This window comes from Chiloscyllium plagiosum, unplaced genomic scaffold (assembly GCF_037043375.1).
Source record: "Chiloscyllium plagiosum isolate Xiang-an unplaced genomic scaffold, Cpla_swu_hap1 HiC_scaffold_33, whole genome shotgun sequence".
Classification (NCBI taxonomy): domain Eukaryota; kingdom Metazoa; phylum Chordata; class Chondrichthyes; order Orectolobiformes; family Hemiscylliidae; genus Chiloscyllium; species Chiloscyllium plagiosum.
In genome coordinates, this window is record NW_028270171.1 from 23456439 (window position 1) to 23744796 (window position 288358).

Genomic DNA, 288358 nt, shown 5'->3' on the forward strand with positions numbered 1-288358 from the left:
TTCACCTGACCTGCACGTCTTTGGACTGTGGGAGGAAACCGGAGCACCCAGAGGAAACCCACACAGACACGGGGAGAACATGCAAACTCCATACAGACAGTCACCCAAGGCTGGATTTGAACCTGGGACCCTGGTGCTGTGAGGCAACAGTGATAACCACTGAGCTACCAGGACTTCTTTATTTTTTGTAAAACAAAATTTGAATCCTGGCTACAGAGTGAATAGGTTTTGTGCACTATTGAACTTTTGTTTAATTTAGATAGTTTGCAAACCAGTGTGGTAAATAATATGGCATCAAGATTTAATTCAAAAGTTTGAAATGTATTTTTTTAAGCTTGGGGGACGTTTCCTTGGGTATTCTTGCAAACAAAAAAAAAGTCATCTTGAATTTTTTCTAAATTACCCAAGAGCTTGGTGAACCTATCAACCCTTGATGCTTTGTGTATGGCAATGTCTTGCCCAATCAGTTGACTTGCCAATCAGTCAGCACTTTTTTCTCCTGTAGGATAAATAGTTGTGATTATTTGAAATTTATCATTTTGCATTCATTCTGACAAATGCAAGATGAAAAGCTTTGACAACGTGTCTCTTTTCAGCAGTATCCAAATTCTGTACTAACAAATGGCTTTATTTCTTTACTTATCCATGGAGCTTCATAACTGGCCTTTTAGCAGAATATGTTTCTTCTAGATTCTATTAATCATTCTCTTATATGTGTTCAACATTATTCTACTTTATTGTTAGTAAATTTCTCTAGTTTATTTTTCCTAGTTCCCTATTCACCTCAAAACCAGCTTTTTCAACTTTTAATTTATTCTATCATAACCTTATTATTTTGTAATTGCTGTTGCCTCGACGTTTCATCATGGTTACATCTCTTATCTGTTCTGCTAAATTTCCTCATAAAAGATGCATTGGTTCTCTCTGTCTTGGATTAGATTACTTACAGTGTGGAAACAGGCCCTTCGGCCCAACAAGTCCACACCAACTCTCTGAGGAGGGACCCACCCCCCTACACCTAACACTACGTGCAATTTAGCATAGCCAATTCACCTGACCTGCACACGTTTGGACTGTGGGAGGAAACCGGAGCACCCAGAGTAAACCCAAGCAGACATGGGGAGAACGTGCAAACTCCACACAGACAGTTGCCTGAGGCGGATATTGAACCCGGGTCTCTAGCACTGTGAGGCAGCAGTGCTAACCACTGTGCCACCGTGCCGCCCTATTTCAGAGACACATATTCCTCTTTCAGGGAGAAGCTAATTGGTGTTGGGAAGTTCAACCTGCCTTTAAGGTTCAGTGACCTTGTGAAAGCTCATTTGCCATTGGGATTCTGAATTCTGCCCTCTCCCTAATGAACCATAGAATCGCTCCAGTACGGAAGGAGGCTGTTTGGTCCATCGGGTTCACACCAACCCTCCGAAGAACATCCCATCCAGACGCACCTCCCTCCCCTATCCCTTTAATCCTGCACTTCCCATGGCTAATCCACCTAGCCTGCGTATCCCTGGACACTAGGGGCAGTGTAGCATGACCAATCCATCTAGCCTAATCCACTCAACCTTCTTCAGGCTGATTCCACCCATAGAATCATGTTGTGTAGAATGAGTCCATTTGGCCTACTGTGATTGTGCTGGCTCTTGGAAAGAGTTATCCAATTCATCCCTCTTTCCCATTTTCCCCAAAAGCCTACAAATATTCTTTGCTTTTCAATTATATGGCAGATATTCTGTTGAAAGCCCAGTGAGAGGAAACAGAAATAAGTTTCATGGTGAAATTTCATGATCTATTTCTAAATCCTAAATCTAAATTTATTAAAAATAATATTTGCCAGCTATATTCTTATCATTCAGTTTATAGTCTACCCTACTTCTGTCTCAAAGATTTTCTAAAATACAAATTAACTATACAGTTGCACAAAAAGTCTGAGATAACTCTTTCTGAACAGAACTTATAGAATTTAAAAATAGAACTTTTGGAAATGGCACACTGAAAATATATATATGGAATTTTAAAAATAATTGAGCATGAATATTGTTTTCTAGGGAGCAGTTTGATGTCTCTTTCTGACAATTTGGAAAGTCACTGTTGACCACGTTCTTCTCTTAAATGTTTGTGGATTTGTCAAAGATATTAAAAGCCATACAAGCCATTGCCCAAAAAAACATAAATTGCTAGGGAAAGTCAGCAGGTCTGGTAGAATCTGTGGAGAGAAAAAAAGAGTTAACATTTCAGTACTAATGATTTTTCTTTGGAACTGAAGAGAAGTGGAAAGCTTATGGGTTTTACACTGTAGACGCAACTGAATGCCTGAGATCTGGAGTTGAAAAGCTGCTTAGGGTAGGAAGTTTTGAAAATATTCATGATTGAAATTGCGGGGAAAAAATTGTCTCATCAATTGGAACTGGGAGTCAGTGTGGGATAAGTGGCTCCTTTGGTAAGTAAGGGCGGGTGAGTATTTCGACTGTCCTGTCTTTAAAGTAAAAAATGGTCTTTAGGTTAGGCTAAGAGAATTAAAATCATAAGGAATAGGGTAAAGCCTCTAGTATATATTTAATAGTATTTAGATGCAAGGAACTAAATGGAAAGTGTTATGAGACAGAGACAGGCAGCTGAACCAAATCAGCCTTTCCATCTCTGTATCACAAGACAGCAAAATTAGAAGCTTCAAAGTCTCTGAAATTTACCCCAATGGCTCCTAACCAGACTTTATGAATAATGAATCCCATATGTTGTTAATAATCAATTCTCAACACCGTTTTTTTAGCTTAAACAAATGTCTTAGCAATTAATGGGTTAGTTTAAAAACAGGAAGTCTTACTTAAAATTATGATTGCGCTCCTGAAAATTGTAAGTATGAGTGAAATATAGTTTCCCATAGGAATCAGTTTTAAAACTGTGGTTAGGTTTGGTAGAAACTTTCTTATCAGAAAAAAAACATTCAGTGAAAACATACACTGTAAGTTGAAATAGTTTACTTTGCTAAAGTCCTAAATTGGAATGAGAATAACTTTTAAAACAAAATATCTTTTATATTTTGAAATTTAAATTTCTACTTCAATACTTCCTGCCTACTGCTAGATTTTGCTTTCTGATCTTCCTGGTTGATGAGAATCCTTCCATTTGTGACCCTCTGACTTGTGATCTTTTACCCTCTCTGAGCTCAGTAATGCCCGACTGTCAAGGAAGACTGGGAGGAAAGCCAAAGTACTGCAGTCAGCTAATTGGAACATCTCCACCATGACTGCGTGGATCGTGAAGGCAGTGGTGACCAACAAAAAAGGAGGCTTTCTGGCCTCATCAAAAAGATGCTATCAGGCAGCAGCTACATCATGGTCAGGAGCAAGCAATAGCTCAAGTAGGCAATCTGGAGCCAGCTGAATGAAGGCTACCTGGTGCAGAACTTAGGTAGTAGTGCCTTGATTCCACTTTTGGAAAGTTGAACACAGAGAAATGCCATGTGTTGGAAAGTCTAGCACGTGGAGATGCTGTAAGTTGGAAGGTTGATTGGATAAGGATTCACGCTTGGGAAGTCTGGGCATGGTGAGCAAGAGTGGCAGTGCCAAATTGTTGCAAATCAGGTTAGATAAATTACGTTAAAGTGAATCTGGCTACGCTTAATGAGATGTTGCTGACAGAACAATATTAAAGTAAACCGACTCTAAATGGGATAACTCTAAATGAGGACTTGCAGTACTTAAATTGAAGAAGAAAAGGAGTCCCCCATGCATTTATGATAACTTTCTTCCTTGTCACTTTTTGTCAAACCATCATGACAATTTAGCTTGGGATAGTTAAAGTTTACTATGGTTATTTTATGTTCTATATCATATGCATGTCTATATTTCCCTGAAAATTATTTTCGCTTTAAGGTGGTTTGCAGTGTACCCCTAATAGCATGATTGCTCCTTTATCTTTTGATTCAGTTCAGTTGGTTTTTGTTTTAACCTTCTGTAGTTTGCTTTTTTTTCCTATTGACATTGTATTTTGGGCAGATAAACCACACACTCCCCCTGCATTATATGTCCTTTCTGATGACAACCTACAGTAATTATCATAAATCTTAGCTAGTCCTGCACTTTTAGCTTTTTACAGTTATTCCTGCCATGTCTAGATCCTTACTCCTTGCCTCAAGCTTCTCAATTTTATTTTCCTGAGGTGTATAGGTGGTATAATTTGTATTCAGTACTCCCTTTTATTTTTACCTGTTTTATATTCGTTTATTGACTGGTCATGATAGCTTTGTTTTGTTGCTTTCTTTGGGTAATCCTTTGCTCTCTTCAGTTATTGTTGTTTTATGGTTGCTACTGCTTTTGTCATATTTCTTTCCCATTCTAACTTGTTTAAAGTTCTATCTCAAGAGGGTACTGGTCTCATGTAGTTCAGGTGCAGTCTTGTACAGCAGAACAGATTCTTCCTGCCCCAATACTAGTGCTCTTGACCTATGAAATGGAACCTTTTGTTCTCACATGAGTCTTTCAGCCCAGCATTCACCTTCTTGATTTGCCTACTCCTTTGTCAATTAACACATGGTTTGGATAGTAATCACAAAGCCTTATTATTGAATTTAGTTCCTGATTTCTGATATTCCCTGAGCAGTAGCTCCTTCCTTTCTTTCCCAGCTTTGGCCCTAATGTGGATCACAGTAACTGGCTCTTCCTGCTCTTCTTCCCTCCAACGCCAACCCCTATTTCCATGTTCCTCTTCAGTTTCTTTTAGCTATAATTTAATAAGAAGCAGTGGATAAAACAACACTGGACTCTTGGGGAATTAAGGAGAAGTATTTTCCTCCCAGAAGGTGCTGGAGGTCTGGAACTCTCAACCTGAAAGGATAGTAGGGGACAAAACCCTTCTCACTTTTAAATAAAGTACCTGGATATGAACTTGAGGGGCCAAAACCTACAGGACAACAGACCAAGAGCTGCAAAATGATGAACTTCGACAGCAAAGAATGATCACAAAATCAGAAAAGAGGGGAAAAAAATTAAAGTATGAGAGAAAGCTAACCAAACATAAAAATAGATCTGGATATAGGTTTGCTCGATGAGCTGGAAGGTTCATTTTCAGATGTTTTGTCACCATACAAGGTAACATCTTCAGTGAGCCTCCAGATGAAGCACCGGTGGTGAGCCTGCTTTCTATTAATAGGTTTGGGTTTCTTTGGGTCAGTGATGTCATTTCCTGTGGTGACATCATTTTCTATGGTGATGTCATTTCCTGTTCTTTTTCTCAGAGGGTGGTAAATGGAATCCAAGTCAATGTGTTTGTTGATAGCGTTCCGGTTGGAATGCCATGCTTTTAGGAATTCTCATGTGTGTCTCGGTTTGGTTTGTCCTAGGATGGATGTGTTATCCCAGTTGAAGTGGTGTCCTTCCTCATCCGTATGTAAGCATGCTAGTGAGAGTGGGTCATGTCTTTTTGTGGCTAATTGATGTTCATGTCCCCTGGACAAACAGGCAAAAACTAGCCACTATGATACACGAACATCAATTATCCACAAAAATACATGAATTACTGTTTTATATGCTGTTGCCTTGTTTTGGAACTTTGGGGGAAAAAAGTCAAAACAACAGCAGTTTTAAAAGGGAGAAGAACAAACAAAGGAAGCACATCGTGAGGTCAGTGCTGGAGAGTGAGAAAGAAACTGACACCAGAGTGAACCTGCACAGTTACTACTTTTGCTGTTTGAATTCATGTATCGCTGGAGATCAGAGTGCGTCTGGGAAAATTAGCAAACAGTGAAATTCACAACTGATCTTGGAGGAACTGTTTGGGCGAAGTTCACAGTACAGAATCAGATAAGTTAATTGTTTTAAGGGGCCTATATAAAGTCTGCAATAGGAAGTAGAGTGGGTTCTTTCTTGATTATATGTTTTTTGAGATATGTCTCTTGATTAAACTTAAAATATAAGCCATAACTATTAATCTAACCTGGGGCAGTGTTTTGCAGAGGAAGAAGACTGTGTTATTTTCTGAGTCTGCAGATTGTGAAGGAGCAAAAATGACCTTTAGTAGAGTGATATATGCTTCTTGTCAGATGTGGGAGTTTAAAGAGAGTTCAAGGGTTACTGCGGATTATATCTGCAATAAAGGCTATCAGTTGCGAATCTTATCAGATCGAATAGATTGGTTGGAAAGACAGTTAGAAGCAATGAGGAATTTGCAACAGCAACAGTATGTGTTGGATGGCAGTTATAGGAAGGGGGGAAAGTCTCAGATACAGTCACATAGATGGTTTAACTCCAGGAAAGATAAGAGAGGTATGCACCTAGTGCAGGTGTGTTCTGTGGCTATACCCATTTCAAACAAGTATGCTGTTTAGGAAAATATAGGGGGTGATGGATTCTCAGGGGAACGTAGCACGAACAGTCAAGTTTCTGGTATTGAGACTGGCTCTAATGCAACGAGGGGTACATCGGGTTCCAAGAGATCAATTGTGTTAGGGGATTCTCTAGTCTGAGATACAGACAGATGTTTCTGTGGCCAGCAGCGACAAATCAGAATAGTGTGTTGCTTCCCTGGTGCCAGGATCAAGGATGTCTTAGAGAGGGTGCAGAATGTTCTCACGGGGGAGAGGGGCCAGCAAGAGGTCATTGTCCACATTGGAACCAATGACATAGGAAGGGAAAAGGTTGAGATTCTGAAGGTGATTACAGAGTGTTAGTCAGGAATTTAAAAAGGAGGTCCTCGGGACTAGTAATGCCTGGATTACTCATGGTGCTATGAGCCAGTGAGGGCAGGAATAGGAGGATAGCACAGATGAATGCATGGCCGAGGAGCTGGTGTGTGGGAGATGGATTCACATTTTTGGATCATTGGAATCTCTTTTGGGGTAGAAGTGACCTGTACAAGAACGACGGATTACACCTAAATTGGAAGGCAACTAATATACTGGTGGGAGATTTGCTAGAGCTGTTCAGGAGGATTTAAACTAGTAAGGTGGAGGGTGGGACCCAGGGAGATAGTGAGGAAAGCCAGGGAATTCCTAGAGGCATGGCACTCATCCACAGATTCAATCAATAAGCACAACGACCTGGATCCAATATACCGGCCACTGGGACTGGTACAGTTGAGATTAGAAGAGAGTCAGTCAGGGCTGGCAGGGACAAGGTAGGACTAATAAATTAAACTGCATTTATTTTAATGCAAGGGGCCTAACGGGGAAGGCAGATGAACTCAGGGTATGGGATATCATAGCAATTACAGAAACATGACTCAGGGATGGGCAGGTCTGGCAGCTTAATGTTCCAGGATACGAATGCTACAGGAAGGATAGAAAGGGAGGCAAGAGAGGAGGGGGAGTGGTGTTTTTGATAACGGATAGCATTACAGCTGTACTGAGGGAGGATATTCCCGGAAATACATCCAGGGAAGTTATTTGGGTGGAACTGAGAAATAAGAAAGGGATGATCACCTTATTGGGATTGTATTATAGACCCCCTAATAGTCAGAGGGAAATTGAGAAATAAACTTGTAAGGAGGATCTGAGCTACAGGGAGAGGCTGGACAGGCTGGGGCTGTTTTCCCTGGAGCGTCGGAGGGTGAGGAGTGACCTTATAGAGGTTTACAAAATTATGAGGGGCATGGATAGGATAAATAGACAAAGTCTTTTCCCTGGGTTCAAAGTTTGGGAGAAGATTTGTAGCTCAGGTTCTCGTTGTTGTGGTTCTGTTTGCCGAGCTGGGAATTTGTGTTGCAGACTTTTCGCCCCTGTCTAGGTGACATCCTCAGTGCTTGGGAGCCTCCTGTGAAGCGCTTCTGTGATGTTTCCTCTGGCATTTATAGTGATTTGTATCTGCTGCTTCCTGTTGTCAGTTCCAGTTGTCCTCTGCAGTGGCCGTAATATTGGGTCCAGGTCGATGTGCTTATTGATTGAATCTGTGGATGCCAAACAAGCCAAACAGAGATACACATGAGAATTCCTAGAAGCATGGCATTCCAACGGGAACTCTATCAACAAAAACATTGACGTGGATCTCATTTACCACCCCCTGAGAAAAAGAACAGGAAATGGCATCACTGACCCAAGGAAACCCAAACGTATAAATACAAAATGGCCTACACCACCAGTGCTTCATCTGGAGGCTCACTGAAGATGTTACCTAGTATGGCGACGAAACGTCTGAAAATGAACATTCCAGCTCAGCGAGCAAACCTACATCCAGAACCTCAACTTGTGCTGCAAACCTTCTCAAAACTCGCTAATACAAAATTGATATTAAGAGTTTCTCAAAATATTAAAGAGGAAAAGAATTAACAAAGTGAGGCCGGCAGCACCAAAGACCTTGGTTTGATTCCACCTCAGGTGTGAGTTTACACACTCTCCCCGTGTCCATGTGAGTTTCTTCCAGTTTGGTCCAGTTTCCTCCTACAGTCCAAAGATGTGCTGGTTAGGTGGATTGGCCATGCTGAATTGCCCATAGTGTCCAAGAACATGCAAGCTAGGTGGATTAGCCATGGGAAATGCAGAGTTACAAGGATAAAGTAAGGGGGGTGGTCTGGGTGGGATGCTGTTTGGAGGGCCAGTGTGGACTCGATGGGCCAAATGGCCTGATTTCGCAAAGTCAGCATTCTATGATTCTAGGATTAGTCCAACAGAATTAGAGATGAGAAAATCAATAATTGAATAAAATTAAGAAAATGGAAGATAAGTTGAACAGGTATTTTGCATCGGTCTTCATTACAGACTGCACAAATAACATTCCAGACGGAATGATAAATTAAGAAATGGAAGGGAGGGAGGAACTTGAAAAAACTGCTATCACCAGAGAAGTGGTATGAAGTAAATTTTTGAAGCTGTTGGCTGACACATGCCTGGCTCTTAATGGACTTCAAGTTAAAAGAAGTGACTTGTGATGCAGTTGATGTATTAGTTTCAATTTTCCAAAACACTTGATTCAGGAATGGCTTCATTAAGTTGGAAGATGGTGAATGTAATTACTTTATTTGGAAGGTAACAGACCGAAAGCAGAAAACAGTTGGAATATTGTGTACAGTTCTGGTTGCCCTGCTATAGGAAGGAGGGTTTGAATTATAAGGAGAGTCATAGAATCATTCATCATAGAAATGATGAGTCCAACTAGTCCACACTGACCATTTTCCCAAGCTAAACTAGTCTCAATTTCCTGTGTTTGACTAATATCCCTCCAAAGCTTTCTTGGTTATGTACGTATCCAAATATCTTTTAAATGTAACTGTATCTGCATCTAACACTTCATTCCACACACAAACCATCTCTGTGGAACAAAGTTGCCCTCATGCCCTTTTTAAATCTTTCTCCTTTCATCTTAAGATTATGCCCCCTAGTTTTGAACTCCCTCATCCTGGGAAAAAGACGCTTGCTGTTCACCTTATCTATGCCCCTTGTGATTTTATAAACCTCTATCAGGTCACCCCTCAACCTCCAATGCTCCAGTGAAAATGGCCCTCGCCTCTCCAGCCTATTTTTGTAACTCAAGCACTCCATTCCTGGCAGCATCCTAGTGCACACAGTACTACAGAACAGCCTTTACCAATGTCCTGTACAACCTCAACATGAAGTCCTACCTTCTATACTCAAAGGTCTTAGCAATGAAGGCAAGCATGCTAAATGCCTTCTTAACCACCCTGCCTACCTGTGGACTGAAGAGTCTGTTTCCGTGCTGTCTGACTCTAACTCTATAATTATTGGTCACTTCATAGGTAAAACACTAGAAGGTACTATTGAAAAGGTTATAACAAGGCAGTTAGATAAATTCATGGTAATCAGGAAGAGTAAACATAGTTTTGTGGAAGAGAAATCATGTTTGCTCAATCTATGGGAGTTTTTGAGGAGGTGATATGCTGTGGATAAAGGTGAAGGGACATGCACACTGAATGCACATTTCTCTGTGTTCTCAATAGAATACAAAACCAGAAATGGAGGATAACCCAAGGACTAAAAATAGAAATTTAGATATTTGGAAGGCACTTGATATGATGTCAGATTGAATGTTATTGTGGAAAGTAAAAGTGCATGATATGGGGGTAGCATATTGACATGGATAGAAGATTGACAGAAAGCACTGAGAAGGCATAAATGGGTCTTTTTCAGGATGGCAAGATGTAACCCTTCTACTCTACTGTGTGACATTATTAGTGATCTTCCAGATTCTTCCATCCAAATTATTGATTATTCCTTTAGAACCATTGAGTTTAGAACTTTCCTTCTTATCAGAAATATCTTTTTTTCCCTTGTTACATTTGGCATAGAACATAGAACAATACAGCACAGAACAGGCCCTTCAGCCCACGTTGTTGTGCCGAACATTTGTCCTAGCTTAAGCACCCATCCATGTTCCTATCCAATTGCCACTTAAAGTTCGCCAATGATTCTGACTCTGCCACTCCCACAGGCAGAGCATTCCATGCCCCCACCACTCTCTGGGTAAAGAACCTACCCCTGACATCTCCCCTATACCTTCCACCCTTCACCTTAACTTTATGTCCCCCTGTAACACTCTGTTGTACCCGGGGAAAAAGTTTCTGATTGTCTACTCTATCTATTCCCATGATCATCTTATACACCTCTATCAAGTCACCCCTCATCCTTCTCCGTTCCAATGAGAAAAGGCCGAGCACGCTCAACCTATCCTCGTACGACCTATTCTCCATTCCAGGCAACATCCTGGTAAATCTTCTCTGCACCCTCTCCAAAGCTTCCACATCTTTCCTAAAGTGAGGCGACCAGAACTGCACACAGTACTCCAAATGTGGCCTAACCAAAGTCCTGCACAGCTGTAACATCACTTCACGACTCTTGAATTCAATCCCTCTGCTAATGAACGCTAATACACCATAGACCTTCTTACAAGCTCTATCCACCTGAGTGGCAACTTTCAAAGATCTATGAACATAGATCCCAAGATCCCTCTGCTCCTCCACCTTACTAAGAACCCTACCGTTAACCCTGTATTCCGCATTCTTATTTGTCCTTCCAAAATGGACAACCTCACACTTGGCAGGGTTGAACTCCATCTGCCACTCCTCAGCCCAGCTCTGCATCATATCTAAGTCCCTTTGCAGCCGACAACAGCCCTCCTCACTATCCACAACTCCACCAATCTTCGTATCATCTGCAAATTTACTGACCCACCCTTCGACTCCCTCTTCCAAGTCATTAATAAAAATTACAAACAGCAGAGGACCCAGAACTGATCCCTGCGGAACTCCACTTGTAACTGGGCTCCAGGCTGAATATTTACCATCGACCACCATTCTCTGACTTCGACCGGTTAGCCAGTTTTCTATGCAACTGGCCAAATTTTCCTCTATCCCATGCTTCCTGACTTTCCGCATAAGCCTACCATGGGGAACCTTATCAAATGCCTTACTAAAATCCATGTATACTACATCCACTGCTCTACCCTCATCCACATGCTTGGTCACCTCATCAAAGAATTCAATAAGACTTGTAAGGCAAGACCTACCCTTCACAAATCCGTGCTGGCTGTCCCTAATCAAGCAGTGTCTTTCCAGATACTCATAAATCCTATTCCTCAGTACCCTTTCCATTACTTTGCCTACCACCGAAGTAAGACTAACTGGCCTGTAATTCCCGGGGTTATCCCTATTCCCTTTTTTGAACAGGGGCACAACATTCGCCACTCTCCAGTCCCCTGGTACCACCCCTGTTGACAGTGAAGACGAAAAAATCATTGCCAACGGCTCTGCAATTTCCTCTCTTGCTTCCCACATAATCCTAGGATATATCCCGTCAGGCCCGGGGGACTTGTCTATCCTCAAGTTATTCAAAATGTCCAACACATCTTCCTTCTTGACAAGTATCTCCTCTAGCTTACCAGTCCATTTCACACTCTCCTCTTCAACAATACGGTCCCTCTCATTTGTAAATACTGAAGAAAAGTACTCATTCAAGACCTCACTTATCTCTTCCGACACAATACACAGTCTCTCACTACTGTCCTTGATCGGACCTACCCTCATTCTCGTCATTCTCATGTTTCCCACATACGCGTAAAATGCGTTGGGGTTATCCTTGATCCTATTTTTCATGCCCTCTCTTAGCTCTCCTAATCCCTTTTTTCAGCTCCCTTCTGGCAATCCTGTATCCCTCCAATGCTCTGTCTGAACCTTGTTTCCTCAACCTTATGTAAGCCCCCTTCTTCCTCTTTACAAGACATTCAACCTCCCTCGTCAACCAAGGTTCCCTCACACGACCATCTCTTTCCTGCCTGACAGGTACATACATATCAAGGACACGTCGTATCTGTTCCTTGAAAAAATTCCACATTTCCACGACATCCTTCCCTGACAGCCTGTGCTCCCAACTTATGCTCCTCAGATCCTGTCTTACAGCATCGTATTTACCCTTCCCCCAATTGTAAAACCTACCCTGTTGCACGCACCTATCTCTCTCCATAACCAAGGTGGAAGTCACAGAATTGTGGTCACCATCACCAAAATGTTCACCCACTAACAAGCCCATCACTTGTCCCGGTTCGTTACCAAATCCAATATGGCCTCCCCTCTGGTCGGGCAATCTACATACTGAGTTAGAAAAGCTTCCTGGACACACTGCACAAACACCGCCCCATCCAATCTACTTGATCTAAAGAGCTTCCAATCAATGTTTGGGAAGTTGAAATCACCCATGACTACTACCCTGTGGCTTCTGCACCTTTCCAAAATCTGTTTCCCAATCTGTTTCTCCACATCTCTGCTGCTATTGGGGGGCCTATAGTAAATACCCAACAAGGTGACTGCACCTTTCCTATTTCTGACTTCAGCCCATACTACCTCCAAAGGCAGATCCCCTCAAACTGCCTTTCTGCAGCCATTATACCATTTCTAATTAGCAATGCCACCACACCCCCCCCCCCCCCTCCTTTTTTACCACCCTCCCTAATCTTACTGAAACATTTGTAACCAGGAACCTCCAACAACCATTCCTGTCCCTCTTCTATCCACGTTTCCGTGATGGCCACAACATCATAGTCCCAGGTACCGATCCACGCCTTAAGTTCACCCACTTTATTTCTGATACTCCTTGCATTGAAGTATACACACTTCAATGTCCAATCTGTTTGAATATATAGTTTTCCTGTGATTAACTCCATAATTTTTTTTACAGGGCAATCATTTGTCTTTGTGGCATAAACCAGCCAGCTATCAAGCAGGTGTCAACACAGTTTTGTTTGTGTAGTCTCAAGAACTTCTTTTCCCAGACATGGCTAATTGCTTTCAATCCCTGTATACGGTTGTCTTTGTTCTTTTAATATTTTATTTCAGACAGAGTTATTGCTGCTTCTTTAAATGTATGAACAGGTATTAAAGTTCTGAAGTTTACACTATCATAGCTGTCCTTGTCTGACCTAATTGTGGCTCCAGATCGATTGCAGTGTGGTTAACTCCTATGGTCAATAAATGCTGGCTAACCACCACTGTCCACATCTCATGAAAAAATAAGTAAAATAATACGAAGTAATAGACAAACTGCAGTTGAATGCCTCTCAGAGCACATTAGATAGCAGGTGTTGTCAAGATAGATCCCACAGAGCTCTCAACCATCAACCAAGATCTAAGTGACTCTGTCAGTGAATCTCATTAAAGGGTTGTCTGTTGAACAAGAGGTTGCAATTTGTTTACTTTCGAAAATCATGCCTTAAAGCACTCTCAGAAGCCACTCGTTCATTGACTACCTAAGTAATTGCTCACGTCCCGGTGGTTCCATCTCTGAAGTTGTTTCCACTGGACTTCTAAGACTGCATCTACTCACAGGCGCAATTCCAGCTCTTGCAGACAGCTGGCTTCAGTAAGCCGCAACTGGCCCTGTATTTTTTCCAAACTCCAATATTTCTCAGCTACACCAAATAAATACTGCTTATGGGTTTTCTTCACCTTTACTTTCAGTTGCAGTGAACTTTCAGTGGTTTCCAGGGCTTCTTCCAAGTCCTATTTTTTCCCAGCATGCAGCTAGTCACATTCCACCACTTTGTCATCTCTTGGAAGACCTAACTTCCTGGATGCTAATAACACCAGCACTTCTTCTGCCTAGAGTCGCTTTTCTTGCTTCTGAATCTATGACTGAACAGCAGATTGAAGGTAGCAACCTTCAACTGCCTCTGATCAACTTATTGGATTTCTTGCACTCTCATTGTTCTCTTGATCTCCTTTTCACACAGGCTATGTTCTTCATTTGTGAAAGAAAACTTCCAAAGAGCATGTGCAGCCTGTCATGCTGTTATAGGCATGTTGGGGCTCCCATGATCTGATAGGAATTGGAGTTCACTGCCTCCATTGCAATGCCATGCAGATGCACTTACTTAAGCCTGTCCCCAAAAGGTTAAGTATGAATCTCTTCACAAAGTGTATATAAGCTTTGTAGAGTGTAGCAGCATGGAAAGAGGTCTGTCATTACTGTACATGTGATCAAGTACCTAACTACTCTAATCTCATTTCCAGCGCTTGGTCCATTGCCTTGCATACTATGACATTTCAATTATTCATCTAAGTACCTCTTAAATGTTGTGATGGCACCCACCCTTTCCAACAGTGAATTCCAAATACTTACCAACCCCTGGGTGCAAAAATGCTTCCTTAAATCCTCTCTAAATGTCCTAACCCTTACTTGAAATCTGTACCCCTGGAATTGACTCCAGGGAAAGTCAGAGGAAAAGTTCATTGCTATTGCTCCTATCTATGTCCCTCATAATTTTGGAGACCTCAATCAGGTCCCCTTCCTCAGCCACCTTGCACCAGAGAAAACAAACCCCAGTCTGTCTAGTTTCTCTTCGTAGTGGAATCATTCCAGCCTGATCAGCGTCCAGGTGAATTTCCTCTATGACCTTGCCTGTGCATTCGCATCCTCCTTTTACTGTGGTGACTAGAACTGCACACAGTACTCCAGCTGTATTCTAACCAATGTCCTATAGAGCTCCATCATAACCTCCATGCTGTTATGTTCTCTGGCCTGACTAATAAAGGCAATTATCCTATATGCCTTCTGAATTACCTTATCCACCTATTCTGCTGCCTTCAGGGGTCTATGTTCATGTGCAACAAGGTGCCATTCCAGTGCCTGATGTGAAAGAGGACAAGGTTAGTTTGTGAGACTCCAGGCTGAGGGTGAGAAACTTGTCATTCCTAGTGTGGGATGAGGTAGCAATCATGCAAACATGATTAAGAATTAAGAAATCCTATATGATGTCTCCTTTAGTGTTGTAGCCTTTCTGCCTTTGATCTGTGATCTGTCAAAAAAAACCCAAATAATATTAAGTATGGGTATGTGGAGGAGGAAGTTTGCAGTAATTGTAAGAGAGTGAGGGGAAATGGCTGAGGGCAGTCTCATGAATGCTGTTATTAGTAAGCCTGTGATGCAACTATGAGCAGAACTGTGAGGGTCATGATCTTACCTTAATGAGATCTTTGAGTATTCAATGCTGGTCTCTTTGCATTTGTGCATTCTGCAATTTCTTGCCACTGATAGTGGAGAACATTTTGCATCCTCCCAAGATGCTCAGCCAACACACAGAAAAAAACCCTCATGAACTTGAAACAAAGAACTGCATTAGTTTGTGTTTTGGGAGTCTGGGAGAGATTGGTGGGGTGCGGGGGTGGGGAGAGGTTTGGTGAATTGAAAATATTGCTGAAATAAAACCAAAAAGCTAAAGGTTTGGCTAAGAGTTCAAAACCCAGCACAGCAACTATTGAAATCTAAATTCAGACAATTATCACGCTAAGCATGAAGGTGATCTCAGTAATGATGATCACAACAAATATCATTGATTGTTGTAAAAATCAATCTGATTCACTAATATTTTTATGGAAGGAAATCTGTCATCCTTATCTGATCTGACCTCTATGTAACTCCATACCTTTAGCAACGTGGTTGACTCTCTGAAATTGCCAAGTAGACCATTCAGTTCAAGGGTGGTTAAGCCAACAAGTACCACCCTTGCCAACAATACCATGTCCAATGAAAGAGTAAAAATCAAAGCAGTGAATGAAAAATAACATTGATGCATTTAAGGGAAAACTAGATAAATGTAGGTGAATAGAGTGAATGGAGAGTTAAGAAAAGTTTAGAGGAAGGTTGTACGTTGCATAAATGCCAATTGTTGCTATGCTGTACATTCTATGTAAAATGTGAATGGGAGGAGGGTTTAACTGAAATTACTTCAAATGAAAAATTGTTTCATTTTACAGCATTTATTTTAATTCTTTTTCTTTATTTTTAGCAACACTCCTGGACCATATGAGAGTTGCACTGGTGTACCCTGATGAAGCGGTGAAAGCATCAGTGTGTTATATTTTCTGCACTTTGTACAGTTACCCTTCTACTGCTGAGAAGTTAAGCATATACTTCAATGGAAGACTTTGTAAACTCTTTGTGTCAGTTATGGAGGCAGCACAGACCAAAGAACTGCAAGTAAACTCCCTTGGTATGTATGGGGTACTTTGTAGTGTGTGATATTTTATGTCTAACTGTATATTTCTGTAAAATAATTTTGGCTATTAGTTTTAATATCTTTTTACTTGACTTATGAAATGATTTTGGTTTTCATTCGCAATATTTCTTTTTCTGTGCCTATTTTAGATACTTAATCAATAATGCAAAATTTGTTGAGCTGAATCTTGTTTTCTATTGAGTCTGAGTGGTATCACTTTTTTTTTGGACGGTTTTCTACGACAAGGCCTCGTGAATTCTGTCACTGTATCTTACCAGACTCGTGTGTTATGACACAGGGTAAACCCTCCTGCTAAATTTAAAACTAACACCACAGAAAAGATTTATCCCATGCAGTAATCTGTAAAACTTCAGTGGCCAAGAAAACTATTTAAAGTAAAAATTAACAACTTTATTTCTTAAAGAATAACAGAGAATAATGAACTAACAACTATATACATGTCCTTCCTCTAACCTATCTTTTACCTTCCCTTCTATAATACTAGTCCAATGAAACTCCCAATTAAGATTTACAAAACAACACTTCATATCGCAAAACCAGGCAGCTTTTGGTTCTTCTATTTGGATCTTCCTGTGTCTTTTCTTCTTAGGAATTTCTGCGTCACCGGTTACTGATCGAAAAGGTACCTTTTAAGAGAGCTATTTTTCAGGCAGTCTGTTTACATGCTGGGCTGGCAGTTCTTCTCCAACTGGTCAAGATTTGCCCAGCCTTATACCCCAGATCATCAGATTGTCATTGGCTTTTAAGAATGCCAGTATACTCAATTCAAACTTGATTGGAATTTGGTATTTTTCAGGGTATAATTAAAACTGATTGGCCTAATTCGAATCTGTTTTTTTTTGTCGTTTCCAGGCAACCAGCTACTCCAGTAGCTGGAGCACATGTTACATTGTGTCTTGTCAAGAACACTTGGTGATGTCACTACTAGATTTTAACTCTCTTAAAAGGTATAGTTCACCCCCATCTTCAAAACACATGGCATTAACAGCTTATGCAGCTCCTTGTTGTCCTTCATATCTGATTCTAGTCCCATCTTCCAATGCACCATTCCTAGATCAACTTGCTCTCACCAGGTGTTTATTGAAAGACTGGCATCCTTTGCACCTGCAACATCTTTAAAAGGCAAGTATGCATCTGGACGAGCACTGGCATTCCACTGCTCCCATACATTGACGGACAGAACGTGCCAGATAAATGGAAGTTGGCCCCATCATTTTCCAACAGGGTCCTGTTTGAGGGATGGTGCAAAGAAGGGCATCCTCTTCATGGAGGACAGGCAGTGGATGCCATATCATCAGACCCTGGCAGCCTGGTCCCACATTGCCACCTGGGTGAATGCTGTCTCTAGAGTGTGAAGGAATGGCTAGCAGTACTATAAGAAAGTCCATGATCTTCTCCAATGCACCAAGGTAAGTGCTGCGCTCTTCTCTCTGCCACCTCATACTCACTCCATCTCTTCTACCACACCTATCTACACCAAGATTTATGCTCTGCCACTCTACCTATTTCCTGCAAAACCTTCCCTCATTTGCTTTCTCACACACCTGTATGGCCTTTGTACTGCCTCCTCATTGCTTAAGAACACCTCACCACGTTTCACCCTCCTGCACCAACATAATAGTTGTGCCAGCTCCACTTCATTCCTCGATTTCTCTCAATAGGAGAAGATAGCCCATAATAGGAAGAGCAAGCTTGTACAGGTGGAGGGATGCCTCATGTTAGCCTCCTCACCCCTACAAGGAGAGAATCTTGACCCTCGCAAGAGAAGACTGGAACTGGGTTACAGAGAGGTCAATATTCTGTCAACTTTGTAAGTACCACTCCTTATTGCACTGCAGTTCTCCCATTAACCCCGCTGCCAGTCTTATTCATTGAACACAATTTGTAACCATTGGCCACAATGCTTGTGTCTTGCAGATGCAGCCAGGATCTCCATGACCTCTGTGGAAATAAACCTGTTTCCTCAGAAATCACCTTCTGGACCACTGAGGATAAGAATATCATAGCCTCAGAGGAAGCATCAGCAAGACTTCCTTCTGCACCCCCTAGTCCAGTTGCTGCCACCTTGGTGGGAACATTAGGTCCAGAAAGTAGGCGAGCACATCGCTGGGGCAGCTGCACAACTGGCTAAGGAAGAAACACCCCAGGCCAATGGCCCTAGAGGATTGCTGGAGACCAGGCACCTGCTTAGTCCCAACAGAAGATGACTCTGTAGAGTCAAAGAAATCAGGGACTCCATTCATGGATGCACAGAGAGGAAGAGGAGTGCAAGATAGCTTTGTGTGATGCAATGGCCCTCATTGCCCTGAAGCTGCAGGAGTGCAGCAATTCAATGACATATATCTGCATCTGTGGACAGGTTGGTGGCTGCCATGGAGAGGCAAGTCTAGTACCCTTGGTCTGCTGGAGAGATGCACAGAGTTGCACCCCATCATCCCAGCCATTGGTCTGCAGGACTGAGCGCATGGCGTGATGGTGGGGGTGGGGGGGGGGGGGGGGGTGCAAAGGATATGGCATGCATCCTCAAAAAAAGACAGGGCAGTTCCAGAAAGTGGAATGTGGAAGGAGGCTCCTCAGAATTCTTCTCAGGATTCCCCAGAAGTGGCCAGGCCTCTGTCTCCAACCTGCCTGCCACCCTTTGACCCTTGGAAGTCCAAACCATGGAGGATCTAGTTGTGGCAAGAAGAACCCTGTGTATCTGGCATATCCAGACACAAACACCCATGAGGCCACCTGATCAAACCTCCAGGGCCAACAGACTCTACTGATAAGCAGACTCCCTCCATCTCATCAACAGAAGCAGAAGTGTACACTAAAACATAGCTGGGTGGAGAGAGAATGAAAGGGGACACTTTGATGACACAGGTGAATAATGGATTATACATTACTTTTGTACAAATTTCAGTGCTTTTCATCTGGTTATTGTAGAGTAGCTTTTTATTTGTCATTTTTACCATACACAACTGATACAGTAAAAACGAGACAACATTCTTCCAGGACCAAGGGTGCTACATGGACAGCGCAAACTACACACTTCTACAAGGCATAAAGTTCATAAGAAGTGCAAAACACGCAAGTTACAATGTAACAGAACAATGATAAATAGTAGACATTTTTCTAGCAGCAATTTGAAGTCGTGCAAAAAATTTCAGATGGGAAAGAGTCCGATCATACTGTGTTAAGGAGCCTGTGTTAATGAAACTGGTGCAGTCTGGCCATGAGAGACCGAATGCTCTGGTATCTTCTGCCAGATGACAGGAGGGAGAAGAGTTTGAGTGACAGGTGTGTGGGGTCTTCCACAATGCTTTTAGCCTTTTGGATGCAGCGTGTGGTGCAAATGTCTGTAATGGAGTAAAGAGAGACCCCGACAATCTTCTCAGCTGTCCGCATTATCCGTTGTAGAGTCTTACGATCAAAGATGGGGCAATTCCCGAACCAGGCAGTGATGCAACAGCTCAGGCTACTCTCAATGAACCTTCTGTAGAATGTGGTGAGGATTGGGCCTGGGAGGTGGGCTTTCCTCAGCCTGTGCAGAAAGGAGAGATGCTGCTGGGCTTTCCTGGCTATGGAGCTGGTGTTGAGGGTTCAGGTGAGATCGTCTGCCAGGTGTACGCCAAGGAATTTGGTGCTCTTCATGATCTCCACAGGGGAGTCATTCTCTGTAGGCCTAAATGGCCTGGTGGCATTGTGAGACATCACTTCACAGTCACAGACAGGTTTCCATGGATGGAGGTTTGTACTGAGAGTCTGTGGCATCATCTGGAAGCAAGTGCCTATATATACGTGGCATTGGGTCATCTTGAGATCTTTGGCCCTTCTCTTCCCTGCTAATTTTCTCCTGCTTTTTTGTGTTTATTTCATATTTCCAGCATCTGCAGTGTTTTGCTTTTATCCCAATTTTTGGTGCCCATTGTGTCCAAAGATTTGGCTGTCAATGAGTTGTTCAACAATGTCTGTGGCAAGGAGGTGCAACACACAGAGGGGCAGTGGTTTAGGGTGGCCAGGGCATAGGGACCCACAGGTGTTTGTTATGTATAGAACATGTCATGTGTAATGTCATTTAGCTTTAAAAGCCGGAACATTGGTAGATGCTACCTTCTCCCTAACAGGTCAAGTCACTTACCCACCCACTTCAAGTGTGGTCACAGCCGTATTTTTTTCTCATTGTGCGCTTTTGATTGCTAGCATGATAGAAGGTGACAATGAACATGCTTTGGCTAGTAGCTTGTAGTGTTCACCTGTATTTGTCGGTGAGTCCCTGAACTCTAAATCCCTTTCCTGCTACCCCTTCCTGTAAACCCCATAGGTTTCACACCTCCCTAGGTACTCACCCAATGTGGCTAAACTCACCTGCATTGCTCACTTTTCCCCAGCAGCCCCTGGCATTTGAGGTGACCACAGGTATGGTCTTTCACTGCTGCCACCAACTCCCCCAGTCTCCCAAAGGCCCAGTGCACTTGACCATGAACAAGGCCCCTTCTTGGATGATCACTTTCCCAATCATGCTTTACCAACTACCCCATTGCAGATTCTGTTGTTCCCCTTCACAGTTATCTTTTATCACCTCCAGCCTACAACCTTATGGGCGGCATGGTGGCACAGTGGTTAGCACTGCTGCTTCACAGCACCAGAGACCTGGGTTCAATTCCCGCCTCAGGCGACTGACTGTGTGGAGTTTGCATGTTCTCCCCGTGTCTGCGTGGGTTTCCTCCGGGTGCTCCGGTTTCCTCCCACAGTCCAAAGATGTGCAGGTCAGGTGAATTGACCATGCTAAATTGCCCGTAGTGTTAGGTAAGGGGTAAATGTAGGGGTATGGGTGGGTTGCGCTTCGGCGGGGCGGTGTGGACTTGTTGGGCCGAAGGGCCTGTTTCCACACTGTAAGTAATCTAATCTAACCTCACTCCCAACAACTATCTTGCTGAGCCCCATAATGTGACAAAGGCCACCTTTTACTCTGTATTGACCAAACCCCCACTCCACTTAGTATCCAAAGACAGACCTGAAGGACTAACCAGATTCCTGAGCGAAGCCAGTACATGTACCTGACTACATTAGTCCATGGATGGCAATGAATACACAGAATTTATTTTCCCACTCACTGGGCTGCAGAGGCATGAACCTGTTGACCAAGGACATCCCGAGTGGAAACCTGGCCTGATAAGAGAGGCTGTCCTTGACTTACTGTGACGTGACTTTCTGATTGACAGGGTCTCCACGGACTTTGGTCAGCACTGTTCTCCTAAGAATTTGAGACATGGCTGCTTGCTTGCTGTACGTGCAGGTGCTGGCCGCGTAAGAGTGAAATTGATGTAGTATTGGCCTAAATCAAGAAGTTCTTCCCCTTGACTGAGGACTGCTGAGCTACCAGTCAAGCTACCTGTTTATGCAATTGTGCTAATTGGCGAGCAAAGACCAGACAGGGAAAGGCAGGAATGGTGTAAAAAGCAGGTGAGCAAGCGCTAGGAGACCAAGTGAGCGTGCTGCAATACACATTAGTCAATCTGTAGCTAGGTCCCCATTTGTGCAAGCAAAGTGTTCTTTCTTCAACTTTCCAAAAATAGATGTCAGTGTGCCCTGCAATGCCAGTCGGTGCTCCCACAGTGCCTTGCAAGTGTATTGGAGAGGTAACAGTATGAGTTGTGATGGATTAACAGATGTTGGATAGAAATACCAATTGATGAGCACTGCATGCAGCTGGTGCTTGTGGATTGTACCCAGGCCTGTAGTTTGCTTGAATTCAACAGGGGGGTCATCTGGAGCAGCCAGTAAGTTGAATCCACCCCTCTTCAGTTTCCATGCCTACTTTTCTTGACATCTAGCTTGTTTTGGTGAGATTGGTAAGGTAGAAAGCTGAATATTAATAGTTGAGTTTGTGCTGTTAATGCATTCAACAAGCAATGATACCCTTCAAATAGTAACATGTCACTGCTTATGAAACTTGCCTTATAATTTGTGAAAAGCATAAAAAGCATGAGTTGCTCCTGAAATCAAGATTGTCCTCACTAGACATCTCACCCAATTCTGACACAAATCTTACTATAGCCTACATGCTTTAAACCCTATAAGATTCCACCCAGTGATATTATCTTCTGTTTTGTTGACCTTTCTCTCTGCATCTTCCATCTTTATGTTCAATAATAGCCCTCAATTAAAAATCTCTTAGGCCTGTGAGCAAGCCAGTTAACTATGGTAGTAGTCTTTCCATGCTAAAATATGGCTGCTGTGGGAAAACTGGCTGTGAAGGAAGGGGGAAAAGGTCATTATTGCACCTTCATTGAGAAAAGGAAGTGGGGTGGATATCTCATTCGGGAGTGGTCTAGGTGCTGCATGCCTACTGAGCACTAGGCAAAGAAGAGGACTGCAGATGCTGGAGATCAGATTCAAGATTAGCATGGTGCTGGAAAAGCAGAGCAGGTCAGGCAGCGTCCGAGGAGCAGGAAAATCGATGTTTAGGGCAGGATTCCTTACTAGACGTCTCACTTAATCCTGACACAAATCTTACAATAACCTACGTGCTTTGAACCCTGATGAATTGCTTTTGCCCGAAACATTGATTTTTCTACTTGTCGGATGCTGCCTGACCTGCTCTGCCTTTCTAGCACCACTCTAATCTTGACTGTACTGAGCACTACCCAGCTGGAGGTGAACTTCCTTTCCAGGACTGAGAAGTCAACCCCTATTTTAAGCCCAACAAATCAAGCTTCATCTGCACACTCGGGTGGATGTTGAAGATCACATGACTGTAGAACAGAGAATTCTGAGATAAAAATTTAACACAAGAAAGTGTGTTTTTAGTCAGTGAGGCATGAAATATCAAAACCAACTCTAACTCTTCCGCTTCTGATTTTAGTGGAAGCAGGGCAAGCAAACAATCCGGAAATGCATAATCGTTGAACTCATTTTTAATATTTTTTAAACTGGTAACTAATACCATCAGATTTTCCAGAGCCCCAGAAACTGGCCAGTTACAGGACTTGAGAGGAATGAATTCATAGGGTGATTGCTTTTACAGCCTTGCCTGTGGGCCAGAAAGAGCAAGAGTATTTCCTTCAGACCAAAGCAAAAAAAAACTCTTTATTGACCATGTGATTGGCTGATGTCATATCCCTCCCCTACAATCTTCTCCACAATCTCTTTCTAGTCTTCCTCTATGATCTCATTAAATCATACAGCTCAAAAGAGGCCATTCAGCCTGTAGTTTCCATGCTTGCTCACTGCAAGATCCGCAAGTGTGATTGACCCCGTCTCTACCATACACCCAGGCAGTAAATTCCCGATTTTAGCCGTTTGGTATGTAAAATGTTTGTCCTCATGTTGCCATTGCTTGTTTTGCCAATCATTAGATTGCTGTGGTTTAAATCTTTCCACCATTTGGAATTATTTTTTCCTAACTATTCTGTCCAGAACCCTCATGCTTTTGAATACTTCTGTCAAATTTGCATTTAAATTTCTCTTAGTATAGAACAGTTTTAGCTTCTCTCTACCCTCGTACATTAAGTTCCTCATTCCTGGGACCAACTTCATGAATCTTCTCATCGCTAATGGTATCACATCTTTGAAAATGTGATGCCCAGAAAGGATCAAAGTACTCCAGTTGAGGCCATGCAATGTTTTATTATCAGTTCCTTGTTTTCGTACTTTGTGCCCCTATTTAAAAAACCCACGATCCTGCACACTTTATTAGTCATTTTCTCAATCTGCCGTGCCACTTTCAAAGACGCGTGTGTAACCTGCAGATTTCTCTGTTCTTATAACCCTTCCAGAAGTGTACCCCTTAGTTTACACCGATCCTCCTTCTTCATCCTATTAAAATAAATCACTTTATGCTTTTCTGTTTCTGAGTTCTGTGACCTTTGCTCTAAACCCCTGACCTCACTGTGTTGGACCACCCAGCTGCAAAATCTACACTCTATGGGTGCAGCCTTGTGATACTTGCTTTCCTGTCAGATAGACAACTGGCCTATCAGTCAGGCTGGCTGTCCAGGTGGAAAATCTGGTGAAAAAATACAAAAATCCCCTGTTGTTAACTGTCAGTACATAGAGGAAACCCTTGCTTCTGAATATTACTAATCCTAAGTAGGCAACCTTTTTTTCCCTGGGATGGGGGAGTCCAGAACTAGAAGGCATAGGTTTAGGATGAGAGGGGAACGATATAAAAGAGACCTATGGAGTAACCTTTTCACTCAGAGGGTGGTACGTGTATGGAATGAGCTGCCAGAGGAAGTGGTGGAGGTGGGTACAATTACAACATTTAAAAGGCATCTGGATGGGTATATGATTTGGAGAGATATGGGCCGGGTGCTGGCAAGTGGGACTAGATTGGGTTGGCATATCTGGTCGGCATGGACGAATTGGACTGAAGGGTAGGTTTCCATGCTGTACATCTCTATGACGATGACTCTTGACATTGTCCCTTACCCAGGTTTTAGTAAACATTCGGCTCTTGGTACTATGACCAAGGTTTACTCTAGAATCAACACTCAAAAGAAATGACATAGTCGGTTCTTTTGTTCTTGTTTGTGGGATTCTGCTGTTTGTTTCCTATGCATCAAATTTGCAACAACACAGAAGGAAAATCCTTGGCTGTAAATTGCATTGGAATATACTCTGATTTTAAGAAAAAATTCATTCATGGGATGAGAGCATCACTGGCTAGGCCAGCATTTATTGCCCACCCCTAATTACACAGAGGGCATTTAAGAATCAATCACATTGCTGTGGGTCTAGAGTCACACACATATGCCAAACCAGGTAAGGATGACAGCTTCCTTTCATAAAGGACATTAGTGAACCAGATGGGTTTTTCCTTGACAACCAGCAATGGAGTTTTGAATGCTCTTAATTCAAAATATTTATTGAATTCAAATGCCACCATCTGCCATGGCAGGATTAGAAGCCGGGTCTCCAGAACATTACCTGGGTCTCTAGATTAACAGCCCAATGATAATACCACTAGATCACTGTCTGCACCTTGATTACAAACAGTTTTTTTTTAAAATGCAGATTCCTTTTTTTATACTTCTTTTCCTGAGATGGATTTGGAGACACCGGTGTTGGACTGGGGTGTACAAAGTTAAAAATCACAACACCAGGTTATAGTCCAACAGGTTTAATTGGAAGCACTAGCTTTTGGAGCACTGCTTCTTCATCAGGTGGTTGTGGAGTACACAATCGTAAGATACAGAATTTTACAGTGTGATGAAACTGAAATTATACATTTCAAAATACCTTGATTGTTTGTTAAGTCTCTCATCTGTTAAAATGACCATAATAGTTTCACTTCCTTCATATGTAAATCACAAAACTTGTTTTAAAAGTTACATTCTCAGGTTAACTGTAATGATTGGTTTCAGCCCAGATAAGATGTTGAAGGTGTTAGCCCCCTGTGTTCTGTTGTCTGTGCCATAATGTTTAGACTGATTCTAATCTAAAAAGTGAGTTAACAGAGTATGACATGGATTCATGCAGATTTTGAGCAAAGTACAGTGCAACTCTGCAAGAACAAATTCACCGCACAAATGTATATGTGCATGTGGGTTTTTGTGTGGGTGTGTGTGTTTGTCTGTCTGTCTGGGGAGGAGGGTTGTGCATGTCTGTGAGAGAGAGTGTATGTGTGTGTGAGTGTAAAGGGGTCTAAGTCTGTGAGTGTGTGTGTGTCTGGGGTGGGAGGTTGTGAGTGTCTGTGAGAGAGAGTCTATATGGTGTGTGTGTGTAAAATGGTCTAAGTCTGTGAGAGGGTGAATGTGGGAGTGTGTGCGTCTGTAGACTGATAGCTAAGTTCGGTACCCATAGGGAGGGCCTCAACCGGTACCTTGGGTTCATGTCACACTATAGGTGACCAGTATTGCACTATACACACACACTGACATTCCTACACACACACACTCCTATGCAGACACACAGACACAGACATTCCTATACATACTCACACACACTCCTACAGACACACACACACTTCCACACTCTCACTTGCACCTTCTCACAGACCTATACCCCTTTACACTCACACACACACATATATACCCTCTCTCTCACAGACACTCACAACCCCTCCCCCCCCCCCCCCCCCCCCCCCCCACACACACACACACAAACCCACATGCACACATACACATATACATTTGTGCGGTGAATTTGTACTTGCAGAGTTACATTGTACTTTGCTCAAAAACTGCATGAATCCATGAAAGATTCTGTTAATTCATTTTTTAGATTAGAATCAGTCTAAACATTATGGCACAGACAACAGAACACAGAGGGCTAACACCTTCAACATATTATCTGAGTTGACACCAATTGTTAAAGTTAACCTGAGAATGTAACTTTTTTTTTAAAAAATTGTGATTTAAATATGAAAGAAGTGAAACGAACATGGTCATCCTAACAGATGAGAGACTTAACAAATAATCAGGGTATTTTTCAATGTGTGATTTCAGTTACATCACACTGTAAACTTTTGCTATAAATTCTATGTCTTACAATTGTGTACTCCACAACCACCTGATGAAGGAACAGCACTCTGAAAGCTAGTGCTTCCAATTAAACCTGTTGGACTGTAACCTGGTGTTGTGTGGTTTTTAACTTTTCTGAGATTGCATCTGGAATTTCAGTTGCCTCCAAAACCTAGCCTATTTTTAACCATTGTTTCACACCACTGAACACCTCCTGGCAACAGCATTGGATAAGCTCTGGACTGTATTTATTGTTCAGCTTCTCCCCTAGTTTACCTAGGAACAGCACATAAAACATGCAGCAGAGTAGGTTGTGGGGTGTTGGTGTGGAACAATGAGGGCAAAGAAAGGAAACACTTTAAAAATCTATGAGAAGATAAATAACAGCATAGAATGTTTAGGTAAGGATATCAATGATTGGAATAATATTCATATGACAGCTTTCACAAGTATTTAAAATGGAAAAATGAAGCTAAAATAAACTTTAGTACTTTTGGGTCAGGGACAACAGAAATCATAATGAGGAATGAAGAAAGGACAGAGCCACTGAACAAATATTTGTCTTCAGTGGAAAACATAACCAATATGTAGTAGAGGGGCAATTAAGAGAGATTTAAATTTCCAGATGGTATTTAATAATGGAGAAAATAAAAGCTCATAGTAGAGGGGTGGCATATTGGTATAGATAAAAGATTTGCTACCTGTCAGGAACAAAGAGGAAGTATAAATGGGTTATTTTTCAGGTTGACAAGATGTGACAAATAGTGTGTATATCAGTACTAAGATCTCAACTGTTTACAATTTATATGAAGTACCTAGTTGATGGGGTGGAGGGTATTGTTTCCACATTTGCTGATGACACAAAAATAGGTAGCTTAGTCAGTTGTGAAAAGAGCACAAGAAGATTATAGAAAGTTATAGATAGGTTGAGGATGTTCTATGGAGATAGTGAAGTGAAAGTCACTGGATTGAACCTGGGATATTAGGAGAAAATGAGGACTGCAGATGCTGCAGGTCAGAGTCAAAAGGTGTGGCGCTAGAAGAGCTCAGAAGGTCAGGCAGAATCCAAGAAGCAGGAGAATCGATGTTTCGGGCATAAGCCCTTCATCAGGACTGTTGGGGAAGGGGGCTGAGAGATAAATAGGAGGGTGGGGGACCCCCACCCTCCTATTTATCTCTCAGTCCCCCCAAACAGACATTCCTGATGAAGGGCTAATACCCAAAGTGTTGATTTTCCTGCTCCTCGGATGTTGTCTGACCTGCTGTGCTTTTCTGGCGCCACACATTTTGACCCTGGGATTTAGGGTTTTCTTATGATGAGAGTCTGAGTAAATTAGGTCCATATTCAGGACTTTAGAAGAGAGATGATCATATTGAAATTTAAAAGTTTCTGAAGGGGCTTGACAGGGGTGTTGCTTCTTTGGGCTGGAAAATTTAGATCACGTGAGCACAATAAGGAGCCAATCATTTAGATCTGAGATTAGGAGAAATTTATTCTTAGTGTTGTGAATCTTTGCAATTCTCCAATCAGTCTCCAATTAAACCAGAGGTTTGTGGATCTCCTCTAGTTGAATATACTTGAGATTGAGGAAGATGGATCAATGGTCTCTGAATTGTGGGGTTCGGGGAGGCAATGGAAAAGTGAAGCAGATTAGGCATCATTGTATTTAATGACAGAGCAGCCTCAGGGTACTGTATGATCTAAATCTGCTCCTTTTTGTTACCTTATCTTCTTGCTAAAAAAAATCACTGACATCCTTTATCATTTTTGTGTTTTTTTAATGCAAATATAGGGCTTCTGAAGCATCTCCTACAGTTTAAACAGTTAGTGACTGTGCTGATGAGTTCATCTGGGAATGAAGACTTTACTTCTGAGGATGAAATAACATCTCAGGGTATGGTATCACACAGCCCATAGATTATTATATTAACTTTAAAGTGGAATTAGGGAAACATGATGAATAATGTTGGACAGAAAAAGACCTTTCGGTTCATCCAACCTCTCCCACGGAACTGTAATGTCTTTTGCATCACTATATTCATATATACACAACCAATTGCACCTGAAATATATGTACTCTTGGAGAGGCAAAATAACACATAAAAGCTCGGGCCAATTTATGAAGTAAGTCTCTACATCTTAGATGATTGAAACTAGTCAAGTGAATCACACTTGGCATGATTTAATGTCATGTATCACTTATCGATTTTATAAGTTGACATGTAGAAGTTCAGAAACAGGTCCAACCCTTGCTTGAAAAATTCATTGCATAAGCTGGCAGCCTATTCTGTGGCTGTACTGTTCACTGAAAGAAGAAGCACCTTCTGAAATACAATCTAGTTCTGGCTTTTTATAACTTGATACTGTAACCTAATGGTTCCTTTAGCATGGCACTCAGCCACTGACTCCACCAACAAGCACATTCACCTAGACCCAATATACTGGCCGCTACCACGAACAACTGGAACCAGCAACCAGAAGCAGCAGAAACGGAACCCAATAAATTTCAGAAGACACAGTACAGCCACACTTCACAGGAGGCTCCAAAGCACTGAAGATATCACCTAGACAGAGGACGAAACGTCTGCAAATCAAATTCCCAGCTCGGTGACCATATCCACAACCATGACAACCGGCACCTGAGCTACCAATCTTTACACAAACCTTGGTTTCCCCCAAACTTTAAGTGACACAACATGCCTGCACAAGCATATTCTGTCCGGATATCATCCGAAAACCTTGATCAAATAATCTCAAAGTCTACATTTCTCTAAAATATAAGATTCCATTTCTTTTAGCCTGTTTTGAAAAGAAGACATTTAAACTGGAAATTTATGCAGTGATCATTCTTGGCAGCTTTTCTTAAGTAAAGCCTTGAACATAGAGATAGCTTTGACAAGAGTTTCAAATGTGGATTGTGGTGGAAGGTCAGAGAGGTTTAAAGAAAAAGAGTGAGCAGTGCCAATCCAATCTAAAGGCATCTTGACAGATGGGGGAGAAGTATAGAGTAGACTAACATCATGAGTAGAGAGTGCATGCTGGCACAGAAGTCTATATTACAAAGACATGGAGTTGAATTTTACTCCCTTCCCCGTCCCTGTATAGAACAGCAGATGAGGGATTATTGAACATCTCAGCTCCAAAACATGAATGCAGGTGTTTGTCAAGGTATTGTCCTAAGCCAACCATCTACAGCTGCTTCATCAATGACCTTCCCTTCATCAGGGGATATAATTTCAACTAGTGGAATGGATTCATTTAAGATCCTTTTAACAATAAGAAAAGATTTGAACTAACCACTTAAATTCTAATCTCAAAATTTGCAGATGACACAAATCTGGGTGGAAGGGTGATCTATGAGAATAATAGATGCTACAATGTTATTTGGTCAGGCTAAGTGAGTTGCAGATGCAGTGTAGTGTGGATAAATGTGAGTTTATCTACTTTGTCGCAAAAATAAGAAGACAGATTATTATTTGAATGACATCAATTGAGAGAGGGGAATGTACAACAGGATGTGAGTGTTCTCGTACACCAACTGCTGAAAGTAAGTACACAGCTGCAGCAGAGGGTGAAGGAGGCCTTCATAGCAAGAGGATTCAAATGAAGGAGCAAGAATGTAATTATACAGGGCATTGGTGAGGCCACACCTGAAATGTTCCGTGCAGTTTTGTTCTCCTTATCTGAGGAAGGATGCTCTTACTATAGAAGGAGTGCAGCAAATGTTTACCAAATTGATTCCTGGGATGCCAGGATTGACATTTGAGGAAAGATTGAGTTGGTTGGGTTGTATTCACTGGAGTTTAGAATATTGAGGGGGTATCTCTCAGAAACCTATAAAATTCTAACAGGACTTGACAGATGAGATACAAGAAGGATATTCCTGATGATGGGACAGAGAAAGGGGTAAACCTTTTTGGACTGAGATGAGAATTGGTGAACCTGGAATTCATTATCACAAAATGTGATTGAGGCCATATCTGTTTTTTTTTCAAGAAGAAGGTAAATATAGTTCTTGTGGCAAAAAGATTCAAAGAAATATGGGGGATGGGAAGATTCAGATTTGGAGTTCATGATTAGCCATGATCGTACTGAATGTTGCTACAGGTGCCCAACAATACAATTAGAGCACCAACAATATGGTCACAATAAATGTATAATACTTAAAGCTAACATTCCTATTAAACTTTAAGTTGATTTTCTTTATTGTATTCATTAAAGAAGTTATTATATGGTTCTTTCTGTCTTTTAGGTGGAAATCCACTACTGTTACTGTTGAAAAAGGTACGATTCCTGACTGTTTTAGTTCTCGACATATGGGTATTGCTCGTCAATTGGGTGTAATTGATTTGTTTTCAGACATGCCGAAATAAAGATTAAACTGTTAATCCTTTTGTGTGAATGTGACTGCAGGGGTGAAAAATGAACTAAAATCTGCAAGGCAGCCTTTGGGAGTGCAAGAACCGCGTAACTCATGCTTCTCATCCTGAAGCACAAAAGTCTCATTGGATTCAAATTTATAGTTGCTTTTAATCATCCAGCATGTGATACAAATTGTTTGAAGTTCTTGTTTAATTTCAAGTTTTCCATATAATTCTAAGCTTAAGTTTATATATTCTATGAAATTTGGTGGGCAACATTGGCTGAAAATTTGAGATACTAACCAATTTTCAAGATGGCCAAGATGGAATCCTGCAGTGCGATGTTGATTTAGTCTATTGTGAGAGAATCTGTAGTTTTAAAATTTATATTTCGTTGAAACAGACCCTAATTGAAATGGAAGCAGAGAAAGAAACTGACCATCTGTTTCAAAAGAAGCAAAAAGGTTTGGAAGCCAACACTGCTGAATAGAGACTAGTTGAAAGTTATAAAATAATACCAATTTAAGTTGAGTATTGAAAACTAATGAGTCTCCTGGTGCAATACAGTCAAGCAAAGGCGAGATCAAGCTGCTGATGTTATGCAAGGATATAGTGCTTCAAATGTTTCCATTACTTGAAGATAATATTGATGGCTCTATGCTGTCCAGACTGAGATAAGCAGATTCTGCAAATAGAGGATATTTATGTTGAAGATATTATCTGTTGTGTGCTGCTTTTGGCTGGGAATTGGACTATCGCCTAAAAGGAGAGGAGCTGAAATTCTTGGAGGAAGACTGAGCTTTAAAGAATTCTGTGACTGAGTATTATCACCAAAATTTGAGTGGACTGCTGAATCAGTTTGGTGGTCTGTCTTTGTTGTATCTGCCTTTTAGTATATAATTTATAGTTTTATTCAAGCTCAGTGTGCCTTACTAATTCATGTTTAATTTCTGTTGGATGTTAGGTTAGTATGCAAGGTTACCTAAAGTAGTTTTTAGTGTTTGCTTTGTTTGACTCCAAGATAAAACAGAAGAATTTTTCTAAACCACAGATTTTTGCATCTACATTCTTTTACTAAAGAAATGGGATTCTGTATTTCTTCTACTTTTTAAAAAAAAATGTTGCTAGTCACTATAAAGATCATAAAGCTGCCTTTACTGTCAGACACATCACCTTAGTAAATGAATTGAAGCAATGTGCTAGCCAACCAGAGACTTATTAAGGGCTGACATACAATTAAATTTCATGTCGATTTATTTAAAAGCATGCACAGCAATTTAGTGCATACTGCTTCAATTGATAACCTAACCTAATATAAACCAGCTGATTATGAATAACCAAATAATTAATAAGGATTTTGAGCATTATTTAAAGTCACATCTAGCTTTCAGTGTTTACTTGCTGATTGAGGTTGACTGGCCACATTGTATTGTGCAGAACTTTCGGAACACCTAAGTGTGGAGCAGTTTGTAAAGAGTTCACCAACACTCTTAGCATGAAGTCATTATGTACTATCTGTTTTGCAAGCAAGACAGTTCTGCAGCTAATTATGGTTCTACTATTTTGTAACCAATGCCATATTTTGCAACAGATGGGTTTTTATGATAATCAACAGTGGTTCCTAGGTTGCCAAAAGGCTAGCTTTTATTCCAGATTATTTTGAATTCAAGTTTCATTATCTACCAGGATAAGATTTGTACTCAAGTCCCTTGAATATTAGTCTTGGGTTCTGGATCACCAGCAGTTTCTGAAAACAATTCATGAGCTTTAAGTTTTTCAGGAGAATGATTAAACTTGCTGGAGTTTTTTAGAGAGGGTATGGTATTCTTTTGGATTCATCCGGAGGGGCCAAGTGCCTGTTAGTAGTGGTCAGATGCCCTTTGGTGTTTGTTGTTAAGAGTAAACATTCATGCATTTATGTACAAAAATAGGCAAACTGATTGGAATTGTCAAGATATTTAAATTATCATTGAAACTGTCAGCTTTCCGAGGCAATTAATTCCATTTTAAATGAAAAAGCAAAACCTGAATCTTAAAACAAATTCTGTGCTTGTTCCATCTGTTGACATCAGCCTGAAAGTTGTTAATATATGATAAGAGATGCCTGATGGATTCTGCATATTTTCATTATTATAATGGGATATTTGACAATTCCATTCGATTTACAGCTCTAAGTGGAAATAAAGCTTTTGAAGTGGGCTATGTCTTCAAGTGCTTGTCCTTAAAATGATTAAACACCTAACTGAAGTGATTATTTTTACAAAAGATTAGTTGCAAGAATATTAATGTAGTGAATGAGTTTTTGCAACATCAATATACTATTAGAATTTCATTTTATTTTTTTCTTAGCATGATTCCTGGTATATTGGCATGTTGGATGTAAGACCAAAAGTAATGTGTTGGATGACGTGGTGATGCTTTTCACTGAGTTTGTATAGGGGTAAAAGAGATGGAGTGGGCAGGGAGGGGGAGTTGGAGAGTGGTACAGGAATACCAATTATCATGGAGGATATTAGGAGCCGTTGTGGTATGTAGAAGGGGATAGATTGGCGTGGACAGTATGAGGGGCCAGCAGTGCAGATAGAGGGGCAGAGGTTGGTATGGATGGTTGGGGCAACTGTGAGTATAGAAGAATGGTTTGCCCTGGAATGTATTCAAGGCCATGTAGGGGTTGGTAGAAGGTTACAAATTGACTGGAGAGTATGAGGGGCCATGAGAAATGGGTGAAGGGCATAGAAACACAGAAAATAGGAGTAGGGAATGGGTAGTCCTGTCTTCTGAGCCTGCTGTGCCATTTAGTATGATTATGGTTGATATCCAACTCCGTATCCTGTTCCTGCTTTCTCCCTTTGATTTCTTTAGCCCTAAGAACCATACCTAATTCCTTCCTGCAAACATTCCATGTGTCAACTACATTCTGTGGCAGAGAATTGCGCAGGCTCACCAATCTTTAGGTGAAGAAATTTCTTCTCATTTGTCCTAAATGGCCTACCCAGTATCCTTAGACTGTGACCCCTGGTTCTGGACTCCTTGGACATCACGCGCATACTTCCTATGCTTACTCTGTCCAATCCTGTTAAAGTTTTATAGGTTTCAATGAGTACCTCCCAGCCATACTCTTTTTAACTCCAGTGAACATAATCCTATGCCGTCCAGTCTGTCTTCATACGACCATCCTGCCAACCCAGAAATCAGTCTGGTAAATCTTCGTTGCTCTTTCTCTCAATCGCCAAAACATCCTTTCTCAAATAAGGAAACCAAACTACACATAATACAAAGGGATGGACTCAACAAGGTCCTGTATAGTTGCAGCAGAACCTTCCTGCTCTTATTCTTTTGCTATGAAGGCCACCATAGCACTTGCCTTCTTGGTTGCCTGCTGCACCTGAATGCCTATTTTCAACAATTAGTGTACAAGAATACCTAGGTCTCATTGTGTCTCCTCCTTTCTCAATCAATCACCATTCAGATAATCTGCCTTCCTGCTTTTGATACCAATGTGGATAATCTCACATTTATTCACATTGTACTGCATCTACCATGCGTTTACCCACACACTGAATTTGTCCCAATCACACTGAAGCATCTCTGCATCCTCTTCACAGTTCGCCCTCACACCCAGCTTTATATTTGGAACTTGGAGAGTTGGTTGACTATAGGTTAGCATTGAGAGTATGAAAGACCATGGGGAGTGGATGGAGGGAATAAGGTAGCATAAGCTGACATCAGTTTGTTACAGAAAGTGTATGTGGTGAGGTCTGCCTTATTTTGTTGTGTAGGTTTCTTTCTTATATCTGAGAGAAGGTTGGCCTCTCCCATAGGCTGTTTTTGCAACTGGCAATTCCTGTGACTACCTTTGAACTATTTCTGGTGGTAGTAGTCTGACTTACATCATCTCTTGTGCTCTTTGTAGTGCACTTTCTCTGTCCGTCCCAAACCCAACACTACCACCATCAGAATCAAAATCAGACTGACCAGGGCACTTTCTCCTAAATTAAGACGACGAAGTCGGGATGCTCACACACTCTTGGGAGGCAGTAAGGAACAAATATCCAGGCCTGTATATTTTTGATCAACTTGTGATACTGGCAAATTAAGCAGCAGTTAACATTTTGTTCTTTGTTTTCTTTCAGTTTCTGCTCAGTAGAGATGAAACACTACAGATTGCAAGTGTACAATGTATGACCTCCATAGTCATCCACTCCCCAGTGGAGTATGCTCCTGCTCTAGTATATGCAGATATTCCAGGTTACCTTTTATTGCTAAGGTGTATTTCAAGTCTGTTTGATTGTGCAAAATTGCTGCACCTTTGTGCACCATGGTGATATACTTCTGTACCATATCTTTGCCCTATGTCTGCCCATTTTCTGTCAATTTCCCCGTTTGTTTTATTCTCCACAAATATCACTGCACCAATGCTCCTTTTGATTGCTTTCCATCTTATCCCTGAAATATAACCTGTTCAAACCTTTGTCATTTGTATCCACTTTCACACCAAATCCTGCTTGTCCATTTCACCCACCAGTGGTGACTTGTGTTGAATCTCCATGCCAAAATTTAAGATCCCAATTTGTGCTCACTCAAAATCCATTCACTTACACAAAGTTAAAATTGACCTTGTCTTGGCCTTTGATTTCTTGTGTGATCGTTCTTTACCTTACCACTAGAATAAGTTTGTTTTTGACATTAGAGAAGTTATTAATTCTTAAAGTTTCAAAAAGCACATTAAAACATTTCATTAAAATATTCTGTTAAAATTTGGTCAGTGGGTAGTTAAAACCTACCAGCTCCCCTTGTAGTTGTTATGGACCAGGCCTGACCCCTCAAAACATTTTTAAGCAGGTAGCCCAGCCCATAACTTTGCTGTTTGTTTCAGGTAAGCGTATTGTTGATATTCCCGGAGTAAATTTGCTGGTCAGACTGCCGAGTTTTAAACAAACAAAATTTATTTGCAAAATTACAGAATGCAACACAATGATCCTATCTGAACCCAACAGGCTATCCCGACTTAATGATGCTGTTCCAAAATACTTGCAACAATAAACTCCTTAGCACAAAGAGTAAAAATGACACAAAAAGCATACAGGTTACGAAATCAGAAGGAGGTGGAGAGCGTCCAGTTTCAATTGTGACCCTGATTCAACTAACCCTTGAACTGAACTGACCTGCGCAGCTGGAGAGCTGGCCACGTCCCATTGATTATACCAGTTTATTTTTAAAACCTGAAAGCTTTCTGCCTGAAGCATTATTTGTTAGACATAAACAAAAGGGCCCCAATGAACCATTTAAACTTCAGACATGTTAGAACCTTGAATTGTTTAGAACATCTCTGCAAAACATCAAGGATAACATAACCTTGTAAAAGGACCAGCTTTGTAACACTGCCCTGCGGTTGCTAAGAGTTGAACTACCATGGTTTTCAACTGCTTAGGGACAATTGACAAAAGTTGAAAAGAATCTTTTTGAATAAATGCATTGGGCTTTGCTTTCACTTTCTCTGTGTGGACCTAAATTGGAGTACTTCTGTAGGAAAGGTTTAAATTTTCTCCATGTTAACATTAGTCTTCCCAGGGTTCACCTCTCTTTCCAGTTGCAACTTTGTACTGACACTTTCAGAGTCATAGATTATTAAAGCACAATAAAAGGCCCCTTCAGCCTGTCATGTTTGTGCCTGTCATCAAGCACCTATCTACTCTAGTTCACTTTTCCAGCACTTGATGTAGCTATCCTTGTATGCTGTGGTTTTTCAAGTATTCATCTAAATTCTTCTTAAATGTTGTGATGTTTCCTGCCTCTATTACTCTTTCAAATGGTGAGTTCCAGATATCCACCAACCTTTAGGTGAAAATCTTTCCCAAATTCCCTCTAAACTTCCTGCCCCTTACTTTAAATCTATGCTGCCAGTTATTGACCCTTCCAATGAAAAGAAAGGTTCCTTCCTATCTACCCTATCTACTCCTCAGAATTTTGTAAACCCCCCATTAGCCTTCTCTGCTTTAAGCAACCCCACCCCTGCCCATCTAGTCTGTCTTCATAGTTGAAGCATTCCAGTCTGGGAAACACCGTAATGAATTTCCCGTCTACCTTCCCACTGCAATCACATTTCTCCTTTGGTATAGCAAGCAGAACCACACACAGTACTTCAACTGTAAATTAACCAACATCTTGAACATGCCATCACACTCCCACACCTCACCCCACCCCAGCCTCTGCAATCCTTACCTTGACTAAGAAAGACAAATATCCCATATGCCTTCTTGCTTAACACAGTCTAAAAAAATCTGTGACATCTTCTAATTTCTTCATGTCATTACAAAACCTTTATATCTGGTTTCAAGTTCATTAATCGACTCCACATTTTCACTGCAGCAATAACTTACTGATTAAAAACTGGATTTCCATTAAAATAGGAATTATTAGTGCAAAACACTGTTTGAAAAGTCACATTTCAAAACATAAGGTTTCTGTTAATATTGACTATTGGATAATAGTGAAACATGTAAAGTGTACTGTATTGGTGGTGACAGTATAACTGAAAAATACACAAGTCAAAACCAGTTTTGACAAGTAGCTCCAAATGACAGTCCATTAATTGAAATCTTTGAAATTTTCTATGTGGCAGGGAATCGAGTTTTGTGTAACTTTCCTTGAAATTTAAAAATCACACAACACCAGGTTATAGTCCAACAGGTTTAATTGGAAGCACTAGCTTTCGGAGCGCCGCTCCTTCATCAGGAGGTTGTAGAGGACACAATTGTAAGACACAGAATTTATGGCAAAAGTTTACAGTATGATGTAACTGAAATTATACATTGAAAAATACTTTGATTGTTTGTTGAGTCTCTCATCTATTGGAATGACCATGATAGTTTCACTTCTTTCATATGTAAATCACAAAACTTTTTTTAACAGTTACATTCTCAGGTTAACTGTAACAATTGGTGTAAACCAGATAAGATGTTGAAGGTGTTAGCCCTCTGTGTCTGTGCCATAATGTTTAGACTGATTCTAATCTAAAAAGTGAGTTAACAGAGTATGACATGGAATCATGCAGTTTTTGAGCAAAGTACAATGTAACTCTGCAAGTACAAATTCATCACCACCAGAATGGACTCCTTGGTTCTTGCAGCAGACTCGGAGGAATTCATCAGACGAGTGAAACTCCGGGAATTCTTTCAAGGTGCTAACAGTGATCCCAACGAGCCCACTGACGAATCGGAACAGTCATCACAGGGATCTGTAGAGGAGCTACCAAAGAAGGAGTCAACTTGGACTCCACCGGAGGGCCACTGCCTTGGGCTTGGCACGTATTCTCAAACTGTCAGGAAATGTATAAATGCCAGATTCATCAGCTGTACCCACAAGGTAGAGCAAAATATCACCCAATCACAACGCAACACCATCTATGCTCTCAAAACCAATCACAACATTGTCATCAAAACAGCAGATAAAGGAGGAGCCATCGTTATTCAGAATAGAACAGATTACTGCAAGGAAATGTATTGACACCTGAACAACCAGGAACACTACAGGCAACTATCGGCTGATTCGACCAAAGAACACACCCAAGAACTAAACACATTGATCAGGACTTTGGATCCAGTCCTTCAGAGTTTCCTACGCGCCCTCATCCCACGTATTTCTCGCGTGGGCGACTTCTACTGCCTTCCAAATGTACACAAAGCCAATACACCAGGACGTTGCATTGTATCAGGCAATGGCACCCTGTGTGAGAATCTCTCCGGCTATGTTGAAGGCATCTTGAAACCCATTGTACAGGGAATCCCCAGTTTCTAGATTAGATTAGATTACTTACAGTGTGAAAACAGGCCCTTCGGCCCAACAAGTCCACACCGACCCGCTGAAGCGCACCCAGACCCATTCCCCTACATCTAACACTACGGGCAATTTAGCATGGCCAATTCACCTAAGCTGCACATTTTTGGACTGTGGGAGGAAACCGGAGCACCCGGAGGAAACCCACGCAAACACAGGGAGAATATGCAAACTCCAACACAGACAGTCGCCTGAGGCGGGAATTGAACCCGGGTCTCTGACGCTGTGAGGCAGCAGTGCTTGCCACTGTGCCGCCCACTTCTGTTGTGACACTACGGATTTCTTACAGAAACTCAGCACCCACGGACCAATCAAACCAGGAACATTCCTCGTCACGATGGACGTTTCAGTACTCTGCAGCAGCATCCCCCACAATGACGGCATCGCAGCAACAGTACTCAACATCAACAACTGCCAATCTCCAAACACCATCCTACCACTCATCCGCTTTGTCCTCGATCACAACGTCTTTACTTTTGACAGCCAGTTCTTCATCAGACACATAGAACAGCCATGGGGACCAAATTTGCACCCCAATATGCCAACATGCGAACAAGACTTCTCTACGCAGGACCTCCAACCAACATTATATACCAGGTACATTGACGACATTTTCTTCCTCTGGACCCATGGCGAGGAGTCACTTATAAAACTACACAGTGATATTAACAAGTTTCACCCCACCATCAAACTCACCATGGACTACTCTCTACTATCTGTCTTGTTCTTGGACGCATGCATCTCCATCAAGAATGGACACAACGCACCACATTCTACCGCAAACTGACAGACAACCTTACTTCTCCAGCTTCCACCCAAAACATATTAAAACAGCTATCCCCTATGTACAAACCCTACAAGTACAAGGGATCTGTTCAGATGAGGAAGAATGTGACGGGCACCTGGAAGTACTCAGGGATGCCCTCACAAGAGTGGGACACTATGCTCAACTCATCGATCGCCAGTTTCGACCTGCCACAACAAGGAACTCTAATGACCTCCTCAGGAGACAGACACGAGCTTCAACTGACAGGGTACCCTTCGTTGTCCAGTACTTCCCAGGACCCGAAACACTACGCCATGTTCTTTGTGACCTGCAACACATTATCAATGAGGATGAGCACCTCGCCAAGAGCTTCCCTACACCTTCGCTGCTTGCCTTTAAACAACCGCCAAACCTCAAACAGATCATTGTTCGTAGCAAGCTGCCCTGCCTTCAGGACAACTCCATACAACCCTGTCATGGTAGGCACTGCAAGACATGTCAGAGTGTGGACATGGACACCACCATTACACATAGGGACACCTCCCACCATGTACGTGGCAGGTACTCATGCAACTCAGCCAACGTTGTCTATCTCATACGCTGCAGGCGAGGATGCCCTGAGGCATGGTACGTCGGTGAAACTGAGCAAAGTCTACAGCAACAGATGAATGGGCACCGCACAACAATCAACAGTCAGGAGTGTTCCCTCTCAGTTGGGGAACACTTCAGTGGTCCAGGACATTTGACCTGGGACCTTCGGGTGACCATCCTCCAAGGCGGACTTCAGGACAGGCAGCAGCGAAAAGTTGCCCGAGCAGAGGCTGATAGCCAGGTTCCTAACCCATAGGGTGGGCCTCAACTGGGACCTTGAGTTCATGTCACACTACAGGTGACCACCATTGCACTGCACACACACATACACAAAGGCATTCTTATACTCACAGACACGCGAATATACAGACAAGCATACGGACACTCACACACACTCCTACAGACACACACAGTCCCACATTCACACATGTATCCTCTCACAGACTCACTGACTTAAATCACTCTACACACACACACATACATATACTCTCTCACTGACTCACAACCCCCCACCCCAGAAACACGCACACTCCTGCAGACACACACACATTTTCACACACAAACATGCATCCTCTCACAGACTTAGACACTTTACACTCACACACACACATATATACACACTCTCTCACTTTCACAAGCCCCACCCCAGGCACATACATACACAAACCCACATGCACACATACACATATACATTTGTGGGGTGAATTTGTACTTGCAGAGTTACATTGTACTTCGCTCAAAAACTGCATGATTCCATGTAAGACTCTGTTAACTCACTTTTTAGATTAGAATCAGTCTAAACATTATGGCATAGAGAGGGAACACAGGGGGCTAACACCAATTGTTACAGTTAACCTGAGAATGTAACTTTTAAAAAAGGTTTTGTGATTTACATATGAAAGAAGTGAAACTATCATGGTCATTCCAATAGATGAGAGACTCAACAAACAATCAAAGTATTTTTCAATGTATAATTTCAGTTACATCATACTGTAAACTTTTGCTATAAATTCTGTGTCTTACAATTGTGTCCTCTACAACCTCCTGATGAAGGAGCGGCGCTCCGAAAGCTAGTGCTTCCAATTAAACCTGTTGGACTATAACCTGGTGTTGTGTGATTTTTATCTTTGTACACCCCAGTCCAACACCGGCATCTCCAAATCATTTCCTTGAAATGAAATTAAAGTGAGGGCACTCTACTTGATGGCTAAGTGACTGTTAAAACTCACATTTCTCTGGATTGGCAAGATCAGACCTTGCATTGAGATTAAATAAACAGCCAATTTGGAAATACTCAGCAACTCAGGCAGAAAGAAAGAGAGTTAAAGTTTTATTAATGTCTCTGACCCTCTTCAGAAGTGGTGCCTGATTTGCTTAGTATTTCCAGTATTTCTGCATTAATTTCCAATTTCCAGCATCTGCATATGTGTTCATGTGCTAAATTTGCTCTGTTGAGAGATTTTCTTCTCAATCTGTTCTCTTTAGAATTCCTGTTCGAGAGACTCTCCAGTACAGATGAGATCTTGGTGTGGTCAGTGTACAGTTGTCTTCTTCTGTTGACTGAGGAGAGACTTTTCTTTTCTAAGTGTCACACGATTTATGGTAAGTAAGATTGAAGACTGCTCAGTAGTATTTAACGGATGAATGCCAACTAATATAATTTAAACATTCAAATTATACTTCATCAAACAAGGCTTTGTTCCTTCTTAAATAAAAACCAAAAGGACTGCGGATGCTATAAATCAGAAACAAAAATAGAAGTTGCTGGAAAAGCTCCACAGGTCTGGCAGCATCTGTGAAGAGAAATCAGAGTTAACGTTTTGGGTCTGGTGACCCTTCCTCAGAACCCAGATCTGCTAAGCTTTTCCAGCAACTTCTGTTTTTGTTTTATCTGGGTAACTATCCAGTGAGAGGTCCACCAAGAGAAAAATACTTGATTTATAGAAAAGAAGCAGGATTTAAGAATAGTTAAGACTATGATCAAACATGGATAAGATTGGTAATGTCAGTAGAAGGCCCAGGTTCAAAAGCCACCTGCTCTAGAGTTGTACCATAACGCAAGTTGATTAAAAGTATCGAAATGTGGATAGGTCTGGAGATAATATAAGGAACAGTATTCCCAATTCTCAATTCTGCTTATTTATGAGAATTTAATTGAGTAACATAAACTGGGTTGATATCAGGACGCTGAGATTTTTGTTGAATTCATTATGTGGTAGGGGTGCTCAGGTTATTCTTCATGCATGTGTTAGGAAGTTTAAAGCATGTACTGTACCTTTGAGATAGTGAAAGATGTTTTGCACTGAGAGCTTGCAGGCAACTATCATGTGACTGAATAGCAGTCTGAGCGTACTGAAAAACTGGAAATATGTAACGTTTGACTGTGAAATAAAAACCCAAGTTTTGGTTGCTATGTTGACAACCATTTGAATTTAACCAATCAGTTTAAATTATGCCCAAGATTCTAAAACCCAATTGAATTTGAATTTTACTGTTTTGCCAATATTGAACCGATAAGATGATCTGTTGTTTGGGATATAAAGAAGAGTTAGCCAGAGAGAACGATTAACTGCCATTGTCAGAGACCGCCAATCAAAACACTGTCTATCAAAGGAACCTTTTTCATATGAAACATCTTTGCACCAAAAGACTGATGATGACCCAGGGAGATCTACAGCCAAAGGAAGACAGATACCAGAGACGATAGCTGCTGCAGGGTTTTGAAAATTAAGTTGATGTAATTTTAATAGGGGCGTTTATTGGAACAGTATATTGTTATAGAGTCAGAGATAGATAAAAAAAACGTTGAGAAAGGAGGCTTAAAGTTGTAAATAGTTGTTATTTAATGTTCACTTCTAGATTTAAAGAATAAATTAATATTATTCCTTTAAATCATGGAAGTTGGGAGTTCTTTGTCACTCATACTTCAACAGAATACAAGGCGGGTTGAGCTTTTCTGGGTGTTTGGTTCAATTTGCAGAGGGGCTCACTGCCGTGTTGTAACACATATTTATCTGTGATATTTTACTTTGTGTGTTATGTATAGTTAGAATCCCTCTATCTTCCTCCTGCACCTCCACAGTTCAAATTTAATTAGCCTCCAATAGGAAATTTGTAAATTTAGTTGTAATGTGTTTGCTGCATTTTAGATCTGTTACTCCCAATACCATGTTCAATGGAGAAAGGAAAGGCCAAGGAATTTGTGATATTATCCACAGATATACAACCTCCATTATTGGATTAGGTGTCTGACTTGAATGAAGAGTATTCTTCTGACGAATTGATTACAGTCTTTCAGAATTTTTGCTATCTTAAATTATAGCAGAGGGGTGCATTTCACAAATTAGTATAGTGCTTGGTTCTTAACTACCAGTATGAATGATTCATTTCAAATCCATCTACATCACGGAATACAGGGAGAACTCGCCATTTGGATACAGAACTGGCTCAAAGGTAGGAGACAGAGGGTGATGGTGGAGGGTTGTTTTTCAGACTGGAGGCCTGTGACCAGTGGAGTGCCACAAGAATCAGTGCTGGGTCCTCTGCTTTTTGGCATTTATGTAAATGATTTGGATGCGACCATAAGAGGTATAGTTAGTAAGTTTGCGGATGACACCAAAATTGGAGGTGTAGTGGACAGCAAAGAAGGTTACCTTAGATTACAACAGGATCTTGATCAGATGGGCCAATAAGCTGAGAAGTGGCAGATGGAGTTTAATTCAGATAAATGTGAGGTGCTGCATTTTGGGAAAGCAAATCTTAGCAGGACTTATACACTTAATGGTAAGGTCCTAGAGAGTTTTGCTGAAGAAAGAGACCTTGGAGTGCAGGTTCTTAGCTCCTTGAAAGTGGAGTCACAGGTAGATAGGATAGTGAAGAAGGCGTTTGGTATGCTTTCCTTTATTGGTCAGAGTATTGAGTACAGGAGTTGGGAGGTCATGTTGCGGCTATACAGGACATTGGTTAGGCCACTGTTGGAATATTGCGTGCAATTCTGGTCTCCTTCCTATCAGAAGGATGTTGTGAAACTTGAAAGGGTTCAGAAAAGATTTATAAGGATGTTGCCAGGGTTGGAGGATTTGAGCTATAGGGAGAGGTTGAACAGGCTGGGGCTGTTTTCCCTGGAGCGCGGAGGCTGAGAGGTGACCTTATAGAGGTTTACACAATTATGAGGGGCATAGATAGGATAAATAGACAAAGTCTTTTCCCTGGGGTGGGGGAGTCCAGAACTAGAGGGCATAGGTTTAGGGTGAGAGGGGAAAGATATAAAAGAGACCTAAGGAGCAACCTTTTCACACAGAGGGTGGTACAGTGTATGGAATGAGCTGCCAGAGGATTTGGTGGAGGCTGGTACAATTACAACATTTAAAGGGCATTTAGGTATATGAATAGGAAGGGTTTGGAGGGATATGGGCCGGGTGCTGGCAGGTGGGACTAGATTGGGTTGGGATATCTGGTTGGAATGGACGGGTTGGACCGAAGGGTCTGTTTCCATGCTCTACATCTCTATGACTCTATAAAGAAAAATTTTCTGTCTATATCTTAAACTTGCCATTTGTTTAGAGTCTTGGCTCTTCCCATCATTTTACATTGGGTTTTCTTCCTCTGTTCCATTAAGTGTTTCAAGTGTGTAAACTCAAATTATGTTGTGAGCCTGATCCAGTACTTGTATTAGTACTGGATCCAGTCCTACTATTTGGTGCAGACCACAATTCAGCAGGAGTAATTTGGACACACGAAGTTAGAAGTGCCCATTAATTTGCCTGTTTCTAAGCATAATAGATGTAAAGAGCATTTCCAGCATGAGGTTGTGTACATAATCTCTGATGATGGCATGGCTGCCACTATATTAGTTCTTCCTGTTTCCTCTGTGTGTGACACCCCCTAAAATTAGCACTGGATCAATTTAACTATATTTAAAAGTGTTCTGTGCCAGTTTCAGAGCATCTCTGCAAAATGTGTGAATATCTAGGTGCAAAGCCAGACTAGTTTTTGCAGTTCTACAGCAACTTAAAACAGTCGTACTTAACAGATCTACTGAGTAGTTGATAGATGATATTTCTAAAAGTTTCTTCTCTTTTGGAAGCAGATGCAGCTCACTAGGCTACTTTGGGTCGCTACTGGCCCATTTGGTTTACTTTTTCTCATTCTTCCATGTATTGGACCTTCTAATGTGAAATCAGTCTGCAGTCCTCACATGCAGTGACAGCTCTGAGTCTTTCTGTACCATTTCTTCCAGTAACTCAACAATGGGGACAGTTTTTGTTATTATCTGCAGCAGATTTGACATAGCACATTGTACATCAGATGAACTGTTCCACAGACTCAACTGCTTTATAACTTTCTAACTCAAAGTTAAAAATCACACTACACCAGGTTATAGTCCAACAGATTTATTTAGAAGTACAAGCTTTCAGAACACTGCTCCTGTTGTCTCACCTGCTGTGCTTTTCCTGCACCACACTCTTGACTCTCCAACATTTGAAGTCCTCACTTTTGCCTAGTTGATTTTAACTTTGTCTACCCCAGTTCAACACCGGTATCTCCACATCATTTCTTAGTCAAGATTATGACTTACTGTTTATCAGTCATCCCAGGACCTGTACCAGCAACTTCTAAGTCAATTCTCTGGGGCTTGCTCGGAGACATCTTAATTTTTCAAGATTAGACATCTGTTTAGGTAGATTGCATCCCACCTGGCACCAACCAACTCTGTATTTAATATACATCTATAAATTACAGGTATCGAATCCTTAGTTCGTAGCATGAAAGAGACTTTGAGGTTGAACAGCACTGAGGTCCAGAAGCAAGGGCTACTCTTGCTTGGAGAGATTTTAAAAAGGTAAGAACCTATATTGTTTCAGATTTCTGAACAAGCATCAGGAACACCTGACACAGCAGGAGTGAATGAAGTAAGGTAAACTGCAAGGAAGCTCATGGAGATATACATCACGGAAACAGACCCTTCAGTTTAATCGTCCATGCTGACCAGATATCCTAAATTTCCAGGCACCTGGTCCACATTGCACTAAACCCTTCCTATTCATATACCCATTCAGGTGTCTTCTGAGTGTTATAATTGCACCAGCCTCTGCCACCTTCTGCATGAAAAACCTGCCCCTCAGGTCACTTTTAAATCTTTCTTCTCTCACCTTAAACCTCTGCCCTCTCGTATTGGACTCCCCCACGCAGGAAAAAAGACCTTGGCTGTTCACCCTATCCTTTCCCCTCATGAGTTTATAAACCTCTATAATGTCACCCCTCTCCATGGAAAACAGCCCCAGCCTACTCAGCCTCCGCTGTAGCTCAACCCTCCAATCCTGGCAACATCCTTGTAAATCTTTTCTGAACCCTTTCAAGTTTAACAACATCTTTCTTAAGCAAGGAGACCAGAATTGAACACAATATTCTAAAAATGGCCTGATCAATGTCCTGAACTGCTGGAACATGCCATCCCAACTTCTATACTCAATGCACTAACCAATGCAGACAAGTGCGCCAAATACCTTCTTCACCGTCCTGTCTACCGGTGACTCAATTTCAAGTAACTATCCACCTGCATACTCAGATCCCTTTGTTCAGCAACACTCCCAAGGGCCCTACCACTAACTGTATAAGCCCTGCCCTAGTTTGCCTTACCAAAATGCTTTACCTTACATTTATCTAAATTAAACTCTATCTGCCATTCCTCAGCTCATTGGCCCATCTGATCAAGGTCCTGATGTACTCTGAGCACTGTGCAGTACACCACCAATTTTGATGTCATCTGCAAATTTACTAACCATATCTCCCATATTTAGTCCAATATCAACTGGTTTACTTCTGGAATTTGTACATAATGAGCAAATGAGTATGACTTGAACTAGTTTCCTCAACTCAAATATGTAAAGAGACAATCAAAAATGCAAGTTTAAGAAGTTTGTTGTTGGACGAAGAGGGAGCTAAATGTTCCAGTGGAATCCAGATGATCAAAAACAGAGTCCCACTTTGTAGAGACACTGCTAGGAGTCTGAGAAGCTCAGAGTGAGAGATCCTTCCCTTGTAACAGGAGGAAGAAGCCTACAATTGAGACCAAGAAGAAATGGTTGGAAGTTGTGATAGAAGTTAACACCTGATATCTGCTGATGTAATTCTGGTACAGTGTAGGAATCATTTCAATGGCCATGTCAGGAAAAGTGAGATTCACTTAGATCCTGCTATGCTCCTCACCCTAGCCTTTGACTTTGCCTTTTCCAACCTACTCCACCACAACACTTCTCACATTCACTTCCAGTGGATTCTCCCACCTTTCTGTTTCTATACACTTCCTCACAATCCCAACCATCATTCCCCCCATCCTTGTGTGATGTCACGTTTTTCCCTTACAATCACCCTAAAAAAATGCATTCCTTCCTGTGAACAAACACATGTTTTTTTGCTGCAGAAGTGGGAAATAACTGGAATTTTGGGATCTTTAGCTACTTGAATTGATCTCCTAGCTAACTTGTCAGGCCTAATTCATGTTTTACCATTATGTCAGGATCTTCAAATGTAGCAGGGGTTAATAGATGAGGTGGATAATGAGTGTTTAGAGAAATTTTGGGGTATAACATGGGATTCATTAAATCCAATACTCACATATTGTTGTTGAAATACATTAAACAGCTGGATTTTCACTTGGTGACTCAAATATTTCAAGTGAGCAACAGCATGTGGTGTTGATAGGGACAACAATGAAAATTAGATTAGATTCCCTACAGTGTGGAAACAGGACCTTTGGCCCAATCAGTCCACACCGAACCTCCGAAGAGAAACCCACCCAGACCCATTTCCCTCTGACTAATGCACCTAGCACTATGGGCAATTTAGCATAGCCAAATCACCTGACCTGCACATCTTTGGACTGAGGGAGGAAACTGGAGCACCCAGAGGAATCCCACACAGACACAGGGAATATGTGCAAACTCCACATAAACAGTCCTTGAGGCTGGAATCGAACCTGGGACCCTGGTGCTGTGAGGCAGCAGGGCTAACCACTGAGCCACCATGCCACCCGTAAAAAGGAGCCTATCAGTGGGGATTGCTGTCTTTAAACTCTGCTGATGTTGTGCCATTTACATCAATGACGAGTAGAATTCATCAGCAGCAGGTAAGCCTTAAAAGCAATGTGAGGTTAGGTACATTGGAGCAGACCATCTCAAGCATGAAAGGTGTACTGCTGTAGGCCAAAGAGATGGCATACATTCTTCTTGGATCTTGATCAACTGGGCCAGTAGCTGAGCTATGTCAGCTGGAGTTTAATTTAGGAACATGTGAGGTGTTGCATTTCGGTAAGACAAATCAGGGAAAGACTTACATATTTAATGGTAGGGCTTCAGGGAGTGTTGTCATAGAGTCATACAACTCACCCATGCTGACCAGAATTGCACAATTGCAGAATTGCTCCAGCTATGTCCTAATCAATGTCTTATTCAACTCCATCATTACCTCCATGCTCTTGGATTCAATGCCTTAAACTAGTGAAAGTGAGTATTGTCATGGATCTGTAGACATACACATCAAGGTTCCTCCAACCTTCTGTACTTCCTAGGGTTCGACCAGTCATTGTGTACTCCCTTACATTATTTGTCCTACCAAGATCCATCACTCTCACTTTTCAGGATTAAATTCCATTTTCCATTGTTCTGTTCACTAACAATTGGATCAGTGCATTTTTAGACTTGACATGGTTACTTGATATGCCTGGGACTTGAGTTAAGTGGATAGCTGAAGATTCAAAGGCAGATTTACTAGAGACTGAGGGAAATGCAAAGCCCACAAAGTTGATAGGGAAGACTAACAGAGAGAGGATGTTTCTGTTCGTGGCTTCACCAAATGGAGAGGCAGAGCCTAAGATTCACTGTTCGAGGAGTGACCACTCCATATAGAGAGGGAGTGTGAATGACCACTAATTGTCGTACACATCAGTGCCAACGATATAGGTGAAAAAAGAGGTGAGGTGCTTAAAGCAGAACACAGGAAGTTAGGAAGCAAGTTTAAAAAGTAGGATCTCAAGGGTAGTGATCTCAAGATTGCTCTTGTGCCTTGTTCTAGTCTGAGTAGAAATAGGTTATATATGAAGAATTAATGAATGGCTGGAGAGATGGAGGAGGGAGAGAGTTTCAGATTTATGGGGTTTTAGGGGCAGTGGGACCAGTAGAAGCAGGACGGGCTGGACCAGGGTAGGACGGGAAATGATGCCCTCGACAGAGTATTTGCTGCTGTGGTTGGGGAGGGTTTAAACTAAAGTGGCTGGGTGCCTGGAACATATACAGGGAGACAGAAGACAGGGAAACAGGGCAAAAACAAAAGTCAAAATGGGAAATAAGAGAAGTGATATGCAGAGAATTCAAGTGCAAGAATCAAATGGTCACAGTGCAAAGTAATGTGAACAGGACTAAGAATGTTAAAAAGACAAGTATTAAGACCTTATGCAGGGTGACCAGGGCTGGAACTTAATATCCAGAGAGCTTCACTTTTAGGAAGGACAGATGAAAAGAAAGATAAGCTGTGGTAACATGACTGGTTAAAAAAGATACCACCACAATAGTGAGGGAGGATATTAGGATATTGTCACAATAATGTTGAAGAATATTAGCTTTAGTGAAATGGAATCTGTGTGAGTAGGACTTATACTAAGATCCCCCAAATGATGGCAGTGTTGGGGGAATATAAACAGGAAATTACAAGCACAAGCAATAAAGGTACAGCTGTTTTTAAGGGGACTAATTAAGGTAAGATTGGACAAATCAAATCAGTAACAATACTATAGACAAAAAATTCCTGGAGTTCATTTGGGATGGTTTTCTGGATCAATATGATGAGTAACCAAATAGAGAATAGGCCGTCCTAAACTGGGTATTGTGTAATGAGAAAGGAATAATTGGCATTCTAGATGTGTGAGGCTTCTTGGAGAAGAGTGACCATGATATGATAGAATTCTTCATTAAAGTGGAAAGTGACACAGTTCATTTGATTTATTGTCACGTGTACCAAGATACAGTGAGAAGTGTTGTTTTGCGTACCCTACAGGCAGATCATAGCATACAGTGTCAGATAGCAGAACAGTTTGCAGAATACGGTGTTACAGTTGCAGAGAAGGTGCACAGTGGGAGATGAACATTAACATTTCAGAGGTCCGATAACAGTAAGGAAGAAGCTGTTCTTGAATCTATACGTGTATTCAAACTTTTATATCTTTTGCCTGACAGAAGAGGACAGAAAGAGAGTAAACTGGGGTAGGAGGAGTCTTTGATTATTTTGGTTGCTTTACCATGGCAGCAGGAAGAATAGATGGAGTCAATGGATGGAAGGCTAGTTTGCATGATGGACTGCGCTGTGTTCACAACTCTCTGTAGTTCCTTGTAGTCTTGAGACGAGTAGTTGCTACACCATGCTGTGACGCATCCAGACAGGATGCTTTGAATAGTGCACCTATAAAAATTGGTAAGAGTCTTCATGGACGCGCCAAATCTCCACAACCTCCTGAGAAGTAGAGACCTTGTGCTTTCTTGACCATCGCTGCTACGTAGGTGGACTAGGACAGATTTTTGGTGATCATCACTCTCAGAAACTTGATGCTATCTACCATATCCACCTCAACACCATTGACCCAAACAGGAACAAGCCTTCTACTCCACTTCCTGAAGTCAATAACCAGCAACTTCATTTTACTGATTTTGATGGAGAGATTGTTGTCTTTACACCATGCTGCTAAGCACTCAATCTCTTTCTGTCTTGTCGTTGTTTGAGATGTGCCCTATTGAAACTTGTAAATGGAGTTGGGGTGGAATTTGGCCACATAGTTGTCAGTGTATAGGAATACAGTAGGGAGCTGATTGTGCGCGTTGCAGGGCACTAGTGTTGAGGATTATGGTAGAAGGGGTGTTGTCACCTGTTCTTACTGATTGCAGTCTATGGGTCAGGAAATAGAGGATCCAGTTACAAATGGAAGAGCTGAGACCTAGGTCTTGGACTTTGGAGATGAATTTGTTTGGAATTATAGTGTTGAAGGCAGAGCTATAGTCAGTAAGTAGCAGCCTTACGTAGGTGTTCTTGTTATCCAGATGCTCCAGGGATAAATGTAGGGCCAGGTAGATGGCATCTGCCATGGATCTGTTGTGCCAGAAGGTGAATTGCAAAGGATCAAGGCGATCTGGTAGGCTGGAGTTGATGTGAGCCATCACTAGTCTCTCAAAGCTCTTCATAATTACGGAGGTCAGAGTTACCGGGCGGTACTCAATGAGGCACTGTACATGACTTTTCTTTGGCACCCGGATGATGGTGGTCTTCTTGAAGCAGGGGGGTACTTAAGGAGAGGTTAAAGATGTCAGCAAATATTTCCTCCAGCTGGTCCACACAGGATCTGAGTGCGCGCCTAATGATTCCATTTGGGCCAGTCATTTCCACACGTTTGCTCTCAGCTAGGCTGATTTAACGTCCGCGGTGGTGACTGTGGGTACAGAAATATCCGAGGCCTGTTGAAATAGGTGACGTTTTCACTAACATTTTGTTCAAAGTGAGCATTGAGCTCATCGGGTGGGGATGTATTGTTGGCAACACCTTTTCCTACAGGAAGTTGGTACAATGGGCTTGTTATTAGCATTCAAATATCTTCATCCTGACTAACTGTACCATTAGTTGCTTCGTCAGAAGTACACTAAATCTGTTCTGGTAAAAACAATGACTGCAGATGCTGGAAACCAGATTCTGGATCAGTGGTGCTGGAAGAGCACAGCAATTCAGGCAGCATCCGAAGACAGGCAAAATCGACGTTTCGGGCAAAAGCCCTTCATCAGGAATAAAAGCAGAGAGCCTGAAGCGTGGAGAGATAAGCTAGAGGAGGGTGGGGGTGGGGAGAGAGTGGCATAGAGTACAATAGGTCAGTGGGGAAGGAGATGAAGGTGATAGGTCAGGGAGGAGAGGGTGGAGTGGATAGGTGGAAAAGGAGCTGGGCAGGTCGGACAAGTCCGGACAGGTCAGGGGATCGAGTTGCTGGAGGTTAGAAGCTAGGATGAGGTGGGGGAAGGGGAAATAAGGAAACTGTTGAAATCCACATTGATGCCCTGGGGTTGAAGTGTTCCGAGGCGGAAGATGAGGCGTTCTTCCTCCAGGCGTCTGGTGGTAAGGGAGCGGCGGTGGAGGAGGGCCAGCACCTCCATATCCTCGGCAGAGTGGGAGGGGGAGTTGAAATGTTGAGCCACTGGGCGATTTGGTTGATTGGTGCGGGTGTCTCGGAGATGTTCCCTAATGCGCTCTGCTAGGAGGCGCCCAGTCTCCCCAATGTAGAGGAGACCGCATCGGGAGCAACGGATACAATAGATGATATTAGTGGATGTGCAGGTAAAACTTTGATGGATGTGGAAAGCTCCTTTGGGGCCTTGGATAGAGGTGAGGGAGGAGGTGTGGGCGCAGGTTTTACAGTTCCTGCGGTGGCAGGGGAAAGTGCCAGGATGGGAGGGTGGGTCGTAGGGGGGCGTGGACCTGATCAGGTAGTCACGGAGGGAACGGTCTTTGCGGAAGGCGGAGAGGGGTGGGGAGGGAAATATATCCCTGGTGGTGGGGTCTGTTTGGAGGTGGCGGAAATGTCGGCGGATGATTTGGTTTATGCGAAGGTTGGTAGGGTGGAAGGTGAGCACCAGGGGCGTTCTGTCCTTGTTGCGGTTGGAGGGGTTGGGTCTGAGGGCGGAGGTGCGGGATGTGGATGAGATGCGTTGGAGGGCATCTTTAACCACGTGGGAAGGGAAATTGCGGTCTCTAAAGAAGGAGGCCATCTGGTGTGTTCTATGGTGGAACCGCTCCTCCTGGGAGCAGATACGGCGGAGGCGGAGGAATTGGGAATACAGGATGGCATTTTTGCAAGAGGTAGGGTGGGAAGAGGTGTAATCCAGGTAGCTGTGGGAGTCGGTGGGTTTGTAGAAGATGTCAGTGTCAAGTCGGTCGTCACTGATGGAGATGGAGAGGTCCAGGAAGGGGAGGGAGGTGTCAGAGATTGTCCAGGTAAATTTAAGGTCAGGGCGGAATGTGTTGGTAAAGTTGATGAATTGCTCAACCTCCTCGCGGGAGCACGAGGTGGCGCCAATGCAGTCATCAATGTAGCGGAGGAAGAGGTGGGGAGTGGTGCCGGTGTAATTACGGAAGATCAACTGCTCTACGTAGCCAACAAAGAGACAGGCATAGCTGGGGCCCATACGTGTGCTCATGGCTACCCCTTTGGTCTGGAGGAAGTGGGAGGATTCAAAGGAGAAATTGTTAAGGGTGAGGACCAGTTCGGCCAAACGAATGAGAGTGTCGGTGGAGGGGTACTGTTGGGAACGTCTGGAGAGGAAAAAACGGAGGGCTTGGAGGCCCTCCAAATCTGTTCTGTCAAGTTTTCAGTGGCAATATGTGTATTGCCTAGAAGCAACCAACCGTTTATGCCTGCTTTGGTAATAACAGAGATCTGCATTCGAGCTGGTACATGCAGTGGTAATGATAGTAACCTAAGCGTAATTGTTCATTCTTGCAGGCGTATTGAAAAGCTGAGGAATGGAGTGGAAGATAACTCTTTTGCAAGCATTGCTGTAAATACAACTGTGAAACAGTACTGGGATGATGGACTGCTCTTTGGGCTTACCTACAAACCCATTCTTAAATTTTGCTTTTCCTATTCCTTCATTTATGTCTCTTATGGTTTTGGCAAAATTTGCCAGACTGATCAATAAGATAACAGGACTGCCCATGAGGTGAAGTTGAATCGGTTATGATTGTATTCATTGGATTTCCAAAGGATGAGGGAGATTGCATAGAAATGTATAAAATTCTAATAGGGCTAGCCAGGAAAGATGAAGGAAGGATGTTCCTGGTGACAGGGGAGCCCAGAACCAGAGGTCATAGTCTAAAGGATACGGGGATAGTCATTTAGGTCTGACATGAGGAGAAATTGCTTTACTGAGAGAGTGGTGAGCCTGTGGAATTTGCTACCAGAGAAAACAGTTGAGCCAAAACATTCTGTAATTTCAAGAAGGAGGTGGATACAACATTTGGGGCAGAAAGGATTAAGGGATATGGCGGAAAATCCTGAACAGTTTATTGAGCTGAATGATCATAATGAATTGCGGACCATTTTCAACTTTCCTATACTAATGGCTTTAGATATGTCTTATGACTTCCCAAATCTTTCAGAGTCTTTGTTCCCCAATTGTAATCCTTTCTTTTAGTTATATCTATTTAAATTCAATTAAAATAGAATTCTGTGATCACGTAATGAGTGTGCTCCCTTCAGCTATTCAAATCGGTACCTGGCATAATGCTGATATCAGCACAAGAGACAGTGCAAGATAGCAGACAATGACACATTCCTCCCAGATCATCTCAACATCTTCTGTGCTTGCTTTGAGCAGAATTTTGGCGGAGACGTAACACCTGTTCCAACAAGTCCTCACAAACCTATCCCAACAGTCACTGCATCAGAGGTCATATCAGTTTTCCTTCGTGTGAATACAGGGAAAACAATGGGACCAGACAAAGTACCAGCCCATGCACTCAGCATGTGCAGATAAGCTGGCAGAGGTCTTCTCAGACATCTTCAACCTCTCCCTGCAGCAGGCCACCGTCCCTGCCTGTTTCAAGAGGGCCAACGTCATCCCTGTGCCTAAGAAAGCTCGTACAGCATGTCTCAATAACTAGCACCCAGTGGCCCTAACTTCAGTGGTCATGAAGTGCTTTGAAAGGCTTGTCATGGCATTTATCAACTCCAGCTTCCTCACTACTCTTGACCCACTCCATTTTGCCTATCGGACCAACAGATCCACGTTAGATGCCATATCCCTTGTCTTCCACTCCGCCCGAGAACTTCTTGACACCAAGAACAGCTACATAAGAATCCTACTCATTGACTACAGTTCAGCCTTCAACACTATTATCCCCTCGAGACTGATTACTAAACTTAGTGATCTCATACTAAGCTCCACTCTCTGCAACTGGTTTATTTGGAAGCATTAACTTTCGGAGCGCTGCTCCTTCATCAGGTGGTTGTGGAGTACACAATTGTAAGACACAGAATTTATAGCAAATTTTTACAGTGTGATGAAACTGAAATTATACATTGAAAAATACCTTGATTGTTTGTTAAGTTTCTCATCTGTTAGAATGACTATGTTAGTCTCACTTCTTTCATATGTAAATCACAAAACTTTTTTTAAAAGTTACATTCTCAGGTTAACTGTAACAATTGGTGTCAGCCCAGAGAGCATGTTGAAGGTGTTAGTCCCCTGTGTGCTGCTGTCTGTGCCATAATGTTTAGACTGATTCTAATCTAAAAAATGAATTAACAGCATCTTTTATGGATTCATGCAGTTTTTAAGGAAAGTACACGATAATTCTGGAAGTACAAGTACAAATTCGTATGTGTGTGTGTGTCTGTATGTGTGTGTCTGTGTGTAGGAGTGTCTGAGTGTGTGTATATCATGCAAGGGTGGTCACCTGTAGTGTGATGTGAATCCAAGGTGCCATCCCCATGGGTACCGAACTTAGCTGTCACCCTCTGCTCGGCCACGCTTCGCTGCTGTCTGTCCTGAAGTCTGCCTTGGAGGATGGTCACCTGAAAGTCCAAGGTTGAATGTCCTGGACCGCTGAAGTGTTCTCCAGCTGGGAGGGAACACTCCTGTCTGTTGATTGTTGTGCGGTGCCCATTCATCCGTTGCTGTAGCCTCTGCTCGGTCTCACCAATGTACCATGCCTCAGAGCATCCTTGCCTGCAGTGTATGAGGTAGAAACGTTGGCTGAGTCGCATGAGTACTTGCCACGTACATGGTGGGAGATGTCCCCACGTGTAATGGTGGTATCTATGTCCACACTCTGACAGGTCTTGCAGCGCCTACCGTGACAGGGTTGTATGGAGTTGTCCTGAATGTCGGGCAGTTTACTACGAACAATGATCTGAAGTTTGGTGGTTGTTTAAAGGCGAGCAGTGGAGGTGTGGGGAAGGTCTTGGCAAGGTGCTCATCCTTATTGATAATATGTTGCAGGCCTGAAGAACATGGTGTAGTTTCTCGGCTCCTGGGAAGTACTGGACAACGAAGGGTACCCTGTCGGTTGAAGCTCCTGTCTGTCTCCTGAGGAGGTCATTATGGTTCCTTGCTGTGGTATGTTGGAACTTGCAGTCGATGAGTTGAGCATCGTACCCCGTTCTTATGAGGGCATCCCTGAGTACTTCCAGGTGCCCGTAACGTTCCTCCTCATCTGAACAGATCCCGTGTATGCGTAGGGCTTGTCCATAGGGGATGGCTGTTTTAATATGTTTTGGGTAGAAGCTGGAGAAGTGTAGCATTGTGAGGTTATCTGTGGGTTTGAGTAGAGTGTGGTGCTGAAGTGTCCATCCTTGATGGAGATGCATGTGTCCAAGAATGCGACAGATACTAGAGAGTAGTCCATGGTGTGTCTGATGGTGGGATGAAACTTGTTAATATCACTGTGTAGTTTTATCAGTGACTCCATGCCATGGGTTCAGAGGAAGAAAATGTCGTTAATGTACCTGGTGTATAATGTTGGTTGGAGATCCTGTACAGAGAAGTCTTTTTCGAACCTGTGTACTAAGGTGTTGGCATATTGGGCGCAACTTTAGTCCTCATGGCTATTCCATGTGTCTGGATGAAGAACTGGTTGTCAAAGGTGAAGATGTTGTGATCGAGGATAAAGCAGATGAGTTGTAGGACGGTGCTCGGACATTGGCAGTTCTTGGTGTTGAGTACTGAGGCTGTTGCCGCGATGCTGTCATTGTGGGGGATGCTGGTGTAGAGTGCTGAAATGTCCATTGTGACGAGGAATGTTCCTGGTTTGATTGGTCCTCACTAACACTCAACAGTGGAGTCCCCCAGTTGTGCGTACTCAACCTCCGACTGTACTCACTGTATACCCATGACTGCAATGCCAAATACCAGGCTAATGGCATTTACAAGTTCGCTGATGACACCACCATATTCAGTTGAATCTCAGATGGTGACGAGACGGACTACAGACACGATGTGGAACACCTGGAAAAATAGTGCACTGAGAACAACCTAGCTTCAATTCCGGCAAAACCAAGGAGCTCATTATTGACTTTTGGCGGGATGTTACACATTTCTGCACAGAGGTGGAACGTGTGGACAGTGTCAAGCTCCTGGGAGCGGTCATCAACAACAAGATTTCTTGGACTCTTCATGTGGATGCACTGGTTACAAAGGCCCAACAACATCTCTTCTTCCTCAGGCAGCTGAGGAAATTTGGCATGACAGTGAATACCCTTGCCAACTTTTATAGGTGCACCATTGAGAACTTTCTTCTGAATGTATCTCTACCTGGTATGGGAACTGTACCTTTCAAGATCGGAGACTGTTACAGAGAGTGATGAACTCAGCCCAGACCGTCACAAAGGCCAACCTCCCATCTATAGAATCCATCTACCATGCCCGCTGTCAAGGAAAGGCTACCAGCATTCTCAAAGATCCATCCCACCCTGGCAATGCTTTTCTACAACCTCTACCATCGGGGAGAAGGTACAGAAGCCTGAACACACGCTCCAGCCGGTTTTGAAACAGTTTCTACCCTACTGTTGTTAGAATATTGAATGGACTCTCAAATTCTTAGTACTCGCCTGTACCTGTGTTTTTGTTTTTGCTGCCGTTTACCTATTATTTACTTATCTATGCTATTTAACTATGTGATCTACCTGTGTTGCATGCAAGACAAAGCTTTTCACTATGTCTTGGTACATGTGACAATAAATTTGATTCAGTTCAATTCTTATCAGAAACTAAGATGTAATTTACATACTTTCATTTCAATCCATCTGAAACCTAGCTATTTGGCATAAATTGCAAAAGCATTGGAAAAATAGTGCTTAATTATGTACCAAGTGGCTAATCTAATTTTCTCAGCAGTCAATTCTGCAGACTAAACAGAAAGTAACAAATCTCATAACAGTACACTGGCTGTATGTACTTAATTACCTTTCTGTTAGCATTTTAGTTCAATTTGGTGCTTTTGGATTGGCATCCAGGTTAGTGTAAGCATATGCAATCCTATCAGTGAGTGTTCTTCAGAATAGATTGGGCCAGTGATCTTAACTTTAACAATTAATCGTAACAGTCCTTTCTGCATGTAAAGAACTGAAATTAAAGGAGTGAATCTTGTGCTTAGCAATTTCTTAGTGCAAACATGATTTAAAAAGGTGTGTTGGAAGTCTGTTCTATGCCCATTTTTCTTGCTTCTTGGATGGCCAAGAAGTTTACAAAACTGGCAGAAACCGAGTGGAACCTTTTGCTAATCTTCCGTGTGAGCATTCATTTGAGCCTGTTTGGTGTCTGCTTTTAGCCAGCGCACAGAAAACTCAGCAACTGTTGTCACTACAGGCTCTTAAGTTAAAGATTGAGGTTTCAGAATCCAGGTGAGATAATTCCATGTCAAGTAGAGTTTTCTTTAATGTTCTGTATCTAAAATGTAAGAAGGTAGAATGGAAGAGGAAAACTGGAACTCTTAGGTCTCCATGAAGAAACGTTGATGTGAAGTTGAAGCCTTTTTCTCTATGGTTTATTTAAATTATATTGATGGGATTTGAACGTTAATCTTAGGGGATTGAAGGTTAAAAATAGAGAGGTCTTGTTAGAACAAGATATTGGTGAGACTGCACCTCAAAGTCTGTGTACATTTTTGGTTCTGTATATAGTAAAGGATATGCTGGCATTAGAAGCAGTTCAATAGACAGTCACTTGACTAATTCCTGGAATGAACAGCTGATTTATCAAGAACAGCTGCCATATATTCGTTGGAGTTTAGAAGAACGAGATGTTATCTTTTGGAAAGGCCCAAGATTTTGAGGGGGCTTGGTGAGGTAAATATTAGGAGGATGTTTCTGCCAGTGGGGGAATCTTAAGTTAAGGGACATAGTTACAGAATAAGGGTACATTCATTTAAAACATGAGAATGTAAAGGAATTTCTTCTCTGAGGGTAGTACGTGTCTGGAATTTTCTATCCCAGAGAGTGGTGGAGGTTAGATCACAAAGTCATTCAAAGCGAAGGTGGGTAGATTATTCAAATATTGGGGAATTGAGAGATACAGGGGATAGATTGGCACAAAGGTGTTAACACCTGGGAGAAATCAGCTATTATAGAATGGCATGATAGGTTTGAGGGGCTGAATGGCCTACTTTTTCTTATGAGGGCTTGAGTTGTAATTTGCTGTGTCATCATTTAAGTACGTTTTACACTTTTAAAATATTTTGTAACAATTTGTTTAAAATATGTAAGTGAAAATATGCAATTAAACATTATAAATGTATCTTTTACAGGCAGCCTTCAGGAATCAAACTGTTCATGAATTTCAGTATTTGGCATGAAGTCATTGTTGTATTACAGGAAGCAATGGCCAGCTCCAGCCTTGAGGTTGTGATTGAGGCAGCCACTGCTTTGACATTCTTTCTGCGGTAAAAAGAACCAACTTTCTTGTTACTGTTTGTACAACAAAAAAAAAGGGTTTTTTTTGAGTTGGCAGAAATAAAAGAGGATTAACTGAGCTGAGGTAATTACACAAATGTCATTTTTGGCTTTCTTGAGCCTCATTCGTTCTGTTTGTACATGGATGATCTGCATCTTAATTTAATTTATTCACCTTTGCTCCATGTTCTCTTGTATTCTTCTGTAACAAAAATACATTAAATGTCATGAAATATATTAAATTAATCTGAATAATATGAGGTAGGTGGGCCTGAATAACTGATATGTACACTGAAGTACATTGTTTAAAAAAACTTACTCAGGAAGAGTCACCTGCCTGTACCTGTACAATACCAAGAACTGCAACCACTCATTGAAGCTATATTAATGCGCTGTGCAGATCTTCCTGTGCCTCCCATGATCAGAAGCAGTGGCAGCACTGTCAGGAGTAAAGAGGTAATGTGAATCTTGTTAACTTTTTGTTGAAATCATTCTACACTTTAATATGTTATGACCACTTAAGAGTTAATGTTAATTCACTAATTCAAAATTGCAAAATGTAACCACTACTCATTGCCTAGACGACTAACACTAGTTCACCACTTGTATGATGATGGCCTGTGAGGCTTGCTTATTTTTTCACCCTCCTGCCTTAAACATTTATACAGCACTTGGAGTGATGGTGTGGGGGTTGAGGGCATGGCGGGCTGCCTATTTCTATCTTGGACAGCAGTCTTAACTATATTAGAATTAGCCTTTATTGTCACACATAGTTAATGAGTATAGTGAAAAATTTATACATCACCAATTACAGCGCTGTCTTAGGTACAAAGGTACCTAGGCACACCTTCTTTAGTTACGAGATTTTAGACAATAGATAAATAGGTATCAGTATATCAGTTCCTCATTCGCCCCCTCCACATAATCATGTGTGCATGCATACCAACCTTACAGGCCTGCAGCAGCCATCTTGTTTTGTTCAAGCTGCCCATTTAGTGGATCTCAGGATCAGAGCATATTCTCCCAATGACTTGTGGCATTGTTATTGTAACTCCCTCCTGGCTACAGTCTGATGTATCAGATAACAATAAACATAACTTGAACATAACTTGACAGGAGCTCTAAAAGTGTAATATTCTCAATTATTGAAGTTGTCCAGCAACAAATCCATTTAGTTGTGCAAAATGTTAGAATCATGCAGGCTGTTCTATTTACTTATTTGTGTTTCCTCTTGGTCAACAATTTTCAGCTGCTTCTTTTCCTAAGAGAAGATAGTAAATGAGATTTTTTTTTCAAATTCCGATTATTATTATTATAACTCTAGGTTTCACTTTTAACTATTACCTGCTGTGTTCTTATTCCAGAGTCAGTCTATAAGGAGGGAACAAAGCAAAAAGTCTTCAAGACAAGGACAGTTGCTACTTAGTGCTTTAGAGGCATTTCTTAATGCTTGCAGGTACTTGATATATACAGACCTGATCAAGTTAGGGGTGCTGTGATGAACACAAAAAAATCTGTATTGATTTTAAGCTGTTAAATTTTATGTAACCTTCTTGAAGATCAGTTGCTTTATATTATTTTTCGTAAATACATGTTGACAAAACAGGAGGAGGAAGGCTTTAGAAAATTTCTCTATGGAATTGCTTGAAACTAGAATCTTGAGCAAAGAGAACATAGACCTAACTAGCAGCTTTAGTGATAAATCATCCTGGCAGAAGCAAGTTATTCATGCTGTTACATTAAAATTCCAAATCACCCTGAGAAATCCAAACTTTATGTTTTGCCATCCAAACGTTGATCGCTCCAAAATCCTCCTCCTCCATTTTCTCAACCACAACCTGACCTTTTGAAACTTGGGATTATTGTGATCAATTCTGCTCCCATGCTTTAAAAAGGATGACATAGCCTTGGAGAGTGGATGCTGGTGGGATTAATAGAATGGTTTTAAGGATACACAATTTATATTATCCACCCAGACTGGAAAAACTGGGACTGTTTTCCTTAACAGCAGAGAATATTAAGCAATGTCTCAATAGAGATTAAGGATTTTTAGATAAGTACATGAATAAGAAATGTTTGGAAGGATATGGGCAGGAAGGACTAATTTAGTTTGGGATTATCGTAATGATTGTGACTGAAGGGTCTGTTTCCATGTTGTATGGCTCTGAGGCATTCTGAACAAGAGAATAAGAAACAACTGTTCCCACTTCATGAGAGTCAGTAACTGGAAGCTGTTAATTTAAAATAGTTTGTAAAAGGCCAGGAATATGAGAAATGTTTTCACTTGAACATAAGAAATAGGAGCATTAGGAGGCACTTGGTTAAGACCATAAGGCATAGGAGCAGAAATTAGGCCATTCAGCCCATCAGGTCTGCTCCACCATTCAATCAGGCTGATATGTTTCTGAATCCATTCTACCAGTTTCTCCCCATAACTCTTGATCTCCTTGATAATCAAGAACCTATCTATGTCAGTCTTAAATATACTCAATGACCTGGCCTCCACAGCCTTCTGTGGCAGCAAATTACATAGATTCACCACTCTCTAAAGACGTATCTCCTTATCTCTGTTCTGCAAGGTCTTCCCTTTATTCTAAGGCTATGCCCTTGGGTCCTAGTCTTTCCTACCAATGGAAACATCATCCCAACATTCACTCTGTCCAGGCCATTCAGTATTCTGTAAGTTTCAATTAGATCCCCCACATCCCTTCTAAACTCCATCAAGTTTAGACCCAGAGTGCCAACATGGGCCCCAGCTCTGCCTGCATCTTCGTAGGATACATGGAACAGTCCATCTTTCGCAGTTACACTGGCATCATCCCACACCTCTTCCTCTGCTACATCGATGACTGTATCGGCACCACCTTGTGGTCTCACGAGGAGGTTGAACAATTCATCAACTTCACCAGCACATTTCACTCTGACCTTAAATTTAGCTGGATCACCTCGGACCACTTCCCTCCCCTTCATGGACCTCTCCATCTCTGGCAACCGACTCAACATGGACATCTATTTCAAACCCAATGACTCCCACAGCTACCTGGACTAGAACTCCTCCCACCACCATACCTCCTCCCTCCGCCTCGCCGTATCTGTTCCTGGAGGAACAATTCTACTTTAGGACATCTCAGATGGCCTCCTATTTCAAACACCTCAATATCTTCCTCCCCTTCCCCCACCTCCCTCCACATGATCACCAGTGCTCTTCAGTGCATCTCCTTCACTTGCCACACCTCCGCCCTTGAGCCCTAACCGCAACAAGGATAGAATCCACCCAGTCCTCACCTTCCATCCCAGTAATCTCTGGATACAGCACATTATCCTGTGCTATTTCCGCCACTTACAATCAGACCCCACCACCAGAGACATATTTTCCTCCCCAACCCTATCTGCATACCGCAGAGACCATTCCCTCCATGACTCCCTCATTAGATCAATGACCCCCACCAATCCACCCTTCACACCTGGCACCTTCCCTTTCTGCTGCAAGAGGTGTAAAACCTGTGCCCACATCTCCTGCTTCACCTCCATCCAAGGCACTGAAGGATCCTTCCACATCTGGCAGAAAGTTTCCTGCACATCCAGACACCTCATTGACTGTATCCATTGCTCTCGATGTGGTCTCCTCTACATCGGGGACACTGGATGCCAACTCGCGAAGCATTTCAGGGAAACTTTCTTGGGGACATGCACCAAACAACCCCACCACCATGTGGCTGACCACTTCAACCCTTCCTCCCATTCCACCAAGGACATACAAGTCCTGGGCCACCTCCATTGCCAAATGCAAGCCACCTGACGACTAGAGAACGAACTCCTCATCTTCCACCTTGGGATCCTTCAACCACATGGCATCAACATCGACTTCACTAATTTCCAAATCTCCACTACCTCCCACCTTATTCCAGATCCAACCCTTCAACTTGGCACCGCCCTCTTGACCTATCCTACCTGTCCATCTTCCTTCCCACGTAACTGTTCCACCCTGCCCACCAACCTATCACAAGCACCCCCCACCTGCATCTACCTATTGCCTTCCCTGCTACCTTCCCTTCCACCCCTACCCTCTTATTTATCTCTCACTCCCCGACCCCAACGTCTTGATGAAGGAATGCCCGATACATCGACTCTCTTCCTCGAATGCTGCCTGACCTGCTATTCTTTTCCAGCATGACATTTTTCAACTCTGACTGTCTAGTATCTGCAGTCCTCAGTTTCTCCTGGACCCAGAGTCCTCAAAAGTTCATCATATGTTAAGCTTTTCATTTCTCCACGGGAATGATCCCAGAAATGAAAAGCTAAACATATGATGAATGTTTGAGGACTCTGGGTCTTGGAGAAACTGAGGACTGCACGCACTGGAGAGTCAGAGTTGATAAGTGTGGCACTGGAAAAGCACAGCAGGTCCTGAGATATGGGACCCAAAACTGTGCGTAGTACTCCAAAGGTGATCAGGGACTTATAGAGCCTCATAAGTACATCCCTGATTTTATATTCAAAACCTCTCAAAATAAATGCCAAGATTGCATTTGCCTTCCTAACTACTGACTCAGCCTACAAGTTTACCTTGAGAGAATCCTGAACTAGAACTCCCAAGTCTCTTTGCACTTCAGACTTCTGAATTTTCTCCCCATTAGAAAATAGCCCATGCCTCTATTCTTCCTACCCAAGTGCATGACTTCACACTTTCCTATATTGTACTCCATCTGCCACTTCTTTGCCTAGTCTCCTAACCTGTACAAATCCTTCTGCAGCCTCCCTGTCTTCTCATTACTACCTGTCCCTCTACCTATCTTTGTATTGTCTGCCAACATAGCGAGAATGCCCTCAGTTCCTTCATTTAGATTGTGAATGTATAAAGTGAAAAGTTGTGGTTCCAAAACTGAGTCTTGTGGAACACCACTTGTAGTGGGCTGCCATCCTGAGAAAGACCCTTTTATTCCCACTCTCTGCTTTCTGCCAGATAGCCAATCTTCTATCCGTGTTAGCATTTGCTTCTAACACCATAGGTCCTTATCTTACTCAGCAGTCTCCTTTGCAGCACCTGATCAAAGGCCTTCTTGAAGTCCAGGTAGATAACCTGCTCTCCTTGGTCTAACCTGTTTGTTACTTCCTCAAAGAATTCTAGCAGATTTGTCAGGACTGACCTTCACTTGATGAAACCAGGCTAATTTTGCCCTATTTTACCATACACTTCCAAGTATTCAGAAATCTCAAGCTTCACAATGGACTCCAGACTCTTATCCACAACCAAGGTTAGGCTAATCGGTCTGTAATTTTCCATCTTTTTCCATACTCCTTTTTTTAAAGAGGAGTGTCATGTTACTGATTTTTCAGTCCTCTGGGACCCTCCCTGATTCTAGCGATTCCTGAAAAATCACCACTAATGCCTCCACTATATCTTCAGCTATCTCCTTTAGAACTCTGGGGTGTAGTCCATCTGGTCCAGATGATTTATCTACCTTCAGGCCATTCAGTTTTTCTAGCACCTTCTCCTTGGTGATGGCTACCATATTCAGCTCTGCCCCCTGAGTCTCTTGAATTTTTGGGATATTACTAGTGTCTTCCACCGTGAAGACTGGACACAACGTAGCTATTCAGTTCCTTGGCCATTTCCTTGTTCCCCACTACTATCTCTTCAGCATCATTTTCCAGTGGTCCAACATCCACTTTTCCCTCTCTTTTGCCATTATATATCTAAAGAAACTCTTACAGTCTTCCTTTATATTACTGGCTAGCTTACTCTCATATTTAATAACATCCCTCCCTTTTTTTTTGATGCCCCTGTTGGCCATTGTAAGCTTCCCAATCCTCTGGTTCCCTACTGCCCTTCGCCACATTATATTCTTTTTTTTTTGCCATTGCTGTTCCCTGAAGGTTGCATTGTCGTTCAACAAGATCATGGCTGACCTGCCCCAGGCCTGAACTCCTTGATATTTCAGCAACCTACCTTCATCCCTTTAAATGCTTTTGATTTCAACTCTCTGGGATGGAAAGTTCCGGACATTCACTATCCTCAGGGAAAAACATGCCTTTGCATCTCAGATTTAAATGAGTGACCCCATTGTCTGTAGCAGGAGTAGGTTCTGCATGCTTTTCTGGAATTTTGACCTTCATTCTTTTAGATATTAGTGATGATCTCTGGGTTCACATTTCATTCACTGTTTTTAGGTGCTGGCGACCTCCTGCTCCAGATCCTCCTTACTCTGGGATGACAATTTATTGTGATCAGAACTCACTGTTTGAAAGGACAGTGGAAGCAGATTCAGTTCACTCAGTAGAGCATTCACACGTGGAAAAGACCCATTAATCGCTACACAGTGCTTCCTGTTAGCTAACCAATCCTTTAGCCATGATATAAAAACAAAGAACTATGGATGCTAAAAATCTGAAACAAAAACAGAAAGTGCTGTGAAACTAAGCAGGTCTGGCAACATCTGAAAACAGGAATACAGTTAATATCCGTGGTAAAATGTGATCCTCCTACACCCTATTTTTGTTTGGGTAAATCTTGACTTTCCACTTGCCATTAACTTGCTTCCTGTATTGAAAATAGGAGCATTTGCCAGATTTCAGTTGCTGATTTCCAACACAACCTCCAACCATACCTCCTTGGACTCAGTTGCAGACTTCTTCCACTTGTTGCAAAGGGAGGATATCTCTCTCCTGATCTTCAGACTCCTGACAGGACATTTAGGGAGGCATCTGCAATATGGGACTGAGGCTCAATCTCAGACTTAAACTTGCATTTTTGGACTATCGCTTTATGTACTGGAGATGAAGTTTTGTCATGCAGATTCATGTGATACTTACTGTTCCTGATCAGGCAGGAATGCCAGAAGTATAAATAATCTTGAGGTAACTGAGTTAAAATGTCATTGATGGATGAATTGTTCTTTCTTCCAGTTTTGCCCACAGTTTCTGAACTTCCCCCAACATTTTACCCCATCTCCCATTTTAAGTGCATATATTTGTTGTTCTGAAATCTGAAACAGTATAGGTCTTAACGTTTTAAAATCTCACCAGAGTCTAAATCTTGCTTTAGAATCTTAACATTTTTCACCCTGAAACGAAGGTTCAATACTTGTAATTTTCACATGTAATATCTATTTAAATATATAGTTGGTAAGTATCACTTGGGCTTGAAACTGTAACGCTGAAGATCTGTTTAGCATTGAAAGCTTCAAGAAAGTCCATGAGAATGGATCAAGACATAACCATAAACTGAAATTAGATAATCGGAAGCTTATAGTCCTGAGCAAGTTTGAGAGCAGACATGTTAAATATATAGTCTGTGGAACAGTTTACATCACTTGATTAAAAACAAAAAAAACTGCTTGCAATGTCACATGACTGGATGTAATGATAATAGCCTGAGAAGCAAACTGTGGATTTAGAATTTAGTTCAGCTTTTGCTGGTGGTGGGGCATGGGGAGATATCAGAAGAGTCACATTAGCTATTGCACTCAACATCCTAAGCAGTGATAGTAGTATATGCAATCCCATTTTAGACATTTGCAGTGATTTTGCTGTTATATACAAGCTGGCACCTTGTTTCAGAAGTCAGTGATCTTAAAGCTGGTCGAGAATACTTAATTGGTTGTTTTTGACTGACACAGATTTAATGGGCTGATTTGCCTTTTTCTGTGCTGTAAATCTAGATTTTCCTTTTTCAAATCTGTGCTTACTTTGTTATAAATTTTGTTTCTGGATGTTCTTCCAATACCTTTAGTAGGGATTCCATTATTTCTCTTGTCACTAATGTTAAGCTGATTGCTCTGTATTCCCCGAGACATCATCTAACCCCCCCCCCCAAATCTTGCAATAAAGCTTTATATTAGTTATCCATCATTCTGGCACAATTTCTTTTTACATATTAATATTTTGTGTATAATGCCCCTGCCAACTCTTTTCTAGATTCTTTTAAAATGTGTGAATTCAATGCATCTGGACTAGAGATTTTATCATCTTTGAATTTGGTTAGTTCATTTAATCCATTGACTTTTTAAATTTCAAATGGACTTATCTCATTGCTTATCTCCTTCTCCAAAATCACATCTACCTGTTCTATCTCTCTGATAGGTCTGATACACAGTAACTCTTTTTACATACCTTAATTTTTTTAATGGCAGTATACTATGCAAGTGTGTTAGAAAACATCTTTATGCTCAATTTTGTTTTTGTAGATTAGCTGTTGATTGTCAGAAGGATCCTTCTGTACAAGGAAATGCTTTCACAGCTCCAAGCATTGCAAGTGAGAACATGTTGGAGAAGTATTCAGAATTCCTGCTGAATGTTTGCGACACTTTGTGTATCCCAATTGTAATGGTAAGAAGCGTCAAAATTTTAATTAGAAAAAATCCATTTAGTTTTAATTTACCAAACATGAAGATTTGAGTGATAATCAGGAAATTTGATGAACTTGGTCAAAATCACCAATTGTCTTCATAGAGTAAAGAGAGAAAATCTGATTCCAGTGATAGAAAGGCCAGTTCTCAGAGGACACAGATTTAGGCTGTTTGGCAATAAAACCAGATGAGAGATGAGGGAAAAGAATTTATATAGTGTATTATGATGAACTGGATTACACTGCCTGAAAGGGTGGAGATTCAGTAACAGCTTTTGAAATGGAATTGGAGCAAAGATGAGTGGAAGGCATTTCGCAGGGTTTTAAGAAAAGAGGAGAGGAAATAATTGAATAGCTTTACCACTGGCACGTTTATCCTAATAACTTCCTATGTTGTATCAACCTATAATTCTATGGTTTGGATAGAGAATACACAACAAAAGAGCATTGTGGAATTTTTAACCTTAATTCTATAGCCACTGAAGCTAGTTGTAAGATGTATTTTATTTTAAAGGAATTGTTGCATTTTGTATACTGTGCATAATGGGCAATCGTTTTGACTCATTCAAAACCCATTCACTTACATTGAATTAATACCAGTCACCTGAGTTCAAGAATTTACTTCTTGCGACTGTGAGGTCAATATGCAAATAACTCTAATGTGATATGTCACTCCTCACTGTGCTGGAAATCAAGTCCCATTATTATTGGAGTCATAACAAATGTTAGAAGATTTAGTCAAACTACTCAATTGACCTGACTGTAGAACTCAAGTTTCTGTAAGAAAATAACTTTATCAGAAACAATTTGTCTTTGGCCAATTGCAATTAAGAAATACGAATTCTCAACTTGTAAATCTCTAGCCTTGTTTCAAACATGAACAAATTAGCTAATTTCCAGAGGTGAGGTGAGCATGCCCTTGACATCAAGGCTACATTTAACCAAGTCAGGTATCCTGGAGCACTAGCAAAACTAGAATCAATGGGAATCTGGGGTAAGTACTCTGCTGATTAGAGCCATAACTGATGCACAAAATAGTTGTGGTTATTGGAGGTTCATTTTCTCAGATCTAGAATGTTTCTGCAGGAGGAGCTCAGGGTAGACATTTTATAATTAACCTGTTCTGATTTATTATTACATGACTCGAGAGCTGGTGGGACTTGAACCTGGGTTCCATGGCTTAGAGATAGGAGCACTGCCACTGTGTCACATGAGCCTTTAGTGGCTCAGTGTAGTATCCCAGGCCCAGTCATCTTCAGCTGTTTCATCAATGATCTTCCCATCATCTTAAGGTCAGAAGTGAGGATGTTCGCTGATGATTGCACAATGTTCAGCACTATTTGCAACTCCTGAGTTACTGAAGCGGCTAGTTTCCAACTGCAGCAAGATGTGGACAATATCCATATTTGGATTGAAACATGACAAATAACATTTATACCACAAGAAGCAGCTCACCATCAACTTCTCAAAGGCAGTTATGGATTCACAATAAATGCTGGCCCCGCCAGTAATATTCATGTACTACAAGTAAATGAAAAAAAAACTTTTTGATTGTATTATGACAATTAACTAGGTAATTAATACAGTTGCTACAATTTTTAATTTATGACATCAATCATAATATGGAGTTAAACATAATTGCATCATGGGCTATTTTTTTAAAAAAACTACACCAGTTGGAGATAATGCAACAGGACAGAGCGACAAGTTGTTTATAGATAGTATGATGATGCTGTGGCTTTCAGGAGATTATTTTGTCCTAGATTTTTTTTGAAGAGAGGTTGTAAGACGGTGGCCATGAGCTGTCTACTTAAGACTACTTGAGTAAACAGCTAGTGAGGCCTTGTTTTTTTTTAAATTGGAACAATGGAAGCAGCCTGGGTGTGGCCAGATCTCACAGACCAGGCTTTCTAGTTTTTTTTTGTTTTAGTTTTGCAGTTTAGCTTTAAGCAGAAGCTCTTGGGGTTTCAAAAGAGTTGGAAGCTTTAATGAATGTCTTTTGGCTGCTATGTCCTCTAAATTTTCTTGATGTTTTTTCCTCCCAGATTGGAGAACTGCAAGTGAGAAACTAGGTCTGATTTTTTTTGCCAAGGGGTATGTTTATGCGATGTTACTATATTGAAACAGTTAATTGGTAATAGGTACTGTATCTATTATTCTGTTAAGTTTTCAAGTGGAGTAGTTGTTCTAAATTTTCTCTTTCTTTGGTTGTATTTTAATGTTATATATATATAAATAAATAGTATTTTGTTTAACATTGTGTATTTTGGCCAGTCACATTGCATCTGGTGGGTTCACTTCACATTTGCCTTTAAAAATAAGAAAAGGTTAGGGTCTAGGCTACCTTCTTAAAATATTTTGATGGGGTCTGATCTGGTCCATAACAACTGCCTGATTTTGGGTTCATTTTCAAATTGAATTACTTTGATTGCATGATCATCATGAATAAAATGGGGCGTACAAAGAAAGTATAGAACTGTGGATGCTAGAGATCCAAAACTATAGCAGAATTTGCTGGAGAGACTCAGGTCTGGCAGCATCTGCGAGAAGAAATGTTCAGAGTCTGATTACTTCATCAGAAGGGTCTTCATCAGTTCTAATAATAAAATGGGATTATGAACAATAGACTGCATCATGAGATGGGCTTTCATCTAAATCACTCTGGCAGTAACCTTTACAGCAGATTGAATCAGACAGATTCTCATGACATAGTAATGGAATAAATCAAATAAGTTCAATAATTGGCAAACATTCCACTCAACCAAATTACTGTCAAGATTTTAGAAAATCTATACCATTGTTTTGGATTTTATGAAATGTCTTGTCTCAGGGAAGTATCAAAATTATAGAACGTCCCCCTGCCTAGGTGTTCACTATTTAGGTGTACGGCAGCTCCATCTTTTGGTGAGTATAACTATTGGAACAACCTTAAGTAATTGATGCACAAAAACCTGTGTCATACTGCAGGTCTCAATTAGTTGCTCTCAGGGAAAGTACCAATGATGGGAGATGTTTACTAATAGTCAACATATATTTTTCATTAATATCTATTGTAACTAGGCCTCTTTTGTACTGCTGTGTCTTCATTCTTCACAGCAGTCAAGTAGAGGAGCAGATAGATGAAATAGTAAATAATCTTAGGGTGAATTTTACAGCACCTTTGCCCTGTACTCTTTTCCCTCTTTATATTTCTTGGAATATGGTCTTATCCAGCTACCTGGCATAACATTGACCTTAAGATGAACCTGGTTCTAAAATCCACCTGATGCCCATTTCAATTGACTTCTGTTTTAATCAAAATTTGTGGGCGGCACGGTGGCACAGTGGTTAGCACTGCTGCCTCACAGCGCCAGAGACCCGGGTTCAATTCCCGCCTCAGGCGACTGACTGTGTGGAGTTTGCACGTTCTCCCCGTGTCTGCGTGGGTTTCCTCCGGGTGCTCCAGTTTCCTCCCACCATCCAAAAAGATGTGCAGGGTCAGGTGAATTGGCCATATTAAATTGCCTGTAGTGTTAGGTAAGGGGTAAATGTAGGGGTATGGGTGGGTTTAGCTTCGGCGGGTCGGTGTGGACTTGTTGGGCCGTAGGGCCTGTTTCCACACCGTAATCTAATCTAATCTAAAAAATGGAGGATTTGACTGCAGTCTATATGTAACAGAAATTAGTTACTTTGATTCTACTTACAGAACAACCTCAATTATCCGAATGAGACGGGCAGGGAGTATTTTGTTTGGATAATTCATTGTTCGGATAATGGATAATGTTTTTACAGGACCTTGAGATCTTTTTCGGATCATCTAAAATTTGGATAATTGATGTTCGGGTAACCGAGGTTGTGCTGTACTTGAAAATGTCTTAGAGTTATAGAGTCATTCAGCATAGAAACAGATCCTTCAGTTCAACTCGTGCATGCCGACCAAGTTTCCCAAACTAAACTAGTCCTACTGGCCTCCATTTGGCCCATATCCCTCCAAACCTTTCCTATTCAGATTTATCCAATTGAAACTCCATGTGCCACTCTTCAGCCTGTTGGCCCAATTGATCAAAATCCCTTTGTTACCTTAGATAAACTTCTTCACTGTCTTCTGTTTATTTAGACTATAGTCAACTCTGTTTTACTGTCCAGTTCAGGTATTCTTTTTAGCTTTATCTCTAAACACATCCGTGTTCTAGGGTAGTGCAATGCAAAGTGATCATGTGATGACATCCTGGCTCTTGGTATAATTGCACATTGATCTCTTACTGCAACACTACTGTTAATAATATTACACCTACTTTCCAAAAGATAGATCTCATATACTAAAGGTGAAAGTGCATAAACATTAGCCAGTAGCAAAATTAGTTAGACTGAGATAAGGAAAGTAAACTTTATGGCAAAAGAGATAAACATTATACAATATAAAAGTACAAAGTCTGAGGATGCATATATCATTTCAGTAGTGAAACAGTGAAAGGTCATGCTGGTAAGATTAGGGAAAATGGATGACTAAAGATATTGAGATTCCAGTCAAGAATAAAAAAGAATCATATACTGAACATAGATGACTGGGATCAAATTATTCTCTTGAAGAGTATAAAAAGTGTAGGAGCATTCTTAAGAAGGAAATCAGGAAGGCAAAGAGAGGATATGAGATAGCCTTAGCAGCTAAGGTTAAGGATATTCCAAAGAGATTCTACGAGAACATTAAGAGCCGTTAGGCGAGGAGACTAGGACCCGTGGACACAGCCTTAGAATTAGAGGAGGTAAATTCAGAACAGAAATGCGGAGACATTTCTTCAGCCAGAGAGTGGTGGGCCTGTGGAATTCATTGCCACAGAGTGCAGTGGAGGCTGGGACGCTAAATGTCTTCAAGGCAGAAATTGATAAATTCTTGATGTCACAAGGAATTAAGGGCTACAGGGAGAATGCGGGTAAGTGGAGTTGAAATGCCCATCAGCCATGATTGAATGGCGGAGTGGACTCGGGCCGAATGGCCTTACTTCCGCTCCTATGTCTTATGGTCTTAAAAGAGCAACTAGAGGGAGAGGATAGGTTCCCTTAAAAATTGACGTAGTCTTGGTGTTGAACCTCAGGGAGATGGGGGAGATGTTAAATGAATATTTTGTCAGCTTTTACTGGAGAAAGAAATGGAGACTAGAAAACTTAGGGAAATAAATATTGATGTTTTGAAAACAGTTCACATAGAAGTGGAAGTGCTGGAGGCCTTAGAAAAGCATAAAAGTGGATAAATCTACGAGACCTGATCAAGTGTATCCCAAGACATTGTGAGTAGTAGGGAGGACATTGCGGGCGCCCGAACAGAAATAATTGTATTATCTATATCCATGGGGGAGATGCCGAAGGACTGGAGGGTGGCTAACATTGTGCCTTTATTTAAGAAAATGAACTAACTTTATTAATTAATTTACCTTACAATTATTTTCAAAGGTTTTACTAAAATCCAACTTCTTGTCCTTTGTGTAAGGGAAATCATGTCCCTTAAACTTGATTGAGATTTTTGAGGAAGTAACCAAAAAGATTGATGAGGGTAGAGCAGTAGGTTCTGCTTGGATCTTAGTAAAGCCTTTGATAAGGTTCTGCATAGTAAACCAGTTAGTAAAGTTAGATCACAGGGATTCAGGGTGAGTTTGCCAACTGGGTACAAAATTGGCTTTATGGTAGGAGACAAAAGGTGGTGGTGGAAGCTTGTTTTTCAGTTGTTTTTGTGACCAGCGTTGTTCTAGGAGAATCAGTACTGGGTCCATTTTTGTTTGTCATTCATACAAATAATTTGGATGAGTATATAGAAGGTATGGTTAGTAAGTTTGTGATGACAAAATTGATGGTATAGTAAACAATTAAGAAGGTTATCTAAGATTACAAAGAAATCTTCATCAAATGGGTCAGCGGACTGAGGAGTTGCAGATGGAGTTTCATTTGGATAAATGCAAGATATTAGATTTTGGTAAAACAAACAAAGGCAGAACTTAGATAATTAATAGTAGGTCCCTGGGTGATGTTGTAGAACAGAGAGACCTAAAGGTTCAGGTACATAATTCTTTGAAATTTGAGTCCCAAGTAGACATTGTGGTTAAGAAGTCATTTAGCATACTTGCCTTCTTTGCTCAGACCCTTTTGAGTATAGGCGTTGGGACATCATGTTGAGGTCGTACAGGACATTGGTGAGGCCTCTTTTGGAGTACTGCATGCAGTTCTGGTTGCCCTGTTGTAGGAAGAATATTATTAAACTGGGGAGGGTTCTAAAAAGATTTACCAGGATGTTGCCAGGAATGGAGTTATAAAAATAGGCAGGATTAGCTGGGACTTTCTTCACTGGAGCATAGAAGGTTGAGGGGTCACATTATAGAGGTTTATAAAATCACGAGGGGCATAGATAAGGTGAATAGCAAAGGTTTTTTCCCTAAGATGGGTAAGTTCAACACTAAGGGGACATATTTTAAAGGTGAGAGGAGAAAGCCTCAGAAGAGACATGGGGGCAACTTGTTTTACACAGAGTGGTTGGTATATGAAATGAACTGCCAGAGGAAGTGGTGGATACAAGTTACAACGTTTAAACGTTTGGGGGGGGGGGGTGCTGAGGAATCCAAGATGGCGGCAACCCAGCAAGTCTGAGTCTGTAGTACTCCACCCAAAACTCAGGCAAAGTGGGCCACCCGCCTCTACTACACCTTCCAAACCATTCAAAGTAACTTTTACCTAATTTACTTGGTCATTCTGCATCTAGCTTGAGTAATTTGGTGCAGTGCTAAAATGACTAAAGGAAAGAATGCTCGCAGCAGGAACACCTCCCCCACCCCCTCCCCCTCCAGCAGTCGCAGAGACGTCCGCAGCCACCTCGGGGGACTTACCTATGGTGGTGAGCCTGTTTTCTTTAATTAACAAGCTGCAGGAGAAGATCAACGTCTTCATAGAGGAATCCAGGTCCAGATGGGAATCGTGCTTTTGCAGTGTGACCGAGATATTGAAAAAATCGACATCACGTTGGAGGGGCGGAGCTAAAGGCCGCAACCCCGGAACCCGCTGCAGAGTCAGCCGGGTCCGGACTCTCAAATAACGAGTCCGGACTTTAGAAGAACATCATCAACGACCTCGAGAATTAGGGTTGCCGAAAAAATATTTGTTTGCTGAGCCTTCCTGAACGGGAAGAGGAAGACCACCTTACAGTCTTCTTGGAGCAGTGGCTCCCTCAGATATTGAACCTGGAGGTTGGATCAGGCCAGGTGCGGGTAGAGTGGGCCCACCGGGTTGCTATACACAGGCCCGGGTCGGACCAGTGCCCTGTTCCGGCTTCAGTGTTACAGAGAGAAGCAAATGCTCATGGAAGCCTCCAGGATCCCCCAGCCATGACATATAAGGAATCTAGGATTATGCTGTTCCAGGATTTCTCCCCAGCTTTGGTCTGCAAGAGCAGGGCGTTTGATGAAACAAAGAAGTGTCTAAATGACTTAAACATCCAGTATTCCTTGCGTTGCCCAGCGACGCTGCATTTTAGCCACAAAGGACTCGTCTATATCTTTGGATCGCTGGAGATGGCCAAAGAATTTTTGGACTCTCTTAAAGAGACTGTAAGAATTAATCCGTGTGGTTAATGAGGCTGTTTTGCCCCCGGTTTCCCCCTTTTTTGTCTTCTTATTTGCTTTATTGTTTAATATCATCCCCGGGGGGGTAGGGAGGGGGTCTTATTTGTTCTCCAGTATGCAATTTCGTCTTTATTTATATAAGCCGGGCGGTTTAGTTGATTCGTGTGGGAGAGGGTGTTTGCTCTGTTCTACCTCATTTTTTTTCTTAGAGTGGGGCTTTCTTTTTCTGTTATCATACTTGGTTATTACCTGCTGAGATTGTAACTTTATAGTTTTACATGCTTATACTTGGTATTACCTTTACTAAATGTATCTAGACATTGGTGTGGGTGGAGGGGTGGGGTGCTCACTTTCAACTTTAGTTTTATAGCGCACTGCAATTTCTTTATTTTACTATGTGGTGCCTGGGTTGAGGGTGGGGCGCTGGTTGGGAGAGGATACGATGGATTTACTGATAGGAAGATACCTGGGAGCAAGGGGGAAATCGCCTTTTAAATGTGCTTTATATTTTTCTTATTTAGAAATAGTTTTTCACTATATTAGCGTGAGTGCATTAAAGAATTTCTATTTTTGTGAATTTTCTGTGCTCGGGGTACTTTGGGTGGGATTCTTCCTCCCGGGGGTCTCCGACTTGCCTGGACAATTATGGTTAGTCATTCGATTAAGTGGTGCACCTGGAATGTCAAGGGGAGTAATTCACCAATCAAAAGGAAGAAAATACTATCAAACCTCAAAAAAGAAAGGGTTGATATAGCTCTCTTACAGGAGACACATTTACTGGATAAAGAGCACTTGAAATTACAACAGCAAGGATTTGATCAGGCCTTCTTTTCATCTTTTAGTTCAAAAAGTAGGGAGTAGTCATTCTCATTTGGAAGAACCTTCCTTTCAAAATCTTAAGTCAGATAAAGGATGAATCTGGACGGTATCTACTGATCAAAGCCCGTATAAATGGAGAGGAGTATGGGATTTTGAATCTTTATTGTCCTCCGGCACACTCTTTCAAATTTATAATGAAGCATTCTCCAAACTGATAGCTTTCGGGGCTCATTATACAATTATAGGAGGAGATTTTAATTGTATGATGGACCCAGAGGTAGTCAGGATACCCAAGAGTACTGCGGGTACATCTCCTAGATCCAGACAATTGGCGGATTTGAATAAGGAGCTAGGATTAGTAGATATGTAGAGGTGCCTTCACCCGCAAGGCAGAGATTTTTTTAAATTCTAATCTACATAAGTGTCACACTAGAATTGATATGTTTTTTGCCCCCTCTACCTTTCTGAATTATACACTATCCTGTAAAATAGGTAATATAATAATCTCTGACCATGCTGCAGTGTACATGGAAACCAAGACTAGGGACAATGAAACGACCCCCCGACATTGGCATATGGATTCTTTTTTAATGAAGGATAGTAAATTCGTAAAATATTTTTCTCAAGAATTCAAAACCTTTTTGGAAATTAACTCAGGTGCGGCCAGTAACCCGTCGGTGATGTGGGAGACCATTAAGGCCTATGCACAGGGTCTGATTATTTCATACTCGGCAACCCAAAAAAAACAAAAGGGAAAACAACAGCGTCTACTCGAGGCTTGCTTGAAGGCAGCTGAGATAGCTTATGTTGATAGATCCTCTGTTGCCAAATTACAAAGGATTACAGCCCTTAGGACAGCTCTGAGTACTGCGTTTACCCAAACGGCAAAGAGGGAAATATTATTTGAAAAGCAAAGATTATATGGCGATAAGCCTGGTAGATACCTAGCGTATCTTGCAAAAAGAAAGGCCCCTCAAGCTATCATGTCCATTAGGGAAAGTGCTGATACTTTGACTCATGATCATAAAAGAATCAACACAATCTTCAGAGAGTTTTACTCTGATTTGTATAAATTGCAGGATTGTGAAGACAGAGCTAGGAAAATGGAGTCCTTTTTTAAAAGCCTGGCCTTTCTGGACTTAACCCCGGAACAGGTGTTGATTTTGAATACTCCCCCGACAACCCAGGAGGTACTTGACGCAATCAAGCAGCTTCAGAGCGGTAAAGCACCTGGCCCAGATGGATTCCAAGTCGAATTCTACAATGAGTTTACAGGAGTACTAGCTGGTCCACTTATAGACATGTATAATTACTCATATGGTCAGGGCTGCCTCCCCCCTTCGTTGAGAGAGGTGAATATCTCTCTCATTCTCAAAAAAGGAAAGACCCCAGAAGATTGCGCATCATACAGACCAATATCTCTATTAAATGTAGATTTTAAAATTCTTTCTAAAACACTAGCATTGAAGTTGGAGAGGGTGTTACCACACATCGTAAAACAGGACCAGACAGGGTTTATCAAGGGCTGTAGATCATCTAATAATATTAGAAGGGTTTTGAATGTGATTCAAATCTGTCATCAAGAAAGAATACCGGGAATAGTAGTCTCGTTGGATGCAGAGAAGGCATTTTACTGGGTTGAATGGTCATACCTGTTTTACACACTGGAAAAATTCAGTGTCAGAAAGATATTCACTAAATGGGTCTCAATATTGTATAATGACCCCAAAGCAGCTGTGATTACCAATGGCTTAGACTCGGATACCTTCAGTGTGGGTAGAGTCTGCTGTCAGGGTTGTCTTCTCTCACTGTTATTATTTATGCTAATAATTGAGCCACTAGCGGAAGCTATACGGGCTGATTCTAATATAATAGCCCCAAGGGTTGGTACGGGTAAACATAAAATTCCCTTTTATGCAGATGATGTTCTCCTTTTTTTCAGTAATCCTTTATTTATTTATTTAGTGTGTTTTCAGGTTACAAAATTAATTTCACAAAATCGGAGGTAAGCCGATGGGCGGTCTCGCTAGTATGTCCTACTTATCAGACGGATCTCGCTTTCCCTTTTGGTGGTGCCTGGAAGGTTTTTTATATTTAGGTATTTTTATCACCCCAATGTTTGGCCAGTTGTATAAAGCCAATTTTGTATATCTACTGGAGAGGATAAGGCAGAACCTTCAATGTTGGGTGGATCTTGGTTAGGCAGAATAGCTCTAATTAAAATGAATACCTTGCCCCGTCTCCTATACCCTATGAGAATGCTCCCTGTGATGCTACCGAGGATGGCATTGTGCAAACTATATGGTTGGCTTGGTTCTTTCGTTTGGAACCATAGACAGCCCCTTATTAAGTTAAGGAAGCTGCAGCTTCCACAAGCAAGGGGAGGGCTGGATTTTCCAGACTTTAGGAAGTATCAGCTGAGTTCTCTATTAAGCTACATAGCTGATTGGTTCTCGTGTGACACGCAATCAATCTGGATGGAGATCGAGACCTCTCAAGCAAAGTGCCCCCTTATTAATCTCCTATTTTTAGATAAAATGAAAGCCATTATGGACGATTGTAAAAACCCTATTGTATTAAACGCAATTAAAGCCTGGAGGATAATGCGGCAAAACGAGGGCAACTCACAAAAAACCTCCCCTTATACTCCTTTAGTGGGAGCATGGGGTTCCCAACTGGGGCTCACAGACGCCACATTTAAATTCTGGAGCTCCAGGGGTATATCTTGCTTAGGGGGTCTGTTCGATAGGGAGGCTATGATGTCTTTTGAACAGCTACACCAGAATTTTGGACTACCTAATGGAGACCTCTTTCGGTACTTCCAAATTCGAGATTACATACAGAAGAAGACTACGTTATTAGATTGCTCTTATAAATCAAATAGGGAACGAAGAGTGTTTTGGCCAATGGGTTTACCCTCAGTCAACACTCTCTGTCATTCACTACATAACGTAGTATCAGAAGACATGAAAAGATTGTTTAAAACATGGAATCAGGAATTGGGGTTGGAAATCTCTTCAGAAATGTGGGACGACATTTGGGAAAATGCCAGAAAGATCTCTATATGTAACAGAACCCAAGCTACTCAAATAAAGATACTCCATAGGACTCATATAGCACCGGAACGATTGGCAAAATTTAGGGCAGGAGCATCTCCAATGTGTCCTAAATGTAAAATAGAGGTCAGCACTCTCATACACTGCTTATGGACATGTCACAAGATTCCCAAATACTGGGTCAGAGTAGCAAGTGCTCTGACAGACACATTGGGAGCAGAAATTAGGATGGATTCTGTACCTCTTCTCCTGGGCTTTTCTAGCCTGCCCTCCCTAGGTGTGCACGGGAAAAAAATATTCTCCATTCTTTCCTTTTGTGCAAAGAAACATTTCTTAGTAAACTGGGTAGCTGAGGGCCCTCCAGGACTTTTGAATTGGTATAGGTGGGTCATGGAATGTATTCCCCTTGACTTCCTTATAAATATGTTGCACTAAAAACCTGAATTATTTTATAAAATATGGCAGCCCTTTCTGAACTATATCGATACAGATATCTCGGCCATTTTGTCAAGGGCTTTTATCTAGTTGTGGTAACGGTTCTGGCTGGTCCGGGGACCCCGGGGGGGGGGGGGGGGGAGGAATCCCATACGAATATGGGCTTTATTATAACTTGATGTTAATTCGTCCTGAACGTGTACCTCATTATTTAATTATTATGTTATCCCTTTTTTATTTCCTTTTAAGTAATGTAAGATATTTTATTATACGTTCTGATTAGTTATAGGTTAGATTCGTAGTTAATTGAGTGTTTTTTTTTCTCTTTATATTTTCTCTTTGCTATGTTTTGGCCATTATTTATTTAATATCTAATTGTATATTAATGCTTGTATTTGTGTGTATTATTTTGTAAGTTTGTAATAATATGTTATAAAAGAAATGTCTTTTTCTTCAATAAAAATATCTGTCAAAAAAAAGTTTGGAGGGATTTGGGCCAAAAGTAGGCAGGTGGGGCTAGTTTAGTTTGGGAACATGGTCGGCGTGGGCTGGTTGGACTTAATGGGTCTGTTTCCATGCTGTATTAATCTATGACTCTAGTTTCGTTACCCTTTCAAATCTTATGATGTAATTTTTCAGAGATGTGGATTTCGCCCTTGGCTGTTCTTGATGTGTTGTCGGTGTATTGATTGTTCTTTTTGTGTTCCAGCCCCATTCTCCTTCCTTCTCCCTGTAACCCTTGATCCTCTTGCTAATCAAGAATCTATCTGTCTCCGTCTTAAACCCACACTCAACGATTTGGCCTCTGCAGTAATGAGTTCCATAGACTCACGGTTCTAAAGGGTGGTCTTTTCTCTGAGGCTGTGCCCTTGGGCCCTAGTCTCTTCTATTAATGGAAGCATCTTCTTTATGTCCAATCTACTCAGGCCTCACAGTATTCTATCATTTCAATGAGATCCTCCCCTTTATTTTTCTAAACTCCAGCAAATGCAGAGATCCTCAACCCACGTCATATGATAAGCCAGGGATCATTCTTGTCAACCTTCTCTGGACCTTCTCCAACACCAGCACATCATTCCTTACATATGGGGCCCAAAACTCACTATATTCCAAATGAGTTCTGACCAGCGCCTTATACACCCTCAGCAGTATATTCCTGCTCTTGTAATCTAACCTTCTCAAAATGAATGCTAACTTTGCATTTGCCTTCCTAACTACCAACTAAACCTGCATGTTATTTTTAAAAGGACCTGGAACTAGAACTTCCAAGTCCCTTTTGTGCCTCAGATTTCCGAAGCTTTTCCCATTTAGTCTTCACGTCTATTCTTCCTACCAAAGCATATAACCTCACATTTTCCCACATTGTATTCCATTTGCCATTCTTTGCCCACTCTTCTAGCCTGTCCAAATCCTTCTGCAGACTCCCAGTCTCCTCAACACTCATTGTCCCTCCATCCATCTTTGTGTCATCTGCAAACTTAATAACAATGTCCCCCGTTCCTTTGTCTAGATCATTAATTTGTAACATGAATAGCTGTAGTCCCAACATTGACCCCTGTGGAAATCCTCTAGCCACTGGCTGCTCTTTTGAATAAGACCCCTTTATCCTCACACTCTGCCTTCTGCCAGTCAGCTAATCCTCTATCCATGTCAGTATCTTGCCCCTAACACCATAGTTCTTATTTAGCAGCCTCCTATGTGGCACCTTGTCAAAAGCCTTCTGGAAATCCAAATAGATCATATCCACTGACTCCTTTGTCTAACTTGCTCATTAATTCCTTAAAGAATTCTAATAGATTTATCAGGCATGATCTCACCTTGATGACGCTGTGCTCACTCAGCCCTATTTTACCATGCACTTCCAAGTACAGTATTCTGCAATCTCATCCTTAATTTTGGACTCTAAATGCCCAAGGTTAGGCTAACTGGCCTATAATATCCTGTCTTCTGCCTTCCTCCCTTCTTAAACAAGGGTGTGAAATAAACTGTTTTCCAGTCTCTGGAATGCTCCCTGATTCTAGTTATTCCCAAGAGATCACCACCAATGTCTCCTTCAGAACCCTGGGGAGTAGTCCAACCAGTTTAGATGAGTTATCCAACTTCAGACCTTTCAGCTTCCCCAGTTGGTTCTCCTTAGTGGTGGCCACCATATTAAAAAAGTAACAAGGGGGGGGGGATGATGAAATACGAGAGTTAGCTAGCTAATAATATAAAAGAAGCCCCCTGACACTCTTGAAGCTCTGGTATGTTGCTGGTGTTTTCCACCATGAAGACTAATGAAAAGTACTGATTTAATTCTTCTGCCATTTCTTTATTCCCCATTACTACTTTACCAGCCTCATTTTCTGAGTCTCTCTCTGTCTCTCTCTCAATTTTTATATAGCTAAAAATACTCTTGCAATCTTTTTTTATATTGCTAGCTAGCTTACTTTCATATTGTATTCTTTTGCCCCTTTTTAGTTGTCCTAGGCTGGTTTATAAATCCTCTGGCTTCCCACTAATCTTCACCATATCATTTTCTTCAGCTGTTATCCTGTCTATGACTTCCCTTCTGGGCCCTACCACAAGCTGCTCCCAAAAAACCCATCTTTTAGAAATTCCACAAATTCTTTTCCTTCGGGTCCAACCTGATTTTCCTAGTTCTCCTGCATATTGAAGTCCCCCATCATTATTGTAATAGAACCTTTCTTACGTACCTTTTCTCTCTCCTGATTTATTTTTTGCGCACATCCTGACCATTGCTAGGAGACCTGTACATAACTCCCATTAGGTTATGTTCTTTCCTTTGAGCTTCCTCATGTTATAAAGGGGAAAGGGTGAACCCTTGTGATAACTAAAACTGAAACAGCCAGAGAAGCTTGCCTCACCTTTATAATCTGTTAAAAAGAGTGGTTAAATGAAAGAAAATTAATTCGCTATTCATTGCAAGCAGCAGGTAACAATTTATTAATTTAACTCTTACAGTGAACAAATTAACAGAATCACGAACAAACCGAACAGTTGCCCACCTAACTACTATTTGCTAACTGAACAAAATTTTACTCACGTGCTCTGCCTTCTCCACCATCCCTCCAGTCATAAATGCCTTTCTTCCACCTTTCCTATTGTCAGTGATGTTATCTCTGTGCCAGAGACCCGGGTTCAATTCCCGCCTCAGGCGACTGACTGTGTGGAGTTTGCACGTTCTCCCCGTGTCTGCGTGGGTTTCCTCCGGGTGCTCCGGTTTCCTTCCACAGTCCAAAGATGTGCAGGTCAGGTGAATTGGCCATGCTAAATTGCCCGTAGTGTTAGGTAAGGGGTAAATGTAGGGGTATGGGTGGGTTGCGCTTCGGCGGGTCGGTGTGGACTTGTTGGGCCGAAGGGCCTGTTTCCACACTGTAAGTAATCTAATCTAAAATCTAATTCAATGTAGGACTCTTAACTTGAAGTGTTGTGCTACCTTTTATGGGTAGATGGTGCAAAGAGTTTAGAGGTTTCTTGTGGGAGCTAGATGTTTATTTCTCAGATGACAGTTTGCTCTCACCCCAATTTTCAAAAGCCCTCTCCTTATATACCTTGGATGACGTATCAATTTTCATACATTAACATTGGTCTGAGGTTATCAAAACTATCAGATTTAAATTCAGTTATAGACTCATAGAGATGGACAGCATGGAAACAGACCCTTTGGTCCAACCCGTCCATGCCAACCAGATATCCCAACCCAATCTAGTCCTACCTGCCAGCACCCGGCCCATATCCCTCCAAACCCTTCCTATTCATATACCTATCCAAATGCCTCTTAAATGTTGCAATTGTACCAGCCTCCACCACTTCCTCTGGCAGCTCATTCCATGCACGTACCACCCTCTGCATGAAAAAGTTGTCCCTTAGGTCTCTTTTGTATCTTTCCCCTCTTACCCTAAATCTATGCCCTTCAGTTCTGAACTCCCTAACCCCAGGGAAAAGACTTTGCCTATTTACCCTATCCATGCCCCTCATAATTTTGTAAACCTCTATAAGGTCTCCACTTAGCCTCCGACGCTCCAGGGAAAACAGCCCCTGCCTGTTCAGCCTCTCCCGATAGCTCAAATCCTCCAACCCTAACAACATCCATGTAAATCTTTTCTGAACCCTTTCAAGTTTCACAGCATCTTTCCGATAGGCAGGAGACCAGAATTGAACACAATATTCCAACAGTGGCCTAACCAATGTCCTGTACAGCTGCAACATGACCTCCCAACTCCTGTACTCAGTACTCTGACCAATAAAGGAAAGCATACCAAACGCCTTCTTCACTATCCTATCTACCTGCGACTCCACTTTCAAGAGGCTATGAACCTGCACTCCAAGGTCTCTTTGTTCAGCAACACTCCCTAGGACCTTACCATTAAGTGTATAAGTCCTGCTATGATTTGCTTTTCCAAAATGCAGCACCTCGCATTTATCTGAATTAAACTCCATCTGCCACTTCTCAGCCTATTGGCCAATCTGGTCAAGATCCTGTTGTAATCTGAGGTAACCCTCTTCACTGTCCACTACATTTCCAATTTTGGTGTCATCTGCAAACTTACTAACTGTACCTCTTATGCTCGGTTTTCAATTTAAAGTGCTTGGCTTAAGTTAATTGGCTGATGCGTGCTAGTTGCCAAAATATCAAAATAAGCCTAAGGTTTCCAATCACACAATCAGTTAATATCTGTTTCAATTTCAATTACGTGTCTGTAATCTACAGTGATTTACAGACACAATTTTCTGTATAAGTCTCTTAGCTTAGAAAAGCACTTTACATCTTAAAAGAACCATGCACTTTTCCCCCCTTTTATTTAACAAACAGATTCCTGCCATTCAGTTCACGATTACTCTACACAACTTCGTAACATTTAAATCTACCCACACAGATTCTGTATCTTCTGACTCTATATCGTTTCTCGTTATTAACTTAATTTCATTTCTTACTAACAAGGAAATCCTACCCCCTCTGCTCATCTGCCTGTCCTTTTGATAGGATGTATACCTGATGTCCATAACATCATACCCCCAATTCAATCTGCACAACAATTTCATTTACCTCGTTTCATATACCACACACATTGAAGGGCAACACCCTCAGTGCTGCATGGACAGCCCACCCCCTCCCCCGTAATATTTGTCTGCTAACCTGTTGTGCCTGAAGTTCGATTCTTGACACTTTCCGTACTGTCTATCTTATTACTTGTTCTGTATACTTTAATAACCCCATCTGAGCCCTCTACCCTTTTATCTAGTTTGAAACTCTTGTCACCTCCATTTATGCCATTGGTTCATCTAGCTTATTTCAAATACTTTGTGCATTCAGATACAAAGCCTTTAAGTATACTCAATTATCAAGTTTCCCTGGAATTTTATGGTATATCGGTACAATATAACATTTACACATTCTGTCCCTTCCTTTTATTTTCTGGTAATAATTAACCCCATAGTTAACCAGAAAAACGTTCTTTTCCTTTACCTTTAATTTTATAATTGTCCATGCAACTGACAACACACCCCACCCCCATCCCACCCCCAACTCACCCTCACCCTGCGTGTCACTATTTACTGTCTGCTGCCTTAGTTATGCACTTTGCCAGGACTCTGGCATGATTCAGGAGGAGCCCGTTCCATTTGAATCCTTATTGACCACATCTAGTGCTTGTAGTTGTTGTGGTCTGGCTATGATCGCTTAGTATTTTCTATCATCTTCTAGCAATGTATCAATACTGTGACTTTTTTTCTCAAAATGTTCTTTTACAAATATTCTGGTAGGTATTAAAGCAATTACCAATTCTATTAATTAATCCAACAGTTCAGTTTCTGGAAAATTGCATCTGTCTTCTTTGTTATCGCATCTATAAACAAAATGATCAATTGCTTTACTGTGGCTGTTGCCTGTAGGACATTATTCTCAATTAGGAATTTGAAAATTTCACACATGAAGTTGATCTTCTGGCATTTTTCCATACATTTGCAGAATCTTTCTCTCCTCTTCAGATAAACCAGAAATATTGATTTTAGTATTTCAAGTGCTTGCTTATTCAGTTCTCCCACTGCTGTCATGAAGTGCAGCTGCCTTGTTTGCTTCAGAAGTTTAAACTTGGGTATTATATCTTTACCTTCTAGTTCAAGCTGGGAGATTTAGTAATCATCATTTTTGTAAGCACTTCAGATTTGCAGTCGTCTTACTGTTATTGAGATATTCCATAACTCCAGAGTGTGTAAGTTCAGTATTGAATTTTCTGTGATTTTCTCTTTTTTGTTTTGTTATAGTTATGATTCAGTAGAACCATAAATAGAACACGAGGTAAACAGAGGGTAAACTATAACAGGGAATGCTTTATTGTCCTCTCAATTCCATGGTTAGTTCTTGGACTGCCCCTCTAATTCCTGCCTCTGGGTTACCTGACCTGCTATCTTAGAGGGGCAACATACATCCCTGTCCCTTTACTTCCATTCTCTCCTATCAATATATATACATCCAACAATTATAACTATTTTACAAGCATTGTAGCTAACATATATACATCCTCAGGAGTGTTTGCAAAAGAAAACAACCCTTCCTTTGTTGACATTGACATGATCATTCTCTCAGGGGATGGTGATTCCTAGATGACCATCTACTTGTCTCAGGACCCTTTTCTAGGGTAGTTTCCCCTGTTATTCATCCTCTCTGGCTATCAGTGCCCTGTGAAGCTGCTGTTGTCTTCTACAGGTTGCTCTACTGTAACACGTGTTTCGTTAATGTGAATTTTCTATAACATGATTTGTGAATTGGGGACATTGTTTCTAAAGTGCGAACTTTTAAAACACGTTGGGTGTAATGCGATTACATTGCCAACACTTTAAGCTCTGATCTTGCAGTGTGATTTTTCTATAACGCGAGGTTGCACAAGAATACAGCCATCACGTTTTCGAAGAATAACTTGTGCGTGGGCCACCCTGGCTCTGAGTTACATGACTTGGTCAACACCACTGGTCCCATTTGGACCTGCTTAGTATTCTGAAGGACTTCACCCCCGTTGGTGAAATGTGGCAACCAGCTGGTACTTGTGTCTCCTCCAGACGAGTTCATCCCTAGTCTCCATAAATCTCAATGGTCCTGTTTGAGCCACCAGTGTCGCCGGGATCCATTTTTCTCCAAGTGTATAATTCCAGGCTAACACAGTCTCTCCTCTTTGAAATAACCTCGACCATGAGAGGTTCCCAACCATCTGTCTTTCTTGATTTTGCTCCACCATCTCTCTGGTCTCTGTGGGCTGCCATAACTCATGTGATTCTCAGCTAGTGGTTGAACATTAAGAACGTTGGCAAGCACTGGTTTGTCGCATATAGTGTGTGCCTGTACCTGCTGATGAACTTGTTGAGTCGCCATCCAAGCGAATCCTTCCCTTGTGCAGCCTTTAAGACCTGCTTCAAGATTTGTACAGATCTGTCCATTTGGCAATTTGTCGCAGGATGATATGGAGCCAATCTCTCATGTATGACTCTGTGATTTTCCAGGTACTCCTTGAACTTTTGTGTCACAACCTGCAAGCCATTGTCACTTACAACTTTTTCGGAGTTCCCAACCATGGTAAATATATCATCCAGTCTGTCTGTCAATGTTGCTGCCTATACTGACTTCATGACCATCATCTCGGACCACTTGGAATAAGCATCCACAACCATTGGTAACATCCATCCCTCTCCTGCTCCTGCAAAATTGACGTGAATCCAATGCCACTGTGATTAATGTCACTCCCATGGGTGAAGGGGCAGCAATGGTGATGCCTTTCTCACTAATGCATAAAATTTGCGTGATCCCGCTTTCTTCTCAATCTGGGTGTTTGCATTTAGCCACCCAAAGTAGCTGCTGGCTATTTCTTTAATTTGTACCATGCCGGGTGCCCTTGGTGCACTTGTTTCAGCACCTTTTCTCTTAATGGGAAAGGATAACAACTGTCATTCTCCACATTAAACACACATCTGATGTAGACAACTTCCACTACAGGAGAGTTAAAGTCCTGGGCAGTTTTTACGAGAAGTTCTTCCTCTCAGGATTAAGTCCACCATTAGATTCAAAACTGGGTCTTTCTGGGTAGTGTTCCACACCTGACTCACTGACACGTACTTTGTCTTCCTGGGAAAAGCACATAATTTTCAGATTCTACTGGGGAACATTCTTATTTCCTAATAGTGGTAGCTGTGTTTCTCAGATTGTCAGTATCTGATTTCATGTGGGTAGGCTAACAAAGTTAACGCCTATCTCTGCAGTCATGCTGCCACCATTGGCAGTATTCCTGTATGCAGATCAAAAATGGAAACTGACAGCCTGTAGTCTGTCTGCAGCATGAAGTGTCTGACATAAAGGAAATGGGTGAATGTCTTAACACTGAACACAATGACCAATCCTCCTTTTTACACTTGAGCATACTTCTTCAACTTCCTGAGTCACCTCAGTACCAACACAAAGCACATTTCCTTTCCATTCAGCAAGCTGTATGAGAGTGCAGCACCAAACCTTTAAGGCAAGGCATTGCACACCAACTGCAGTGGTAACTTTGGATTGAAATGAGTCAACACTGATGACTTTTTTAGGGCTTGCTTCACCTCCTGGTAAGCCTCCTCACAGTCGTGGACCATTGCCCTGGTCGCCATTTTCCTAGCAAATAGTTGCAGGAGTTGTAACGCAGTTGCCAGATCAGACATGAATTTGTCATAATAATTCAAAAGTCTCAGGAATGATCTCAGTTGAGATGCGTTCTGTGGTCTAGGGGCCTTCGTGAGAGCTTCGATCTTCTTGGGCACCTTGTGTAGTCCCTCACTATCGATTACATGGCCCAGGTAGTCTATGGAGTCTTTTAAAAAAAACTCACGTTTCTTCCTTTTTACTTTTAGGCATATTCTTCCAACATTTTTAGGGTTTCTTCTCGGTTTTTCAAATGCTGCTTTTCGGAGGAGCCAATAATTAAAATATCATACAGACAAAGCTGATCACCTGGCAATTCACTCAAAGTTTGGACCATGACCCTCTGGAGTAGAGCTGGAGCTGATGTGATGCCATAGGGCAGTCACTTGTAATGCAACAGTTCCCAGCATGTTATTAGTCAGTGGAAGCTATGACTCCTTTGTGACCCCTATCTGCAAGTATGCCAGATCCATTTTTGAGAATTGTTTCTCTCCAACCAATCCATTGAATAGGTCATTCAATACATGCAAGTTGGTATTGATCCATACAAAGGGCTGGAAATTACTGTGACCTTAAAGTCGCCACAAATCCTGACCATACCATCAGTTTTTAAAACTGGGAAATGGGAGTGACCCATTCACTGGTGATTACAGGATCCAATGCTCCCCAGGTTCACCAAGCTTTCCACTTCCGCCTCCACTTAAGGCCAGTTGGCGTACAGTACTGGATGCACCGTCAAAATCCTTGCACAAACTTCCTGCTTCAACCGAAGTTTAATTTCTTCTTTCATTTCCCCCAGGTTCTCTAGAAGTTACCCTTAGACCTGTCCAAAATCTCTCTCCAACTCATTTTTGAGTCCTCCAGCCTATTAACCATGCCCCAATTTAAGTTTAATTTCAGTAATATGGAGCAATTGATTAATGGAGGTTTGTCACCTTTCACTATGTACAAAGGCAATACAGCAGACTGGCCCCTTAGCCGTACTTTTTCCCAGCCCTTCAGTGGCACAGTTGTTCTATGTGTGTCCGTGGAGTAATCTTGGCAGGCTTCATGGCAATGTTTTTAACTTGTTCCGTTATATTGATTCAGGAATCATAGACACCCCTACACCCATGTCCAATTGCTTTTTTAAAGTCTTACCCTCTAAGTTGGGAAGAACTCACAAATAATCAGCTTCACCTTGTCTTGACAGGATGTTTAAACAAAACTCTGCTGTCTCTGGGCCATCTACTTCTCCCACAGACCTAGCTGACTCCAGATTTACTCCCTGGCTGGAAACATGACCATTCTATGCCTTGTCATCTGAATTATTTCCTTTAAGCACCCCTTTCTCTTGCTTGAGTTGTACTTGGCAATTTCAGGCAATATGGTCCATTAGCTTACACCTGAGGCACTGGACTTCTTGAGTCCAACATACTCATTCCCTGTGGCCACATCAGTGGTATTCTACAGTTGGTATCACATTCTGCTGAGTTTCCGCTATTTTCGGCACCTGGACATCATCGCTTAATTGTGTTGCTTAACTGGCGTCTAACCCATCAAAGTAGCAATTTCGAAAGCTTCCTGGAAATCCAGGTCTCTCCTTGTTGGTAGCTTCCGTTGAATGGCTTTGTGTTGGAGGCCACAAAGCAAATGGTCCCGCAAGACAGCTTGGAGGAACCCTCCAAATTCACAATGTTCGGCTCACCTTATGGTGGCCCTGAATTGGGCAATGGACTCTTCTTATGCTGTACCCATTTATAAGAAAGCTTCAGTGACCATTAGTGGCTTTGATGCAAAATAACTCCCCATCATTTTGCATAGTTCTTGGTGTGCCTTCTCTGCAGGTTTCTCTGGTTACTTCAGACTCCGTAGAAACGTGCTCCCAATGATACTCAAGAAAATCAGCACCATTATGTATTCAGCCATCTATTCGTTTTTAAACATGCATCAAAATGTCCAGTGTACAGTGTCCAACTTTCAATCTCTTCATCAAATCCCATCTCTCCAAATTGGCCTGTCATTTTGTTTTCCTGTCGGTGGGAATTTTTCCCGCCATTCAACTCTAGTAGCTATTTGCAGCCCGAGTCTCCTTAGTGAATGCTCTGTGTGCCAGCTGCTCCCTCACCGACTGTATCAGAGTGCCATTCTTCCCCAGCATTGCCCGCAGCCTGAGTCCCCTTTCGACTGCTCTCCATGACAACTTTGGTAAGCTCCCAGATGTGTACTCCCGTCTTCAGCTGTCAGCTGCAGCCCAAGTCTCCTCACAAGCACTGTTCTCAGATGGCTTTTCGTTTTTCCCAGGTGTTGACAGCAGCCTGAATCCCTTCACAACTGTTTCCCTTGACATTATCTCCACAGTCCCATGCTGTTTGTAACATTTTTCACCCGAGCATTCATAAGCAGGTTTGTGGCCAGTTCCCACTCTCATCACCAGTTGTTGTAGTCATAGTTCACTAGAACCATGAATAGAACAGAGGGTAAGCGGAGAATAAACTAGAACAGGGAATACTTTAATGTGCATCCCCTCAGCTCCACATCCATTTATTCCCACTCTGGATGCACTCTCTTAAAGCAGCAACATCCACCCAATTACATACATAACAACATCCAGCAACCTGAACGCCTTCAGCATGTTGTTTAGAGTCGCTTTTCTATTTTGTATGTAAAATTTGTTCTGTTCCCAACTGCAGCCTGAGCTGTTTTTCTATTGGTATGCAACTCTTCCTTTCTCCAAATGGTGTCATTTCTTCAATGAAGAAACCTTATTTTCTGCTATTTAATGTGGAAGCTTTTAGATTGCTGTTGTTTCTTGTTCATTCCATTCCGTCCTACATCCCCATCTCCATCCAGTCCTGACCTTCAAGTTTGTTAATGTCACCTTTTTAAAAAAGTGACATTAAAGAGATTATCTCTTTTAAAGAGATGATCACCACTGCACAACTAAGAGGGTGTCTATCTGTATGAAATACAAATGAGATTGAAGATAGAAAGTAAGAGTAGAAATAAGTCCTTTGCCCAATGAACCCTGCTCCAACCTGCAAATCTTCTACCTCAACTCCAAACGCCTGCTGTCTCCACACGCCTCTTGAAACTTCTAACTTTTAGAAATCTGTCTATTTCTTAATTATATTCAGTGACTTCAATTCCACAGCCTTCGGTAATAGAGAATTCCATAAATTTATCCTTCTCTGGAGTGAAGAAATTTAATTCATTCATTCATGGGAGGTAGTCATAGCTAGCTGAGCTGCATTTATTGCTCATGAGAAGATGTTGGTGAGCTGTCTTCTTAAACTTGCTGTAGGCAGACCAATGGTACCTTTAGAGAGGAACTTACACAATGTTGACGGAGCAATACTGAAAGAACCTTGGGCTGTAATGAGGTCAGGAGTGGTCTTGACAAAATCCAAACTGAGTGCCAGTGAGCAGATTATTGCTAAGCAAGTTAAGCTGGTGAGTGATTTGAAGGAGAAGTTGAAGGTGCTGGTGTTCCCACATATCTGCTACCCTCGTCCTTCTCATTGATAGTGGTTGTAGTTTTGGAAGATCCTGTCTCAATGTTTGATGAATTTCTGCAGTACATTTTGTAGATGGTACACACTGCTGCTACTCAGCATCGGTGGTGGAAGGATTGAATGTTTGTGACTTAGTGCCAAACAAGTGGGCTGTTTTGTCCTGGATGGGATCAAGTTTGTTGAGAGTTATTGAAGCTGCAGTCATCCAGGCAATCAGGGAGTAATCCATCACAGTCCTGATTTATGCTGTGTAGTAAATGGACAGGCTTCGTGAAGTGAGGAGGAGGTGAGTTACTTGATGCAATATTCTTAGCTTTTGACCTACTCTATTAGGCAATATATTTATGTGACTGTCCATTTTAGTTTCTAGTAACCCCCTGGATGTTGAAGTCGTGGACTCAGCGATGATATTGTCAAAATGTCAAGGTGAAGGGTGAGATTGTTTCTTGTTGTAAGTGGTCATTGTCTGGCATTTGTGAGGTGCAGATGTTACTTCCCATTTGTCACATCAAAGTAGGATATTACCCAAGTCTTGCAGCATTTGAACATGGATCGCTTCAGTAGCTCAAGCGTTGCAATGGTACTGAATGTTGTGCAATCATTAACATTTCTGACTCTATGGGGGAGGGAAGGTCATTGGTGAAACAACTGAAGATATTTCAGCTACGGACATTTCCCTGAAGGACCTGTGCAGAGATACTCTTGAGCTAAGATAACCAACCTCCAACAATGAAAACTATTTTCCTTTGAAGCATGATTCCAACCAGCAGAGTTTTCCCTGATTCCCATTGACTTCATTTTTGCTAGAGATCCTTGATGCCACACTTGATCAAATACAACTTTGATGTCAAGGGCAAAATTAAAAATCTCACACCAGATTATAGTCCAATACGTTTATTTGGAAGCATGAGCTTTTAGAGCACTGCTCCTTCATCAGGTGGTTGTGGAGTATAAGATCATAATACACAAGTCATTTTCACCCAGCCTCTGGTAATCAACTCTTTTTTCCATGTTTAACCTAGGGCTGTAATGAGTTCAGGAGTGGCCCTGACAAAATCCGAACTGAGTGCCAGTGACACCCTTTATTAATAGACTGATGATCGAGAGTAGGTGATGGAGCATTAATTGGCTGTGTTGACTTTACCCTCCTTTTTGTCAACTGGACTTTTCCAATGATAGTGTCAATTAACTTTGTGTGTTTTTAAACCTCCATTCAACTTTTGTTCTGTTTAGGACATAGACGTAAATGGATTTCATTATTGTTAATGTTGTGAAGCAGAGGCAGTCCAGTCTGTCCTGATTTAGGTCATCTCTTATTACACCACCATTGACTGATAAATATAGATGAAGATAAGCTTGCATGAAAGAATCATACAGCAATGCATCAAATTGAAATACTTTTGTTCCTACTCATCCTTATTCTCTATAATTTTTACTTACATATTTCTTCCAACAGGAATACTATGAAAAAGCTCCGAGTGCCAGACTTATGGAGGTGTTCTTTTCTATACTCAATGTCCAGTATAGTATCTTGCCAAACACAGCCAAACGATTTTCTATTAAACTAGGTATGAATCTTTTAAATATGTCCCATTAAAAATACCAACACCATTGGTTGTTTGAACATAAACACATCATATTTTTGGCATCCATTAAAATGAATTCTCTTGAACACATATACATTCTCCACATTTAATGTTAAACTTTACTTAAAAACAATCACTCTTTAAATTCTTGAATTATTTGCCTACAGCTTCCTCATCTTTTATAAAGTTTACAGTGGAACTGAAGGCCAAATTCTGTTCAGGAAGCAGGTAATGCAGTTTTGTTTTCAAATCTATTGATGTTCAATTGCAGAACTTAGTTGTCATTTTTAACCAAATGTTGATTCAGTTAATTACTTAAAATTGTTATCCACTGGTGAGAATTCTGAAATGGAAGACATTATAATATTTGCATTCTGTCCCATTAGAAATCCAAGATTGAATCAGATCTGCTCAGACTTCCTATGTTGTATGTGTCGATTCCTGTTTTCAGCAATGAAGAATGTACTGAATTACCAGCATGGTATGTTTCCTTTTTATTATTCACTCTTTTTGTCCCTTTCATAAAGTTATACAGCTTGGAAACAGACCCTTTGGTCCTACTTGTCTATGCCAACCAGATGTCCTATAGAATTCTAGTCCTATTTGCCAGCATTTGGCCCGTATCACTGTAAAACTTTCCTATTCATATACCCATCCAGATGCATTTTAAATGTTGTCATCAGACCAGCCTCCACCACTTCCTTGGGCAACTTATTCCATACACGCACTACCCTCTGCATAGAGAAAGCTGCCCATTAGGTCCCTTTTCAATCTCTCCCCTCTCACCTCAAACCTATGCCCTCTAGGTTTAGATACCCCCCAGTCCGGGGAAAAGACCTTGTCTATTTACCTTATTCATACCTCTCATAATTTTATAAACTTCCATAAGGTCACCCCTTAGCCTCTGATGCTTTAGGGAAAATAGCACCAGCCTACTCAGCCTCTCCCTATAGCTTACACCCAACACCTTTTTTACTATCCTATCTACCTGTGATTCCACTTTCATGGAACTATGAATCTGCACTCCAAGATCTCTTTGTTCAGCAACAAAACCATTCTCCCATCGAATTGCATTTACTTGGGAGAACACAATATATACTCTTCTTTCTTCTCCAAAGACAATGCTAGTGCATAGCAAACAAACAGTTGAAAATTTCAACTGATTTTAAACTGTCCTTTGATCAAGACTGGTAAATTAGTCTGGATCAAATTTTCGAAGAGCTATATTTGTGTGACATTTTTATCTAGTAATCCAGGTGAGCAATGGCTCATCTCATCGTTTTAAACAAAATACCAAGATCCTTCTGATAAAAACACCTTTTTCAGGGTCTTAATTTGATGCACACGGTTGTCAATTGTTAAGAGATTGTGCTGACATAATAAAAGCCTTCCTCAGTTCAAACTGGCTTAAAGTTTTACCATTGTAAAATGGTGAGCTGCAAGCACAATAAGTGGACCTCATACAGAGGTATTAAGAAGTATAGCATGGGATCTTTTTCTTCGTGCATATAGCATAATGTCAATCCACTTTTCAGGTACAGGGTTTGTGATCGGTTCAGACCAAGATTGCTGCCTGCTGTGAATGAACACGATTCTTCTGTTTATATCTGTCATCCAAGGATCCTTGATTGACATCTGGTCCAATCAGGGAACTCATTCTGTGATGTCCATCTGGCTGACCTCATTACAATCACTACTTCTCCCTTTGAGTCTGAGGACATAGGCTGTTTTTTCTTTGTCCTCCTGGCCTATTTTATCACTGGCCCGGGTTTCTCCAACTCTCCCTCTAATACAGGCAGCGTACAATGCACACTAGCTTGCCTGTTGCACCCGGACTGTTTCAGAAGAAATTAATTCTCTTCGGGCAGCAAAGGTGTCACGGTTGTGTCATCTGCCATGTCCATCTCAGATTCTAAGGTATCTTCCACGTTTGACAGAGAAGGAGAACCCACAGGTTCCGGACCAGTTGGAAGGGCAATTGAGAAGCCAGTCATGTTTTTCTCCTGCACCATTTGCAAGTTTGCAACTTTCATGTGGTCCACATGCTTGTTTAGGACTGTCGCACCAACACTACCTTTATACATCTCTGGACCTTACCTTGCATCAACCATACCTATTACTCTTCCAAGGCAATTCCTGTGGTTTCTACAACAAACATTGTTCCCTGAAGTAAAATGTCTCTCTCGCTTAGCAGTTGTCTCGTGTCCAGCATCGGCACTGCTGATGCCACTTCACCCTCCTCCCCCATGTCTGAGAAGATCAGATTTAACCTGGTATGGAGTCTTCTCCCCATTAGCAAATCTCCCCATTGGTTATGCCTGTAGTTGCATGAGGGGGTGGTCCTATAATCAGTTAGGAATCGGGACAGTTTGATATCTAGTGAAGCTATAGATTGTTTCTTTAAGCCTTCATTCAAAGTTTAGTCTGCTGTTCCTGCCAGACCATTGGATAATAGATGGTATGGAGCTATGTTGTGGTTCTGTTCGCCGAGCTGGAAGTTTTTGTTGCAAACGTTTCGTCCCCTGGCTAGGCGACATCATCAGTGCTTGGGAGCTTCCTGCGAAGCGCTTCTTTGATGTTTCCTCCGGTGTTTATAGTGGTCTGTCCCTGCCGCTTCTGGTTGTCAGTTTCAGCTGTCCGCTGTAGTGGTTGGTATATTGGGTCCAGGTCGATGTGTTTGTTGATGGAGTTTGTGGATGAATGCCATGTCTCTAGGAATTCCCTGGCTGTTCTCTGTCTGGCTTGCCCTATGATAGTAGTGTTGTCCCAGTCAAATTCATGTTGCTTGTTGTCTGCGTGTGTGGCTACTAAGGATAGCTGGTCGTGTCGTTTCGTGGCTAGTTGATGTTCATGTATGCGGATTGTTAGCTGTCTTCCTGTTTGTCCTATATAGTGTTTAGTGCAGTCCTTGCATGGTATTTTGTACACTACATTCGTCTTGCTCATGTTGGGTATCGGATCCTTCGTTCTGGTGAGTTGTAGTCTGAGCGTGGCTGGTGGTTTGTGTGCCATTATGAGTCCTAGGGGTCGCAGTAGTCTGGCAGTCAGTTCCGAGATGCTCCTGATGTATGGTAGTGTGGCTAGTCCTTTTGGTTGTGGTATGTCCTCGTTCCGTGGTCTTTCTCTTAGGCATCTGCTGATGAAGTTGCGCGGGTATGGAGCTATCCTTTTATGATGAATACCATTCAACTTTAGGAAATACTTAAATTGTCTGCTGGTAAACGATGGCCCGTTATCTGTGACCAACATTTCCAGGAGTCCATGTATAGCAAAAGATGCACGCAGCTTTTCTGTTGCCGTCCTCGTGTTGGACGAATGAACTTTATGCACATCCAGCCACTTTGAGTGGGGGTTCACAATGACTAATACCATGGAGCCCATGAAACGACCTGCATAGTTGATGTTTAATCGAGTCCAGGGTTTGCTCAGTCATTCCCATGAATTTGGGGGAGATGCTGGCAGTATTTTTTGTTCTTGATGGCACTTTGGACACAACTCTACCAACACAACTATGTTTGCATCCAATCCTGGCCACCAGATATACCTTTTCATTAATATCTTCATTTTGAAAACCATTGGATGATCCTGGTGGAGTTCATCCAGTATTTGGCAGCAACCTTGGCTTGGAACAATCACTCTTGCTTCCCCCCATAATATAATGCAGTCCTCTACTGTGATCTCCTATCTCCAAGTCTAAAAAAAGTTTCAATTATGGTATGATAACCCTTTGGGTTTCCCTATCCCCACCAGCTGTTTCAGTTTTGCTAGGACTGGGTCTTTGTGTGTCCAGAATCTGATATTGTCAACTGTGACTGGAAACGTGTCCAGAAAATTTAAACCCATTACTGACTCTTACAGTGGCAGTACTATCGATGGTGTATCTGTGAATGAGAGGTGATTCAATACATCCGCACTTGCTACTTGACCTCCCCGACAATGTTCCAATTTGTAATTACACTCACTTAGTTTAAGAGCGGGCTTCTGAATTTGTTCTGAAACTATGGGCAGGACTGCCTTGTAATCTTCAAGTAGGCCTAGCAGGGATTTATGGTCTGTTATTATTGCAAATTTATGTTCAAAGAAGCTTTGATAGAATTTCCTGACTCCCAATATGACTACCAAAGCTTCCTTCTCTATCTGGGCCTATTTATGCTCTGCATTAGCCAAAGTCTTGAATACATACTGTTGTGACATGGAGGTCGAACCCCTCTGCTAATTAAAACCAAACACCCAGAAAAGTTTGTCTCACCTCGTAATCTGTTGAGATGTGAGTAACTGAGAATTCCTAACTTTCACTGTTTAAAGAGAAAGTAACAGTTTACTTTTCTAACTCTAATAGTGATCGCTAAACAAAAACTAATCACAAAATCCAAGCCCCCCTCCTTTTTTAATTGCTTATTATCTGACCCCCATAACTATATAAAAAAATGTTGTTCCAATACTGCAATTATTAAACATTACATTAACTTAAGACCAAGCTATGGCTTGGTTACTTGACCATTTCCAAGGCTAACCCTTTTTAAAGAGGTCATGCAAAGGTGATGGGATGGAAGTAAAGTTATGTATGAGCTTTCTGTGATACTTCACCAGCCCAAGGAAGGATCTAAGCTATGGTACAGACATGGGAGCTGGGCACTTTTAATTGCCCCCACTTGTCTTCCACCAGGTCTAACCCAGTCTGTCAACTCCATAGTCCAAATAGATCACTTAGGTGGCTGGAACACATTTTTCCCTTCTATACATGCCTGGGACAAATCTCTAAGGACTATGTCAAAGTTCTTTAAGTGTATCCTTTTTATTTCCCCGTTATTAGCACATCATCTAGATAAATGGCGATCTAGGGTAGACCTTGTGACATGCTCTCAGTCGTCCACTGAAAAATTGCACAGGCTGATGATAGCCCAAATGTCAGTATTATATTGATACAAACTGTTATGGGTATTAATTGTAGCATACTTCTGGGAATCCTCATCTAACCACAGTTGCAAGTATGCATAACTCATGTCCAGCTTCCTAAAGGATAGCCCCTGCCAGCTTTACGTAGAAATCCTCTGTGCGAGGGATTGGGTATTTACCCAGCTGCGAAAAGCAGTTTATCGTTTGTTTAACATCCCCACAAATGTGAATCAACCCATCGGACTCCACAGTTGGTACGACTGGTGCTGCCCATTCCACAAACCAGACCGGTTTGATAATTCCTTCACTTTCTAACCTTCTGATTTCTGCTTCTTCTTTTGCTGGAAGGCAAACTGTACTTGTTGGACGTTGAGGAATCATAGAATTGCTTCCTAGTCTACATGCAATGTCTGCTTGGCTTCTTTGAAAGTTCCTCGATCTTCCTGAAAGTCTTCCAGGTATTTAATTAGAACTTCACTCAGGCAGCTATTTTCCAATCGAAAAATATTGAGCCAGTCAAAGTGAATCTTTCTCAAAGAATTTTGCCCCATCAAGCTTGGGCCCAAACCTTTTTATTGCAGTCAGTGGGAACTGAACCAGCTGTTTCTCATAAGAAACCAGAACCAAAGTTGAACCTTTAATCTGTAAAGGTTCCCAGGTATAGGCTCTCAGTTGAGTGATGTCTTGTGCAAACACAGGTTGGAGTCTGGAGCGAATTTTATTAAAGACTGATTCTGCTGTCACTGAAATGGCTGCACTGGTACTGACCTCCATTAGAACCAGGTGACCATTTAACCAGACGTTTCGTTTGGTTCTGATTTGGATGTTCAAACCAGATATAGGTGGGCCTTCCAGGGTGCGCAGTCTCCTGAATACGGACCTATGAGATCTCTTACTCAGTTCAGATCTAGTGGAGCTCTATTGCTGTCTTGAATCCACATACTGGCAGCAACTACAATGGCTTGCCAGCCTAGATCCAAATTTTAACCGTTTGGCGGAGACTTGGCTTTGTTCTGGGGTTTTGCTGTGGGCTGACGTACAGTCCCTCTGTTTAGGATATGTTCTGAGTGAGACTATGCCATTACCTTCACTCAAGTGGTGAACCCCAAGCTCAGTTGACTGGCGAGGGTGTCCACTTCCATGAAAATACTCTGCAACTCGTGCTCCACTGCCACATTTTCCAATGATAAAACCAGTTGTAGTGCCTGTTTGAAGTCCAGCTGGGCTTCAGCTACTAGGCGCTTTTGCATGGGATCATCACGACTGATACAACTTCACAGAGGCTGGTAACCCATCACCAAGTCACCCTTTATTTACACATGAAGAATCCTTCACACTGATCCTTCACACTGATTCAGCTCCCTCAGAACCAACTCCGAGTGATAGGATATCTGTTCTTTTCTTTAATTTTTCCCCTACACTACTGCCTAACAGCGGTAGTGCATATTTTTTCCCAGCACCCATGTCGTGTGTGTGCAGGTGTAGGACACAGTGAAGAACAAACAAGTGCATACTCTTTATTTATATTCCACCACCAGGAAGAAAGGAAACACCAGAGTGGCCAGTGAGAAGCAGTGCCCTTCTCAACAAAGGGCAATGCTGTGTGATCAAAAAATAGTTAACAGGAGGGCAGGGATTAAATCAAAATCAAAATAAATCAAAACAGCTCAAGGGTGTTGGCGGAGACTGCGTGCTCCTTTTCCAGGGACACCCAGGATCGAACATAACCGTGGAAGAGGGGCAGGCAATCATCTCTAACAACCCCCTCCACGGCCTGTTGCCTGGACCTGTTCATGGCCAGTTTGGTCAGGCCTAGGAACAGACCCACAAGGAGGTCCTCTGACCTATCCTTCCCCCCTCCGCACTGGGTGCCCAAAGATCAAGAGCATTGGGCTGAAGTGCAACCAAAAACAGAGAAGAAGGTTTTTAAGAAAATCTGAAAGGGAGTGTGAATGCACACACCTAATATCTACATGGTCCCCAGACTCCTCCGCACCACAGAAAAAGTAGTTGGACTGAGAGTCTGTTGAACCACTGCAATCTGCGGTTGCAGGGGACTGCTGCATACAGCACCCTCCACCCCAGATTCCCGAGCAAAACGGGGATGGCAAATGGGACTCCTGTTTATTTATCTGTCAGGCAGAGGTCCCTAATTAGACCAGATTAACAGCCCCTCAGGGAACTTACCAGGGGTCAGCAATGGGGCACAGGTCTCTGGCACAGAGTCTGTCCCTGTTGCTCAGAAGGGAAGAGGAGCAGAGCATTGGTCACTGGGGATTCTATAGTTAAGGGGACAGATAGGAGGTTCTGTGGGAATGAGAGAGACTCACGTTTGGTGTGTTGCCTCCCAGGTGCCAGGTTTCATAATGGCTCTGATCGTGTTATCGGGATCCTTGCAGCGGAGGGAGAGCAGCCCCAACTCGTGGTCCACTAGGCACCAACAACATACTTATGAAGATAGATGGGGATTTAAAGCAGAAATTCAGGGAACAAGGGTGGAAGCTTAGGGCTAGATTAAACAGAGTTGTTAACTCTGGTTTGTTGCCTGGGTCACATGTTAGCGAGGTGAGGAACAGGGAGAGAGAGGAGTTGAACATGTGGCTACAGGAATGGTGCAGGAGGGAGGGATTTGGATTCCTGGATAATTGGGGCTGTTTCTAGGGAATGTGGGACCTCTACAAACAGGATGGTCTTCACCTGAACCAGAGGGGTATCAATATCCTGGGGGGGAATTTGTTCATTCTGTTCAGGTGTATTTAAACTAATTCAGCAGGGGAAGGGAACCTAAATTGTAGGTCGAGTATACGGGAGAATGAGAGTAGTGAAGTCAGAACTAAGATTTCAAGATCGCAAGAAGACACAGGCAGGCAAGAAGTTGGTTTGAAGTGTGTCTACTTCAACACCAGGAGCATCCAGAATAAGGTGGGTAAACTTGCAGCATGGATTGGTACCTGGGATTTCGATGTTGTGGCCATCTCTGAGACGTGGATAGAGCAGGGACAGGAATGGTTATTGCACCTTCCAGGCTTTAGATGCTTCAGTAAGAACAGAGAAAATGGCAGAAGAGGGGATGGTGTGGCACTGTTAATCAAAGACAGTATTACAAATGCATAAAGGATGTTTGAGGACCCATCTACTGAGGTAGTATGGGCTAAGATTAGAAACAGGAAAGGAGAGGTTACCCGTTTGGGAGTTTTCTATAGCCCTCCAAATAGTTCCAGAGACATAGAGGTTAAGTTAGCAAAGATGATCCTTGATGGAAGTAAAAGTGACAAGGTGGTTGTTATGGGGGACTTTAACATTCCAAATATTGACTGGGAATACTATAGTTCAAGTACTTTAGATAGGTCAGTTTTTGTCCAAAGTGTGCAGGAGGGTTTCCTGACACAGTATGTAAACAGGCCAACAAGGGGCGAGGCCACATTAGGTTTGGAACTGAGTAATGAACCTAGCCAGGTTTTAGATTTGGAGGTAGGTGAGCACTTTGGTGATAGCGACCACAATTCAGTTAGGTTTACTTTAGAGATGGAAAGGGATGGGTATCTACTGCAGGGCAAGAATTATAGCCAGGAAAAAGGCAATTACAATGTGTTAGGCAAGATTTAGGATGCATAGAATGGGGAAGGAAATTCCAGGGGATGGGCACAATAGAAATGTGGAGCTTATTCAAGGACCAGCTACTGCGGGCCTTAATTAGTATGTACTGGTCAGGTGGGGAAGAGGTTGTCGAGCGCGGGAGCCGTGGTTTACTAAGGAAGTTGAATCACTTGTCAAGAGTAAGAAGAAGGCTTATATTAAGATGAGGTGTGATGGCTCAGTTAGGGCACTTGAGAGTTACAAGTTAGCTAGGAAAAAAACAGGACCTAAAGAGAGAGCTAAGAAGAACCAGGAGGGGACATGAGAAGTCGTTGGCGGGTAGGATCAAGGAAAATCCTGAGGCTTTCTATATATCAGGAATAAAAGAATGACTAGAATAAGATTAGGGTTGAGAGTGTGGTGCTGGAAAAGCACAGCAGGTCAGGCAGCATCCAAGGGGCAGGAGAGTCACGTTTCGGGCAAAAGCCCTTCATCAGGAACAAGGACTTTTGCCCTGATGAAAGGCTTTTGCCCGAAACGTTGACTTCTCCTGCTCCTCGGATGCTGCCTTACCTGCTGTGCTTTTCCCGCACCACACTCTCAACGCTAATCTCCAGCATCTGTAGTCCTCACTTTCGCCTAGAGTAAGATTAGGGCCAATCAAGCATAGTGCGTGGAGTCAGAGGAGATAGGGGAAGCACGAAATGAATACTTTTCATCAGTATTCCACACTAAAAAAAGACAGTGTGGTCATAGAGAATACTGAGATACAGGCTACTAGACTAGATGGGATTGAGGTGGATAAGGAGGAGGTGTTAGCAATTCTGGAAAGTGTAAAAAATGATACATCGCTGGGCCGGATGGGATTTATCCTAGGATTCTCTTGGAAGCCAGGGAGGAGATTGCCAAGCCTTTGGCTTTGATCTTAATGTCATCTTTGTCTACAGGAATAGTGCCAGAAGACATAAGGATGGCAAATCTTGTTACCTTGTTCAAGAAGGGGAGTAGAGACAACTCTGGAAATTATAGACCAGTCAGCCTTACATCGGTTGTGGGTAAAGTGTTGGAAAGGGTTGTAAGAGATAGGATTTATAATCATCTAGAGATGAATAAGTTGATTAGGGATAGTCAACACGGTTTTGTGAAGGGTAGATCGTGCCTCACAAACCTTACTGAATTCTTTGAGAAGGTGACCAAACAGGTGGATGAGGGAAAAGCAGTTGATGTAGTATATATGGATTTCAGTAAGGCGTTGATAAGGTTCCCCACAGTAGACTATTGCACAAAATATGGAGGCATGGAACTGAGGGTGATTTAGTGGTTTGGATCAGAAATTGGCTAGTTTAAAGAAGATAGAGGGTGGTCATTGATGGGAAATATTCATCCTGGAGTTCAGTTACTAGTGGGGTACCACAAGGATCTGTTTTGGGTCCACTGTTGTTTGTTATTTATATAAATTTATAGATGAGGGCATAGAAGGATGGGTTAGCAAATTTGCGGATGACACTAAGGTCGGTAGATAGTGATGAAGGATGTTGTAGGTTACAGAGAGACACAGATAAGCTGCAGAGCTGGGCTGAGAGGTAGCAAATGGAATTTAATGTAGAAAAGTGTGAGGTGATTCACTTTAGAAGGAGTAACAGGAATGCAGACTATTGGGCTAATGGTAAGATTCTTGGTAGTGTAGATGAGCAGAGATATCTTGGTGTCCAGGTACATAGATCCTTGAAAGTTGTCACCCAGGTTGATAGGGTTATTAAGAAGGCAAAGGGTGTGTTAGCTTTTATTGCTGGAGGTACTGAGTTTCGGAACCATGAGATCATGCTGCAGCTGTATGAAACTCTGGTGCGGCCACATTTTGAGTATTGCGTACAGCTCTGGTCACTGCCTTTAGGAAGGATGTGGAAGATTTGGGGAGGGTTCAGAGGAGATTTACTTGGAAATTGCCTGGTATGGAGGGAAGGTCTTATGAGGAAAGGCTGAGGGAATTGATGTTTTTCGTTAGCGGGAAGAAGATTGAGAGGCGACTTAATTGAGATATATAAGATAATCAGAGGGTTAGATAGGTTGGACAGTGAGAGCCTTTTTCCTCGGATGGTGATGGCTAGCTTTAAATTGAAGGCTGGTAGATATAGGACAGATGTCAGAGGTAGTTTCTTTACACAGAGTAGTAGGGGCGTGGAACACACTGTATGCAACAGTAGTAGACATGCCAAGTTTAAGGGCATTTAAATGGTCATTGATAGGCATAAGGATGAGAATGGAATAGTGTAGGTTAGATGGGCTTCAGATTGATTCCACAGGTCAGGGCAACATCAAGGGCGGAAGGGCCTGTACTGCGCTATAATGTTCTATGTTCTAAAAGTGATTACAGGTTGGTAAATTTTAATATGTCGCTTATAGTGGTGAAATGCAGCTTCCTACAGATTGAGATTGTAATAGGCCCTCCAACAGCAGGTGGCAGTGGTGAGGAAGGATACCAAGCATTGGAACTCAAGCAGTCAAGTGAACCCTGTCTGCACAAAAGCGTGTCTGACAGAAAGGAGTCATAGAGAGAACCAGAGGCAATGATTTCTTCTTCCAAATGTGAACTACAGGCTTAATTACATATAAATATTGTTCCCTTGTTTAACCCTAATTTTTCTTCACGTTTGTAAAAAAATTATATTTTGCAAACAGAATAAAGAATGCCTGCTAATGATCTTTGGGTCACCCATATGCTCAAATCTTTCATGTTTCTGGCAATGATTGGCAAATTCACATTACAATCATCAAGTTTTGGTGGATGAAGTAAAAAGTGCCAGGCAAAGATAGAGTGGATGGTGGAATGTTGAAGCTGACATTGTCCACTTTGGAAGCTGAAACTACTTCAGTATCTTTGGGGGCTCAGGCACTGGGGAGGAAATTGGATCTTTTGACCAAAACCAGGCAGAGGCTCCCCATGTGTATTCCCTTGTTTTGGAGGAAGGAAGTAGACTTTTGGGAGGGTATTCTACTTACTTTGAGTCGGAAGCTGAACAAATTTGTTGGAAAATTGCAAACACCCAATGATGTATTATTTGAAGGTACACAAACACAAGCGAGCAGGCAGTTTTCATGGTGAACATCTGTGTGGAAAAATCCACCATAAAGTATTGGGAAAAGTTACAGATGTTCAAAGAAATTTGTAATAGATAATTGAAGCATTCACACAGTTTTTGGGAACCCCAGTAGCTTGTCACAGTTCCAGCAGGAATTTTCTAAGTACAGCCAAAATTGGCCTCAACAACTACAGCCACCACTGCCATCAGGCTTGGAAACTCTGTCCAGTGTAATGTCCTTCTCTTCTCAACGGTTGTTAAACTAGTTGTGCCTCCCACCAAGAGCCAGTCAAGGGATATGGGACAAGAAGTTTCTTTCAGGAAGTGGTTTTGGCCTTGTGAAGAGTGGGAGGGGCTTGCCCTGCACTAAGAGTAAAACTTGACGAAGTGGAAGCATCTTGCCTAATTGACATATGATCAGAGTCCAACATCACCAGTTTTTAAAGAGCATCTTGCTGAGAGGTATAAATTGATCGATGTTTCCTCTGGATGGAAAGGATGCTCTTTCATCTGGGTCTCTGGTTCACAGGGTTCAGACATCCCTAACTTTCTTTTCCATTCATTCAGGGGCTGTCGGCTTCAGTGCCCAACCCTAGCTATCCTTGAGAAGGTGATGGTGAGCTGCCATCTTGAACCGCTGCAGTTCATTTGATGAAGCTATGACTACAATGCTGTTAGGAAGGCAGTTTGGGATTTTGAACCCAATGACACTAAAGGAATGGTAATATATTTCCAAGTCAGGATGGTGTGTGGTTTAGAGGGAAACTTGCAGGTGATAGTTTCCCATGCATCTGCTGCCCTTGACTTTCTAGATGGTACACACTGCTTCTTCTGTTAACCAGTGGTCGATAAAGTGCAAAATTTGACAATGCGGCACCAATCAGACAGGCTTTTTGCCCTGCTCAGTGTCAAGCTTCTTGAGTCTTTTTGGACCTGCACTCATCCAGCCAGTTGGGGAGTATTCCATCATATTCCTGACTTGTCTCTTGTAAATGGTGAACGGTTTTGGGAAATTAGGAAGTGCATTACTTGCTGAAGGGTTCCTAGCCCTAGCCTGTTTTATAACCACAGTATTTGTATAGCTAGCCTCGTTTAAGTTTTGGTCAATGATAATTCCAAAGATGTTGGTTTTGGAGGGTTCAGTGATAGTACTATCATTAAATGTCAAAGGGTGTCAATTCTCTTGCATTGCAATTCTTACAGCTATCTATAAGAATAATAGGGTAGTTATGGTAGGGGATTTTAACTTTCCAAACATCGTCTGGGACTGCCATAGTGTTAAAGGTTTAGATGGAGAGGAATTTCTTAAGTGTGTACAAGACAATTTTCTGATTCAGTATGTGGATGTACCTACTAGAGAAGTTGCAAAACTTGACCTACTCTTGGGAAATAAGGCAGGGCAGGTGACTGAGGTGTCAATGGGGGAGCACTTTGGGGCCAGCGACCATAATTCTATTTGTTTTAAAACAGTGATGGAAAAGGATAGATCAGATCTAAAAATTGAAGTCCTAAATTGGAGAAAGGCCAATTTTGACGGTATTAGGCAAGAACTTTCGAAAGCTGATTGGAGGCAGATGTTCACAGGTAAAGGGACGGCTGGAAAATGGGAAGCCTTCAGAAATGAGATAATGAGATCCAGAGAAAGTATATTCCTGTCAGGGTGAAAGGGAAGGCTGGTAGGTATAGGGAATGCTGGATGACTAAAGAAATTGAGGGTTTGGTTAAGAAAAAGAAGGAAGCATATGTCAGGTATAGACAGGATAAATCGAGTGAATCCTTAGAAGAGTATAAAAGAAGTAGGAGTATACTTAGGAGTGAAATCAGGAGGGCAAAACGGGGACATGAGATAGCTTTGGCAAATAGAATTAAGGAGAATCCAAAGGGATTTTACAAATATATTAAGGACAAAAGGGTAACTAGGGAGAGAATAGGGCCCCTCAAAGATCAGCAAGGTGGCCTTTGTGTGGAGCCACAGAAAATGGGGGAGATACTAAATGAATATTTTGCATCAGTATTTACTGTGGAAAAGGATATGGAAGATATAGACAGTAGGAAAATAGATGGTGACATCTTGCAAAATGTCCAGATTACAGAGGAGGGAGTGCTGGATGTCTTGAAATGGTTAAAAGTGGATGAATCCCCAGGTCTTGATCAGGTGTACCCAAGAACACTGGGAAGCTAGAGAAGTGATTGCTGGGCCTCTTGCTGAGATATTTGTATCATCGATAGTCACAGGTGAGATGCTGGAAGACTGGAGGTTGGCAAACATGATGCCACTGTTTAAGAAGGGCGGAAAAGACAAGGCAGAGAACTATAGACCGGTGAGCCTGACCTCGGTGGTGGGCAAGTTGTTGGAGGGGATCCTGAGGTACAGGATGTACATGTATTTGGAAAGGCAAGGACTGATTAGGGATAGTCAACATGGCTTTGTGCATGGGAAATCATGTCTCACAAACTTGATTGAGTTTTTTGAAGAAGTAACAAAGAAGATCAATGAGGGCAGAGCAGTAGATATGATCTATATGGACTTCAGTAAGGCGTTCGACAAGGTTCCCCATGGGAGTCTGATTAGCAAGGTTAGATCTCATGGAATACAGGGAGAACTAGCCATTTGGATACAGAACTGGCTCAAAGGTAGAAGACAGAGGGTGGTGGTGGAGGGTTATTTTTCAGACTGGAGACCCGTGACCAGTGGAGTGCCACAAGGATCGGTGCTGGGCCCTCTACTTGTCATTTACATAAATGATTTGGATGCAAGCATAAGAGGTACACTTTAGTAAGTTTGCAGATGACACCAAAATTGGAGGTGTAATGGACAGTGAAGAGGGTTACCTCAGATTACAACAGGATCTGGACCACATGGGCTAATGGGCTGAGAAGTGGCAGATAGAGTTTAATTCAGATAAATGCGAGATGCTGCATTTTGGGAAAGCAAATCTTAGCCGGACTTATACACTTAATGGTAAGATCTTAGGGAGTGTTGCTGAACAAAGAGACCTTGGAGTGCAGGTTCATAGCTCCTTGAAAGTGGAATCGCAGGTAGATATGATAGTGAAGAAGGCGTTTGGTATACTTTCCTTTATTGGTCAGAGTATTGAGTACAGGAGTTGGGAGGTCATGTTGCGGCTGTACAGGACATTGGTTAGGCCACTGTTGGAATATTGCGTGCAATTCTTGTCTTCCTATCGGAAAGATGCTGTGAAACTTGAAAGGGTTCAGAAAAGATTTACAAGGATGTTGCCAGGGTTGGAGGATCTGAGCTACAGGGAGAGGCTGAACAGGCTGGGGCTGTTTTCCCTGGAGCGTCGGAGGCTGAGGGGTGACCTTATAGAGATTTACAAAATTATGAGGGGCATTGTGGTGTAAAATTCCAAGCAGTGGAATGTGGTGAAACGGTTAAAAATTATGTCCCAATACATGTGTGAATCTAACCGGAATGGAGGTGTTGCTTAGTCCCGTGTGAATCTTCTTATCTGTATGTAACCAGAATGGAATGTGTTTTTTAGCCTTGCTCTGCTGTTATATCTGGAAAAGAGTATATCAGCCGGAAAAGTCTCCAGTTCGGTGAGTCTGCTCCGGGGTTACGTTTAACCGCCGAGCGTGGGTTGTTGGCAACCGCTCTACGAGAACTGACGGCTCCCAGTTTTTGTAACATGTAGAGTGAGTATAAGCCAGACCCGTTGTGCGACGCTGCGGGGAATAAAATGCCCATATTCTAGCAGTCTCGCCTCTTGGTCGTTTGTTCTGTGTCAGACTACTCTCCTACGAACCTGACCTTGAGAATTTTTTAAAACATTTGGCGTAGTCGGCAGGATCAATCGCAATTGAGGAGAGATTTTGATACAGAACAATGTTTTGGAAAACGACTAAGAAACCAGAAGAACAAACTGTGGAGGTCCCGACCGTCCCGGGATGGCATGGATGTGGGCATGTACGTGGCAGTTTGTTTGAGAAAGGATCCCAGTCCTGCCGAAGAACCCCTTGCCTGGGGTACAGCGGAGGATGTGGGCATGTCCAAAAGGCTGAAGCGGAGTTAACAGAATTGAATGGGATTGAACTGAACTGAACTGAGTGGAACTGAAGTGAATCAAATTGAACGGAACAAAATGGAACTGAGCTAAATTGAATTGAAATGGACGGAACTGAATTGAACACAATTGAATTGAACTGAACAGACCTGAACTGAGCTGAATTGAATTACACTGAATTGACTGAACTGAAATTAACTGAAACGAATTGAACTGAATTAAGCATAATGTAACACATGTATTGGGCTAAGAAAATTATGTCCCAATACATGTGTGAATCATAATGTAACACATGTATTGGGCCAAGCAGTGGAATGTGGTGTAAAATTCCAAGCAGTGGAATGTGGTGAAACGGTTAAAAATTATGTCCCAATACATGTGTGAATCTAACCGGAATGGAGGTGTTGCTTAGTCCCGTGTGAATCTTCTTATCTGTATGTAACCAGAATGGAATGTGTTTTTTAGCCTTGCTCTGCTGTTATATCTGGAAAAGAGTATATCAGCCGGAAAAGTCTCCAGTTCGGTGAGTCTGCTCCGGGGTTACGTTTAACCGCCGAGCGTGGGTTGTTGGCAACCGCTCTACGAGAACTGACGGCTCCCAGTTTTTGTAACATGTAGAGTGAGTATAAGCCAGACCCGTTGTGCGACGCTGCGGGGAATAAAATGCCCATATTCTAGCAGTCTCGCCTCTTGGTCGTTTGTTCTGTGTCAGACTACTCTCCTACGAACCTGACCTTGAGAATTTTTTAAAACATTTGGCGTAGTCGGCAGGATCAATCGCAATTGAGGAGAGATTTTGATACAGAACAATGTTTTGGAAAACGACTAAGAAACCAGAAGAACAAACTGTGGAGGTCCCGACCGTCCCGGGATGGCATGGATGTGGGCATGTACGTGGCAGTTTGTTTGAGAAAGGATCCCAGTCCTGCCGAAGAACCCCTTGCCTGGGGTACAGCGGAGGATGTGGGCATGTCCAAAAGGCTGAAGCGGAGTTAACAGAATTGAATGGGATTGAACTGAACTGAACTGAGTGGAACTGAAGTGAATCAAATTGAACGGAACAAAATGGAACTGAGCTAAATTGAATTGAAATGGACGGAACTGAATTGAACACAATTGAATTGAACTGAACAGACCTGAACTGAGCTGAATTGAATTACACTGAATTGACTGAACTGAAATTAACTGAAACGAATTGAACTGAATTAAGCATAATGTAACACATGTATTGGGCTAAGAAAATTATGTCCCAATACATGTGTGAATCATAATGTAACACATGTATTGGGCCAAGCAGTGGAATGTGGTGTAAAATTCCAAGCAGTGGAATGTGGTGAAACGGTTAAAAATTATGTCCCAATACATGTGTGAATCTAACCGGAATGGAGATGTTGCTTAGTCCCGTGTGAATCTTCTTATCTGTATGTAACCAGAATGGAATGTGTTTTTTAGCCTTGCTCTGCTGTTATATCTGGAAAAGAGTATATCAGCCGGAAAAGTCTCCAGTTCGGTGAGTCTGCTCCGGGGTTACGTTTAACCGCCGAGCGTGGGTTGTTGGCAACCGCTCTACGAGAACTGACGGCTCCCAGTTTTTGTAACATGTAGAGTGAGTATAAGCCAGACCCGTTGTGCGACGCTGCGGGGAATAAAATGCCCATATTCTAGCAGTCTCGCCTCTTGGTCGTTTGTTCTGTGTCAGACTACTCTCCTACGAACCTGACCTTGAGAATTTTTTAAAACAGGCATGGATAGGATAAATAGGCAAAGTCTTTTCCCTGGGGTCGGGGAGTCCAGAACTGGAGGGCATAGGTTTAGGATAAGAGGGGAAAGATATAAAAGAGACCTAAGGGGCAACATTTTCATGCAGGGTGGTACGTGTATGGACTGAGCTGCCAGAGGATGTGGTGGAGGCTGGTACAATTACAACATTTAAGAGGCATTTGGATGGGTATATGAATAGGAAGGGTTTGGAGGGATATGGGCCAGGTGCTGACTGGTGGGACTATATTGGGTTGGGATGTCTGGTCGGCGTGGACGGGTTGGACCGAAGGGTCTGTTTCCATGCTGTACATCTCTATGACTCCATCTATTACACTTTCATACTGGAGACCAATGCATCGGAGCAGTACTATCACAGGTTCAAGAGCAAAAAAGGGGTGGTTATCATATAACACCAGTAAGTCTCAAGCTGAATGAGAAGAATTTGCAAAATTATTTCAGTGTGTAATTGAACTGCTAGCTTCCTTGGCATTCAGAGACAATTTCAACTGTGCAAAGTTTGACATGTTCGAATGTTAGACAACAACCCATTCAATTACTTTTCATGCATCTGTCCAGCTTGGAGCGACAAAGACCCAAGGGACCATCAACCTTGCTGTGCTTCAATGCAAGAGCTGGTATGGGTCAAGAAAAATTAATGCAAATGCTGGTGTGCTTAGATGACTGACTATGGGAAGAAACTTCCCCCAGCCCAATTGGAGGGATTTGTGGCTGACACTATGCCTATGTCCAAGTCAAAGTCAACATTTTAACCTGATTCCAGATGATATTCAGATTAGAATTCAGCAGAGTGCTACCAATACGCTTATGAGTGAGATCCAAACTGTTGTCGAAACAGGTCCAGCCAGGTATAGTTTTACCTTTGCCATATTTTGAAAGAGGATCACAGACAGCTTCAAATGATTGCACATTTGCTGGAAAGCCCAATATCAATCACCCAATGCCAACTGATGAGTGGTACAAACAGGCACAGAAACATTTGAGGTGCTGGAAGAGAATCGTGGAGAGAGAGGATTGATTGGCTGGTTCATGACAAGGAGGAGAAAGTGAGGACTGCACATGCTGGAGATCAAAGTCAAGAGTGTGGTGCTGGACAAGCACAGCAATCAGGTAGCATTCGAGGAGCAGGAGAATCAACATTTCAGGCATAAGAATTTCAATCCTTCACAGGCCATTCCTGAGGAAGGGCTTTGCCCGAAACATTGATTCTCCTCCTTGGATGCTGCCTGACCTGCTGTGCTTTTGTAGCACCACACTCTCAACTCATGACAAGGAGGTAAAGGTAAAGCAACTCCTCCTTCCTAACAGCTTTAAGTGTTAAGTATTGGTCACAGATCATGACCAAGCAGTATACCAAGCGACAGCAAAGATGATTGCACTGACCAGAGCAGAGTGTTACGGGTCTGGGATGGCTATAGATATTGATGGCTGCTTCTCAAAATTGCAATTTGTGTACTTCGGCCAAAGTAGGGAAGCCGTTTCACCCCAACATAGGATCCCTGCTGGCCAAGAAACCTTGAGACGTCTTTGCAATGAATTTTACAGTCTTTACCCAAGCAGTAATGGCGCTGACGACATTCTTGTACTTTTGAATGTCTTCAAGTTCATACAGGCCATTCCCATCCACGATCTAGTGCCTGGACTGTAGCCAGTGTTAGTACATGATTGTCTGTCTCAGTGTTCCATATTGGATTCAGAATGTTCAGGGGCACAACTTTGAAACCAAGATCCTACAACAGCTTGGCAAGGTCTATGGCCTTCGCAAGAGCTATACCATCCCTATCATCCAGAGGGCAATGTACAGTAAAAACAAATTGTACTCTGCATGACTTTCTACACACCCTGCCTCATGAGATTAAATGAAAATGGCCAGAGTATCTTTCAGAGCTGGTTTGAGCATTCAATAGCAACCTATACTCATCCATATTATCTCTTCTTTGGACGAGATCCAGTTATTCCTGTGGACCACCTTCTTGGCCTCACCATATCTTCTGATGGAAATGGCCAGGTCATTGAGTGGATAGCCAAGTATCACAAGTTAAGTCAGGTCAAAGAGGGCCAAGAGAGAAACACTGAGAAGAAAAACATGGAATGATTGCAAAGCTGACGGGATTGACCTTTCCAATGGAAACAAAAATAAACAAATCGTACCACATATTTTCAATCTTTTTCTGAACAGCTTCCCTTACCTTTCCAATTGACATGCTGCCCTTCTTTCTAATCAATCTCTAACACTTGTATAGAACTGTGTCATAGTGCTGACTCCACCAGAAAGAGCACCTCTGGAAAGAAACAGAGAATGCTCTGTCAGAAGTGCAAGATAGTCATAGAGTCCTAGAGTGCAAAAAAGGCCCTTCGGCCCATTGAGTCCACACTGGCAATAACTACCACAAAAGATGCACTAATCTCAGTTTCCTGCATTTGCCTCATATCGTCGAATGTTATGGTATTTCAAGTGCTCATCCAAATATTTTTAAAGGTTTCTGGTCTCCACTACCTTCCCAGGCAGTGATTTCCAGATTCCCACCACCCTCTGAGTGAAAACTATCTTTTCTAAAATGTTCTTTGAATCTCCTTCCCCTTACTCTAAAACTATGCGCCCTCATGATTGACTCTTCGAGGGGATCAACTGCTCTTTACTCACCCTATCCATACCCCTCATAATCTTATTCACCTCAATCATGTCCCCCTCAGCCTTTTCTGCTGCAAAGAAAACAAGCCAAGGCTAGTCTTTTCTTGTCCTCAACTGCTCCATAGAGTCTTAGAAATGTACTGTATGGAAACAGACCCTTCAGTCCAACCCGTCCACGCCGATCAGATATTCCAACCCAATCCTGCACCTGGCCCATATCCCTCCTATTCATATACCCATCCAGATGTCTTTTAAATGGTGCAATTGTACCAACCTTCACCACTTCCACTGGCAGCTCATTTCATACACGTATCACCCTCTGCGTGAAAAACTTGCCCCTTAGGTCTCTTTTATATCTTTCCCCTCTCACCCTAGACTTATTCTCTCTAGTTCTGGACTCGCCAATCCCAGGGAAAAGACTTTGTCTATTTATCCTATCCAAGCCCCTCATAATTTTGTAAGTCTCTATAAGGTCACCCCTCAGCCTCCGATGCTCCAGGGAAAACAGCCCCAGCCTGTTCAGCCTCTCCCGATAGCTCAAATCCTCTAACCCTGGCAACATCCTTGTAAATCTTTTCTGAACCCTTTCAAGTTTCACAACATCTTTGACAACATCCCCGTGAACCTTCTCTGTACCCCCTCTAGTGCTATCATGTCCTTCTTGTAGTGAGATGACTAGAACTGCACACAGTACTCTAGCTATGGCCTAACCAACATTCTGTACAATTCCAACATTACCTCCTTGCTCTTATTCTCTGTGCCACGACTAATGAAAGCAAGTAGATCAAATGCTGCCTTAATTATTCTATTCACAAGTGATCTGTGAATGATTACCCTAAGTTCCCTCTGTTCCTCTGAGCTACCCAGTGTCCTGCCATTTATTAAATATTCCTCATCTTGCTGCGTCTTCCAAAGTCCATCACCTTACACTTATCTGGGTTAAAATCAACTAGGTAAAATCAATGACTGCAGATGCTGGAAACTAGACTCTGGATTAGTGGTGCTGGAAGAGCACAGCAGTTCAGGCAGCATCTGAGGAGCAGTAAAATCGACGTTTTGGGCAAAAGCCCTTCATCAGGAATACCTGATGAAGAGCTTTTGCCCGAAAGGTTGATTTTACTGCTCCTCGGATCCTGCCTGAACTGCTGTGCTCTTCCAGAAACTTATCTGGGTTAAGTACCATCTACCACTACTCTGCCCATCTGACCAACCCATGTACAGAGGAACCTCGATTATCCAAAGGACATGGGCGGGGAGTATTTCATTCGGTTAATGGAATACCAGATAACATAGATTAGCCAAGCAGCAGGAGCTTGCGAACTTGCCAGATAATCTGAAATTCGGATAATTAAATGCCGGATAATCGAGGTTCCTCTGTATATCTTCCTGTAACCTACAACCATCTTCTTCACTGTTAACCAGTCGAACAATCTTGGTGTTATCTGCAAATTTGCTTAATATTCCAACCATTTCCATCCATGTCATTTATGTATATAACAAACAGTAAGAGTCCCAGCACTGATCCTTGCGGTACACCACTGGACGCTGACGTCCAGTCACTCAAATAGCTTTCTACCACTGTCCTTTGTGTTCTATTACTATGACGATTTCTGATCCATCTGGCCAAGTTTCCCGGATTTTTGTGTGCCGTAACCTTCTCAATCTGTGTGGTACCTTGTCAAAAGCTTTGCTAAAATCCACATAAACTACATTAACTGAACTTTCCTCATCCAAACGATCACATTTTTGAAAAATTATAACAAATTTATTAGGCACGACCTCTCTTTAACAAAGCCATGCTGACTACCCATAATTAACCCATGCTTTTCCAGGTGGATATTAATTCTTTCCTTCAGAATTTACTCTGATAACTTCCTTACCACTGACATGGGACTCACCCATCTGTAATTTCCTGGTTCATCTCTACCAAATCTTTTGCAAAATGGAACCACTTGGGGAAGGTAATAAACAAACAGCCAAATAACTAACAATGTACTTGTGTCAACATTGGAAGAAATAAGAGTAAAGTTGAATTAAATTATAAAGTATGCCATGAAAAATGAAAGCTAGCAACTTATCAACTCGTCAAGGCTCCTTCAACAGCACTCTATCGTCTAGAAGACCCTTAGATATAAGAGCAGAAATTAGGCCATTCAGGCCATCGAGTCTGCTCCACCATTCAATCATGGCTGATAAGTTTTGCAATCCCATTCTGCTGGTTTCTCTCCGTAATCCTTATCCCTTGATACTCAAGAACCTATCTATCTCAGTCATAAATATACTCAATGACCTGGCATCTACAACCTTCTGTGGCAATGAATTCCATAAATTCACCACTCAGCTCTTCTCTTTACTCTAAGGCTGTGCCCTCAGGTCCTAGTCTCTCCTACCAATGGCAACATCGTCCCAATATCTACTCTGTCCAGGCCATTCAGTATTCACATTCCTGATGAAGGGCTTATGCCTGAAACATCGACTTTCCTGCTCCTCGAATGCTGCCTGATCTGCTGTGCTTTTCTAGCGCAATACCTTTTGACTCTAACTCTCCAGCATCTGTAATCCTCACTTTCTCCATTTAGTATTGTGTATGTTTCAATTAGAACCCTACCCCCACCCCCCTTCTAAAGTCCATTGAATACAAACCCAGAATCCTCAAATGTTCCTTGTATGTAAGCATTTCATTCCTGGGACCATTCTTGCGAACCTCCTCTGGACATACTGCAGGGCCAGTACAGATTTGGGGCCCAATACAGCACACAATACTCCAAATATGGTCTGAGGACAGCCTTATAGAGCCCTGCTTTTATATTCAAGTCCTCTCAAAACAAATGCCATCATTGCATTTGCCTTCCTAACTACTGACTCAACCTGCAAGTTTACCTTGAGAGAATCCTGGACTAGAACTCCCAAGTCTCTTTGCACTTCAGATTTCTGAATTTTCTCCCCATTTAGAAAATAGTCCATGCCTCTAATCTTCCTACTAAAGTGAATGACCTCACACTTTCCCACATTGTACTCCATCTGCCACTTCTTTGCCCATTCTCCTAACCTGTACAAATCTTTCTGCAGCTTCTCCACCTCCCCAATGCAACATGTCCCTCTACCTACTTTTGCAAACATAGTGAGAATGCCCTCAGTTCCTTCATCTAGATCGTTAATGTATCAAGTGAAATTTGTCCCAACACTGAGTCTTGCAGAACACCCCTTGTCACCAGCTGCAATCCTGAGAATGACCCACTCTCTGCTTTCTGCCAGACATCCAAGCTTCTACCCATGCTAACACCTTGCCTCTGACCCATGGGCCCTTACCTTCCTCAGTAGCCTCCTGTGCAGCACCTTGTCAATAGTCTTTACTTAGATTACTTACAGTTTGGAAACAGGCCCTTCGGCCCAGCAAGTCCACACCGACCCTCCGAAGAGCAACCCACCCCGACCCATTCTCCTACATTTACCCCTTCACCTAACACTACGGGCAATTTAACATGGCTAATTCGCCTAGCCTGCACATTTTTGGACTGTGGGAGGAAACCGGAACACCCAGAAGAAACCCACACAGACACGGGGAGAATGTGCAAACTCCACACAGACAGTTGCCTGAGACGGGAATTGAACCCAGGTCTCTGGTACTGTGAGGCAGCAGTGCTATCCACTGTGCGACCGGACCTTCTTGAACTCCAGATAGATAACATCCTTTGGCTCTCCTTGGTCTAAACTGCTTTTACTTCCTCAAAGAATTCTAGCAGATCTGTCAGGCATGACCTCCCCTTGATGAAACCATGCTGACTTTGCCCTGTTTTACCATACACTTCTGAGTATTCAGAAATCTCATCTTTCACAATGGATTCCAGGATCTTACCCATGACAGAGTTTAGGCTAATCAGTCTGCAATCTTCCATCTTTTGCCTTACTTCCTTTCAAAACAAGGGTGTCACACTAGCAATTTTCCAAACCTCTGGGAACCCTCCCAGATTCTAGCAATTCCTGAAAGATCACTGCTAACACCTCCACTATCTCTTCAGCTATCTCCTTTAGAACACTAGGGTGTAATCCATCTGGTCCAGATGATTTATCTACCTTCAGGCCATTCAGTTTTTCTAGCACCTTCTCCTTGGTATTGGTCACCATACTCAGCTCAGCCCCCTGACTCTCTTGAATCTTTGGGATATTACTAGTGTCTTCCACTGTGAAGATTGATGCGAAGTAATTATTCAGTTCCTCAGCCATTTCTTTGTTCCCCAGTACTATCTCTAGCATCATTTTCCAGCAACCCACTGCCCACTTTTGTCTCTTTTGCCATTTATATCTCTAAAGAAACTCTTAGAGTCTTCCTTTATATTACTAGCATATAGGGCAACAAAAGATTGAGAAATGTGTGAGAAGAGTCTGACATTTGTAAAAATGTCATTTCAAATAGGTCTTGTATAGCATAAAATAAATAGTGTTCTTTTTTTGTCTGTAAAAGGCTTTGATGTGCTTTTGTTAAAAGTGCTCTGACATTCTTGTCAATCTGTTCAGTGGCTGACCATCATACTAAATTAATTGCCAAAACAACTTCTGATCTGTCAAACCAAGTTTCACTCCTGGATCGGCCTTGTCCGTATTATCATCAGCTGAGATCATAACAGTAGAAATTGATTTATGTTAAATAATTATGTCACTGCACCTGGGTCTTAGAAAATTTCTGATACTTGTTTGAGTTTTCTTATAAAGCAATAGCAGTTTGCAGTTGAGACTTAGCAAACTTCTGATTTGAATTTCTTTTGGTCACTCTTAAACTGATCATGCTTTTATCTCAGTTCACTTTTGAAGTGCTGTGAGATTTCATTTCAAGATCATTGATTTCAATAGATTGCTAATAGATTTTAAACAGGGAATGAATTAATGCTTTAGAATACAAATTGAATACTTTTGAATGCAGATCATTGCAAATAAATACGATCAAACAGTATTAAGTGCAGATTGATGTCTGATTTTTTCTGTTAGGGTTCCTAACACATTTAGGTGTTTAATTTTCAATTTCCCTTCCACACATTTGGGTTGATTATTTCCAGTGTGAGTAAATGCATGATAAGTGATCCTATCACTCCCCACACAACAGATTTTATGACCTGGCATCTGCTCATATCCTGCTCGTGTTCTGTCCGGCTTCTGCAAAGCTGCTGTTTTGCATGCAGAGCTGACAAACTGAATGAAAATGGTTCCTGAATCACAAAATAACTGCAGCTTATGTGTTAGCAACAAGCAGGCGTACTCCATCCAGCAGCTACCAACTGTGCATCTAACTTCAAATCCATTGATTATGGTGGAGCATTTTGTGATCTAAAAAACACCCTGTGCAATAAAAAGTCTTGCCCCTTCATTTATACGGCTGCCCTCAATTTACCAGTGCATAGCTTTTCAGTAATTACATTGCATGATATTATGCCCACTGTATAAATATATGTATCTATATTTTGGGAAAGCTGTTGATTCAAATGCTGACCCCAATAGCCAACATTGCTTATGTACATGGCAGCTGAAAAATCTTTTTAGCACTGCCTTTTGGGTTATTTTCCATCCATGCTTTTGTAATCTCTTTAACATGTGCCTCAATATTATCAAATCGACATGCAAATCAGCACCTTTTGAAAAATTATTTAAAATCGTATATGTTAGAACTGTGTTTCATTTAATTTCTATCGTTGGCACAGCTAAACTTAGTTACTTGTATGATATTTATTGTTCATGTGATCGCTGCATTTAAGTATTTGTAACTTCATTGATTTCTGCAGTCCTTCTTTGATAAATTTCCTCTTCTATACTCTTTTGAACTCCAAGGCAAGATATTTTCTCTAGGTGTCTGAACCCAGGGGCTGAAGTTTATAGCCCCTGCTGGTGTGTTTGTGGTGTTGGAAGACGTAAAATAAAATGGGTTGGTAGCTCATTGCCTCTGTCTACCCCAGACTTTGTTCCAAAAATAAGGGTGGTAGGGGGTGGATGCGATAAAGTGTCCACTACACTGCCTGCTCTGAGATTTATTGAGCTGTTAAATAACCAATTAATGGTCACAAAAGGACCTCAGTTTGCCTCCACTGCCATAAATGTTAGACAATGGGTGTGAAGACTGTTTTTAGACCAAAGTTGGTGAAAGGACAGAAAGATAGATGGAGGAGATGTGGGGCAGGCTGGCTGGTTTATACATTGTTTGGCAAATGTCCTGTGCATATCAAGGCCAACCTCCCTTAAGATTGACCCAGTCATTTTTACCCCACCTCTTGCAAAATGACTCATCCTCAGCCCTAGGCTGCTGCATCTCTCTACACTCCAGAAGATGAGAATTTTCTAATCCAGTCACTATCAAACTTCTTCATGTGGCTTCTTGCAGTCCCTGCAGCACTCACAACTGACTTCAAGCCCAGCTGACTGTTAAGGGCACATTCACTTATTTCCATGAAGGGATGGAAGTTCCACTCTCAGCTTGCAAAAGATTTCCATAGCATAATACCACTGGGTAGACTTTTTAAAGTGTGACCAACTCTTGTAAAGGAAGGTGCAAGCAATACTCACCATGTGAGAAAATTGTGATTTTTTTTTCCAAGACAACCAACAGTAATGCCATCCAATTAAGGTCAGTAGGTGGGTCTCAAAGCTGGAGGGCTAGTCAGAGGCCTTTCAGCTTGAAAGAAGTATTAGACTACAGTAGAGCACTGGAGAGAATACTATAATACGGAGGTGCCCTAACTCATTTAAAACTTAAATTTGAATTAAGAATTAGTTTTGCAGCCAGCATGTTACTGTTGGGACTTAAAGAGAGTTGGTGGAGCCAGGGGCAGTGTGACCTGGAGCTGGTACAGCACCCAGTTATGCATGGACGGCCTCTAGGTCTGCTACCGTAAGTTCAAGCAGTCAATCTAGCTCCGTCCCTTTCATTTGGAAAATCACCATTGGCCTCCTTTAATTGGTCTTGCCTGCTTTTAGATCAGCAATCTACTTTGCTCCGCCGTCCCACATTCTCAAAAGTGCTCCAGGAATGAGATGGAGCTAGGGAACCAGCTCACCAGAAAGCAGTAATTATCCCATCCCCAGACTGAAAATCAATTAGAGTCATAGAGATGTACAGCATGGAAACAGACCCTTCGGTCCACCTGTTCATGCCGACCAGATATCCCAACCCAATCTAGGCCCACCTGCCAGCACCCGGCCCATATCCCTCCAAACCCTTCCTATTCATATACCCATCCAAATGTCTCTTGAATGTTGCAATTGTACCAGCCTCCACCACATCCTCTGGCAGCTCATTCCATACACGCACCACCTTGCGTGAAAATGTTGCCCCTTAGGTCTCTTTTATATCTTTCCCCTCTCACCCTAAATCTATGCCCTCTAGTTCTGAACTCCCCAATCCCAGGGAAAAGACTTTGTCTATTTATCCTATCCATGCCCCTCATAATTTTGTAAACCTCTATATGGTCACCCCTCAGCCTCCGACGCTCCAGGGAAAACAGCCCCAGCCTGTTCAGCCTCTCTCGATAGCTCAAATCCTCCAACCCTGGCAACATCCTTGTAAATGTTTACTGAACCCTTTCAAGTTTCACAACATCTTTCCGATAGGAAGGAGACAAGAATTGCATGCAATATTCCAACAGTGGCCTAACCAATGTCCTGTACAGCCGCAACATGACCTCCCAACTCCTGTACTCAATACTCTGACCAATAAAGGAAAGCATACCAAACGCCTTCTTCACTATCCTATCCATCTGCGATTCCACTTTCAAGGAGATATGAACCTCCACTCCAAGGTCTCTTTATTCAGCAACACTCCCTAGGATCTTACCATTAAGTGTATAAGTCCTGCTAAGATTTGCTTTCCCCAAATGCAGCACCTCGCATTTATCTGAATTAAACTCCATCTGCCACTTCTCAGCCCATTGGCCCATCTGGTCCACATCTTGTTGTGATCTGAGGTAACCCTCTTCACTGTCCACTACACCTCCAATTTTGGTGTCATCTGCAAACTTACTAACTGTACCTTTTATGCTCACATTCAAATCATTTATGTAAATGACAAAAAGTAGATGGCCCAGCACCAATCCTTGTGGCACTCCACTGGTCACAGCCCTCCATTCTGAAAAACAACCCTCCACCACCACCTTCTGTCTTCTACCTTTGAGCCAGTTCTGTATCCAAATGGCTAGTTCTCCCTGTATTCCGTGAGATCTAACCTTGCTAATCAGTCTCCCATGGGGAACCTTGTCGAACGCCTTACTGAAGTCCATATTGATCACATCTACTGCTCTGCCCTCATCAATCGTCTTTGTTACTTCTTCAAAAAACTCAATCAAGTTTGTGAGACATGATTTCCCACGCTCAAAGCCATGTTTACTATCCCTAATCAGTTCAACGTTTGTGAGAAGATTTGTAGCTTGGGTGCTCGTTGTGGTTCTGTTCGCCGAGCTAGGAATTTGTGTTGCAGGCATTTCATCCCCTGTCTAGGTGAGATCCTCCGTGTTTGGGAGCCTCCTGTGAAGCACTTCTGTGATGTTTCTTCCGGCATTTATAGTGGTTTGTCTCTGCCGCTTCCGGTTGTCAGTTCCAGCTGTTCGCTGCAGTGGCTGATATATTGGGTCCAGGTCAATGTGTTTGTTGATAGAATCTGTGGATGAGTGCCATGCCTCTAGGAATTCCCTGGCAGTTCTCTGTTTGGCTTGTCCTATAATAGTAGTGTTGTCCCAGTCGAACTCATGTTGCTTGTCATCTGCGTGTGTGGCTACTAAGGATAGCTGGTCATGTCATTTCGTGGCTAGTTGGTGTTCATGGATACGGATCGTTAGCTGTCTTCCTGTTTGTCCTATGTAGTGTTTTGTGCAGTCCTTGCATGGGATTTTGTACACTACGTTGGTTTGCTCATGCTGGGGATCAGGTCCTTTGTCCTGGTGAGACGTTGTCTGAGAGTGGCTGTTTGTATATACCGGCCACTGCAGCGGACAGCTGGAACTGACAACCGGAAGCGGCAGAGACAAACCACTATAAATGCCGGAAGAAACATCACAGAAGCGCTTCACAGGAGGCTCCCAAGCACTGAGGATGTCACCTAGACGTCTGCAACACAAATTCCCAGCTCGGCGAACATAACCACAACATCCCTAATCAGTCCTTGCCTTTCCAAATACATGTACATCCTGTACCTCAAGATTCCCTCCAACAACTTACCCACCACTGAGGTCAGGCTTACTGGCATTTGGTTCTGTGGCTTGTCTTTACCGCCCTTCTTAAACAGTGGCACCATGTTTGCCAACCTCCAGTCTTCCTGCACCTCACCTGTGACTATCGATGATACAAATATCTCAGCAAGAGGCCCAGCAATCACTTCTCTAGCCTCCCGCAGAGTTCTCAGGTACACCTGATCAGGTCCTGAGGATTTATCCACCTTTAATCGTTTCAAGACATCCAGCACTCCCTCCTCTGTAAACTGGTCATTTTGCAAGATGTCACCATCTATTTCCCTACTGTCTATATCTTCCATATCCTTTTCCACAGTAAATACTGATGCAAAATATTCATTTAGTATCTCCCCCATTTTCTGTGGCTCCACACAAAGGCCACCTTGCTGATCTTTGAGGGGCCCTATTCTCTCCCTAGTTACCCTTTTGTCCTTAATATATTTGTAAAAACCCTTTGGATTCTCCTTAATTTATTTGCCAAAGCTATCTCATGTCCCCTTTTTGCCCTCCTGATTTTCCTCTTAAGTATACTCCTACTTCCTTTATACTCTTCTAAAGATTCACTCGATCTATCCTGTCTATACCTTACATATGCTTCCTTTTTCTTAACCAAACCCTCAATTTCTTTAGTCATCCAGCATTCCCTATACCTACCAGCCTTCCCTTTCACCCTGACAGGAATATACTTTCTCTGGATCTCGTTATCTCATTTCTGAAGGCTTCCCATTTTCCAGCCGTCTCTTTACCTGCGAACATCTGCCTCCAATCAACTTTCGAAAGTTCTTGCCTAATACCGTCAAAATTAGTTTTTCTCCAATTTAGAACTTCAACTTTTAGATCTGGTCTATCCTTTTCCATCACTATTTTAAAACGAATAGAATTATGGTCGCTGGCCCCAAAGTGCTCCCCCACTGACACCTCAGTCACCTGCCCTGCCTTATTTCCCAAGAGTAGGTCAAGTTTTGCTCCTTCTCTAGTAGGTACATCCACATACTGAATCAGAAAATTGTCTCGTACGCAATTAACAAATTCCTCTCCATCTGAACCTTTAACACTATGGCAGTCCCAGTCGATGTTTGGAAAGTTAAAATCCCCGACTATAACTACCCTATTATTCTTACAGATAGCTGTGATCTCCTTACAAGTTTGTTTCTCAATTTCCCTCTGACTATTAGGGGGTCTATAATACAATCCCAATAAGGTGATCATCCCTTTCTTATTTCTCAGTTCCACCCAAATAACTTCCCAAATGTATTTCCAGGAATATCCTCCCTCAGCACAGCTGTAATGCTATCCGTTATCAAAAATGCCACTCCCCCTCCTCTCTTGCCTCCCTTTCTATCCTTCCTGTAGCATTTGTATCCTGGAACATTAAGCTGCCAGTCCTGCCCATCCCTGAGCCATGTTTCTGTAATTGCTATGACATCCCAGTTTCATGTTCCTAACCATGCCCTGAGTTCATCTGCCTTCCCTGTTAGGCCCCTTGCATTGAAATAAATGCAGTTTAATTTATTAGTCCTACCTTGTCCCTGCCTGCTCTGACTGTTTGATTCACTTCTGTTCTCAACTGTTTTATTGTATCACTGTCTCAAAATACATCGTGTGCTCATTTTGTTCTCAGGAGTCCCTGTTTTCCTGTCAGTGAGGTCTTCGAAAGTCATGTCAGAACTGTTTCAATTGATGCTGTACTTACTATGTCTTGTACTTCTTGTTTGGTGTCTATTAATCCTCCAAATGTTTTTGAAATATAATAATGTGAAAGTTACTAGAAATGTTCATGATTTTTGTTTGATTATTTTGAACAATGGCAGCAGCCTGCATTTATACAGTACCTTTAATGAAGTGAAAGGAACTAAGGTGATTCAAAAATGTCTGATAATTTGTAATAGCAGGGGATAAAAACATGGAAAAGAGAAGTCTATGTACTTTTTTTCCTTTTTGTTTAAATAGTTTACTTGCTATTTTTGCTTCCAATTTTCCTCCTTTGTCTCCTGGTGATACTCCCTCATGCTGCAGTGTAACTCCATAGTTAGTAGCAGTCTCTGAATAGTTTGCCTCTTTATGCCATTATTTATATCTGATCCTCTTGTCGGTTGGCATGTTTTTCAACTGTGGCAAATATCACAGCTGAGTGCAATGCTTGCTTCATTTAATGTTCACAAATCAATCATGTGAAGTAATCCTGGCTGCACCATTATCAAGCTAAGTAGGATTATGATTTTTAAAATTGTTTTAGGCCGTGATCTCTTTTTTTCCTTCATTTTAGATCTTGATAGTGTATCCATGCTTTTTGCAAAGTGTATTCCACATCTGAACTGCACGTTTTTAGATGCTGTATCCATGCTTTCAGAAAGTGCAGATACAATTGCAATAGATGAAGACATTCAGAATCATCATCATTGTCTTTTAGTAATATTGCATCTGGCTCATATGTATGACAACAGGTAAGAGGTTTTATAAATTGCCTTTTCTAAAGAAGTGGGAGAATGACAGATTAGATGCTACAGCAAACAGTTTATTAACCAGCGCCTATGGGACCAGGACTGTGCTGTTGATCAAATATTCCAGATAATCAATAACCACAATAGAGTCATACAGGAAACAGATCTTCCAGTCCCAGCCAGTCCATGCCAAACATAATTCCAAACTAAACTAGTCCCACCTACCTACACTTGGTCCATACACCTCCAAACCTTTTTTATTCATGTATTTGTCCAAATATCTTTAAAGCACTGTAACTGTACCCGCATCCAACACTTCCTGTGAAAGTTCATTCACACATGAATTACTCTGTGTAAAAACAGTTGCCCCCATGTCCTTTTTCAATCTTTCTCTTCTCACCCTAAAACACATGCTCCTAGTCTTAAAATCCCCCACCTTGCATTCACCTTTTCTATACCCTTCATGATTTTAAAAACCTCCATAAGGTCTCCCCTCACCTCCTACGCTCCATTGAAAAAGTCCCAGCCTATGCAGCCTCTCCTTATAACTCAAACCTTCCATTCCCGGCAATGTCCTGGTAAATCTTTTCTGAACCCTCTCCAGCTTGGTAATATCTTTCATATCAAAAGGTGACCAGTACTCCAGAAGAGGCCTAACCAACGACCTGTACAACCTGAACTTGACATGCTAACTGTATACTCAAAGGTCTGAGCATTGAAGGCAAGCGTGCGAAACACTTTCTTAATCACTCTGTCTACTGTGATGCAAACTTGAAATATTATGTCTGAATCCCTAGATCTCTCTGTTTTACTACACTATACAAGGCCCTACGTTTAATTGTATAAGTTTATTCTTTATAAAGCAATTTAAACCCTGACCAAGTGAAGCTTTGAGATATAACATCCCTCAAACAATTTATGCAAAAACATCAACACATCTCCAAAAACACACAGGAAGTAATTGAAGTGTAACACACGGGGTATTATATATCACTGTTATTTACAGCATAAATACTTGGACATCATGATAGATCATGGTATTTGAGGTATATAATTTTTGCCGTTTTATCAAGAGTGCCAGTTGATGAAGTACCAGTTAAAACAAAGTTTGCTCTATTAAACCAATAACAATCTGCTTTTTTAAAAAAACGTAGATGTCAGTTAGCAATCCTGAAATTTCTTCTTAGTAACCAGTTCCATTATTCTTCATATAGTGAATGCATTTTTCTATTAATGTTGCCTTTTTATGAAAGTTATATTATATGAGACTACTTCTAATATGCTGAGATCTCCCATATTTTATTTATTCTTCCTTATTAATTGTTAGAGCATCACAAATCTTTTCCCTAGTCACTTTCTTTGATTTATAGAGGTAATTTCTTTTTTACTTTGTCAAAGTGTTTGCTGATCCACTTAGGGATTACTTTTTATGTGATATAAGAATCTATCTATCCTCCAGTTTCAATATTATGCCTCCATTAGAGTAGAATAGAGTAATTTTTATTTGTCATTTCTACCATATACAACTGATAAAGTAAAAGCAATACAGCGTTCCTCCAGGACCAGGGGTGCTACATTGACAACACAATCTACACAATTGTACACAGTGAAAATGTGTAAGAAGTGCAAAACACGCAAGTTACAGTGTAACAGAAGAATGATGAATAATAGAATTTTTCTAGCAGCATTGCAAAAGACTTTCAAATGGGAAAGAGTCCGATTATACTGTGTTAAGGAGCCTGATGGCCATGAGAGACTATCTTCTGCCAGATGACAGGAGGGAAAAGAGTTTTGAGTGAGGGGTGTGTGGGGTCTTCCACAATGCTCTTAGCTTTTTGGATGCAGTGTGTGGAGTAAATGACTGTAATGAAGGGAAGAGAGACCCCGATGATCTCCTCAGCTGTCCTCACTATCCATTGTAGGGTCTTATGATCTGAGACGGTGCAATTCCTGAACCAGCCAGTGATGCCACAGTTCAGGGTACTCTCAATGAACCCTCTGTAGAATGTGGAGAAGTTGAGTGGTGGGGGTGAGCTTTCCTCAGCCTGTGCAAAAAGTAATAATGCTGTTGAGTTTTCTTGGCCTTGGAACTGGTGTTGAGGGTCCAGGTGAGATTCTCCGCCAGGTGTACACCAAGAAATTTGGTGCTCTTCGCAAACTCCACGGGGGAGCTGTTGATGTCCAACAGAGTGGTCGCTCCTGAAGTCAACAACCATCTCTTTTGTCTTGTCCATGTTCAGAAACAGGTTATTGGATCTACACCAGTCCATTAGCGTTGCATCTCCTCTTTATATGCTGACTCGTTGTTCCAGCTGATGAGACCAATTACGGTTGTAGGATCAGCAAACTTGATGATGTGATTTGACCTGTGCATCGCTACGCAGTTGTGTGTCAGCAGGGTGAACAGCAGTGGACTGAGCACACAGCCCTGGGGGGCCCCCATGCTCACTGTGATGGTGATTATGATGGTTTGGAGATGTTGTTCCAGATCCGGACTGACTGAGGTCTCCCAGTCAGGAAGTCCAGGATCCAGTTACACAGGAAGGTACTTAGGCCGAGCAGACTCAGCTTTCCAATCAGGTGCTGAGGAATGATAGTATTAAATGCAGAATTGGAGTCTATGAACAGTAATCTGATATGGGTGTCTTTCTTCTCTAGGTGGGTGAGGGCCAGATGGAGGGTAGTGGAAATGACATAATCTGTTGAGCGGTTGGGTTGATACACGAACTGCAGGGTATCCAATGAGGGAGGCAGCAGGGTCTTAATATGCCTCATCACAAGCCTCTCAAACCACTTCATGATGATGGGTGGAAGTGCAACAGGGCAGTAGTCATTGAGACAGGCTGCTGAAGACTTCTTTGGCACGGGGGAGATGGTAACCTTGAAGCACGTTGGAACTATGGTGCAGCTCAGGGAGATGTTGATGGTGTTCCTGAGAACATCCGCTAGTACGTCAGAGCATCCTCTGAGTACTCTGCCAGGGATGTTATCTGGTCCAGCAGCCTTACGTGGATTGACTCTGCATAGGGTTTTCCTCACGTGGGCAATGGTAAGACACAGCACCTAGTCATTGGGAGGGGATGTGGACTTCCTCACTGCTAAGTCGTTTCATGCTTCAAACCATACATAAAAGTTGTTCAACTCATCCGGGAGGGAGGCATCACCAGCACAAGCTCCTGGATGCCTTTTCACATGCTCTGCGTATCACCACTGAAAGTGGCTGTGTATTCTCTGTGCATGTGCATGCTTTGCCTCTTTGATGGTCCGGGTCAGGTTAGCCCTTGCTGTTGTTAGGGCTGCCTTGTCATCTGTTCTGAAAGCAAAATCACGGTCCTCAGCAGCACACGCCTTTGTGATCATCCACGGCTTCTGGTTGGGGCGAGAAGTGATGGTCTTGGACATCACTTGCTAACGTGGCAAATCACCGACACCTTATACTCCTGTAAGTTGATGGATTGCCTCTGTGAACACGCGCCAGATAGTGCACTCAAAACAGTCTTGAAGAACAGAAATGACTGTTCATTTGCTCTTCATTATGCATTTATCCAAGATAAATCTTTAGTATCATTTAACCAATGATCAAGCCTCATTCAATTGGGTGTGCAGAAAAGTACACCAGGAGTAGCACTAGCCATACTTAAAAGTGAGATGCCACCCTGATGAAGTTGTAATACAGATCATGCATGCTAAACAACTGAAACAACATGCAAAAGACAGCTAAGTGATCCTACAACCAATGAATCTGAGCAAAACCCTCCAGTCTTTCCACATAATTGATAGTGGACAACTAAACAATGAAATGGTAGAGTAATCTCTATAAATATCCCCATCCTTGAGGATTGGGGAGCTCAGCATAAAAGGCAAGGCTGAACATTTGGAGTAACTTTTAACAAATAAACTGTTTAAAAAGAGAGAAAAATACACAGACTTCTCCATGTTTTTATTTCTTGTTATGATGAATTATCTTTATGTATCTTAATCTGGAAATGCCGAATGGAGGAGCCAACATGCCTCCTACTGTATTCCCGAACATCATAATGCCAGTCTTCAGCCATTTCAATTCACCCCATGTGATATCAAGAAATGGCTGAAGGCATTGGATACTGAAAGCTATAGGTCCAGACAATATCTCAACCGTAACATTGAAAACCCCAGAACAAGCTGTTCCGTTTCCATGTTGTTCCAGTATAGTTACAATACCAGCATGTACCCAACAAATGCCCAAGTATGTCCTGACAACAAAAGGTAGGACAAATCCAATCCAGCCTATCCTATTCTCCCCATTGATGTGCAGCAAAACCCAGGACAATATTCAGGCTGGTGCTGATAAGTAGCAAGTAACATTCACATTACTGAAATGCCAGGCAATAACTGACTCCAGCAAGAGACAATCTAACCATCTCTAGTTGAAATTCAGTGGCATTTCCATTTCTGAATTTCTTAGTATCAGCATCCTGGGTTTTATAATTAATCAGCAACTGGACTGGAATAAACCATTCAACTGTTGGCAACAAGAACAGATAGTATTATTGAATCCCATAGTATCATCATCCTGGGGATTACCATTGACCAGAAACTGAACTGGAATAGTTATGAACATACTCTAGCTACAAGAGCAGGTCAGAGGCTGGAACTTCTGCGGCAAGTAACTCATCTCATCTGACTCCTCAAAACATACCCAACATCTTCAAGACATAAATCAAAAGTGCAATAGAATACTCTCCCATTGCCTGGATGAGTATAACTCCCCTTCAAGAAGCTTGGCCCTGTGTACCACCTTAAACATTCACTTCCTCTACTATTGACACAGTGGCTACAAAGATGCACTGCAGCAGTTCACCAAGTCTCTTACAGTAAGACCATCAAGGCAATGTGGCTGTTTGGGCTGGGAAGAATTCAAAAAAAGGTTGGGCAGACAGTGCCCTGAAATTGAGCAGCTGGTGGCAGGTTGAGCAAGAGGGTCATAGCTGTCCTGTTTATTGGATGCAAAACAGAAAATTGCTTATTAAATGAGAATTAGGAAAAGCAATATGGCTAACATCCTGGATGTAGTTGAGCTCAGTAATGGCTGAAAACTACAACTATATCACAACAGATAATTGTTTATGTGCAGTGTTTCTATCTAAAACATTTGCATAAGATTTGCATTAGGAATACTTTCATTGTATCAGCGATAAATTCTAAAGGATGAAATCATTAGCAAAGGAATTTTTAGCATGTGCTACTTAGTTTTTAATATGTATTTACACACAATGTTGAGTATTGGCTTAAGCGAGCTGCGCAATTGAGGCATGGACCATAGTTTACTACTGTGTGGTCTAATTATTAATATGTCAATGCCAAGAAACTATTTATCTTATAACATTTCGCCCTTGAAATATCTGTAAATATTAGTATATAAAAGATCAATGCATTGGGTTGTAATTTTCTTGTCTGCTATTTTGATGGGAATAGCTTGCTTAGAAAAGAAAGGGTTGAACATCTGTTGAAACAACTTAAGGGTGTTAGGCATTGATTGGGGGTGTTTGATTAAATCATGGTATATTCCTGGTAATTCAAGATCAGCTATATATATTTATTTGTTCAGAGTCAAGTATTCAAGTATATTTTAGAACGTTTAACTTTTTTTGCTTCTTTAGATTTTTTTCAGAAGGTCCTGTGTTCACAGCTATCAGTAACTTCTTACACACATCCTTAGTTCAAGGACATTCACTTCCACCCTTTGTACTTAGAGCTGCTCTCTATCTGTTGTCTGTGTGTCAAGAAAAGTGCAGCAGACTGGACTGGGTAAATGAATATTTTTATTGTTTGCTATGTGTAGAATAACATCTTTTGGTGGTTTGGTTGTACACAATATTTCTTTTAAATACTACTAAAAATCAACAACTTTATAAAACAAGAATACTTAAAATGTATGTTAAGATAACAATGGGGAATGTATCACCAAGGACTGAGGCTAATCTGTATTCAACAAAGATCCTAAACTTGGGAAATATAATGATTTTGTGCATGGCTGTGACTTTCATTTTTTCTCTCTAACAAATTATATTTATATAATTTAGAAATACAGAGAATAGCAAAAGGCACTTCACACAGGTATAGGGAGAAATATGGACATTGAGCCAAACAGTAAGACATTAGGAGATGTGTCTAAAGGTATGGTGAAATAGATGGGTTGATGAAATGAACAGGTGTATGGGCTGAGGCTTTTATGGGACTAAATGGAGAGACAGAAGGGGCTCAGTTGATTAATTATTGAAAAGAAGTGCAGTAATCATGTTTTCAGTTATTTTCCACCCTTTCGGCGATAAGCTAACAGCATATCAAATCTGTGCTACCTGCTCAGCATTATAATTGCTTTGTTCAGCTATTACTCCCAACATTATGTTCTTTCTGATATGTAGCCCATGAAAAAAGTAGAGAAGCTGGGCAATAATTAAACCTAGCTGCTAACTATATGTGGGTTTTATGCCTTAAATAAGTGCTTAAAAATGTGTTGCTGGAAAAGCACAGCAGGTCAGACAGCATCAAAGGAACAGGAGAATCGATATTTCGGGCATAAGCCTTTCTTCCTGAATCTACAACATTTTATACCACAGGAATAAAGAATGAAAAGGGATTTTGTAAGGAATAGGATGAGAGTGAGAGTGGTGGCGATTAACATTGCAAAAGCAACCTTACACAGGATCACCAAAAATAGGGACAGGAATAGCCTGCTACTAAGATCAGAGAAGGATATAAGAAAGAAGGATAAATCCTACTATTAGATTTAAAAAGTTCAGAGACATTAGCGAATTCAGTCACCGTACTTTCATATCTGGAGAAAGACCAACAGACTTTACAAAGATACTCTTAGATGTACCACATTAGCCAAACATGGCTTGGATGGATATTATTCAGATCCAGTAAAACAAAACCCATATCAGTCAAACCCAGAGAAACAAGCCAAAGTAACAAAAGAAATGTAATACATGTTGGGAAATCAACTGATTGAACCAAGTCAGAGAAATGTGAGTTCTCCTGTCCTATTGGTTTCTAAACCAGATAATTCAATTAGATTGTGAGTAGTCTATGGGAAAGTAAATACAGATTCATACCCTGTTCCCAGACTACTGCATAGATAGGATTAGCAGTGAGTCATTCTTCTCTAAAACTGGCTTGTTAAAAGGATACTGGCAAGTATTATTGATGAGAGCTAACAAAATGTCACATTTATCACATGTGGAGGATTGTACCAATGGCAGGTGATGGTATTAGGATTTAAGAGCGCCTCAGGCACATCTCAATTATTAATGAACAGTCATAGCTGAAGTGTATAATTGTGTAGTTTACTTGGATGATAGTGTAGTACATCGTGCTACATGGAATTAACATGGAGAACAATTAGAAAACCTGTTTACACAATTGGCAGCCAGGATAGTATTGAATCTAGAAAAAGTGAATTTGCAAAAGTGAAGGTGACATACTTGAGACATGCTCCAATGCTTGGAAGTTTACGTTTGGCTTGGAAACTTAAACTGTGGTTTTTGTTCAAAATTTTAAAAAAAGCCTGAGAGGTTGGTCAAAAGAGTTTAAATCTACAGCCATTTAACATAAAAATGTGCATATATTCAGGACAGAAAATGAATTGCTGATGCCTTATCCTGAATGTAAAATATTATAAATGGACCCAGAATCAATCTCTGTAGAACCCAGCTGGTCACCGGCTTCCAGACCAAAAAACAACCCTCTACCACCACCCTCTGTCTCCTACCGTAAAGCTCACATTTGCAGCTTATTTTATTGATTTATGCCAGCAATGTCCCCTTTAATTTAAAAAAATCTTAATTTTTCCTTCTAAAACTTTCTTTCTAAACCTGGCTTTCAAGTTTAGAAACTACTGCTGGATCAAGATCTAAAGAAAAAATGGTTAAATCCAATCTAATGATATTCTTCCTCATTTATGAATTATATTGGAAATAAAGTTTAAAATAGAGATCTCTGGAGCAAAGGAAGAAAAACTATTTTGAGGGAAGCCCAGTTTAGGTTCTTCTTTAAACATATAGAAATACCTATCTATATACAAACTTTATGGGTTGTCAAAGTGTGTTTTAATTAAAGCAAGTTTTGATGTATCAAAAGAATAGTTGTTTCAGAAGAGCCTGGCCAACAAGACTTTGAATTTTCTTTAATATTAGCCACTAAAGGAGAACAATAGGGTAATTGCGTGTGGTGAAGATCAGTGGCGAATGAAGGAAACTGTAATTGATGTGGGGCTTTTGGCAGCTTCCCAACATCAAGCCTATTGTTTCTTTAATATCCTTTTGTGGAGGCTTATAGCAGGCCTTTGATTTCCTGTGTCAAGAACAGTTTGGTTTCTATATTGTATCTTCAGATTGAAGGAGTTCCCGGAAATTAAGAAATAATCCATGAGGAAATCTCAGAGCAAACCTTCAAGAAGAAAAATATATTTTGATCACTGCCTCTCATTCTTTTAAGTTTCATAAATATAGGTTTTGTCTGCGTACATTTATGGATATATCCTGCCAGGAGATAGTGAGAACTGCAGATGTTGGAGAGTCAGAGTGGATAGACAGTTGAACTGGAAAAAGTACAGCAGGTCAAGCAGCATCAGAGGACGGAGGGGCGTTGACGTTTCAGGTCGGAACCTCTCACCAGGACTGGGGGAGTGGAAGGGGACTGCGAAATGCACAGAGGGAGGGGGTGGGGCTGGGGGAAAGGTAGTAGGATGGTGATAGGTGGATGTAGGAGGGAGGTGACTGTGAGTGGTCAGTGGGAGGGTGGAGTGGATAGTTGGGAAGGAATATGGGCAGGGAGGGTCAGGTTAAGGGGGCAAGGTGGAAAGGGAAGGCTGGGCTTGGGATGAGGTAGCGAGTGGGAAGATTTGGAAGCTACATATCCTGCCAGGATAAAATAATAATGCAGCAATTGTCTTGAAGGCAGAGTACTGTTGAGTGTTAATCCAACTCAAACAGAAGTGGCTTCAGTGGATTGGGAATGTCCACAGGATGGAAGATTGTTGCACACCTGAGGACCTTATGTAATGAGATCGCTAGAACTAAATGACAAGTGCACTTGTGTCTTTTGCTGAAAACAGTATTTTTTAAAAAGTAAGTAACTGCTTTTCCACAAGTGAAGAACAGCCAGCTGATACAAATACGGAATAGAAATGGTAAGTTGAGGGTTGGATTTGAAAGTGTAGAAAAGGAAAGCTGAATGCACTGGAACTATAATTTGTAACACAATGACAAACACCAAGCCCACTGAATTTAAAGAGATGGTGGAAACTGTAGGTTAGGCAGAGAATGCATTGAAACCAATCCCTTTACTTCCAAGGCACTAACTCATATTTAAGCTGCTTTCTTCCGTCTTATATACATGTAAAATGTGTTGCTGCTTTTATTTTTATTGGTGGCTGAACTCTGATTTCAAATTCTAATTCCTCCCTATTTATTATTCTTTAGTCATCATTTTGCTGTTTCTAAAATTTTTCTAGTCTTCTGACCTCCCACAAGTCATTGCAATATAATATGCCTTTTCTTTCAATTTCATAACTTGCTGAACATCCTTAGCCACAGATGTTGCATCCTTCTAGAGACTCTTTCATTCTATTGATTGTGTATTTTATTTTTGAAAAGTGGTATGGATTATTCATTCAAATATCATCATCATCGGCAGTCATTCGCAAATGAGGATGACTCTCTTCCACTCTCGCGACAGTCCGTAGATGGCTGTACATCTTGATCCGGCTACCACAGGCTCTGTTACATTGGGGTAGAAGGTGGTCACACAAGGGGGTGGATGGGGTGTTGGTATGGCAACAGGCTCCTTTTGCTGTTTTCATCTGGCTTCCGCTCTTTCCCAATGGCAGGTCTTGAGGTGCTTGATGCCTACTCGGATTTGCTTTCTCGGATTCACCTTCATTTTGGATAGTCTTGGGCTAATGATTCCCAATGTCTGTTGGAATGCTGCACTTCGCCAACGAGGCTTTGAGGGTATAATTGAAGCATTTCCTCCATCCATCTGGGGCTTGCCTGCCATTTTGAAGCTGGGATTAGATGCGGATGATATGCCCAACTCATTGTAGTTGATCAAGGGTGGTCAGTACCTTGGTGCTGGGAATGTTGGCCTGGATAAGGAGGCTGATGTTGGTATGTCTTTCTTCCCAGTGGATTCATAGGATCTTGCACTGCTCCAGTGTCTTGAGGTGTCTGCTGTAGACAGTACACATCTCAGAGCCATACAGGAGGATGGGGACCACCACAGCACTGTAAACCATGATCTTGGTCTCGGACCTGATGTCATTATCTTCAAATACCTTTTCCTCAGGTGGCTGAAGGCTGCACTAGCATACTACAAGCAGTGCTGGATCTCTTTGGCAATCTCTTCACCCTTGGCCAACAGGACACTCCCTAAGTATTGGAAGTGCCATTACTTACTTATTGTCTTAACCTTTTAAACCCATTTCCCCAGTCCACTACAGCCAACTCTGTCTCCATACTTTTGTGATTACCTTTTTAAAGTTTAAAATTTTAGTTTTGGGCTCAAGTTGTGAAATATTATTGTGTTATGATTACTCTAGCCTAGAAAATCCTCTGCTATGGGGTCATTAATTATTCCAGTTTCACTATATATTGTCAGGTCTAAAAATGCCTGTTCCCTTGTTGTTCCCGAACATATCGATCTACCTGTCCAGAATGCATTCTTCGAACTCATTTTGAAGGCTACCTTAGCAAATGTGATTTATCCAATCTGCACGTGGTGCAATTTTTATCATGCAATGATCCCGAGGAATGCTGTGTATATAGTGAACCTGGATCTCTTTTGTCATCTGTATTATTGGTTAGTTTTCCCAATGCTGCATCTTATCTTATTTGCTGCTTCTGTTTTTGGTTTCCTTGTACATCTTGCCATCTATAATTCTCATTGCCACTATCTCTTGCATTTGCTTTTCCCTTTGATCTTTTGCTATCCTTTTCCTGTGCCCTTTCCACATCTCCAATGTCTGTATTTAATTCCTCTCCCCTTACTGTTTATTTTTACTTTCACTTACCTTTACCCTTGCTTAACCACTGTGAACCTTTCCCTCAATTCATCTCTATTCACTATTCTGTTGCTTTACCTAGGTTCTTTTCTCTTCAGCTCTCCCTTCTGCTACTGTTACCCTTTCTCTCCCTTAACTCTTACCACCATCCCTCACCTTTTTTTTTCTCTCGCCCAGCATTATGTTATCATCTTAACCTGTCACTGTCTTGCTGTCATAATTCCTGCTCTTCACCTTCCCTTTCATTGTTGCCTCTTGCTCCTCCACAATAATTTGCATAAGAGTAACAAAAACAGAAACTGCTGAGGGAAACATTCAGCAGGTTAGGCAGAATCTGTGGAGAGAAACAGATAAAACATTCCAATGTGCTTCTGAAGACCATATGGAAGAAATATTAACAATAAGCAGAAGATATTATGTAGAGTGACTAAAGCTTATTCATATAAGTGGAATTTAAGGAGCCATTTGAAGGATGGAATGTGATATAGTTAAAGTGTTTCATAGAAAATTAACTATGCAGTGTGGGCCTAGGCAGGTGAAGATACAGCCATCAAAGATGGGGCTAAAGAAGAGGACATTGCATGAAACAGTCAAAGTTAGAAAACAGTATAGGGATTCAAACACAAACATGAGAATTTTAAATTGAAGGAATGATGCCGATGTCTTTACTGCTGAACCATTTGTACCCACTCCTTTGTATCCCATTGGCTTATGTTTCCATTATGGTACAAACTGTAATTCACATGCATTTAATTGTCTGTTTGTCTTCCACATGCAGCTCCAAATCTCAATTTACACTTTCTTTTTCAATAGAATGTCTGGACAGTTGGTTGTTAGTCACCTTTGAAAAGCAGCTGTTTGCTTTTTAAAACATCATAGTAAAATGTTGTTGTACAGTATGCCAGTATAGTGATTTTTAACTTGGTTCTTCCTCTTTTAATCAACTATCGCTGTTTAATGTCAATTAAGTGAGGAAATGCCAATGGTGTTTGGAGCAACACTGATAATGAGAAGATACAAAATAGGAACAAGATTGGTTATTTGGTGCTAAAAACACCCCTGCCATTGGATATGACCATGGCAGTTTTACCTCATCTTTCCTTATTTTCTCCATGTCTCTTAATACCTTTAGTATACAAAAATTGGTTCTTCTCTAAGTTTAATATTTTCAATTGCAGAGCATCTATTGGCCTGAATTTCAGCTTAAATCAACACACCTGGTGGAGAGGGGAGTGTCAGTCAGGCACATGAGCTTAGAGATTAGGATACCTCTGTATCCTGTAGAGTTTTAACTCTGTCTTGACTATGACTCTATCAGAAAGTTTACTGTGTCACCAACTGGTTCCCTACCTGGAATCTAACCTGATGGGGTCACTGCTGATACTGAGGTTACTGGGAAATGGGTGGAGGGTGGAGGTGAGCAGTCTTGGTTTAAGGAAGTAACAGAAGATTGGAGGCCTTTAGCTAGGCAGGGTGCAAATATGAAATTGGAGGCTTGGGAGGAAAGTTGAGAATTGAGGTTTTGTGCGAGTGGAATCAGGGGACTGAGAACAAACGCTAAGGCTCCAGTCTTTCTTTTTGGGGAGAGGATTGGTAGGTTGAGTAGGAGGCCTTAGGAGGTGATGTTGAGAAATAATTCTGAGGCATTTTAAAGATTGTTAGGATTGTGGGAGGAGTTTAGAGTATGGGAATTCCCGATCCCAGACAGGCATGCCAAACTGCACATGCTGGAATCCAAAGTAGACAAGTAGCAGGCTGGAAGAACATAGCAAGCCAGGCAGCATCAGGCAGTGGAGAAGTCAACGTTTCGGGTATAATTTCAGGACCTGAAGAAGGGTTATGCCCGAAATGTTGACTTTGCCACCTCCTTATGCTGCCTCACTCACCGCATTCTTCCATCCCCCTGCTTGCCTAATCATGGAGACAGTCAGCTGAACCAAATCAGCCTTTCCACTTCTGTGTTCACAATACAATAAAATTAAAACCTTCAAGACCCTCAAAACTAACCTTAATGGTTCCTAACCAGATTTCTGAATAATCAGTTCCAGATTTTGTGAATAATCAATTTTTGATTGTAGCTTATATCTTTAATATAGCAAAATTAAACAATAACAATCTAATTAGTCTATGCTTTAAACTTAAAAGCCTTTGTTTTCAGCCCCATTCCCAAAAAAACCCACAAACAAACACAATTACAGGATAAATAAAATAACAAAACTGGCCAGATTACTTGAGTGGTTTCCATGATGTGTTGTTCCACAGCCATACATTGTGATTTCTTGGTTGGTTTTCTGAAGATGTTGATTACAGGTTGCTCAGATGAAGGCAGTAATATAGTACTTGTCTTAATTTTCTATGATCAAAGTTTTTAATAGCTGCTAATGGGAGGTTAGGCAGAGCACTTTCAGATCTTCATGCTGTGGCATCAACAACCAGAATACCTTTCCACAGAAAACACAGTGCAAAACCCAGTTCAAACCCTTTACACTTCCAACAGACTGACTATATCCTCCACAAGGCTCCATTTACCATTCAGCATCAACCATCTGCTTAAGCATAACATCTTTTCAAATCTTGTTGGAACCAGTTCCAAGATACTGACCTTGTTAATAGTCAACTTCTGCTATCTGTTTAAACATAATGCTCTTCCCTGGTGATGAAGCATCAGCAGAATCTTTTGATCAGGAATCAGTTTGCTATTAATTTTCTGGCCTGACCTTTCAAATAAACAAAAGCTTGTTCAGTCTGTTTTCCTTTTTGCATAAATTGTTACCACAGTCCAAAGGTTGACTATAGTTCACAGTTCCCAGTTCATTGCTGCAAACCAAAATTGATTAAGCAATAAAATGAAAAATTAGCAAGGGCTCTGAAATGCCTTCACCCTCAAAACAAGAAATACTGTTTTCTAAAAAAAAATGGATTTTATAACAAAGTTATGATTTGGAGGTGCCAGCGTTGGACTGGGGTGGACAAAATTAAAAACCACAAAACACCAGGTTATTTGGAAGCAGCAGCTTTTGAGGCGCTGCTTCAGCTTTTCTAACAATAGATACCATCTCAGCTCAGAGAATACATTAAAGGTGTGAGGTTAAAGTCTGTCTGTGTCCCGATGTTGAGTCAGACTGGTTCTATTTCGAAAGTGGGACTTACAGAATCTTACATGAATTTATGAGAATGTAACTTAAAAGGAGTTCTGGGATTTACATATTAAAGAGCCAAAACTAGTACATCCCATTCTAAAAGATGAAAGACTTAATCTAAATTTGTTTAATATATCATTACAGCTCCATGACACTTTTTTGCTATAAATTCTGTGTCTTATGGTCCTGTTCCACAACCACCTGATGAAGAGGCAGTGCCACGAAAGCTAGTGCTTCTAAATAAACTTGTTGGACTATAACCTGGTGTTGTGTGAATTTTAACTGTGACAAGACTAGTAACACTTAAATGACAAACAAAACACAAAACTGACAGCTGTTCATTCTTCCTCCACTAGATTCTTAATCGCATTCAACTTCTTGATCATGCTTTCAAATTTATAATATTTTACATTCAGGATAAGGCATCAGCAATTTCATTTTCTTTCCTGAATATATGCACATTTTTTGTGTTAAATGGCTGCAGATTTAAACTCAATCTGACCAACCTGTCAGGCCTATTTTAAAATTTTCATCAAAAACCACAGTTTCAAAGTTCCCATGTCAAACATAAACTTGCAAGTATTGGAGCATGTCTCAAGTGTATCACCTTGGCTTTTGCAAATTCACTTTTTGCTAGATTGTACTACACTATTATCCAAGTAAACTACACAGTTATACACTTCAGCTATGACTGTTCATTAATAATTGAGATGTGCCTGAGGCGCTCTTAAATCCTAATACCATCACCTGCCATTGGTACAATCCTCCACATGTGACAAATGTGACATTTTGTTAGCTCTCTTCAATTGTACTTGCCAGTATCCTTTTAACAAGCCAATTTTAGAGAAGAATGTCTTACTGCTCCCTATCTATGCAGTAGTCTGGGAACAGGGTATGAATCTGTATTTACTTTCCCATAGACTACTCACAATCTAATTGAATTATCTGGTTTAGAAACCAATAGGACAGGAGAACTCAAATTTCTCTGACTTGGTTCAATCAGTTGATTCCCCAACATGTATTACATTTCTTTTGTTACTTTGGCTTGTTTCTCTGGGTTTAATTGATATGGGTTTTGTTTTATTGGATCTGCATAATCTACATCCAAGTCATGTTTGGCTAATGTGATACATCTAAGAGTATCTTTGTAAAGTCTGTTGGTTTTTCTCCAGATATGAAAGTACGGTGACTGAATTCGCTAATGTCTCTGAACTTTTTAAATCTAATAGTAGGATTTATCCTTCTTTCTTATTTCCTTCTCTGAAAAATCAGCAAAGATTCTAACGATAGCCACATTTGAAAAGTCTAATAACGAAAAAGCTCTTGGCCAATTAGCAGACAGGATGGAGAAGAATTTGGGTCAAGATTCTGAACAAACTTTTGTCTCTTCTTGAAACTAAAATGTTCTTGTTTTGTTGCTAAAATCCCTCCATTATTGTAAAAAACATTATCTGGGTATTGAATTGAATTAACATGCTGTTTCAGCTTTAGAAGCCGGGTTCAACCTAGTCCAGGATGACAGACAAAATACAACATAATCTGCCAAATATAGGAGTCCACTGCAAAATGAATTTGGCAGATTGAACAGTGTTCTTACTGAACGATCCTACCAAATAAAACTGTCCTTAGTGGGATGCTAAATTAATAATCTAACATAGTTGTGCAGTATGATAAATGGAAATTCATTATTTGAGATACATAAATTATCAAATAATTCTAATCTATTTTCTATATCTTTTAGGTGTCATTGAACTCCATTTGTAATCTCCTGGATGGCATATCCAATTTCTCCTCTGTATATAGTTGCCACCCTCTAGTGCTGATGTTCTTTTTCCACTACCCAGAGTTGACAGATAGATTTGGTCACTTTGTCTTGAAGTGCTGGTTTGCTCATGTTGATATCAGCTGTTTTGAGGATGAAAATCTGGTTCCTAATCTGCAGAGTGACGCCAATTGCATGATGACTATTATCCAAGGAAATCCCAATGTACTCCTTATTCTGCTGGTAAATAATATTCCATGTAATTACTGCTAATTAGGTGAAAATTAAAAATACTTTTACATGGCCACAAGCTTAAAACTAATGTTTGGTATAATAAATTACACTGCCACAGAATCCCTTGTTTGTTTTTGCGTGCCTGAATATTCAGATGTAAGTGTAACTGAGTTACAATCAGGATTATGATTTCTGGACAAATCCAATATCAGATAGGAACTAAAATCACATTAACTCACAGTGAGATCAGAAAGGCAATTCTACTTGTGAACCTTTACCATCACAGAGCTCCTTCCTTACTCCAGTCTGCTCAATCAGGATTTCCAGTTCACGTCCAAGAACCCATAAGCTCTTAATGACAGTCCTTGAGTCTTCTCTGTCGGTCCTTGAGCTATCCTGCTGCATACTGTTGTCCGTCATTGCACTGGTGGCTTCAGTAGAAGTGAGTGTGAGGAGCTTACCAATACTACTCCATAAAATTGTTCCTTATTGTTTGTCATCTATTGTCCCTTGATTCAAGGATAACAACTACCTAGCATCCTCATGTAACTAAATAGGCTGATTCTTGGTCTATAGATCCTTAGGTATATTGGCATGACCTCCATGAAGCAGTGGAATCTGGGTGCAGGATGGTGAGACTCAAGATTTGGAGAAAGTCACTTGACCACAGGTTTAAAAACAGCTTCTTGCCCGCTGTTATTAGACTTCTGAATGAACCTCTCAGATTTCAAATCTAATGTTGATCTGGCTATCTTTGAATTCCCTGCTCTGTTTAATCCTATGATGCTCGTAAAATATGATCTGCTTATACTGCACACAAAACAAAACTTTTCCCCTATATGTGGGTACATGTAACAATAATAAATCAAATCAAATCCTGCTAGGTTTATCTGCAGCCTATAAGGGGAACCACCATATGTCTTTTTAAAGATCCATGGGTGATCCTCAAGGTAACCCCAAGTGTGTTCAATAGCCACAATGGCTGCTGAAGTAACTCCACAGAGGCCAGTATCCTGTCGCCAAGTCACCCTTTATTTACACATGAACAGTCCTTACCTTTCATATTGCCTCTTCAGAGTCCGCTGTCAGAGTGCTAGAATTTCTGTCCCTCCTCTTTTTATCTTTAAGGCAGGGCTCCCTGATGAGACCCAATCAGCGAACTCAAATACTATGAGGTCCAACTGGCTGACCCCATTACAATCACATTACATCCCTCCCTCTCTGAGTCTGAGGACAAAGGCCGGTGCTTTTTCTTGCACAGCCTTATAAGACATTTTAGCACTGGATCTGGTTCCTTTGACTTGGCTTCCGATGCAGGTGATGTGTAATGTATAGAAACTTACCTCTTGCGCTAGTAGTCAGAATTGCATTCCTCTTCAGGCAGCAAAGGTGTTGAGGTAGCTACATCTCTAATTCAGATGACTCATCCATGCTTGATGGAGAGGATAAACCCACAGGTTCCAGTAGCCTTTCTGACTGTTCCTAGGGGCAGGGCACACTTCTCTCTCTCTCTCTCTCTCTCTCTCTCTCTCACTATCTCACTCTACTGGTAAATGATGGCCCATTATCTGTGACCAATACTTTCCGGACTCCATGTGTTGAAAAAGATGTATGCAGTTTTTCTGTTATTGTTCCCATGTTTGACAAATGGACCTTATGCACCTTCAACCACTTTACATGGGTGTGTACAATGACTAAAAACATTGAGCCCATGAGAGGACCTGCATAATAGACATGCAGTTAAGCCTAAGGTTTACCCGGCCATTTCCAGCGATGTGGGGGAGTTGCTGCTGTAAGTTTTGTCCTTATTGGCACTCTGAGCACTGTCCACCAACATGGCCATGTCTTTGTCCAGTCCTGGTCACCATCAATAACTTCTGGCCGAACTCTGATATTGTCAGCTGATATTGAGAGCACGTCCAGGAAATTTAATATTGTTACAGACTGTTCCGTTGGGGTACCACCACTGGTGTATCTGCTAATGAGAGGTGGTTCAATGCATCTGCAGGTGGTTTAATGCATCCTCCTGGACTGTATTCTAACTTATAATTAGAAGCACGTCGTATTAGAGCCCACTGCTGAATGCGGGACTAAAGCTATGGATGGCACTGCCTTGCCCTCTTCAAGCAGGCCAAACCGGAGTTTGTGGTCCATGTCAATCACGAGTTTTCAAGGTATTAGTGGAACGTCCTGACTTCGACTATGACCACCAATCCTTTTTTCTCCATCTGTGCGAATTTATACTCGGCATTAGCTAAAGTCCTGGATGCATATGCTATTGGGCGTTCCTCTCCATTGGGCCAATTATGAGGTGATACCACCAATGCCATATAGGGAGGCATCACATGTCAATACCAAATCTCGCTTGGGATCATAGTGTGCTAACACCGGAGAGGATTTTTCTTCACTTCCCCGAAGGCTATGGCTTAGCTACACAACTATTTTTTAGGAATTGATACAGAAGTACCAGGATGGAGGCCAAGTTATGTATGAACTTTCCAAAATAATTTACCAGCCAAAGGATAAACCTAAACTCCAGTACAAATATGGGAACTGTGGCACCTATGATCGCTCTCACTTTATCTTCCAACGGGTGTAACCTGATCTTGTTGACGATAGCCCAAGTAGGCCACTTGTGGGCCCGGAACACCTTTTTCCTTTCTAAGACTTACAACCGCCTTGGAAAAATGATTTAGGACTATAAGTAAGTTCTCTATACATTCTTTATGAGTTTACCATGTTATTAGAATGTCACCTAGATAAATGGCAACCTGAGGTAGACCTTGCAAAATGTTCTCCATCGTCTGCTGCAAAATTGAACAGGCTGACAATACACTGAACACCAGGCTCATATATTGGTACAAGCCCTTATGGGTATTATTTGTAGCATACTTATGGGAATCCTAGTCTAGATACAATTGCAAGTAAGTGTGGCTCATGTCCAGCTTCATGAAGGAAAGCCCCATGGTCAGCTTTTCATGTAAATCCTCTATCCAATTGATTAAATATTTATCCAGTTGCAAAAGATAGTTTTATCATTTGTTTAAGATCTGCAAAAAAGCGAACCGACCTGTCGGGCTTCAAAATTGGTTTGACCTATGCTGCCCATTCCACAATTTGGACTGGTTTGATAATACCTTTACTTCTCAGCCTTCTGCTCACTGCCTCTACTTTTGCTAGTGAGGCAAATGACACTGAGTGGGCCTTGCAGAATCATAGAATTACTTCCTGGTCAACATGCAGGATGGCCATGGCTCCTTTGATTGTCCCCACACCTTCCTGAAAGACTTCCAGGTATTTAATTAGGACTGCACTTAAGCAGCCATTTCCTAATTGAAAAATGTTGAGCCAATCATGGTGAACCTCTCTCAACCAATTTTGCCCCATCAAGCTCAGGCTCAAGTCTTTTACTACAATCAATGGTAATTGCACCAGCTACTGTTCATACTAGACCAGAACTGAAGTTGTAGCTTTAATCTATAAAGGTTCCCTGGTATATGTTCTTGGCCTAGCCAAGGTCTTGTGCAAACACACTTGATATTGACCGCCATTAGAACCAAATGACCATTTAGCCAGATGTTTATTTTGGTTGGTTCTGACTTGGATGTAGCTAAGCAATTTAACTGTTCCAAACCAGATGTAAGTGGACTTTCTAGGGTACGCACTCTCCTGGATACTAGGCTATGATTTCTCTTACTCAGACTTTCCAGGATATGAATTCTCTGGAAACTCTCCTTGGATACCAGAATTATCTTACTCATTTAAGTCTAGTAGGATTCTTTGGCTGTCTCGAGTCCACATACCAGATGCAACTATGATTGTTTATCAGCCAGGATCCTGAAGAAAATTTTAACTTTCATTAAATCTTGGCTTTGTTTTGGGGCTTTGCTGTGTGCTGACCTAGAGTCCCTCTGAACAGGATATGTCCTGAGTGAGACCATGCAATTGCCTTTACTCAAGTGGTGTTTCCCAAGCTCAGTCAGACTGGCAAAGGTATCCATTGGAATACCCTGGAACTCTTGCCACATTTTCCAATGATCAAGCCAGTTGCAGTGTCTGTTTGAAGTCCAATTGGGCTTTAGCTACTGGGCACTTTTGCATGGTTATACATTAATCCCACATACCAAACTGTCTCTAAACATCCATTAAAGGTTAAACCAGTCGTCATTGTCTTCTGTCAGCAGTCAAAAATCCCAATATGGAGTCCTCAGTTCTCAGATTGCAGAGTAAATATGAGAGTAAATTAGAGGATGCTTGGGTCGTAATATTCCTTAACTATGTCCATCAATTCTTGAAAGGTTTTAGTATTTGGTACCTTAGGGAAAGTTAGCCTCCTAATAATTGAAAAGGCTGTGGCTGCATTGCTTTCAGGGGAATCGCTTATTGCTTTTCATCTGTCACAATGCCATTTGCCTGGAAAGAATAACAAAATCTTTTCACATAATAGGCCGAGTCTTAGATAGTAGGGTTGAATGAGTCAAGCTTCTCAAACAAAGGCATGATGTTAGAATTGCTTATCCCAATACTTAGACAACTGTTAGATGCGGTTTTCTTCAGGATGGTGTTTTACTCTCGCCGCCAGTGAAATAACTCCACAGAAGCCTGTATCCCATCACTAAGTCACCCTTTATTTACACATGAACAGCCCTTGCCTATAGTGTTGGCTCTTCAGAGTCAGCTACCAGAGTACCAGAATCTCTGACCCTCCTCTTTTTATCTGTCAGCCAGGGCTCCCTGATTGAAACTGTTAATCTGGTCCAATCAAGGAACTGATATTCTATGAGGTCCAGCTGGCTGATTTTGTTACAATCATTTTAGCTGCTCTGACTAGCAGTTCTTAGGTGAGATTACTGACTTACTGGAGCGTGGGAAGCCCAACAGTGTCGAGCTAAGTCCATAGGAACTGCTAGGGAGAAAGAGCACAGGATTATCACCAGTTTTATAACAACTGGGTGGGATCTCTGTCAAACACATTAAAATCTGCATATTGCTTTCTTTAGTACCAATGGTACAAATTATGTCCTGAATATATAATCATAAGTGACTCAATTCAATGATGTCTGAGAGCAACTAATCTAATTGGTAAGAGTTTTTACATTGCAACACAAGCTGGATATTTTGTACATTGCTGTAATTATGACATAGCATACAAGATTTAATCCACTGTGCCTATCCATGAATGATTCACTAAGATTCAACATTAATGCTTTTCATTGAAATTATATAGAAGATTGGATTGAGAAAAACATGTCACAATTTTTCAAGTTACAACAAGTATTCAGTTCAAATCATTACATTATATCTTTTATGATAGGATATGGTCCACATTGAAGAAATGGAATTGGCTTACAAAGCATTGGTGACACTGAAATTTTTCCTGAGGAGTAGTGGCAATATTGTTCTGACTTCTGACCTACTTCGACCGCTACTGTTGCAAATATTACAAAAGTTCACAATAGAAAACAATGCACAGCCTTCCAAAGGTAAGCCACAACAGATGTACGGGTTCTGGAAGGTAAGTCAGATATTAAATTGAATTGAATTGAATTTATTGTCACGTGTACCAAGGCACAATGAAAAGCTTTTTATTGCGAGCAATACAGGCAGATCACACAGTTAAATAGCATAGATAAGTAAATAATAGGTAAACACAGGTATAGGCCAGTGCTAAGTGTTTGTGAGTCTATATGTATGAATAGTAACCTTTAACTCTTGCCTATTCATTAAGAATGTTTTAGTCAATTACCTTTCAGTTATTGTTGAATTAAAACTTACATTAAACCAGTCGTCAGATTAAACATTCAAATGCATCTATTTCACAAGATTTTAATTAATTGGTAGCAAGTTAATGGAAAGGATTGTCTGAGGCTACATATGAGCAGAGAAGGTTTCCTTGCTCATTTACTGGAAGGAAGGCCTTGAAAGAACTCCTTGAGAAAGACCTTTGATCTGGAAAGTTAGGGAGCTTGGTCAGTTTGGGAACTTATGAATCAAAAGCAGAAGGGAATAAAAGTAATTAATTCAGTGTTGAATAATGCATGATCTGAATATAATTTGAAAAATGTAGTGTAAAATATATTTTTAGCTATTCATGTTATACTTGTTATATCAATGGTAACTGTCAATGTTACTCATTTTTGGACATATAATAACGCCAAAAGATTTATGTCAAATAATATGGACCATATTAAATTATTACATTATTGTCAGAATTCAAATTAAAGTTTATATTTTGGGGGAATCCAATGGCAGCGATCTGAATAGTCTGCTTTGCTGAGCTCTGCATCACAGCACAGGCAAAGTAGTGCTCTGCCCACTCCACCTAAGTTATCTACTTAAAATCCAACTCTAAAAGAGCTATAGAATCGTTACTTACCGTGTTTTGTTGAGTGGAGATGACAAAGGGCCTGAAGAAGGGCTTATGCCCGAAACGTCGATTCTCCTGTTCCCTGGATGCTGCCTGACCTGCTGCGCTTTTCCAGCAACACATTTCCAGCTCTGATCTCCAGCATCTGCAGACCTCACTTTCTCCTGGAGATGACAAAGCATGGCAAAGGATCGAAAATATCCTAACACTGAGAACTCCTGCCAGAAGCATTGAACACACCTGCAGGCTCGGCTGTGACTCCCTCCACTACCTCTAAGGACCTGATTACTTACCAGGCCCTGGTCTAGGAGTTTGCAAAGTTGTCGAAGATCAAAGCCACAATCAAAACTACGATCAAAGAAACGTTCAAAAGTAGACTGGACCCGCATTCAGCTGTGCTTCAAAAACATAAGCAGCAACTTAAAGGCCTTGGTAAAAGAATGGATGAGGTCGTGTACCGAACCACGGAGGCATAGACTGTGTGTGATTCTTTGAAGGAGGGATCCAAGGCCTTGAAAAACAGATTCGTACTTTAGCCGAACAAGTCAACAACTTCAAGAACAGGAGGAGGCGGAAGAATATTCACATTGTTGGTCTGCCAGAGGGGACGGAAGGCGATCAGCCAGTGAGTTTTTTTTCTGAGAGCTGGTTGCTGCTATTCCTTCAAATGGAAGCTGCAGCAGGGCAGGTGAAGATTGAGAGAGCTCATTGGGTTACAGTGTGCAAGGGTCAGGTTCAGGCCAGTGGCCTCGCCCTGTCCTTATGCAGTTCCATAGTTACGGGGACAAACAAAGAGTTGTGGATGCATCCAGAACCCAGGGGACGGATGCTTTAATTTAGGAGAGCTTCAGGATTATGTTCTTCCAGGATTATTCAGCGGCAGTGATTCGGAAAAGGAAGTCTTTTGATGATATCGAGAGAAGGCTAAAAGAACTCAGTATTCAGTATTCCCTAAGGTATCCAGTAGTGCTCCGTATTGTTTCTAATGGATCCATGCACTCATTTGACTCTCCAGGGAGAGCAAGAAATGTTGTGGACACACTGAAGTCAGCTGGATGGTTTAATGTGTATAGACAAGCATGTTTTTTTCTCTTAAACAAAGTTTTTTGGATTTTTTTAATACTTACCAATGTTAAATTATAGTTGGGGGTGGGTGGAGTACTTACTTTTAATTTTTTCTTTGTTAGCATTATTATTTGCTCTCTTTTTTTGCTTGTGTCTGGGATGCGGCTCAAGCTGGAGGGAATGATGAAGGAGGTTGTGATGGCTGAATGCGTATTTAAGAGCAGTTCAAGCCCGGTTTTAGTGTTTAATTACCATCAGTGTATGTATTGGTTAAGGTTAGGGGCAATATAACAGGGTCGAGACACTGGCAAATGGATCCCTTTATTTTTAAAGACAGTAAGTTCATTGAGTATTTCTCTAATGGATTCAGATCTTTCTTATTCATTAATTCAGATTCAGCCAATAATCCATCCATCTTTGGGAAACTGCTAAGGCTTATGCCGGGGATAATTATTTCTTACTCTGCCAGTAGGAAGTGGCAGAAGGAAGAGCAGCAGCATTTGCTCAAGGCAGAGTTGAGGGCAGCCAAGAGGGCATACTTTGAAAGGATCTCGGTGGCTAAGCTACAGAGGATCACAGCACTTCGGTCTACATGGAGTTCCATACTCGCACAGACAGCCAGAAAGGAACTTGCTTTTGCAAAACAAAGGTTATTTGAGCATGGTGATAGACCAGGCAAGTATTTAGTGTATCTTGCCAGGAAAAAGAATGCCCCCCACACTATCACCTCAATCAGTGAAGGGACTGGGACCCTTACTTGTGATTCTAAAAAGATCAATGGGGCATTTCGGAGATTTTACTCCGAATTATATCAGATTGAGCATTGCGAGGAAAGATGGGTTAAGACAGTCTTTTTTTTTAAGAACTTAGAGCCTCCAGGGATAGCCCTGAACAAGCGTCTTGCCTTAACTCCTCTTTGTCAGTACAGGAGATGCAGGAGGCTGTGAAACAGCTTCAGAGCCGGTCCTGACGATCTTCTGAGTGAATTTTATGAAGAATTATAAACATATTGTCAGGGCCAATGTTTAACATGTTCAACCACTTGTACAGCCATGACCACCTCCCAGCATCCTTAAGAGAGGTTAATATCTCTCTTATTCTTAAGAAAAGGAAGACCCCAAGGATTACGCTTCTTATAGGCCCATTTCACTTTTAAATGTTGACTTCAAAATTCTGTCTAAGAACTTGCATTAAGGTTGGAGGCTGTGCTGCCTTCCATTGTCAAAAAGAACCAGACAGGCTTTATAAAAGGCCACAGATCTTCAAATCTTCAGACCTTCCTAATGAAGGGCTTATGCCCAAAACGTTGATTCTCCTGCTCCTCGGATGCTGCCTGACCAGATGTGCTTTTCCAGCACCACACTCTCGACTCCAATCTCCTGCATCCGCAGTCTTCACTCTCTCCACAGATCTTCAAACAATGTTAGGAGATTATGTCACATGATTCAAGCCTGTTAACAACAATTTGTACACGGAGTAATGATCTCCCTAGATGCAGAGAAGGTACTTGATCAGGTTGAGTGGCTGTATCTCTTCTATACTTTAGAATGGTTTGGCCTAGGCGAAGCTTTTATTAAGTGGGTAAGGGTCCTTAATAGTGATCCTCAGGCCACAGTTCTCACCAACGGTGTGCAATCCAATAATTTTAATATTTTTAGGGCAGTCGACAAGGTTGTCCTCCTTCACCATTGTTGTTCACATTGATGATTGAACCACAGGCAGAGGCCATCTGTTTAGGTATATTCGTAACCCCCTCGTTTGCTGTACCCCATGCAAATGCTTCCTTTTATCTTTCCCAGACAGCTATTCAGGAGACTTAATGGCTGGTTCAGCTCCTTTATCAAGAACCATAAGCAGCTCCTTACCAAGTTGACCAAATTGCAACTAGTTGAAACTTTATTGCTGGAACAGCACAGCAGGTCAGGCAGCATCCAGGGAACAGGAGATTCGACGTTTCGGGCACAGGCCCTTCTTCAGGAATCTGAAGAAGGGCCTGTGCCCGAAACGTCGAATCTCCTGTTCCCTGGATGCTGACTGACCTGCTGTGCTGTTCCAGCAATAAAGTTTCAACTTTGATCTCCAGCATCTGCAGACCTCACTTTCTCCTCAAATTGCAACTATCCCACAGACTGGGGGGAGTAGATCTCCCAGATATTAAACACTCTCTTTTGTCTTATGCAAGTGACTGGGCATGCAGGGACCAAGCATCAAAATGGTTATTGAAGCTTCTCAGGCAAAGTGCCCCCTTATTACTTTGTTGGTCTTCGACAAAATAAGGGCAGTTACGGAGTATTGTCATAACCCAATAATTATCAATACTGTTAAAGCACGGAGAACAATGTGACAGAGTGAGGGCAATATAGCTAAAACCTAATTTCTCACCCCTATAATTGGTATATCAAATTTTCAGCCAGGAATAATGGATTCTGGATTTAAAGTATGGGCAGCTAGGGGTTTGTCTTCCTTGGGTGACTTATTTGGGGGAGAAGCAATGACGTCCTTTGAGCAAATAACTCTTAAGTACGACTATCTAGAAGAGACCTCTTCCGCTTTTTTCAGATCAGAAATTTTATTCAAAAAAGAATCACACTTTTACCCGACTCTTAATAGGTCTGACATAGAGAAGAGGGTGCTCAGTGCTAAGAACACGCTTGCTGTTAGCACCCTTTATCATTTGCTAGAGAGTGACCCCTCGGATGATACTGAGCGGTTCTGTGAAGTCTGGGAGAGAGAGTTGGGGTTTGAGATCTCCTCTGAGACATGAGAGTATATTTGGGAAAATGCAAGAAGGATCTCTATCTGTATTAGGACCCATGCCATGCAGTTGAAGATTCTTCTTAGGGTCCATTTCGCTCCAGATCGCCCCTTGAAATTCAAAGTGAGAGTGTTCTCAATATGTTTTTTTAGATTAGATTCCCTACAGTGTGGAAACAGGCCCTTCGGCCCAACAAGTCCACACCAACCCTCCGAAGACCCACCCAGACCCATTTCCTTCTGACTAACGCACGTAACACAATGGGCAATTTAGCATGGCCAATTCACCTGACCTGCACATCTTTGAACTGTGGGCATAAACCAGAACACCTGGAGGAAACCCACACAGACACGGGGAGAATGTGCAAACTCCACACAGGCAGTCGCCTGAGGCTGGAATCGAACGCAGGTCCCTGGCGCTATGAGGCAGCATTGCTAACCATTGAGCCACCGTGTCACCCATTTCAAATGTAGAATGGCTACAGTCATTCTTGCTCATTGTTTGTGGTCCTGACTCAGGCTTCGCACATATTGGAGCGCTGTTGTAGGCAAGATTGAGAGAATCTTAGGGACTGAATTTGGAGATAGACCCGGTCTTTCTTCTCCTGGGCCTGCCCAGGGTACCCCACAGATGCACATAGGAATAAACCTTTTAAAATCTGTATTTTTTGTGCGAGAAAAAAATTCTGTTCTGTTGGGTGTCTGAAAATCCTCCAGGTCTGTTGGGTTGGTGTAGGTTAGTCATGCAGCATATTCCTTTGGACTTTCTCACAAGTATGGTGCACCAAAAAACAGAGGTTTTTTTATAAGAGATGAGAGCCCTTTTTGGATTCCCTAGAAACAGACTTATCTGCCACTCTAATAAGGGCTTTTATATCGCCATGATGATCTTGACTACAAAGCTGGTATCCAGAGAGGAAGAATTGAGAATTCATGAATGTGTATTGGTTAATGCTCTCGAAGATAGAGAACTAATATTTTGCTACACTGAGTTGTATTATTTATTTGTTTATTGTTAATTTTATTTTTCTTTATGAGATATTTGTATCATCGATAGTCACAGGTGAGGTGCCGGAAGACTGGAGGTTGGCAAACGTGGTGCCACTGTTTAAGAAGGGCGGTAAAGACAAGCCAGGGAACTATAGACTGGTGAGCCTGACCTTGGTGGTGGGCAAGTTGTTGGAGGGAATCCTGAGAGACAGAATGTAAATGTATTTGGAAAGGCAAGGACTGATTCGGGATAGTCAACATGGCTTTGTGGGTAGGGAAATCATGTCTCACAAACTTGATTGAGTTTTTTGAAGAAGTAACAAAGAGGATTGATGAGGGCAGAGCAGTAGATGTGATCTATATGGACTTCAGTAAGGCGTTCAACAAAATTCCCCTTGGGAGACTGATTAGCAAGGTTAGATTTCATGGAATGCAGGGAGAACTAGCCATTTGGATACAGAACTGGCTCAAAGGTAGAAGACAGAGGGTGGTAGTGGAGGGTTGTTTTTCAGACTGGAGGCCTGTGACCAGTGGAGTGCCACAAGGATCGGTGCTGGGCCATCTACTTTTTGTCATTTACATAAATGATTTGGATGCGAGCATAAGAGGTACAGTTAGTAAGTTTGCAGATGACACCAAAATTGGAGGTGTAGTGGACAGCGAAGAGGGTTACCTCAGATTACAACAGGATCTGGACAAGATGGGCCAATCGGCTGAGAAGTGGCAGATAGAGTTTGATTCAGATAAATGTGAGGTGCTGCATTTTGGGAAAGCAAATCTTAGCAGGACTTATACACTTAATGGTAAGGTCCTAGGGAATGTTGCTGAACAAAGAGACCTTGGAGTGCAGGTTCATAGCTCCTTGAAAGTGGTGTCGCAGGTAGATAGGATAGTGAAGAAGGCATTTGGTATGCTTTCCTTTATTGGTCAGAATATTGAGTACAGGAGTTGGGAGATCATACTGCAGCTGTACAGGATATTGGTTAGGCCACTGTTGGAATATTGTGTGCAATTCTGGTCTCCTTCCTATCAGAAGGATGTTGTGAAACTTGAAAGGGTTCAGAAAAGATTTACAAGGATGTTGCCAGGGTTGGAAGATCTGAGCTACAGGGAGAGGCTGAACAGGCTGGGACTGTTTTCCCTGGAGTGTCGGAGGCTGAGGGGTGACCTTATAGAAGTTTACAAAATTATGAGGGGCATGGATAGGATAAATAGGCAAAGTCTTTTCCCTGGGGTCGGGGAGTCCAGAACTAGAGGGCATAGGTTTAGGGTGAGAGGGAAAAGATATAAAAGAGACCTCAGGGGCAACTCTTTCATACAGAGGGTGATACGAGTATGGAATGAGCTGCCAGAGGATGTGGTGGAAGCTGGTACAATTGCAACATTTAAGAGGCATTTGGATGGGTATATGAATAGGAAGGGTTTGTAGGGATATGGGCCGGGTGCTGGCGGGTGGGCCTAGATTGGGTTGGGATATCTGGTCGGCATGGACGGGTTGGACCGAATGGTCTGTTTCCATGCTGTACATCTCTATGACTCTATGATTATTTACCTCGTTGCTTGAATGTACAAGTGTAATTTTGTTTAGTTTGTATTGTTATTGTGGTGTTGTTGATTTATTGTAATATTAAAAAATGTATTTTTCAATAAAAATATTTTTAAACAAATTTATATTTTAGCAAAGCTGTAGAGCTCATATAAGAGTAATTTATTATTCAGAATGAGCAACACCACAGCACACAATATGTTGTCCATTTCAATGAGAATTATTGCAGAACAAAAATTGGAAATGAATAAAACACAATATTGTAAACATTGAATAATCTGCAGTGATTTAAAAGAAGGAGTGTTATTTCTGTAAAAGGATAAACATGCTAAATTTAAAGAACAGGTGTGAAATGGATATCATGTTGATAAGGCATGCCTGTTTCACAGTTGAGTTTTAACACAAAATGTGTCTGAATTGCCAATTACAATAATTTAAAGTTATCCGGAAGTATTAAAAAAGGTGCTTGCAAAACTTTTAGACACATTTTGCTTTATACAATATATACAAAGTGTGGACTGTGCTGGTGGAGCAGGTTTCATGGTGACCCAGACTGAATGAGGTGGAGCGCAGGTTTTAAGACATGGCACTGGCAATCCTGATGGAGGTGTTCAGGAAGAGAAGGGATGTCCTATAATATTCAGCCTTCTAACCCAGTCTTCAGTATGAACCTATACTGTCCCCTTCACGTTCTTCCTGTAGACAAAGGGAGACCCTAATTTCTAATTTTCTCCTGGTGACAGCAAAAAGGCCTCCAATGAAGCAGAATAGTACAGCGATCTTATTTTTTTCAGTGAAGTCCGAAGAGAATTTCAAGAATAAAATTAGGATTGTGGTGGAATACTCTCCACTTGCCTGGATGGTGTGGCTCCAATAACACTCAAGAGGCTTGAATCTGATTGGATGCAGCCTTCTTGATTGTCATCACATCCACAAACATCAATTCCCTTCACCACCTATGTTCAGTAGCAGTACTGTGGAAATTCACCAAAGAGCCTTGGACACCATCATCCAAACCCACGACCATTTCCATTTGGAAGAATAAAGGCAGCCACTTTTGACAAGGTTCCCCATGGGATACTGGTTAGCAAGGTTAGATCTCATGTAAAGAGGGGGGACAAGCCACTTGGATATAGACCTGGCTCAAAGGTAGAAGACAGAGGGTGGTGGTGGAGGGTTGTTTTTCAGACTGGAAGCCTGTGACCTGTGGAGTGCCACAAGGATTGGTGCTGGTCCATTACTTTTCATTGTTAATATAAATGATGGATGTGTGCATAAGAGGTATAATTAGTAAGTTTGCAGATGACACCAAAATTGGAGGGGTAGTGGACAGCGAAGAAGGTTACCTCAGATTACAATGGGATCTTAATCAGATGGACCAATGGGTTGAGGTGTGGGCAGATGGAGTTTAATTCAGATAAATGCAAGGTGCTGCATATTGGAAAAACAAATCTTAGCAGGACTTACACACTTAATGGTAAGGTCCTAGGGAGCGTTGCTGAACAAAGAGACCTTGGAGTGCAGGTCCATAGCTCTTTGAAAGTGGAGTTGCAGGTAGATAGGGTAGTGAAGAAGGCATTTGGTATACTTTCCTTTATTGGTCAGAGTATTGAGTACAGGAGTTGGGAGGTCATGTTGCGGCTGTACAGAACATTGGTTAGGCCACTGTTGGAATATTGTGTGCAATTCTGGTCTCCTTCCTATCGGAAAGATGTTGTGAAACTTGAAAGAGTTCAGAAAAGATTTACAAGGATATTACTGTGGTTGGAAGAGGGCATAGGTTTAGAGTGAGATGGGAAAGATATAAAAGAGACCTAAGGGGCAACTTTTTCATGCAGAGGGTGGTGCGTGTGTGGAATGAGCTGCCAGAGAAAGTGGTCGAGGCTGGTAGAATTACAACATTTAAAAGGCATCTGGATGGGTAAATGAATAGGAAGCGTTTGAAGGGATATGGGCCAGGTGCTGACAGGTGGGACTAGATTGGGTTGCAATATCTGGTCGGCATGGATGAGTTGGACCGACAGGTCTGTTTTCATGCTGTACATCTCTATGACTCTAGACACATTGGAATACCGCTACTGCAAGTTCCCCTCCAAACCACTAAGCATACTGATTTAGGAATATATTGTTATTTATTGTTGCTGGGTTAAAATCCTGGAATTCTCTCCCTAAGGGCATTGTGTGTCAGCTATAGTACATGACCTGCAGCAGTTCAAGAATGCAGCTCACCACCTCCTGAAGGGCAACTAGGTAGAGCCAATAAATGCTGGCCTGCCAGGGAAATCCACACCTTATAAACGAATTTGTTTTAAACAGTGAATTGTGATGAAATCTTGTTATTCTAAACCAGGAAATCTTTTGATGTGATTCAAAGGTCTCCTTCAAATGTCAGTGAATAGCAAAAGGTGATGTATGTTCAAGTGGCACAGAAAATTATCTGCAATGTCTTCCTAACTCTCAATGTGTTGGTTCTTTTTGGGAGAGGATGTTAGGTTAAACTATGCATCAAAATGCAGCTTCCTTCAAAGAGTATTAGCAGGGCTATTTAGGTAGTGGACAGCCCTTTAACGGTCCTCCAGATGGCCGTTCCTATTACAGATCTGAACTCCTTTACAAAAATGTCATCTTATAGTAGACCTGACTAAACTAACATTTCAGTTTAAGAACCATATTTAGGTTACATTCAGAGGTCCCTTAGTGCCTGAAAGCAAAGTCATCCCAGATTTTCTGTGATTCTTTTGTGTTTGAAGCAGTTACCCTGCATCTCCACTTGTCAGATGCCAGGACACAATTTCTTCCATTTTCATAGCCTTCACTTCTGCTCCCAGCAGTCCGCTTGTCCCATGCCAAAGCATCCCTTAATTTTCTTCTAGGATAGTTGGCTACCCTGCCCAAAAGTGCCATCAAAAATCACTGTTTTCATCTTTTCTTGGGCTCTGATTTGTATTGTACATTGTAACCATTATTGTAAACATTATCTGCAGCCCTACTAGTCAGATTAATCATTTGTGTTTACTAACATGAACTCTATATTTTTAATTATTGCATTATAATCTGAGAATTACCAGTCTTTACATATAATCCAGCATCCGCAGTTCTTTTGTTTTATTTACATATAATCAATATTTTCTCTGTTAATTAGGAAACAAGAATCTATCTTTAGTACTGGACCTTCTTTCATTAATACAGATAAAGATCGGACATCTTGAGGAAATGGGCAGTATTGATTTCAAACTTCTCTACCATGGTATAATTAATATTATTGTTCTGATTGTGTCAAGAATATTTTTATTCATTTCTCCAATTTGAGAGTAATTTAGTCAGACCATCTGCTTTCTAAGACTGTTGAACCTTGCTGTCAACTTGATTTCTCAAAAGCCTACATTATAGGCAAACATGAATGACTTTCTGGTCCATCCAGTGCTCTACATACAACAGCATAGTGGTTGCATCACTCGACTAAAAATTAAGAAGACTGGACAATGGTCCAAGGACCTGAGTTCATTTAATGCCATGGCAGGTGTGGAATTTAAATTCAGTTATAGAGTCATAGAGATGTACAGCATGGAAACAGACCCTTCGGTCCAACCCATCCATGCCGACCAGATATCCCAACCCAATTTAGTCCCACCTACCAGCACCTGGCCCATATCCCTCCAAACCCTTCCTATTCATATACCCATCCAAATGCCTCTTACATGTTGCAATTGTACCAGCCTTCACCACATCCTCTGGTAGCTCATTCCGTACACGTACCACCCTCTGCGTGAAAAAGTTGCCCCTTAGGTCTCTTTTATATCTTTCCCCTCTCACCCTAAACCTATGCCCTCTAGTTCTGGACTCCCCAACCCCAGGGAAAAGACTTTGTCTATTTATCCTATCCCTGCCCCTCATAATTTTGTAAACCTCTATAAGATCACCCCTCAGCCTCCGACGCTCCAGGTTAATTAAACAAATCTGGAATAAAGTACCCAGAGACATGCAATTCTCATTTTAAAGGGTCAGTAAAGGGTTGGCTTGCTGACCAATGGTTTCCTAGGATTTTGTCCTAATGAAACTGTAACACAGGCTGTTTACATGCCAAATAACATAAGCAGCACACAATAGAGCAAAAAATGATCCAAAAGCCAACAAATCACATCTAAACGCTATAGTCCTGCCATATCTATTCATGAATGGTGATGGAGAAGTAAACAACTAACTGGAGGAGAAGGTTCTCCAAATATTGCCATCCTCAGTGATGAGGATCTGGACTAAACTGGACCAGCCATGGTATTTGCAAAGCAGGTTAGAGGCTAGGAATTCTATGGTGAGTCAGTTTACATCTCCTGATTCCCCAAAGCCTGTTCATCTTCAAGGCACAAATCAGGAGTGTAATGGCATACTTTCAGTTTCCTGAATGAATGAAACTCCAACAACTCACAAGAAGCCCAACACCATTCAGAACATAGAAGATAGAAGCAGGAGGAGGCCTATGGGCCAGTTCCGCCATTCATCATGACCATGGCTGATCATCCAACTCAATAGCCTAAACCTGCTTTCTCCCCATAACCTTTGATCCCATTTGCCCCAAGTGCTATATCTGGCCACCTCTTGAATACATTCAATGTTTTGGCATTGACTACTTCCTGTGGTAGTGAATTCCACAGGCTCACCAATCTTTGTGTAAAGAAATTATTTCTCATCTCAGTCCTAAATGGTCTACCCCAAATCCTTAGACAGTCAGCCCTGGTTCTGGACATACCCACCATCAGGAACGTCCTCTCTGCATTTACCCTATCTAGTCCTGTTAGAATTTTAAAAGTCCCTGATATTCCCCCCCCCCCCCCCCCCCTCACTTTCATCTGAGCTGCAGTGAAAACAATCCTAACCTAGTCAATTTGTCTTCATATCTCAGTCCTGTGTGGCAGTCTGTTTGATTGGGGCCCTATCGATCATCTTAGTCATTCACTCCCTTCATCATTTATGCATAATCACAGCAGTGTGTACCACCTACAATGTCCACTGCAACAATCCACCAAGCTGCCTTCATTTACCTTTCAAATCTGCTACCTCTAGCACTTTATGTACATGGATAGCATATACGGGAGAACACCAAAACTTACAAGTTTCCCTGTAGGTCATGCATCTTCCAGATTTTGAACTATATTGCTGTTCCTGTGAAGTTGCTGAGTCAATGTACTGGAACTAGCTTGTCAACATCACTGCAGTCTGAGTGGTTCATCACCACCTTCTCAACAAAAATTGGAGATGGCCAATAAATACTGGCTTTGCCAGTGACATCCACATTCTTTGAGAGAATTTAAGAAGTATACCTGAACCATGAACTAATTGGCATACGTTTAATAAATATCAGAGAGCTGAATGCCAATGGGAGAAGTAGGTTATGATTCATGGTAATTGGCCTCAATACAGGGTTTTTAGGCAGGTATATTCTTTGGATAATTTTCACCTAAACTATGATGGGACCAGTATCCTGTAGAGTGAGCTTTGAATAGTGGTGAGAAGAGTTCAAGTGATGGGAGATTTAGAAAGTTAAAAACAAAGGATAAGGCAGTAGAATAGGGTTGAGATATGAGTACATGAAACCAGAGTGTGACTGGAAGGAACAAAGCATAAAAATAAAAGTATACCAGCAAAAAAAACTAATATAAGAGATGAGGATCCAGGTGAAGGGAGATTTAGAAGGACAAACAAAGTTGGTGATAGTAAAATGCATTGATGTGAGTAAAGAAAGCAGAGTGATACAGGAAGGAATAGAGACTTTAATGATAATAATTAGAGAGTAATGTCCATACAAGGAATAGTCATAAAAATTAATTGAACTTGCTTTATTTGAAATAACAGAGCTTCCACAATAAGATAGGTTAATTAATTGCACAAATAAAGGTGAATAGTTTGGATCTAATCACCATTACAGAGACATGACCAAACCTGGGAAATAAATACTCCAGGGTACACGTTCCATAAAGAGACCACAAGACCATAAGAAATAGGAAAGAGTAGACCGTTCAAGCCCTCAAAAATGCTCTGCCATCCAATAGGATCATAGCTGTTCCAACACTCCTCATTTATATTCCTGCCCTTTCCCAATAACATTGATTCCCTGACTGATTGGGAATCAGTCAGTCTCAGTCTTAAATATGCACAACTCTGTGGCAAGGAGTTCCAAAGACTCAAACTCTCAGAAGAAATTTCTCCTTATCTTAAATTAGCGCCCCTTGGTTCTGAGACTATACTGTCTTGTCCTGGATCCTCTCATGAAGGGAGACATCCTCTCAGTGTTTACCTATCAAACACTGTAAGAATCCTACATATCTCAATGGAAGAACCTCAATCTTCTAAATTTCAATGAGTAGAGTCCTAACTTGTACAACTTTTGTTCGTAAGACAATCCCCCCATAACAGGGATCATCCTAGTGAACCTTCTTTGAACTGCATGTAATGACATTTTTTTTTAAAAGAGGAGCAAAAGCTACACACCCGGTCTGATCAACACCCTATACAGTTTCAGAAAGAGTTCCCTCCTCTTAAATTCTAACTCCCTTGAAGTAAGATCCAATATTCCATTAGCCTTCCTGATTACTTCCTGCATCTGTGTGCTAGCTTTCTATGTTTCATGCCCAAGTCTCTTTGTGTTGTAGCTTTCTGCAGTTTTTTCACCTTAAATAATACTTTGTTCTTTTGTTTTCTCTTCCAAATTGAGCAACTTTACATTTTCCCACATTACACTGCATTTGCCTACTTTTTGCTCACTTAATTAACTTGTCATCACCTCTTTGTAAGCCTTTGTATTCTTCTCGCAACATACTTTTCCACCATTTTTGTGTCATCTATAAACTTGGCTGAAGTACATTTGCTTCCTTCCTCCAAGTCATTAACATATCATAAACGTTTGCAGTCCCAGCATTGATCCCTGAGGAATCTCACAGGTCACCCACCTGAGAAAGAACCTGAAATAACTCCACAGGAGCCAGTATCTTGTCACCAAGTCACCCTTTATTCATATACCGAGAGTCCTTGACTCTGTTCCTGCTTCCTCAGAGCCAGCTCTCAGAGTTGGGAAAAACCTCTGACACTCCTGTTTCTGTCTGTCAGCTAGAGCTTCCTGATTAGACCAGATTAATAGCCCCAATCAGGTAATTCAAAATCTATGAGGTCCACCTGGCCGACTTTGTTGCAATCATTGCAATCCCCACTGTGTTTCCTGTCCATTAGCCAATTCTCTATCCATACCAATAAACTACCTGCAACACTGTGAGTTCTTCTCAGGCAGAATGGAAAACGAAGAGTAGCCCTGATATTAGGAATGAAATGAGAACGTCTGTGAAGAAGGATCTTTGCTCCAAAAATCAGGAAATAGAATCCTTGTGGTAGAGGTTGAGAATATCAAGGGGTAGAAAACATTCATGGGAGTGGTTAATAGGTTCCCTAATGCTATTTACCATTTGATAGAGCATTAAACAATAATTTATAGTAGTTTGTACCACAGCAGATGTAATCATTATGGGAAACTTTAATCTTCAGTTAGTTTTGACAAATCAAATTTCAAAGAAGGTTTTAAAATGCTTTTGTGACAGTTTCCTGGAACAATATATTATGGAACCAACTAAGGGTAAAATTACTTTAGATCTAAAATTGTGAAGAGGCCGAGTTAATTATTAATGTCATTGTAAGACGTCCACTATGAAGTCGTGATCGTAATACAATTGAGTTTCACATTAAGTTTGAAAATGATGTACTCTAATCACCATAATAATCTTCAACTTACACAGAAACAATTCATGGATATGAAGAGGGAGCTGACTCTAGTTGATTAGATAAATAGACCAAAAGATATGGCTGCAAATAAACAGTGGGAAACTATAAAAGAAACAATTCAAAATGCTCAACCAAAAACATTCCATTGACAAGCAAACTTGTGGGAAAGATCCATCCATTCTTTACTAAGGAATTTATAGATTAAATCAAGAGGTGTATAGTTTTGCAAAGAGTAATAGTAAATTGAGACTATTTTAGAAATTTAAAAAATGATCTCCCTGCTCTGGGAAAAATGTTGTGAAACTTGAAAGGGTTCAGAAAGATTTACACAGATGTTGCCAGGGTTGGCGGGTTTGAGCTATAGGGAGAGGCTGAATGGGCTGTGGCTATTTTCCCTGGAGTGTCAGAGGCTGAGGGGTGACCATTTCGAAGTTTATAAAATCATGAGAGGCATGGATAGGTTGAATAGTCAAAGTCTTTTTCCCAAGGTAGGGGAAACCAAAACTAGAGGGCATTGGTTTAAGGTGAGAGTGGAAAGATTTAAAAGGGACCCAAGGGGCAACATTTTCACACAGAGGGTGGTACTTTTATGGAATGAGCTGCCAGAGGAAGTGGTTGAGGCTAGTACAATTACAAGGTTTAAAAGGCGTCTGGATGGGAATATGAATAGGAAGCATTTAGAAGGATATCAGCCAAGTGCTTGGAAATGGGACTGTAATAATTTAAGATATCTGGTTGGCATGCATGAGTTGGACCAAAGGGTCTGTTTCTGTGCTGTACATCTGTATAACTCTATGACCATCAAATGTTGAAGAAAATAACAATAATTAGAATGGAAGTAAAATGTCAGAAATAACAACAGAGTTTATGGATTTTTTTACAAATATATCAAAGAGAAACAGAGTAGCTAAAGTAAGTGTTGATTTCTTAGAATCAGAGACAGAATAAATTATCATGGGGAATGAGGAAATGACAGAGATATTGAAAATTACTTTGTGTCTGCCTTCACAATAGAAGACACAAGCAGTATACCGGAAAAAGGGAGTAACTTAGGGGCTAATAATTGTGAGTAAATCAAAGCAATTAATATCAGCACTGTAAAAGTACTGGAGAAACTTGAGAAACTAAAATATAACAAATCCCCAGCCACATTCTATAGATCTTAACAATATGCTGTAGAGATAGTGAGTGGGCTGGCTTTGAATTTCCAAACTTCCTTAGATTCTCAAATAATTCCAGAAGATTTGAAGTTAGCAGATGTATTCAAGAAATACTAAAGAGGGAACTATAAGCCAGTCAGCCTAATATGAGTCATCAGGAAACTACTGACATCTATTATTAAAGAAGCTTGGATTGAGCATTGATCAATGGATACAAAGCAGACAGGAAGAATAAATGGGCCTTTCTCAAATTGACACGGTGTGACTGGAGCAGTACTGCATGGATCAATACAAGGATTTAGCTATTCACAATCTATATTACTGGTTTAGATGAAGGGAAAGAATGTAATGTGTTAATGTCAGTTGGAAATACAAGCTGTAAGAAGGGCACAAAGAGCTTGAAAACAGAAATATTCAGATTATGTGAGTGAGCAACAGGATTGCAATTGGAGTATATTGTGGGGAAGTGAGATTATTGAATGGCTGTTAGAGTAGAAAAGCAGATTCTGTCAAAAATATGAAAGCTTTCAGTTGTTTGTGTTCAGAAGACATGGGGGTATATTCATACAAGGAATAAAGTTAGCATGAGGTTTGGCCACTTAAAATCTGTGCTACTTATTCTTGTTGCAAAGACCAGAGGGGTTTAGCCATCCTGACAAAGATTTCTGCTTTGATCATTAACATTTCACAATAAAAATGTTCTGATTGTGATCTAATTGCAGTTTTTTTTAGGGGGGAAATGTTACTCATGCTGAAAAACTATTATATTTACTGCAGCAATAGCCACTTGAGTTCATTGTAAATGATTGAGTTGTTATTTCCTATAGGGCAAAATAAATTGAACTATTGTAATTACATTGATGTAGATGTCATGTGATAGCCATATCCATTTCCAAATGTAACTGTTTTATGTAAATCAGATATTTCAGTAACAGTGAGTACATTAGTACACTGACATTGTTATCCTTCAGCTAGATTTAATGTTAGCATAATATGCACATATTATAGCACTTAGTTAAATAAGAGAGTGACTGAATTTAAAAATTAATGCTTGTTTATGTTCTTGAAGTGAATAACTTGGCAGGAAAATGCAAAGCCTTGAGCACAGAACTCCTCCAACCTGCCTTAAACATCTTTTACTGCAGTTTGAAACAGACCTCAGGCTACAACAGAAACAGAGGTAATTAAGCAAAGCACATCTGGAGCGTTATATACTTTTAATTACTGTTTTAGTTGCAGGGTTAACAATACAAAGTCCTCTTTCTGAGTTTAGGCCTCTTGTGTAACTTGACAAAGCAACTTATAAGTGATACTTGACATGTCACGTGTCCTTTATTGCTTTGGCTCACTGGATTTGATGTTTTAGAATTTTTACAGATGTGAGAGTAAGGATTATTTATATGGCCTTTTAGTTGCACTTGGTTTCAGATTCAAAGGTTGTGAAGACTTTGAGACATATGAAAACATGAAAGATGATGCATTAATGTGTTTTGTGTCTATTAACTTTAATATCAGCCATGATCTTAATGAATGGCGGAGCAGCCTCAACAGGTCAAATGACCTACTCCTGCTTCTTTTACTGTGAAACTTGAGACACGGAGAAAACCCACCAGTTACTAGCTCAAAAACTAGAAACCCAAACTTGTAACAAACTATACTGAATATATATACATATCAATAACACAATTAATGTCACACTGTGACAAAGTGTCAGCCATGCTGTATCTGTGCCATGAGCAAAAATGATTTTCTGGCTGTTGTGCCATTAAATTGCTAGTGAGGGGCAACATCAGATTGCCAATGCTTGTCTGAATGCACAACAGACTTTGAAAAACAGGGCAAGTGCAAGGGATGCCTGTCTTTCGGCAGATATCCACTGAGTGGTGAGTTGTTCCAGGAATGGCACATGGTAAGATGGGTCAATGTTGAACAAAAGGGATACCAAGGGGGCATATAGGGGTAGTCAATGAGGTCAGTTTGGTAACATATGGAGTGAAATGTCACTAGGTCTCACTGTGATAAACCCTCCAAAAAAATTCAACACGGCTGGCACTGGCAAACTTTTTCAGAATAAGTCATAATATCGATTGCATTTAAATATTTATTTTCAGTCATTATTTTAAAAGGTAAAGACATAAATACGCATTTATAGATATATATGTGTATAATTATTGTTAATACAAGGATTTAGCTATTCACAATCTATATTACTGACTTAGATGAAGGGAAAGAATGTAATGTGTTAATTTCAGGTGGACTTCAAATATTCTCATTATTAATTATACAGTTGTATCAATGTTGCTGTCTAATTCCTCTCTGATGGAGTTGTTGGAGAAGATTTTAGAGCTGAGCTGGTCAGAGCAGTGTACTCTTGAACGTTTCCCTGATGACCTGGTTAGTTCTGTCTGGTTATTAATAGGCTCTTTAGTCCAAAGCCAGACCAATTGTAAGTCAGAGGTGAGTAGTATAGATTAATTAAAAATTCCTCAAAAATATATAAGTCTTATTTTAGAATGTGTTGTGAGATTGATTACTTAAATGTATTTTAATTTTGTGTGTGTGTTTAAAAGATTTTTTACATTTCCTACTGTTCAAATGTTTAATCATCCTTTATGTTAACAGTTAACCATGAAATTGTTGATCTAAACATTTAGAATGAAATAGGATAGAATAGAATCTTCTATGTAGATAGTTGATTGTAATAGTGTAGTTATAGATTCTGGTCTGCAGTTAGGAGCAAGCTTCTAAAGCCTATGTCTCAACTATATTGCTATCTGGTTTAAGTTGTTTTAAATAGGTAATCTTGAAGATAAATAATGTCTTAAACATTTGATGTTTTTGTATATTTTTTGGTTTTTCCTTCAATGCCTTCTTCCAGTTTTGCATAGTCCACTCTCCTCATCTCTTTCTTCACAATTACTACCTTATGCTTTTTATCCCTTTCTTCCTCTTCTCAGTCAAGATTCTTCAATACCCTCAGACTTTCACACAGTTGACCTTTTACAACTCTGCTAGTAAGTAAGCATTCAGTTACAATATTGTAATGATTGTTTGAAGTACATCAAAAATGTTGAAAAAGATCTCCTGTTTGGACTGAGCAATGAAGCAAGGCAACTGGGGAAATTTGCGCTGGAGTGAGTAGTCTTTAATAAACGTATAATTTGTTATAAATTACATTGGAAGACTTTTAACTCTCAATGCAATAAAGCTGGTCTGTGCATATACTGGGAGAAAGTGAGGACTGCAGATGCTGGAGATCAGAATCGAGACTGTGGTGCTGGAAAAGCACAGCAGATCAGGCAGCATCAAAGGAGCAGGAGAATCGAAGTTCTCGGGCATAAACTCTTCCTGTCAATACCTGCTTGTTTATGTATGCTTCTGCAAGGTGCACTTCCTGTGCCTTGTAATTATGTGAAAGTAGCCTGTTTCATGCTTTGGAGTAAGAAATAGTTTTAGTTTGTATCTTCTGGGTCCTTGTACATACTGGAGCTACCTAGATCTGCCTAGAATACTGAGGCACAAATAAGTAGAATGGATGGCTTTGAGGTATGTAGAGAAGAGGTGTTGGAAATCCTGGAAAAGGTGAAAATAGATAAGTCCCCTGGGCCTGATGGCATTTATCCTAGGATTCTCTGGGAAGCAAGGGAGGAGATTGCAGAGCCATTGGCCTTGATTTTTATGTCCTCTTTGTCTACAGGAGTAGTCCCAGAAGACTGGAGGATAGCAAATGTGGTTCCCTTGTTCAAAAAGGGGAGTAGGGATAGCCCTAGTAACTATAGGCCGGTGAGTCTCACTTCTGTTGTGGGCAAAGTCTTAGAGAGAATTGTAAGGGATAGGATTTATGCACATCTGGATAGGAATAATGTGATCAAGGATAGTCAGCATGGTTTTGTGAAGGGCAAGTCGTGCCTCACAAACCTTATTGAATTCTTTGAAAAGGTGACGAAGGAGGTTGATGAGGGGAAAGCGGTAGATGTGGTATATATGGATTTTAGTAAGGCGTTTGATAAGGTTCCCCATGGTAGGCTACTGCAGAAAATACGGAGATATGGCATTGAGGGTGAGTTGGAGGTTTGGATTAGAAATTGGCTGGATGGAAGAAGACAGAGGGTAGTAGTTGATGGCAAAGTTTCTTCATGGAGTGCCGTCACTAGCGGTGTTCCACAAGGATCTGTTTTGGGACCATTGCTGTTTGTCATTTTTATAAATGACCTGGAAGAGGGGTTAGAAGGTTGGGTGAGCAAGTTTGCGGATGATACGAAAGTCGGAGGAGTTGTTGACAGTGAGGAAGCATGTGGCAGGTTACAGCAGGATATAGAGAAGCTGCAGAGCTGGGCAGAAAGGTGGCAGATGGAATTCAATGTAGCTAAGTGCGAGGTGATTCACTTTGGGAAGAATAACAAAAAGATGGGGTACTGGGCTAATGGTCGGATACTTGGTAGTGTGGATGAGCAGAGGGATCTTGGTGTCCATGTACACAGATCTCTGAAAGTTGCCACCCAGGTAAATAGTGCGGTGAGGAAGGCATATGGCGTACTGGCTTTTATTGGTAGAGGAATTGAGTTCCGGAGTCCTGAGGTCATGATGCAGTTGTATAAGACTCTGGTACGGCCGCATCTGGAATATTGTGTGCAGTTTTGGTCGCCATACTATAGGAAGGATGTGGAGGCATTGGAACGGGTGCAGAGGAGGTTTACCAGGATGTTGCCTGGTATGGAAGGAAAATCGTATGAGGAAAGACTGAGGCACTTGGGGCTGTTTTCACTAGAGAAAAGAAGGTTTAGGGGTGACTTGATTGAGGTGTACAAGATGATTAGGGGGTTAGATAGGGTCGACAGTATGAACCTTTTCCCGCGTATTGAGTCGGGTATTACAAGGGGGCATAGCTTTAAATTAAGGGGGGGTAGATATAGGACTGATGTTAGGGGTAGGTTCTTCACTCAGCGAGTTGTTAGTTCATGGAATGCCCTGCCAGTAACAGTGGTGGACTCTCCCTCTTTATGGGCATTTAAGAGGGCATTGGATAGGTATATGGAGGATAGTGGGTTAGTGTAGTTTAGGTGGGCTTGGATCGGCGCAACATCGAGGGCCCAAGGGCCTGTACTGCGCTGTATTCTTCTATGTTCTAGATCTGTGCAGAACTAACTTCAGTTATCAGAAAACATGCAATATTAATTTCACTATCAAAGTGACTGAGGATCCACCATCTTCAGTTGTTGAAGCAGCTTGAGAGGAACTCCATTGCCTTCATTCCATCCCTGCAATTCCCATGTGACCATGCAGTTCAATGGTTGCCAACAGGGTGTCATCTCCTGGCAACATGGAGTTACACGGTTGTCTCATCTTGCCCATTCATTGCTCCACATCTTATGGATATATGTTTACCTGTACACATCGCATCTGTTCAGTGCTATGTTCCACTCCATAAGGGCTATCATTCTCTCATTGGAGGAAGCCCATGTAACAGAGAAATTGGTATGGATAGATTCCTTCATTGTATGAGTGATTAATGTCTCCGGAAATTGACAGATGTTCACACAGTTCATACTGATGCTAAAACACCTACTTGCTGATGACATTTGAGGCCCATTACTTGCATGGATAGAAATTTGGTTGATGGGGGATTCAAAACAGTGGTGATCTAACAGGTCTGCCTTGCTGAGCTCTGCACCACAACTCAGGCAAAGTGATGCTTTTACCCTCCCTTTATTAGCTGTTTTGGTAAAAATTGGTAGTTTTAAGTTCCTAGCATCTTTAAATATTCATTTTAGCAATTAGGGAAGATGACTAAAGGTAAAGGACTGCATGGATCGCAACAAGCAGGGTACTCCCTTACAGCAATGGACACACCCACGGCCGCAGCGTTGATCCCCTTGGATGCCCCTTTGGACTTACGTGCTCAGCAGAGTCTGGCTTTGGAGTGTGTCAAACTCAGAGAAAACATCGAATCAGCGATGGAGGAAATCGAACCAGGCTGGAACTGACCTCGGCCATGCTGCAAAAGCATGAGCAGGAGATGCAGTGTCTCGGGCAGCGTGTGGAGGAGTTCGTGCAGTGGACCATAGCATCGAAGACTGTGGCCGAATATTCAACGGGACAGATCCAGGCCCTGGAGAAGCAGATACAGGCCTTAGTGGAGCAAGTCGACGACCTCAAAAATTAAGGTTGAAGGAAGAATATCCATGTTATTGGGCTGCTGGAGCGAGAAGAAGTCAGTTGTTTTGAGCAATGGCTGCCCTCAATTTCATTAGTCATCCAGCATTCCCTATACCTACCAGCCTTTCCTTTCATCCTAACAGGAATATACTTTCTCTGGATTCTCATTATCTCAGTTCTGAAGGCTTCCCATTTTCAGCCATCCCTTTACCTGCGAACATCTGCCCCCAGTCAGCTTTTGAAAGTTCTTGCTTAATACCGTCAAAATTGGCCTTTCTTTAATTTAGAACTTAAGCTTTTAGATCTGATCTATCCTTTTCCATCACTATTTAAAATCTAATAGAATTATGGTCGCTGGCCCCAAAGTGCTCCCCCACTGACTCCTGTCACCTGCCCTGCCTTATTTCCCACGAGTTGGTCAAGCTTTGCACCTTCTCTAATAGATACATCCACATACTGAATCAGAAAAGTTTCTTGAACACACTTATCAAATTCCTCTCCATCTAAACCCTTAACACTATGACAGTCCCAGACTATGTTTGGAAAGTTAAAATCCCCTACCATAACCACCCTATTATTCTTACAGATAGCTGAGATCTCCTTACAAGTTTGTTTCTCAATTTCTCTCTGACTATTGGGGGATCTATAATACAATCCCAATAAGGTGATCATCCCTTTCTTATTTCTCAGTTCCACCCAAATAACTTCCCTGAATGTATTTCCGGGAATATGCCCCCTCAGTACAGCTGCAATGCTATCCCTTATCAAAACACCACACCCCCTCCTCTCTTGCCTCCCTTTCTATCCTTCCTGTAGCATTTGTATCCTGGAACATTAAGTTGCTAGTCCTGCCCATTCCTGAGTCATGTTTCTGTAATTGCTATGATATCCCAGTCCCATGTTCCTAACCATGCCCTGAGTTCATCTGCTTTCCCTGTTAGGCCCCTTGCATTGAAATAAATGCAGTTTAATTTATTAGTCCTTCCTTGTCCCTGCCTGCCCTGACTATTTGACTCACTTCTGTTCTCAATTGTACAGTCTCATATTGATCTCTTTCTTCACTATCTCCCTGGGTCCCACCCCCACCCACCTTACTAGTTTAAATCCTCCCAAGCCGCTCTATCAAATTTCCCTGCCAGTATATTAGTCCCCTTCCAATTTAAGTGCAATCTGTCCTTCTTGTACAGGTCACTTCTACCCCAAAGGAGATTCCAATGATCCGAAAATGTGAATCCTTCTCCCATACACCAGCTCCTCAGCCATGCAATCATCTGCTCTATCCTCCTATTCCTGCCCTCACTGGCTCGTAGTGCCAAGAGTAATCCAGATATTACTACTCTCGAGGACCTCCTTTTTAAATTCCTGCCAAGCTCTCTGTAATCTTCCTTCAGACTCTCGCAGAGATTATCCCAGATACTGGCTCTTCTTTGCATCTTTCGGGCTGCTGTATAGTTTAGATCTGCAAGTGGTGATTTACCAGGCAGAATGACTTATGATGCGTGGGAAAGATTGCTGTTTTATTAGCTCATCAGAAATCAAGTTCACAAATGAGTTCAGCTGCAGGCATCACAGATAAGAGCTGTATACAGGAGAGCATTGAAAATGCAGACCAAGATTTCTGATGCATTATCAAGTCTGCCAGACTGCTTCTATCATTTTCAGTGTAACATGAATAAGGCCACTCTTAATATGTCAGAGGGTGTCCTCACCAATATAGGAATGGTGACCCCACCAATACAGGAATGGTGACCTAATAAGTGACAACACTTATGGACTCAGCTTGCTGTCTGCTAAAACACTCCGAAATAAAAACAGAAAGTGTTGAAGATTCTCACCAGGTCTGGCAGCATCAAGAGTCATAGAGTCATTCAGCGTGGAAATAGCACCTTTGGCCTGCATGTCTATGCTGATCAACAAACACCAAACTACACTACTCCCATTTTACTATTCACTTCATACATTAATGATCTGGATGAAGGCACTGAAGGCATTCTGACTAAATTTGCAGATGATATAAAGATAGGTGGAGGGGCAGGTATTATTGAGGAAGTGAGGAGGCTGCAGAAAGATTTAGGAGAAAGTGAGGACTGCAGATGCTGGAGATCAGAGCTGAAAAATGTGTTACTGGAAAAGCGCAGTAGGTCAGGCAGCATCCAAGGAGCAGGAGAATCGTCGTTTCGGGCATAAGCCCTTCTTCAGGAATGAGGAAGGTGTGCCAAGCAGGCTAAGATAAAAGGTAGAAAGGTGGGACTTGGGGGAGGGGCGTTGGGAATGCGATAGGTGGAAGGAGGTTAAGGTGAGGGTGATAGGCCGGAGAGGGGGTCAGGAAGAAGATTGCAGGTCAAGAAGGCGGTGCTGAGTCCAAGGGTTGGGACTGAGATAAGGTGGGGGGAGGGGAAATGAGGAAGCTGGAGAAATCTGCATTCATCCCTTGTGGTTGCAGAAAGATTTAGACAGGTTAAGAGAGTGGGCTAAGAAGTGGGAAATGAAATACAATGCAGGAAAGTGTGAGGACAAGCACTTTGCTTGGAAGAATAGAGGCATGGACTATTTTCTAAATGGGGAGAAATTTCAATGATCTGGAGTACAAAGGGACTTGGAAGTCCTAGTCCAGGATTCTCTTAACATAAACTTGTTGGTTGAGTTGGTATTTAGGAAGGCACATGCAATGTTGTCATTCATCTCAAGAGGGTTTGAATATAAAAGTAGGGATGTACTTCTGAGGCTTTATAATAAAGTGTGGTTAGACCACACTTAGAGTATTGTAAGCAATTTTGGCCCCCATACCTCAGGAAGAATGTATTGGCCCTGGAGTGGGTCCAGAGGAGGTTCGCAAGAATGATCCCAGGAGTGAAAGACTTAATACACCTATATGAGGAACATTTGAGGACTCTTGGACTATACTCGATGAGGTTAAAAGAATGAGGGGGGATCTGATTGAAACCTACAGAATAATGAATGGCCTGGGCAGAGTGAACGTTGGACAGATGTTCCATTGGCAGGAGAGACGAGGACCCAAGGACACAACCTTAGAATAAACGGAAAACCCTTTAAAACGGAGATAATGAGAAACCTCTTTAGTCAGAGAGTGATGAATCTGTGGAATTCATTGCCACAGAGAGCTGTGGAGGCCAGGTCATTGAGTAAATTTAAAACAGATATAGATATGTTCTTGGTTGCCAAGGGGATCAAAGGTTATGGGGAGAAAGTGGGAAAATGGGGTTGAGTAACCTATCAGCCATGATGGAATTCGGAGGAGACTCGATGGGCCAAATGGCCTAATGTCTGGTCTTATGGTCTTATTTACCTGCACTTGATCCAAAGCGTACTATGTCCTGGCATTTTAAATGTTTATCCAGATGCTCCTTAAAAGTTGCATGAGTGCCATCTCTCCACCACCTCTTCGATAGCACATTCTATACTTCTACCAATCTCTGATTGAACAAATTTATACTCAGCTTTCGTGTAAACCACTTACTTCTCACCTTAAACATGTGCCTTCTAATCTTAGATACATCGGCCATGTGGAAAAGATTACCATAATCTATCCTATCCATGCTTCTTAAATTTTGTGTATGTCTCAGTCAAATACCCCCTCAGCCTCCTCTGCTCCAAGGAAAACAAACCCAGCTTATCCAGTCACATCTGTGCAGAGAGAAACATAATTACCATTTTAAGACCAGTTTGACTCTTCATCATAATGCATGGAAGTTAGTGTTTGGTTATTTAATTTTTTCATCTGGTTGAAGTGGCTGTATTTGCTTAAAACTGAGGATTCTTCCGATTTTCTGCTGTTGCTCAGGTACTAAGATGCCAGGATGTTGGACCAAACTCTATGCATACTTCTACTTCTAAGTGGAAGACCATCACTAGCCACATTGAGTAGCTATCATGAGCTACGTCATCATTGATTTTTTTCCACCACCACAGGGTCAGAAGTGGGGATGTTTGTTCATTTTTGCACAATGTCCAGCACCATTCATAACTCTACAGCTACTCAATCTGTGCATATCCATATGCAGAAGGTCTAGACAATGTTCAGGTTTGGATTGAAGAGTGGATTTAACGTTAATACCACACCAATGCCAGCTAATGATCTAACCATCTTCCCTTAACATTCGGTGTCATTACCATTGGCCAATATCCCACTATCAACATCCTTGGGCGGGGGTTACCTTTGGCCAGAAACTTAATTGGACCCCTCATATATATACTCTGGTTACAAAAGCAAGTCAGAAGCTGGGCACTCTGCTGTGAGATTACTCCTGTCCTCCTAAAGCCTGTCTACTATCAGCAACACACATCTCAGGAGCGGGATGGAATACTCAGTACTGCTCTGTTGAATGTAGCTCCAACATCAAGAAGCCTGATAACTCCCCAGAAGAAAGCAATGTGGTCAATTGACATCATTTTCACCAACTTGCATGGTCAGTCCCGCAAACACTGACTCACAACGGAAGCAGTATGTATCATATACAAGGTACAGTACAACAACTCACTAAACCTCCTTCGACATTACCTTCCAAAGCAGCAACTCCTAATACCTAGAAAGATGAGAGCAGCTGAAACATGAAAACACCACCTGTAAGTCCCCTCCAAGCCAAAAACAATCCTGATTTGGAACTATTTTGTTGCTCCTTCCATTGTGTCACCAGATGGAGTGCAGCAGTTTTAAGGCAAGAGCTCACTACACTCTTCTTGAGTGAGATAAGGGAGGGCAACAATTCCAGCAGCAATATCCATGTCCCATGAAAAACTGAAAAAAAGATACAATCCAGCACTGGTTAATGATGGAAGGAGTATTCAGGACCTAATTCAAGACATTGACTGTTAGCTTGTTAGTCCTTCCAACATCAGCACATTATTTCCCAAAAGGGAAAATTGTGTCTGAAGATATAAACAGACAAACTTACTTGAAGTGGCGATATAGACCACTCCACTTTGTGTTATGTTCATGCTGGGTCTGATGTGTTTGATTTCCCTCCCTCTCACTCAATCTATCTCACAGCAATTCCCCCACCCCTGATATACCAGAACACTGCCAACCTGGGCCTCTAATTCTTCAGATAATATGCAAAATATGTAGCCATGTGCTTCTCCTCTGCCATCCCATCAGCACCTCGTCATCAATTCTTTCTTTTGTCTCTTTTTCTTCATTGGAGAGATTCTCATTAGTAGTAATAATGTCTGAAGCTCACTATCCAATTGTTCTCTGCATCTCCTTAAAACTGCACTCCCACATTTCTGTACCAGAAAAAAACTGTATTGTTTAAGGAATTGAGAAAGTTATCTTGATGAATACTTACTGTTCCTTAACCTTCTGCACTCCAGCCCAGAGCACCTGATTGTGCAACAGGAATTCTTGCTCCCTAGTTTTATACTTATCTTCAAAATATTGGGTGTCCACAATTTTCGCCTTTAATAAGACAAAGCTGCAGTAGGAATGTCAAGGTGATATGTAAAGTGAATCCTCACTTCATTTGAATGCTGAAGTCATGGGAGTATGCACCTGACATCCACTGCAGTAATATTACGCCCTGTAATTTCAAGTAAGTTAGAAATTTGAAAGTAAGTCCAGGAACCTGCAAGAGACACATATAAAGTTTGAAGTATTTTGAGAAACTTACCTCAGTTGTTGGTTTTGTATTATTAACATTTTTCAGAAGAAAAAATGTTGATGTTTTTTATGATCTATGAAAATTGTAATTACTTTGTTGTACATAAATTGGACAGGTTCACAGAACTATCAGTTTGAAATTGAACAAAGTCTTCCACTGCATCAGCTTCAAAAAGGACAGCTTAACACTACAAGGTGGGCCCTTTCTGTTTGTTTTCCTTAAGTGATTTATAATTGTCAACTTTGATGGAACATGATCCTGCATGTTTCATCACATAATCTCCTGCTTTCAAGATGCCCACTTCAGAGCTCTCCTAATCATTGTCCAACATGTCAGTAATTTCATGGCTCACTGGAGTGCTATTAAAATCTTTGTTACCTGATTTGAATGATTCTTGACTGTCAGCAAAGTGCAGTTTTGCCACTTGAAATATTTTTCTAAGTAATTGATAAAAGCTTTCAAAAATTTACAGTGGGAGAAATTGCATGCATATTCTTGGAACAATACTCCTTGCATCCTGATATCGACTTCCACTTCTAGACCTTCCCACTGCCTCTGAGCATCTGCCTGAAGGGTCTGTTCCCAGCACAAACATTGCAAAGCATGCCCTCATCATCCCCCTAGCCCTATGGATATGGGCCATCCCTCTTTATTTTAACCTCTTCCAACAAGACCTCCATGTAATGTGTGAAAACATTTGGTAGGTGTTCAAAGTATCACAGCACAGATTCAGTTTTCAAATTACCACACTTCTTCTAGCTACCAAACACTTTCCTTTTAACAGGTGCATTGAAAAGCACTAGCTACCATGTAGAAGGAGCTTGACACCATCCAGGCTACTCCAGCCTGCAGTACACATTGACAAAACATCCCCTCCACCACCAGCACTCAGTAGCAGTGTGTACCATCTCCAGAAATTCACCTAGGCTACTTAGGCAGCAACTTCCAAATGCACAGGATCATTTCAAAGTACAACGACAGAAGATACATGAGAATAACACCACCTGCACGCTCTCCTCCAAGTCACTCACTAATCTAACTTGAAAGAACATTACAGTTCCTTCAGTGTCACTGGGTCAAAGTCCTGGAACAATCTCACCACCACCTCAAGGGGAGCTAGAGATGGGCAATAAAAGCTGGCTCAGCTGATGAGGCCTACATCCCATGAATTAATATATATTTGTAAAAACTCTTACTTTATTAAAGGCGCTGATTATAACAGCAAAGAAGTTATGCTAATCCTTTGTCTGGTTAGGCTACAGTTGAAGTTTTGTTGCCAGTTCTGGGTCTCACAAGAGAGGATGCAGAGGAGATTTTGCTAGGATAGGACTAATGGTATTTCAGTTGGAAGGAACTAGAGGAGCTGGGATCATTCTCTTTAGAGCAGAGGTACTTAAAAGAAGATTTGACAGAGGTGCTTAAAATTTTGAAGGGCTTTTGCTAGCAGGAGAAATTTCCCTGTGGCTGAGACAAGCCGAAAACATAGATTTTAAGGGAATTGGGAAAATAACTGGAGATGGCATGAATGAAAGAGATGCGCATAAAATTATAAAGATTCGGTTGCATTGCCTGAAACTATGTTAGAGGCAGTTTCAATTATGACATTAAAAAAAGCAATTTCATATATTTGAAAAGAATTGCCAGGCTATGAGTGAAAACATAGGAGAGTGGGACTAATTGGATAGATCTTTCAAAGAGACCATGCAGATCCAATAAACTAAATGTACTTGATGCTGTGCCTTTTTATGACTCCGATACTGGCACCGCCAGTTTGATAAAAGGTCATAGATTTTTGTTCTGAGATTGAAAATGATGGCAATTTACTAAAGATATTTTCTGGTGCGTTTTGCTCTATTCCCTAGGATGTATTCTTCACTTTTTGAAGATTGTCTTGAGAGACAAGTTTACATCTCCACTTCTTACCATTACCAACCCTAACACCAGGAATCATCCACTACAGGATCAAGATGCCTTGCTGTATCCACTGTCGTATAAACAGGTCTTATTACTCTTCATCCATCTGCAGAACTTTCTGGTTCAGGTGAAGATATTGCCACATAAAATTAAAGGAAATGCTGAGATCTTTTTGTTAGTTATATTTGTCTGCAATAATCAGTGTAAATGGAATTAGGTGTGGACAAAGAATGCTTCTTGTTTGCCTGACCTGGTACAATAACCGGCAGACTTCATCTGAAAATGCATATGTTTTTGTTCACATGCTGGTTCATCAGTGGGCTGCATAGTGCACCTGCTATTTTTGTCAAATAGAGGGTAGCTTTAAGGTGCTGTCCAGAAAAAAGCTTAACATTTTTTTGATTGGATTTAGGTTAGAAGAATGCAGGAATATGTTTACTGGCCCCAGGAAAATAGAACAGTCTGCTTTTTAGTCACTTTGGTAGGGCTTTCTTTCCCTCCACTGAATGCTGACTTCTGGCTTGGCTTAGTCTTGCAGCTTTGTAGCTCATCCAGAATAAGTTGATGAAGCCTGAATTTCAGAAAAGTTCAGAAATCCTGAAAATGGTTTCAGGTAATGGGGGAGTAGAGGGGCATTGTGATGAAGCAGTTCTGTCAAATTAGGGTGGGAAAGTAAGTAAACATTACTTAAATCATACCCGTACCTTCGAGATAAACAGTTGAGATTTAGTCATTATTTACAGTAACAGATGTATGTATACATTTGATAGTTTTGTAAATTATTGTAATTTTTAATTGCAGGGAGATGACTTCCTTGTTTATGCTGCCACTGGTTGTCTTGAAGCGATGGTGGAATACTTGCACATTAAGGACCAAGTCACACGTAATGTTAAACCCTCAAACTGAATGCTGAAAATGTAAAATAAAAGCAGAAAGTATTGTAAGTACACATCAGGTGTGTAAACATCCTAGAAAGTAGATGGTTCGTACTTTCTGACAAAGGATTTGCATCTAAATTAATTGGCGTTTCCCTTTTGGATGTTGACACACGCAGTGTGTATTTCTAAGATTTTCTGAAGTAAAACCTGATTGTCTTCATGTTCCTTGTGAGATGAAAATCAGAGACAAATGTACCAATTTTGTACTCCACTCAAAGGATGGAATCTGACAAATCAATTGATGCAGAGTGATATCAACCGCATGGGTTCAATTCTTGTACTAGCTGAGGTCACTATGAAGGTCCCACTTCTTAACCTCATCACTCGCCAGTGGAGTGGTGACTCTCTGGTTAACGTATCACCTGCCGTCTCTGTCTAATGACAGAGCAGCTCTATCAAGCTGCTCAGAATGAACCTCAGCAAAAACTACAGATCTCTCTCCTGACTCCAGACTTTCTTTGCAAAAGCATGTTCCAGAAAGAGATGTGTGACAATCCCTTCACCAGTACATCTGCTTCGAGAGCAGTGTGTGATGGCACACAGCGAATAGGCATATCTGAATGATCTAACAGCCAGTGCCCTTCTGACTAGTAGCCAAGCTCCACCTTCTCCTTTCCCTGCAAGGTCTCGAGGATGCTACATGCTGACCACTTCCTGATGGACTTGTGGTCAAAGGTGCTTCTCTTTGCAAGTTTTTCCCTGAAGGACAAGTAACACGGAATACTTAGAGCATTCCACAGCATGGTGGCCAGATCCATCCTTTACAACAAAGGGGACAGTTAGAACCACAGTACATAGTGAACTTGGTGTTTGCTTCATGAGGGTCTATGTATAGCTTGATGCAGCTACACACAAAGGTGGATAATGAGATAAGGGCAGAATTTGGTGCATTCTTCCCTTCCTTATCCACAAATTTTTTTTTATTTCAAAAATATACTTTATTCATAAAATAATTTGATGGTCTGTACAGTTGGTCATGCCATACATATGTAAACATGTACATACAGAGATCAGAATTTATCATTTTTATACAGGTCTGTACATTTTTCAATCATATGCCCATATAATTAGCTGAGGCGTCAGCAGAGCCCAAATGACTGCATGGGCCCCCTGTTCTTCGTTAGGCAGGCAGACTTTACACAGTGGTCTTTCCCCACCGCGCCTTGGCGGCAGCTGCCCCAAGCTTTAGCGCGTCCCTCAACACATAGTACTGGACCTTGGAATGTGCCAGTCTGCAACACTCAGTCGGGGTCAACTCCTTCAGCTGGAAGATCAGCAGGTTTCGGACCACCCAGAGAGCGTCCTTCACCGAGTTGATGATCCTCCAGGCACAGTTGATGTTCGTCTCGATGTGCGTCCCGGGGAACAGGCCGTAGAGCACGGAGTCCCGCGTCACGGCGCTGCTCGGGACGAACCTCGACAAACACCACTGCATTCCTCTCCAGACTTCCTCTGCATAGGCACATTCCAGAAGGAGGTGTGTGACAGTCTCATCCCCCCCGCAGCCGCTTCGAGGGCAGCGTACGGTGCGGCTGAGAGTCCGGGCGTGCATAAAGGATCTCACAGGCAGAGCCCTTCTCACCACCAGCCAAGCCATGTCTTGGTGCTTGTTGGACAGTTCTGGCGATGAGGCATTCTGCCAAATGGCTTTGACAGTCTGCTCAGGGAACCGCTCGATAGGATCCGCCCTCTCCTTTTCCCGAAGGGTCTCAAGGACACTACATGCTGACCACTTCCTGATGGACTTGTGGTCAAAGGTGTTTTTCTTCATAAACTTCTCCACGAAGGACAGGTGATACGGAACGGTCCAACTACTCGGAGCGTTCCGCGGCAGCGAGGCCAGGCCCATCCTTCGCAACACCGGGGATAGGTAGAACCTCAGTACGTAGTGACACTTGGTGTTTGCGTACCGGGGATCCACGCACAGCTTGATGCAGCCACACACAAAGGTGGCCATCAGGGTGAGGGTGGCATTGGGTGTATTTTTTCCCCCGTTGCCCAGATTTTGGTACAGCGAGTCCCTTCGGACCCAGTCCATCTTTGACCTCCATATAAACTGGAAGATGGCCCGGGTGACTGCAGCGGCACAGGTTCTGGGAATAGGCCAGACCTGTGCCACGTATAACAGCAATGACAGTGCCTCACACCTGATGACCAGGTTTTTTCCCGCGATGGAGAGCGACCGTAGCTTCCATCTGCCCAGTTTCTGCCTCACTTTGCTGATACGCTCCTCCCAAGACTTGGCGCACGCCCCAGCCCCCCCCCGAACCAAATATCCAGCACCTTCAGGTAGTCGGTCCTGACGGTGAAGGGGATCGAGGATTGGTCAGCCCAGTTCCCAAAGAGCATGGCTTCGCTCTTGTCTCAGTTTACCTTGACCCCCGAGGCCCGTTCGAACTGGTCACATATGCACATGAGTCTGTGCACGGACAGCGGATCCGAGCAGAAAATGGCGACGTCATCCATATTCAGGGAGGCCTTAACCTGCAGGCCCCTGCTGCCAGGAATAGTCACCCCTCTCAGGCTCGCATCCTTCCTGATGGACTCGGCAAATGGCTCTATGCAGCACACAAACAAGGCAGGAGAGAGAGGGCCAAATGGTCTCACTCCTCATTGTGAGATAGTGACAGAATGTAACTATCAGTTTTTGACTTCTGTTGTTGAATTTAATGAGTATACCACGCAGTCAGAGTGAGGAAGACTTCGCGGGTATGAGGTTGAGGCAGAGTAAATAACTGGAAATTTGGGTCAAGTTGGCAGAGGGGGAAAGTAAAATTTCCTCCAAAAAATAAAGTTTTCAGAGTGAGAGGTGAGCAGAAGACGAAATAAGATGTAAATCAAGAGACCTATTTGGACAATGACAAATTGACATCATGGAAAGTAGTTGATTGATGAATAGGTTCAGTCAGTTTTTCCAATCTTTATATTGAAAGTTAGGCATTTAGTTTGTGTTTAAGTCTCTGGACTTCTTTTACCCTCTTTTTCTGAGTAATATGTTGTTCAGTTTTCTTTTTAAGTCTAGTTATTCTAAGGATAACACATAGTTTTAATGGCATGTCAGAAGGACCTAGTAGAGTGTACATTGTGTGATTATGGTACATCCATGACTTCACACATCTGTTCCTGACAAACATTTCTGCAGCAAGTGACATTACCTGCACAAGCTTGAATTCTATGTTTCAGAACTTGAATAGTAGCTGGAGTCACTGTTGTGTATCTGCAAGACAAAGGGAACTGTGGATAGCAAGTAGAAGGAGGAGATCACTCAGCATGTTAGAAGCACACAGGCAGTCAGACTACCAGACAGGTAGCGTAGGAGTCCCCTGAGTCTATTGTATTTGCTAATCAATATTCCATTTGGAAACTGATGAGATGTTTCCTCTGGGAAGTGCAGCCAGATCCAAGCCCATGGTGCGATGTGTAACTCAACTGTACAGGGGAGGAGGAAGAAGAATGGGAAGAGGAATAGTTATATGAGATTCCACAGTCAGGTCAATAAATATGACTCCAGGATGATGTGTTGTCTCCCTGGTGCCAGAATCAAGATTGTTATGGAGTGGTCGCAGGCCATCCTTCTTGGGGAAGGGAATCAGCCAGAAGTTGTGATTCACATTGACCGAATCAACACGGACATCTACTACAAACCGACCGACTCCCACAGCTACCTGGACTACACCTCCTCCCACCCCGCCCCCTGTAAAAACGCCATCCCATTCTCCCAATTCCTTCGTCTCCGCCGCATCTGCTCCCAGGAGGACCAGTTCAAAATACGCACAACACAGACGGCCTCCTTCTTCAAGGACCGCAATTTCCCCCCCGACGTGATCGACGATGCCCTCCACCGCATCTCCTCCACTTCCCGCTCCTCCGCCCTTGAGCCCCGCCCCTCCAACTGCCACCAGGACAGAACCCCACTGGTCCTCACCTACCACCCCACCAATCTCCATGTACAGCGCATCATCCGCCGTCACTTCCGCCACCTCCAAACGGACCCCACCACCAAGGATATATTTCCCTCCCCTCCTCTATCAGCTTTCCGTAGAGACCACTCCCTCCGCGACTCCCTTGTCAGATCCATACCCCCCACCAACCCAACCTCCACTCCCGGCACCTTCCCTTGCAACCGCAGGAGGTGCAACACTTGCGCCCACACCTCCCCCCTCACTTCTCTCCAAGGCCCCAAAGGAAACTTCCATATCCGCCACAGATTCACCTGCACCTCCACCCACATTATCTACTGCATCCGCTGCAGCCGGTGTGGCCTCCTCTATATTGGGGAGACAGGCCGCCTACTTGCGGAGCGATTCAGAGAGCACCTCTGGGCCACCCGGACGAACCAACCCAATCACCCTGTAGCACAGCATTTCAACTCCCCCTCCCACTCCACCGAGGATATGCAGGTCATTGGACTCATCCACCGCCAAACCACAACAACGCGACGGTCGGAGGAGGAGCGTCTTATCTTCCGACTGGGAACCCTCCAACCACAGGGGATGAACTTGGACTTCACCAGTTTCTTCATCCCCCCTCCCCCCACCTTGTCTCAGCCGAATCCCTCCAGCCCGGCACCGCCTTCCTGACCTGCAGTCTTCTTCTTGACCTCTCCGCCTCCACCCTACTCCGACCTATCACCCTCACCTTGACCTCTTTCCACCTATCACATTTCCAACGCCCCTCCTCCAAGTCCCTCCTCCCTACCTTTTATCTTCTCCTGCTGAACACTCTCTGCTCATTCCTGAAGAAGGGCATGTGCCCGAAACGTCGAATCTTCTGTTCCCTAGATGCTGCCTGACCTGCTGTGCTGTTCCAGCAATAAAGTTTCAGCTGATTCACATTGGAACCAACAACAAAGGCAAGAAGAGGGATGAGTTATTGAAGATCGATTTCAGTGAGTTAGGAAGAAAGTTAAAAAGCAGGACCTCAAGAGCAGCATTCTCAGGATTTCTCTCAGTACCAGGTGGTAGTGAACATAAGAAAGGAGGATCTATTGATTAAATACATAGCCAGAGAGCTGGTGTAGGAGGGTGGGCATCAGATTATTGGGGCAGATGGGATCTGTACAAGCTGGACCAGTTACATCTTAAATAACCGGGACTGATAGCATCCAAGGAGATTTGCTCTTGCTGTTGGGGTGGATTTAAATTAACTTGTCAGGAGACTGGAAACCTGAGGGATAAACCAAATTGTAATGAAGTTAGATTGGTAACAGGAAGTCAAAAAGATAGTAGGGAGACTAAAAGACAGGGCTTATGCCCGAAACGTCGATTCTCCTGTTCCTTTGATGCTGCCTGACCTGCTGCGCTTTTCCAGCAACACATTTTCAGCTCTGATCTCCAGTATCTGCAGCCCTCACTTTCTCCTCCAGACTAAAAGACAGGCAAAACAAAGTTGCACAATGAGTACACTTCATGCAGCATTTGCAACAACAGAGGCAATCTAAAGGCACAAATAAAGCTATTTTGATATGATCTAAGTGCCTTAGCAAAAACGTGGCTACATGGTAACCAAGACTGGGAACTGAATATTAAAGGATATTCAATGTTTAGGAAGGACAGACAAGAAGGAACATGAAATGGAATTGCACTGATAATGAGAGATGGGATCAGTAGGAAGATGTAAAGCAGCTTCTTGGGATTTGGATAGACTTAGTGAATGAGCTAGAATGTGGCAAATGGAATGTAATGTGAAAGTTATTCGCTTTGGTAGGAGAAACAGATATGCAGGATATTTCTTAAATGGAAAGAGGTTGGCAATCTAGGTGTCCTTGGCAATAAGTTACTGAAGCCTAACATGCGAGGTGCAGTTAGGGAGGTTAATGGCATATAAGCCTTTATCTTATAGGAGCTTCGTTAGACTGTGGCTAAAGTACTGTGTGCAATTTCAGTCTCCTTATCTCAGGAAAGATATTACTGCCATAGAGACACCACAACAAAGTTCACCAGACTTGTTCCTGGGAATGGTGGGACAGTCCTATGAAAAGCGATCGAGAAAACTGAGCCTTAATTCACTAAAGTTTCAAAGAGTGAGAGGTGAGAGATAGGGATAGATAGGGTAGGTGCAGGTAAGATGTATCCTCTGGTTTGAGAGGCTAGAACTTGAGGGCATAAGTTTAGAATAAGGCAGATTCCACTTCGATATCAGATGAGAAATGTTTTTACTCAGAAGGTTGTGAACCTTTGGAATTCTCTATCACAGAGGGCTTTGGAATCTCAGTCTTTGAGTATGTTTAAAGTAGAAATGGATAGATTTCTGATTACCAGTGGCATTACAAAGTGATGGTTTGGTAAAAGACATTAAAGTGTTCAATCAGCCACAATCATATTGAGTGGTAGGGCAGGTTCATTGGGCTGAGTGGCTGACTGCTGTTCCTGGGTTTTTACCTGGCACTTTTCATGGACTAAAATAGTTTTTAAATAAGGAAAGCACTGAGATGGCTGCAGTGATCACCTAACCACAGATGAAACATAGATAAAAAGAACAATCTGAACTGAAATTTACATGTTACTAAAATGACTGAAGTGAAATACTCAGATCTGCATCTTTTGATTTGACTTACACTGTTCTGGAAGTTTGACATAGTGGGATGAAAGACCTGCCAGGCACAGGACTACACAAACAAATAGTATTTCAAATAACAACTTTTGAGCAGAACAGAGAGGAAAGTAATGGACTTGTAAAAGCAGAACTGGAAGACTCTGCCTTTCCCAGTTTCCTCTCAGTCTCTCAGACTACACTGATGAAAAGCAAATCAGAAAAACATCATTCGAGAACATCAAGTTATCTACAAATGTTGCTGCTTTGGAGAATGCAAATCATCGATTAAACAACTGTGGTCTCCATTAATCTGATATTTAAGTATTCTAAGGAAGTTTTAAATGGCATATTTTTGAAGTGGATGCATTCCCAGCTTTAAAATGCATATTGTGTTTGATGTTATGTTTTATTATTTTTCTCTGGGTTAGTAAGCAATAACATTTCCCTTTCTTTGATTCAAGAATTGGCTCCTTTAATTTTTGAGGAGAAAGTGAGGACTGCAGATTCTGGAGATCAAAGTCAAAGAGTGCGGTGCTGGAATGACTGATGAAGGGCTTATGCCTGAAATGTCGAATCTCCTGCTTCTCGGATGCTGCCTGACTGGCTGTGCTTTTACAGCACCACACTCTTCGACTACTTTATTTTTTGAACCAACCATCTACAATTTAATTGAAGTTAAATATTGCTTTGTGCTAAAAAGAATTGAAAGTTTTTGCTGCAACCAGCAGCAAAAGAGAACAAAAGCAAAGTATTGTAGATGCTGGAGATCTAAAATATAAAGAAAGAAACTCAGTAGGTCCAGCAGCATCTGTGGAGAGAGAGAAACAATGTTAATAATGTTTCAAGTCTAATATGGTTCTTTTTCAAAATAGTTTCTAATTATAGCCAAAGAAACACCTGCAACAGTTTATTTTTCTACTCTGCAACATTATCCTTGGCCCTCTCCTATTCCTCATCTTTTTAAAATGTATTCGTAATGGAATGTGGGTGACTCTGCCAAGGCCAGAATTTGCTGCCCCACTCTAATTGAGATGGCTGGTTAGGACTTGAGGAAGTGATGGTGTACTGGTCCAATTTCCAGATTTGATGCCATCTCTTCACAGCATTAGCTTTACTCATCCATTGACATCATCAGTACATCTGCATCTCTTGGAAGCACAAAGTTAGTTCTCATGTACACTGACATCTTTCCACCACCTTTCCTGACTCTTCCACTTTAGCTGAACTATCAGATTACTTATTTAAGCAGAAATGTTCTCCAGTTAAATATTGGAAAAAACTGAGGCCAGTTTTAAAGCTCCAAACTTCGTTCCCAGCTACTGTTTCTATCCTTCTGCTTGGTAACAGCGTGAAATTTAGCCAGTCTATTTGCAAAGTTGGTGTCACATTTGACCTGATGATGAGCTTGCAACCTCAATCATACCACGATTAAAACCTCCTCTTTCTACCTCCATAACATCACCTGACTTCACTCCATCTCAACTCATCTGCTTGTGATATGAAATTTGAACACAGACAACCTAAAGATCATGAAGCAGAGATTCTCTATTCCACTGACATCCAAACTTGAAGGGAAATTAAGCCTAACAAGGAAATATTCACATGGAATGAAGCCTCTGGTTTATATAATATTGAAAATATTTTGTCTGTTTCTTTATTCCATGAGCTTTCCTTCACGTAAAGATGCCCTTTCTCCCCGGAATGTGTCCATTCGACTGCTGTAGTTGCTGTTCCTCACTATCACCATTTCATGGCTACAGATTTCATAACACACTTTCTTGTCCCAGCAACTACAAATAGCACTGCTGCCTCACAGCGCCAGAGTCCTGGGTTCAATTCCCGCCTCAGGCGACTGACTGTTTGCACATTCTCCCCGTGTCTGCGTGGGTTTCTTCCGGGTGCTCCGGTTTCATCCCACAGTCCAAAAATGTGCAGGTTCGATGAATTGGCCATGCTAAATTGCCCGTAGTGTTAGGTGAAGGGGTAAATGTAGGGGAATGGGTCTGGGTGGGTTGTGCCTCGGCTGGTCAGTGTGGACTTGTTGGGCCGAAGGGCCTGTTTCCACACTGTAAGTAATCTAATCTAAAAAAAAAGTGTAGAATGACTCTTTGCTAAGCAGTGTGTAATTGCCCCATGATGGCCAGAATGTTCAAGTCCACATTAGTATCAGCATTCTCCTTTTACAGCACCAAACTGGGCAAATGATAAGGTGGGGGTGATATCCGACATTTGCTTGAGAAGACTTTCTCAGCTTCTTACGTTTACTTGCACCTTCTAAAAAATCCAGACTCCATTGTGGATCACACAAATTGGTTTCGAGATTGATTATCCAAGAATCGTATGATTGACAATATTTGTTTCTCAAGTTGCTGCATCCTGACAGCTTCCCCCTGCGCTTTTTCTCAGGGTCCGTGCACGCATCCCCACACTAGATGCACCCCTGAGATTCACAAATCACTCCACCTGACTCCATTTCAATCAAGCCATCATACACTGATACTTCAGGTCTCATAATGCTGCGAAGTGAATTGCTTGCTTCCACAAAGTCCACCAAAATTCTGGTCTCAAGCAATTGCCCTCTGCAAACTGTTTTCTGAAGCTGCCTTCCAGCTATTGGTTCAACAATATAGGTGTGGCCATGCATGACAAAGCTTCATGATGACTTTGTGGAATTCTGTGTCCTACATATCCTCTATATTATTCTGACTCATGATATTTGATTTTAGAGGAATTCCCTTGCACTGATTAGAAGGTCAATCCTGTCAGCTTTGCAGTTGTTGAATTGTTTGCTTCTCGGCACAAACTCTCAGTCCTCTTGGGTGCATCGGAAAAGCCTGGCTTAGTCTTGTGTGATACTTTGCTGTCTATTAATTGACCTGGCTCTCTCCATCAGAACATATTGTGAGCCCAAGGAGATGGTCCAGTAGTGTAGAGAATAGCCTGTGGATGCATGCAGGGTGCTATTAGAACCATAAATCATCTTTGGAATGGCCTGTGTGAACTTGGTGAAGACATCTGTGAATATGAAAACGTGCTCAGTTCAATAACTACTGGGGTCAAGGACCGTAACATCCATTGCATGTATCGCAATATTGTCACACTAGATAAATACAAGTCTTTGTTTAACCTGCAAGGTTTTTTTTGCTAACAAATCTTCACAGGATTGGTTTGGCTGAGCATTCTTTTGAGTGTGTTACATCTGATGGATGTTGCTTCACTGTTTAGATCGGAGTGGTGCTGGAAAAGCACAGCAGATCAGGCAGCATCTGAGGAGCAGGAAAATCACTGTTCATCCTCAGCTGTTCTCTCTCTGCAGATTGAAGACATACTGATAAGGAATTTCTTAATCTATGATGCAAGTATATCAAAATTTCTTTCTTGTTTCCTCAGAAGCAAGTGCAAGGCTTTCCAAAAAAAATTATCCTAATATGTTTTGAACAGATGTAAAACTTGATGATCATTTTTCCCAAATGCATCAGGCTGAAAATCTGCTCCTCTTTGTTTTCTCAGTTGTTCATGCTATAATCATATATTGCAATGAGCTTATTCAGGACTTGGTAAACAAAGATCAAAAGACACAAGAGCATTCAGGGGGCACTGATTTCAAAGAACAGAACAGAACTTTTTGTCCAACAAGTCTGCGCTGATACATGATGTCTTTGTAAATTAAAAACCCCATGCCTCTACGTAGTCGGCATCCCTCTATTTCCTGCCTATTCATTTTTCTGCCTCTTAAACATTGCTATTATATCTGTTTCTACCACCCCTTCTAGGAGTGCATTCCAGCTACTTCATAACCTATGTGTAAAAAAATACTTGCTTCTTGCATCTCCTTTAAACTTTCGCTCTTTTCCCTAAACCCATGTCCCACGTATTTGACGTTTTTACTCTTGGAGAAAGATTCCAACTATCCATGAGTTTGGAAAATCAGGAGAGATTATTTCCAACTCACTCTGCTGGCATAAAGTAGTTATAACCCAATTCTATAGCAAAACTATGCAGAATAAAACTTGGAAATTTGGATGTCTGATATTAGAACAGCATATTGATTAGAATTGATGCCGTCAACAAAATTGGTGTATATCGGTTACGAACATAAAGTCCAGAAATGTGATTTAGCTCAGAGGTCCAGCCACCATGTAACAGAGAAGAAGTCAAGTGTCTGGATTTTATTTAATCCTAATATAAAGAGATTGTAAACTAAAGTGTAATTTTGAAGATCCATTCTGAATATTGAAGAATATTTTGTTTATTTAGTTTGCCATGTGATGTCGCAGCCTTGGACTCGATTCCTATTTTTCACAATGGTGAATTCCACACACAACTGCCTTTTCAATTCTGGTTTTCTCAGACTTTCTGCCCTGGTAAGGAACAGTGAAATGAGTTACAGCAGATTTTACTTCAACATATACCTGATGAAAAACATCATGCATACTGTGATTTTCCTTTTATGAATAAGTGGATGAGAATAAACTAGAAACAAAACCAACAGAAACTGTAGCCCATAAGAAGAGATTCTGATAAAACCCTGCCAAAAGATTTTTTTATTGTTAAGGACCTGACAAAGGCTCTTATTGAAAATCTCTCATACAGAGTGATGATTCAACATGATTACAGTTATGTGTTCTCATTTTAACTGAGTACTTTGTAAATCCTGACAACCTTGATGTGGAATCGTGGGCATCATAGGCTGAGCCACCATTTATTGCCCAAGTTTAGTTGCCCTTCAGAAGGTGGTGGTTAGCTACTTTCTTGAACAATTGTAGTCTATGTGCAATAGATAGACCCAAAGTGCCATTAGGGTAGAAATTACAGAGTTTTGACCTGGCAAAGCTGAAGAACAGCGATATATTTCCAAGTCAGGATGGTGAGTGGCGTAGAGGAGAACTTGCAGATGGTGGTGTTCCCCTTGTATCTACTTTCCCTGTCTATCTAGATTATAGCAGTCATGGGTTTGGAAAGTGGGAGGAAAGGAGTTGGGGAAGAGGTTCAGTTGCATACAGGTTGTTCTGTTACATGCAAATTTGCTGTAACGCGGTTGATTAATTGGGGATACTGTTACTACAGCACAAATGTTTAAAACATGTTGGTTGTAATGTGATTACAGTGCCAACACTTTAAGTGCTGTTTTTGAAGCATGATTTTCTGTAACGTGGGTTGGTTCAAGACCACAATCATCTCATTATAGAAGAATTGACTGTACCAGTACTTCAAGAGAGTAAGGGGCAGGTGGACACAGTAGCTATCATGGAGGAGGTACTAGGGAAGCTGAAAGGTTTGAAGGTGGATAAATCAGACAGACTGAATGAACTACACCCCAGGAATCTGAAGGAGATAGCTGACGAGATTGTGGAGACATTAGTGGTGATCTTTACAGAATCATTGGAGTCAGGGAAGGTCCCACAGGAATGGAAAATAACTAATGTAACATCCCTGCATAAGAAGGGAGGAAGGGAGGGAGAAGATGGGAATTATTGGCTGGTTACCCTGACATCAGTCATTGATAAGAATTTAGAGGCCATTATTATGGATGAGATTAGTGAGTACTTGCAAGTGCGTGGTAAAAAGGGCTTCTTCAAGGGGAGGTAATGCCCGACTAATCCATTAGATTTCTTTGAGGGGGTAACAAGCAAGTTAGACATAGGAGAGCCAGTGGATTTGGTCTGTTTGGATTTCCAGAAGGCCTTTGACAAGGTGCCAGACAGGAGGCTGCTAAAGTAGATAAGAGACCATGGTGTTAGGGGCAAGGTATGGGCATGGATTGAGAATTAGCTGACAGGCAGAAAGTGGAACTTAAAGGGGTCTTTTTAGGATGACAGCTGGTAACTAGTGAAATTCCTTAGGGGTCAGTTATGGGATTACAACTATGCTATGTCACATTATGTATTAACAATCTGGAGAAAGGAACTGAGGGCATTGTTGCTACGTTTGCAGATGAGACAAAGATGGCTGGAGGGACAGATCATGTTGAGGAGGTGGGGAGGCTGCAGGAGGACTTGGTAGGGCTAGGAGAGTGAGCAAAGAAGTGGCAGGTGGAATACAACGTGGGAAAATGCGAGTTTATGCACTTTGGTGGGAAGAAAAGAGACATAGACTATTTTCTAAATGGGAAAGGGCTTCAGAAATCTGAGGCACAAAAGGACTCGGGAATTCTAGTTCAGGATTCTTTCAAGGTTAACATGCAGATCATTTGGCAGATAGGAATGCAAATGAAATATTAGTACTCATTTCAAGAAGACTAGAATACAAGAGTCCAGATGTAGTGCTGAAGTTTATAAGGCTGTGATCAGAATCACATTTGGAGCATAGAGAGTAGATTTGGGCCTCACATCTGAGGAGGGATGTATTCATGTTTGAGAAGGGTCCAGAGCAGGTTTACACAAATGATCCTGGGGATGAAGGCCTTATCATATGAGGTTGGTTAAGAACTCTACTTCTGTGTTCAATGTGGTCAGAAGGCTGAGGGGCCCTCTGAGAAGCTTGGATATTGGAGAAAGTGTTTCCGCTAGTCGGAAATACTAGGACCCAAGGGCATAGTCTCATTATGAAGGGACAACCCTTAGAACCGAGATGAGGAGGAATTTCTTCAGCGCGAGAGTGTTGAATCTGTGGAGTTGTTTGCCACAGAAAGCTGTGGAGACCAAGTTGTTTAGTGTATTTAAGACTGAGATTCTTGATTAGTAAGGCAGTTTAGGGTTATGAGGAGAAGGCAGGAGAATGGAGTTGAGAAACATCAGTGATGATCGATTGGTGGAGCAGAGTCTATGGGCCAAATGGCCTAATTCTGCTCCTACATCTTATGGTCTTTCTAAATCTGCTGATTTGTGCAAGATCTGTGCAAGCCTCATAGTTACAACCCCCATGCTGAGCACATATGCTGCAAGAGTTTTATCCAGGGCAGTGGTTTTGAGCCTAAACCTGCACACTGCTGCACAGGTTACAAGCTAAGATGGTGAATGTTGTGATCTTTCACAATCCTGTAACTGAAAAGTAAAGAGACCATGAGATTAATATAGATCTTTCCCTTTGATGTGGTATGTTGCTGTAATATTATGGTCACATTGCAGCTACCAGAAACCAACTAATACTACCTTTAAATTAATCTGGGAGTTTAATCTGCTACTCGAGTAATAGTTGATCTCGTAAAAGTCGACCTTGTATTTTTGGCCAAAACATCTGGAATTTTCCATATGTTTTGTGTAAAAGTCAACATTTATGAGTCAGTGTGCCAGCCGTTACACTCCACTCTGAGTTTTCTGAATTACCGTAGAACATAGAACATTACAGTGCTGTTCAGGCCCTTCGGCCCTTGATATTGCGCCACCCTGTGAAACTAATCTGAAGCCCATCTAAACTACACTATTCCATTCTTGTCCATATGCCTATCCAATCGCCATTCAAATGCCCATACAGTCGGTGAGTCTACAACAGTTGCAGGCAGGGCTTCCACACCCTTACTACTCTCTGAGTAAAGGAACTAACTCTGACATCTGTCCTATATCTATTACCCTTCAATTTGAAGCTATTCCCCCTCGTGCTAGCCATCACCATCCTAGGAAAAAGGCTCTCACTGTCCAACCGATCTAACCCTCTGATTATCTTATATGTCTCAATGAAGTCACCTTTCAATCTTCTTCTCTCAAAAGAGCCTCAAGTCTCTCAACCTTTATTTGTAAGATCTTCCCTCCATACCTGGCAACATCCTCGTAAATCTCCTCTGGACCCTTTCCAAAGCTTCCACATCCTTTCTATAACACGGTGACCAGAACTGCACGCAATAATCCAAGTGCGGCCACACCAGAGTTTTGTACAGCTGCAGCATGACCTCATGGTTCCGATACTTGATCCCTTTACTAATAAAAACTAACACACCGTATGTCTGCTTAACAGCCCTATCAGAGCTGAAAATGTGTTGCTGGAAAAGCGCAGCAGGTCAGGCAGCATCCAAGGAACAGGAGAATCGACGTTTCGGGCATAAGCCCTTCTTCAGGAATGAGGAAAGTGTGTCCAGCAGGCTAAGATAAAAGGTAGGGAAAATGCTCAAAACGTCGATTCTCCTGTTCCTTGGATGCTGCCTGACCTGCTGCGCTTTTCCAGCAACACATTTTCAACTCTGATCTCCAGCATCTGCAGTCCTCACTTTCTCCTCCTAACAGCCCTATCAACCTGGGTGGTAACTTTGAGGGATCTATATACATGGATACCGATATCTCTCTGCTCATCTACACTACCAAGAATCTTAACATTCACCCAGTACTCTACATTCCTATTATTCCTTCCAAAGTGGACCACCTCTCACTTTTCTGCATTAAACTCCATTTGCCACCTTTCAGCCCAGCTCATTTATGTCCCTCTGTAACCTACAACATCCTTCGGCATTATCCACAACTGTACTGACCTAAGTGTCATCTGCAAATTTACTAACCCATCCTTCTACGCCCTCATCCAGGTCATTTATAAAAATGACAAACAGCAGTGAACCCAAAACAGATCCTTGCGGTACACCACTAATAACTGAACTCCAGAATGAACATTTCCCATCAACCACTGCCCTCTATCTTCTTTCAGCTAGCCAAGCTCTGATCCAAACTGCTAAATCACCCTCAATCCATGCGCCCTGTTGGGGATGGGATAAATTATTCAGTGGGTGACTCGTTTGTAGCAGTCCAATAAGAGGAACAATAAATCAAACCACAAAAATCTTGAGTTATTGACTGTTTCTTCATGAGCTCACGGGGAGAGACAAGTTGACCAAATGGTCACAACTCACTCTGAAGAGATACAGAGAGTTAAATGATTACAGAGGAACCTCGATTATCCAAACAAGATGGGTGGGCACTATTTCGTTCGGATGATCAATTATTCGGTTAATCAATTAAATGTCTTTCCTCTGGGGCTCAGAGCTTTTAAAGTCTGCTCCCCGTTCAAGAGACTGCAGAAGCACAAAGCGCACGAGCCCCTGCCCCCAACACCACCCGGGGCCAACCCCGTCCCCGTCCAACATCCCTGCCCCCCCGGCACCGCCCCGCAACCCCGTCCAACACCTTCCACTGCCCACCCCCATCCAACACCACCCCCCGCCCACCAGCAACCCCGTCCAATATGTTTCCCCCACCACCCATCCCCGTCAAGTACTGCCCCTGCCCCCTCTCCGGGGCAGTCGGCGTGGGCACCAACAATAAGACTACTGCTGCTGCTGCAGCTGCCTTTGTGGGGTAAGTCTCCAAATAGCATGCGCGTGCACACACACACATACACACACACACCACATACACAACGTTTTACTGCAACAGGTTCCACCTCTGCCCTGTACAGGACAATGTTGGTCAGATTATCTGGAACAGGGGTGTTTATGGTACACCCCTCTGTAGAACTCCAGGGAAAGTGTAGGGAGAGAGAGCGGGCAGGAGGTCAATCATTTAGAGATGTTCCCTGTTTAATCACTGTAAACAAAAGACGTGATCACTTTTGGAAACATGTCTTTGATGTAATGTTCTATCGGGATCTCAAGATCTCCTTTGGATAATCCAATTTTCAAATAATTGGTATTTAGATAATCGAGGTTCCTCTGCATATAGGTTACAATCATTTAACAATTAGCAAACTGTGAATTGCAGGTTAATGAGCAAATAGGCACTATCAGGTAATAGTACAGCTGCAAGGTCAACCACCTCACTGAGCCTGGGTAAGTACAAGCTTAGCAAGCAGACACTCATATGAGATTCAAAATGGTTTCCAGGCTTTTAATATGTGACAAGATGGCTGCTTCGGATCTTAAGAAATCTCCCACAATTCCTTCCCTATTTCTTTTCACCAAATCAGGAGGGCAGTTCAGAAGAGCCGGCAAAAGGAGGGACATAGCCAGACCCGGTGGGGGGGGGGGGTTATCTGATGGTGGGGATTTAGAATATTCCAGGTAACTGTCAGAGTCCACACCTCCGTATTTTGTGCAGTAGCCTACCATGAGGAACTCTATCAAACGCCTCACTGAAATCCATATGCACCACATCAATGGCTTTACCCTCATCCATCTGTTTGGTTACCATCTCAAAGAACTCAATAAGGTTTGTGAGGCACAACTTACCCTTCATAAAAATGTGTTAACTGTCCCTGATTGGCTTAATCCTATTGAGATGATTATAAATCCTATCTTTTATAATCTTTTCCAACATTTTACCCACAACTGAACTAAGGCTCACTGGTCTGTAATTCCCAGGGTTGTCTCTACTCCCCTTCATAAACAAGGGAACAACATTTGCTATCCTCCAGTCTTCTGGTCCTATTCCTGTAGACAATGATGACATAATGATCAAAGCCAAAGGCTCGGCAATCTCCTCCCTGGCTTCCCAGAGAATCTTAGGCCCGAGGATTTATCTATTTTCACACTTCCCAGAATTTCTAACACCTCCTCCTTGTGAACCTCAATCCCATCTAGTCGAGTAGCCTGTTTCTCAGTATTCTCCTCGCCAACATTGTCTTTTTCCAGTGTGAATATTGATGAAAAATATTCATTTACCGCTTCCCCATCTCCTCTGAGTCCACACACAACTTCCCATTACTGCCCTTGATTGGCCCTAATCTTAGTTGAAATTTTATTGCTGGAACAGCACAGCAGGTCAGGCAGCATCCAGGGAACAGGAGATTCGACGTTTCGGGCACATGCCCTTCTTCAGGAATGAGCAGAGAGTGTTCAGCAGGAGAAGATAAAAGGTAGGGAGGAGGGACTTGGAGGAGGGGCGTTGGAAATGTGATAGGTGGAAAGAGGTCAAGGTGAGGGTGATAGGTCGGAGTAGGATGGAGGTGGAGAGGTCAAGAAGAAGACTGCAGGTCAGGAAGGCGGTGCCGGGCTGGAGGGATTCGGCTGAGACAAGGTGGGGGGAGGGGGGATGAAGAAACTGGTGAAGTCCAAGTTCATCCCCTGTGGTTGGAGGGTTCCCAGTCGGAAGATAAGACGCTCCTCCTCCGACCGTCGCGTTGTTGTGGTTTGGCGGTGGATGAGTCCAATGAGTCCAATCATCCACCGCCAAACCACAACAACGCGACGGTCGGAGGAGGAGCGTCTTATCTTCCGACTGGGAACCCTCCAACCACAGGGGATGAACTTGGACTTCACCAGTTTCTTCATCCCCCCTCCCCCCACCTTGTCTCAGCCGAATCCCTCCAGCCCGGCACCGCCTTCCTGACCTGCAGTCTTCTTCTTGACCTCTCCGCCTCCATCCTACTCCGACCTATCACCCTCACCTTGACCTCTTTCCACCTATCACATTTCCAACGCCCCTCCTCCAAGTCCCTCCTCCCTACCTTTTATCTTCTCCTGCTGAACACTCTCTGCTCATTCCTGAAGAAGGGCCTGTGCCCGAAACGTCGAATCTCCTGTTCCCTGGATGCTGCCTGACCTGCTGTGCTGTTCCAGCAATAAAGTTTCAACTTTGATCTCCAGCATCTGCAGACCTCACTTTCTCCTGGCCCTAATCTTAATCTCATTCTTTTATCCTTTATATACCTGTCAAAAGCCTTAGGGTTTTCTCTGATCCTATCTGCCAACAACTTCTCATGTTCCCTCCTGGCTGTTCTTAGCTCTCTCTTTAGGTCTTTCCTGGCTACCTTGTAACTCTCAATTGCCCTAACTGAGCCTTCACATCTCATCCTAAAATAAGTCTTCTTCTTCCTCTTGACAAGAGATTCAACTTCCTTAGTAAACCAGAGCTGCTGTGCTTTACAGCTTCCTCCCTGTTGGACAGATATGTACTTATCAAGGACACACAGTAGCTGTTCCTTAAATAAGCTCCACATTGCTATTGTGCCCATCCCCTGCAGATTCCTTCTCCATCCTATGCATCCTAAATCTTGTCTAATCACATTGTAATTGCCTTTCCCCCACCTGTAGCTCTTGCCCTCCGGTATATACCTATCCCTTTCCATCGCTAAAGTAAACATAACTGAATTGTAGTCACTATCACCAAAGTGCTCACCTACCTCCAAATCTAACACCTGGCCAGGTTCATTACCCAGTACCAAATCTAATGTGGCCTCGCCCCTTGTTGGCCTGTCTACATACTGTGTCGAAACCTCCTGCACATATTGGACAAAAAATGATCCATCTAAAATACTTGAATATAGTATTCCCAGACAATATTTGGGAAGTTGAAGTCCCCCGTAACAACTACCCTGTTTCTCTCGCTCCTTTTGAGAATCATCTTTGCCATCTTTTCCTGCAAATCTTTGGAACTATTTGGAGACTGATAGAAAGGTTCTAACAGGTAAGCTCTTCTTTCCTGTTTCTAATCTCAGCCTATACAATCCCAGTCAACAAGTCCTCAAACGTCCTTTCTGCAGCCATACTAATGTCCTTGACTAACAATGCCACGCCCCCACCTCATTTACCATCTTCTCTGTTCTTACTGAAACATCTAAGTCCCAGAACCTGCAATAGTCATTCCTATCCCTGCTCTACCCATGTCTCTGAAATGGCCACAACATCGAAATCCCAGGTACTGACCCATTCTGCAAGTTCACCCACCTTATTCCAGATGCTCCTGGCATTGAAATAGATACACATCAAACCAACTTTTTGCTTGCCAGTGCCCTCTTGCCACCCTAAAACCTTATTTCGGACCTCCCTACTCTCAACCTCGTCTAAACTCAAACTACAATTTAGGTTCCCATCACCCTGCTGAATTAGTTTAAACCTACCCGAAGAGGATGAGCAAATTTCCCCTCGAGGATATTTGTACCCCTCTGGTTCAGGTGAAGACCACCCTGTTTGTAGAGGTCCCACTTACTCCAGGAAAGCTCCAATTATCCAGGAATCCAAAACCCTCGCTAGCATGTGGCACGGACAACAAACCAGAGATAACAACTCCGTTTGTCCTAGCTCTAAGCTTCTGCCCTAGCTCCCTGAATTTCTGCCTAAAATCCCCACCTCTCTTCCTACCTATGTCATTGGTGCCTATGTGGTCCATGACTTACAGCTGCTCCTCTTCCCCCGCAAGGATCCCGAAAACACAATCAGAGACATCACAAACCCTGGTACCTTGGAGGCAACACACCAACCATGAATCTCTCTTGTTCCCACTATGGTGTCCCCAGTGATTAACACTCTGCTCCTTCCCCCTTCCCTTCTGGGCAACACGGACACGACTCTGTGACACAGACCTGTGCCCCATTGCTTACTCCTGGTAAGTCGCTCCCGCACAGTATCCAAAATGGTATACTTGTTGTTGAGGGGAACAACCACAGGGGATCCCTGCTCTGTAATTCATTGTTTTTTTTTCCTTTATTTGTTTAGAGGTCAATTGGGCTTCTGCTAATGATACAGTATGAATCTTAATGGGCATGAATTTCAGCCACTCAAAAGGAGTATCCATGTAATATTCAACCCCATAAATTTAACCTTAAAAAGTGATCAAACAATTTCGACTAATATTCAAGTATATAAAGTACCTGCAAAAAAATTAAGGTTGTGTTTTGCACACATGAAGCTTTGCACACAACCCTTTACCAGCAGACTATTTTTTGTGGTAAATTCCTTGTCATAAATTTATTAATTGTCTGCTATGGGTCCTCTCATGGCGGGTGCAGAATCAGCATGAACATCACTGAACGAGCAGCTTATGTTATTGTAATGTTGGGAATGCATATATTTATGGATAATAAAGATTGGAAATGGACATTTGGATGTTAATGTGTTGCAAAGAGTTGTCTTCTGATTGTTATGAACTGGAGTTTTTAAAGGTACTATGGTCTATTTGCTGTTTACAAAAAGACAAGTGACTTTGGCAACAAGTGACCGGCAAAGTGTTAGAGATTAGTATGGTGTTTAATTGCTTTAATTGTAAGTAAGCAGGTTTGAAAATCCTTAATCAGCATAAAAACCTAAGAAATATGAGCGAAATATTCAGACCATCAAGCCATGCCCTGCCATTCTAAGAGATCTGGCCCAGGCCTCTACTCCTCTTTCAAGCCAGCTCCTCATAGCTCTCGATTCCTTGATATTTCAAGTATCTATCTACATCCTCTTTAAATACTTTCAGTCAGCTAGCCTCCACAACCCTCTGGAGCAGAGAATTCCAAATACTTGCTACCCTCACTAGAGAATGAATTCTTTGCCATCTCAGGTTGAAATGAGTATCCCCTTATTATACAGTCGCAGAAATATACAACATGGAAACATGCCCTTCAGTCCAACTCATCTCTGCTGACCAGATATCCTAACCTAATCTAGTCCCATTTGCCAGCACTTGGTCCATATCCCTCTAAACCCTTCCTATTTCATATACCCATCCAGTTACCTTTTAAACGTTGTAATTGTGCCAGCCTCCACCACTTCCTCTGACAGCTCATTCATACACATAACACTCTCTGCATGAAAACATGCAGGTCCCTTTTAAATCTTTCCCCTTTCACCATAAACCTTTACCTTCTGGTTCTGGACTCCCAATCCAGGGAAAAGATCTTGTCTATTTACCCTATCCACGTTCCTCATGATTTTATAAACCTCTATAAGGTCACGCTTCAGCCTCTGACACTCCAGCGAAAACAGCCCCAGCCTATTCAACTTCTCCCCATAGCTCCAACCCTGGAAACACCTTGTAAATCTTTTCTGAACCTTTCAAGTTTCACAACATCCTTCCTAGGAGGGAGATGAGAATTACACACAATATTTCAAAATTGGCCAACCAATGTCCTGTACAGTCGCAACATGACCTCCCAACTCCAATACTCAATGCTGTCACCACTTTCAAGGAACTATGAACCTGCACTCCAAGATTTTTTTGTTCAGCACCACTTCCCAGAACCTGCCCTGATTTGCTTTTCCAAAATGCAGCACCTCACATTTACCTAAATTAAACTCCATCTGCCAATCCTTGGCCCATTGGACCATCTGATCAGGATCCCGTTGTACTCTGAGGTATACATCTTCACTGTCCACTGCACCTCCAATTTTGGTGTCATCTGCAAACTTACTAACTATACTTATTATGTTCACATCCAAATCATTCATATAAATGACAAAAAGCAGTAGACCCAGCACCGATCATTGTGGCACACCACTGGTCATAGGCCTCCAGTCTAAAAGCAACCCTCCACCACCACCCTCTGTCTTCTATCTTCAAAACAGTTCTGTGCATAATAGTTAGTTCTCCCTGTATTCCAAGTGATCTAACCTTGCTAACCGGTCTACCAGGAGGACCCTTGTCGAACGCCTTACTGAAATCCATTTAGATCACGTCAACTGCTCTGCCCTCATCAACCCTCTTCATTACTTCTCGAAAAAATTCAATCAAGTTAGTGAGACATGATTTCCCAAGCACAAAGCCATGTTGACTAGCCCTAATCAGTCCTTGCCTATCCAAATGCATGTAAATCCTATTCTTCAGGGTTCCCTCCAACAACTTGCCCACCACAGATGTCACGCTCACCGGTCTATAGTTCCCTGGCTTTTCTTTCCCATCTTTCTTAAATAGTGGCACCATGTTAGCCAGCCTCCAGTCTTTGGCACCTTACCTGTGACTATTGATAATACAAATATCTAAGCAAGGGGCCCAGCAATCACTTCTGAGCTGAAACTTTATTGCTGGAACAGCACAGCAGGTCAGGCAGCATCTAGGGAACAGAAGATTCGACGTTTCGGGCACATGCCCTTCTTCTGCCCAGCAATCACCTCCCTAGCTTTCTACAGAATTCTCAGATACACCCGATCAGATCCTGGGGACTCACCAACCTTTACGCATTTTAAGACAGCCAGCAGCACATCCTCTGTAATATGGACATTTTTCAAAATGTCACCATCTGTTTCCCCACATCTGGAGGAGCCAGTGTTGGACTGGGGTGGACAAAGACCACTCGATGAAGAAACATCACTCCGAAAGCTAGTGCCTCCAAATAAACCCGTTGGACTATAACCTGGTGTTGTGTGATTTTTAACTTTCCACACATTCTGTATTTTCCATGTCCTTCTCCACAGTAAACACTGATGCCCCAAACATAGGCTGCCTTGCTGATCTTTGAGGGGTTCTATTCTTTCCCTAGTTACCCTTTTGTCCTTAATGTATCTATAAAATCCCTTTGAATTCTCCTTAACCCTATTTGCCAAAGCTATCTGATGTCCCCTTTTTGACCTCCTGATTTCCCTCTTAAGGATACTGTTACTGCCTTTGTACTCTTCTAAGGATTCACTCAATCCCTGCTGTCTACACCTGACATATGCTTCCTTTTTTCTTGACCAAAACCTCCATTTCTCAAGTCATCCAACATTCCCTGCACGTACCAGCCTTGCCTTTCACCTGAACAGGAACATATTGTCTCTGGACTCTTGTTACCTCATTTTTAAAGGCTTCCCATTTTCCAGCTGAACCTTTGCCTGAAAATATTCACCCCCCAATCAACCTTTGAAAGTTCTTCCTAATACTGTCAAAATTGGCATTCCTCCAATTTAGAACTTAATTTTTAGATCCGGTCTATCCTTTTTCATCATTTTTTTAAAACTAATAGAATTATGGTCTCTGGTCCCAAAGTGCTCCCCCACTGACTCCTCAGTCACTTGCCCTGCCTTATTTCCCAAGAGTAGGTCAAGGTTTGCATCTTCTCTAGTGGGTACATCCACATACTGAATCTGAAAATTTTCTAGTACACACTTAATAAATTCCTTTCCATCTAAACCCTTAACACTATGGCTGTCCCATTCTATGTTTGGAAAGTTAAAATCCCCTACCATTACCACCCTATAATTCTTACAGGTAACTGAGATCTCCTTGCAAATTTGTTTCTCAATTTCCCCCTGACTATTGGGCGGTCTACAGTTCAATTCCAATAACGTGATCATCCCTTTCTTATTTCTCAGTTCCACCCAAATACCATCCCTGGACGTATTCTCAAGAATATCCTCCCTAAGTACAGCCATAATGTTATTCCTTATCAAAAATACCACTCCCCCCTCCTCTCTTGCACTCCTTTCTATCCTTCCTATTGCATTTGTATCCTGGAACATTAAGCTGCCAGTCCTGTCCATCCCTGAGTCACGTGTCTGTAATTGCTATGATATCCTAGTCCCATGTTCCTAACTATGCCCTGAGTTCATCTGCCTTTCCTGTTAGACCTCATGTATTGAAATAAATGCAGTTTCATTCAGCTGTCCTACCTTGTTCTCTGCTTTGTTCCTGCCTGCCCTGACTGTTTGACTTGCTCCTTTTCCCAAATGTAGCAGTCTCAGACTGAATTGTTTCCTCACTATCTCCCCGGTCTCCTCTCCTACCCACCGCGCCCCACCACTACCACCACCATCCACCTTATTAGTTTAAATCCTCCCAAGCAGTTCTAGCAAATCTCCCTGCCCCTTCCAATTCAGGTGCAATCCGTCCTTCTTATGCAGGTCACTTGCTTCCCATTCTGTAACTTTCGCCCTTAATTTGAGTTTTCCCTCTAGTGGGAACATCTTCTCAAAACCTATCTTGTCAAGCCCTCTAAAGATCTTATATGATTCAAGAAGGTCACCCCTCATTCTTCTAAACTCTAATGAATAAAGTTCTGACTGCTTTAGCAGTTTTGTTAAGTCAATGCATTTATCCTAGAAGTCAGCCGAAATCTTTTTTGAATCACCTTCAATGCCATTATATCCTTTCTTACATAAAAATAAAGTCACCATAGTCTTACCGGATCATAGGGTTTTTCTCCTATCAGTGAAAAATGGCTGGTGACAGTTTGGCCTGAGGATCACCACACCTGAGGTGAGGGGAGTCCAGCATGGTAACCTCAGCTGGTGTGGGAATTGAAACCACACTGTTGGTGTCACTGAGCATTGCAGACAAGCCATCAGGCTAACTGAGCTAACTAATCCCCATATCCTTTTTAAATACAAGGATCAAAACTTTGGGGCAGCCTCACCAGCACACTTATAACAAGACTTCTCTATTTTTAAACTTCACTTGCTATACCAAACCAACATTAAAGACCTTTTTAATTACTTACCACATTTTAGGAAGGATGTGAAGGCTTCAGCGAGAGTCCCAGGACATACTAGAGAAGCTGGTGCAGTTACCATTAGAGAAATTTGAATATTTGATAGCAGTTTTAAAAATGTTGATAGGTCTTGACAGAGAAGATATAAAGTTCTCATTGCAGGCAGTTTCAAGAACCAGAGAGCACAAATTTTAGAGATTGGCAAGAGAACCATAGACCCTGTTTGCAAAAAAATATTTATGCAGCAAGTGGTTAGAATCTGAATGTACTGGCTGAAAGGATGATGGAGGAAGATTCAATTATTTAGATTTAGATTACATTACAGTGTGGAAACAGGCCCTTCGGCCCAACAAGTCCACACCGACCCGCCGAAGCGAAACCCATCGATACCCCTACATGTACCCCTTACCTAGCACTACGGGCAATTTAGTATGGCCAATTCACCTGACCCTGCACATCTTTGGACTGTGGGAGGAAACCGGAGCACCCGGAGGAAACCCACGCAGACACGGGGAGAATGTGCAAATTCCACACAGTCAGTCGCCTGAGTCGGGATTTGAACCCGGGTCTCAGGCGCTGTGAGGCAGCAGTGCTAACCACTGTGCCACCGTGCCGCCCACCAAAAATTATGTTTTTCTACCAGGAATTGAATAAGCCCCTGAAGGGAAATTATTTGCAGGCTCACCTGATAAGTTCAGAAATTGAGACCAGCTCAATTAAATTTCTGATGCAGAGAGTTGGCAGAATTACCTCCTCCTGTGCTAATGATTTCTAATATATTAAGGATCAAAGAATTCATACACACCTCCAAAAAGTCTTTATAACAAACCTTGTAGCAATCATGATAATGCTTTCTAATAATTACTTTGACTGGATATCAAATATGTGGGTCTTAGGTGAGTTCCATTAACCATGAATATTTTAATGTTTTGACAGTTTTTGAAATATCACTGCAAGAATATTGTTTTTGAGGCAGATATGAAGCGGTTCCTACAGATGGCAGCAGAGCTAAAAACAGAAGAATTGAGCAGTGACACAGCTGAGGCCTTGATTCTTTTTCTGAAACAGGTGGAGTTATGTTCTGATGTATTGCCATATGAGTAACTTATTGAGGTGACAGCTTCTACCAAGCATGCTGTACTGGCTGCATTACTACCTAATCTAAATGTTCTTCTCAAATGTAAGCTGTTGGTCTAACCTTTTATGAATTAACATTAGACTTGCTGAAAATTTTCAGATAGTAACCTTAAAAAGACATGACAGCTGATGTGTAAGTCAGGCTCAAAAACATGTTAAAAACAAATTAAAATTGGATGTATTAACAGAGTCAACACTTACCCTTAGTTTAAAAAATTACTGATTTTTCCATTTATCTCACAATTTGTAAGAATTTATAATTGTTTTATAAACTATAAATAACAAATATCATCTTCTAAATTGTTAATATATTCCTTAATTTTGACATTTAAATGGCAAAAGAAGCATATTTTTGTTTTATTGTTTTCAATTTGTCAAATTCCAGAATTGAAAGACTATTTGGATAAACCTATTAAAACCAAGTTTCCATATTTTGTGTTAGAGTGAAAATTATGTGTAGAACTTAACACAGGTGTATGCATTACTTATCCACACTGATAAATTCCCCAGCATTTGCTGTAGTTGTGCTAATAATTAAGGAAAGGAATACTTTAGACTTAATAGTAAATATTTTCAATTTACCTCTGCTTCCCCTGTCAAGAAGGAAGGTGCATATGTTGTTTATGCAAATTAGACAATTAAGAGGGCCTGAGTTGACAGTGACTGTGATTTTTCACTCCTGACTATTAGTAAAATGTTTGGGGCCAGATTTTCAAAGCAGGATTGAGAACTTGACGTCCAGATGAATTCTGGATTCCAATCTGCAGCTCAGCTGCACGAGTCTTATGATGCAAACTTCTAGTGAGGATGATCTAATTGGGCAAGAGACAGGTTTGACACCTATTGGAGGCATCAAGCACCTTGAGGATGTAGAAACTACCTTCCTCTGCCAGCGGAAAAAGTAGTAGAAACTAAATAGTGGCCAACACCACATCCCAAACCAACAGTCCCTGTTGGCTACATGGCATCTTCTAGTGTTAGCATGGTTCAAAATCAGGAACTCAGAAGGCAAAGGGTCACAAGTAAGAGGGTAAATCTTCACTCTGATACTATAGTTAATCCTCCAAATGTTGCACTACAGTTAGTTTCACATAATTTCAGTAGTTGTAGAACAACCAGTATGGCAGGACAAAGGTTATTCATTATTACTGACTTTACTGCAATCTCAGATACCAAATCAAAACATTACAGACGATCACATCAATTAAAAACAATTGGGCTGGAAAAGGATTTTGTTATAAATAATAAAAAATTTAATAGATCATTGTAAAAGTAGTAATTGGCAAGTCAGGTAAATTGGATTTAACATTTAAGTAGCCAAATCATTTCTTAGACTGAATATATAAAAGATTCACAGTATTTTAGTGTGGAGCAATGATATATCTTACAGTCATTAGTGTGAGTGAATTTGCATCTATCATTCAATCTCACTTTGTGTCAGAACTCCAAAATGTGTTTGGTAACATGATAAATGTTAATAATGCTTTATCTTTTACATGATTTAATCACACTTAAGCTTGATCTGCAAAATGGTAAAGTGTTTAATATGGGGCAGAAGGACATGGAGATTATTCACACCTTATTGAAGAATCTACAGAATAGAACCTCATCTCAGCCAGACTCAAAGCAAATTGTGTATCCTTTTATTGTCTGTACATTGACATGTCAAATGGGTGATTGCTAGAAATTTGTTTGTATGTGTCTGTAACAGCTTTATGGACTGAAATACCATCTACCCGGTTGGTGACAATAAATATTCTGTAGAAGACAGAAATAACATTGAAGCTGGAAATCCCCTTTTAATTTTGATATTATAATGTTTTTGAAGTAGTTGGTTTTATCACTGTTTAAATTTTAGGTTGGTTGTTGCATGACCGACAGGCAGAGAGTGGACAGCTATTCTTCTAACCCTGTGCCAATGTGCTTCTGTAACTGGGAGTTTGGAAGTTAAAATTTATTTGCTGCCCAGTTCTTTTCTCCACTCTTATAAGCGAGCCTTCTGACCCATACTGCAAATAACCAATGACTTGTCAATATTTTTCCCAATCCTAGAGTCTTTATCACCCAGTCATAGAGTCATAGAGGTATACAGCACAGAAACAGACCCTTTGGTCCAACTTGTCCATCCCGACTAGATATCCTAACCCAATCTAGTCCCACCTGCTAGCACCCAGGCCATATCCCTCCAAACCCTTCCTATTAATATACCCGACCAGATACCTTTTAAATGTTGCTATTGTACCAGCCTCCACCACTTCCTCTGGCAGCTCATTTCATACACATACCACCCTCTGCGTGAAAAAGTTGCCCCTTAGGTTTCTTTTATATCTTTCCTTTCTCACCCTAAGCCTTTGCCATCTAGTTCTGGACTCACCCACCCCAGGGAAAAAACTTTGTCGATTTATCCTATCCATGTCTCTCATGATTTTATAAAACTCTAGATGGTCAACCCTCAGCCTCACTTTCCTCAGCTCCAGGCAAAACAGTATTATGGACACAAAATCTGTCCCATCATTGGACACACCAGCCTAATTTGGATATATGCTATCTCATCGTCACATGGTCAAAATCGGGAAACTTTCTACCCAATAACTTTACAAGAGTATATTCATAACTCAGAATGCAGTAATTTAAAACACCATCACCACCTTCTGATGGGCATTTAGGGCAGTAAATGACTGCCTCACATTTCAGATTTATTTCAAAATCAGGAAGTAATTGTGTGAGGAAATGGCATCCAACACTCTTGAGCACAGTATGCTGGAGCTCCAGTACACTGTGTCACCACACTTATTTTAGTTAGATTATGGAACAGTTTCAGTTGGTATAATTGAAGATCAAATTCTGAATACGTTCCTATTTCCATGTCTTAACAAGCTGCCAACCAGACCCCACCTTTCCCACAGACTTATCTTCAGTCCAATTTCCAGAACCCCACTTGAGGTCTGGCTGCAGTCCCAGCAATGGCCAAAGCCCATATATGGTGCTAGTTAGGCTTCAGAACAGCCGACAATAAGACTGCTTCCTAAGACAAGGATAGACTAGCAGGAGGCTGGAAGAGCACAGCAAGCCAGGCAGCATCAGGAGGTGGAGAAATCCATGTTTTGGGTGTAACCCTTCTTCAGGATAAGGATGGAAATCGTGTCCTGAGCCAATTAACACCCCCACCAGTATAAATGGCCTAATTCTTTGGTTGGGCTCCCAAATGACCTTTCGTAATTGGGATGGGCAAATAATACCCTGTAAACCTCAACCTTACACCTCAGTATAACTCAGCATAATTGAAAGGTGCAGCTGGGATAGGTGAAAATGAATAATATTGTTGACCAGTTCTGGATCAATGGTTTGAACTGACATTTGTTTTAATAGTCACTTGCATATTTTCTTTAACCAAGCTCAAAGATTCTTTGGCAGGCTAGCAGTCTGCCTGTCTGATGTGTTCAACTGCAACAAGAAATGGGAAAGTTAAACTTGGATTTCATTTCATTTTCATTTTGAAAACGAACCTCTCTCCAAAAATAATTTGGCTCGGGCAATTGGAGCAAAATAAGTGTTACTTGAATAAAATTTAACAAATTGCATTTTAAAGGAAGCAAACATTCTGTTTTTTTTTGTGAATGTCTCTGTTTCTGGCTGTTGCAAATAATGTCTCATTGCATAAGTGTCTAGGAAAATTTAGGGCTTTCAGATACCTGCCCATGTTCAGCAATCACATTAACTTTGTCACTGTGAACTGTATTAAACAAGTCTTGCAGGACTCCTTAATGGTTAGTGTGACATGATGAAGACTAAGACATACAGAAGAGACGTTTAATCCAAATCTGTGTTTATCTTATGAATGGAAATACCAGAATTTCCTTCAGGAATCCCAAACAGAACTTGGCATATCAGAGCTAGGAACAAATTTCTGGCCAGCCCTGAAGGAAGAAAGATAATTATCAAAACAAAAATGCTAGAAATGCAATTTGAAAAGAAATTTAATCATTTGGATCATTTAAAAATATCCTTGTAAAGAGGAATTTATTATTCTTCTGACATTCTTCAAATATTTATATCTAAATAATTATTGGTGGTAAATGCTGATTGTTTCATAGAACTTGATTTTTGACACTGACAGGATAATAAATTAACACTGTAATACACTGCTTCAGCCAGAGTTATGACAAAACAGCCCAGCTTTGTTTATGTAAGGTTTGATTGCTTGTGGCCAAACGTCCCTGTCTGTTGAATAATGTTTCAGCCTATCTCTGAGATATGTATGCTAAAAATAAAAGAAAAACTATTGCTTCAAGCTGTACCTTTCACTACTTTCGAAGACATTTCACGTTTTCATATATACGTAGTCTGAGATTTTGCTAGAATTAATCAATTTTATCTAAACCTAATTTTTTGAAGAGATTCCTATTTAGATGATTTAACTATTAAGCAGATATGTTTTTCTACTGAATCATATTTCTATTTTCAATTTTTTATGGCAACTTTGTTTCTGTTTATGAATTTTCTTCATCAATTCTTAAAATGGAATTTATTATGGGAGCAGTTTTATCCACTCATCTTTTGGTAAAGTTCACAGATTCAACATCTCTGAGAAATGCTGAATTACACATGCCAGCGTTAAGTAACTAATAAGTGGATGTAGGTACTTCTGCACAGATAAAAAATGTACAAATAACATCTACTTGCATATATTTGCCTTGAAATTTCACAGGTTGAGCTGTGCAATATTTATGCCATTACTTCTCACCACCATAGGCATTAGAGCAGTGACTAGCGTAAATACTCTGTAAAATAGACATCCTGGCAGCCTTTAAAAAGATAGTTCTCATTGAAGTTTCCAGCAGGAGGTGAGCAAAGTGCTTGGTCCAGTGAGTTGTTCATGGCTGATTCTGATGAAAGGGTAATGACCAGAAATATTACTCCTGTTTTTCTCTCCACAGATGCTCCCTGACCCACTGAGTAGAAAATCATAGAATTGTACAACAGAGAAGAGGCCATTCAAACCCATCAAAATTGTGCTGATGCATCCACACTGTTCCTACTTACCAGTACTTAACTCAGAGCCTTGAACATTATGACATTTCAAGAGTTCATCCACATACCTTTTAAAGAATATGAGGTTTCCCACCACCATGGCTGTGCATTCCAGATTCCCACAAATCTGGATGAAATTTCTAGTATTTTCTCTGTTTATTTTAAATTTGCAGTGTTTTACTTTGACTTTGTTTTGGTGCCTTAACACAGTACAACCTGGTAGACGCAGACAAATAAGGCAGCACATCATAGCATAGAGCAAGAAGGAAGCCAAAAAGATCACTCAGGCTACTGTCAGCCCAGGGCGATTGTAAACTGCTATCACAAAGGTTCAGTGATGTGACCTGAACAAGCAAGGTACATATTAGTTACATTTCTTGGTAATCAGTTGTTAAAAACAGCAGTGTGTGATAACCGTGCAAAATGCACTTTGATTAAGGGCCTGGCCCTGCTAACTCAGTACCATACAATACATAGCATCCTAATAGTCACTTACTGGAAGAGCAGCCCGAAATCCTTTCCTACTTTTTAAATGGATGATATACTCACAACTGTTAACCTATCCCCATTCCATTTGATATAAACTCAATTTTTAGTTTTCACAGAATTGCAAGAGAAAATGACACCACATGTTTGTTACAGGTATGGATGAGATGGAGCACAGAAATAGCAAGTGCTGAAGAAAATGTGGTCTGACAGCAACCATGGAGAGAGTATTTTAAATAGAGTTTAAAATTTCAAGTCCAGTGTGCCTCCTTTCGGAGATTTGGAAACATAATCAGTTTTGTGGTTTTGGAAAAGTGGCAAGGAGTAAGTGGAACAGCAGGTAAGTTGGACAAAGGTTAGAGGGTGAGGGAGATTAGAGCTCAAATGTGTCATAAAAGAAAAGGCAAAGGAAATAATAATAAGGTTGTAAAAAGTTGGAATTGTTCCTAGTTTACCTATTGAAGGGTGGATTTTATACGAGGAAATGATTTGGCAGTTATGAAAATTTTGGCATACCTGAAAGAAAACCAGTTAGGGAGATTTTTCGGGAAGAACATCCTGTGGTAGCTATAGCCCACACTTATAAGGTAGACAGGATAAAATGGAAAACATGACAGGCCTAGAACCATGATAACTTAGTGTGAGAACTGCAACAAGGTCAAAGAGTAGAGATCTAACTTTCATACATGAAAGAGGAGCTTACTAATAAAACGTGTGCAGTGGTAACACTTGAGCATTCGTCACAGGAGGTGAAACACTTGAATGACAGCTTGAAATATCTAAATGATAAATTTATCGAAGCAAATTCAAACAAGATAGATCTTCCAGTAAAATTTGATGAATTATGAGTAACAACAAAAGCTCAAAAAATCATTTTGCTAACATTTTCTCAAGGGTATTTAGGGTTGGGCAATAAAGGCAGACCTAGTCCTGTATTTTGAAACTGCACTCCAGTACTCATTCATAAGTATAGGTCTAGCTCTTCAACGACAACTCGCTTTACCAAGCTAAAACCGCCCTGGGTTATTCCTCAAGTTTTAATCTTGTTCACTTGCATCTTGCAAATACTGTTTGTGGGGTATTTCCATGCAATTCTCAGATGTATGGACTAGTAGTAGCACAGCTTTTTCAGATTTCCCACCACAGCTCTATGTCTTCCCTGAGCCTCCACTACACAAAGGTTATGTAGTTCAGTTGCCTATAAAGGCACAGTTAACAGCAGCACTGTCTAAGATGGAATTTCTATCTCTCCCTCTCACTGTAATCTTTGCATTCCTCTTCATGTACTGATTGACCTATTGAAAACCTTGTAACAACATTTTCCCTGTTGCTGGGCAATTTGAATGCTGCCACCTAGCAACTCTTGCAACTGTCTGTTCCATAAATATTTCCATAGGTTGCTGGCTTGCTTAGTACAAATGAAAATAGTGATTTCATCATACATTTTATTGACAACTATACTGTTGCCATGGGATCCCTATAAAGAATGACAGTTGTAAGTTTCCATCCCACTGAAACCAATTCTCTCCTGGACCAGCTAATACAAAAGGATGGCAAAGGAGATAATAGAGCTCAGACCCACTGCTGAGTTCTTACAAAGACATTCTTTTTTCTCTCAAACTCACTCTTTGTATCACCTATTCCTTCAGTATTACACATCTGATCACTTGCTTTCAACTGGCATCATAAGGTAATATTTGTGTTGGGTTTGTCAACTTTATAAAGCTCTGGTTAGGCCCCATTTGGAGTACTGTGTCCAGTTTTGGTCCCCACACCTCAGGAAGGACATACTGGCACTGGAGCATGTCCAGCGGAGATTCACTCGGATGATCCCTGGAGTGGTAGGTCTAACATATGAGGAACGGCTGAGGATCCTGGGTTGTATTCATTGGACTTTAGAAGATTAAGGGGAGATCTAATAGAAACTTACAAGATAATGCATGGCTTGGAGAGGATAGACGCTAGGAAATTGTTTCCGTTAGGCGAGGAGACTAGGACCCATGGACACAGTCTTAGAATTAGAGGGGATAAATTCAGAACAGAAATGCGGAGACATTTCTTCAGCCAGAGAGTAGTGGGCCTGTGGAATTCATTGCCACAGAGTGCAGTGGAGGCTGGGACGCTAAATATCTTCAAGGCAGAAATTGATAAATTCTTGATGTCACAAGGAATTAAGGGCTATGGAGAGAATGCGGGTAAGTGGAGTTGAAATGCCCATCAGCCATGATTGAATGGTGGAGTGGACTCGATGGGCCGAATGGCCTTACTTCCGCTCCTATGTCTTATGGTCAAGGTCGAAAGTGAAATAGATGACAGTGTAATAGCCAGTGTAATTAAATAATCTATTCTTTTGTGAGTTTCTTTAGTTATTAATTGAAGTTTCTGCACAATGATTTTCTTGCTCATCATTATCTTCATATGTCTGCGGCCCTCACTGTAATAGTATGTTTGTAAGAGAGGAGGATGGAACTAAGAAGAGGAGAAAAAAGGGAAAGCGGCTTGTGACTGTGATTCTTTTCAGGTTGAAGGTGGAATAGCTGGTCTGCCACTACATCTCAAGTTGACCATTTCCTATAGCAAGAGAACAATGCCAGCCATGGCCATCTCCTCACAGAGCACAAGATTAGAAAGATTGTGCACCATTATCCTGCATCCATGTTGATTTAATTTGGTGTGTACAAGGTGGCAAGGAACACTGAATCAGAAATTCAATAAGATCCGTTTAGTGTGAAGGGTTTCCAAAAATTTGCTCTGACCAAGCTGGGTACCTATACTTAACCAAGTACTTTTACTCCTTTATTTTTCCCACTTAATGCTAGGAAGGAATGTATTGTTTAACATTTAACTTTATTTATTTATTTTTCTACATATACAAAGAACAGTGGTAATGCTTTGCTTTTTATGTTGTTTCTCTGTATTCCTACTTGTATGTAAGTTTTGTACCTAGGTACCTTCGTACCTAACATGGTGCCGTGTGTGGCAACATTGTACTCTTTCACTGTACTCCTGTACTCCTACTGAGGAAAGTGGCAATAAAGCTTCAATCTTAATCTAAAGGGAGGGTTTGGCTGCATTTTTTATTTTAGAGGATGAGGCTGTAAAGAAGACATTTGAAGGAATTTGAAAAAGTAAACAAATCACCAGCAAATTTTCAACAGACTTTTGTTTTTTTAATATTTGTACATTTTATATTGTGTGGCAGATCAATAACATATGCTCCAAAATATTACCTACGACATAATACATATTAACAGTCTGGACTTGGGTGTTAGGTAAATAATTTTAAACATTGCAAATGAAACAGGGCAGTAAACATTGATAGTAACAGTTTTCAGGAGGATACAGATTGATGAAGACTTTATGTTAATAAAATTGACACAGAAGTATGAAGCAATGAATTATGGACCAATAAGTCGAGACAATACAAAATAAATGGTGCACTTTTAAATGAGGTGCCGGAAGAGTTGAATTTTGAGAACATTTTGTAAGAGTCAGGGCAAGGCAATTGAAAACCCATCCAGGCTTCGAGACAGATTGAGACACAGGCCAGCCAGAGGTAAACAGTTTGGCAAGAAAGAAAAGGGTGAGAGAGATTGTGGGATGAGAAAGACTCTGGCTGATGGAGAGATTCAGGTGTCAGGGGTAAGTAATACTGTTCCTTCTAAGAGATGACCAGTGCTGTGGAAAAACATTTTTCAGGTTCAGCAAATCACAAAATCTCTACAGTGAGGAAGCAGGCCATTCAGCCCATCAAATTCACACTGACCTTCCCCATCAAGTTCACACTAACCCTCTGAAGAGCATCCCACCAAGACCCACTCCATCCCTGTAACCCTGCATTTCCCACAGCTAATACAACCATACTGCACATCCCTGGGCACCTTGGGCAATTTAGCATAGCCAATCCACCTAACTTTGGACTGTGGGAGGAAACCGGAGTACCCAGAGGAAACCCATGCAGTCAAAGGGAGAATATGCACACACCAGACACACAGTCACCCGAGGTTAGAATCAAACTCAAGTCCCTGGTGCTGTGAGGCAGCAGTGCTAACCACTGTGCCAACCCAGCCAACAGCTGTGAAACCTGAATAAAAACCAAAAGAACTGTGGATGCTGTAAGTCAGAACCAAAAATAGAAATTGCTGGAAAAGCTCAGCAGGTCTGGCAGCAACTGTGGAGAGAAATCAACATTTCGGGTCAAGTGCCCCTCAGAATCAGTAGAATCTGCCTTGCAGCTTAAATCTGAATTGTTTTTACAGACTAGTCCCAGATGACCCTCAACCTTCCCTGGCTAAATTGGCATAAGAGTGCTCACAGTGAGTTGGGGTTTGGTTTCCATTTCTAAGAAAAATTCTTCTCATCTCCCCTTACTCATTGTTCTGGGGCATTAAAGACTCCCCATATAGAATACAAAAGAACAAGTCAAATTAAACATTTATAAATCACTGGTTAGACCCTAGCTGGAGTATAATGAAAAATTCTGGGCATCACTGTCTAGAAAGAGTGGAAAAGACATTTACCAGAAAAGTGGCAAGGATATTACTGAAAATAATTATGTTGCCGAAGCTGTTCATCTTGTAACAATCAGGACAAATACAAGACTGCCAAATTTCGAACAATCACAGCTATACATACTATAAGATAAAAGGATGTTGATTGCAAATTGACTTTGATTGGCTGACAAATTGCAATGAGAAAATCAATAGGGAGCTAACTGTATCCAAGCTCCCAGGTAAATCAACAAAGGGAAAAGGTGGGCATATTCTTTTTTTCCTTTGTGAATTAATTGATGTTGCTTCTAGCAAGCATAAAATGAGACATACTGTGAGCTAAACTGATTATCTTCAATTGTTTTGGTGTATTAATCATGAGATATAGGAGAGGCAGTAGGCCATTCAGCCCAACAAGTCTGTTTTGTCATTCAATGAAATCATGCTGCTCTAATAATCCTCAACTCCACTCTGTAGCCTTTTACACATAACCCTCATTTCCCTTACTGATTAAAAATATGTTCACCTCAGCATTGACCTAGCCTCTGAGAGAAAAAAAATCCTCCTCATCGCCATCTTGGACAGGCCCCCTTGAGATTATTGCCTTTGGTCTTAGACTTTCCCATAATCTTGTATGTTTCAATAAGTTCACTCTCAATCTTCTAAATTCCAATGAGGCCCAACACACCCAACCTTTCCTCATAAGAAAATCCCTCCGGTGAATATTCCAAATAAGGGGTCCAGAACACATCATGATAATCTAGGTGTTGTCTTGCAAGTGCTTTGTGTAATACTTTTTTTTAAAATCCTGCATTCCTTTTGAAATAAATATGTAGCTATGTTCATGGTTGTTCAGCAAGTGCTGCCTAATCATGGGATCACAACCAACAGTAGATACGTTGGCTCATGTGGCTCTAACCTGGTAATAGCTTGAGTCAATTTCATCATCTTTGGCCATCCCTCACAGATGACTTCTCTTCCACTCTCAAGGTGAGTCCGTAAGTGACTGTACAGACAATGCCACTTCTGCAGGCTCAGTTACACTTGGAGGCAGAAGGTGGTCTTGGGAAGGGGTGGGTGGGGCGTTGGTGTTGCAGTGCGCCTGCTTGCACTGTTTTCATCTGGCTTCCACTTTTTCTCTCCAGCTCAACGTCTTCTTGGTTGCTGCTACTTCACTTTGGACAGTTATGGGCCAGTGATTCCTATGGCCTTTGGGGGAATGCTGTACTTCACCAGTGAGGCCTTGAGGGTATCACTGAAGTGCTTCCTCTGTCCACCTGGGGTTCGCCTGCCCGTTTGAAGCTAGGAGTAGAAAGCCTGCTTGGGGAGTCTCAGGTCGGTCATGCAGATTATGTGCCCAGCCCATTGTAGCCAATCAAGGGTGGTCAGTGCCCAGTGGTCAGGTGAGTTGGTTTACCAAACAACCAGCAGGCTTTTGTCCTGCAGAATTGATTGTTGTAATAATTTGAAATTTGGAATTCCTATGTTAGTCCTGTTGAGCACAAGACTAAAAGCTTCAGCAACATTTCTCTCTTTTCAGCCATATTCAAGTTCTGTTTGTTCCAAAGTTAAGGGAATTCACTTAAGTGAAGATTGAAATTGAAAACAATGAAATTATTTTTAGAACAGAAAAGGTCAAGAGGACATTTAAGTAGAAATTTTGAAATTTGAAATAATTAGGCATTTTGATATGGTAAATAAAGAGTAGCCATTTCAACTGGTAGGAAGGTTGGTAATTAGAAAATACAAATTTAAGGTAATTGGCGGATAAGGAAAATTGTTTTAACACAGTAAGTTGTTACGATTTAGAATGCAGTATCTGAAAGTAGTTGGCTTTGGTAAAAATTTAGTTCTATGCAGCAAGATTTAATTGCAATATTGATATATGTGAAATGTTCTCTATTGTAGTTTTATTTATTTAGGGGATATGGTCTTTACTAGCTGCGCCAGCATTTAATCTCCATCCCTAGTTGCCTTTGAGAAGATGGTGCTGAGCTGCCTTCTTGAACTATGGCATTCCAAGTGCTATAGATAGACCAATAATGCTGTTAGAGAGGGAGTTCCAGGATTTAAAACCTAGCAACACTGAAGGAATGATCATACATTTCCAAGTCAGGGTGGTGAGTGGCTTGGAAGTGAACTTGCATGTGGTGGTGTACCCATTTGTCTGCTGCCCTTGTCCTCCTAGGTGCTGGTTGAGGGCTTGAAAGATGGTTTTTAAGGAGCCTTGGAGAATTTTTGTAGTGTATCTTATGGATTGTGCACACTGCTGCTACTGGGCTTCAGTGATGGAGGGAGTGACATTTTCAGGATGTGGTGCCAATCCAGTTGGCTGCTTTGTCTCAAATGGGTCCAATTTCTTGAATCTTGTTGAATTTGCACTCATCCACGCAAGTGGAGAGCATTCCTTCACATTCCTTGTGCTTTGCAGATGGTAGATAGGTTTTGGGATATGAGGAGATGTGTTATTCACTACAGGACTAATATCCTTTGACCTGTTCTTGTAATCACAGTATTTATATGAGTAGTCCAGTTCAGTTCCTGATCAATGGTAACTCCCAGGATAAAACAATAATGGGCTATTCAACAATGCTGTGCCATTGAATGCCATGGGTGGATGGTAAGGTTGTCTCTTCTTACAGATGGATATTGCCTGGCATTTTTCTGATGTGAATGGACTTTTACAGCCTAAGCCTATTATCGAAGTGTTACTTCATTAGGACATGAACAGCTTCAGCCTTTAAGGAGTCACGAATGGTGCTGACACTGTGTAGTCATCAGTAAAGTTCCCTTTCTAACATTATGATGGAGGGAAGGTGATTGCTGAAGCAGCTGAAGGTGTTTATGCCTAGGGCACAACCTTGAGCCTGCAGCAAAGTCTTGGAGCTGCAATGACTGACTCGAACAACCACGACCATCTCCCTTTGTGCTTGCTAAAATTCTATCCAGCAGAGAGTTTTCCTATAATTCCCATTCAAATTAAGACTGTATTAAAGTTAGGAGCTAAACGGCCCTGGCTGTGAGCAGTTGTTGCTAAGAAAGTGCAGCTTAATAATATTGTGGATGACCGCTTTCATTCCATTGCTGATGTTTGAGAGTAAACAGGAGAGGTGGTAATTGACTGGTTTGGATTTGTTCTGCTTTTTATTTGTGTACAGGATTAACCTGTTCAGTTTTACACATTGTCGAGTAACTGCCAGTGAGAGGATACGGGTTGAAATGTGCTGGTGAAGGAGTTAATCCTGATTTGCTTTCTATTTCCTCGGTGCTGTGATTCAGTGCTCCCTCTTTGTAACCAAGCTGAGTGTGAAAAGTGAGTGCATCTCCCTTCAGTGGCCAATATTCAGTCCCACCTCTTCCTCCATTAATATCCTAGAATGCAAATATGACCACTGGACAGAAGAACAGCAAACAGTGTTCAGTGAAGAAGAAGAATGTTGGAAATTGAAGTGAAATACAACATTGATTCTGAAGGGCTTGTTCATGCAGATTCAATACAACTTGCAGAATGTTGACTGACTGAATTGTAATCCACTGAAGGACACCTCCCGAATGTAAGTTAAATAACACAGAGTGCTGTACAGTTGTGATTATTAATTTAAAATTTATAAATATATATTTCCATTTACCAAAGGTTCCACTTTGGATTTTTAATTTGCAATGTAAGACAGGTAAAAATCATATCTGTTTCAATTCTTTTGTGCAATTTTATATACATGATAATATTACACATGTTACAATGCGTTGTTTCATGCCCATATGTGATAGCGTTTTTGTTTAGAACACATCAATTTTTATGTGTTTTTACCTGTATGTATATGCCTGCATGGGGCTAGAAAAGAAAACCAAATGGTTCTGTTTCTGGATATAAAGAGGGAGATGGAAACAGATTAATATAAACAGTCAACAGAAAGCTGATTTAAAATGCATATGTAAAACCAATATAGGTACCTAGGTATACAAACGTACAGGAAGGTGAAACCAGTTGTGAGCCAAACCAATGTAATCCAATAACTAGATGAACATAGGAGCTAAATGTAAATCACGTTATTAGATGGAGATAGGATTGTGATGAGATTGAAGATAAAAAAAAACATTCGAGGGATTGAAAAGTAAACCTACTGTTGTTTAGTTGAGCACATCAGTGTTTCCTACTGTAACTTCACATTAAAGATTGAGTGTGGTTACCTTATTATTGTTGTTGCATCTGTAATAGAAACATTAAGTCAATTGTTGGAGTCCAGGCTTAAAGGAGAGGGACTCCGGTTTCAGTACTGTGTGAGCATTTGGTGTGAAATTCCAGACAAAGGTGATACAACAAGCCCATATTCCACTCTAGCCCCTCGCCCAATCTAACCTCTAGTCCATTCTAATCCCAGCCCACACTAGCCCCTAGCACACTTTAACCCCTTGCTGACTGTAGTCCCTCGCCGACTCTAGTCCATTGTCAACTCTAGTCCCTCGACCATTCTAGTCCTTCACCCACTTTGCCCCCTAGCCCATTCTAACCCCTAGCCCATTCTAATCAGCTATTCATACATGACCTCGCTTAGACATTCACCATTAACCAAATGATCAGCTCAAGAGCTGAGTGCAGGTCTGGGGGTATAATACATTTTTGACTGACTGTCCTCTGATATTGTAGTGTTACACTAGATTTGCTATACAACTGTTCGTAGTTAATAATGAAATATTGAGCAGTAGGTTTTAGAAATTCATCTCAGTTGATTGGTTATTTGTAATTTCTACTGCTTTCATTATGTGGTTCGACAGTATTTACGTGGCGAGGGATAAGTGCAGAAAGGAGAGGAAAATTGATGTCTACCAAATTCACTAAATGAGAAAAGGTGTTCTTAGTAAATCACAGGGTTTCTCTATCAGACTAATCAACAAAATGTGTTTCAATTAATTTATTAATTAGAACCACTGCTTTTGTGTTAGATGCTTAATGCTGAACATTGTAAAATAGTTCTAGACAAACAGAGCTATAAACTATCTTTAAATAAATTATGGTATTGAAATCATTTTAAGTTTAAAATCCTGTGTAAGTAATAAATGAAAGGCTGCTATTGGAGTGTGTAGGTGCGATTAACAGTATTACCCATCTGTTTCTCTCCTCTCCCTGAGGATGATCCATTCTTCTCAGGTTATCATTTCACTGATGTTGCCTGGTATCCAGCACTTGCCCACAGTGGCCATGTTGGGTGAGTGAGTCTGGGCATTGAGTTCTTGAAGGCTATTTGAGTGGGGAAGGCATCCCAATTCAGCTGGGCTTAATCCTCATCCAAAATCCATCCTCTTTATTAGGAGTACATTGCTAATGGCCTAGAGTAGGAATCTCAGTTGCTTTCTCTTCTGCTTAGATTATCGATGCTAGGACCGATTATAGAGCCATCCCAGCTTAAGGCCAGGTTATTGAACATGAACCGAGGCGCTCTTGTGGTGTAGTGGTAGTATCCCTCCCTCTAGCCCAGACTCTGTTCAAGTCCTAACTGCTCCACACATCATAATATGTCTGATTTTTAAAAATTAAATGTGAATTACAGATGAATCCAGGTCTCCTGTTCTGTACTGCTGAGCACCATCCATAATACTAGATCCTTTAACTCACTCGCTGAGGCATTTGTTAAGAAGAATGGAAGAATGTCGCTGTAAGATTCAGCTAATTGCCATTGTTTGTTTTAATTCTATTGTTACATGTATTTGCAGAATTTCATCAACATTTGCTTGGTAAAGCCATCCACCTGATACCAATATGGCGGATGACTGGAAGGTTTCTGAAAATCCAAATCACCTGCCTGCAAGCATCTTTGTTCCAATCATCTTTTCACTGATATTCCTACTCGGAACTATAGGGAACAGCCTTGTGCTGGCAGTGCTGCTGAGGAATGGCCAGATGAGTTACAACACAACCAATCTCTTTATCTTAAACCTAAGCATAGCCGATCTGTTCTTTATTATCTTCTGTGTTCCTTTTCAAGCCACCATCTATACACTGGACGGGTGGGTCTTTGGCTCAATCCTTTGCAAAGTGGTCCACTTTTTCATCTACCTCACCATGTATGCAAGTAGCTTCACGTTGGCTGCTGTGTCAGTCGACAGGTGAGTCTGCTTCCTGTGCTGTTTGTAACATGTATAGAATCATAGAGTCATACAACACCCTTTGGTCCAACCAGTCCATGCTGAACATAATCCCAAACTTAGTTGGTCCCACCTGCCTGCTCCTGGCCCATGTCCCTCCAAAGCTCTCCTATTTGTGTATTTATCCAAATGTTTTTTAAACGTTGTAATTGTACCCACTTCCTCAGCAAGTTCATTCCACACACAAACCACCCTCGGAGTAAAAACATCTGTTCCTCATGTCTTATTTAAAGTCTCTCTCCTCTCACTTTAAAAAATGTGTCCCCTAGTCTTGAAATCCCCCATCCTAGGAAAAAGACAACTGCCATTAACTCTATCTGTACCCCTCATTATTTTATAAACTTCTATAAGGTCTCCTCTCAATCTTTTACACCCCAGTGGAAAAACTCCCAGTCTATCTAGTCTTTCTTTATAACTCAAACCTTCTATTCCCAGCAACATCCTGTTAAATCTCTTCTGAACCCTCTCCAGCTTAATAATGTCCTTCCTATATTATAACTTCTGCATTCACAAAAGAGCTGTACATGAGTTCTCACTTGGTGGTTGTTTCCCAATATCTGCTGTTGCCTGGGCAGAGAAGTTCTTTCAATTTGCTTAGATGTCCAAAATTAGAATGACAGGATAGCTAGAGTGGCTACTACATGGGTCATTAAAGTGAATAGCACCAATGTTTTTAATGAGAGACTGGGTAATCACAAGGAGAAAATTAATGGAAAGACAGATGGGAGTCAGGGGATAAGGCGATAGGAAAGAAATGGAGTTGGGTTGGAAGATCTTCCATGGTTGTATTGAATGGTGTTGTGTCAAATTGAAGTGTCAATGGCCTAATCCTGCTCCTATTTCTTATGCTCTTATTATACTGGTGAGGGAGAAGGAAAAAAAGGTGGTAGGAGACTGGAGTGTAAAGGTTGGTGTGGTTCAGTTGGGCCAAATGGCCTGTGGTTTTCTGTAATTCTACAGCAAAGGAGGTAAGTGAACACAAAATGCTAAGAGCAGGAAGAGGTTAAGGCAACAACTCAATCACAGCTACTTGAAGAGTAGGTGGTCCGAATGCAGTGTAAACTCTTCTGTCTTCCCCATGTGAGGCACAAAGCAGGAAACTCTGAAGGAGGAAGGCTAAAAAAGAAGAAAAATAATATTGTGGTTTATACCCTGGATCTTGTTCGAAGTCCAGTTTCAGTGCCATAAAACTGTACTGCCCAATAGGAGGCTGTTCAGTCCATCATTTCTGTTTGAAAGAACAATCTAATTAGCCTTCTTTCTCTCATTTGTTCCCCAACGATCAGCAATTTTCTTCCCTTCAATTTAAAGTTACTGAATCTGCACACACCACTTTAATGACCCATGTAGTAGCCACTCTAGCTATCCTGTCATTCTAATTTTGGACATCTAAGCAAAGAGAATAATATTGACTGTGTGAAAGGAAATGCTCCAACTCGCCTTCTATTTCCTTTGCCGATGACCTGAAATGTTGAGGGGGTGGAGGACTTTGACTTTAAAAATCACCTTGGAACACAGTGCGATTGAGAACAGCAGCTCATCTATTCTCTTCCAACTTGACATAATCTGTGCACAATTGTCACGAAACTGACCTGCAGTGGGAATTATCAGGACTGCCACAAGATGCAAAGTGGCAGCATTTGCAATTCTACAGATTGTCATCGCCACCTTTGTTTGATAATTTCAGAAACAGAGAATGCTTATCACTGACCAATGGATAGTATTAAAATAAAATAATTTCAGCCACCATCTTTGAAATGATGATCACAAGTGGAATAAATTTTACCAACATTACTTGCTCTGGCATATAATTGATTCTCAAATCAGTGGCTTAGAATAGCAATACATTTCACCAAATCGCCATTAAATATTCAATTTTCGAGTTTGATTTAACAGTAAATTGCAATGCTCCTTCACTAGAAATATGTGGCACTTTCAGAGGAGCAGGAGTAGGCTGTTCAGCTTCTCAAGGCTATTCTGCCATTCACCCAGGTCAAGACACCGTTTCCCTGCACTATCGCCATATCCAATGCTGTTTAGCCTGTTCAATAACTGAGCTCCCACAATGCCCCGGGATGTGGAATTCCAAAGATTTACCACCTCTGAGTGAAAAAAATTGCTCCTCATTTTAATCATAAATGACCTCCTTTTTTAATACCATGTCCCTGGTTCTAAACTCACCCACCATTTAATTCCATCTGTTCCACATTGTAAAAATTTTGTAAGTTTCAATGAGATCGTTTCTCATCCTTTGAAATTCTTTAGAGCACAGACCCAGATTCCTCAATCTCTTCTCATAAGACAGAGGGGCATAATTTTAAAGTGGAAAGCAGGAATTTTGGAAAGGATTTGAAGAAAACCATTTTCACCCATCGGGTAGGGGTGGGTCCTGAAATGCACTGCCTGGGAAGGTAGTTGAGGTGGAAAATCTCACAAATTTTCAAAAGCCCTTGGATGATCACTTGAGTCAGCAAATTCTTCAATGTTCTGGGCCTAATGCTGGAAACTGAGACTAGTGTAGGTAGAAGCATATCTTTGGTGGTCCTGACTCAATAGGCCAAAGGGCCTTTTCTGTACCTTATGATTCCATGATTCTATGATAATACCACCATCCCAGGGAGTATCAGAGGGTGGCTCTTATACTGCCAGAAGAGGTTGTAGGTGGAGGTACAGTTACAACATTTAAAAGACATTTGGACAGGTACATGAATAGGAAAGGTTTAGAGTGATATGGGAGTTAAGTGGGACTAATTTAGTTTGGGAAATCTCGTTGGCATGGATGAGTTGGACTGAAGAGCCTGTTTCTGTGACTCGGTGAGTGTGTTGCACTCTACAATGGCAAGTATTCCTTCCGTAGAAAAGGAGAGTAAAACTGTACACAATATTCTCAATGACTTCTTACCAAAGCTCTATACGATTGCAGCAGGACACCTTTACTGCTTTCATCCAATGTTCTTGTGATGAAGGTCAGCATACTATTGCCTTCCTATTAGATTGCTGTGCCTTCCTGCTAACTTTTGGCCACCCATAAGCAAGGACATCCAGATCACTTTTGACCTCATCACTTTCCAACTTCTTAGCCTTGGGCCTTCTGAGTGATGTGCACAGTACATGGGATATCTGTCTCAGAAACATTTGACTTAACCCTGTCTTTGCTGGTGTTTATTAGATTAGATTAGATTAGATTACTTACAGTGTGGAAACAGGCCCTTCGGCCCAACAAGTCCACATCGCCCCGCCGAAGCGCAACCCACCCATACATTTACCCCTTACCTAACGCTACGGGCAATTTAGCATGGCCAATTCACCTGACCTGCACATCTTTGGATTGTGGGAGGAAACCGGAGCACCCGGAGGAAACCCACGCAGACACGGGGAGAACGTGCAAACTCCACACAGTCAGTCGCCTGAGGCGGGAACTGAACCTGGGTCTCTGGCGCTGTGAGGCAGCAGTGCTAACCACTGTGCCACCGTGCCGCCCCAATGTTCTGTTCCCTCCTCTACATCTACCATCATGACCCTTCTCCCTCAAATGTTTGACTGTTTCCCTTTAACTGCCTTCATATTATTTATTATAAACATTCCTTGGGGTAGCGGGTTCCATATTCTCATCATTTGGGGTAAAGACGTTATTTTCTATTGGATTTTTAAAATTTTAAAGAGTTCTGTTAGGTCACCTCTCAGCTATTCTTTTTCTCTACATGAGAAAAGATTTCCAGCCTGTCGATCTTTTCCTAATCTGTTTACCCACACATTTCTGGTCATCATCATCAGCTGGCCCCTGTTGATTTGAGGATGTTGACTCAGGATTGAGAGTTTTCTCCATGGTTCCATGCGACTAAATAGGCCCAAAGAGCTTATGCCCGAAATATTGATTCTCCTGCTTCTCGGATGCTGCCTGACTAGCTGTGCTTTTCCAACACCACACTCTTCGACTCAGAATAGGGGAATACTCAACCTGTAGGTCTTCGGTAGTGCGATGTGCTGTATTTGCTATATTTTCTTCATGTCTCTGTCATTGCTCTGCCTCATCGGGACTTGAAGCTTGGAGCAGCTTCATTGACAAATTGTTGCCATTTTGGACAATCGATAGTGAGCTCCTCGCAATCATTAACATCAATGTAGTGACCTTTCTAATATTATAAAGGGATATTTGCATTTTAATCTCATTAACTAATAGAGGGGTATCCTATATTGTTTTTGCATATCAATCAGCATCAATTCAACTTTTAAACAGTTTTTGAAGATTGATTTGGCTTAGTTTCATTTCAGTTTTGTCCATCTAAGGCAAATAGAATTGTTAATCAAAGTGTGGTGCTAGAAAAGCACAGCAGGTCAGGCAGCATCCAAGCAGCAGGGAAATTGACATCTCGGGCATAAGCCCTTCAAATAGAATTGTTAGCACTGCTGCCTCACAACACCAGGGATCCGGTTTGTTTCCATCCTTGGGCAACTGCCTGTGTGGATTTTGCACATTCTCCCCATGTCTGCATGGGTTTCCTCTGGGTGCTCTGGCTTCCTCCCACAGTCCAAACATGTGTAGTTTAGGTGGATTGGCCATGGGAAATTACCCATAATGTCCAGGGAAATCAGGCTAGGTGGGTTAGCCATGGGAAATGCAGGCTTACAGAGATAGGATGGGGGTGTGGGTTTGGGTGGGATGCTCTTTAGATGTTTGGAGTAGACTTGATGGACTGAATGGCCTGCTTCCAGACTGTAGGGATTCTATGATCTTCTATTCTGTGCTGGGTCCCTGGTGCCATAGACCTCAGTGACAATATTGTGTTCACTTCTGGGCACCAGACTTTAGCAAGGAAATCAAGACCTTAGCGATCAAGCAAGATATATTAAAGTGATACCAAGGATGAGGAATTTTAGTTATATGAAGTAATTAAAGTAACTGAGATTGTGTTCCAAAAAGCAGCATTGGTTAAGAAAAGAGTTAGCAGTGGTGCTCAAATGATGAAGGATCTCGACAGAGTGAATAAGGAGAAGCTGTTGCCGCTGGCAGGAGAGTCAATAACCGATGGTGACAAGCTGAAGTAATTGGTTAGAGAACCAAGGAATAAATGTGAATAGATTTTGTAGTATAATGAGAGGGCGATGTATATAATTATGGTGCAAGAGCAGGCAGGACAACTGAGGAAAGGACAAAATCATCTTTACTGGTGAGAGGTGTATTACAGAGTACAATGGTGTAAATAAAAGAGTTGGCATGCATCTATTGGTCAGACAACAGTCACTCTTGGATAAGGAGAAATGATTAAAGGCCACATACAAACAAGATCTCTCCAACATGCAAAATGGAACCCTAAGCTCTAAATCTTGTGTCTGCACAAGATAATTTTAAGTTGTAATTTGTTTGACTTGGAATGTGCTGTCTGAAAGCCTGCTGGAAGCAGACAATCAGCATTAGTTAGAAATTATTTATTACAATATGCTACACAGCAGTACCTGATTACAATACTGATCTTTGGGAAATAATCTCCACCAATACTTATGGCTTTTTAAATAGAGAATTCAGGCGAATCTAATCTGTTAATATTTCTTAGCTATAATGTCATGAATGGCACTATCCACAAACACGCAATAATTGTTTTTCACCATTGACACATTAATAAATTGACGAAAGAACCAATGATGAAATGAGAGCTGCTTTTTTCTTAACTCAAGTGTGATTTTGACCTAGAATGCACTGACTGAAAGCTGCCAGAGGCCGATTAAGTTTCTATGAAAAGGAATTAGTTAAATACTTGAAGGGACAACTATTTAAAAGGCTATTAGAAAAGAGATTAATCATATAGCTGTTTTGAAAAGCACACTGCAGCACGCTGAATCTAATGACATCCTGTGCTGCACAAAAACAGAAGTTACTGGAGAAACTCAGCAAGTCTGCCAGCATTTGTGGAGAGAAAGCAGAGCTAATGTTTTGGGACCAGTGACCCTTCTTCAGATTATACAATTAATGGTAGAACAGAGGGACCGAGGGGTTCAGGTACATAATTGTTTGAAGTTTGTATCAAAGGTAGATAGGGTAGTTAAAAAGGCGTTTGGCATGCTTACTTTCATTGCTCAGTCCTTTGAATAAAAGAGTTGGGATGTCATGTTGTGGTTGTACAAGACATTAGTGAGGTCTCTTCTGGAATACTGTGTCCAGTTCTGGTCGCTGTTTTGGAAGGATATTGTTAAGCTGGAGAGGGTTCAGAAAAGATGTACCAGAATGTTGGCAGGTATAGAGGTTTGAGTTATAAAGAAAGGTTGGGATATTTTTCACTGAAGCATAGGAAGTTGAGAGGTGACCGTATAGAAGTTTATAAAATAATGAGGGGTATAGATAGAGTTAATGAGAGTTGTCTTTTCCCATGGATGGAGGATTTCAAGACTATGGGGCTGGTTTTTAAGGTGCGTGGAGAGAGATTTTAAAAAGACCTGAGGGGAAAAGTTTTTACACAGCGGGTGGTTTGCCTGTGGAATGATCGTCCTGAGGAAGTGGTGGATTTGGATACAATTACGACATTTAAAAAACATTTAGATAAGTATGCAAGTAGAAAAGGTTTGGAGGGATATGGGCCAGGAGGAGACAGGTGGGACTAGTTTAGTTTGGGATTATGTTTGCCATGGATGGGCTGGACCGAAGGATCTATTTCCATGCAGTATGACTCTATGACTATAATTTATGTGCTACATTAGGGCTGATTTCTGAGCAAAGGGGATTTTCTTACTTCCCTCAATGCTGTTTGACTCCACAGAGGATATGTCTCTTTCTTTCCTGCACCCAGAAGCCAGCCTGACTGACAGACTGGGCTCATTGTCTTGTTCTGGCAAGAGCTGCTGGCCAGGAGTATGGAAGGAGCCTGCAGCATTGGAGGGTCAGGATTGCATTAGTATTGCAGCATTACAGTGGGTTCCAGGATTGGAAATGTTCTTAAACCTTGTAAAGACATCAACTAATTCAGGGACTAAAATGAAAGGCTGATGTATAGATGCAAATCCCTTGTTTCTTTATGTCTGTAGATATCTTGCTATTCGATACCCTTTGAAATCCCGAGATCTCCGCACAGCAAGGAACGCCACAGCTGCCATTGCTGTAATCTGGGCCTTGTCCATCATTCTAGCTGGACCATATTTGAGTTACTACCAGATTGTCCATTATGAGGGAATACCCATTTGCGTGCCAATATGGGAAGACAGAAAGAGAAAAATAATGGACGTTTCCTCGTTTGTTTTTGGCTTTTTAATCCCAGTTGCAATCCTGAGTCTTGCCTACGCCAGAACAATCAAGTATCTGTGGACATCAGTGGATCCCATTGAGACCATCTCAGAGTCCAAGAAAGCAAAGCGGAAGGTGACAAAAATGATCATCATTGTCGCTGTTCTGTTTTGCCTCTGTTGGTTGCCCCATCATGTTGTGATCATGTGCTTCTGGTTTGGTTACTTCCCCTTCAATAAAGCCACCTACGCTTTCCGCCTCATTTCACACTGCCTGTCCTATGCCAATTCCTGCCTCAACCCCATTGTGTACGCTTTGATATCAAAGCATTTTCGCAAGAGGTTCAGGCAGGTCTTCACTTGTCTCCTGAAGAAGCAAACCACCAATAAAGTCCATGTTGTCCACGTGGCCAACACTGTGACCGGCTTTCAGCCGCCGCCAACGGAAACCTCCCAGATAAATGAAGAAAACTGTAAAGTCGGACGCTCAGCTATGGCAGAAAGCAAGATGGGACGGAACAAGCCAAGGGCTGCACTGAGACAGCAGGCTCTGCATTATCCCTAAGGAACTCCTCAATTCTGATTTCAAAGCAGATCTCTAGAATATTGAAACTTTCACCTGGGTGTAGAGCCTGGTGCATTGAGAGAGTTGGTCGTTGATAATTAATTTTCAAGGAACCAACTACTTTGATTAAAGCAAGTTGCCATGATGATTGGAAAAAGTATACTGTATATGCCTTTTCAGAAACTGTTACAACCTTGAGTTATCTAAGGAACAGTCTATTAAATTTTCACTCTTAAATAACTGGACATGCGATGGCATTTTATGTACATTGTGCTAATTATGTAAGCACCAAGGTAACGTTACTCTTATGAGCTTCATTGTGACAGCTAGTCACTTTAGTATTTCTACTACTGTCAACTGTCAGAAATACTAGGAATTTCCTAATCCTTCAAACTGCTTCATAAAGCCAAATTCTGTACTTTGTTGTGAGTGTGTTTCCTGTCGAGCAATTCATTGTATTTTTGTGAAATGCCATTTTAAAAATTAATAATATTGGATTGATTGGATTCAATCTACTGTATTAATGTTTCAACTTTTACTTACCAAATTACTACTCAGTTCTTCTATGGGAAGAACATACAAGCAAACGTTCATTCCTATTTTCCTGTTCTTTAAGAATTTTAACCTGAGTTCATGCCCAGTATGAATTGTTACATAATGTTGCTACCTCCCTACCAAAGTCATGCCTTGGGAAGATTCCTAAACTGTTTTTATACCATTTTCAAGATGGTTTTACAGTACAAAATCTGTAAATAAAGCATTAGACTCATTAAAAATGTAAAACTAAATAAAGCTCTGACTTGAATTGCTGTGTTTTTTGCTTCTGGGTGTGACTTGTGCACAATTCAAGCTGCAGAAGTCTGGGCGATCTCTTTTACTCAACCAACAAGAGATTAACTGATTGTCAGTGTAATTGTGTTCGTTGTGTGCACATTGGTTTCTGTATTACAACATAATTACACCTCAAAAATAATTAATTGGATGTAACACACTTTTGGGTGTCCTGACGTTATGACAGATAAATGCAAGGATTTGTGTATATAGATTTGAGCATCATTGTAGCAACTTTTTGAACAACCTAATCTGCTTAGTTAAAAATCACACAACCCTAGATTATAGTCCAACGATGTGGTGTTGTATGATTTTTGACTTTGTCCACTCCAGTTCAACACTGGCACCCGCCACATCATAATCTGCTTAGGACATTTATTGTCAGAACTACATCCATTACAAAATCTCTGTCCAAGTGGCTGTGTAATATTTTTTCATGGTAAACCACTCTATGTCATAGGGTCATACAGTATGGAAACAGACCCTTTGGTCCAACTCATCCATGCCAACCAAGATTTCCCAAACTAAACAAGTCCAATTTGCCTGCATTTGGCCCATATCCCTCAAAACCTTTTCTATTCGTCAACCTGTCCAAACGTATTTTAAATTTTGTAATTGTACCAGCCTCCACCACTTCCTGTGGCAGTTCATTCCATATATGTGGGAATAGTTGCCCCCTCAGGTGCCTTTTAAATCATTCCCCTCTCACCTTAAACATGCGTTCTAGTTTTGAACTCCCCTATCCTAGGGGAAAGACCTTTACTATTCACCCTTATCTAGCCTTTCATGATTTACAAACCTCTATAAATTTAAAAACCTCCAATGGTCCAGGGAAGAAGTCCCAGCCTATCCAGTCTCTCCCTACAACTCAAACCCTCCAGTCCTAGTAACATCCTTGTAAATCTTTTCTCGGTCGTATGCATTTTAGTTGTGATTACAGTAAAGATTTAGTCATATTATATGATAAATTTCATCATTATATTCCAGGAACATGTACACGTGTAATATCTTGCATTTTAAAGGATAGGTTTGTTTGAGTGGGAAGAAAGTATTGTATATTGCAAGATGAATATTTTGTCATACTGCCCTGACTCTTTCTGGAGATGTATAAATAAAGCTAGTTCAATAACGGCTGTCTGAAATTCAGCACTTGTAACCTTATGGAATGAAATGAACAATACCTTCCTGTGTCCTCGTCTACCACCATCTAAATTATAAATTTCAATGTAAAAAAAGTGCTGCTTGTAAAGATTGTTGAAACAATGTTTTTTGAGACAGATATCAATGAGATAGAAGTGTCTACTTCTCACTGTAGAACTTTCCCAATTTGTGCAGGAGCTCAGGGAGGTGAAGAACAAGGACATATGTGTGAGTGACTGCGATGTAGTGGGTTCACCTCGTACCAATAGGTATCAGTAATACTAAATAACATCATAAGACAGGAACAGAACGAGGCCATTCAGTCCATTGTGTCTGCTCCACCATTTGATCATGGCTGGTATGTTTCTCAATCTGATTCTCCCGCTTTCTCTCTATAACTCCTTAATCCTCTTACCAAGCAAGAATCTATCTTCTCTGTCTTAAATACACTCAATGACCTGGCCTCCACAGTGTTCTGCAGCAGTGAGTTCTAAAGAATCTGGCTGAGGAAATTAATTCTCATCTCAGTTCTAATGGGTCATCCTTCGCTTTGAGGCTGTGCCCTAGGGTCCCAGCCTCTCCCACTAGTGGAAACATCTTCTCCGTGTCCCATCTATCCAGGCATCTCAGTATTCAGTAAGTTTCAATCTGATGTCCCCTCATCCTTCTCAACTCCATTGAGTGCAGACCCAGAGTCCTCAACCATTTCTTGGATAACAAGTCTTTAATCCCTGGAATAAAGTAAACATCCTCTGCACCCCCTCCAACACCAGCATATCTTTACTTAGAGCCCAAAACTACTCACTATATTCCAAATGTGGTCTGACCAGAACCTTATACAGCATCAACAATACATCCCTGCTCTTGTATTCTAGCCCTCCTCTCCAAATGAAAGTTAACATTGCAATTGCTTTCCTAACTGCCAACTGAATCTGCATGTTATCCTCAAGAGAATTCTGAACTAGGATTGTCAAGTCCCTTTGCACTTCAGATTTCCAAAGTCTTTCCCCATTTAGAAAATAGTCTACGATTCTTCCAATTGAAGTGTATCATCGCCTTGCACTTTCTCACACTGTATTCCATTTGCCACTTCTTTGCCCACTCTCTGAGCCTGTCCCAATGCTCCTGCAGTCTCCCCACTTCCTCAACATGACCTGTCCCATCAGATCACATGGAACTGAAACCTGATGGAGAAGTTTCTAATTGAACCTCTCCTTGGCCATGTCTCTGTAATAGGACCATGAATGAAGATTCATTAATTTGTACTAATATGGTGCTCAGCCCAGTCAGGATATTTATACACGGTGCCAGCAATTTATGAATCCTTTACTAAGGATTGGATCCAATGCTGATGAAGGCAGCAAAGTGAAAAGCCATTGGCCTGGAAGAACACACTTAAGAAAATAGTCAGAGCAATAATCAGAGGAATAGGGCCCACAACAGCTGGTTAGAGGTGTACAGAACAACAGAGAAAGCCCTATCCCTTCCCAAGCCCCCAGACCTCAAAATGTGCCACATATTGGATGGACTGCCATTGCTGCTTCAATTGAAGCTGGACAATCTCCAGACACAAAGAAACTGGGCAAGGAGCAGGTCAGTGCACTGTGCTCAATCTGCAGTAGGGCTGATGTTATCCTCATTCAAGGTAAAACTGCCATAGTCCTAGCAGACCAGAGGGTTGCTGTCTCAGACAGAGATGACTGGGTGGTGGTTTAACCTGAGGGTTAGCACATGACAGGAAAGGGAAGAACTCCTTCATGGAAACCTCAGCTGGTTTGGGAATTGATCCCATTCTGGTGGAACCAGCCAGCATTAGAAACCAGCCATCCAGCCAGCTGAGCTAACCAGCTGAAGGCACTATCCTAAATTCTGTACCTACATCTTCCTTCTCCAAACTGAAGACAGATGAAATACGCATGTAACATCCTACCACTCACAGCTGGTCTCCTTGTTCCTTCATGGGCACTATTCGAAATCCCGGTCTCAGCATGGACTCACACCCCTGGCCTCAGTGTGGTCTCGAACTCCCGGACTCAGAGCAGACCCACACCCCCAGCCATGAGGTGAAGCCCTGATTGGAAGGACTGTTATTCTGAACTCTTATTTCTCTATTTTTCTAATTTATTGCTGGTATTTTAATTTCTTTTTTTTTTACTTTTTTCCCTAAGAATTTGTACTTAAGACTCTGTACCTAGGAACGTTGTACCTAAAATGGCACCGTAAGTGGCAACTTGTAAACGTTTCACTATACTCATGAGAGTACATGTGATAATAAAGCTAATTCTAATACTCTTTTCCTGGTAATCCTCTGAATATTCCAGGACATTCAGGGTTCTCTGAGCTCATTGCTCCTACGTTTCACCAGAAAGGTAGCATGTATTCTGCCTTCTGAGCAGCCACCCATTGTTCTGTTGTAGGTCTAACCAGGAGGAGCTGTTCCCAGTGTCTTCTGGCCAGATCCTGTAGTATTTTACTAAAATCTGCCTTACCCCAATCCAAACCTTTTATTTTTAAAAAGGCTATCTTCTCCCTTTTCTAAAACAAATTTAAAACATATAGTGTTGCACTTGCTATCTCTAAACTGCTTCTCCACTTTTACCTGCAGAATTAGGTCCAGTTTTGCACCTTCCCCAAGGACCTTCTACAATAAGCTTTCCTGAATACATTACAAAAAATCTGCCCACTTTAAATCCTTGATGATATGACAATCCCAGCTAATATTGAGCTAGTTGAAATCCCCTAATACAATTATGTTCCTTTTGTTTTTTTTAAACACACCTCAATGAATTAACAACATATCTGCTCCTCAATTGCCCATTGACTGATTCAATAATACACTCCCAACAGTGTGACTGCCTCTTTTTTATTCCTAAGTCCTACCCACAAAGCCTCATTTGATGACTCCAAGATTTCACACCCCCCCCCGGGCTTATTGCATTAGCTGCCTCCCTAACTAAAGTGACACCACCTCCATTTCTTCTGCACCCTCCCTGTCCTACCTGAAGATTTGGTATCCCGGAATGTTAGTTTGCTAGTCTTGTCCATTCTTCAACTTGAGATAGCAACTCCAGTTCGATGTGTCAATTCATGCCCTTAATTCATCTGTCTTACCTGTAATATTCCTGACGTTAAAGTAAAGGCCATCCAGTCTCACCTTGCTCCCTTGAAGCTCAACATGGCTGAACTCCCTCTCTGCCTTGGTTCCTTTAATAAAGTATGCCATGTCCTTACTGAGCTAATATGGTATCCCCTTCTACAACTGCAAGTTTAAATTCCTCCCAACATTAGCAAACCCTCCTGCGAGAATGTTAGTCCCATTCTGGTTCAAATGCAGACCATCCCTCTTGTACAGGGTCCTACTTCCCAGAAACAGTCCCAAAGATCCAAGAGTCTAAGATCCTACACCCCTCCCGCCCCCGAGATGACTGACATCCAACAACCACAACCATCTTCCCTATGTGCCAGGTGTAACTCTAACCAGCAGGGAGTTATCCCCCCCGATACCCATTGATTCCAGTTTTACTAGGGCTCCTTGAGGTCACACTCAGTAGAATTTTCTCTCGAATGCAGTCTTCTTGACTTCAGCTCCCCCCTCCTTCTTGAATTCAACGTGTTTGTTCATGGCTGCAATGGAGTTAGGAACTGAGGGCCTGTTGGAATCCAAACTGAGTAGCAGTGTACAGGTTAATGCTGTGTAAGTAGCACTCACTGTGGATCACACCTTCAGTCACTTTACTGATGATCAGTATTGTGTACAGTTCTGGGCACTACACTGTTAGCCCAAGCCTGGATATTGTCCCAGTCTTATTGCATTTGAACATGGATTGCTTCAGTCTCTGAGGAGTCGCAAATGGTGCCGAACATTGTGCAATCAAAGCAAAAAAATTGGAGCAAGGCGTTTCTGATGTCGAGTTCCACTGCACTGGATTTCTTGCATAATTATGCTACAAAGCCTATATCACTTAGACCCCTAATAGATTCCACCCAACAGTTTCGCTTCTCTGCCATTTCCTTGTTCTCAACTAGAAAATCTCCAGTCTCCATCTAGAATGAGATGAAATTTGTTAATATGATATGGAGGTCCCAGTGTTAGACTGGGGTGGACAAAGTCAGAAGTCACCCGACACCAGATCGACAAATGATTTTCACTAAGGAAAGGGCAGCACTTTGAAAGCTTGTGATTTCAAATAAATCTGTTGGACTATAACCTAGTGTCATGTAACTTCTGAATTTGAATTGGAATTCTCTCGTTCCACCTGGTTGATCAATATTTGAAGAAGAAGATTGCATACATTTTTTACAAAGCACTGGAGCAATGCAGAAGTCCCTCAGTTTCACAAATGCCACAGAACAAAGAATTGAAATGAAATGGCAAGGTTTGAAGGAAAGAATAAATCAATTACAGCATCATCTCATACTTGAAGATGTGACAGTAGCTCATAGTCTGCCAACTCCGGTACAACACACCTCTGCTCCTGACAAGTACCAGATTAACTCGTGCAACTGGGAACAAAAGAGATTCTGCAGATGTTGGACATTGCTGCAAGCCATTTACCCACAGCAACTGGGAGCGTTTTTTTTCTTCTCAGATAGACATTTTGCTTCATAAATGTTCTTAACTTACAAGACGACTTTTATTTTTCTAGAAATGGGCAAATATACTGCTTTAAAACAAGGAGCTGTGGAAGATGAGGTTGCATTTTCTTAAAATCAAGTTTCAAATGTCTGTGTTAGGCTGTGAATACTTCTGAATTTTCAGAACTCAAAATCCAAATGCTTCATGAAAATTTGAAATCTATCCTCAGAGGTGACAGGTCATTGTTGAGCTCATTATACAATCTGCACCACTTTGGATGGAGATAACACCTTAAAGTCAAACCTATGGATCATTTGCAGCAATAACTGGATGTCATTGCATTGAGTCCATTTGGAGAGATGGTCTGAAGGTCTGAAACAAAAGCTGAATTTGCTGGAGTAACCCAACAGGTCTGGTAGCACAAATACTCAATGGACCCAAAACATTAACTCTGTTTCTCTCCTCACATGCTGCCAGACCTGCAGAGTTTAGCCTGCAATTTCTGTTTTTGTTTGTGTTCTGGAATTTTGGCTTCAAATCACACAATGACAGATGGTGACATTTGAATTTATTTTTTTTTTAAATTGTCTGGAGTTAAAAGCTGGTCTAATGGTGACAAAATAAAAACATCTGATTCATTAATATTCTTTGGGGAAGGAAATCTGCCATTCTTACCAGGCCTGGCCTATATGTGACTCCAGAGCCTCAGCAACGTGGCTGACTTTTAACTGCCCTCTGGGCAATTAGGGATGGGCAATAAATGATGGCCCAGCCAGTGATGCCCCCATCCCATGAATGAATAAAAAATTGAGACCAATCAGGGTGTCTGGACGCGAGAGAGGACAGAGCTGAAGGGCTGCCCCATGAAGGTAATATACAGTAGGATTCATAGACTGAGGGTCAGCTCCCTCGATCTGCCTCCAAAACCTGAGGCTTTTGGAGGGAGAGTCTGTGTCATTTCAAGTGGGATCGCACCTATTGCCTGGGAAGCTCAAAGTGACCGGAGCTTTGAACCTTTATGCCTATGGCTCATTCCGGGCCTTGGCTGTAGATATCTACAGAACGTCACACTTTGCAGCTCATAACCCAGAAGGAAAGACCAGTAAAACTGGTCAATGAGACAAACTGGCCTGACCCATGTTGTATACCTCAAAATGGAGCTCCTGTATGTTCAATTCTAACCCCATTCCTGCTTTCTTTTCACTCAGATACAGACCAGGTAACGGATGCCTCATATCAGGGGGTATTCCAGTACAGCAATGTAATGTTGGATGTGGTTAATTACAGATGAGGCATGGTCTTCTTCAAGCATCTTTGCTTCATGTGTCATTTAGGATTCATCAGATGGCATGGTGGCTCAGCAGTTAGCACTGCTGCCTCACAGTACCAGGGATCTGGGTTTGATTCCAGCCTCAGGCGACAATTTGTGTGGTCTGCGGGGATTTCCTCTGGGTGCTCTGGTTTCGTCCCACAGTCCAAAGATGTGCAGGTTAGGTGGACTGGCCATGCTAAATTATCCATAGTGTCCAGGGATGTGCAGGCTAGGTGGGTTAGTCATGAAAGTCATGAGAGTTACAGGGATTAGGTGATTAAGTTACCTACAGTGTGAAAATAGGCCATTCGGCCCAACAAGTCCACACTGAGCCTCCGAAGAGTAACCCACAAAGACCCATTCCCCTACCCTAAACATTCCCTTGACTAATGCACCCAACACTAAGGGACAATTTAGGATGGCCAGTTCAGCTGATCTGCACATCTTTGGGTTGTGGGAGGAAACCGGAGAACCACCATGCCAGGTGGCATGTTCTTTGGAGGAGCAGTGCAGACTTGATGGGCTGAACAGCCTGCTTCCACATTGTAAGGATTTTGTAATATATGCTTAAAATCTTTGGCAAATCATAGAGAGTTGATCTCTTTTTGCCAACTGTTGTCTGTGAGTTGACATGGATGAATGATTCACGCCATATGGCTGTGGCAGGGGGATATTTAATTCCAGTAGTTAGTAACCTGCTCCCCCCCTCCCAGTGACGCCCACTTCATTCTCCATTTCCAAAGTGTAGGCTCTCTGTTGTATCTCTGCAGTTTCTCAGTATAGAGACAGTGAGAGCATCAGCCCCAGCTCTGCGTCTCCCATGATTATGTGCCCCCACTTCCTGGGGGGGAGGGGGGAGGAATGAGAATAATGGAAATATTTGTTAAGGGACAGTCTGAGGCATTGACATGACATTGCATTAAAACAGTTTGCCAGTGTTCAATTCAAAGGGTTAAAATTCCATCCTTAATGACAGTGTTTGTCTATAACTGGAGGAACTGAATCTTCATCATGGTTCAGATATTCACATTTACACAATTCTAAATCTGCACCTTGACAGCAATAGCTCACGCTTTCAGCACTGTCGGAGGTGGGTGTTCACTCAGCAACAGTAACCACGGATTGTTTTTGCCAATGTGAATTTAAACATAGAAATCAAAGTGAAAGCCTGAGGCTCAGGTGGTGTCAAACTGAGGAGCACTGGGGAGAAGGCAAAATCAGGAAACAAGAAAGAGTTGCATTTATATAGTGTCCGTGCCAACCTCAGGATGCCTCCAAAATGCTCTGCAGCCAATGAATCACTTTTGATGTGGAGTCATTATTGTAATATTGAGATGTGGCAGCCAAAAATGCACACAGCAAGCAGCAATGTGTTTTCTGTTTCTGTGATATTGACTGAGGAAGGAGTATTGTCCGGGATACTGAGAGATCACTCCCCAGCTCTTCTTCCAAATCACCAGGGAGAACAGATAAAACCCTGAGTTTTAAATCTCACTTGAAAGAGAGCAGAGCAGTACTGCCTCATCACAGCACAACAGCATCAGTTTGCAAATTTGTGCTCATGTGCACAGAGTGAGTCTTGAACCCTCAATGGAGAATGACAGTGAGCTGCAGCTGACACTGCAGTAGTTTTGGATAGACAGGGACTTTGTAAAACCCAGAGGCTGTTAGGACAGAGGTAGGAGTGAAGGCTGAGAGAATGAGTGAGAAGAGCGAAGTGATGGTGAGGACAACCGATACTGTCGGGCTCAGTCGGACTCTCTAATAGCATTAAACCAAAAACAAGACCAAAGAGCTGCAGATGCTGGAAATCAGAAACAAAAACAGAAATTGTTGGGGAAACTCAGCAGGTCTGGCAGCATCCATAGAGCAAGCAGCCTGAAAGGTTAACTCTGCTTTCTCATCACAGATGCAGTCACACGTGCTACATTTTTCCAGCAATTTCTGTTTTCGTGTCTAATGGCATTGCCTGGGGAAAGAACGTGCAGAGGCCTGAGTGCAGTGACAGTGATGTAATTAATACATGGCAGTTTGGAAAGCAGCGGTTTGAGAATTGATGACTATCAGAGTGCTTGAAGTTCCATACGAGAGCTGATTTTCTGGCTGATCATGGTGGCAATCAACAATAGCAGAATAGACTATTCTGCTTGTGCAATACCCCCGCAGTTATTGAGTGACAAGAAGCAAATATCAGTTGTTAACAATTTAAGCAGCAATAATTTCTCTAATCATTGGCAAATTAAATCCCCAAAACGTCCTTTACCAAACTTATTTTACTAGCTTTAGGGGCATTTAAATGGTCAATGGATAAACATATGGATGATAATGGAATAGTGTCGATTAGATGGACTTCAGAATGGTTTCTCAGGTCGGTGCAACATCAAGGGCCGAAGGGCCTGTACTGCGCTGTAATGTTCTATGTTCTATGAACTGAGGAAAGTTCAATTATTGAAATAACCGGTTCAAGGCCAGTGAAGTGAAATACCTTTCATTATAAAGATTTATAATGGAGCTCAGCTCTTTCCGTGGAAGCTAACTGGTACACTGAGTAATCAGCAAACTCCCCAGGATTGTTCTAGAACAGAGAGACCAAGGGGTTCAGGTACTTATTTCTTTGAAGTTTGCAACACATGCTGATAGGATGCTATAGAAAGCATTTAGCACTCTTGCCTTCATTGCTTTGATTATAGGATTGGGACGTCATGTTGAGGTTGTACAAGGCATTGGTGAGGCTTCATCTGGAGTACAGTGTGCATTTCTGATCTCCCTGTTACAGAAAGGATATTATTAAGCTGGAGTAAGTTCAGAAGAGATTTACCAGGATGTTGCTGGGAATGGAAGGTTTGAATTATAAAGGAGAGGCTGGTTAGATTGGGACTTTTTTCACTGGAGGGTTGAGGGGTGACATTATAGAGGCTTAAAAAACCATGAGGGGCATGGATAAGTGGGTGGCATGGTGGCACAGTGGTTAGCACTGCTGCCTCACAGCGCCAGAGACCCGGGTTCAATTCCCGCCTCAGGCGACTGACTGTGTGGAGTTTGCACATTCTCCCCGTGTCTGCGTGGGTTTCCTCCGGGTGCTCCGGTTTCCTCCCACAGTCCAAAGATGTGCAGGGTCAGGTGAATTAGCCATGCTAAATTGTCCGTAGTGTTAGGTAAGGGGTAAATGTAGGGGTATGGGTGGGTTTCGCTTCGGTGGGTCGGTGTGGACTTGTTGGGCCGAAGGGCCTGTTTCCACACTGTAATCTAATCTAATAAATCTAATCTAATCTAAAATAAGATGAGTAGCAAAGATCTTTTCCCTAAGGTGGATGAGTTCAAATCCAGGGGCATATATTTAAGGGTGAGAGGAGAAAGATTTTAAAAAGACATGAGGGGCAACGTTTTTATACAGACTATGTTTCAGGTGTGGAATGAACTGCCAGAGGAAGTGGTGGGTGTGGGTACAGTTACAACATTTAAAAGACATATGGATGAGACCAGGAATAGGAAAGGTTTGGAGGGATATGGGCCAATCGCAGGCAGGTGGGACTGGTTTGGTTTGGCATTATGGTCAGCATGGACTGGTTGGACCAATGGGTCTGTTTCCATGCTGGATGACTTTATGATTCTTTGACTCAAAGGGGCTTGAAACTTGTCCTGCCCTGAATTGTGAGAAATTCGGGCAGCGTACAGTGAAGACTGAGATCATAGTCACCCATTGAAGCCAGTAATAGATTATGTAGCTCTGTACAGACAGTCCAGATTTAAGTCCCACCTCTCCTATAGGTGTCTCATAGCCTGCCTGAACAGATTGATTCAAATAGCTATAAGGCCTGAGAAGGTTTGATAGGATGGATTATAAATAGATATGACCCCCATAGGGGACCCTGGAAACCAAATTTAAAGATGAGGGTTCCTGTCACTTAAGATTAATTTTCTCAGTTTGTCATTTGGTTCTGAAATTCCCTTCAGCAGTGAGTAGTCGAGGCTGGGGTCATTTGATATATTCAAGGCTAAGTTGGACAGATTCTTGATCTACAAGCAAGTCAATGGTTATGGAGGAGGTACGGCAGGCAGGAAAGTGGAGTTAAGGCCACCATCATAGAACATAGAACATTACAGCGTGGCACAGGCCCTTTGGCCCTCAATTATGCACCAATCTGTGGAACCTATCTGAAGCCTATCTAATGTACACTATTCCATTTTCATCCATATGTTTAGCCAACGACCATGTAAATTGCCTTAAAGTTGGCGAGTTTACTACAGTTGTAAGCAGTGCATTCCACACCCCTACTACTCTCTGAGTAAAGAAACCACCTCTGACATCTGTCCTATATCTGTCATCCCTCAATTTAAAGCTATGTCCCCTCATACTAACCATCACCATCCAAGGAAAAAGGCTCTCACTGTCCACCCTATCTAATCCTCTGATTATCTTACATGTCTCAATTAGGTCACCTCTCAACCTTCTTCTCTCTAATGAAAACAGCCTCAAGTCCCTCAATCTTTCCTCATAAGACCTTCCCTCCATAGCAAGCAATATCCTAGTAAACCACCTCTGAACACTTTCCAAAGCTTTCGCGTCCTTCCTATAATGCAGTGACCAGAACTTTATGCAATACTCCAAGTGCGGTCGCACCAGAGTTTTGTACAGCTGCAGCATGACTTCATGGCTCCGAAGCTCAATTCCTCTACCAATAAAAGTGAACACACCGTATGCCTTCTTAACAACCCTATCAAACTGGGTGGCAACTTTCAAGGATCTATGTACATGGATACTGAGATGTCTCTGCTCATCTACATTGCCAAGGATCTTACCATTAGCCCAATACTCTTTATTCCTGTTGCTCCTTCCAAAGTGAATCACCTCACACTTTTCCAAATTAAACTCCATTTGCCTCCTCTCAGCCCAGCTCTGCAGCTTATCTATGTCCCTCTGTAACCTTTGGCACTGTCCTCAACTGTACTGACCTTAGTGTCATCCGCAAATTTACTAACCCATCCTTCTATGCCCTCATCCAGGTCATTTATAAAAATGACAAGGAGAGTGGCCTCAAAACACATCCTTGCAGTACACCACTAGTAACTGAACTCCAGGATGAACATTTCCCATCAACCAGTTCTTTCAGTTAGCCAATTTCTGATCCAAACCGCTAAATCACCCTCAATCCCATGCCTCCTATTTTGTGCAATAGACTCCTTTGGGAAATCTTCTCAAACGCCTTACTGAAATCCATATACACCACATCAAACTGCTTTACCATCATCCAGCTGTTTGGTCACCTTCTCAAAGAACTCAATTAGATCTGTGAGGCATGACATCAGATCAGCTGAAGCAGCCCATTTCAAATGCAACAAGACCTGGATGATCTCCAAGCTCAGCCTGACAAGTCGTGAGTAAAATTCATGCTACACAAATGCTGAGCAATGGCCATCTCCAATAAGAGTCGAGATTAGAGTGATGCTGGAAAAACACAGCAGGTCAGGCAGCATCCGAGGTGCAGGAAAATCGATGTTTTGGGCAAAAGGTCTTCATCAGGAATGAAGGGCTTTTGCTTGAAACATTAAGCTTCATTCCTGATGAAGGGCTTTTGCCCACAACATCGATTTTCCTGCTCTTCGAATGCTGCCTGACCTGCTGTGCTCTTCCAGCACTACTCTGATCTAGACTCTGACCTCCAGCATCTGCAGTCCTCACTTATGCCATCTCCAATAAGAGACAATCTAACCACCCCTTGACATTCATACCTCACTAACAGCATCCTGGGGGCGACCATTGACCAGAAACTCAACTATTGTTAGGGGAGCAAATACTGTTCTCTGCAGTAAAGACAGGGAATCCTGGGACAAAGTTAAGGACATCTCTTTGGCATTGAAGAGGAACTCAGATTGGAAGGGGAAGGATTGAATTGTGTTGCTCAAATGACATATAAAGGACAAAGAAAATTATTCTGCCGAGGGATTAGGGCTAAATTAAAAAGCAGAACTATAAGGTAATAATCTCCAGATTACTACCTGAGCCACATGGGAATTGGTATATGGTCAAAGCTTGGTGTGGGAGAAATGTGTTCCAATTCATAGGCCACTGGTACCAGTGCTGGGGAGTGGGGGGAACATGCTTAATTAGAACAGGGACCAGTGTCCCGATGGAACTAGAAATATAAATGAGGCTTTAAACTAATTAGTGAGGGAATGGGTTCAATTGAAGAGAAGATTTTTTAAAAATCCAAAAGAAACAAGAGAGTGGAACATAGAACATAGAACAGTGCAGCACAGAACAGGCCCTTCAGCCCACGATGTTGTGCCGACCATTGATCCTCATGTATGCACCCACGAAGTTCTGTGACCATATGCATGTCCAGCAGTCTCTTAAATATCCCCAATGACCTCGCTTCCACAACTGCTGCTGGCAACGCATTCCATGCTCTCACAACTCTCTGTGTAAAGAACCCGCCTCTGACATCCCCTCTATACGTTCCTCCAACCAGCTTAAAACTATGACCCCTCGTGTTAACCATTTCTGCCCTGGGAAATAGTCTCTGGCTATCGACTCTATCTATGCCTCGCATTATCTTGTATACCTCAATTAGGTCCCCTCTCCTCCTCCTTTTCTCCAATGACAAAAGTCCGAGCTCAGTCAACCTCTCTTCATAAGATAAACCCTCCAGTCCAGGCAGCATCCTGGTAAACCTTCTCTGAACCCTCTCCAAAGCATCCACATCTTTTCTATAATAGGGTGACCAGAACTGGACGCAATATTCCAAGTGCGGTCTAACCAAAGTTTTATAGAGCTGCAACAAGATCTCACGACTCTTAAGCTCAATCCCCTGTTAGAGGTGCAGGGTAGTGAAGAAGCACATGATAAAATCAAATAACATGGGGCAGAAGAGTGTAGCAGTAATTAGAATCAGAATAAGTAATAATGGGGAAAAGTCAAAATTAAAGGCTATTTATCTGAATGCTCACAGCATTAAGGAACTGGCTAGATGAGTTGACACCACAAGTAGAAATAAATGGATATGACTTCATTGATTTGGTTGCAGGGTGACCAGGACTAGAAACTCAACATTCAAAGGTCTTCAGCCTTCCAGAAAGAAAAGGAAAACATAGAACATAGAACATGGAAAAGTACAGCACAGAACAGGCCCTTTGGCCCACGATGTTGTGCCGAGAGTTAATCCTACTGTAAAATAAAATAACTTAACCTACACATCTCAACTCATTGCTATCCATGTGCATGTCCAGCAGTCGCTTAAATGTCCCTAATGACTCTGCTTCCACCACCACCACTGGCAACGCATTCCATGCATCCACAACTCTCTGCGTAAAGAACCTTCCTCTGACATCCCCTCTATATCTTTCTCCTAATATCTTAAAACTATGATCACTTGTACCAGTCAGTCCCGCCCTGGGGAAAAGTCTCTGACTATTGACTCTATCCATTCCTCTCATTACCTTGTATACCTCGATCAGGTCACCTCTCTTCCTCTTCCTCTCCAGAGAGAAAAGTCTGAGCTTATTCAACCTCTCTTCATAAGGCAAGCCCTCCAGTCCAGGCAGCATCCTGGTAAACCTTCTTTGCACCCTCTCCAAAGCCTCTGTATCTTTCCTAGTAGGACGACCAGAACTGGACACAATATTCCAAATGTGGTCTCATCAGGGACTTGTAGAGCTGTAGCAAAACCTCGCAGCGCTTAAACTCAATCCCCCTGTTAATAAAAGCCAAAACACCATATGCTTTTTTAACAACCCTATCCATTTGGGTGGCAACTTTGAGGGATCTATGTACTTGCACACCAAGATCCCTTTGTTCCTCCACACTGCCAAGAATCCTCTCTTTAATCCTATATTCAGCATTCGAGTTCAACCTTCCAAAATGCATCAATTCATATTTATCCAGGTTGAACTTCATCTGCCATTTCTCAGCCCAGCTCTGCATCCTGTCTATGCTACGCTGCAGCCTGCAATAGCCCGCGATACTATCGACGACACCTCCAACCTTTGTGTCATCTGCAAATTTACTAACCCACCCCTCAACCAGGTTATTTATAAAAACTACAAAGAGCAGAGACCCAAGAACAGACCCTATGGGTCCCCACTCAACACTGACCTCCAGGCAGAATATTTTCCACCTACAACCACTCTCTGCCTTCTGTCAGCCAGCCAATTCTGAATCCAAATAGCCAAATCTCCCTGTATCCCATACTTCCTGACTTTATGAATGAGCCTACCATGGGGAACCTTATCAAATGCCTTGCTGAAGTCCATATACACCACATCCACTGCTCGACCTTCGTTGACCTGTCTTGTCACCTCCTCAAAGAACTCAATAAGGTTTGTGAGGCATGACCTGTTCCTCACAAAGCCATGCTGACTGCCTTTAATCACGCTGTACTTTGCCAAATAGTCATAAATCCTATCTCTCAGAATTCTTTCCAAAACTTTGCTGACCACAGACGTAAGACTGACTGGTCTGTAATTGCCAGGAATTTCCCTATTACCCTTCTTGAAAAGAGGAACAACATTCGCCTCCTTCCAACCCTCTGGTACGACTCCCGTGGAGAGGGAGGAGGCAATGAGCTTTGCCAGCGGCTTAGCAACCTTCCTTCTTGCTTTCCGGAGCAGCCTAGGGTAAATCTGGTCTGGCCCTGGGGACTTATTAATCTTAATGTTTTCCAAAATGTCCAGCACATCAACTTCATCAATCTTGATCTGGTCACACCTGTATCCCAGCTCCTCAAAGTTCTCATTCACAACAAGGTCCCTTTCCTTCAAGAAAACTGAAGCAAAATACTCATTTAGGGCTTCCCCTATCTGATCAGACTCCACGCACAAGTTCCCTACGCTGTCCCTGATCAGCCCTATCTTCTCCCTGATCTTTCTCTTATTCCTTGCGTATGAGTAAAATGCCTTTGGGTTCTCCCTAATCCTTCCAGCTAAGCCTTTTTCGTGCCCCCTCCTGGCTCTCCTCAGTCCATTTCTGAGCTCCTTTATAGTAAGTCTGTAATCCTCTAAAGATGTGTTAGATCCTTGCTTCTTCCACCATATGTAAGCTGTCGTGTTACTTTTGATAAGATGCTCCTCTGTTTTCATCATCCAAGGTTCCTTAATCTTACCCCTTCTTACCTGTCTCAGAGGAACAAATTTATGCATCACTCGCAACAACTACTCCTTAAACAGTCTGCACATGTCTGCTGTGCCCTTTCTGTGGAACAATTGCTCCCAGTCTATACTTCCCAACTCCTGTCTGATAGCATCATAATTTCCTTTTCCCCAATTAAATATCTTCCCTCGGTAACTGCTCCTTTCCCTCTCCAAGGCTATGGAGAATGTAAGGCAGTTGTGATCACTGTCACCAAAGTGTTCTCCCACCACAAGATCTGACACCTGTCCTGGCTCATTGCCAAGCACCAAATCCAAAATGGCCTCTCCCCTTGTCGGCCTGTCTACATACTGAGTAAGGAAACCCTCCTGAACACACCTGACAAAAACGGCTCCATCAAAACCATCTGCACGTAGGAGATTCCAGTCGATATTGGGAAAGTTGAAGTCATCCATAACAACAGCCCTGCTACATCTGCATTTTTCCAGAATCTGCCCGCCTATGAATTCTTCAATTTCCCTATTGCTATTAGGGAGTCGGTAGAAAACCCCCAATGCGGTGGCTGCTCTGTTGCTGTTCCTAACTTCCACCCATACTGACTCAGTAGACAAATCTTCCTCAATAACCTTCGTTTCTGTAGCTGTGATGCACTCTCTGATTAGCAATGCTACACCCTTTCCTCTTTTTCCACCCTCCCTGTTCTTTTTAAATGTTCTAAATCCTGGAACATCTAGCAACCATTCCTGCCCCCCCCCCACGCCTTCAAAAAGAAGACAGGACGATGTTGAAAGGCAATCCCACAGTTAAGGTGCCTGTTAGGAGAGAGTGATCACAAAAGTGATAGAATTTCAAATTCAGTTGGAGGGAGAGCAACTTACAACTCAAGCCAGTGTCCTCGACTTCAATAAGGGCAATTGCAGAGGTATGAAGAAAGAGTTAACTAAAGCAGGCTGAGAATATCAATGAAAGGAAAGGTCAGTAGATGAGCAGCGGCTGATATCTAAACAGATGTTTCATAATGTTCAACAAAAATTTATTCTGGTTAAAAAGAAGGACCTTTAAGAAGGAAGAATCTCTTGTGGTTACCAAAAGAGATCAAGGAGAGTATCCAATCAGAAATTAAGGCATATAAAACAGCACAAAGTAGCAGTAGGCCAGAGAATTGGGAATATTTTTTAGGAACCAGCAGTAGATGACTTAAAAGTCTAATAGAGAGGGAGGAAGTTGATTCTGAAAGTAAACTGGCAAGAAATATAAAAACAAATAGCAAGTGCTTCTACAAGTATATGAAAAGAAAGAAAGTAGCTAAAGTGAATACTGCATCCTTGGAAGATCAACTGCAGAATTAATAACAAGAAACAAGGAAATGGCAAATAATTTGAACTAATATTTTGCATCAATCTTTATGGTGGAAGACACTGTACACACCCCAAAGGTAACAGATAAGCAAGGTGTTAATGGGAGGAAAGATCTTATAATAACTCTATATAGAGGGATAGAATATTTAACAAACTAATGGGACCAAAGGAAGATGAGTCACCAGGACCTGATGGTTTGCATCCAAGGGAGTCTCTGCAGACAGAGTGGAGACATTGGTTGACATATTCCAGAAGTCACTGGATTTCAGGAGGGTTCCAGCAAATAGAAAAACCATTCAAGTGACACCATGTTCAAGAAGGGAGGCAGACAGAAACCAGGAACTGGTGTTGGTCAGCGTAGCCTCTGTAATTGAGAAAATGCTACAGCCCATTACTACAGACAAAAATGGCAGGACATATAAAGAAACCTAACATAATCAAACAAAGTTAAAAATCACACAACACCAGGTTATAGTCCAACAGGTTTAATCGGAAGCACACTAGCTTTTGGAGCAACGCTCCTTCATCAGGCATCTCCAAATCATAATCAAACAAAGTCAACATGGCTTTGTGAAAGGGAAATCATGTTTGACAAATTTGTTAGAGATCTTGGAGGATTTGTAAATAGAGTCTAAGTAGAATTCTACTTTAAGTAGAATTGATAAAGGAGAACCAGTCGATGTCTTGTATTTCCAGAGGGCCTCCAGTCTGGTGCCATATAAAATGTTATTTCACAGGATAGGAGCTCACGGTATTGTGGGTAATGTATTAGCATAGACTGAGAATTAGATAACACACTCATATCGAACAGACTGTGCATCACAACAGTTTTGCCTCTCTGAACCAGTAGGCAGTATCACCTTCATATGAATTGATACAGTTCTTTTGACAGATGTCATGCTCCCTGGTCAAACATGCTCCAAACCACAGTCTCTGGACATTTCCAGTTCCAAGGCAGTATGATCTACCTCAGAATGACAGCTTACATTGCCATAGCTACTTTAATGCAGTGGGATATCTCAGGTGACATATCAAGAGCATTATTAAGCACATATCCTACATATTATCCATATGTGCTCCTCCAGAAAACAGGCACCATGAGCAGACAGCTGACTAGTAAGATGAAAAGGCCATTGCCTCAGAGTATTGAATGCCATCTCTCACTAGTTCACCACTGGTCAAATATCACAGAGTGGGGCTAGTGGAAACTTTTAAAGATATCTGAAAACCCACTTGGAGAGAATTGGTTTTGATCCCAACAACTGAGAAGAGAGTACACAACACTGCTGCTGATAATGGTCCCGTTTCATCAAGATGTTGCTGGCTCTGAAGCAGGGCTAGTAATCAGGCTGAACATGCTGTGATAACCCTAGCTGATGGTTGTACTGGATAAGTCATATTCCAGTGTGAAACTTGGTTTGATAGACCATAGGTTTTGTTTCTGCAATTTAGCTAACAACGTGGTCACTCACTGAACACATTCTTATAAGGACTTTTAACAAAGAACATGCATTTATTATACAAAACAAAAAAGTAGAAATATGACAATTTAGAAAGATGTTATCTTTTACAGCAAAAAGAAACACCTAACTTTCTTTTTCCCAGCAGTATGCTTTACAGATACTCAACCCCAGTGAAATATCACTCGTATCTTCTTTAATTTTTTTCCTCAAGTTATGAGTTCTGAAATTCCATCTCTGAATCTCTTTCTTTCTCCATTGGCTCTCCTTTTTCTTGAGATGTTACCCTTATGACGTTTTTGATTGCCTCTGACAATATCTCATTTGTTTGGGTGTCAAATGTTGCTTTCTGATACTCCTTTCAAGTGCCTTAGAATGTTTTAGTGTATTAAAGGTGATAAAGAAATTTAAATTGCTGGAGTGTGATTGGATTGAGTGCTTTGCCCACCTCCTGCTGACTGTAAAATTGTAGGAGTCACATTTGACATGAAAGCTTAAGATTGATTAATGAACTTACTCAGTTGGAAGCTCAAGAGTTCTACTAAATCAGCCCACTATGTGATTACAGACCCAGATGACCAATTTGAACCTGTAGACTTCTGATATTTGTTATTCTTTCATGGGATCTGGGTTATGCTGGCAAAGCCAACACACATTGCCCATCCCCTGAGCTAAGAGAGGTTGCCAACTGTGAATAACTACATTCCTAGAGGATACATCACAAGATTTGCCCCCTACCCTCCAGACAGTGTCTGCCAATACATTGATCTTGCGACAGCTTCCCTGCTTACATCAACTAGAAAGCAAAAGACTTAATACCCAATTGGATGGTGTTTGATTGGCGGTCAAACAGTCCTCCCCACCCCTACAATTTTCAACATTTTTACATATGATAAAGAGAAAAGGTCAAAGAAACAGGCAAAAATATATCTTTTCTCATGTCCCTACACTAAGAGCCAAGGCAGAATTACATTGAGCTTTCTGCAGACTCAAGGAAGAGGCAATTTTGCCGTTTTGTTTCAGTCATTTCCCCCAGTTAGCCATAAGCTCTGAAGGAGCACAGAAGGATTCTCTCATTCCTTTTCATTGAAGCTCATTCTTTTCATTTTGCTGCAAGTAGCAGGCGAAAGTAAATCTCTCCATCAACTTGATATCTTCGTTGACCACAACCATGATTTCTGAGAGGGAGGAATTTCAAATGGAGTTTGCTGTTAATTACTGTCGATCAAAGAGCCTGTCTGATATATCCCTGTGGGAGCCCTGAGCTCATATGAAAATAACTTGTGACTGAGTTGGGAAGGAATTAATTTTCCAGACTGAATTGGGATCAGAAATAAACAGGGAATGCAGCAGGGAGAATGATGTAAAAAAAAATCCCTTGCAGTCATCCAGGTGGCGGGGTCAGGGGGTCACCCATTTTCATGATATTCCTAAACACACAAACACACTCTCACTCTCACACTCATTCGCAGTCTCAGACTCTCTCACACTCACTCTCAAATATATCCAATCTGACACACATACACACACACACACACACACAGCTGTGGGCTCCCTAAAAGCTGTCCAGTATCTTCAAGGTACAACTCAGCAATAGCTCTCCACTTGCCTGGGATGGGTGCAGCTCCAACACCACTCAAAAAAACTTCACACCCCCATGGAAAAGCAGCTCACTTGACCAATACCCATCCACACCTTCAACCCTTACATTTATGCATAATCACAGCAGGGTATGCCGTCTACAAGATGCACTGCAGCAACTCATGAAGTCTCCTTTAACAGTAACTACCAACTTCAGAAGCTCTACCGCCCAGAGGACAAGGGCAGTGGATTCGTGGTACATTGCCACCTGCAGGTTGTCGTCCAGACCACTCACATCCTGACTCCTGACTTTGAGGTTGATGATAACCTAGTGGTATTATCACTAATCTATTAATCCAGTAACCCAGGTAATGTTCTGGGGACCTGGGTTTGAATCCTGCCATGGCAGATGATGGAATTTGAATTCAATGAATATCTGCAATTAAAGGTCTAATGATAAGAATGAATCCATTGTCAGGCAAGACCCATCTGGTTCACTAATATCCTTTAGGGAAGGAAACTGCTGGTCTGGCTTACACCTGACTCCAGGCTTGCAGTGATGGGGTTGACAATTAACTGCCTTAGCAGGTAATAAATACAGTGATACCCACATCCTGTGAGTTTTTTTTAAAAAACTTGGAAATATATTGTCATTCCTTCAGAGTCACTGGGTCAAAATCCTGGAACTCCTTCCAAGTGGCACTGTGTTTGTTCTTGTGTCCGATGGACCTCAATGGTTCAGGAAGGCAATTCAGCAATTGGGGATGGACAATGGCTTTGCAGCGAGTCCAGACAATGTAAAGTTGGTTGGATTTCTGTCCCTAAAGGGTATTAGTGCAGCAGATTGATTTTTATGGCAATCAATGAGCTTTCAATATTTTAAATAAAGAAATTGATTCATTAATTAATTGAATTTAGATAATATCAGCTACAGAATGAACTTTTTGAACTCATGTGTGCAAGGAATTAGCCTGGATCTCTTATTTTGTTTCGTCCAGTGACATCATCACTGCCCACCATTTACCCTTGCTTGGTGCAAGCTGATGTGAAGTATGTAAATCCAACATTATGTGATTGGGCTTCAGTAAAGAGCAAACAAATCCTTGAGGGAATTACAGAGCTATGCATGAAAGCACAGAAACTGCAGGCTCTAGGCACAGACTGGCTTATTTTGGAAAAGCAGCAGTCAGGGAAGATCATTCTTCAACTTTGATGGGACAACTTCTGTACTTAAATAAAAAAAAGTACTGCAGATGCTGGAGATGTAAACTGTTAATCAGAGAATACTGGAGAAACCCAACAGGTCTGTTTCGAATCTAATGGGACTGAGTCATAGAGTCAAAAAGCATGGAAACAAACCTTTCCATCCAACTCGTCCACATCAACCAACTCTCCCAAGCTAAACTAATTCCATTTGCCTGTGTTTGACTCATATCTATCTCAGGCGACCGAATCAACACGGACATCTACTACAAACCGACCGACTCCCACAGCTACCTGGACTACACCTCCTCCCATCCTGCCCCCTGTAAAAACGCCATCCCATTCTCCCAATTCCTTCGACTCCGCCGCATCTGCTCCCAGGAGGACCAGTTCCAAAAACGCACAACCCAGATGGCCTCCTTCCTCAAGGACCGCAATTTCCCCCCCGACGTGGTCGACGATGCCCTCCACCGCATCTCTTCCACTTCCCGCTCCTCCGCCCTTGAGCCCCGCCCCTCCAACCGCCACCAGGACAGAACCCCACTGGTCCTCACCTACCACCCCACCAATCTCCATGTACAGCGCATCACCCGCCGTCATTTCCGCCACCTCCAAACGGACCCCACCACCAAGGATATATTTCCCTCCCCTCCCCTATCAGCATTCCGTAAAGACCACTCCCTCCGTGACTCCCTCGTCAGATCCACACCCCCCACCAACCCAACCTCCACTCCCGGCACCTTCCCCTGCAACCACAGGAGGTGCAAGACTTGCGCCCACACCTCGCCCCTCACCTCCCTCCAAGGCCCCAAAGGAAACTTCCATATCCGCCACAGATTCACCTGCACCTCCACACACATCATCTATTGCATCCTCTGCACCCGATGTGGCCTCCTCTATATTGGGGAGACAGGCCGGCTACTTGCGGAGCGTTTCAGAGAACACCTCTGGGACACCCGGACCAACCAACCCAACCACCCTGTAGCTCAACATTTCAATTCCCCCTCCCACTCCACCAAGGATATGCAGGTCTTTGGACTCCTCCATCGTCAGACCACAACAAAACGACGGTTGGAGGAAGAACGCCTCATCTTCCGCCTAGGAACCCTCCAACCACAAGGGATGAACTCGGATTTCACCAGTTTCCTCATTTCCCCTACCCCCACCCTGTCTCAGTCAAATCCATCGAATTCAGCACCGCCTTCCTAACCTGCAATCTTCTTCCCGACATCTCCGCCCCCACCCCAGTCTGACCTTTCACCCTCACCTTGACCTCTTTCCACCTATCACATTTCCGACGCCCCTCCCCCAAGTCCCTCCTCCCTACCTTTTATCTTAGCCTGCTGGACAAACTTTCCTCATTCCTGAAGAAGGGCTTATGCCCGAAACGTCGATTCTCCTGTTCCCTGGATGCTGCCTGACCTGCTGCGCTTTTCCAGCAACACATTTCCAGCTTTGACTCATATCCCTCTAAGGAGAAAGTGAGGACTGCAGAGGCTGGAGGTCAGAGTCAAAAGGTGTGGTGCTGGAAAAGCACAGCAGGTCAGGCAGCATCCCGAGGAGGAAGGTCATAAGCCTTTCATCAGGAATATCCAGGGAAGGGGGCTGAGAGATAAATAGGATGGTGGGCATGGGTTGGGGGGGAAGGTAGTTGGGAATGAGATAGGTAGATGAAGGTGGGGGTTGATGATGATAGGCCGGAGAGGAGGGTGGGAAGGAAGATGGACAGGTGGAACAGTTCGAGAGGGTGGTACAAAGTTGAAAGGTTGGATCTGGGATGAGGTAGGGGGAAGGGGGGAGGTGAGGAAACTGGTGAAATCGACATTGATGCCATGTTGTTGGAGGATCCCAAGGGAGGAAGGTGACACATTTACCGAAGACTGATCCTTCATCCACAGTGAGGAGGCGGTCGGGCTGAATGGTAAAAACTTCAGCAGGTCTGGGGGCTCGGACCTAGCGTAGAGTTGATGTTAGGAGTGGGGTCGGAGACTGTCTCTGGAGTGGGTGTGGTAATGGGTGACGTCACCAAAGGAAGTGATCTACAAATACAATGGGTGGAGGTGCAGGTGATCGGGTGGAGGTGCAGGTGTGGTGCAGGTGTGGTGCAGTCGGTGGCATCTGTGGGGGGGTGGAAGTGACTTTGCGTGTGACGGCCACGGTGTCTTCGCAGCAGCTGCGTGTTTATCGGTGGTGTTCTGGTGAGTGACGTCGGGGAGGGTAGGTCTAGGGTCCCGTTCTGATCTGCTGCCCTTGGTCTGCTATCCAGACCATTTCACTTGTAAGAACTAACCTTTTGTAAGTCACACTGAAGTTTCTACATGACAAATATGAGATGTAATGAGACAACGCCTCGAGCTCAAATTAAAACAACAATGTTTCTGTTAGATTTGAACAATATAAGATGCTTTTTACAATATATTGCAGACAGCTGTAAATGTGCTGCAAGAACACATACAGCAAAATTCCTATAAGCTGCATGTACTGGGCAGTATTGGCAAATACAAAGGCCTATTCATTCATCGCAGTTTGTGGTAATGGGAGGTATCAAACATTAACATGTCTTGATAAACCTCTCCACTTTTGATTCTTTTCACTGTAAACACTGAGGGAAAGTATACTTCAATCTTCAGTCAGTTCTTTTACAACTAGTTCAGATAACATCAACATTTTATGCTAAAACAGTGATGCCTGTGGGGGAGTATTGATATTCCAGTTTGTGGAGCACTCTGTTTGATGATCAACCAGATAATGCGGACTGTGTGTACATACAACTACCCTGTGAATAGTGAACTGCCTGACCCATTGTATTTGTAGCAGCTGGCCAGGTTGTACGGCTAAGATCTGGATCCCCTTTTGCATCAATTTTACATGTTTCTCTGCAAGGCAGGATTTAATCATTAACAAGGTCATACTATTTTGTCAAAATCCAACTGAAGCTACAATTGTACAATGAAGCATCCAATTCTTTGTTCACCTCATGATATTAGACCTTCCTCTGACAATCTGAAAACCTGAGAATTTTCAATTGCACAGTCCTTCAGAAATTTCCATCCTTCTGCTATAGCCTTTGATTTGTTCATTTGATTTATTATTTATTATTGTCACTAGGTACAGTGAAGAGTTTTGTTCTGCGTGCAGTACAGGCAGATCATACCACACAAAGATCACAGAGTGACTGAACAGAGTGAGGATTACAATGTTACAGCTGCAAAGACGGTGCACAAAAAGCAAGATCAACATTAGATTTGAAATTTGAGGGGTCCATTCGGGCGTCTAACAACAGCGGGGAAGAAGCTGTTCTTGAATCTTTCGGTACGTGTGCCTCGGCTTTTGCATTTGCTGCCTGATGGAAGAGTTTGGAAGAGATTATTACTGGGATGGGAGGGATCTTTGATGACATTGGCTGCCTTTCTGAGGAAGCGGGAAATATAGATAGAGTCAATGAATGGGAGGTTGGCTTGTGTGATGGACTAGGCTATGTTCACAAGTCTCTGCAGTTTCTTATGATCCTGGGCAGAGCAGTTGCCATACCAAGCCATTGTTCATCCAGATAAAATGCTTTCTGTGATGCATCTATAAAAGTTGGTGAGAGTCCCTATAAAGATATGCTAATATTTCCTTAGCTTCCTGAGGATGTTGAGGTATTGTGCCTTCTTAACCATCACATCCATGTGGGTGGTCGATGACAGATTGTTGCGATTGTCACTCCGAGGAACTGGATGCTGTCGATCATCTCCAGCTCAGATCCATTGATGTAGATAAGGGCAGCCCTCCACCTTGCTTCCTGAGATCGATGATCAGCTCTTTAGTTTTGATGGAGCGATTGTTATCTTTATAATATGCTACCAATATCACCTTCCTTTGCTTTCAATGTACCCAAGCAATAACTTATTCCTTGGGTACAGGACAATTGAGCAGTTTCTGTGTGTGGTGGGGGTTGGGGGTTGAAGCAGATGCATTGGGGTAATGCCAGTGGGCTGGTAATCTAGAGACTGCAACTAATGCACTGGAGACATGGGTTCAGATCTTACCCAGCAGCTGCTGGGCTTTAAATTCACTGAATAAATTGGGAATGGAAAGTTGGTCTCGGTGAGAGTGACAATGAAATTATCATCAGTTGCTCCATTTTGTTCACTAATGTCCTTCCGGGAAGAAATCTGCCACTCTTACCAATCTGGTCGACATGTGATCTACTCATGGCAATTGTTTGTCACTTAACAGCCCCCGAAAATAGTCAGGCCTGACTCAGGCCAAGGGCTAGGAGAGAAGGCCATGGGAAATCATGTCTCACTAACTTGAATGAGAATTTTGAAGAAGTGACAAAGAAGATTGATGAAGGCAGAGGATGGATGTTGTCTATGTGGACTTAAGCAAAGTGTTCAACAAGATTCTATATGGTAGACTAGTTAGCAAGGTTAGATCACTTGGAATACAGGGACGACTAGCCATTTGGATACAAAATTGGCTCAAAGATAGGAGACAGAGGCTGGTGATGGAAGTTTGTTTTTCGGATTGAAGGACTTTGACCCAGTGGTGTACCGCAATGCTAGGTCCACTGCTTTTTGTCATTTATGTCAATGAAATGGATGTGAATGTATCAGGTATAGTTAGTAAGTTTGCAGATGACACCATAATTGGAGATGTAGTGGACGGCAAAGAGGGTTACCTCAGAGTACAATGGGATCTCGATCAGATGGGCCAATGGGCCAAGGAGTTCATTCAGATAAATATAAGGTGCTGCATTTTGGAAAAGCAAATCAGGACAAGACTTATATACTTAATGGTAAGGTCCTAGGGAGTGTGGCCAAACAAAGAAACTCTGGAATGCAGGTTCATAGCTCTTTGAAAGTGAACTCACAAATAGACAGAATGGTGAAGAAGGCGTTTGGTTCACTTGCCTTTATTGGTCAGTGTATTGAGTATAGGAATTGAGATGTCATGTTGAAGCTCTACAGGACATCGTTTAAGCCATTTTTGGCACACCACTGGTCAGAGGCCTCCAGTCTGAAAACTCTCTACCACCACCTCCCGTCTCCTACCTTCAAGCCAATTTTATATCCAACTGGCTAGCTCTCCCTGGACCCCATGTGATCTAACCTTACTAACCAGTCTAACATACCATACCTTGTTGAACGCTTATAGATAACATCCATCGCTCTGCCTTCCTCAGTTTTCTTTGTCACCTCTTCAAAAAACTCAACCAAGTTAGTGAGAGACAATTTCTGACACACAAAGCCATGTTAACTATCCCTAATCAGTCCTTGCCTTTCCAAATACATGTAAATCCTGTCCCTCAGGATTCCCTCCAACAACTTGCTGATGTCAGGCTCATAGGTTTATAGTTCCTGGCTTTTCCTTACCACCTTTCTTAAATTGTGGTACCATATTAGCCAACCTCCAATCTTCCAGCACCTCATCCATGGCTGTTGGTGATAAATATCTCAGCAAGGGGCCCAGTAATCACTTGCCTAGCTTCCCACAAAGGTTTGGAAAACACCTGATCAGGTCCTGTGGATTGATCTACCATTATGTGTTTTAAGACTTCCAGCATGCTCTCTTTTGTAACATGAACTCTTTTTAAGACATCACTATTTATTTCCCCAAGTTCCCTAGCTTCAATATTCTTCTCCACAGTAAATGCTGATGGAAAATATTCGTTTAGTATCTCCCCATCTCTTGTTGTTACACACAGAGATATCCACGTCAACCTTTAAGGTGCACATTGTGTCCCTCGTTAATCTTTTCCCCTAACTGTATTTATAGAATCTCTTTGAATTCTCCTTAACTCTATTTGCCAAAGCTATCTCATGTCCCTTTTTTGCCCTCCTGATTTCCCTCTTAAGTATACTCCTACTGCCCTTATACTCCTGTAGGGATTCACTCGATCCCGACTGTCTATGCCTGATGAATACCTCCTTCTTTTTCTTTTTTCTTGACCAGAGCCTCAATTTCTCTAATCTTCCAGCATTCCCTACACCTGCCAGCCTCAGCCTTCACACTAAGGGGAACATACTGTCTCTAAACTTTCACTATCTCATTTATAAAGATCTCCCACTTCCCAACCATCCCTTTACATGTCAACATCAATTTCACCAGTTTCCTCATCTCCCCTCCCCCCACCTCATCTCGGATCCATCCTCCAACTCGGCACCACCTTCTTGAACTGCCCTACCTGTCCATCTTCCTTCCCAGATATCCGCTCTGCCCTCCCCTCTGACCTATCACCATCACTCTCCACTTTCATCTACCTATCGCCTTCCTAGCAACTACCTTCCCTCCAGCCCCACCCACCCCCACACTGATTTATCTCTCAGCTCCTTTCCCAACACCCCCCCCCCCCCCACCCCACCCCCAAAACCCCAACATACCAGATGAAGGGCTTATGCTAGAATTGTCAACTCTCCTGCTCCTCGGATGCTGCCTGACCGGCTGTGCTTTTCCAGCACCACACTTGTCGACTCTGATCTCCAGCATCTGCAGGCCTCACTTTCTCCTAGTTCTTTGCATGTGAAAAGGTCCCCCAATCACCTTTTGAATGTTCCTAACATCTTCAAAACTGGCCTTACCCTCATTTAGAATTGTAATGTTTTGATTGTTCTATCCTTTTCCATAACTATTTTAAAGCTAACAGAATTTAGATTAGATTAGATTAGATTAGATTACTTACAGTGTGGAAACAGGCCCTTCGGCCCAACAAGTCCACACCGACCCGCCGAAGCGTAACCCACCCATACATTTACCCCTTTACCTAACACTACGGGCAATTTAGCATGGCCAATTCACCTGACTTGCACATCTTTGTGACTGTGGGAGGAAACCGGAGCCCCCGGAGGAAACCCACGCAGACACGGAGAGAACGTGCAAACTCCACACAGTCAGTCGCCTGAGTCGGGAATTGAACCCGGGTCTCTGGCGCTGCGAGGCAGCAGTGCTCACCACTGTGCCACCGTGCCGCCCATTATGATCACTTGTCCCAAAAGTGCTCCCCCATTGATGCCTCAGTCACTTGCCCTGCCTTATTTCTAATTAGAAGCTCACATTTTGCTCCTTTTCTAGTAGGTACTTCCACATGCTGAATAAAAAAGAGATGGGAAGGGAAACCATGTGACATCCTTCTGCCCAATGAAATGCCCCAGTCCCCTCTAAACCTGTCTCAGGGGATGGGAAGGGGACATTACATTCTGTCCAATGTCTTCTGTGAAAATGAAAAATGCCTTCTCAACATCACAGCTTGCTTGAATTATTGATCACATTTTCATACACATTTTCTTTCTGAGGGAAGTGTCGCCATCATTTTCTCTGTGGACCTGCCTTGAGAAATAATCCTTGTTTGTTACAGTCAGCAGTATTGTGTATTTAAGCTGTGGGTGCTCCCCCCTGGGTTTTTATGGCTTCTGTACGTCTCAACTGCAAATGTTCATTAAAAATGTGATTAAATCAGCCAAACATATCCAGCCTTGCACAGAGTGCAACTCCGATGACCCACAAATAACTTAGTCACATTCCCAGCCATACGGGATTGAGTGCTCACTTTGTAATTCAACCCTGGGCACTGTCAGCAAATTCTACAGAGAATGGGAGTGAGCTCACAACTAAATCACTGACTTGGGCTCCTTTCCAGTGGCCGTTTTGCTATTGTTAGTCCTGAGCTCCATTTGTCAATGATGTGCAAACGTGGACAACGAGAACACAGTTAGGAAAGGAAATTGCAATTGGAATGAGTCACTAATGAATTCAGTTGCTGAATAACTACACAAGAGGCTGGTATCCTGTCAATGAGTCACCCTTTACTTACCCACAGTATATGGGCTCTGACCAGCCAGTACCTAGGCAAAAGTGAGGACTGCAGATGCTGGAAATCAGAGTCAAGATTAGAGTGGTGCTGGAAAAGCACAGCAGGTCAGGCAGCATCCGAGGAGCAGGAAAATCGACGTTTCAGGAGACATTCTGAATTTTTTCTTTCATTTGGAACCTCAGTTTTCATAATCATTTTTCAAAAATTTAACTGAAAAGGATGAAGATAAAAAGAATGAGGCTGATATGTTCAGAATGTCTCTTTAACAGAAATGTAACAAATGGATCCTGAATTGAGTTTTACCAAACCACCCCCACATGAAAAGAATCAGAAATAATCCCTGAGTGTTATTGTTTGAAAGACAAAGTATTAATGAAGAAAAAGAGCCTGCCTCAAATACCAGGTGATGAGGGGTGGGCAGTGGTCCATTAGGTGGTCGCTACATCTGAGATCAGAATGAAATTTTATAAATTAGCTCATGAAGTTCCAATGGCAAGTCATTTATGGATGAGGAACATACAACCAAAACTACTAAAGCAATTTTATTGGTCAGGATTATTGAAATAACTGCTCAGAGGCTGGTATCCCGTCACCAAGTCACCCTTTATTTACATGTGAACAGTACATGGGCTCTGACCAGTCAGTTCCAAGCCAGTCTCAAGACTGAGGAGACCTCCTGAATCTCCTGTTTGTTTTTTTCACTTTCCTTTTTTTTTTCTTCTTTTCATTATTTCCCCCACCAGGAAGAAAGGAAACACCCAAGTGGCCAGTGACAAGCAGTGCCCTTCTTTGAGGGTAATGCTGTGTGATCAAACGGGGAGGGGAGGGAAATTAATACACTCCACTCCCTGCAGTGCACATAAATCTCTTTTTTTTAATCTCCTGGTTTATTTTCTGTTCTTTTTTCTCTCAGAGTCAGTAGGATGTCTGTCATTCCTGTTCTTTTTCTTTCAGAACCTCTGATATTCCTGTTTATGTTTATTTTTGTTTTTTGTTCAGTTTGAACAGGATGTCTGACCCTCCTGTTTTTTTTTAATAATGTCCCACACTCCTGCCTAACTGCGGTAGCGCTTATTTATTCCCCCGCACCCATGTTGTGTGTGTGCAGGTGTGAAACACAGTGAAAGACACAAGGTGCACAAATCTTTATTCAGTTTCTCCCACTAGGAAGAAAGGAAACACCCGAGTGGCCAGTGACAAGCAGTGCCCTTCTTAGAGGGTAATGCTGTGCGATCAAACAGGGAGGGGAGGGGAGGGAAATTAATACACTCCACTCCCTGCAATGCCCATAAATCCTTTTTTTTAATCTCCTGTTTTTTTTCTTTTTCAGGAATCTCCTGTTTATCATTTTTTTTTGTTTTATTAAAAAATTACAAAACAGTTTACAAAAGAAAACAGTTAACATTTACAGCTGTATACAGAGAACCAGCAATTTTCCAAGGGAGAGGAGCAGCAAAGCCAGGCCCCAAACCCTATCGTTCCACCAGTTTACAGAGAGATGAGGACAAACCTCAAATCCCAGTTTCAAATATGACAAGACAGCAACAATGACATTTGTACACAAGACAACCCTGTTACATAAAAGAGTGCAGACAATACAGACCCAGCAAGCCCCCGGCCCTCCCAGCTTCCCTCCACTGTAAGGCAGCCCGCCCCTACGTATCTTCCAGCTCTCGGTCCACCTGTTTATTTTTTTTTCTTTGAACAGTACAACCGACACTCTTATTGTTTTTTTTCCAGAACTCTGACACTCGTTTATTTTTTTAACCCTCTTTTTTACCCCCAAACAACCGCCTAACTGTGGTACTGCTTATTTTTTCCCCAGCACCCGTGTGTATGTGTGCAGGTGTGAGACACAGTGAAAGAGACAAGGTGCATGAATCTTTATTCAAATTTCCACCACCAAGAAGAAAGGAAACACCCAAGTGGCCTGTGACAAGCAGTGCCCTTCACATCAAAGGCAATGCTGCGTGATCAAACAGTGATGGAGAGAGCAGGGATTAAATAATTTCCTGTTTATTTTTTTTTATCTGTGACACTCCTCTTTCTATTTTTTCCTTTTTACCCCCACACTACCACCTAACTGCGGTAGTGCTTATTTTTCCCCAGCACCCGTGTGTGTGCGTGCCAGTGTGAGACACAGTGAAAAACACAAGGTGCATGAATCTTTATTCAAATTTTGACCACCAGGAAGAAAGGAAACACCCAAGTGGCCAGTGACAAGCATCAAAGGGCAATGCTGCGTGATCAAACAGTGAAGGGGAGGGCAGGGATTAAATAATCTCCTGTTTATTTTTTTTTGTTTTTTTTACATTAATTTTAATAAGTCTTAACAATGCTATAAATGTCCCAGACATTTTAAGGGTCTGGGATTTCTCTCTTCAGAATATGTGCCTGACCACTTAGGAGGATAACATTTATTTCAATTATAACAAACTTAAATGATTTATAATTTTAGTCAAAAATTCAGCAGTATACTTTCAGCAGATATGTAAACTGCTAGGCTAAAAACGTAATATCAAAATTAATAGAATACAACTTAATGTCATTTCTTACTATTTCAGATTGCTGGTATGAATATATTAGAATCAGCAGTTAAAGAAAAGTTTTACTGTAAAGCTCTGAGCTGAACCCAAAAGACTGTCCACCGGCCGGCCGGCGCCCATGCCTCCCACCTGCAGGTCAACCTGGCACCGGGTAAATCTCCTGTTTATTTTTTTTTGCTCTCAGAGTGAGCATAACCTCTGACACTTCCTTTTTTTTGTCTGAGTGCACAGGATGTTTGACACTTTCTTTTCTTTTTTATTTTAACCTCCACATTACTGCCTAACTGCGGTAGTACTTTTCCCCCCACCCCCCCCAAACACCCATGTTGTGTGTGCAGGTGTGAGACACAGTGAAAATCTGTTTTTTTTTTATTTTATGAAACAATTACAGAAATGTTTACAAAAAAGTTAACATTTACAGCTGTATACAACAGCAATTTTACAAGGGAGAGGAGCAGCAAAGCCAGGCCCCAAACCCTACCGTTCAACCAGTTTACAGAGAGGAGCACAAACCTCAAATCCCAGTTTCACATATAAAAGACAGTGACAATGACATTTGTACATAAAAAGCCAATCCAGTTACATTAAAAAAGTGCATACAATACAGACTCAGCAAGCCCCCAGCCCTCCCACCTTCCGCCCACTCTAAGGCAGCCCGCCCCTACACACCTTCTGGCTCTCGGTCTACCACATGCCCCTTCCAGTTAATCTCCTGTTTATTTTTTTTTTAAAAAGAATGTCTGACACTCCCTATTTTTTAAAAATAAAACCCCCCACACTACACGTAACTGCAGTAGGCGGCACTGTGGGCGGCACGGTGGCACAGTGGTTAGCACTGCTGCCTCACAGCGCCAGAGACCCGGGTTCAATTCCCGCCTCAGGCGACTGACTGTGTGGAGTTTGCACATTCTCCCCGTGTCTGCGTGGGTTTCCTCCGGGTGCTCCGGTTTCCTCCCACATCACAAAGATGTGCAGGGTCAGGTGAATTGGCCATACTAAATTGCCCATAGTGCTAGGTAAGGGGTAAATGTAGGGGTATGGGTGGGTTTCGCTTTGGCGGGTCGGTGTGGACTTGTTGGGCCGAAGGGCCTGTTTCCACACTGTAATCTAATCTAATCTTACCCGGGTTTAATTCCCGCCTCAGGCAACTGACTGTGTGGAGTTTGCACGTTCTCCCCGTGTCTGCGTGGGTTTCCTCCGGGTGCTCCGGTTTCCTCCCACAGTCCAAAGATGTGCAGGTCAGGTGAATTGGCCATGCTAAATTGCCCGTAGTGTTAGGTAAGGGGTAAATGTAGAGGTATGGGTGGGTTGCGCTTCGGCGGGGCGGTGTGGACTTGTTGGGCCGAAGGGCCTGTTTCCACACTGTATGTAATCTAATCTAATCTAGTGCTTATTTTTTCCCCAGAACCCACACTGCGTGTGCGCGACACAGTGAAAGACACAAGGTGCATGAATCTTTATTCAGTTTCCACCACCAGGAAGAAAGGAAACACCCAAGTGGCCAGGGACAAGCAGTGCCCTCCACATCAGAGGGCAATATTGTGTGAATCTCCTGTTTATTTTTTTAAAGGAAACATCCAAGTGCCCAGTGACAAGCAGTGACCTTAGCTCCTGTTTATAATATTTTATTAAACAAATTACAAAATACAGTTTACAAAAAAAGTTAACATTTACAGCTGTATACAATAGCAATTTTACAAGAGAGAGGAGCAGCAAAGCCAGACCCCAAACCCTACCGTTCAACCAGTTTACAGGAAGATAAGGACAAACCTCAAATCCCAGTTTCACATATGAAAGACAGCGACAATGACATTTGTACATAAAAGGACAATCCAGTTACATAAAAAAGTGCATACAATACAGACCCAGCAAACCTCTGTCCCTCCCACCTTCCGCCCACTCTAAGGCAGCCGGCCCCTACACACCTTCCAGCTCTCGCTCCACCCCATGCCCCTTCCAGTTCTCAGTCCCCGACACACCTTTCAACCACCTCTAGGACAGTGCGCCCCGGTAGCCGGCCGGGGTGACAGAGGTCAGGGCGGCCTACCCACCTTCTGGCTCTCAGTCTGCCCCTACGTACCATTGGGTTCTCACCCATCCCGATGCACCATCTGGCCAGTGAGCTATCCAGGCACATCTTCCAGCCACCTCTAGGACAGCCTGTCTCCTTCCCTGGGATGACAACATGCAGGGTAGCCCACAAGCCTTCCAGATCTCAGCCTGCCCCTACGTGCCTTCTGACCCTCGGCTGCTCGGACACCTTTCGGCTGATTACCCCTTCTCGGGACGACAGCGCTCAGAACAGCCTACCCACCATCTGGCTCTCAGGGCAACTGGCATCAGGGTGGCCTACCCACCCGCTGGCTTTCGGGACAGCCTACCAACCTTCAGGTTCACAGGATGGCCTACCCACCCTCCGGCTCTCGGGGTGACAGCTTTCAGGATGACCCATGAGCCTCCCAGCTCACATTGAGGCCTGCCAGACCCAGGGACACACAGGACAGTGCAAGTGATAGACCCAACAAACAACACAATACACAGATAATTACCAAAAAACAGAGTCCTTTCTGGTGCACAGAGTCCAGATATAGAATCTTCTAAATGTAGAGTCCATTCTCAGGAACAGAGTCTACTCCAGTTTGAGGTGCACTGTCCAAAATGGAGTCCACTCCAAAATGTAGAGTCCATTCCTGAAGGCAGCAAACGCACAGCCCACACCCCACAGGTGTTCAGTCTCCTTGGAGTCCTGGCCCAGCCTTGGAAAACCAGGCCCACTCACAGGAACATAGTACAGGAGCAGAAACCAACTGCAACAGTAACATACTGACTGTAGCACCAGCCGGCACAGTCAGTCCCCTAAACTGAGAAGACGCTGAATCTCCTGTGTTTTTTAAATGAAACAGCTGCGTGGCCCGTGACAAGCAGTGCCCTTCACAGCAGAGGGGCAATGCTATGAGATTCTCCTGGTTATATTTTTTTCTCTTTTTTTTAAATATTAACCCCCACACTACCACCTAAGTGCGGTAGTGCTTATTTTTTCCCCAGCACCCATGGTGTGTGTGTGTGCAGGTGTGAGACACAGTGAGAGACACAAAGTGCACGAATCTTATTCAAATTCCACCACCAGGAAGATAGGAAAACACCCGGGTGGCCAGTGACAAACACTGCCCTTAATCTCCTGTTTATTTTTTTTATCAAAAGGGAGTGCAAACGCCCACACCCAATATATATGTGGTCCACGGACTCCACAGCGCCACAGAACAAGCAGTTGGGCTGGGAGTCCGTGAACCACCGCAACCTGCGGTTGCAGGGGACTGCTGCGTGCAGCACCCTCCACCCCAGATCCCCGAGAGAAAGGGGGAGGTATAGCACTTTATTTTTTTTTTTTATTATTATTTTTTTTTTTAACCCCCACACTACCACCTAAGTGCAGTACTTTCCTGGATTTTTTTTTTTCCCCACACTACCACCTAAGTGCGATAGTGCTTATTTTATCCCCAGCACCCATGGTGTGTGTGTGCAGGTGTGAGACACAGTGAAAGACACAAAGTGCACCAATCTTTATTCAATTTCCACCACCAGGAAGATAGGAAAACACCCGGGTGGCCAGTGACAAACACTGCCCTTCACATCAAGGGACAGTGCTGTGTGATCAAAACAGTGAAGGGGAGGGTAGGGACTAAATCAAAATAGAGTTGGAGGGAGAAATGATGCACTCCACTCCCTGCGGCGCCCACCTCTCCCTGAACAACTCCAGGGTGTTGGTGGACACCGCGTGCTCCTTCTCCAAGGACACCCGGGCTCTAACGTAACCGCGGAAGAGGGGCAGGCAGTCGGCCCTAACGACCCCCTCCACGGCCCGCTGCCTGGACCTGTTGATGGCCAGTTTGGCCAGGCCCAGGAGCAGACCCACGAGGAGGTCTTCAGACCTGCCCTCCTTCCTCCGTACCGGGTGCCCAAAGATCAGGAGCGTGGGACTGAAGTGCAGCCAAAAACAGAGGAGAAGGTTTTTCAGAAAATCAAAAAGGGAGTGCAAACGCCCACACCCAATATACACGTGGTCCACGGACTCCACAGCGCCACAGAACAAGCAGTTGGGCTGGGAGTCCGTGAACCACCGCAATCTGCGGTTGCAGGGGACTGCTGCGTGCAGCACCCTCCACCCCAGATCCCCGAGAGAAAGGGGGAGGACTCCCGCGTAGAGAGCCCTCCACTGGGGATCCCCACCGCCCGGTGGCAAATGGGCACGCCAAGGCGTGTCCGGACGGTGGATGAGGGAGAAGAGGTGGACGGTGTGCAGCAGCAGTCTGTACAGGGCTCTCCTGTTCACCTCCCTAAACGAAACAAAGTTAAAATTTCGGAGGCGGCTCAGGTTGTGGGGCACAGGCTCCCGCGGGAAGTACGGGACCTTGGGGCCAATGTGAAATTCCGTCCGGGCTGGGGTGAGCTCGGACGGGATCCCACCGCACACCTGAGCGTCCTCCAACTGGTGTACTACGTCGGGTCCGAGCACCGCCGTTTTGAGGCGTCGGATGGCGGTGGCCACGTACTGGACGTCTACCGCCGCCCTGCCTGCTATGTCCTGCGGCAGCGTCCAGCCCAGGCCCCCGGCACCCAGCACGTCCCCGACCCTGGTCACCCTCGCCGCCGCGGCCCTCTCCTCCGACAGCCACTCGAACCCGCGAGTACGGAGGTGCGGATTCCTGAGCAACGGCTCCCTGACGACAGCCGCTACTCCAGCCGGAGGGTAGGCGCGACGCGATTCGACCATGTTCCAGACAGTGATCAGGTCCTGGTAAAAGACAGGCAGCGTCTTGAGGGCGACCTGCAAACCGTCACGGTCGACGAACAGGAGCTGCGTGTCGTAGTTGAGGTTACGCACCTGGCGGAAAAAATACGTCGCCAGGGCGCACCATCTAGGAGGAGGCTCGACGTAAAGGTATCGCCGCAAGGTCTGAAGGCGGAACGTCGCGACCTGGGTGCGGGCGCACACCAGCGACTGACCGCCCTCCTCAATAGGGAGACTCAGAGCCTGCGCGGCGACCCAGTGCATCTTTTTGTCCCAGAAGAAATCGACCAACGTTCTCTGGATGCCAGCGACAAAGCCAAGAGGAGGGACCAAAGTGACCAGCCGGTACCACAGCATGGCGGCCACCAGCTGGTTTATGACCAGCACTCGACTCCTGTAAGATAGCACTCGGAGCAGTCCTGTCCAGCGGCCTAGGCGAGCCGAGACTTTGGCCTCCAGCTCCTGCCAGTTGGCCGGCCAGGATTCCTCAGCCGGGCTGAGGTAGACCCCCAGGTAGAGGAGATGGGTGGTACTCCAGCTGAACCCCCGTAACTCCTCCGGCAGAGAGTCCACCCGCCACGGGCCGACCAGTAGTCCGGAACATTTGGCCCAGTTGATCCTGGCGGAAGACGCCGCCGAGTACACGGCCTGGCACTCGCGCATCCTCCCCAGGTCAGCCGGGTCGGTGAAAGTGAGGAGCACGTCGTCGGCGTAGGCCGAGAGGACCACCCCCGTGCCCGCGCCGCGCAGAACCAGCCCCGACAACCTCCTCCGCAAGAGGCGCAGGAAAGGCTCCACGCACAGGGAATACAGCTGGCCGGACAGGGGGCAGCCTTGACGCACTCCTCTCCCGAAGCGAAGGGGCGCCGTCAGGGACCCGTTAACTTTAACCAGACACTCTGCGGCGGCGTACAAAAGTCGGATCCGGGCGACGAACTGCGCCCCGAACCCGAATGCCCGCAGAGTCCCGAGCAGGTACTCGTGATCGACCCTGTCGAACGCCTTCTCCTGGTCGAGAGACAGGAAGGCGCTCGGCAGACCAGCCCGTCGACAGAAATGGATCAGGTCCCGGACCAGGTGGACGTTATCGTGTATCCTCCGGCCCGGGACCGTGTAGGACTGGTCCGGGTGGATCATGTGGGCCAGCACGGAGGCCAGGCGAGAAGACAACACCCTGGCGAAGATTTTGTAATCCGTGCCGAGGAGGGAGACCGGACGCCAGTTCTTTAAGGAACGAAGGTCCCCCTTCTTTGGCAGCAGGACGATGACCGCCCTGCGCCAAGAAAGGGGCAGCTGTCCGGCATTTAAACACTCCCCCAGGACCTGTGCGTAGTCGCTCCCCAGGACGTCCCAGAACGCCCTGAAGAACTCCACAGTCAGCCCGTCCAGCCCCGGGGTTTTGCCCCTCGAGAGCCGGTCGAGGGCGCCGGTCAGCTCCTCCAAAGTGACGGGAGCGTCGAGCCTTCCGGCGTCCTCCGGGCCGAGCTGCGGCAGGTCCTCCCACAGAACTCTGCGAGCATCCTCGCTGGACGGATCCGGAGAGAACAGGGCTGTGTAATAGTTTCGGACGTGGGCCCTGACGCCCTCCGGATCCGAGACGAGGGACCCGTCGTCGGCCAGCAGCACAAGGAGCTGCTGACGGGTGCCACGCCTTTTTTCCAGCGAGTAGAAGAAGGGGGAGCCGCGGTCCAGGTCCTGGAGGAGCTGGATCCGCGACCTCACGTACGCGCCCCGAGCCCCGACGAGCTGCAGGTCCCGGAGCGCGGCCTTCTTCTCTTCGTACACCCCGCGCAGGGCCGGGTCCGCGTCGGGCTGACCGAGGCGTGACTCCAGGTCGAGCAACTCCCTCTCCAACTCCCCGATCCTGGATTTCCGCCTCTTCGTCGACCCCCTCGCGTACTCCTGACAGAAGACGCGGACGTGAGCCTTGCCCACGTCCCACCATAGCCTCAGGGAGGGGAAGCTTCCCCGCTTCCTTCTCCAGCCGGCCCAGAAGCGACGAAACGAGTCCCGGAACCGCTCGTCCTCCAGCAGCAGGTTGTTAAAGTGCCAGTACGCGGAGCCGAGCCTGGCGCCGAACGGAAGGAGTTCCGCCCACACCAGGTGGTGGTCCGTGCACGACACCTGCCGCATGGAGGCCTTCGGGAAACAGGAGGCGTACGCCCGCGAAACGTACAGGCGGTCGATTCTGGACACTCCGACCCCAGGCCTCACGAAGGTGAAGGCGATGGAGTCGGGATGGAGATTCCGCCAGACGTCCACCAGGTCGAAGGATTTGACCAAGTCCCCCAACCTCTTCCCCGACGCGCAGCCAGTGCGGGCACCGCCGTGGTCCCTGCCCTCGAGGACGCAGTTAAAATCTCCCCTGAGGACGACGCACTGGTTCTCGTCGATGGAAGCAAGATGAGCGGACACTTCTTCAAAGAAGCTCGCTTGCCTCGGCCCGGCCAGGGGAGCGTAGACGTTCACCAGGTGAAGCACCGCGCCCCCCAGCCGAACTGTCAGGTGAAGCAAACGGCCTGGCACTGGCTCCCTGACCCCCAAGATCTCCGGCTGAAAATGCGGGGCCAACAGGATAGCCACCCCGCCAGATCTGCGGGTGAGGTGACTCATGTAGACCCCCCCCTCGCCACTCCAGGAGCCAGGTGGCTTCGTCTCCCGGGGTAGTGTGGGTTTCTTGCAGGAAGCACACCGCATACCTCCCGTCCCGGAGGACCGAGAGGGTCTGGAATCTGCGCTGCGACTCCCTGCTGCCGTTGATGTTGAGGCTGGCTATAGTCGTCTCCATGTCGGAAGCTTTGTGCAACCACCACCAGTACAATTAACAAACCCGTGTATATATTTACAGGGAGGACGAGGGAGGGGCACTGAAGTCCCTCGCCCTCACCAGGAGTGCCCCCAGGAAGTTCCTGACTCGCTTTCGCTCGTTAATGTCGAGCCCAGGCGCCTGGCGGGCAGCGAGGGTCGACCAGTAAACCTTTTCAAAAGAGCTCCAGCGGTCGAGCGCCAGTTGGGCTCCATCCCGGCGACTCCGAGTTTCCTCGACAAATTCCCGGAGTTCCTCGAGGGGGATGAGGGGGAGATCGGTGGGGGGCACACGGGACTCAAAAAAGTCACTGCAGACGGAGTCCGCGTCGTCCCCGGTGTCCGCCACCGATCCCGAACCCTCCTCCGGGTGGTCGCCCTCGGTCACCGACCCCTCCCCCACCGAGAGGATGGGGGCTGGTCCGGCGCCGCCAACCGGCCTCAAACCCCCGGCGACCCCACCCCCAGGGTCACCGGCGGTACCTTCCTCGGCGCACCCCTTCCCGGAACGCCCCGAGTTCGGGTCGTCGGGCGGCAGAGGCTCGGGGCCCCGCTCCTCTCCCGACACCGGGACGCCTGGCTCCTCGGGGAAAAGGTCATCCCCCAGGAAAAGGTCATCCCCCAGGGCCAAGGCCCCCGGAAAAACAGTCTGGGAGGGAGGAGCGAGGATAACACCCTCCTCCCCTCGACGACCCAGCAGAGGGTCCTCCGTCGTCGCCCGCACCACGGCCCTCGTGGTTCTTAAGGTCCTCCCCAGGGGCCGGAGGAGTCGAGGCAGCAGGACGCCCTGCTGTAGCCCCTGGGGGTTTGGGCGAGTCGGGCCGCGGTGCGGGACAGTCGTGGGGCACTGTTGGTTCGTCACCCGGAGAGGGGCAGCACCACCGGCGCGCTGCAGGAGAGACCCTCCCCTCCAAGGGCCGGTGCCTCTTCCCCAGAGAGACCGAGGGGGGATTTATTTTTTTTTTTTTTTTTTTCTTTTTTTTTTTTAAGGTCATCCCCCAGGGCCAAGGCCCCCGGAAAAACAGTCTGGGAGGGAGGAGCGAGGATAACACCCTCCTCCCCTCCACCGCTCGACGACCCAGCAGAGGGTCCTCCGTCGTCGCCCGCACCACGGCCCTCGTGGTCATCGAGGTCCTCCCCAGGGGCCGGAGGAGTCGAGGCAGCAGGAGGCCCTGCTGTAGCCCCTGGGGGTTTTGTCAAGTCGGGCCGCGGTGCGGGACAGTCGAGGGGCACCGTTGGTTCGTCCCCCGGAGAGGGGCAGCACCGCCGGCGCGCTGCAGGAGAGTCCCTCCCCTCCGAGGGCCGGTGCCTCTTCCCCAGAGAGACCGGGGGGGATTTTTTTTTTTTTTTTTTTTTTTTTTTTTTTTTTTTTTTCGAGGGGCACCGTTGGTTCGTCCCCCGGAGAGGGGCAGCGCCGCCGGCGCGCTGCAGGAGAGTCCCTCCCCTCCAAGGGCCGGTGCCTCTTCCCCAGAGAGACCGGGGGGGATTTATTTTTTTTTTTTTTTTTTTTTTTTTTTTCTTTACCCTACACTACCACCTAACTGCGGTAGTGCTTATTTTATCCCCAGCACCCATGGTGTGTGTGTGCAGGTGTAAGACACTGTGAAAGACACAAAGTGCACGAATCTTTATTCAGTTTCCACCACCAGGAAGACAGGAAAACACCCGGGTGGCCAGTGACAAACACTGCCCTTCACATCAAAGGACAGTGCTGTGTGATCAAAACAGTGAAGGGGAGGGTAGGGACTAAATCAAAATAGAATTGGAGGGAGAAATGATGCACTCCACTCCCTGCGGCGCCCACCTCTCCCTGAACAACTCCAGGGTGTTGGTCGACGCCGCGTGCTCCTTCTCCAAGGACACCCGGGCTCTAACGTAACCGCGGAAGAGGGGCAGGCAGTCGGCCCTAACGACCCCCTCCACGGCCCGCTGCCTGGACCTGTTGATGGCCAGTTTGGCCAGGCCCAGGAGCAGACCCACGAGGAGGTCTTCAGACCTGCCCTCCTTCCTCCGTACCGGGTGCCCAAAGATCAGGAGCGTGGGACTGAAGTGCAGCCAAAAACAGAGGAGAAGGTTTTTCAGAAAATCAAAAAGGGAGTGCAAACGCCCACACCCAATATACACGTGGTCCACGGACTCCACAGCGCCACAGAACAAGCAGTTGGGCTGGGAGTCCGTGAACCACCGCAATCTGCGGTTGCAGGGGACTGCTGCGTGCAGCACCCTCCACCCCAGATCCCCGAGAGAAAGGGGGAGGACTCCCGCGTAGAGAGCCCTCCACTGGGGATCCCCACCGCCCGGTGGCAAATGGGCACGCCAAGGCGTGTCCGGACGGTGGATGAGGGAGAAGAGGTGGACGGTGTGCAGCAGCAGTCTGTACAGGGCTCTCCTGTTCACCTCCCTAAACGAAACAAAGTTAAAATTTCGGAGGCGGCTCAGGTTGTGGGGCACAGGCTCCCGCGGGAAGTACGGGACCTTGGGGCCAATGTGAAATTCCGTCCGGGCTGGGGTGAGCTCGGACGGGATCCCACCGCACACCTGAGCGTCCTCCAACTGGTGTACTACGTCGGGTCCGAGCACCGCCGTTTTGAGGCGTCGGATGGCGGTGGCCACGTACTGGACGTCTACCGCCGCCCTGCCTGCTATGTCCTGCGGCAGCGTCCAGCCCAGGCCCCCGGCACCCAGCACGTCCCCGACCCTGGTCACCCTCGCCGCCGCGGCCCTCTCCTCCGACAGCCACTCGAACCCGCGAGTACGGAGGTGCGGATTCCTGAGCAACGGCTCCCTGACGACAGCCGCTACTCCAGCCGGAGGGTAGGCGCGACGCGATTCGACCATGTTCCAGACAGTGATCAGGTCCTGGTAAAAGACAGGCAGCGTCTTGAGGGCGACCTGCAAACCGTCACGGTCGACGAACAGGAGCTGCGTGTCGTAGTTGAGGTTACGCACCTGGCGGAAAAAATACGTCGCCAGGGCGCACCATCTAGGAGGAGGCTCGACGTAAAGGTATCGCCGCAAGGTCTGAAGGCGGAACGTCGCGACCTGGGTGCGGGCGCACACCAGCGACTGACCGCCCTCCTCAATAGGGAGACTCAGAGCCTGCGCGGCGACCCAGTGCATCTTTTTGTCCCAGAAGAAATCGACCAACGTTCTCTGGATGCCAGCGACAAAGCCAAGAGGAGGGACCAAAGTGACCAGCCGGTACCACAGCATGGCGGCCACCAGCTGGTTTATGACCAGCACTCGACTCCTGTAAGATAGCACTCGGAGCAGTCCTGTCCAGCGGCCTAGGCGAGCCGAGACTTTGGCCTCCAGCTCCTGCCAGTTGGCCGGCCAGGATTCCTCAGCCGGGCTGAGGTAGACCCCCAGGTAGAGGAGATGGGTGGTACTCCAGCTGAACCCCCGTAACTCCTCCGGCAGAGAGTCCACCCGCCACGGGCCGACCAGTAGTCCGGAACATTTGGCCCAGTTGATCCTGGCGGAAGACGCCGCCGAGTACACGGCCTGGCACTCGCGCATCCTCCCCAGGTCAGCCGGGTCGGTGAAAGTGAGGAGCACGTCGTCGGCGTAGGCCGAGAGGACCACCCCCGTGCCCGCGCCGCGCAGAACCAGCCCCGACAACCTCCTCCGCAAGAGGCGCAGGAAAGGCTCCACGCACAGGGAATACAGCTGGCCGGACAGGGGGCAGCCTTGACGCACTCCTCTCCCGAAGCGAAGGGGCGCCGTCAGGGACCCGTTAACTTTAACCAGACACTCTGCGGCGGCGTACAAAAGTCGGATCCGGGCGACGAACTGCGCCCCGAACCCGAATGCCCGCAGAGTCCCGAGCAGGTACTCGTGATCGACCCTGTCGAACGCCTTCTCCTGGTCGAGAGACAGGAAGGCGCTCGGCAGACCAGCCCGTCGACAGAAATGGATCAGGTCCCGGACCAGGTGGACGTTATCGTGTATCCTCCGGCCCGGGACCGTGTAGGACTGGTCCGGGTGGATCATGTGGGCCAGCACGGAGGCCAGGCGAGAAGACAACACCCTGGCGAAGATTTTGTAATCCGTGCCGAGGAGGGAGACCGGACGCCAGTTCTTTAAGGAACGAAGGTCCCCCTTCTTTGGCAGCAGGACGATGACCGCCCTGCGCCAAGAAAGGGGCAGCTGTCCGGCATTTAAACACTCCCCCAGGACCTGTGCGTAGTCGCTCCCCAGGACGTCCCAGAACGCCCTGAAGAACTCCACAGTCAGCCCGTCCAGCCCCGGGGTTTTGCCCCTCGAGAGCCGGTCGAGGGCGCCGGTCAGCTCCTCCAAAGTGACGGGAGCGTCGAGCCTTCCGGCGTCCTCCGGGCCGAGCTGCGGCAGGTCCTCCCACAGAACTCTGCGAGCATCCTCGCTGGACGGATCCAGAGAGAACAGGGCTGTGTAATAGTTTCGGACGTGGGCCCTGACGCCCTCCGGATCCGAGACGAGGGACCCGTCGTCGGCCAGCAGCACAAGGAGCTGCTGACGGGTGCCACGCCTTTTTTCCAGCGAGTAGAAGAAGGGGGAGCCGCGGTCCAGGTCCTGGAGGAGCTGGATCCGCGACCTCACGTACGCGCCCCGAGCCCCGACGAGCTGCAGGTCCCGGAGCGCGGCCTTCTTCTCTTCGTACACCCCGCGCAGGGCCGGGTCCGCGTCGGGCTGACCGAGGCGTGACTCCAGGTCGAGCAACTCCCTCTCCAACTCCCCGATCCTGGATTTCCGCCTCTTCGTCGACCCCCTCGCGTACTCCTGACAGAAGACGCGGACGTGAGCCTTGCCCACGTCCCACCATAGCCTCAGGGAGGGGAAGCTTCCCCGCTTCCTTCTCCAGCCGGCCCAGAAGCGACGAAACGAGTCCCGGAACCGCTCGTCCTCCAGCAGCAGGTTGTTAAGGTGCCAGTACGCGGAGCCGAGCCTGGCGCCGAACGGAAGGAGTTCCGCCCACACCAGGTGGTGGTCCGTGCACGACACCTGCCGCATGGAGGCCTTCGGGAAACAGGAGGCGTACGCCCGCGAAACGTACAGGCGGTCGATTCTGGACACTCCGACCCCAGGCCTCACGAAGGTGAAGGCGATGGAGTCGGGATGGAGATTCCGCCAGACGTCCACCAGGTCGAAGGACTTGACCAAGTCCCCCAACCTCTTCCCTGACGCGCGGTCAGTGCGGGCACCGCCGTGGTCCCTGCCCTCGAGGACGCAATTAAAATCTCCCCCGAGGACGACGCACTGGCCCTCGTCGATGGAAGCGAGATGAGCGGACACTTCTTGGAAGAAGCTCGCTTGCCTCGGCCCGGCCGGGGGAGCGTAGACGTTCACCAAGTGAAGCACCGCGCCCCCCAGCCGAACCGTCAGGTGAAGCAAACGGCCTGGCACTGGCTCCCTGACCCCCAAGATCTCCGGCTGAAAATGCGGGGCCAACAGGATAGCCACCCCGCCAGATCTGCGGGTGAGGTGACTCATGTAGACCCCCCCCTCGCCACTCCAGGAGCCAGGTGGCTTCGTCTCCCGGGGTAGTGTGGGTTTCTTGCAGGAAGCACACCGCATACCTCCCGTCCCGGAGGACCGAGAGGGTCTGGAATCTGCGCTGCGACTCCCTGCTGCCGTTGATGTTGAGGCTGGCTATAGTCGTCTCCATGTCGGAAGCTTTGTGCAACCACCACCAGTACAATTAACAAACCCGTGTATATATTTACAGGGAGGACGAGGGAGGGGCACTGAAGTCCCTCGCCCTCACCAGGAGTGCCCCCAGGAAGTTCCTGACTCGCTTTCGCTCGTTAATGTCGAGCCCAGGCGCCTGGCGGGCAGCGAGGGCCGACCAGTAAACTTTTTCAAAAGAGCTCCAGCGGTCGAGCGCCAGTTGGGCTCCATCCCGGCGACTCCGAGTTTCCTCGACAAATTCCCGGAGTTCCTCGAGGGGGATGAGGGGGAGATCGGTGGGGGGCACACGGGACTCAAAAAAGTCACTGCAGACGGAGTCCGCGTCGTCCCCGGTGTCCGCCACCGATCCCGAACCCTCCTCCGGGTGGTCGCCCTCGGTCACCGACCCCTCCCCCACCGAGAGGATGGGGGCTGGTCCGGCGCCGCCAACCGGCCTCAAACCCCCGGCGACCCCACCCCCAGGGTCACCGGCGGTACCTTCCTCGGCGCACCCCTTCCCGGAACGCCCCGAGTTCGGGTCGTCGGGCGGCAGAGGCTCGGGGCCCCGCTCCTCTCCCGACACCGGGACGCCAGGCTCCTCGGGGAAAAGGTCATCCCCCAGGAAAAGGTCATCCCCCAGGGCCAAGGCACCCGGAAAAACAGTCTGGGAGGGAGGAGCGAGGATAACACCCTCCTCCCCTCGACGACCCAGCAGAGGGTCCTCCGTCGTCGCCCGCACCACGGCCCTCGTGGTTCTTAAGGTCCTCCCCAGGGGCCGGAGGAGTCGAGGCAGCAGGACGCCCTGCTGTAGCCCCTGGGGGTTTGGGCGAGTCGGGCCGCGGTGCGGGACAGTCGTGGGGCACTGTTGGTTCGTCCCCCGGAGAGGGGCAGCACCACCGGCGCACTGCTGGAGAGTCTCTCCCTTCCAAGGGCCAGTGCCTCTTCCCCAGAGAGACCGAGGGGGGATTTATTTTTTTTTTTTTTTTTTTTTTTTTTTTTTTTTTTTTTTGTGAAAGACACAAAGTGCACGAATCTTTATTCAGTTTCCACCACCAGGAAGACAGGAAAACACCCGGGTGGCCAGTGACAAACACTGCCCTTCACATCAAAGGACAGTGCTGTGTGATCAAAACAGTGAAGGGGAGGGTAGGGACTAAATCAAAATAGAATTGGAGGGAGAAATGATGCACTCCACTCCCTGCGGCGCCCACCTCTCCCTGAACAACTCCAGGGTGTTGGTCGACGCCGCGTGCTCCTTCTCCAAGGACACCCGGGCTCTAACGTAACCGCGGAAGAGGGGCAGGCAGTCGGCCCTAACGACCCCCTCCACGGCCCGCTGCCTGGACCTGTTGATGGCCAGTTTGGCCAGGCCCAGGAGCAGACCCACGAGGAGGTCTTCAGACCTGCCCTCCTTCCTCCGTACCGGGTGCCCAAAGATCAGGAGCGTGGGACTGAAGTGCAGCCAAAAACAGAGGAGAAGGTTTTTCAGAAAATCAAAAAGGGAGTGCAAACGCCCACACCCAATATACACGTGGTCCACGGACTCCACAGCGCCACAGAACAAGCAGTTGGGCTGGGAGTCCGTGAACCACCGCAATCTGCGGTTGCAGGGGACTGCTGCGTGCAGCACCCTCCACCCCAGATCCCCGAGAGAAAGGGGGAGGACTCCCGCGTAGAGAGCCCTCCACTGGGGATCCCCACCGCCCGGTGGCAAATGGGCACGCCAAGGCGTGTCCGGACGGTGGATGAGGGAGAAGAGGTGGACGGTGTGCAGCAGCAGTCTGTACAGGGCTCTCCTGTTCACCTCCCTAAACGAAACAAAGTTAAAATTTCGGAGGCGGCTCAGGTTGTGGGGCACAGGCTCCCGCGGGAAGTACGGGACCTTGGGGCCAATGTGAAATTCCGTCCGGGCTGGGGTGAGCTCGGACGGGATCCCACCGCACACCTGAGCGTCCTCCAACTGGTGTACTACGTCGGGTCCGAGCACCGCCGTTTTGAGGCGTCGGATGGCGGTGGCCACGTACTGGACGTCTACCGCCGCCCTGCCTGCTATGTCCTGCGGCAGCGTCCAGCCCAGGCCCCCGGCACCCAGCACGTCCCCGACCCTGGTCACCCTCGCCGCCGCGGCCCTCTCCTCCGACAGCCACTCGAACCCGCGAGTACGGAGGTGCGGATTCCTGAGCAACGGCTCCCTGACGACAGCCGCTACTCCAGCCGGAGGGTAGGCGCGACGCGATTCGACCATGTTCCAGACAGTGATCAGGTCCTGGTAAAAGACAGGCAGCGTCTTGAGGGCGACCTGCAAACCGTCACGGTCGACGAACAGGAGCTGCGTGTCGTAGTTGAGGTTACGCACCTGGCGGAAAAAATACGTCGCCAGGGCGCACCATCTAGGAGGAGGCTCGACGTAAAGGTATCGCCGCAAGGTCTGAAGGCGGAACGTCGCGACCTGGGTGCGGGCGCACACCAGCGACTGACCGCCCTCCTCAATAGGGAGACTCAGAGCCTGCGCGGCGACCCAGTGCATCTTTTTGTCCCAGAAGAAATCGACCAACGTTCTCTGGATGCCAGCGACAAAGCCAAGAGGAGGGACCAAAGTGACCAGCCGGTACCACAGCATGGCGGCCACCAGCTGGTTTATGACCAGCACTCGACTCCTGTAAGATAGCACTCGGAGCAGTCCTGTCCAGCGGCCTAGGCGAGCCGAGACTTTGGCCTCCAGCTCCTGCCAGTTGGCCGGCCAGGATTCCTCAGCCGGGCTGAGGTAGACCCCCAGGTAGAGGAGATGGGTGGTACTCCAGCTGAACCCCCGTAACTCCTCCGGCAGAGAGTCCACCCGCCACGGGCCGACCAGTAGTCCGGAACATTTGGCCCAGTTGATCCTGGCGGAAGACGCCGCCGAGTACACGGCCTGGCACTCGCGCATCCTCCCCAGGTCAGCCGGGTCGGTGAAAGTGAGGAGCACGTCGTCGGCGTAGGCCGAGAGGACCACCCCCGTGCCCGCGCCGCGCAGAACCAGCCCCGACAACCTCCTCCGCAAGAGGCGCAGGAAAGGCTCCACGCACAGGGAATACAGCTGGCCGGACAGGGGGCAGCCTTGACGCACTCCTCTCCCGAAGCGAAGGGGCGCCGTCAGGGACCCGTTAACTTTAACCAGACACTCTGCGGCGGCGTACAAAAGTCGGATCCGGGCGACGAACTGCGCCCCGAACCCGAATGCCCGCAGAGTCCCGAGCAGGTACTCGTGATCGACCCTGTCGAACGCCTTCTCCTGGTCGAGAGACAGGAAGGCGCTCGGCAGACCAGCCCGTCGACAGAAATGGATCAGGTCCCGGACCAGGTGGACGTTATCGTGTATCCTCCGGCCCGGGACCGTGTAGGACTGGTCCGGGTGGATCATGTGGGCCAGCACGGAGGCCAGGCGAGAAGACAACACCCTGGCGAAGATTTTGTAATCCGTGCCGAGGAGGGAGACCGGACGCCAGTTCTTTAAGGAACGAAGGTCCCCCTTCTTTGGCAGCAGGACGATGACCGCCCTGCGCCAAGAAAGGGGCAGCTGTCCGGCATTTAAACACTCCCCCAGGACCTGTGCGTAGTCGCTCCCCAGGACGTCCCAGAACGCCCTGAAGAACTCCACAGTCAGCCCGTCCAGCCCCGGGGTTTTGCCCCTCGAGAGCCGGTCGAGGGCGCCGGTCAGCTCCTCCAAAGTGACGGGAGCGTCGAGCCTTCCGGCGTCCTCCGGGCCGAGCTGCGGCAGGTCCTCCCACAGAACTCTGCGAGCATCCTCGCTGGACGGATCCGGAGAGAACAGGGCTGTGTAATAGTTTCGGACGTGGGCCCTGACGCCCTCCGGATCCGAGACGAGGGACCCGTCGTCGGCCAGCAGCACAAGGAGCTGCTGACGGGTGCCACGCCTTTTTTCCAGCGAGTAGAAGAAGGGGGAGCCGCGGTCCAGGTCCTGGAGGAGCTGGATCCGCGACCTCACGTACGCGCCCCGAGCCCCGACGAGCTGCAGGTCCCGGAGCGCGGCCTTCTTCTCTTCGTACACCCCGCGCAGGGCCGGGTCCGCGTCGGGCTGACCGAGGCGTGACTCCAGGTCGAGCAACTCCCTCTCCAACTCCCCGATCCTGGATTTCCGCCTCTTCGTCGACCCCCTCGCGTACTCCTGACAGAAGACGCGGACGTGAGCCTTGCCCACGTCCCACCATAGCCTCAGGGAGGGGAAGCTTCCCCGCTTCCTTCTCCAGCCGGCCCAGAAGCGACGAAACGAGTCCCGGAACCGCTCGTCCTCCAGCAGCAGGTTGTTAAGGTGCCAGTACGCGGAGCCGAGCCTGGCGCCGAACGGAAGGAGTTCCGCCCACACCAGGTGGTGGTCCGTGCACGACACCTGCCGCGTGGAGGCCTTCGGGAAACAGGAGGCGTACGCCCGCGAAACGTACAGGCGGTCGATTCTGGACACTCCGACCCCAGGCCTCACGAAGGTGAAGGCGATGGAGTCGGGATGGAGATTCCGCCAGACGTCCACCAGGTCGAAGGACTTGACCAAGTCCCCCAACCTCTTCCCTGACGCGCGGTCAGTGCGGGCACCGCCGTGGTCCCTGCCCTCGAGGACGCAATTAAAATCTCCCCCGAGGACGACGCACTGGCCCTCGTCGATGGAAGCGAGATGAGCGGACACTTCTTGGAAGAAGCTCGCTTGCCTCGGCCCGGCCGGGGGAGCGTAGACGTTCACCAAGTGAAGCACCGCGCCCCCCAGCCGAACCGTCAGGTGAAGCAAACGGCCTGGCACTGGCTCCCTGACCCCCAAGATCTCCGGCTGAAAATGCGGGGCCAACAGGATAGCCACCCCGCCAGATCTGCGGGTGAGGTGACTCATGTAGACCCCCCCCTCGCCACTCCAGGAGCCAGGTGGCTTCGTCTCCCGGGGTAGTGTGGGTTTCTTGCAGGAAGCACACCGCATACCTCCCGTCCCGGAGGACCGAGAGGGTCTGGAATCTGCGCTGCGACTCCCTGCTGCCGTTGATGTTGAGGCTGGCTATAGTCGTCTCCATGTCGGAAGCTTTGTGCAACCACCACCAGTACAATTAACAAACCCGTGTATATATTTACAGGGAGGACGAGGGAGGGGCACTGAAGTCCCTCGCCCTCACCAGGAGTGCCCCCAGGAAGTTCCTGACTCGCTTTCGCTCGTTAATGTCGAGCCCAGGCGCCTGGCGGGCAGCGAGGGCCGACCAGTAAACTTTTTCAAAAGAGCTCCAGCGGTCGAGCGCCAGTTGGGCTCCATCCCGGCGACTCCGAGTTTCCTCGACAAATTCCCGGAGTTCCTCGAGGGGGATGAGGGGGAGATCGGTGGGGGGCACACGGGACTCAAAAAAGTCACTGCAGACGGAGTCCGCGTCGTCCCCGGTGTCCGCCACCGATCCCGAACCCTCCTCCGGGTGGTCGCCCTCGGTCACCGACCCCTCCCCCACCGAGAGGATGGGGGCTGGTCCGGCGCCGCCAACCGGCCTCAAACCCCCGGCGACCCCACCCCCAGGGTCACCGGCGGTACCTTCCTCGGCGCACCCCTTCCCGGAACGCCCCGAGTTCGGGTCGTCGGGCGGCAGAGGCTCGGGGCCCCGCTCCTCTCCCGACACCGGGACGCCAGGCTCCTCGGGGAAAAGGTCATCCCCCAGGAAAAGGTCATCCCCCAGGGCCAAGGCACCCGGAAAAACAGTCTGGGAGGGAGGAGCGAGGATAACACCCTCCTCCCCTCGACGACCCAGCAGAGGGTCCTCCGTCGTCGCCCGCACCACGGCCCTCGTGGTTCTTAAGGTCCTCCCCAGGGGCCGGAGGAGTCGAGGCAGCAGGACGCCCTGCTGTAGCCCCTGGGGGTTTGGGCGAGTCGGGCCGCGGTGCGGGACAGTCGTGGGGCACTGTTGGTTCGTCCCCCGGAGAGGGGCAGCACCACCGGCGCACTGCTGGAGAGTCTCTCCCTTCCAAGGGCCGGTGCCTCTTCCCCAGAGAGACCGAGGGGGGATTTATTTTTTTTTTTTTTTTTTCTTTCTCGAGGGGGATGAGGGGGAGATCGGTGGGGGGCACCTGGGACTCAAAAACATCACTGCAGACGGAGTCCGCCTCGTCCCCGGTGTCCGCCACCGATCCCGAACCCTCCTCCGGGAGGTCGCCCTCGGTCACCGACCCCTCCCCCACCGAGAGGATGGGGGCTGGTCCGGCGCCGCCAACTGGCCTCAAACCCCCGGCGACCCCACCCCCATGGTCACCGGCGGTACCTTCCTCGGCGCACCCCTTCTCGGAACACCCCGAGTTCGGGTCATCGGGCGGCAGAGGCTCAGGGCCCCGCTCCTCTCCTGACACCGGGACGCCTGGCTCCTCGGGGAAAAGGTCATCCCCCAGGAAAAGGTCATCCCCCAGGGCCAAGGCCCCCAGAAAAGCAGTCTGGGAGGGAGGAGCGAAGATAACACCCTCCACCGCTCGACAACCCAGCGGAGGGTCCTCCGTCATCGCCCGCACCACGGCCCTCGTGGTTCTTAAGGTCCTCCCCAGGGGCCGGAGGAGTCGAGGCAGCAGGAAGCCCTGCTGTAGCCCCTGGGGGTTTTGTCAAGTCAGGCCACGGTGCGGGACAGTCAAGGGGCACCATTGGTTCATCCCCTGGAGAGGGGCAGCACCGCCGGCGCGCTGCTGGAAAGTCCCTCCCCTCCAAGGGCCGGTGCCTCTTCCCCAGAGAGACCGAGGGGGATTTATTTTTTTTTTTTTTTTTTTTTTTTTTTTTTTTTTTTTTTTTTTCCCCTTTAACCCCCACACTACCACCTAAGTGCGGTAGTGCTTATTTTTTCCCCAGCACCCATGGTGTGTGTGTGCAGGTGGGAGACACAGTGAAAGACACAAAGTGCACCAATCTTTATTCAATTTCCACCACCAGGAATATAGGAAAACACCCGGGTGGCCAGTGACAAACACTGCCCTTCACATCAAAGGGCAGTGCTGTGTGATCAAAACAGTGAAGGGGAGGGTAGGGACTAAATCAAAATAGAGTTGGAGGGAGAAATGATGCACTCCACTCCCTGCGGCGCCCACCTCTCCCTGAACAACTCCAGGGTGTTGGTGGACACCGCGTGCTCCTTCTCCAAGGACACCCGGGCTCTAACATAACCGCGGAAGAGGGGCAGGCAGTCGGCCCTAACGACCCCCTCCACGGCCCGCTGCCTGGACCTGTTGATGGCCAGCTTGGCCAGGCCCAGGAGCAGACCCACGAGGAGGTCTTCAGACCTGCCCTCTTTCCTCCGTACCGGGTGCCCAAAGATCAGGAGCGTGGGACTGAAGTGCAGCCAAAAACAGAGGAGAAGGTTTTTAAGGAAATCAAAAAGGGAGTGCAAACGCCCACACCCAATATATACATGGTCCACGGACTCCACAGCGCCACAGAACAAGCAGTTGGGCTGGGAGTCCGTGAACCACCGCAATCTGCGGTTGCAGGGGACTGCTGCGTGCAGCACCCTCCACCCCAGATCCCCGAGAGAAAGGGGGAGGACTCCCGCGTAGAGAGCCCTCCACTGGGGATCCCCACCGCCCGGTGGCAAATGGGCACGCCAAGGCGTGTCCGGACGGTGGATGAGGGAGAAGAGGTGGATGGTGTGCAGCAGCAGTCGGTACAGGGCTCTCCTTTTCACCTCCCGAAACAAAACAAAGTTAAAATTTCGGAGGCGGCTCAGGTTGTGGGGCACAGGCTCCCGCGGGAAGTACGGGACCTTGGGGCCAATGTGAAATTCCGTCCGGGCTGGGGTGAGCTCGGACGGGATCCCACCGCACACCTGAGCGTCCTCCAACTGGTGTACTACGTCGGGTCCGAGCACCGCCGTTTTGAGGCGTCGGATGGCGGTGGCCACGTACTGGACGTCTACCGCCGCCCTGCCTGCTATGTCCTGCGGCAGCGTCCAGCCCAGGCCCCCGGCACCCAGCACGTCCCCGACCCTGGTCACCCTCGCCGCCGCGGCCCTCTCCTCCGACAGCCACTCGAACCCGCGAGTACGGAGGTGCGGATTCCTGAGCAACGGCTCCCTGACGACAGCCGCTACTCCAGCCGGAGGGTAGGCGCGACGCGATTCGACCATGTTCCAGACAGTGATCAGGTCCTGGTAAAAGACAGGCAGCGTCTTGAGGGCGACCTGCAAACCGTCACGGTCGACGAACAGGAGCTGCGTGTCGTAGTTGAGGTTACGCACCTGGCGGAAAAAATACGTCGCCAGGGCGCACCATCTAGGAGGAGGCTCGACGTAAAGGTATCGCCGCAAGGTCTGAAGGCGGAACGTCGCGACCTGGGTGCGGGCGCACACCAGCGACTGACCGCCCTCCTCAATAGGGAGACTCAGAGCCTGCGCGGCGACCCAGTGCATCTTTTTGTCCCAGAAGAAATCGACCAACGTTCTCTGGATGCCAGCGACAAAGCCAAGAGGAGGGACCAAAGTGACCAGCCGGTACCACAGCATGGCGGCCACCAGCTGGTTTATGACCAGCACTCGACTCCTGTAAGATAGCACTCGGAGCAGTCCTGTCCAGCGGCCTAGGCGAGCCGAGACTTTGGCCTCCAGCTCCTGCCAGTTGGCCGGCCAGGATTCCTCAGCCGGGCTGAGGTAGACCCCCAGGTAGAGGAGATGGGTGGTACTCCAGCTGAACCCCCGTAACTCCTCCGGCAGAGAGTCCACCCGCCACGGGCCGACCAGTAGTCCGGAACATTTGGCCCAGTTGATCCTGGCGGAAGACGCCGCCGAGTACACGGCCTGGCACTCGCGCATCCTCCCCAGGTCAGCCGGGTCGGTGAAAGTGAGGAGCACGTCGTCGGCGTAGGCCGAGAGGACCACCCCCGTGCCCGCGCCGCGCAGAACCAGCCCCGACAACCTCCTCCGCAAGAGGCGCAGGAAAGGCTCCACGCACAGGGAATACAGCTGGCCGGACAGGGGGCAGCCTTGACGCACTCCTCTCCGGAAGCGAAGGGGCGCCGTCAGGGACCCGTTAACTTTAACCAGACACTCTGCGGCGGCGTACAAAAGTCGGATCCGGGCGACGAACTGCGCCCCGAACCCGAATGCCCGCAGAGTCCCGAGCAGGTACTCGTGATCGACCCTGTCGAACGCCTTCTCCTGGTCGAGAGACAGGAAGGCGCTCGGCAGACCAGCCCGTCGACAGAAATGGATCAGGTCCCGGACCAGGTGGACGTTATCGTGTATCCTCCGGCCCGGGACCGTGTAGGACTGGTCCGGGTGGATCATGTGGGCCAGCACGGAGGCCAGGCGAGAAGACAACACCCTGGCGAAGATTTTGTAATCCGTGCCGAGGAGGGAGACCGGACGCCAGTTCTTTAAGGAACGAAGGTCCCCCTTCTTTGGCAGCAGGACGATGACCGCCCTGCGCCAAGAAAGGGGCAGCAGTCCGGCATTTAAACACTCCCCCAGGACCTGTGCGTAGTCGCTCCCCAGGACGTCCCAGAACGCCCTGAAGAACTCCACAGTCAGCCCGTCCAGCCCCGGGGTTTTGCCCCTCGAGAGCCGGTCGAGGGCGCCGGTCAGCTCCTCTAAGGTGACGGGAGCGTCGAGCCTTCCGGCGTCCTCCGGGCTGAGCTGCGGCAGGTCCTCCCACAGGACTCTGCGAGCATCCTCGCTGGACGGATCCGGAGAGAACAGAGCCGTGTAATAGTTCCGGACGTGGGCCCTGACTCCCTCCAGATCCGAGACGAGGGACCCGTCGTCGGCCAGCAGCACAAGGAGCTGCTGACGGGTGCCACGCCTTTTTTCCAGCGAGTAGAAGAAGGGGGAGCCGCGGTCCAGGTCCTGGAGGAGCTGGATCCGCGACCTCACGTACGCGCCCCGAGCCCCGACGAGCTGCAGGTCCCGGAGCGCGGCCTTCTTCTCTTCGTACGCCCCGCGCAGGGCCGGGTCCGCGTCGGGCTGACCGAGGCGTGACTCCAGGTCGAGCAACTCCCTCTCCAACTCCCCGATCCTGGATTTCCGTCCCTTCGTCGACCCCTCGCGTACTCCTGACAGAAGACGCGGACGTGAGCCTTGCCCACGTCCCACCATAGCCTCAGGGAGGGGAAGCTTCCCCGCTTCCTTCTCCAGCCGGCCCAGAAACGACGAAACGAGTCCCGGAACCGCTCGTCCTCCAGCAGCAGGTTGTTAAAGTGCCAGTACGCGGAGCCGAGCCTGGCGCCGAACGGAAGGAGTTCCGCCCACACCAGGTGATGGTCCGTGCACGACACCTGCCGCGTGGAGGCCTTCGGAAAACAGGAGGCGTACGCCCGCGAAACGTACAGGCGGTCGATTCTGGACGCTCCGACCCCAGGCCTCACGAAGGTGAAGGCGATGGAGTCGGGATGGAGATTCCGCCAGACGTCCACCAGGTCGAAGGACTTGACCAAGTCCCCCAACCTCTTCCCCGACGCGCAGCCAGTGCGGGCACCGCCGTGGTCCCTGCCCTCGAGGACGCAGTTAAAATCTCCCCTGAGGACGACGCACTGGTTCTCGTCGATGGAAGCAAGATGAGCGGACACTTCTTCAAAGAAGCTCGCTTGCCTCGGCCCGGCCAGGGGAGCGTAGACGTTCACCAGGTGAAGCACCGCGCCCCCCAGCCGAACTGTCAGGTGAAGCAAACGGCCTGGCACTGGCTCCCTGACCCCCAAGATCTCCGGCTGAAAATGCGGGGCCAACAGGATAGCCACCCCGCCAGATCTGCGGGTGAGGTGACTCATGTAGACCCCCCCCTCGCCACTCCAGGAGCCAGGTGGCTTCGTCTCCCGGGGTAGTGTGGGTTTCTTGCAGGAAGCACACCGCATACCTCCCGTCCCGGAGGACCGAGAGGGTCTGGAATCTGCGCTGCGACTCCCTGCTGCCGTTGATGTTGAGGCTGGCTATAGTCGTCTCCATGTCGGAAGCTTTGTGCAACCACCACCAGTACAATTAACAAACCCGTGTATATATTTACAGGGAGGACGAGGGAGGGGCACTGAAGTCCCTCGCCCTCACCAGGAGTGCCCCCAGGAAGTTCCTGACTCGCTTTCGCTCGTTAATGTCGAGCCCAGGCGCCTGGCGGGCAGCGAGGGTCGACCAGTAAACCTTTTCAAAAGAGCTCCAGCGGTCGAGCGCCAGTTGGGCTCCATCCCGGCGACTCCGAGTTTCCTCGACAAATTCCCGGAGTTCCTCGAGGGGGATGAGGGGGAGATCGGTGGGGGGCACACGGGACTCAAAAAAGTCACTGCAGACGGAGTCCGCGTCGTCCCCGGTGTCCGCCACCGATCCCGAACCCTCCTCCGGGTGGTCGCCCTCGGTCACCGACCCCTCCCCCACCGAGAGGATGGGGGCTGGTCCGGCGCCGCCAACCGGCCTCAAACCCCCGGCGACCCCACCCCCAGGGTCACCGGCGGTACCTTCCTCGGCGCACCCCTTCCCGGAACGCCCCGAGTTCGGGTCGTCGGGCGGCAGAGGCTCGGGGCCCCGCTCCTCTCCCGACACCGGGACGCCTGGCTCCTCGGGGAAAAGGTCATCCCCCAGGAAAAGGTCATCCCCCAGGGCCAAGGCCCCCGGAAAAACAGTCTGGGAGGGAGGAGCGAGGATAACACCCTCCTCCCCTCCACCGCTCGACGACCCAGCAGAGGGTCCTCCGTCGTCGCCCGCACCACGGCCCTCGTGGTTCTTAAGGTCCTCCCCAGGGGCCGGAGGAGTCGAGGCAGCAGGACGCCCTGCTGTAGCCCCTGGGGGTTTGGGCGAGTCGGGCCGCGGTGCGGGACAGTCGTGGGGCACTGTTGGTTCGTCACCCGGAGAGGGGCAGCACCACCGGCGCGCTGCAGGAGAGACCCTCCCCTCCAAGGGCCGGTGCCTCTTCCCCAGAGAGACCGAGGGGGGATTTACTTTTTTTTTTTTTTTTTTTTTAAAGTCCCTCCCCTCCAAGGGCCAGTGCCTCTGCCCCGGAGAGACCGGGGGGGGGTTTTTTTTTTTTTTTTTTTTTTTTTTTTTTTTTTTTTTTTTTCTTTACCCTACACTACCACCTAACTGCGGTAGTGCTTATTTTATCCCCAGCACCCATGGTGTGTGTGTGCAGGTGTAAGACACTGTGAAAGACACAAAGTGCACGAATCTTTATTCAGTTTCCACCACCAGGAAGACAGGAAAACACCCGGGTGGCCAGTGACAAACACTGCCCTTCACATCAAAGGACAGTGCTGTGTGATCAAAACAGTGAAGGGGAGGGTAGGGACTAAATCAAAATAGAATTGGAGGGAGAAATGATGCACTCCACTCCCTGCGGCGCCCACCTCTCCCTGAACAACTCCAGGGTGTTGGTCGACGCCGCGTGCTCCTTCTCCAAGGACACCCGGGCTCTAACGTAACCGCGGAAGAGGGGCAGGCAGTCGGCCCTAACGACCCCCTCCACGGCCCGCTGCCTGGACCTGTTGATGGCCAGTTTGGCCAGGCCCAGGAGCAGACCCACGAGGAGGTCTTCAGACCTGCCCTCCTTCCTCCGTACCGGGTGCCCAAAGATCAGGAGCGTGGGACTGAAGTGCAGCCAAAAACAGAGGAGAAGGTTTTTCAGAAAATCAAAAAGGGAGTGCAAACGCCCACACCCAATATACACGTGGTCCACGGACTCCACAGCGCCACAGAACAAGCAGTTGGGCTGGGAGTCCGTGAACCACCGCAATCTGCGGTTGCAGGGGACTGCTGCGTGCAGCACCCTCCACCCCAGATCCCCGAGAGAAAGGGGGAGGACTCCCGCGTAGAGAGCCCTCCACTGGGGATCCCCACCGCCCGGTGGCAAATGGGCACGCCAAGGCGTGTCCGGACGGTGGATGAGGGAGAAGAGGTGGACGGTGTGCAGCAGCAGTCTGTACAGGGCTCTCCTGTTCACCTCCCTAAACGAAACAAAGTTAAAATTTCGGAGGCGGCTCAGGTTGTGGGGCACAGGCTCCCGCGGGAAGTACGGGACCTTGGGGCCAATGTGAAATTCCGTCCGGGCTGGGGTGAGCTCGGACGGGATCCCACCGCACACCTGAGCGTCCTCCAACTGGTGTACTACGTCGGGTCCGAGCACCGCCGTTTTGAGGCGTCGGATGGCGGTGGCCACGTACTGGACGTCTACCGCCGCCCTGCCTGCTATGTCCTGCGGCAGCGTCCAGCCCAGGCCCCCGGCACCCAGCACGTCCCCGACCCTGGTCACCCTCGCCGCCGCGGCCCTCTCCTCCGACAGCCACTCGAACCCGCGAGTACGGAGGTGCGGATTCCTGAGCAACGGCTCCCTGACGACAGCCGCTACTCCAGCCGGAGGGTAGGCGCGACGCGATTCGACCATGTTCCAGACAGTGATCAGGTCCTGGTAAAAGACAGGCAGCGTCTTGAGGGCGACCTGCAAACCGTCACGGTCGACGAACAGGAGCTGCGTGTCGTAGTTGAGGTTACGCACCTGGCGGAAAAAATACGTCGCCAGGGCGCACCATCTAGGAGGAGGCTCGACGTAAAGGTATCGCCGCAAGGTCTGAAGGCGGAACGTCGCGACCTGGGTGCGGGCGCACACCAGCGACTGACCGCCCTCCTCAATAGGGAGACTCAGAGCCTGCGCGGCGACCCAGTGCATCTTTTTGTCCCAGAAGAAATCGACCAACGTTCTCTGGATGCCAGCGACAAAGCCAAGAGGAGGGACCAAAGTGACCAGCCGGTACCACAGCATGGCGGCCACCAGCTGGTTTATGACCAGCACTCGACTCCTGTAAGATAGCACTCGGAGCAGTCCTGTCCAGCGGCCTAGGCGAGCCGAGACTTTGGCCTCCAGCTCCTGCCAGTTGGCCGGCCAGGATTCCTCAGCCGGGCTGAGGTAGACCCCCAGGTAGAGGAGATGGGTGGTACTCCAGCTGAACCCCCGTAACTCCTCCGGCAGAGAGTCCACCCGCCACGGGCCGACCAGTAGTCCGGAACATTTGGCCCAGTTGATCCTGGCGGAAGACGCCGCCGAGTACACGGCCTGGCACTCGCGCATCCTCCCCAGGTCAGCCGGGTCGGTGAAAGTGAGGAGCACGTCGTCGGCGTAGGCCGAGAGGACCACCCCCGTGCCCGCGCCGCGCAGAACCAGCCCCGACAACCTCCTCCGCAAGAGGCGCAGGAAAGGCTCCACGCACAGGGAATACAGCTGGCCGGACAGGGGGCAGCCTTGACGCACTCCTCTCCCGAAGCGAAGGGGCGCCGTCAGGGACCCGTTAACTTTAACCAGACACTCTGCGGCGGCGTACAAAAGTCGGATCCGGGCGACGAACTGCGCCCCGAACCCGAATGCCCGCAGAGTCCCGAGCAGGTACTCGTGATCGACCCTGTCGAACGCCTTCTCCTGGTCGAGAGACAGGAAGGCGCTCGGCAGACCAGCCCGTCGACAGAAATGGATCAGGTCCCGGACCAGGTGGACGTTATCGTGTATCCTCCGGCCCGGGACCGTGTAGGACTGGTCCGGGTGGATCATGTGGGCCAGCACGGAGGCCAGGCGAGAAGACAACACCCTGGCGAAGATTTTGTAATCCGTGCCGAGGAGGGAGACCGGACGCCAGTTCTTTAAGGAACGAAGGTCCCCCTTCTTTGGCAGCAGGACGATGACCGCCCTGCGCCAAGAAAGGGGCAGCTGTCCGGCATTTAAACACTCCCCCAGGACCTGTGCGTAGTCG

The 288358-nt window shown here is 43.7% G+C and overlaps 2 protein-coding genes and 1 long non-coding RNA gene across 3 annotated transcripts; all 3 read left to right on the forward strand.

The window, feature by feature from the left end:
• The first annotated feature begins 17383 nt into the window (after nt 1-17383).
• LOC148141432 (uncharacterized) lies at nt 17384-18837 on the forward strand. The gene is made up of 3 exons (XR_015752535.1): nt 17384-17860; nt 18113-18261; nt 18369-18837. It is a non-coding gene; the product is annotated as an uncharacterized LOC148141432 (long non-coding RNA).
• A 9857-nt stretch (nt 18838-28694) lies between these two features.
• mei1 (meiotic double-stranded break formation protein 1) lies at nt 28695-203625 on the forward strand. The gene is made up of 25 exons (XM_087978115.1): nt 28695-28797; nt 31156-31187; nt 35178-35301; nt 35398-35512; nt 41943-42059; nt 46200-46299; nt 59784-59918; nt 60252-60384; nt 61293-61384; nt 68115-68256; nt 93781-93892; nt 94078-94138; nt 94297-94391; nt 125368-125545; nt 131182-131329; nt 141468-141731; nt 147037-147205; nt 157587-157691; nt 164435-164545; nt 165653-165822; nt 175255-175333; nt 177002-177180; nt 177855-177936; nt 188783-188889; nt 203420-203625. Exons 3-25 carry the CDS (start codon nt 35278-35280, stop codon nt 203585-203587), a joined length of 2886 nt encoding a protein of 961 aa, XP_087834241.1. The 5' UTR covers nt 28695-28797; nt 31156-31187; nt 35178-35277; the 3' UTR covers nt 203588-203625.
• Nucleotides 203626-216944: 13319 nt separating this feature from the next.
• Nucleotides 216945-228353, forward strand: LOC122542305 (galanin receptor 2b-like). Its single transcript, XM_043679915.2, has 3 exons — nt 216945-217181; nt 219337-219729; nt 226783-228353. The coding sequence occupies exons 2-3, from the start codon at nt 219383-219385 to the stop codon at nt 227540-227542; spliced, it is 1107 nt and encodes a 368-aa protein (XP_043535850.1). The 5' UTR covers nt 216945-217181; nt 219337-219382; the 3' UTR covers nt 227543-228353.
• The last annotated feature ends 60005 nt before the right edge of the window (nt 228354-288358 follow it).

Coding starts and splice junctions, on each gene's coding strand:
- mei1 (XM_087978115.1), top strand. CDS start 35,278: ATGCTCACACACTCTTGGGAGGCA. Junction 141,732..147,036: donor ATGTACTCCTTATTCTGCTG/GTAAATAATATT, acceptor CTTTTATGATAG/GATATGGTCCACATTGAAGA. Junction 175,334..177,001: donor GGACAGCTTAACACTACAAG/GTGGGCCCTTTC, acceptor TCTATTCCCTAG/GATGTATTCTTCACTTTTTG.
- LOC122542305 (XM_043679915.2), top strand. CDS start 219,383: ATGGCGGATGACTGGAAGGTTTCTGAAAATCCAAATCACCTGCCTGCA. Junction 219,730..226,782: donor GCTGCTGTGTCAGTCGACAG/GTGAGTCTGCTT, acceptor TTATGTCTGTAG/ATATCTTGCTATTCGATACC.